Raw genomic sequence first — 288358 nt, 5'->3', positions numbered from 1 at the left:
ACTCCCAGGTCTCAGACGCGACATGGACCCTGTGACTTCCAGTCCAGCTCTCTCCAGACCTCCTCCCAGAACCTCCTCCAGGCTCTGGACCCACAGATCCATCCACAGTCATTCAGTGGCTGTCTCTCTGTGGCTCCCCTGGACGTCCACCAGTGCCGCCATCCCAGCGTCCCCTTAATGACTTGAGGAGCTCAGGCTGCCCCACTGCGACACTCCCCTCCATTCCCATCTGCCAGGTTGCTGAGTCCTGTTCATCTCCACACATGTCACGCTTGGGTCTGTCCTTCTCTCCACCTGCCCCAGTTCAGGCCTTCCCATTTTGCTCCTGCCCTCAACTCAGCCTGGACACTGCCTGCAGAATAACCTCGAATGAGTGGAACCACACTGAGAGCCCCATTATCTATGCATAAGACCACGGCTCCTGAGGGGCCTCTCAGCCCACTGCAGCCTGGCCCCGGCCTCTGTCCCCGTCACTCCTCCCCTCCTCATTTCAGTGCTGAACTCCTGCTTCTCAGTGCCACCACTCTGCATAAGCCGTTCCCTCTGCCTCGCCTGCCCAGAAAGCTCCTCTTCACTCCTCAAATCCCCTCCTCCAGGGAGCCCGCTCTGGGCTGCCCAGAGGGTCACCACGTCCTTTGTGCATTCCCCCTCCCATATCCCCTGGCTTTTTTCCCCCATGGCGTCCACGCCAGCACTAGGGTCTTCTGCACGTGGTCTGTCTCCCTCACCGCTCAGAGGGCTCCCAGATGTGGCAGGCTGTCTGGCCCAGCTCCGTGTCCCCAGCCCTGGGCATGGCTCAGCATACAGGGCCAAGCCATGACCGATGGCCCAGAGTCTCCGCTGCGGACAGAAACAGGGGTCCAGAGCGGGAACCGGGGGTCGGGCAGCAGGAAGACTCACATCCCTCACTATTAGGAGCCTGAGAACTTGGTCAAGCCTGCCCAGGGAGGCAGTTAGGGCTCCGACTAATTAGTGAACTCTGTACAGCACTTTGAACATGAAACGCACTATATAAACGCCAAGTATTATTATTAAAAAGCAAGAAGTTCTCTAATACGCCAGGCTGGAGGGCCCCCCGGCTAGTCTAAATAAACGAATGAATGCAGAAAATTAAGTAATAAAAAGGTGATATTTCAGGATTTGCAAAAAGCTGAAAGTACCAAATGGCGGTGTTCTGCGGGGTGCTTGTGGACACCCCCTTCCCGTCTCTGTTGGGCCTGCTTCCCACGGCTGGCAGGGGGACCTGAGGTGGCCTCGCGTCGTGCGTGTCAGCGAGGGGGTCTGGAAATGCTGGACGAAGGTTGAGAACGGGATTGGAAGGGGGCAGGGTCTGGGAAAAACTGCTGGGCTTGTGTGACAGGCTGGCTGGAGCCTTTGTGCCATCTGTGTGACCTTCAGCAAGTCAGTCGGCCCCTCGGAGCCTCAGTTTCCCCGCATGTGAAGTGGAAGGGCACATGCAGCTCCAGCACTGGAACCGCTCTCACCCCCACTTACTCGCCAGGGGGCTCTGAATGGAGCCAGAGAAAGGGGGTGTCAGACGGCACCAGGCTTCAATTCTGCCTCCATCCTTACTAGCCAGGTGACCCCAAGCAGGACACGTGCTGCTCCGAGCCTCAGTTTCCTTGTCTGCAAATGGGGATAGTAACATCCCCGCCGCCAGATTGTTGTGGTTAGGAAACAAAAGTCAGGCACAGAAACACATGGAGAACGGTCAGCTACAACGTGCCTACTAGGTGTGCTTGACATTTCGTCCTCCCAGCCAGAGGGGCTGAAGCCATCGTGGACTTCTCTCTCCCCTTTCCAGAGCTCTCTCCTTGACTTGAAGGGCCTGGGTTCAAATCCCAGACCTCGAGGGGCAGGCTGTGTGACTTCGGGCTCTTCCTGCCTTTGTAAAAAGGAGATAAAAATTCCCACCTCCAAGCCTTGCTGTCCCCGAAGGAGAAGCCCTCAGTCCAAAATCAGCCTCACGGTAAATACATTGCTCTCCTTCCCTCGAGGCTGGCAGGGCTGAACCGGGGCGCTCATGCAGTTGCTCCCAGCCGAGCTGGGGGTGGGAGAGAAGAGAAACCTCTCTCACAGCCCCTCGCCCAGAACCCCCTTCCAGGCAAGTCTCAAGGTAAACACCCAGGAGGATCCAGGCACGGGCCGGCCTAAGGAGACACAAAAGCCACTGGGCGTCAGGGCTCCTGGGCCTCGATGACAGCTGAGTAGGAACCGGTCCCTCATCGGGGAACTCGGATTTCATGCTTAGTGGGTTCGCCTGTTTGCTCATCTGTAAGACGAACACTTCAGTCTAGATGATGCTCAGGGTCACCTAGTGCTCTGACCTCACTTGTAGTTTACACGTCTCCAGCCCAGACAGATGGAGCTGGCCAGAGTCCTGGGTCAGCCTTGTTGGTTTTGGCCTCCGTTTCTGGCCACAGTGGGTTTCCTGAGGTGAGGCAGCCTCAGCCTCGCCCCCAGGTTCTCCATCTCTGCGGAAGAGGGAAGAAACCTGGTCTTGAGCAGCACCCACCCGGGGTCGGCCCCCGGCCTCTAACAGGGGGTGTTGTGTTCACCCAGGGCCGGTGTCAGCGAGGGGCACCAGGGGCCCGCTGCTCCCAGCCCAATTCCTGCATGCCTGCCACTCAGCCTTTGCCTCATGGCTATCTGGGGGTCCAGCTTCTGCTTGGCCCCCACCTGAGTCGTGACCTTTCTTCTCTTGCCTTCCCCCCTGGAGGCTCAGCACCAGACTGATGTGGGGCCAGGCCTGGGCATTGCTCCTGCAGAGAGTGGCTCAGACCCTCACATCAGCACCACCTGTGAGGCGGGCCAGCAGGGGTCCCCCATGGAACAGATGAGGAAACTGAGGCTCAGGGAGGGAGCAGACCCTCCCCAGTTAGCGCACCTGCCCCTTGTTGCCCCGCTGGGCCTGGCAGCTCCTCATCACCCACTCCTGCAGGATAGCTGTGGCTGGTAGGCCTCCTGGGACAGCAGAGGGGGCCACCTCTGAAGGGACTCCCAGGCTGGGACTTGGGGCATGACTGGGCGTCGTGGGACAATGGTCATACACTGGGCCACCAAGCCTCGCAGCTTAGTGCTCAGTCATTGAAAAGAGAGATCAGACCCTCCTGGGCCAGGACCAGGAGTCTGACTTGTAATGAAATCCCTGGAGGTGGACTGTTTGGGTCACTGGTTTCTAGGGACTCAATCTAGTCTGAGCCCTTTGTCATGCAGAGCAGCATCCCAAAGCCCAAGAGGGTGCACAGCCTACCAGGGGCACCCAGCTGGTGTCCAGCAAGGCTTCTGCCATCCCACACTGGCCCACTGTGACCCATCCCCCTGCACCCCCGTCCGCCTGCACCCCTCCTGCTGGCTGTCTTCAGACGGTAGGGAGGGAACCAGGAGGGGGCGGGACCGAAGCAGCCCTGTGTGTGGGAGATCCAGGCATCGCTGGGAGCTGGCCCTCGGCCCAGCACACTTCAATCCAACCAGCACTGCTGATGGCCTGCTGTGAGCAGGGCCTGTACCCTGGCCCAATGGGGCATGGGGAGCTTCTTTAAGAGGTAACCTCTGAAGGGTCCTGTTGGCCGGGCAGAAGTTTACAACCAGCCGGCAGCGGCAGACGTTCCAGGAAGGTGGGGCCAAACTGGTGAGAGAGAAAGATGCTTCTCGATGCTCTGTGTTCGCAGGAGGCTGGCACAGTTACAGCACAGGTGTGTGTGGGAGAGCAGGGTGCTGGGAGGGCTGGGTGCCCTGGAAGCTTCCTGAAGGCGAGGATTCCCGTCTTCACCATTGCTGTATCCCAGTACCTAGAAAGTGCCTGGCATATAGTGGGTCCTCATATTTGTTGCATCAGTGAAAGAACGAACAAAGCTGGAAGGTTGCGGGACACCAAGCTAAAGAGCTTGCCCTTCCTTCCTTGCAGACGATGGAGCGCTTTGAGTATGGGGTGAGCCAAACTCATCTGTGCTTTGGAAAGATCACTCTGGTGGCCGATGTGTGGCACTTTAACAAGTGTGTGCGGAACTGAATGAGTGACACAGACCCTTGACCCTGAGGGAAGCAGGTGGCTCCCAGGAGCCCGTGAACCAGCCACCAGGTTCCCACTTGCCGAGGCCGAGGGAGGTAATCATGGGCCTCAAAGCTGCTAATTACCAAGGCCAGCAAGCACTGGTCCCCAGCCTTGAGACCGACCTGGGAGAGAGCATCGTCCACCTTCTCCCCACCTGCCCTCAACCAAAGGCAGCTCGAGGGGCCATGTTCACAGTCAGCCTGACTGCAGCCCTCAGGGGCCCCACTGTCACTGAGCCCCAGAAAACCTGGGCCAGCACTTCTACTTAAACATCCGTAACGGGAGTGCCGTCAAATGAACACTCTCACACCAACCAGCGAGGGCGTAACTCGGGACACCCTCCAGGGAGGCATTAATGTTCTCACCTTTGACCCAGGAAGCCTGCTTTTAAGGAACTACCCTAAAGAAATAATTAGATGTAAGTAGAAGGATGTTCATCTAGGCATTGTTCATGACACGAGAAACAAGGAAACCATTCAAATGTTTACCAACAGGGCAATGGCTAAGTGATGCAATGGAATATTTTAAAAATGCTGCAAAAACTGGGTGTTAAGGAATATTTAGTGATGGGAAAAGATTTATGAGAATTTTAAGGAAAAGAACAGGATATAAAGCTATATGAATCGTTACATTTAAAATATATACATTGAATAAAGATTAAATGGGAATCAATAAAATAGGAAAAGGAGAAACAAAAGAGGAAATCAATGAAACTAACATTTGCCCAACAACGTCGACCACATTTAGGGAGACTGACCGAGCAAAAAAGAGAGAAGTCACCAATTACCAAAATCGGGAATGAAAGAGGGGACATCACTGCTAATCTATCAAAATTAAAGGATCATAAGGGAATACCACGAAAAATTTATGCCAACAAATAGATGACTAAGATGAAAAAGATAAATTTCTAGACACAAGTGACCAAAACTGATTCAGGAAGAAACAGATAATCTGAATATACTTGGAGCATGTAAAGAAACTGAACTAGTAATTTTAAAACTTCCCACAAAGAAAAGCCCAGGCCCAGCTGGCTTCACTGGTGAATTCCATCAAATATTTAAAGAAGAAATAACACCCATCCTTCACGATCTCTTCCAGAAAATAGAAGAAGGGGGAATATTTACCAACTCATTCTATGAGGTCGGAATTACCCTGATACCAAAACCAGATAAGGACATCTCAAGAAAATAAAACTACAGACCAATGCTTCTTGTAAGCATAGATACAAAAATTCTCAAAAGAAAAAAAATACTAGCAAGCCAAATCCAACAAAAAATTATACACCATGACTTAGTGGGATTGATCCCAAGAATGCAAGGAAATAAATTAATATGATACATCATATAAATGGAATAAAGATAAAAAACCACATGATCAAGAGATGCAGAAAAATGCATTTGACAAAATCTAACACTCATTCATGATAAACTCTCAACAAATTAGTAATAGAAGGAAACTTCCTCAACCTAATAAAATGCATTTAACAAAAATCTACAGCTAAAATCATAACACATGGTAAAAGACAATGATTTCTAAGACTGGTAACAAAGAAAGGATGCTCACTCTCCCACTCTCTTCAGTATCCTACTGGAGGTGCCGGCCAGTGCAATTGGGCAAGAAAAAGAAATAAAAGGCACCCAGATAGGAAAGAGAGAGGCAAAACTGTCTTTACTGGCAGACGGCATGATCCTGTAGACAGGACATCCTGAGGAACGAACACACACACACACACACACACACACACACACGTACACACACACACACACACACGTACACACACACACACACGCACACACACACACACTACTAGAAGTAATGAACAAGTTCAGTAAGGTCAAAGTTTAAAGATCAATGTAAAAAATAAGCTGACAATCCAACATTGAAATTAAGAGAGCAATTCCACTCACAATGGCACCAAAGAGAATAAAATACTTAGAAATAAATTCGACAAAACATGTACAGGTCTTGCACACCAAAAACTACGAAACATCCCTGACAGAAACTAAAGATTTAAATAAATGGGACAATGTTCCATGTTCATATTTTGGAAGACTCAGTACTGGTAAGAGGGTAATTCTCTTTAAAGTGAACTAGAGATTCAGTGCTATATTCAGAACTAGGGATTCGATCTATATGAAAACCTCAGCAGGCGTTTTTGCAGAAATTGAGAAGCTAATCCTCAAATTTAGATGGAAATACAAAGATCTGAGAATAGTCAAAACAATTTTGAATAAGAATAAGAGGATCCAGCCTGGTGGCCTAGTGGTTAAGTTCACACGCTCCGATTCAACAGCTCAGAGTGTGCAAGTTCAGATCTTGGTTACGGACCTACACCACCGCTCATCAAGGTGTGTGTGGCAGCGTCCCACATGCAAAAAATAGAGGAAGATTGGCACATATGTTAGCTCAGGGACAATCTTCCTCAAGCAAAAAGAAGAAGATTGGCAACAGATGTTAGCTCAGTGCCAATCTTCTTCACCAAAAGAAAAAAAAAAAGAGGAAGAACAAAGTTGGAGGACTCATGCTTCCTGATGTCAAAACTTGTAAAGCTACAATACAGTATAGTATTGGCATAAAGTTATTTATATCTATAGACAGATCAATGAAACAGAAGCGAAAGTCTAGAAATAAACCCTTACATTTATAGTCAACTGATTTTCAACAAAGGTGGCAAGGCAAATCAATGATGGGAAATAACGTTTTTTCAGCAAACGGTGCTGGAATAATTATATATCTACATGCAAAAAGATGAATTTAGACCCTTAACTCACACTTAAACAAAAGTTAACTCAAAACAGATCCTAGACATAAGCATAAGACTTAAGCTATAAGATTTTTAGGGAAACACATAGGGCAAAATCTTTGTGACCTTGGGCTAGGCAAAGAGTTCTCAGATACAACACCAAGAATACAAGTGATAAAGGAAAAAAATTGATAAAGTGGACTTCATCAAAATTAAGAGCTTTTGTGCTACAAAAGACACCACTAGGAAAATGAAAAGACAAGCCATCCACTGGTAGAAAATATTTGTTAATCATATATTCAATAAAGGACTTGGATCCAGAATATATAAAGAACTATTACAACCCAATAAAAAGACAAACAACCCAATTTTAAAAATAGGGAAAATATTGGAATAGACACGTCATCAAAAGTGATATACAAATGGCTATAAACATATAGTAGATGCTCAATTCATTAGTCATTAGGGAACTGCAAATTAAACTGCAAATTAAAACTACAGTCAGATACCACTTCCCACTGACTAGAATGGCTATAATTTTAAAAATTTGCAACACTAAGTGTCAACTTGGCTGATGGGAATGAAAAATGATAGAGCCGCCCCCAAAAAACAGTTTGTTAGTTCTTAAAAAGTTAACCCTAATTTTACCATACAACCCAGGAATTCCCCCATGGGAACCCACCCGAGAGAAAGGAAAAGAAATGGCCATACAAAAAGTTACACACAAATTTTCACAGCAGCGTTACTCCTAATAGCCCCAAAGGGAAAAAAATCCAAATGTTCATCAACTGATAAATGGATAAACAAAATGTGGTATAGCTGTCCCTTAGAATAATATTCAAGAATAAAAAGGAATAAATTACACATGCTGTAACATGGATGAACCTCAGAAGCATTATGGTAAGTGCAATAAGCCAGATACAGGCGACGTCATGTTGTGTGATTCCATTTATATGAAATGTCCAGAAGGACAAATTTATAGAGGCAGCAAGCAGATCAGTGGCTGCCTGGGGCTGGGCTGGGAGTGGGGACCGGCGGCAGATGGGTGTAAGGGGTCCTTTGAGAGAGATGGAAATATTCTAAAACTGGATTGTGGCGATGGCTGCACAGCTGTGCAAATTTACTAAAAGTCTTTGAGTCGTACTCTTAAAACAGGTGACTTTTATTGTATTTAAATTAGACCTCAATGAAGCAGTTAAAAAATGTATTCATGCAATACACGTTTAAAAAAAAGACTGGACGAAAACATGCCAAAAAGGTAACTTCTTTTGTCTTTGGGCAATAGGGTCATGGAGGATTTCTATGTTCTCCTTTATTGTTTTTTGTATTTTCTCAGCGTTCTACAATGGGCCCGCAGTTCTCAGATAATCAGAAAAACAGCAAGTGTGTGTGTTCTGGCCAGAGGCCCCCAGCCAGCCTCACAGTTAGGCACGCGGGAGAGTCACAGGTGTGCACTGTCTCAACAAAGGCCGCTCCTGGAGATAATCCTTGAAACACGGAGTTCAAGGGGCCCGGCAGGGGTGAGGGGTGGACAAATTCATAAACAGTGACAGAAGCCTCCTGGAAGGAAAGGCATAGAGACCCTGACCCCTTCCCTTTACATTTTCTAAAGAAAACCTTTGTTGACTATAGCCCACAGCAGGAAAGCACGCACGTTATTAGTGAACAACTTGGTGAAAGGTGAAACTAGCACCCAGAGCAAGAAACGGAATATTCCGGAAGCTACCTTGGGCCCCCTCCGGGTCACTAACTCCCCCGAGGGTAGCCTCTCGTCTGACTTCTTACACTGCCGAGCCCTGTTCACTGTTTCGAATTTCACAGACAGTATTTGAAGCATGCAGCCTGTTCTCTCTTGCGTCTGCTGCTTTGCTAAGCTTCCCGTGTGTCGCACACGCCATTACGAGAATCAGCAGTTTGTTCTCACTGCTGTGTCCAGTTCCCTCACGTGACTCTATCTTGATTTATTGATAGACATTTGGGTGACTGTCAGTTTTGACTCCCGTGAGTCACACGCCTCTGTGCACATGTGCGTACATTGTTGTCGGGCACGTCCTGGGCATGGAATTGCCGGGCTAGAGGTCAGCTTCTGTTTAGCCTCAGTAGATCCTTCTGAACAGCTTCCCAAAATGACCGTACCCACTTCACTCCCACTAGCAGGCTGACAGTCGCCCTGCACTCTCGCCAACACTAGATATTGTCTTTTCTGTTTTAGCCACTATGGCGGTGTGTCATAGAACCACATGCTGATTTTAACTTCCTGTCCCCGATGGTTGAGGAAGTCAAGCACATTTTCACTTGCAATGAGTAAATGGCCATTGGATTTATTCTTTTGGACAGGGCCGGCCTGTTCAAGTTTTTTTGCCTATTTTTCTATTGGGTTGTCTGACTATTCTTGATCTGTGGGAATTTTTAAGTATATATTCTGAAGACACATCCTGTGTTAGAAATATGTATCACAGAGAACGTTGACTCTGCGGTTGGCCTTTTCACCCTCTTAATGGTGCCATTTGATGAATGGTGATTCTTAATTTTTTTTTTAAAGATTTTATTTTTTTCCTTTTTATCCCCAAAGTCCCCCGGTACATAGTTGTATATTCTTTGTTGTGGGTCCTTCTAGTTGTGGCATGTGGGACGCCGCCCCAGCGTGGTTTGACGAGCAGTGCTGTGTCCGCTCCCAGCATTCGAACCAACGAAACACTGAGCCTCCTGCAGCAGAGCGCATGAACTTAACCACTGGGCCTCGGGGCCAGCCCCGATTCTTAATTTTATTAGGTCCAATTTATTAGTTTTTTCCCTTATGGTTAACACTTTTTGTGTTTTCTTTAAGAAATCTTCACTAATCCCAAGACCATGAGGATGTTCTCCTATTTTTCCTTCTGAAGACGTTGTTGTGTCACCTTTCACACAGAGATCTCCAGTCCATCTGGAACTGATTTCTGTACGTGTATGGAGTGAGGCAGGTGAAGTTCAACATCATCAGAACCTCCGAGGGTGGGAGAGACAAGGCGCCACATGAGCGAGGGGACTTGGCCTGGGGTGGCCAGGCAGGGAGAGCCTCCGACAGGAACACACTGCACACTGTTGACCCGGCAGCTGCCAAGTGGGATGGAGGCTGCGAAGGGCTGGGAAGGACTGGATCCCAAGGAGCCCACGTGAGCATTGGCACAGGCACCCTTGGTCTTGACACACTGCAGAGGGAGGGGCTCGTCCTCCTAGAACTGTGGTGCCTGTGTTGGTAGAGAGTTGAGGGGTGGTCACAGCTGGGTGGATGCAGGGAGAGACCCCTCCTCCTCTTTGGTACTCTGAGGAACCACCTCCAGGTCAAGCGGGGCATCCTCGCTACAGGAAAAGCATTGGGCTGCATGAAACCTGTGCTTGGCAATGACCCTTCAACGCTGTGAGGAAACCACTGTGGAGAAACCAGGTCAGCTTCTCACTTCTCCAGCTGGAGGCAGAGGGTCTGACCCTGATGCACTGGGTCCCTGAGGCTCTCAGGCAATTGGATATATGTATGCTCAGTTTTCCAATTTGAAGATTAAAAAGAGATGTGGCCGAGGAAGTGGATCATACCATAACGTATGTAAATAAGTGAATTAGTCCTCAGGCCATCAAAATAGTGCCTTTTCATGTGGCTCAGCTGGAACTGCCTGAGAAAGAGGCAATCCTCCCCACGTAGCCCACCAAGTAAACAGCTGCTTTGAAAAATATTATTCTGGGTGAGTTTTCACTACTGTGGCTGGTATAGGCCAGAGCAGGGGATTGGGGAGACCTCCCTCAAAGCGCTCCACGTCAGTGTTGAGTAAAAGGTTGCCTTCCAGAACTTTCCACATGGTCTTGGATGGTTAAGTCAGAATGCAGTCTACCAAAGGAGTCACAGATGCTCTCCACTGAACAAAAAGTCCTCTTCAGAGAGCTGTGCTGGGTTTTCTTCCCCCACCTCAACTCTTCCAATCTACTAAAAGGGGGAACCACACCTACGGCACAGTCACCCGGAGAGTAGGGCCCTCTCCTCTTCCATGTGACAGGCACCACCTCGGGTAGGCCTTCTCTTAGGTCACCGAGGCAGTCCTCAGACTCTCAGACTGCCTGGTAGAGAGGGTAGGCCTTTCCGTGGATTTGCCTGGGGTGAATCCTGCCTCTGTCATTCCCTACTAACTGTGAGACTCAGGCATGTTCTTAATCCTTCTTAACCTCAGTTCTCTCATCTGACAAATGGGGACAATGCCTATCTCATCAAGTTGTCATAAGGACTCATCTGTATAAAGAATCTCAAGGGTCCAAGTGTCCTTTTGGAATACAGAAGGCGCTCGGCACTATTAGTTATTATTATCACTCGTTTGGGTGTGGGTGTGGAGCCCACCCACTGGAACACTCCAGACACAGAGCGTGAGGCTTTGGCCCAGCCTTCTGTCGACATTTACATCACTTGTGAAGTTCCATTGTGAAATATTGAAACGTCGATGTGGAAGAAAGGAAGACAAAGCCCAGACTCTGAATCAACCGGTAGGTGCAGGCTCCACAGGAGGGTGGGCCCAGTGACTCAACACCGTGATCCTTTTACTTTTCCTAGTGACCAATATGATTTTCCCATTACACCGCAATGAGTCACAATTTGCTGTCACGTTTATGTAACTGGGGCTGTTTTGACCTATTGGGGTGTCTATCTCTGTGTTCCCGTGTCACCTGCTGGGGAAGCTTTGGGGAGTCGTCTTTTGCACACACCCTGGGACATGCTATAACGAACAATCGTGGAAATGCCATCCCTGAGACTGAAGTAACCTGCTGCCTGGTTCTCTCAGAAGTCAGCAGCTGGACGACGGATCGCACCCCAGACTAGGAATCAGGAGACCCCAGCCTAGGCTGGCCTTGCCACAGACTCTCCCTGTGTTCCTTACTTTCTCTGGCCTCAGTTTCTCCATCTTAAAATGAGATGTTGGACTGCATCAAACCTAAGCTTTGACATTCAAAGAATTTACATGATTGAACTTTCCTCCATGAGTCCTTTTGCTAGGTAAGAGTTCCCAGAGTGTTTGCTATCCAATCCTAAGTGCACGGCACTACAGGGTGGACGTGGCGACTAAGTTAAAGGGTGGGGTGGGCGAAACATTGGAGTTATGATAGATTTCTTAATAATAAATTAACCTTGCCTTGGAGGAAGGGGGTTTCCATCATTTCCTCCATCTCTCTTGTGCTATGAACAATAAACAGAAGGAGGATATGATGTCCTAGCACCTCGGCGGTCGTGCTGATCATGGCCCTCAGCAGACCTAGGCCAGGAAAGAAGGAGCGGGCTTCGCAGAGGCAGTTATCGCACTTGCTCTTGCTTTGCTCATCCCCTGACAGGAGCTCCATATCCCAGGATTGACCAAGTAATATCAGCCCCTTGGACACATTGTTGGGTTACCCCGCCAGTAAGAGACAGTGCTGTGACAGGCAAATGTCTTTTTCACTTTTTATTTTTCATCTCTGGTACTTCTTGGTCTTCTTAAATCTATGGATTGGCATTTTTCATCCATTCTGAAAATTTTTCAGATATTATCTCTTCAAAGAATAGCCTTGCCCCCTTCTCTCTTGTTTCTCCCTCTGGAACTCCAATTAAATGTATTTAGACCTTCTTACTCTATCCTTTCTGTCCGGAACCTCTTTTTCATTATTTTCATCTTTTTGTCTCTCTGGGCTGTCAGTTGGGAAATTTCTCTGGATCCATCTTCCACTTAACTGATTCTCTCTTTGTCTGTGTCTAATCTATTAAACCTATCTGTTGAATTTTAAATTTCAGTTATTGTATTTTTCATTTCTATAAAAAAAGATCTACTTGATTCTTTAAAAAAATCTTCAAGGTCAGGTTTTTATAGTCCTCTGTTTCCTACAGATATTTCTAAGCTTGTATTTTATTTAACATAATAAACAGTTTTATCATTTGCTTCCTATTGTTCTACTATATGAAGTATTTGTGGGTCAGCTTAAATCTCTGGGTTTTTTTTTTTTTTTTTTGCTTATTCTTGCTCTTGTTGCCTTATTTCCCTGCATGCTTCTTGATATTTTACTGATTGCTGCTTACTGTTCTTGAAAAATTACCTAGTGGGAATTTTTTGAGTCCTGGGATGAACGTGACTTCCAGAAAGGATTTGCACTTTCTCCTGCCACGCGTCTAGGAGCATCCCCACTCCAGGATCGCCTTAATCTAAACTTACTTCTTGAAGTTTTTTGGACCCTTTAGGTGATGTGAATTTGGGCTACCAGTCACAGAAGGGTTAGCATGGGGGTACAACTTCCCAGAGATGAGCTTTTCCCCTAATCGCCTCAGTGCCAAGAAACTGTTGCTTGTAGTCTCTAAAGTGGAGGAGGAAGGGAAGAGTTGCTTCTGGTCACACTAGTCCCGAGTGTGTGGCCCTTTAGAGTTCTGGTATAATGAGGTGAAGATCTTCTAGTAGATTCCCCACCTTGCATGGGTTCTGGGCTTTTGAATTTTGATAGGTTAATTTTCTTCTTCTAAGCATAGTGGTGAATCTACTGGTAGTGCACTAAATCTCAGAAAACTATGGAAGGAGAAAAGGCTCCTCGAAATGAAACATGTGACCTTCTTTCTGCCACATCACATATGATACTTGCTTAGATTAAACACCTGGAAACTATAAAAGCAACAAAACCAACTTTAGAGAATTTTAGGGGTTTCAAAGATGAATCAGTTAGGAATGCTTTCAACTACAAATGATAGAAACCTGACAAATAGGGGTTTATTTTTCTTATATAATAAAAAGTCTAGAGGTAGACAGTTGGTGGTATTGGGTCATCTGCTCAAGAATGCCTTAGGGGTGGGGAGATGGTCCAGGGTCTTTCTGTATTTCCCTTCTTGTGTGTTGGCTTTGTGCTGATCATCTCATCATTATAAAATGGCCACCATAACTCTAGACATCACATCTGTCTTTAAGGCAGGAAAAAAGGAAAGAGACACCACCAGTCACATGTCTATTTTACCAGGGAGCCAAAGCTTTCCCAACAGACTTCCAGCAGACTCCCACTGCTGTCTCATTGTCCAAGACGTGGTCACATGACTAGCCCTAGCTATGAGGAACCTTAAGAAACTAAGGATACAGCAAGTGGAATCAGAGTGTCGTGATTACTTAGACCAATCTTGGTTCTCCCCTTGGACTGAGCACATTCCTTCTCTGAATACAACCAGGATTGTGTTGGAGAGGAAGAAGAGGTGACTGGCAGGGGAAGGCAATCCAGTGCTTGTCACACTGGCAGCCCATTATGCCCACCTTCCAGGAAAGCAGCACAAAGTCAACCCGCTGAGCTGAGAGACCGCCTTGTTGGGGAGAAGTTGGTTTTCAAGCTGGAGGACTGTTTTCCTAACAATAGTTAAAAAATAAATCCACAAAATGCCTGGGAGAGATGACTGCCCTGGAAAAATTTCCGCTTGGATGGAGATGAATGCAGGCGAGTCTAGATGTTGTCAAGGTAGAGAAAGCATGCAGTTTCCAGACAAGGCCTCTCAGTGATGAAACCCATCAGGGTTTGCTCTTTTGGTGCCAGAAAGAGATGTAGATAGTGATACTGGAACCAGATGAGCTTCCTCCCTGTTCATGCTCCCTTTGGCAAGTCACACCCAAGTATTTTCTTAACATAAGCATCAGATAGGGCAAGGGTCCAAGAGGGCACACCTGCCTCAATGGGACGGGGAAGTCTGAGAGCCATGGGAGGCTGTCTTCCCCTTCAGGGTAGATGGGGCACTTGGCCTGTCTTTTATAGGATTTATAGCTGGGCTCATCCTTGGAGACCTAAATCTGGGAGCCCAATGGCAAATGCATGACAATTCACCCCCCCACACACCCCCCCCTCCCCGTTTCCATATTCCCAACACGGGCAAGACATCTTTGGTTTTCAGTCCTATAGGGCTGGTGAGTGACAGGGCTTCCCTGAGTGGGTGAGTTGGGGGTGGGGGTGAGGAAGAGCAGAAATCCGTACCCGCAGGAATATTCTCGGGGGGAGGAGGCAGCCTTTTTCTGTGCTAGCCCTAATGGTTTTCTTTTCATGTCTCTCATGTGCCATGCACTTCCCAGACCTGGGCCTGTGCATACGCTCCTCTGCCTAAAATGTTACCTCCCAGCCACAACCTGGTTTAGATGCTGCCACAAAGTCTTCAGATCTCAGTTTCCACACCAGTTCCTTGCAGAATCTGCTGACCAGGTGGGTGCTCCTATTGTTTGCACCCAGAGTGTAGCCCGCACTTCTCCTCCGAATGACTGTTGACCACCCAGCTTTCCCATTGGGTGGGAACCTGTTCAAGGGCTGGAACGACATCCGTTTCATTTTCTGCTGCTCTCTCAGTGCCTGGCATGCCATACATTTGTTGAAGGAAGGAATGAAAAATCAAAATCCACCAATGAAAGAATAGTTAATGACAAGTGAGAATCTTAAGCTAACAAACAAACAAACAAACAAATGAATGAAGGGCCGTGAAGTTACATATACAACAATACAGTTTTAGGAGAAATGCCCACAGGAAAATACTGGAAGAAAAATGGGGAGAAATACAACAGAACATTAACCACGATTAATTCTAAAATCTATAAGTGATTTTAATATTTTTGTATCTTATAATTTCCAAAGTCTGTCAGGTATTTTTTTCACCTTCAAAACAAAAAAGAGGTTGTAGGCCTTCAGTAGACAGAAGTGGGGTAGGATACAAGGAGACGTGTTAAACTTGGAGAGCATCTGCTCACGGTCGAAGCTGCTCTGGGCAGGGGGAGCAACTGGTCAGTGAGGATATGGAAGCAGAGCTGGGAGCCCGTGTGACAGCTGCCGTGAAGGGCACAGAGCCTTGAAAGGTCACTGGCTATGGTTACCTCTGTCATCCCCAGGGCACGGAGATTCTTCTCCACAGCAGAGCCCTGGGCATCCATAGTGGATGGACGCATGGACAAAGGCATTCTCCACGTAGGGTCACCCGTTAGCGGGAGAATTCACCGTGGGTGTGAGCTTGGTATTTCACTCGTATATTAGCTTGTCCGGCTGTTACAACAAAACACCACAGATGGATGGCGTAAGCAGCAGACATTTATCTCCCACAGTTCTGGAGGCTGGAGGTCAGAGATCAAGGCGCCAGCAGATTCAGTTTCTGGTAGGGCCCACTGCCTGGCTTGCAGATGGCCGCCTCTTCCTGTCCTCACACGGTGGAGAGAGAACTATGGTCTTTCTGCCTCTTCTTATAAGGACACTAATCCCATCATGAGGGGCCCACCCTCATGACCTCAGTTAAGCCTAATTACTCCCAAAGTCTCCTAATACCATCACATTAGGGGTTAGAGCTTCAATGTATGAATTTGGGGGGACACAACCTTCCATCCATAACAACCCACATTTGCACCTTCCCTCTGGGAGAAATCACATGGTTGCCCCCCTTCCCCCCCGCCACGGGAAGGCCTCTGAGTGCACTGATGTCTTCCTCCCGCTGTCTCAGGGCACTTTATTTGGATTCAGCCATCCACTTGCCTCATTCACTGACTCACTCATTTGTTCATTGAATAAACGCAGACAATATAACCAGGAACCGCGTGGTCCCGCACTGTGGGCCCCCAGGGCAGGGCCACGTCTTGGTCATCATTTTATCCCCACCACCTCCCTCAGGGCCTTGGTGACAGTGTAAGAATTCCACAGTGGACAGGGGAGCGGGCAGGGAACTCGTGGCGACAGCGGTGGGGAGGGAGGAGCGAAGGCCAGGACGCAGGACCGGAGCCAGCCAATGAGGAGCGCTGAGAACCCAGCCGTGGGCGGACCTGGAGAGCAGTGGACCATTCATCTGAGAGGGGAAGTTACACAGTCCGAATGACTTTGGAAGAACCCCTCTGGGAGCCCAGGGGAGGAAGGGCTGAAGGTGGCGGAGACTGGAGGCAAGGAGACTCATTTGCTGTCCCAGAATTTTCAGGGTTATCCCAGCCTTTTTATTTGTTATGGGATGCCTGTCTCCTCATGAGCTCTCAAACCCAGCACCACAAAACGCCTGGCCGGGAATGGGTGCTCAGTGGGGCCGAGGAGAGCAAGGCCCATCCAGGCCCCTTCCGGGTAGAGCCACGAATCCTGCTGCAGGAGGCTCCCCAGACTCTGCTTCTTGTTAAAAGAGCACACGCTGGCAGCACCTGGAAGGGAGAGAGTAGGTCTGGCCCTGACGGAGGGGCACTCCTGGTCCAAGTCTTAGAAGCTGTGCAGGTGTCGGCCAAGGAAGGAGAAGAGGGAAGGACACATTGCCAAGCGACTGCTCCAACAAAGGCACAGTGCAAGAACAGTGTGCTGGAGTGGGCGGCCAGGAGCACTGCTCTTGTTGGAGGGAGGCCAGCGGGGGCCAGAGGTGAGGCTGAGGGAGTGGAGAGGGCCCCATTAGGCAGCTGCGCACACCCCACAGAGAAGCAGGGGCTTCATCTCAGTGGCACTGGGGCACTGGGCTGAAGGAAGCATCCCAGCAGGGTCCCCAGTGATGGATTTGTGACGTGGATAGGCCAGCTGGGCAGTGGTGGCAGAAGGGAAGAAGGAAGCCAGAGTGAACACTGTTGTGACTACCTAGGTAAGAGGAGCCCAGGACGAGAAGGAAGAAGGAAAAGATCCCTCCAAAACTGAGGAGGCACAAGAGGGAGAAGCAGGTGATGGCCTGGGTGTTGCACGTGAGAGAGACAGGGCAGGGAGACCCCCGGTCCCCGGCTCAGCAGGAGGAAAGGTCAGGAGCTCAGTCCCGGACGTGGTAAGTTTGAGGTGCATGGGATGTCCATAGGGAGGCACCTGCTGCCAGGTGGACAGACATCACCATGGGGTTTTGATGATGCTGGAGTGGGGCCCCTGCAAACCGCCTTGCCCACGCTCCCTGTGGCTGGTCCTGCCGATGGGGGGTGGGAAGATGGCAGGAGGGGAGAAGGGACCTCCTGCTTGTTTTCCACTCGGGTCAGTGTCACTCCAGCAACAGCCAGTCAGCAGCCGGAGACCCTCACAGCCAGCCCCTGAGATCCCGGATTCTGCACCTCTTCCCTTTGGTTCCCCCACCCCTTGGGGTGGCGGCTGCTTCTGTGGGTCATTCATCTCCCACGTTCAATATTGTCTGCAATTCCCGGGGAGTTCTGTTTCCTCCTGGCCCTGACCAGTGTTAGGAGGGGTCTTTGCAGCACTCGTTCTGGGGGCGGGGAGGTGGGGAAGGTGGGAAGTGAGAACTGTGAATGCAGCTGGGTCTTTTGAGAGGTTTGGAAAAGAAAGGAAAGCACGAGATTGGATGGGAGCAGGTGGAGTAGGATCAAGGCGGATGTTTTTGGTCTTTTAGTCTTACATTTGTTTTGAGGCAGGAAAGCAAGAGCAAGTTGACTGGGGCGGGGGGTGGGGGAGGGAGGCATGGTGGGGGGGACTCACTTGTGCAGATCTGGCCTCACTGGTCCCCTTCTGTCCTCCACACGTGTGCATACCCCCCAATACACACGTGAAAGCATGCATGCACACACGCACACACACGCGCACACAGGGTCAGTGCTCGGGCCTTTGCTCTGCGGTCCCTCTGCCAGGGGCAACCCCCCAGATGCCCCCTTGGCTCACTCCCCCACCTCACACCTGTGCTCAGCCCGGACCCCTATTTATTAATGCTGCTCCCTGCCCCCGCCCCTCCCTGCGGTCCCCAGCACCCGCACCCTGCTCCGCCCCTTCCCTCTTCCAGTACTTACCACCTAGTGCTTTTGTGTGGGTCTGCGCCCACTGGAATGGAGCTCACCCAGCCGGGGAACTTCTCTGTTTTGTTCATGCTGTATCCCCAGCACCAAGACGCTGCCCGGCACCTGTGGGTGCCTGATTGATGTTTGTTGAATGAAGACCCAGTGAACAAATGAATGACGAGTGAGCGAGCAGGGCCTCTACCCCACGGAGCAGTCGGAGTCAGTGCTCTGGAGGTGCTGACGACGGTGGAGGAGGAATGAGGCATCGGGGGTGTGGGGGGGCAGCCTTCATCGGAATGGAGAGGGCTTCCAGCCACTGAGGCCGGCAGGTGGAGAGCAGAGGGGAGGGAGAGTTTCCGGGAGGAGAGGTGGGGATCCTGGATGACGGCTCTCCACAGAGCGTCTGACCTGGCCTCGGGGCTGGCGGGACAGGCTTCGAGGAGGCGCAGAGGGAGGGAGGCCCCGCAACGCAACGCTGAGTCCTGGGAGGAGAAGCTGAGGCCGGCAAGGCACCAAGCTGGAAGCACCGCGAGGGGTCTGGTCCTACCCCCCAGACTGGCTCTGTGGTCCTAGGTGAGGCAACGTCACCTCCGGATTAATTTGCTTGTTGCTGCTATAAGAAATACCACAAACTTAGGGGCTCTTCACAACCAAATTTATTCTCTTATGGTTCTGGAGGCCAGAGATCCACCATGAGTCTCCTGGGGCTAAAATCAAAGTGTCAGCAGGGCTGGTTCCTTCCAGAGGCTCCAGGGGAGAAGCCCTTCCTTGTCGATTCCATCTCTAGAAGCAGCCGGCGCCGGCTGAGGGCGTGTCTCTCCATTCCCGCTTCCTCCATCACCTCCCGTCTCTTCTGCGGTCAAGTCTCCCTCAGCCTCCCTCCACAAGGACACTGTGATCACATTCAGGACCCAGCGCGTAATCCAGGATAACCTCATCTCCAGATGCTTAACGTCATCACATCCGCAAAGTCCTTTTTGCCATGTAAGGAAACACTCACATTCTGGAAAACCTCATGTCTGGAAATGGGGGAAGTAAATCTCTGGGGTCGTTGTGAGGTTCCAGCGAATCACAAATGAGACATTTAGAGGGAGCGGCACAGCCCGCCGTCCATGTGAGGAAAGACGGCCAGCCCTGGAGTGGACTCAGCGACCCCAGGAGGGACCCAGCGACCACATTTCTGCTCTCACGCTGCCCCCGGCTTCCTGACCCTGGGCCTTCATCAGGAACCCCGCCCGGATGAAGGCCTCTCGCGGCCCCAAGTCTGCGGCTTATCACTGCTCTCTGGGATTCAGAGAAAGGCCAGTCGACTGGGTCAGCCTGAGGGTCTCACTAGGTGGGTGTGGGGACCACAGGGAGCCGGGGGAGCCGGGTGCTGGGTGCTTCTCCCCAGAAAGCTGCCCCCGGCTGGGCTTGTCAGAGAGCCTGAGGCGGCCTTAGCTGTGTCCCAGCCCGGGGCAGGGGGCGCCCTGTGGGCCGTGCAGGGGATCTGTGTTGGGCAGATGGGCAACCAGGCCGGAGGCAAAGTCCATCCTCACAGGGCCTTAAATGCCAAACTGGGGAGTTGAAACTGAGGGGCTTTAGAACCATGGAGGGTTTTAAAAAAAATTAATAGATTTCATTATTTTTTTGGAGCCCTCTTAGGTAGATAGAAAAAATAGTGCAAAAAGCACAGAGGGTTCCCGTATACACGGCACCTCCGTCCGATTTCTCCTAATATCAGTATGGTGCGTTAGGGTGGTACATTTGTCATGATGGATGAGCCACTGTTGATCCCTGTTAACTAAAGCCTGCAGCGCACATGAGGGCTCACTCTTGGTGGCGTGCGTTCTGTGGGTCTGGACACACGTGTTACGTCCTGTATCTACCATGACAGCATCCTACAGAGTATTTCACTGCCCTGAAGGTCCTCGGCGCTCCAACTGCTCATACCTCGCTGCCACCCCTGGAGCCTTTTCCTGCCTCCATGGCTTTGCCTTTTCCAGAACATCATATAGTTGGAATCATACAGCGTACCACTGAGGTTTTCACCATGAAGAGACATTAGGAGGGCAGTGTCGGCAGTGGGCCATAGAGGGGACGAGGAGGGAGAGGCTGGAGGCAGGGACACTGAGAGGAGGCTGCTGGGTGATGCAGGCGAGAGGAGCAGTGATGGCGGGGAGCTGGACAGAAAGGGTGGCTGCGGCAGCCGGGTGGGAAGACACAGCAACACGAGGGGGAGGGCGGCAAGGGGATGAGTTGTGGGGCTCCAGCCCTCGCCCTGATGCCTGGACCACACATCTATTAGATGGTGGGGCCAGACTGGGTGGTCACCAAGCTCCTGCGAAGCTCCAGACTTGTTGCTTCTGCCCCATTTCCTGAAAACCTACTGCCTGCCAGGCCCTGCGGCCCCACAACCCCATTTGAGAGATGGGGAGACAGAGGCCCAGAGAGGGCCGGTGAGTTGCTCCAGCTAGGGAGTGAGTGGAGCCAGGATTCAGTGTGTCTGAGCCCAGGGCCCACCCTCCATGCACTACATCACAGTCTGCTTGTGGTCGGGTCTCAGAATGCGGGAGAGCCGGTCACAGAGAGAGACACCCCCGGGAAGGGGTGGGGGCCAAAAGGGGAGTGGAGAGTGAGTTCAAGCTTCCCGGTCCCATGGCCACTCTGTGCCTTGGCCACATGGAAGGAGCCCTTCCTAGAAGTTTGCCTGGCCCTCCTGCCAGGGCCACCCTCTCTCCGTCTCTCTGAAAACCCCATGGGTCAAGGCCAGCTCTGTCTTGCTCCAGAAGGTGAAGCCACACTGCCCCTCGGATGCTAGTGGGGATGAGCAACAGGAATGCAACAGGTGGGCCGAGGGACCCAGTGGAGAATCCCTAGGCGGGGTGCCAGGTGAGCTCCACAAAAGCCTTGGATGGCCTTGTCCCCCATGCGGGACAGCTTTTATTCTTCCCTCACGAGCAGTCACCACGGCTGCCAAAATGTTGCACAAGAAGGCTGCCAGCCACTCTCTGGTTTCTCTGAATCTTGCATGTTACCCACTGCTAATAACAATAGGTCTGCTGTGTTGAGGCCAACCTGTGCCAGCCTGCAGCTCACACAATTATTATCTACATTTATACAAATGAAACCCAGGCTCAGGGAAGCTGAGTGCCTTGCCCAGGGTCCCATGGAGAGTAAGTGGAGACGCGAGGATTGGAACCCAGGGCATTCCAAGGAAAGCGCCTGCCCCTGGGCCCCACAGGAGCCCCCGGGCCCCCAAGAGCCCGGGAACCGAGGGCCATGCTCCCGCTCTCGATAGCCTGACATGCGCTGGCAGAACGGACTGGAGTTTGAGTCTCCTTGGGCCCAGAAACCCAGCCTGTCCTAAGCTTCCCACTTAGAGAGAGAGACCGATGTCCTGGGAGGCCCCACAGAGGTTCACCTTCATAGAGACTCTTCCATTTACGTGCTCTCCACCTTTGATCTCATTCGAGCCTCACGACAACCGTCATCCCTCTGAAGATGGGGAAACGGAGGCAATCCAAAGGCCAAGCACCATGCCCATGACAGAGGACGGTGAGGACTACGGCCCCGGTCTTCTGATTTCTCGTCCTGGCCTCCCTCCATCACACCCCATGGTCCCTGGGTGGGTCCCCTGAGGGGCTGTTTCCCAGTGAACTGAGCCACCAGAACCAGCTGGAACCTGGCCTTGGCCATGGCCACACTGCCATCCAACAAGCCCAGGGGCTGTCCCAACAAGACCCGGATCGACGAGGAGACAGCTGTGCAGAGGGACTGGCTGTCCAGACAGGCCTGCTAGCACGTCCAGGGCACGGAGGGGCAGCTGGGCCCGGCTTTCTTCCTTCGGTGGCGGCACCTCAGGCACCTGAGTTCCTAATCCGGCCGTTAGAGCCGGATTTCAGCTCCCAGTAAAAGTTCGTCTGAGTTATAGACCTTTGAAGATACGGTTCTTAATGAAAACGCCGAGAGAAGCCAATTAGAGTGGCATGAACGGTAATGACTGTAATAAGGTTAATTGAGTTGGATGTATTACAGCTGACGACGGGCTTTTTTTTTTTTCCTTAAGCAGAAAAAGAAAATAATTTACTGATATTAAAACTGATTTACTGATATAAAAAGTCTTCCTTCAGACCCTTGGGAAACAGCTCGGTTTCTGGAACTTCCTCTCAAATGTGAGGCTGGCAGGAAACAAGAAGATGAAGCCACCTCCAGCGAGCTAGAGCTCTTCCTGCCAGACGCAAAATCAAAATCAAAGGAGCAAGAAGAGTCTGGGAGGCAGCGAGGGAGAGCGGAAAGGACGGGACCTGGGAGGCAGATGCTGTCATTTCCTAACTGTGTGACTTAGACAAGTTCCTCAGCCTCTCTGAGCCTTAGTTTCTTCATCTGTAGAACAGAGGTAATAGTACTAACCCTGCAGGGCTGTTGGGGAAATTAAATTAAGCTAAATTAATTAAATGTTACCAACCTTCCCTCTGCAGTGACCTCTCTATGGAGAGAACGCAGGGCTCTAAAACTCCTGCCATGGCTTTTTTTTATATATATACAAGATAAAAATTAATTTCTCTCATGTAAAATTCCACAGCGAAGCAGTCCCAAGCTGGCACGGTGATTTCAGTCTTCAGGGACCCTGGCCCCTTCTCTTGCTGTTCTGCCACCCTCAGTAGGAAGCTTTCACCTCATGGCCCAATATAGCCGCCAAGCTCCAGCCACCATGTCCTATTTCCAACTAGCAGTGGGGTTACTGACTCTCTTTAAAGGACACTTTCTGGATGTCACACACAACACTTTGGCTTACAGACCTTTGGATAGAGTTTGTCACATGGGCCCCCAAGGAATTCTAAGGAATGTAGACTTTATTCCAGTAGCCATGTGTCCAGATAAAATTGGGGTCCTTGTGGCCGGCCTGGTGGTGCAGCAGTTAAGTTCGAACACTCCCCTTCGGTGGCCCCGGGTTTCACCAGTTCAGATCCCAGGTGTGGACCTATGCACCGCTTGTCAAGCCATGCTGTGGCAGGCGTCCCACATATAAAGTAGAGGAAGATGGGCACGGATGTTAGCTCAGGGACAGTCTTCCTCAGCAAAGAAGAGGAAGATTGGCAGCAGATGTTAGCTCAGGGCTAATCTTCCTCAAAAAAAAAAAAAAAAAAGATTGGGGTCCTTGTGCTAATGAAGAAGGGGGAGGAACACTGAGGGAAAATGGGCCATCCCTGCCCCATTCCCCCATTTGACAGGTTGCCGTGTGGGTTGTGGGATAACGCACATAAAACTTCTCGCAGGATCTGATCCACGAAAGGGCAGAGCCAGGCTCCCTGCCTCCAATGGAAAACAGGCCTGTCTCCTGGAGGGCGCGTCCCCATCGCACATGGACACCCCCAAATCCCTTGGGTCTAACCTGCTTGGCCCACTCAGACCCTGAGACCAGCTCAGTGGCAGAAGTTGTGCTGCCCAGGGAGAAAGCGGCATTTTGATCCAGCTGTGTGTTTGGCGGTGGGGATGGACCATGGGCCAGGTACCACGGGTGTCTTCACCTCTCTCAAAACTTAGGCTTAAAAAAAGTGAAAGAATAATTTTGCTTTTAGATAATGTTGATCGATGTGGGAAAATTCACAGCATATTACATTCAGCTAAACAACAACCCAGCCTAGGGAACAGCGGGCAGTGATCCTATTACGACTATTTTCAAAGTTACAGACACACTGAGCAAAGCCTAGAAGAGAATGGGCCACAAAACATCCCCGATGATTGCTCAGCTGTGTGATCTGAGTGATTGCTGTCTTCACCCACAGATTGCTGGCATTCAAAGCACCTTGGGTCATAAACCCACATTCGCGTTCAGGGAGGCTGTGCAGGTGACGCTGGGCGGGCACGTGAGGCAGGGGGAGGAGGGGAGCCCCGCACTTCTTCACCCCGGGCTGACTTTCAGTTTTGGGACAAACCCCGGGGGACGTGACTCCCCCTCGTGCCAGCTGGAAAGTGAGCGGAGGGCGGTGGGTCAAAGGAGGCCACGAGCAGGGAGGGTGTCCCAGGGAGCCTCTGCGCCCCGCTGAAATCTCTAAGAACGAAGCTGACGCCTTGGGATGGCTCCATGTTTCCAGACCACTCTGGCTGGAGCACTGCCTTCCCAGGGCTTTGTTCCGCCCTCCTCATGGGCGGGGCTTCTCATTGAGTCCTTCACCTCGGGGTCTGGGGGCAGAGCTGCAGGGAAGTACACAGGTGGCTGTGCCAGGCAGCCTGGGCCCCCGGTGGGAGGGGTGGGTGGACGGTGCCCGGAGAGGCCAGGGAGGCTGAACTGGTCCAGCTGCGGGCCTCAGTCTTCCCACCTGCTCTGCTCTGCTTCCCGGGTCTTGCTGCTGGGACAGCGAGGACTCAGGCTGGCCTGTCACTAGACTCAGAGACATCCACTGGCTGGGTTTGCCCCTTTCCCGTCTGCTCCAGCATTTCCCCGAAAGCCCGTGACCTTTCTCCAGCTGCTAAGAGCATGCTGCCTTCCCCATGGCGAATTCTCTGGGCCTTTCGGAGTCTCCTCACACTCTCTCCCAGCGTGCGAGTGGGTCTGGCTCTCCCTTGGGGCCCCCTGGGAATCAGAGAAGCTGGGCGCCTGGTGGCTCAGGTGGTCTGGTTGGAGTAGAGTGGGGGTGGGAGGAGAGATCCCAGAGGACCTCAGTGGGGGCTGGGGCAGGGCCACGGAGTTTGTGCCAAACGGGAAAAGCACCTCCTGGGCGGCGAACGCCCTCTGACCTGCTTAGTGAGTGAGGACACCTTTGCATCCAGCTTCTCTGGCAGGGACACAACTAGGGGGCACTCGCAGCCCCCCTCAGGTGAGCAGCGAGCCCCAGGCCCCCAGGAACCGCTCGTCGGCTCTGGGACTCTAAGCTGTGATGCAGGCTTTGGAAAGGGGTGACGTGGGCCTGGTGTGGGGTCAGGAGGAGACAGGCCGCGTGATTGCTGTCCGTTCCTGAGTAAGTTCGTGCGGCTCTTGGAGCTTCGGCGCAATGGAGAGAGAATGCCAGGCCCTTACAGGTCTGCATGTTGCGGATAATGCCCGTGAGGGCCTGGTTAGGGCCTGGTCCGGCCCAGGGCTTCTCCACAAACTGCAGCCTGCTGTGTGCTCTCTCTCCCTGTCTGTCTGTCTCTCCTTCCCTGCTCCCATCTCTCTCCAACCTCACTCCTCTCTCTCTCCTCCTTCACTCTCTCCTCTCCCTCTTTCTCTGCCTCTCCTCTCTCTCTCAGCCCCTCCCTCCACCATCTCTCTAATGGCAGATCCTCTCCTCCTGTGGATTCCCTGACCCCCTATGTCCCTGAGGGTCGAATTCCCTTCTCTCCTTCCAGCCCAGAGCTGTGGGCCCCACCAGGCTCTGCCCTCCTCCGTAGAGAATACCTGCATTATGTGGCCTCTTCCTGAGTTCCTCTTTTCAGCATGCCCTGTGCAGCCAGGAACCGTGCCTCCTGACTCCCTGCCTCACCGTGTCTCTCTCCCTTTAATTTACTCACCGTGTTCCTGCCAGAATCATTTTCTCTGTAATCACCCCGGCTGGCTGGCTCCCTCAGACCCGGGGGGCCCCCAGATCCGGCCCTTTCTGGCACTCTCCTTTGTCAGTTCCTCGAGGGGGCTCAGCACCTCCTGGCGGTGCTACCTAATGTCCTCTGCCCCTTCTGCACGCTCTCCGGCCCCCTATCTAGGTCCCTTGTGGGGCTGCCCCAGTCGCCAGCCCTCGGGCCTCACTGGCCTCCGGTGGCCCAGAGCCTGCTAGCTGGACCTGACTTTCCCCCAAGCACCTCCTTCTAGCTGCGTTTCCCCTGGGGCTTTCCCAACTTTCGAGAACAGCCCTGACCCCATCATATTCCAGGAAGCCAATGAAGCCAGCAATTTTGTACTCTAATTGTGTGTTATTTTTCTTAAATAGGACTCCCCAAATTGAGTAAGCTTCAGGCCTCACAAAACCCAGACCCGCCCCGTCTCCCGTGTGTGCAGCGTTCCGGAAGCTTTGCCTGGAGAGGGTTCCACTGAGAGGGATCTCAACTGGATTTGCCTGCCCCCTGCTACAGCTCAGCCACCAAGGCGCAGAACCAGGCCAGCTCTGACACCTCTGTTTTTTCCTCTCTCTCTCTCTCCTCTCCCTACAAACAGAGGGCTTGGGTGAAAAGGAGGGAGCCAAGGCACAACCAGCCCACAGATGTTGTCCCCATGGCCCATCACCTTTACCTCCCCCATGACCCCACGGAAGTCCCTGCTCTCTGGCATCATCTTCCCCTAGGAAGCTTTTTGTCTGCATATTTATTTATTTGTTTATTTTCTTAAGGTATGCTTTTTGGTGAGGAAGGTTGGCCTTGGGCTAACATCTGTTGCCAATCTTCCTCCTTTTTTTTTCCCACTCCAAAGCCCCAGTACACAGCTATATATCCTAGCTGTAAGTCATTCTAGTTCTATGTGGAATGCCACCTCAGCATGGCCTGATGAGCGGTGCCATGTCTGCGCCCAGGATCTGAACCGGCGAAACCCTGGGCTACCAAAGCAGAGCATGCGAATTTAACCACTTGGCCCCGGGCTGGCCCCTGCATGTTTATTTATTTGTCTTTTTCTGACACAAAAGGGGTGCTTGTATCATGGGGCCCTTCCTTACAGTTTAAACAGAAAGGTATTTGTTACCGGGGACTGGCCAGCCACCCCTGCTTCTGGATGGCCCCAAACCCGGCTCCGATGGGTCTAGCCTCACTGTTGGCGAGGGCCGGGGTGCGGCTCAGCCTCCCCTTGATGGGACTTCCTTGCCCCAGTGCCTTCGAGGCTGTGCCCACGCGGGCGGCAGCGCTCCAGGACCCCGCTCCGGCAGGTGCCAGCATCAGCCGGTCATGCAGAGCCACCCTTAACCCAGGCTCAGACGGCTCCTTCTTCTCAGACGTCAACACCAGCCCACTGGTGATGTGGGGTGAACTCCCCCAAAATGGTATTTTGAAGTCCTAACCCCCAGTACATCAGAATGTGACCTCGTTCAGAAATAAGGTCATTACTGATGTCGTTAGTTGAGATGAGGTTATACTGGAGCAGGGTGGCCCTACTCCAATCTGACTGGTGTCCTTAGAAGAAGAGGAGAGAGACGCAGACACACAAGGGGCGAACATCATGCGACAACAGAGGCAGAGAGTGGAGCGAAGCATCTACAAGCCGAGGATTGCCGAGGACTGCCAACCAGCCAGACGCTGGCGGAGGCAAGGAAGACTCTCCCCCGGTCTCGGAGGGAGCGTGGCTCTGCTGACACATGGATTTAAGACTTCTGGCCTCCAGAGCTGCGAGACAATACATTTCTGCTGTTTGGAGTCACCCAATTTGTGGTGCTTTGTTACAGCTGCCCTAGGAAACTAACACAACCGGCCACAGGGATTCCCCGGTAGGACATGGGGCCGGCCTGGGGAGAGGCGGTGATGCGGCCGGAGCTGGGGCGGTGGGAGGATGAGCCACCTGCTCAGTCAGGCTACCTGTGCCTTCAGGACCTTCTCAAGCCCAGTCGCGTACACGCCACCTCCCTGATGATTAACTGCTGCTGGGCACACCCAGCCTATGGCTGGACGGCTCAGGCCACACTCAGCTCGAGATGCCGAGCTCAGGTTCACAGTTACTTGGTGTCTCCTGTGGCTAGCATTCAGCCTGGGAGCTGTTTCTCAAATGGAGCACAGTTACTTGCTGATGAGAGCGTTGCTTTGCTCTGCATACTGGGCATCTGTGCTGTGTTTCCTTCCTTGGGGCTGGCCTGGGGCCCTCTGTCACCTCTGGGCTGGCATAGACACCTGGAGCACCCCTGGCTCTGCTGGGCCGTCAGGGCCCGTCGGCAGAGCTCCCTGCACTGAGGCCTGAATCAGCCTTTTGCTCTGTCCACAAAACCGAGGGCCTCTGGGTGTGGCGATTCAGTAATGGGACAGAGCAGCCCACCGAAATGTCATGTCTGGTTGCCACCAAAATCCACAGGGACTCGCCATGCTTGGTGCCTCTTTCTCAGTGTGGGGGTGCAAAGTTCCTTTTGGAGGGGATACGCCAACCAGTCCCAGGAGCTTCACTCAGGCAGGAGGGGTCTACCGTAACGTCAGGCACGCATTTTGGACTCACCAGAGAAGGTAGGATTCTTTGGAAAAGACAACAATACTGGGAAAAGTAGAAGGCGGCAGGAGAAGAGGAAGACCAAATGCGAGATGGCATGACTCCATAAAGGAGGGCGTGGGCCTGAGTCTACGGGAGCTGAGTGGGGCTGCCAAGGACAGGACACGGTGGACGTCACTGACTTGCAAGGTTGCCAGGAGTCAGAGCTGAGTTGACAGCACATAACAACAACTGGTACACACGTGTCTTCCTAAACCATCTAGATGATTCCTGACACTGCCTGCTCTCCAGGTCCCATCAGTGTGGTGTCATCAATGTCACGGTCTAGCCTCTGATCTTCTGGAACAATGAGACCTTCAAGTGCCTGTGGACTAAATTATGACAAGGAGCCAGAGAGCAGCCCTGACAGGTAACAGACCACCTCTGGTGCTCTCTGCACGTTAGGATGGAGAAGGGCCTTCCCAGATCCATCACTGCCCACAGGCGCTGCAGCTGGAGACGTTCGCTGCAGAAAAGACCACAGTGAGAAGAGCTCGCTGATGCTGTTAACATGTCTTGAGCCTGTCATGTCCTTTCCTCAAACTCTCTGCCTAATTAGGGGCAGCCGGCCCCCATGGCTCACACCCTTCAAAATGGTTTGCCCCAGCGGCCCCTTGGCGGCCAGCCCTGGGCTCGCGGGCCCTCGCCTCAGGTGAGCACAGGCTGTCACCTGAGGGGTTGCTTCTCCTCCGTGGGCCTCCGTCTCCTAGTGCCAGGCGGCCCGTGCTGCCTGTGACCCGAACAGTGAGGACACCCAGTCCCAGATCCCTCCCTTCCTGAGGCTCTATCGCCTGCAGCTATTTCTGCTGCAGAAAGTACTGTCTTGGTGACTGCAGACAGGCCGAGCCCCTGTAGCGAGCGTGCGAGGTTTCCAGTTTCTCAGAGAGCAGAGCCGGGCTCGATGCCCCCAACCGGGAGTAGTGCAATGGGGAGACACTCGGGGGTGCAGAGGAAACCCTCCACGGCCCTGCTAGTCACCCCCATTTGCAGTGTAGGCACGGGGTCTAGCACCAGCCTGCGGCTGTCCCATGTGACGAACCCCCGAGGCCCCAGACCCATGGCCCAGCCCGCGGCCGCCCCTTGTGTTCCTCCTTCTGCCTTTCCAGCCTCTGTCAGTGGGGAGCTGAGCTGCAGCTGAAGACGGAGCGACACAGAAGGCGCCCTGTGCCTCGAGGCAGGCGAGACGGCTGTGGAAGGTTCGAGGGCACCAGCCGTTCTAGTTGGGGATGATGGAGAAGGAGAATTTGAAGCGGACGTTGGGAGCTGATGTTAGACATGTGGTAGTGGAGGGAAGCAGAGGACTTCCAGACAGAGGGCGCAGCCCCACAAAGGCCTGGAAAGGACGTTGGGGGTGTGCACTGGTGAGGGCTGGGCGCTTGGGGTCTCTCCGTGGCAGGGAGCACCCAGGGACCCCAGCCTGCCCAGAGCCCGGGCCTCCTCACCCTTCTGTCTGCTGCAGTCCTCGTGCCCTTCTCCTGGGACTGGTCACGATCTCCTCCATCATGGGCCTTTCAACCATGCTGAGCGTGAGGACTCAAGAAATGTGTCACCAGCCTTGGAGCACATGGCACGTGTCAGAGAGTGTGAATTCCCTTCCAGGCCCGGGGCCCTCATCCCCTGCTGCTGCTTCTCCAGGCTCGCCATTCCTGGTCCCGCTCCCACGTGTTCCCTGTGCTCCTCTCACGGCACCAGGGGCCTCTACTCAGACAAGGAGCCACTTGCCTCCTCCTAGATGCCTGGGGCGCTCTATCCCCCCAATTTTCTCATTTAATCCTCAAAGTAGCTCTATGTCCATTGTACAGATGCAGAAACTGAGACTGGAGTATCTACTCCAGGGTGGAGGCTGGACTCGCATGCAGGCGGCATAGCCCCATGACCTCCATTCAAACTACTGCATCGGAACTTTTCTTTCCGCGTGCAGGTGAAACCTCCAATTACAGAAGCTCTTGCTTTCTGGTCCCTCCCGGCTTTACGCCACTGACAGCTGCGGACCTTCCTGGTTCCTGCCGTGCCCCACCCAGCCCGGGCCTCACTGCTGCGCGAGCCCTGGAAAGCGTGCTCCCCCCGCCCCCCGAGAAGCTCTGTGCGTGGGCGCAGAAACCCGGCAGGGCGGGTCGAGTGGCTTCGCGCCGTGTCTCCAAGATCAGTTAGATGCAAAGCCCTGATGTGCCACCTGGAGGGGGCCGGGCATTTCTTAGCTGCTGGCCTGAAGTCGGCTCAGCCTTTCGTTCATCTCATGTTCTCTCCAGTCCTAGGAGACGCAGAAGGCAGGGACGCTATCCCGACTTACACAGGGGAACCCCAGCCCAGAGAGCCCTGGGTCTTCACCAAATCACACAGCTGGTACGAGCCCAGGGCCCCGGGCTGCCGTCCCCAGTCAGCTGGCACCTGCGGCAGGTTTAGGTACCAGGGAGCCTGTCTCCCTGGACGTGGTTCTGGCCTGGGCCTTGCATTGGAATCCCTTGGGGAACAGATTCTCGACCCACTAAATCAGGATCTCCCGGGTGGGGCCCCTGCATTGTTGTTGCTCCTTCAAGCTCCCAGGTGATGCCAACGTGTGGCCACGGAGATGGGCAGGGCCATGCCCACGCAAGGAGAGAGGTTTTACCCCGAATCACCCACTCGTGATGATTTAAGAACAAGTCGTGTGTGCGGAGGACGTCTCGGAAAGGACCAGGGATGATCGGGGCCGGGACCACTTTGCAACCCTGAGTTCCCCTGGGGACACCCGGCTCCGTCTAACCAGCTCACAAGCAGCCAAGCAAGATGAGACTCATAAGTACTCCGGGCTTTGATGGAGACAAAAGAACCGGCCTATTTACACGAGAAACAACCAAGAAAGAAACAGGAGAAGAGAAGCGTCCGGACTGGGCCTGCTAAGTCTGCTTTTGCTCCCACGTCGGCCTGGGGAGACATCACTTCTGGAGCGCCTCTCCTTTCAGAGTTCTGTTGCTGCATTTCAGCAGGAATGTTCTGGATGTAGGTTTTCTGTCGTCCTTGCTCTGATCTGTGTGCTAAGACCTGCACCGGGGCCTCCTTCACACACAGTGGACCAATGGCAAGCCCTGAGATGGTCATTGGGTCCGTGCCATCTGCCCAGGCCTTCGCCGGGGTGGTTGGGTTCAAGCTCTTTGTCACCAATGGCCTCTCTTCCTGGGACCCACACAGTGAGAGCCCCCGAGGTGTGCCCTGCAGGCACCAGGCCGCTGCCATTTTTGTGAAGGAAACCCGTGGCCTAGTTGGTGTTTGCCCGTTATCCAGAGCCACCCCAAGCTGCCTCACTCTGCTGGGTCACTCCCTGAATCCTCGGCCACCCCCACCCTCCTCCCCCCTGGGAAGGAAAAGCCCCCTGCCCGGCGCAGCCGCCGGATTGGTGTTGAGGTCCTGGGCCTGGACCTCTTGAGTCCTCTCAAAGACAGCCCAGAACCCGCATCCCCTCTGCGGAGCCCCTGGGAGCACAGCCTGTGGGGACGTGGCCCCCAGGGGCAGCGAGGCTGGAGCAGCTCTGGCCTTGCATAGGCTTCCTCTGGCAGCCGGGGACACAGCTGCTGGGCCTCCTGACTCGGTCCCTGGGCCGCCTCCCTCTTGAACTTCTGTCCCTAAGGGCTCGGTTCACAGCTGTTCAGAGGGTGACCTTGAACATCCCTTGGCGATCTGGGCATCTCCACTTATTGCTCATAAACTCAGCTGACCTCCTTATGGCGGACTGCGGGAAGTCTCAGTTTCTGCTCTCGAGAAACGGAAACGACACCCCCTAGGTAACGGGGAACAATGAAATTGGGGGTGTGAAAGCATCTTCCAAAGGTTGGAATGGTGTTGGGGACCACGAGGAAGGCACCAGACTCTTTTCTACAAAAACCTTTCCCAGCGAGGCAAAGGCCAGAACTTGGGCCAACGCAGCATTTTGTGCGACATGAGCCGCCTGTATCACCTCTGACTCTGGATTTTGGCCCAAGACAGACCTGGGTTCAACTCCTGAATTCCAGTTCAGTCGTGTGACTTTAGAAAGTCACTCAGCCCCTCTGAGCCTTAATCTCCTTGTCAGTAGACTTGCAACAATAATCTCTTTGTTGAGAGTGTTGTTGTCAAGGGTAAATAAGACAGTGCGTATACAGCACACCCCAAAACTAAACTGGAGAACCCACACGCACATGGGCTCCAGCCCCGTAAGTGGCCTTGGGGGCCGCGTTGGGCCCAGGCCGCTACCTTTTCTGATTTGTGCTGGATCTGACCTTAGAGCCACCTGTAGCCATCAGTCAATTCTGTAGAATATCCGCAGGCCCAGCAATCTCTGCCCTTTATGGAAGGAGCTTTTAACGTTTGGAAATATCCAAACCAAGTCTGGTGAGGAGCGTGGGCGACCTTATGGGGAGTCTGTGCAGGGCCCGAGTCCGGGGGCCTGATGGTGTGAGGGCGATGCTCTCAAGGGGCTGTACCTGCCTCTGGAAAGGGAGCCCTGAAGAGGAGAACATTCCTAGCAACGCTTCCATTGTTGGCCTGCGTGTATGGGGTCATCATGTGTCCATGTAGGAGAGGGCTTCTCCAACACCACCCGGCGAGATCTTCCCCGGGACAGGTCCCGGCCCACGTCCCCTGGCACCCAGGCCAGCTCTCCAGGATGCTTGTCAAATGAGTGAGTGGGTGAATGACCCAGTGAGCTCCATGGAGACCCCATTTAGTGACTCCCTATATTTTTTTTAAAAAGAAACCTGTGCTCAGTTTTCATTGCACATAATGAAACTAACATTGATCTGCTTCCAGGAGGAGCTGGGCTGGAGCCTGGAAAAGCACAGGGAGCCACTCCCAGGTATGCACCCTGGAGAAATGAAAACACGTGTCTGCACAAAGACCTGTACTGAGCATTCATAGCAGCTTTATTTGTAATAACTAAAAAAGTGGAAACAACTCAAATGTCCACCAACTGATGAACGGATAAATAGATGTGATATATCCACACAATGGAATATTATTCAGCCATAAAAAGGAATGAAGTACAGATTCGTGCTACAACGTGAATGAAGCTGGAAAACATTATGCCAAGCGAAAGAAGCCCAACACAAAAGGCCCCAGATTGTATGACTCCGTTTGTATGAAGTGTCCAGAATAGGCGAATCTGTAGAGACAGAGAGTGGACCAGTGGTTGCCTAGGGCCGGGGGAGGGGGAGTGAGGAGTGACCACTAACGGATATGGGGTTTCTTTCTGGGTGTTGAGAACATTCTGGAATTGGATAATGGTGATGGTTGTACAACTTTGTGGATATACTAAAAAGCACTTTAAATGGGGGAATGGTATGGCGTGTGAATTCTGTCTTAACAAAGATGTTTTGAAAAAGCACAGGGTCCTGGGCCCCTTTTCTTCACACTAGAACCAGATCTGTGGCGTCACCATACAGAGTCTAGTAGGATAATTATTACATTTATCCACAGAAAATTACATTTTCTTATTGTTAATTTGTTTAGGTGTGTTGATGGTATCGTGGTGATATTTTAAAACAGAATCCTTGTCTCTTAGAGATACACACCCAAATGCCCACAAATGAACTAATATGATGACTCAGATTTGCTCTAAAATAATTCAGGGTGTGTGTGTCGGGGGGAGCAGGATGGGAAGGCCGGGCGTCCAGATGGAAGAAGACTGGCCATGAGTTGACAATTACTGAAACCAGGTTATGGGCACATTTCCCCACTTTTGCATATTCTTTGCATTTTCTAAAATAAGATGTGGGGCCGGCCCCGTGGCCGAGTGGTTAAGTTGCACGCTCCGCATCGGTGGCCCAGGGTTTCGCTGGTTTGGATGCTGGGCGCGGACACGGCACCGCTCGTCAGGTCATGCTGGGTCGGCGTCCCACATGCCACAACGAGAAGGACCCTGGGGGGACTTCGAGGAAAAGAAGGAAAAATTAAAAAAAAAAAAACTTTAAAAAATAAATTAAAAAAAAAAAAAGGATGTGTTGTAAAATTGCATCCCATGCGCTTTTCAAAGCCTCCTTCCTGCCTCGGGGCAGCTGCAGCCGTCTCCTCAGGGGCTCCTTCTCGCACATGGAAAGTGTGGGAGGGAGTCCCTGGGAGGGAGGAAAGGGCGAACCAGGACCTGGGACAGAGCCATGCGAACGCCCTGCCTGGGACTCCAGGAGGGGAGCCCAGCAGCACAGTCCCACTGGAGAGGTCATCGCCAGGCTCCTGAACTGGAAGAAGTCGGAGAGGCAGAGGAGAGGGGAGAGGCGGGACCAGGGGGTCAGGGACCTGGTCAGGCCCCTTGCCCTCTGGGCCCCAGGCTCCTCATCTATGCAGCGACGGGGCTGGACCACCTCTGGGGTCTTCAAACAGCCACAGAAACCTCTCCGCCAATGCAGTCATCCCCAGCAGCCTGCCAGTCAGCACTGGGCCTGCAAGGAAGGAAGCAGGAGTAGGGGCTGGAGCCCTCCTTCGTATTCCCGTCCCTACCTCTCAGCTGCTCCAGGTACCTCAGGGTTGCCGGGGGCTGGCTCTCCAGGGTCTCCGAGCCCTGGGCTCTGACCAGCCAGGAGGTCCTGAGAGCACAGGAGCCCCCAGGAGACAGATTGCATGCTCTGTGTAAAGCAGATGACAAGAAAAGCTGACCTGAGGGCTAAGAAGGAAAGCCAGGATGGGAGGTTTGGAAAAAAGCCTGGCCAGGAAGGCCAACGGCAACACATCCAGAGGCCAGGGGTCCAGGTCCTCTGCAGGCCCAGCCAAGCTTCATGACCATGGCTGCAAACAGGCGTCCCTCCTTCCAGGCCCACCTGAATATGTTCTGACAGCTACACGTGCTTCCCAACTGTCCTGCTGGTGCGTCTGGCCTCCTGGGCGTGTTGCAGGAGCTCTGAACAGACCCCAGGCCTACTTCCATTTGGGGCACTAGGCCGCCTTCCAGCAGGCCACTTCCACTTCTCTCCCAGGCCGCTGATGTGAGTTCAGGCCTGCTTTCACAAGGGGAAGGTCAGAAAAAACTTGCTCATGTCAAGGCTGGGGCAATGGGGGGTGGACCAGCAGTCCTCAGGAACAGAATGAGAGGTGTAGTTGACAATCGACTCCATGAACAGCCCAGCCTCCTCTCCTAGAGGCTGCAGAACAAGTCCGGGGGCCAACAGTGACTCTGGACCTCAACTAACGCAGCTGCCTGGGCTGAGGAGCAGGCTCAGAAGGCAGAGGCCCCAGCCCTCACCCAGAGATGCTGATCCAGAAGGTCTGGGAGAGCCCCAGAATCCTCATTTTCTGCCAGCTGTGCAGGGATTCAGAGGACAGTGGCTCCACTCTCTGACCACAGGCTGCAACACCGGCAAGGGAGTGAGCCAGACCAGGTCTGAGGCCCACACTGACCTGGCCAAATGAGCTGGACCACTGCCCTCTAAGCCGGACTCTGACAAGCCAGAGGGAATCCACGAAGGACTGACCAGGATGGAGCCAGCTTCACGGGCTGCAGTCTGTGCACCACAGGCCTCTGTGGCTCTAACGCTCTGCAGCTGCCGTTTTGATATTCCTAATAATTTCTGAACAAAGACCCGACATTTTTATTTTTCACTAGTGTGAGATAACAGAAAACATATCTATTGGTCTCTGCCCCCGGCTCCTGGCACAGAGCTCCTAAATCCCTTGTGATTTCCTAAGTGATAGGAGCACTAGGAGCATCTTTTGTTCGAATATTTGGTCTTTGACTCCAGGTCCTGACACAGAGCTCCTGACTCCCCTGGAATTTCCTGGGTGATAGGAGTGTACTTTCTTCTAAGGGGGTGACTCATGATGGGTTCCTGGATGGGGGCTGATCACCAGAAAGATCAAACCATGATGAGAAGCTTGGAATTTTCAGCCCCACCCTCCATTCTCCAGAGAGGGGAGAGGGGCGGAAATGGAGTTAACGGTGGATCTTGCCTCCATAAAAATCCCCAAATACGGGGTTTTGAGAGTTTCGTGGTTGGCGGACACGTGGAGGCGCTGGGGGAGTGGCGCCCTTGGAGAGGCCATGGAGGCTCTGCAGCACTTCCCCCAGCCCTGCCCTATGCGTCTCTTCCATCTGGATGTGCTTCTGTGTCATTATCATATCCCTTTATAATCAACCGGTTGACAGTAAGTAAACTGTTTTCCTGAGTGCTGTGAGCTGCTCTAGCAAACTGATCGAAGGAGCGGGTCATGAGAACCTCCAATTTATAGCGATCGGTCAGCAGCAAGGTGACAGCCTGCACTTGCGATTAGCATCTGAAGTGGGGGACGTCTGGTGGGACTGAGCCCTGAGCTGCGGGACCTGCTGCTACCTTCAGGTAGATGGTGTCAGAATTGAGTTGAATCGTAGGACCCCCAGCTGGTGTCGCAGAGTTGCCCAGTGTGGGGGAAAAAGCCCCTCTTGTCGGGTGTCAGAAGTGTTTTAAGTGTGAGAGCAGCGTGGAAGTAAAGAAGAAACACACAGGACGAAGACTGAGTTTTTCCTAAATTATTAACTTCTCCTGCAAATTACGCAGCTGGTTCTGACCAGCGTGGTGAGAGGTCTCGTCAAACTTGAGTCCTTCGGCAGGGCCCGAGGTGTTGACCTGAGAACAGGTGTTGAGCTGGGAGGCTCACGGAGAAGGAGGTGTGCTCAAATACCTGAAGGACCTGGCGGAGAGAAGGAGGAGCTGGCTTCTTTGGTGCAACCCCGGCGGTGTAACCGCGGCTGCGCTGGGAGCTGGAGGAAGAGTTGACTAAACTTCAGAGCAGCTCAAAGATGCAAGAAGCTTCGCTCTCCACCCCCGGGGGATGCCTACGGCTGGAGACACCGGGCAGACAGACACAGGGTCCTGGATTTGGTACCTGGTGCGTACTTCCTGCACCTGGAACCTCCGTTGAAGGATGCGAGCAGTCCAGTGAATGCACCTCGAGCCCACCGTCGGAGCGCCCAGGTCTCCTGAGCACACAGGGCCCCCTGCCCTTGCTGGGGCTCATAACCAGAAGCCTGAGCACCCCGACTTTCTGTCCTTACAGCTGTCGTCTTTCGCACACCTTCTTCCCCGTGTGGGAAACTGGCGTGCTCCCAGGGCAGGCAGCCGGGCCTCCAAGCGTGCCCTCCAGTCCTGTCACCAGTTGTGTGGGCTGGCATTTCTATGTGGCACTGCTGCACCCTGGGGTTTGGACGGTCTGACTACTCCCTGGCAGTTAAGGACGGAGCCGGCATCCCCCCGTGCCGCACACCCCCCCCCCCGCCCCCCGCCCAGGGCTCGTTAACAAATCAGTTTTCAGCTACTTTGCTTAGCTCTACTGTGACCAACCGTCCAGGAAGAAAAGGGCTTTCCTATCATGACCTTCGCAGATACGAAAACCATCGAGCCTGCTTGTTTGGCAATTCCTTGACCAGGAACCTTAGCTTCGATCTATGTCTGGAAACCTTTGTTTCTTGAAAGGGTGAAGGTTATTCTAACCGAGAGCCCATGCGGGGCAGCTGACGCTCAGGGGGAAGTGATGTTCAGACTGAGTGGCATCGCTTCTTCATCTCGGGATTGAGTTGGTGCTGATGGAGGCTGGCCCACCTGTCCTGGTCGGCCCAGGACTGTTTTGGCGCTGGAAGCCCCACGCTGAGAGCCCAGTCATGCCAGGCCGTCGGGGCCCTCAGAGGACAGGGCCCAGCCTTCCCTCCCAGCCCTCCTCTCCACCGGCAGCACTGCAAGGCCCTCCTGGGCAAAGCCAGCTCGGAGGCCAGCCCCACAGCCAACGAGAGTTAAGAATAACAGACTCTGTTGGTCTGTTAGTACAAAGTCATAGAAACAAGAACAGGATGCCACCTGTTCATGAATAGACGAGCAAACTAATGGAACCCAATAGATAGCTCATAAATGGTTCCACGTTTGATGGGGTACTTGCTAGTTGATAAAGATGGCTCCCACAAAAACCAGGGAGAAGAAGGGCTTGTTTAGTAAATGGGCTTGAGAAAAGGGGCTCATTATATGTACAAAATTAAGCTGGATTCCTCTACCTTATAGGACATCTTAAAGTAGACTCCAGATGAATTAATGACTTACAGGTGAAAGGTAAAATGACAAATCTAACAGAAGGAAAATGTAATAGAGAATCCATACGATGCTGGAAAACGCTTCTTAAACAAGACCCCCAAAGCACATACCGTAAGGGGAAAAAAAGAACAGATTCTGCTTTCCAAGCCCCTCCCCCTCTCCAGACCACACCCCCCCCAACCATCCACCCCACCACCACTCAGAAACCCTCCCCTTCCAGCGTCTCCACCTCCAGGCCTGGGCTCCACACGTTCCCACAGTGTCCTGGGCACCTGTGGCCTGTGTCCACCTCGGGGATGAACTTCCCCTTGTTATTCTTGGTGGGCCCCTCAGACCACACCTGATATTTATGCTAAGGAGGTGACTCATGGTGGGCCCCACAGCTTATGCTAACAGATGACTCAGGACGGGGGTGGTCACACCAGAAAGAACAACCGTGCAATTGGATCTCAGACCTGCACAACCTCAGACCCGACCAGGGGTGACCGAGATTCAGGTCAACCCCATTGCCAAAGATTCAAGCAGTTGTAACTACATAATGAAATCCCAATAAAAATGCTGGACAGCAAAGCTCGGGTGAGCATGCCTGGACGGCAGTACTCTTGGAGTATTGTCACATTTCATGCCGGAAGGACGCCATGACCCTGGGGGGGATGGAAGCTGTGCGCTGGGAACCCTCCTGACGTCACCCTGTGTGCCTCTTCCTTTGGCAGGTTCTGATTTGCATCTTCTGCTTTAAAGAAACTGCAACCATTGAGTATAGCACTCTCCTGAGTTCTGTGAGTCATTCCAGGGAATTATCGAACCTGAGGGAATCTATGGGGACCCCTAAATTTACAGCCAGCTGGTCTAAAGTGAAGGTGGCCATGAGGACCCCTTAGCTTGTGGCTGGCATCTACAGTGAGGTCAGACTTGTGGAGGATGAGAACTTTACCCCGAGTTTGGCTGAGCCAGGTAGCTCCCGTTCCTGAGGCCCACGCTCTTCACACCACCCCGCAGTTACAGAGCCCTCCAGCCGGCTCCCTGCCTCCCGTCTCTTCTCCCTGCATCATCCTCCAACCTGGTGCCAGAGAGATCTCCCTAAAACTCAGTAAAACTTCCTAAAATTTTACCCGACACTGCCCTTCTTCAGACCTGCGCTGGCCACATTAGCCTCCGGGTAGAGTCGAAACTCCTTGGCCCGGCACACAAAGACCTGTGACGTGGCCTCTTGCTCAGCTGTCTTCCACCCAACTCAGGAAATTTCCCCGTGGCTTCACCACACGCCTCGTAGTTTCCTGCATCTTGTTGTCACACATAGGTCATAACTCTCCTTTGACCTGCAAACAGCCCGAGCATCACCTTCTGCTGAAGTTTATCTTTGACTCTTTCTGTGACTCATGACTGATTTAGCCGCTCCCGGCACCTGCCGTCAACCCGTGATAGGTACAGCCAGGAGTGGAAGGCCGCTCTGCCCTTCCGGACGGCTGAACTGTGTGCTGCTCAAAGGCGAGGGCCGTACCATTCAAGCATCGCCCACGGCATCTGGAACCCCGTAAGCTCCCAATACATATTTGGAGGATGAATGGGTGAATGAGTCACTCAACCTCAAGAATCTTCACCAACTTGGTCATTCTAAGAAAGGCAGATTTGCAAATATTTATCATGCAAATTGACACTGGCCCCCACCTGGCCCGTGTGTCAGAAGGTTGCTCTTGCACGCAACAGACAGGGAGCTCTCGCCCACATTTGTCTCACATCGGGGAGGTTTACCATTGCACGACATCTGCAAATCACTGGGACCCAGAGGATTCATTAAGGACAGGTGGATTATATCATCTAATTTTAACTAAAGTAACTGTCTTCAAATGAAGAAGTGGCTTTGAAATAAGTCAGAAAAAAAAATCCTAAAACTGAAAATAATCCTAATGTAGAATGCCAAGTGAACAATAGATATAGTATTAAAAAGATAAAGATTTGGTATGGCACAAACCCTTGGAATCACCTGAGTGATAAGAGCGTCTTTTGTATGCTGTTGAGATGACTCATGATGGGGGGGTGGGAGTAGGGACCAGATAGTTTCAGGGTGGGGGTTGGTCACCAGAAAGATCCAGGCAAGATTAGGGGGTTGGAAACTTCAGCCCTACCCTCTGACGTCCAGGGAGGGGAGTGGCTGGACATTCAGTTCAGTCACCAATGGCCCATGATTTAATCAATCAAGCCTACGTAATGGAACCTCTATGAAAACCCCTAACCTACAGGGTTTGGTGAACTCATCTGTATGCGGGGAGGGTGGCACACCCGGATTCCGTGGGCACAAGGCCTCTGTGCTTCGGGCCCTGCCACACCTGGCCCCATGCTGCTCATTTGTACTCATTATAATATACCAACAGTAAGGTAGGCACTTTCCGGAGTTCTGAGTCAGTCTAGCGAATTATCAAACCGGGGGAGGGAGGAACTCCTGAATTTGTAGGCAGCGAGGCAGAAATGTGGGTCCCCTGGGGACCCCTCTTGCGGCTAGCGTCTGAAGTGGGGGCAGTCGTATAGGACTGAGCCTGTAACTTGTGGGCTCTGACGCTAACTCCAGGTAGAGCGCCAGGACTGAATTGAGTTGTTGGTCCCCCAGCTGGTGTCAGAGAACTGGAGGATTGGTTATTGGTGTGGAAAAGTGACATGCATTTGGTGTCAGAAGTGACGTTGGAAAACACCACACAATAGGGTTCAGAGCTGACCAACATCCAGTAAAAACAACGTGAGCTAATGGGATATGGCAAGAAGTCAGCCATTTTTCCAAACCATCAAGACCATGGGAAATGTGGATTTATAGTCATTGCTGTCACCAAGCAGGAGCCTCCCCACGTGTGTGTTAGGTATTGGATGGTGTGGCGTCTCTACAATCAGCGACACATTTAAAAACGAAGCAGCCAGAACCCAAGACAGACCCCAACGCTCTGCATGACGCTTATAGTGCTACTCAATCCAGTTCTTTACGAACTCTTGCAAATTTAATGAAAAGTGTCTAGAAGCTTTTTTTAAGTTTTATTTTTTAATAGAAAAAGTTCAAGAAGCATTACGATTGGGCAAATGCTTAAACAGATTAAATAATGGAATACAGGATGGTAACAAACCAAAATACATTCCTTTGTCAACGATGCTGTTGGGAATGCCTAGAAAACACTAGTGAAAATATGAACAATCATTAGAACAAATTATTCAGTGGGAAGTTTGCTATACAACTGGAAAACTACACATATCGTTCGGCTGTCTAGCGGTTAGGTTTCAGTGCTCTCGCCGCCACGGCCTGGGTTTGTTTCCCGGTGAGGGAACCACACCGTCCCCCTGTCGGTGTCATACTGTGGTCGCTGCGTGTTGCTGAAAGTTCTGCCACCAGTATTTCAAATACCAGGAGAGTCCCCTTTGCAAAACAGGTTTCAGCGGAGCTTCCAGACTAAGACAGACTAGGGAGAAGGACCCGGCCACCCACTTCAGGAAAAACTGGCCATGCAAACCCTTCGAGGAGCGGGAGCACAGTCTGATACAGCACCGGAAGGTGGGAGGGCGGCGCGGAAAGACCGAGCTGGAATTGACTGGACGGCACTAACAGCAACAGATATTGTTACTGAATCTGGAAAAGATTATGTTTCCATAATGAAGCGCACAAAGGAGGACTTTTTTTTTTATGAGCCCCTAAAGGAAGGATTGCTAGAGGAGGTGTTTTCTCGACTGCAAATGACCTCTTTAAAACAATGTGTTATTGAAAAACCCTCTAAGCTCCTGGAGCCGCATTTTACTTTGAATTTTTTAAAAAAGAAAGAATTCAGGATCAGGTTACAAAGATAGCAGAGCAGGGAATTCATTCCCTTCATCCGTGAGGAAAGGAAGGAGGACGGGCCAGAGTGCAAGGAGACCAGAAGTGGTTAATTTTATAAAAATAAGACCTTTACACACAGTAGGATCTTTTCAATACTTTGCAATGAGATAAGAATGAAGAAAATCTTTCGTTGCACACAGATCCAAAGGTGATCTTGTGACAGAACACTTAAAAGACCCATTGAGCCTGAAAACAAAAATCGAGTGTTCCAAATTCAGTGACCTTCTCTGATGCCTGTGTCGCCTAGGAGATACTTAAACCAGGAACGTGCGCAGGTGCACACACACACACACACAATCTGTGTCTTCAGAAAAAAAGTGACATTCTGAGAATTCTAGGAAAGTAATTGCTTTAGCTTGTGCAATCAAGCATTTTGAAAAATATGTTTAAAAATGTTACCATTGTTGTGTGATTTCTGGCAGGGGGCGGGGGGGGGGCGCATAACTGATAATCAATGTGTCAACTGAAATCTGTCACATCTGCACACCTCAACAATCCGGGACTAACAACAACCAACCCTGGGGACACAATGCTCTCACTTGGTTAAAAATCATCCCAGTGAAGAGTCTGGAACACATTTATTAAAAATATAAAAACTTTTTGTTTAGTTTGTAAAAACAACCAATGGACAACAGAGAAGATGGAAAGTTATTAACTAGAGTTTAAAAACAACAAACTCTTTGCATAATTGGTGGATTTAAGAAGCATGATTTAGTCAGAGTAGACAATGAGGCCCTTATTTATTAATTTGTTTGTCCTTTATTAATTTTTTTTTGGGGGGGGAGATTAGCCCTGAGCTAACATCTGCTGCCAATCCCCCTCTTTTTGCTGAGGAAGCCTCGCCCTGAGCTAACATTCATGCCCATCTTCCTCTACTTTATATGTGGGATGCCTACCACAGCATGGCATGCCAAGAGGTGCCATGTCCGCACCCGGGATCCGAACTGGTGAACCCCAGGCGGCCGAAGCTGAATGTGTGCACTTAACTGCTGCGCCACCAGGCTGGCTCCAATCCTTTATTATTATTTATTTCACTTAGCACAATGTCTTCAAGGTTCGTCTATGTTGTAGCAGGTGTCAGAATTTTACCTTCCAGACTCATCTCCCTCTGGGCCCTACCACCACCTTTGCTGTTCCAGCCAGGCTGATCTGTTGTCTCCCAAATATGCCTTACACATGCCTGCCTCTGACCCTTGGCTCATTCCATTTTTCCCTTCTGGAATGTTCTTCCTTTGTTCTTACTTGCTCAAGCCCTGCTCCTGCCTTAGAGCTCGGCTCAAACCTGACGCCTTGGGGAAGCATTCCTGAATGACACCTTTATCCCTGGAGGCGGCTTTCTCTCCCCTGGGTCCCACAGCACTTACAATCTGCACCCAGCACTCAGGGCCAATACCCTCTGCGAGCACCCAGCTTCCCAGCCACCCGCGGGCTCTTGCAGGAAGACCTGGTGTTGCTTCCGTGGGACACCTACTGAAATCCCCACCAGGCCACGTGTGCTGCCGGTGCCTGAGAAGAAGATGGGAACGGCATGGATCACAGCATAATTTGTCCCAAGCTCCCCCGGCACGTTCAGGCCACTTCAGTCGGCACTTACTGTGCCCACCAGCCCAGTCAGCGCTGGGGACAGCTTCAGCCTGAAGAGGGCACAGCTCAGCTCTGAAGACCAAGAGGCACCAGTTCAGACTCGAGCTGGGCCACTCAGTGGCTGTGGGACCCTGGTCAGCCTCGATTTCTTCATCTGTGAAGTGGGCAGACACTGTGGCCTTCTGGGGCAGTGGGAGTAGCTGCTGGAGACCCCGCGTGAAGTGTCTGCCATGGTCCTGAACTCTGAAAGGTCGCAGTACGCTGCGGGTAAGGTGCCCGGCTACCATCCCACGACCCTCCCCTGGCCCACTCCAGCCTGGGGTCTTTGCCCTGGAGCCAGCCCCAAAGCTCACGGCTGTTAGACTTTTCAAACTCCACACCCCACTGCTGCCACCGCGGGCTCTTTATGTCATAGGAAGCAAAGGGAACAAAGCTGAATGCGAGGCTGGGCTCCTGGTCCGGGGAGGACAAGGGAGGGCGCTGGGACCTGGGACTCGCCTTGTGCCCCGAGGACAAGGATGCTGGAGCGCATCCAGTCAGAACCCACGGCTGCCGGCTTCCATTCTGACATTTCCCCAAAGCCAAGTCCTTGGAGCGAGTGGAATTCCCACAGCTTTTCCCACCAGCGACCCCGTCTGGCTGACCCCACAGCTGGAAACAAGTCCTATTCTCTCTGGCTGCCTATAGGCGTTTCTGGGTTTTATCTTTAATTTTTAATGGTTTCTTCTTTAAGAATTCATTTAAAATGTTTCCTTCTAAACGACAGAAGTAGGCAAATCCACTTTGAAAAACTGAAGACAATCCAGCTGTGTACGAAGGAAAATATAAAAGCTCCTCTCTCCTCCACTCGCCCCCCGGCAGCCCCTGGAGAAGAAACCAGGCCAGGAAGAAATTGTCGGTCTTAGAAAAAGAACTTTTTTTCCACAGCTAGATTCCACCCAAAGGAAGTTGGTCTCGTGGCTCTTGACGCCCTGTCCTCTCTCATTTCTGTCACTGTACTTGTCCTCAGCAAGGATGGTTTCTGCCTGGTACGGTCCCCCAGCTCCAGTTACTCCCCCGTGCTTACGGCCTGGCCGTGTTCACAGCTCTGGTGGGATGGCTCCTGTCCACAGGACGCCCACGGTCCCCACACCGGAAGGCCTGCTCCACCCCCCAGGGGCTGCCCAGCGTCCACAGCTGACCTCAGCCCTTCCTTCCCGGAGGCCTTGCCTCTCCTGGACTCTGACCCACACGTGGCCTGGGTCAAAGCCTGCATTCAGCAGCCACTGGAACTTCCCACCTGGAAAGGCTGGATTGAAGAAGTGATGTAATCCGGACTTGTCATTGACATAAATTGGGTCAAAAGTGAGCTTGGCATGCCTCAAAAAGAGCCTGTCTGGAACCTAAAAGGGTAGTTTTTAGAGTGAAAAAAGGGAAGTATAATTAGACACAGCAGGAAGTCACTGTAAAGATTCTGTTCCTCCCCGGGTAGCAGGATTTCAAAAGGTTGAATCAAAGTGAATGAAAACACACACTATGTGCCAGATGCTGAAACAAACACAAAGAAACGCAAACCACGGTCTCTCTCCCTTCAACGGAATTGGAAGTCATGGATATTGTGGTCGTTTGGATAGATATTATTCACTAGATTCGGCCTCGTGAGGCAGAAAGATACAAAGGTGTGCCCTCTCGTGTTCCAGAAGTTCAGACCGTAGCTTCCTCAGCACTGGTACAAGAACTCCGCAAAATCACCAGGACTGGGGCTCCTCTCAGCTTTCAGAGCCTCATCCCTGGGTTGCATCCCTTGGCCTCATGGCCCAATATGGCTGCTGGACCTTGGCCATTGTGCTGAAATTCCAGCCACTGGGGAGAAGGCAGGAGATTAGAAGGGATGCTCCCTCCTTAAGGAACATTGACTCCCAGAAGTGGCACTTTCACTTCTGTCATAGCCCCTTGTCCAGAACTTGGTGACATGGTCACACCTAGCTGCAGGGAGGCTGGGAAGTATAGTCTTTACACCAGGGGGCATGTGCCAACACTTGGGATTTCTAGTGGAAGAAGGGGAGAAGAGGTATCGGGACATGATACGCATTTTGAAGCAGAGCATTCGACCACACAGTAAGTTGACAGGAAACATTGGTGTTTCAGAGGACAGCAGCATCAGGAGGAAGCGGGGCTGCAACAGGCCCCTCGACCTCACGCCTGGTGTGGACACTGGGCCTGTGTGCTCCAGGGAGTCACAGAGAGTCCTAGGCTCCCAGGTGGAAAGGCCCTCGAGGACCACTTGTCCCGGCCCCAACAGCGCCGGCGGAGCGCTCCCACCTTGTGCCTGCCCCTCTTCTGTGCCCAAGGGCAGTCCGTAACCTCCCGGGGCCGTTTTCATTTCTTCGACTTAGACGGTCCTTCTTTAGCTTGAAGTTAAACCTGCTTGCAATTTCTACTCTGTAATAATTAAACGCAGCAACTCCAACTCAGGCGAGGGGGCGGGGGACGCAGGGACCACTGAGGCGGATTCTCTGATGTGTGCAGAGTTGGCTGGAGCACGAGGGCACGGAGCGAGACCACGGGTCAGCAGGGCAGGAGACAGTCTAAGGGACTGGGGCTTTATCCCCAGGGCCACTGGTTTCCAAACACCTTTAGCAATAAAGTCCTGTCCCCAGCCTGGAGTAAACCCGAGAGAGCCCAGCATGGCGGCTCTACTGGGAAGAGAGGTGGACGGGCAGGCGGGGTGCCCCCGCTTGGCTTCCCAGGTCGGGACATTGCTGTAGGCAGTGGGGACCCTCCAACCCCTCCTGAAATGACACTGCCCTGTCCTGCCAGGCTCAATAGCTCTCGGTGATAAAAAGACCCAGGGAGTGCGACAACTCCAGTATTGTTGCTGAGAGCAGGGTCCCCTGGCATCCCAGAGTGGAGGCTGCGGCTGGGCCAGGGGCAGGGCAGGCCATATTCCCCAAGGCCTGGCCACCCCTCCCAGGGTCAGGCGGCCGGCCTGCAGTGGCCAGCTTTTTCCATACTTACCCCTGAGAGTTCCTTCAAACAATTGAGAGGAAATACTCTCAACCCCAGCTGTCCAGGATACACGTGTCTGAAGGCTTTTTCCAGGGAGGGAGCCGCTGCCCTGGGGTGCTGCTCACAGGAAGGAAGCCCAACCTACACGATCAGGAAGCAATAATGCGGCATCACTGATTTCATGACCGCTTCGTTCTCCAGGCTGTGAAAGGCGCTGCATGCGTCCTTCCTCAAACCGTGGGCTTGCAGCAGGTCCCCAGGGCTGCCACCCGCTCCACCAGCCAACAAGATCAGAAAGGGCTCTGTGCGCTGGGCCGCGGTGCTGGCTTTCCCTGGAACGCACACACAGCCTTGCCCGCGCCCCAGCTTTGGGGGTTCAGGCTCCCACTCGCCCAGGGATCCTCTCTTCTGACCTGATTTGTAAGGCAAGCCTCAACCAGCCACGTGTGATCTTTCCTCCCACTACCCCTGAGGGCCCCGGGAAAGATCACAAACCACCACGGGGTCTGCAGTGCATCACTGTCGAGGCCCCTGGGCCCAGGATGGGAGAGCGAGATGAGCAATTACCTCCCTTGGGGCCCCCAGGCCCCACTTTTCCAAACCGAGAGGCTCTGCTTAGGGTTCCCAGCTGTGTTGGCAGACACACAGACGACAGAGCACCACAACCTGAGTGGCTTCAACAACAATTTATCATCTCACGGTTCTGGAGGCCAGAAGTCCAAGGTCAAGTCCAAGGTCAGCAGGGTTGGTTCCTCTGAGGCTGAGAGGGAGAATCTGTGCCAGGCCTCTCTCCTGGCTTCTGGTAGTGTGCTGGCTATGTTTGGTGGTCCTTAGCTTGCAGACGCATGGCCAGGATCTCTCCCTTATCTTCACATGATGTTCTCCTTGTGTACATCTGTGTCTGAATTTCCCCTCTTTATAAAGGACACAGTCATATTAGATTAGGGCCACCCTAATGACCTCATTTTAACTTGCTCATCTGAATGACCCTATTTCCAAATAAGGTCACTCTCGTAGGTACTGGGGGTTAGGACTTCAACACGCGGATTTGGGGGGACACAATTCAACCCATAACAGCAGATTAACTACAGAACCCCCAGTCACATGTGAATTTCAGTGTGTTCCCTGCAGGAGCTGGGACATACTTACACTAAAAAATTGTTATCTGAAAGTCAGATTTAACTAGGCATCTTGTCCTTTTTCTTTTACTGGCAACTCTGCTTTAAGCAAATCCTACCTATGAAAACTCAGCTCTCAACAGAAAAGCGGGATGACTCTTTGCTTTATGAAAAGGTCAATCATAGGATGCCTTTAAATAGCAAATTCCTCTGGCGGCATGAAGGCAGTCAGAGTAAGGACTGACATCCGCACAGACGAAGGCGGAAAACCTGTGTCTGTTCTACATCTAGCACTGGGAGGGGGCCAGTCAGTTTGGGAAGAGCAGATGCTGGAGCCCTTCTGGATTTGCACTCCTGGATGTGAGTGCGTCAGGGATGAGCCAGGTGGGTGAGCGGGAGACCTGCCTCCGAGCCCCGGCCCCAGGACCATCCCAGGCCATCATCTACCCTCTGAGCCTCAGTTTCATCATCTGCAGCTCAGGTCTCTTGCCTCCCCGTCCTCACGGCCCTGTGGCAGCTCCCTGCTCCCCGCACACAGTCCCCATGCATGGCACAGGGGCCACAGCTTCAGTCCTGAGCTGTAGACCCCGGGACGTCTGATGTTCTCCAGTTAGAGGAAGAACAAACCTGCCAAACTCTGTGGCAAGGTGAGGGAGAGACTGAAGGGACACAGAGAGGCAAGTAAGTGAGGGAGGGATGTTCAGGGCAGGGGGCAGGTGCTGAAAGAGTCCACAAGTCCAGCCGGGTCTGGGTCCCCTTGGGGCAGTGAACACCTCCTTCCCTAAGGTGGGAGGCAGAGACCCCAAGCCCATGGGATGTAGGGCCTGCGGGCCGGAGGCTCCCTTCCGCAGGAGGCCCTTGGGCTGCACTGCCAGGCCACCTGGAGCTCCCCACACCCAGCTGCTCACAGTGGCGAAGACACAGCCGGGCCGAGGCTGCTGGTGTTCTGAGCTTTCTCTCTAGAGAACCGGTCTGAGGGAAGGTGGAGCACAGCCCTAACGGACTTTATTCAGTATTCTTGAAACCCAGACCTTCCACCGTGGGGAACAACCCACCAGGGATAATGGCAGGAAGGTTATTCAAAGACATAGTATCAGGCGCGGTCAGAACTGCCCCAAAGTTCTTTATGCTGAACAGCTCAGCTCCACCACAGCTGAGGTGGTATCAAATCACGGCGTCGACCTAAGGGGCGTTATGCAGCGTGACTCACCAGCCACGAGACAAGGGGCACTTAGCAGAACCAAGCAGAAGCTCTGGGAGAACAGGGTCCTGGCACCGACGCCTAGTGGCTCAGGCCCGTTCAGCTAACACAGCAGGGCTGAGCAGAGGGACGGAGCTGGCATCGCTCCTGGCACCACAGAGGCCCCAGCGTAACCTGGAGCTGTGCGAAGCACCACATTCCAGTCCAGGAGCTGCGCCACCACGTTTGGCTTGCATCTTCCCTCTGATGTGCCGCTCACTACCCCCTGCTTCTCAGCTCCTGTGGAGTCTAAGGTGTTCAGTCCTGGGAAAGCTCAAATCCAAGCAGTGACAAGCAAGGCCTGAATCCTTGGAGCCTGACTGTGTGTGGCAAACACCCATTAGATGAGGAATTCGGATGTTTGCACAATTTGAGGAATCTGACGAATAAACTGGGTATGACTCAGATGGGTAAGTCTACCATCTCCTTCAAATGCACCACACCTTGTGTAATAATACTGGCGTGGGTTTTGTTCTCCTTTTTCATAACTATTATTTAATATCCACACTCATGGCTTCCCTGAATGATGAAACCATCCACAGAGATCCATCAAGCACTGCAGACAAAATTCCTGCCCCTAAAGGTGATGGGAACTGATGGGCACTGATGGGCACAAGGAGGCACAGGAGGTGCGGGAAGGGGCTCACCAGGCGGGCAGGAGGCAACTTGGGCGTGCAGGCTGGGCCCTGGGGGTGTTTACGAGTGGGGAGCCTGATGCACGAGTGTGATGGGCATAGCAGGGCAAAAACAGACCATCCTCAGGTCGGTGGGGCCGTGGCAGCCCTCTCAGCTCGCCCTGCAATCACTGAACAGACCGTGGACTTGGGGCTCACGTGCCTCAGTCGAGCCACGGAGAAAACACCGAGAAGCCCAGCTCCCAAATGGGGCACCAAGCAGTGGCGTGCCGCCGTAACAAACACCTAGAACCATGCAAGCATCTTTGGAAGTGGGTAGTGGGTAGAAGCTGCAAGAGTTTTGAGGTGCACGCTGGAAATAGGGAAGTTAGGGGTGATTCTGGTGAGGACCGAGGAAGAAAGGAGGAGAGCTGGAGAAGCGTCAATCTTCTTAGAGAAGGCCTACGCCATTGTAAACAAAATGTGAGTAGCAATATGGATGGTAAACGCCTTTCTGACGAGGTCTCAGGTGGAAATGAGGAACTTGTCAATGGAAATTGGAGAAAAGGAGATCTCTGTTATAAAGTGGCAAAGAATTTGGCTGAATTGTGTTCATGTTCTAGTGTTTTGTGGAAGATAGAACTTGTGAGTGAGGAAATCGGATTTTTTAGCTCACGAGATCTCTAAGCAAAGAGTTGAAGGAGTTGCCTGGTTCCTCCTGATTGCTTATAGTAGAATGCAGGAAGACAGAAATGATTTGAACATGGAATTGTTAAGCAAAAAGGAACCAGAACTTAAAGATTTGGAAAATTCTCAGCCTATTCATATTGTGAAAAAGGAAAAGGTGTGGTTGGAAGAGAACACGCAGGGTGTGAACAAGTGACCATTTGATAAGGAGTGGACTAAGAAATTAAGACAGACTAGGTCTTCTGGAATGTTCCCTTGGGAATGGAAAGAAGAGAGACTTCTTCAGAGTCTGGTTTTGGTTATGTTTTTGTTTTCAAGCTTTTTATGTGGTGCTACAAAGAAGGACTTGTGTTATTCAAACACATGAAGATCAACTTCAAGTAAGCATTACTGACCTGGGCCACAAGTAACCAGAACTTCCAAATGATAGGAATTTGGCTTCTGCACTCTGTTCTTAGGAGAAAATGGCCTAGGACAACTGGGAAAGCTCATGTTCAAAAGGGCAACCTCCTGTAGTCAAGGCAGCATCTTTGCAGCACACGGCCCAGCTGTCTAATTGCTCAGGGATCTCCTATGCTGCCCTCAAGTCAAGGAAGCGCCACCTGCTGCCAGGCCCTGGCCAGGGGCCGCCGGGGATGGACGACTGAATAAGACCAGGTCTGGGTCTTGAGGACTTAGTTTGCTCCCCTGTGGGGAGACAGAGGAGCACATAACCCCCAGCATGGTCCTCGGTGAACACGGGAGGGCAGCTCCAGGCACTGAGGCGGCCACTGTCCTCACCACCCCCCGGAAGTCCCGTCCAGTGACACCTGAGGTTCAGAACGAGAACCCAGGGACAAGTCACACCCAGTCCATTTCTATTCCAAGACAGGACTTGCCATGGCAAGCAAATGAACTCTCTACTTTTCAGAAGGCCTTGCTAGAAGGGGTAACTTTCCCTAGCTGGCTAGAGAACGGCTTTAAGTGCACGGCCTGAGATTCTGCTGCAGTAAGGATGCCTTGCCCCCAGCTCTTATAATAACACAGCTAGATGGAACAAGGAGCTCGCATGACATGGCACGGCAAGGTCCTTACTGGCAATGCTACAAGGATGCCAGCTTAGCGTTTACACTCACTAGTGAGGCCATGGGCAAAGCTGCAGGAGCAAGAAGACTGGAAATGACAGTGGCCTAAAGAAAGAGCCTTTCATTTCTCTCTCATGTGACTATCTATAAGGAAGGAGCCTGAGCTGGTGGAGTGGCCCAGCTGCAAGACGTCATTTAGGGGCCCAGATTCCTTCCATCCTGCGGCTCTGCCATCTCCTGTGTGCATGGTCAGAGTTGGGTCCCCACTACATGCGTGCTCCAGATCTCAGGACAGAAAGAAGATTTGCAGGGGAAGCAATTTCCCTTCAAGCCAGGTACATAGAAGAAGCATGCGTGACTTCTGCTCATGTCCGCTCTCGGGGGGCTCCAGGATGCGGCCTTGGGCTAGGTTGTGTGCCCAGCTAAAACCAGTGTCCTGTTACTAAAGGGGTAGGGGGACAGTTAGCAGTCACCACCACAGTGAGGGGTGGAGCGGAACCTGCTGCAGCCTGGGTCACCGCCCCAGCTCTGGCCCTAACTCTGACAACCCAGACAAGCAGCCTCTGAGCTTCCACTTCTGCGAGAGGGGGGTAATGCCGTCTGCCTCAGGGGAGTTCACATATGGAACTACACCGGCACAGTGTCTGGAATATTCTGGGTGCTCCACCAGTGATAGGCTTTGTCATCGAGCCTATTATTTATCCTCACAACCTCCCAAATGGTCTGGTCAGTTACACTGAACTAAGATTTATTAAGTGCACATGACTGCATGAAAACATGGGTGCTCAGAACCTGAGGGTCATTTGTAAGCCTGAAGCAGGGGTGGAAAGACAACCTCCCAGCAGCAACCAGGTGGCTCTGTGCTCAAGTGATTTACAAGTACATCATCATACGCATCAAGGTCATACACATCACCCTTCACTGTATGTTCGCCTCTTTTTGGAGGTGAGGAAACAGGCTCCCGAGGTTCTGTGACCTGCCCCAAGTCACAGAACTGACATCTGACTCCAAACCCGGGGCCCCTTCTCCACCGTGGCTGCCTTCCCCACCCAAACCCAGATCCAGCCAATGCTTCCCACCCGAGGGGACCCTCTCCACAATGGCAAGAATCACGGATGCCGTTGACTTAGTAGCTTCGGTCCTAAGGTATGAAAAGCTGCCGTAGCCTCAGCCGGTGCTCGTGGGCATGGGGTTGGGAGCAGCCGATCTGCCTGGAGCAAGCCAGAGGCCACCCTAGGAGAGGTGGGCTTCATACTTACTGGGGAGCCTCTCCTTGCAATCAAGTCTTCTGAAATAACTGGGGTAACGGGAAAAACCCTGTGCGCAGTTTCCTTGGCCGTGAAGGGTGTGCTGGCTTTTCTGGACGTGCAGTTACCTTCAGCAGCACTGGGGGCCGGTGCCCGTGCTGAGCGGGGTGCATTCCAGGTGAGGCCCTGCAGACTCGCCTGTGCTGCAGAGCCCTCCAGACACTGCTTTGTAGAGATGGGCTGTTGGAGGCCAGAGCTGTAAGAGATCCTGGATGGAGGTCTCCCCACCTTTTGTCTCTGATTTCCTCCCCCTCCAGTCCATTCCCAGTCTGGCCCGAGACACCTGGTTAACTCAGATGCCCTTTGCTGGAGCATGGAATGCCTAAGAACAGTCCTTCCTAGCCCACCCAGGTATGTGTGCACCTTGAATTTCTGCTACCAGGTGTGTGAGCAGACAGACACAAATCAAAGAGAATAAGGGGTTAATATCCAGAATATATAAAGAACTCCCACAACTCAACAACAACAAAACAAACAACCTAATTAAAAAATGGGCAAAGGATATTTCTTCAAAGATAAGCAACTGGTCAATAAGCACATGAAAAGATGCTCAAGAGCAAAGTTCACGGACATGCAAGTCAAAAGCACAATGCAACACCACTTCACAGCCACGGGGATGTCTAGGATAAAAAATAATAATAACAAATAAAACAGAAAATAACAAGTATTTGCAAGGCTATGGAGAAACTGGAACCTTTGTGCACTGCTGGTAAGAAGGTAAAATGGTGCAGCCACTGTGGAAAATAGTCTGGCAGTTCCTTAAAAAGTTAAACATAGAATTACCATATGACTCAGCAATTTCACTCCAAGGTATATACCCAAAGGAACTGAAAGCAGGGACTCTAACAAATACTCGTACACTGATGTTGACAGCAGCATGATTCACAATTGCCAACGGGTGAAAGCAACCCAAATGTCCATCCATGGATGAATGGATAAGCAAAATGTGGTATACACATACAATGGAGTATTACTCAGCTATAGAAAGGAATGAAACTTGGATACGTACTACCACCACATAGACAAAGCTTGAAAACGTTATGGTAAATGAAATAAGCCAGACACAAAAGGACAAATACTGCATGATTCCACTTCTATGAGGTATCCAGATTCATGAAATTCACAGACGGAAAGTAGAAGAGAGGTGACCAGGGCTGCGAGGAGGGAGGAGCCTGGAGTTAGCACTTCATGGGGACAGAGTTTCTGTTTGGGGAGATGAAAAACCTCTGGAGGCGGATGGAGGTGATGTCTGTACAACAATATGAATGTACTTAATGCCACTGACTGTGCACTTAAAAAGGGCTAAAAGAGCAGAGTAACTCTGTCCAGGAAAGGGACAGGCCATTTTTACTTGTATTAAGAATGGCGTTTTCAGGTCAGTGTGTGCCCCAGTTGGCAGAGTGAAGCTGGCTCAGCCTTGGGGCCAGAGCCTGGCCGGGGAAGGGCCGGTGCTACGACTGAGCACTAGGCTGGCCCAGGGCCCCACTGTGCCGCTCGCTCCTGCAGGCGCTGGCTCCAAGTGTGCAAGCCACGCAAGAGTGGAGGACAGGGAGGGAGGTTCGAGTTGAGTCATCGGCAGGATGCACAAATCCGGGCAGGACCTCCAAACACTTGGCAAATGCGGAGGAAATGATTTACATTTTTTTCAGACTCTCCTGTAACCTAGACACTCAGCTGGGACTCTGTTTCCTATTTCAAGGCTTTTCCAAACAGTTGTGTTAGCAGAGACCTTCATAAACACACGTCCAGGGGAAGGAACCAGAAGGAACAGCGCTTCTCCGGGCCTGCTAGTCAATTTCCTCGGCTCCCAATGATCCTCAAGTGTTTTAACAGGAAAACAGCAGCGGAGGACAACTGCCAGACAGGAAGCAGTGGGACCCTCTGAGCTGTTTTCCGAATGTGACCTCGGGCAATTAAAAAGTAGTAAAATGGACTGCAAATCACGAAGGCGTACTGAGCACCCTGGCCCGCACCAGGACTCGGCTTGCCCGAGTGAGACAGGTGGGCTCCCACTCGCACCCTCTTTGGCTTTAGGCCTCAATGCAGCTCTTCTGTTCAGACCTAGAAACAAACAGGTTGGTGCATTCACCCACCCATGTGTCCACTTGGCACCTACAGAGCCCTCCTGTGTGGCCGGCAGGAGGCCTGGAACCGGCCTCTGCCCTCCGAATCTCTGTTATTCGTCCCCTTTGTCTTGCAGCATCTCCAGGGCTAAAGATGCTGCGTACCTGACCAGAGCTCAGACAGCGCAGGATGAGGACGGTGTTCAGGTGGGGCCTCTGACGGCTGTCTCCTGAAATACCCGACTTGTTTCCTTCGCCCTTGTGTGGCTGGGAGGGCCAGCTGCCCGGGAGGCCACCCCAAAGGGTCCAGAGTAAGAGCCTGTGGTGCTTCCAGCCTGAGGAGCCGACAAGGACCTGCAGATGAAGCCTGGGGCTGCCTCCACCTTAACACACCACCCACCATCTCACCCTGTCTTGTGTTTTGCAGTGTTTTCATAGACTCAATTTCAAACAGTTTTAGATTTACAGAAAAATTGAGAGTTCCCATACACCCCACCCCCAGTTTCCATTATTATTAACATCTTAGATTAGTGTGGTAGATTTGTTACAATTAATGAGCCAATGTTGATACATTGTTAGTAAGTCCATAGTTTACTCAGATTTCCTCGAGTTTTACTTAATGTCCCCTTCCTGGTCCAGGATCCCATCTAGGATAGCCCATCACCTTCAGACATCACATTGCTTTAGGCTCCTGGCCATGACAGCTGCTTGTGGAATTCTGTCTCCCCTGTTAGACTGGGAGCTCCTTAAGGGCAAAAAGGCCAGCCCCCTTGCCCCCTCGTCGGACCTGGAACACTGCTTTGCCCTCAGAGCGCTCAATACACGATACAGGGATGGAGCTGAGGCATCAGCTAATACGCTCCTTTCTCCCAGCAAATGTCAAAACACCAATCAACTCTAAGAGCAAGCAATTAAACAGTCTCTGGAGAGATGACGGGGTTCTGGGGGAATTTCATTTTCTTTGTTATATTTCTGTAATGTTTAAGTCTTTTTATATAATCAATATGTATTTCTCTTCTAATTAGAAAAAATAAAATTATGCTGTGAGTTGGGGCCTGACAGTTGAAGAACACCGCCCTGCTGGATTCTCTCAGCACTGGAGGTAGACGTACCCCCTTGACACATGAAGAGCCTGGCGCCCAGAGCTATGGCCTGGCCCACGGAAGATGAGCAGCAGCCACCAGATGGCCCAGAGCACGGTTTAAGGGCTCCTTCCTCCTCACTCACCCAAGGTATCAGAAGGGACAATGGCTTCAAAGCCATTTGGTATAAATGTAATCCAACATATGTGCCAACCACCCCCACTTTCCTCCTAAGGTATTTTGGGCACCCAGGCCCTGCCTCTGAAAAGAACTGTTGTTGGAATTAGCAACTCTCCAGAGAAAGGCAAGACAATGTGGTGACAGGGGAAGGAGGAAGCTTAAGTTAGTCAGGTCACACACAAGAAGCTGCCTTTGCTCCAGGCTTCAGGCCCAGCCCCTCCCAGCACCCAGTGCTCCCAACAAGCCCTTTGCCACCTTCTGGCAGTCACTCATGCCCTGGGCTGGCTCCCGTGCCTGGAGTTTTAGGACCACCCCACCCAGGCTTTGCCAGGCCATGCTTTACGTGGCTGAACTGTGTCCCCATGGAGGGAGGGGCCTCGTCTTCTCTCTCATCCATCCCCGGGTCCGCCTCCACTGTCTAGGACAGTGCTGGGCATAGACTGGGGCTCAGAAAACATCCTGTTCATAGAATTTGAGGAGCAAACTGATTGGATAAGGGTTTTCAAGTATAACCGATGTAAACTCTGATGCCTCAAGTCCTGGTTAGCAGTCATGTCCTAAAAAAGGAAACTGGGAACACAGTTGGGTGAACGAAGTCGGGGTCTCCAGGCCCGACTGCCCCCAGCTTTGGGAGCGTCTCCCTCCAGCGCCACTCACTCCCCACCACCTGGCTGTCTCCCGCCTTTGGCTCTCACCCTGGGGACCGTCTCCCCAGCATCAGCACACCCCTCTCAGAGCCACATGACATGCTGCTCTTTCAGAAATACACACCAACAGACCAACTTGCAAAGGTTCTGGGGAGAAAGGGACACACGAGATTTTGGAACTGGACATTCTGCAGCCTAGAAATGTTGGAAATATTTTATAAAAACTACTGAGTTATAAATCAGATTCATGTATTGTGTGTTGTTATTTAAACTGCAGATCTGCTTTTAGGAAAAGTTAAATATTTAAAACTCAAGAGATTAGAATTCTGAAATCAAAGGGAGAAAGGGTAGGGGTGAATGGAGGCAGTGAAATGCTCAACATTCATTCAAAGCTGGGGTTTATTCTCATCCAGAAAGCTGTAGGGAAATGAATAGAAGGGGATTTTCCCACTAGGGGTCTTGGTAAAATCCCGAGCAAAGGGAAGGAAGGTCATGGCCGACCACCAGGCAGCGTGAGTGAGGACGGAGAGGCACATCCAGAAAGCGAGTCTCCTCTGTTCTTCATCCACAGAAGCTTCTGAGATGACTCTTCAAAGATGGAATGTACCTGGCAAGTTGTACCAGGAAGAGGGAGTGACAATCTATTGGAGATTTTGACTCCAAATGATGAAACAGTGGTGGTGCAGATCGGGTCAGGCCGCGGAGAGGGGGACCCCAGGGTTCCAAGAACTCTGTTTCCATGGTCACGGAGCCTGTGACCCAAGTGTGGAGCCCACTTCACTGACATAGGGCCTGGGACCTCATCTGGAGCAGAATTTCCACAGTGCTGCCACCTTGCCACAGTCAGATGCCTGTTCTGTGGGCAGACCCCACCAGAACGAGGCTCCCGCAGTGCCGCGCCTATGGCAGAGCCGTCCACGCTGGTGAGACCGGGTGGGGGGTGACGCCGGACATCCTCCAGGAACCCACCATCTTCTAGGTGCTGCTGGGTTCTTTACATACTTCATCTCATTAAACGCCCCCACAGCCTTGTGAGGTAGAAATAATTATGCTCCTTTTATAGACAAAGAAGTCCAGGAAGTTTTAGTAACGTTTCCAAGTTTTCAGATATGGTAAACGGCAAACCCAGCTGCTCCCCCTGAGCTGTGGGTACCTGGAGCGCCGCAGGTAGGAGGCCCCAAGTCGGGGTGGCTCCTGTCCACCAGAGTCCTATGGTTACCAGTAAGCTGGATGGAACTCTCAATCCACACAGTTGATAAAATTCATGTAGGTGCAGGCCAGACTGGTAGCCTTTTATTTTTCTTCACCGCCAAGTCTAATTTGGTGGCCTTTTTTTTTTAAGGACACTCTCAGCCCCACAAGACCCGTCCCTAGCCTTGCCCGATGTCACCTCTGTCACCAGAGGGTGTGGTCAGGAGCCAGAAGAGGGCAGAGGTGCAGAGTATTCTGGCTTACCTTCTTCACCCTGCATCTGTACTGAGTGAGACAGGACTTGCACTGGCCAACACAGCCGATCTCCTGGGACCTGCCAGGGCTGGAAGTAGTTAACCTGAGGGTTAAGGGTAAAGACGGTGGCCTGGTAAGCCAAATGGCTGAGATTTAGAAAGTAGTAATAAAAGGTGAAGAGGAGCAGACAGTGGAGGCGTGGATGGAACCCCTGGAAGGTGTGGCCCCTGAAGATTCCCCAAGGCTATAAAGGCGAGACGGTGTTTTAGTGCCCAAGTCTGAGTTTTTTCATGTAATTGCCTGTGGTGCCTGCCACTCCACCCTAAGAAAAAAGAACATGCTGGTTTTTCTTCACATGGTGCTCTACAAGAAAGGCAACGACCCTCCTCACTAGGCCAAACCCTGAGGGAAAATCATTATTTTCCAGCCGACATTTCTTAAATGACTCTTCAAAGATCCACCCCTTCTCCCCAGGAAGAATGCCTCCTACTGGGTGAAGAGAAGCCCACAGGTCTAGAACAATCTACGGTTAATGAGAGATGCCATGTTGGCCTGACCCTGCTACCAGGAGCCCTAACTGAGGAGACGGCTTCTACCTCTTGCCCGCCTCCACTTCACTCTCTCCTCCACTGGCCCCCGCCCCGCCCCCAACCTCATGTCTTCTTGCCTCCTGCTGCTGCCTCAGCTGCTGCTCGTCTGCAAGAAGCCTCTGCTGGGAAACCTCCTGGATGACCACAGGCCTCAGGCACTTCTCTCCCCTTTGTCTCTCCAGTTCAGCCCAGCCCATCCATCCCAGTCCTGAGGGCTTGATCCCAGTGCAGCCTTGGCAAGGGCTGGCCCCCTAGGCTCACTGCCTTGGAGCCCTGGCCCTGCCACTTCCCAGCCAGTTCTCTGTGCCACTGGAACCTATTCTCTTACCACAGGCGCTTTCACGTGCTGGTGTCAGGGCTCCACAAAGGCACGTCCCAGCACAGCCGCATTCACGCTTGGCACCCAGCCCACACAGGTCCCCAGCTGTCTTATCCCCTCCTGTCTTTCCTCCTTCTTCCCTCAGTGATCTCTACCATTCAAAGCCTGATTGTCCCGAAGCCATTCCTTTCTGCCAATTCACAGTGTGGCCCAAGAGCTCGCACTTTTCCAGTCAGTCTATTTGAAGTGTGGGTGTAAGGCCTTCGCCCTCTTTACGGATCCACAGTTCCAAGTTCTGCCCCGTGCAGAGCAGCCCGCTGGGGATTCTGGAGTCCCTCTTCCGGTGAGCATGGAGGAGGAGGCTGAGTGGCTGCGTACACTGAGCTCCGAGTCCCCGTGCCCCTGTCATTTATGGAGGGCGGCTGGAGGAGAGCGAACGTGGCTTGTGCCGGGCACTCTGGATGGAACAGTCCTCTGTCCCAGAGCATGGAGACTAGACTCCCAGGGAGGCCTTCAGGCCTTTGAGGGGCTTTGCTTTCCCACCTGAAGTTTATGGACACACAGCACCTTTCCCGTTCAAGGAGGGAAGAAGGCAGCCAGCACTGAATCCGAGTCTTAGAGCTGGAAGGCACCCTTGCACTCTGCTTACCTCCAACCCAAACCTCATCATTCTCCTCCTTGTTAATCAACGAAGAGGTGTGTTCTCTGCCGTCTCAGTCTTTTCAGCTTCATCCTCCAGTATGAAATGTTAGTATTTTATTAACCTCTGCTCCCAAGTCTCACAGCTGGCCCCTAACCTTTGCTGAGGCCCTGCAGTAACACCTAGTGCCTGTGGAGCATTGGGCTGCCCACTTGTTCACTGATCCACTGATTCATTCATCAAGGCTGGATCAGGAACTCACTGCGTGTGCTGAGTTCCAAGCCTGACGCATAGTGAGGACATGGCAAATGTCAGTGTGACGGTTAATTTAATGTGTCAACTTGACTGGGCCTCAGGCTGCCCAGACATTTGGTCAAACATTATCCTGGGTGTGTCGTTGAGGGTGTCTCTGGGTGAGATGAACATTTTAGTTGGTAGACTGAGTAAGGCAGATGGCCCTCCCCAACATGGGTGGGCCTCATCCAATCAGTTGAAGGCTTGAATAGAACAAAGCGGCAGAGCAAGGGGGAACTCCTACTGCATGATGCTCAGCTGGGACATGTGGTCTTTTCTGGTCCTCACATAGAGACTGAGAAATTGGCTCATGGTGAGTCTTGAGCCTGCTGGCTTTCTGACCAGAACACCACCATCACCTCTGCTGGTTCTCAGTCCTTGGACTTGGAGGAGCCACAGCACAGCCCTCCTGGGTCCTCAGCTTGCTGCCTGCAGATCTGGGCACTGGTCAGCCTCCAAAATCACGTGAGCCACTCCTTACAGTGAACCTCTTCATATATATCCTCTCCTCTCGGTTCTGGTCTCTGGAGAACCCTGACTAACACAATCAGCGTTATCAGGACTATGACCATCTCCATCCTACGCAGCCAACACCCACGTGGAGCTTAGAGTGTCAGGCACTGTGAGTTCATTAATTCAGTCACTCACTAAATGCCCACTACGTGCTCAAGAGAAACAATGCAGGCCCTGCCACAGAGGAGTACAAGACGCAGGAGTCCGCTGTGCCAGTGATGGCTGGCTGTCAACATGAGGCTATCAACAGACTATGCAGTTCTCCATTACAATAGAAATCAGCAAAATAAAACTCACTTATTATTCATTTATTATGTCCATGCCTTTTTTACATGTGTTTTTCAAACAAACCTGTCGCCATGGTAACCCTCTTAAAACAAGATCCGACCTGGTTTAAAGAACCTGAGAGCTAATTACAATAGTGCTTTATATTTAGTTATGCCTTTCTTCTGAGGAGTTTAATGGGCCTGGCTCATTAAGCTTCACAAACACCCTCTGAAGTCTTTAGGGGACAGATACTATTAAACCCATTTTACAGACATAGACACCAAGGCACTGATGGGTTAAGTGACGTGGCCGCTGACTGGCAGCTTAGCCACAAGCAAGTCTGGGCCAGACCCAGGTCTCCGCTTGTTTCCTTCTGTTGTCCCTACTCATCAGACTCCATCCTGGGTTTTGAAAGCCTGGCATCATTAAAGGTTCAGAGTTTCCCACAATGTGGTCTGGGGATCCCAGGTTCTGCTGCTGCCCATGTGCAGAAAGGGCTGCTGGGCCAGGAGGCTGCAGGGGCAAGGGTGGGAAGAGATGAGGTGGGTCCGAGGAGGTCCGGAGGATGGGAGAGCGTATTCTGCTGGCTTCTCTCGGCACAGACTCTCAGCCTGCAGAGCCAACATCGACGGGCCCTGGCAGTCCACACACTTGGCCTGACGTTCTCAGGGGCTGTGTAGCCAGATGGGCACACAGCTGACACCAAGTGGCTCCTGCTTCTATCATAAGAGAGTCTGATACACGCTGGCCACAGTAGCCAACAGGCTCTTCCTTGAACATCCAGGCAAAACCCTGCCCGAGGGCCTCCACTCTAGCTCAGTGGTTCCTAAAGCGGGTCCCAGATCAGCAGCAGCAGCTGTGATGTTAGACACACAAAGTTTCTGGTCCCACCTCAGACCCACTGAATCAGAAACTCTGTTTTACAAGTCTTCTGGGGGCTTCTCCACTGTCTCTGCCTAGGCTGTTCCCTCCCCTAGATATCTTGGCCAACTTCCTTTCCCTCCTTTGAGCCTTTTCTCAGACCTCACCTTCTCTACAAGGCCCATCCTGACACAGCCTGGTGAATTCAGTAACGGGGCCAATGGGCCCTCCCGGCCCTCCTGGCTCCCGCCTGCCCAGCCCTCACAGATTCATCGCCTTCCTGACGCTTGTTGGAGATTGTCTGCCTCCCCGCATGAAAACGTAAGCTCCAGGGAGCAGGCCCTTTGCTTAGTCACCTGCACAGAGTGAGCCATAAATACTGATATGGACCATGATGTCTGACTCCGGTTACTGGATGAACAACAGGGGGAAGGAACAAGCATTGGAGGGCGGGGGACAGGGTCGATGAGCTCTGTTTGAAGCATGGTGAACTGGAGGTGCCAGCGGGCCTCACAGATGCAAGGCGCAGAGGCTGTTTGGTGGGTGGCTCCGGAATACCAAGGGGAGGTGATCCTGTGCGAGGAGGAGGAAGGAAAGGTTTAAAGAAGGAATCCTGGAGCACGTCAATACCTGTGGGGGTGGGTGAGGATAAGGAGCCGGCAGTGAGACAAGGAGGCCAAGGGCTAGACAGTGTCAAACGTTACAAAGGTGGAGAGGAGCCTGGTCTTAGATCTGGCAAAACTGGGAGATGAGCTTCTCTCCTGAGTGCTACAGTATCGGAGTGGAGGGCGGGAAGGTGGGCTCCAGCAGGGAAGGAGGGACTGGGCGGTGTGGGGGAGAGATGGAGATAGGGCGCGGGGCCACAAGGAGGAGCCAATCAACTTGCTCTTGAGAAACCTGGGAGGCAGAACTAGCAGGGGTCGTGGGAGGAGAGGCGAGGGGGGAATGGAGGTTTCAACTCCCCAAATTTTAACTCACCATTGAGCATCTAAAACGGGAGAGAAGGCCTCCTACGAACTGGGAGTGTGAGCAGAAACTGGACTCTAAGTTCAAAGGGATATGACAGGGGATGTCCAATCAGCCAGGTGTTTGGGCCAGCTGGACTTGAGATCCCTTTAAGTCCCGAGAGCCGAGGACTCATGACTCTATCTTGAACCTGAAAGAAACCAAGGCTACTAGAAAAACACAGTTGGCCTCCCTCCCACCAACAGGAAAGCGTGTGGCCCTACATCTTTGAAGTTCCATCTGGGCTGACAAAACAGTCACAGAGTCTGGAACTCACCATCGTCAGAGAATAACAATTTCCTCCTCAATTAAACCTTGTGTATGGGACTCTCACTGAACAGGAAGACCCGGAAGCCAACGAGTGGTTCCCACCCGCTACAGTACTGCCGGGCAGTGGGACGCCACACAAACACCCGTGAGTGTGTCCCTCCCAAAACTGGGCCCTAGCCCGTCATAGCTTTAAGGGCAAGGATGGAACATTTTCTAACAAATTCCATTCACCCAGATGTGCTCATGATGAGGTTACATATTTTGAGTAGGGGCAGCACCCTAATTCCCAAAATAACTTGTTCAAATATAACTCAGACTGTTTTATTACACTAATTAATTTTGGAAAATTCACGTGTGGATAAAAAATGAATCTCAAGAATAAAAACTATTAGGACTGGAATTCTCCCTACATATTCAAAAAGATGTGTAGCATCCTAAATGAAGCTACTATATATGCCTAAACAGAAGGAAACCAAATATTAGGCAATTCCGTATTTTCCCAAGGAGGAGAAAAACAATTTATGCCAATTTGGATATATAAACTTTTTAGGGGTGTTGAAAGAATCAAGAATCCACTTATAGTACTTATTTTTATATATGCTTTAAAAATCTCTATTCTAATGCATTGCTGTTCACTTTCCAAGTTTTGAGTTACTCCACTCAGTTACTCCAGGATACAATGTACTCATTTAATTTGGACTTTTTTTGAACTAAAATACATTACTTTTAGTATTCTCAGATGCAAAAGAGAGATGAATCTTCTGCTGGATTTGAAACACGGAGACTGATTTTTTACAAAAAGTAAAATGAAGTTCTGTTAAGTGCCATCATCTATATTTGCTTAAAAATAACGACAGCAAAAACTCCAGGATTTTCTTTCAACTTCATGCTTACACAGGTAATGTGAGGTTTGAAAATCATTTCAAAATTAAAATCAATCAAATAAAATACCCAGATTTAATGCACTGAAAGTTTACCTAAGAACCATAAAATCTTTTAAATTTCCTTCTAAAACCACTACAACTGTTCTTCTACAAAATCTATTTTGCATTTAATTTACGCTCAAGATAGAGCTTTGGAAAAAAGAGCAAAATGGTCATCTTGTGTCTTCAATCAAAAATAAAATTCTCACGGAGGCTCCAGCAAAGCGTCTCTCTACACAATTCGTCACCACTACAAGGAAGAGCACCAATTACACATTTGGAGGACCAATTTCAGTGGGCTCTGCCAACATGCCCCCGGAGTGCAAGAGTACAATCCATCTGTTAGGGAAGGCAGTGATTTTCAGCTTGGAATGGATCCATCAAGAGGGAGTCGTGAAATCAATTTTATGGGTGTGAACCTATTTTGGGGGGAGGGGAGAGCAAAGAAAGAAACTGGAATATGATAGAACAGAAAAATACCAGTATGCTCTCCACGCTGCCAGGTATGGCTCGTAACACTTTTGAGACACATGTGTTCTGGGTCACAACATCCAATGGATTTCTTACTGTGGCACAAAGTAAAAAACATATGAAACATTGAGGTAGAATTGTGGAAGCTCGGAGAGGCAATAAAACCAGAGGAAAAGTCAAAGCAGAACCCAGGCTCCTCAACCTGACGTCCTGTGTTTCATCACTCTGCACAAGCAATTGGTGGTCTCCAAAGATGATGGAGGGTGGAGAGGTCTGAGGGAGAAAAGGAGCAGGATGGACGGTGACCGGAATTAGGGGATTCAAGCAGAACAAAGGCTCTGAATCAAGGGTGAGCTCAGTGTGTAAGTGTGGAAGTCCAAGACAAGGTTGGGGGGAGAAGCCCACCTTGTCTCTCACTTCAGTGAGAAAACAGAAGCAATTACAAGAGAATGTGCACCTGCTTTCCTCACTGCACCTACCTACTATCACCTACCTATCTGGACTTACCTACCTATCAGCCACCTATCTGAACCTGCCGTGTGCTCTGCCTTCCCTCAGACGTGTGTCTACATAAGGTCAGTGCCTCCATCTCCGCACTACATCCCATTCCCTCTGAGGCTAGCGTAGTGGTTCTAAAATATGCCTACCAATTCTTCCTAGGGTTGCCAAATCCAATAAATAAAAATGCAGGTCATCCAATAAACTTGAATTTCAGATAAACAACAAATTTCAGATAAACAACAAATAACTTTTTAATGTAAGTATGGAAAATCTAGGACATACCAACACTGATAAGTTACTTGTTTATCTAGAATTCAAATTTAACTTAGTGTCCTGCATTTTATCTGGTAATCCTACTGTATACTCCCTCCACTCAAAAGATGGTACCCAATTCTTCTCCCATTGAGTGTGGGCTGTACTTAGGGACTAGATTCTAACAAGCCAAAGAAAGGGTAAGTGATAATGTGCAACCTCTGGTACTAGGTGATAAAAAGCACTGTGGCTTCCATCTTGGTCTCTCTTGCTTGCCTGGATCCCTTGCTCTGGGGGAAGTCAGCTACCATGTCATGAGCACACTCAAGCAGTCCCATGGAGAGGTCTATGTGGCAAGGAACTAGGCCTCCTGCCCACAGCCAGGCATCTGAGCTTGGAAGGAGGGTCCTCCAGCCCCAGTCACGCCCATGGATGACTGCAGCCTTGGCTGACATCTTGACTGTACCCTCGTGAGAGACCCTGAATCAGAACCACCCAGCTAGGCTGCTCCTGAATTCCTGACCCATGAAACTGTTGGATAACTGTTTTTATCTTAAGCCATGAAGTTTTGGGGGAATTTGTTATACAGCAACTGGTAACTACCGCACCAGCTCGTGGGTATCACTCCAGTAACTGTCCTCTCTCTCTGACATCATCATTTTCTCCTTTTCCCAGATTATTCCCAGCGGCACACGGACATGCTAAAATTTCTCCTATTTTAAAGAAAACTCTCTTCTGATCTCACCTGTCCTATTTCCTCTGCCTCTGTATCCAAAAACTCCTACCAAGTATTGTCTATAATCACTATTTCTGATTCTTTTTTCCCCAATCTCTCCTGAACTACTCCGATTAGGTCTTTCAGCTCTGAAAAAGCTGGTCAAGTAGAGTCACCCTTCTGGTGTTCAACCCAAAGTTCAAACTTCAGTCCTCATCTAACTTGACTCAATTATTCTTTTAATAGATATTTGTTATGTAGCTACTGTGTGCCAGGCATTGTACTAGATGCTGGGTATACAACAGTGAACAAGATAGACCAAAAAAAATCCCCACCCTTGCCAAGTTTACACTCTGGTGTGGGCTGGGGGTGGGGGACAAATAAACAAAGAAGTAAAGCACTCTGAATATTTATAGATAAAATGATATGATGTCTGGATCAAAATATTTCAAAATAACAGGGCCAATGGCTAGGAGTAAAGATGAAACACGATGAGCCTGTGTTGTTAATTATTGAAGCTGTGTACATGGCAGCTCATTAAACTGTTCTCTACTTTGGTCTATGTTTGAAATTTTCCACAATAAAAAGTTTTTTCAAAGCACATTATGTCGGGTGTCAGGTGCAATAAAGGCATAGGAAGTGCAGGGCGCGGGGGTGGTCTTGGTCTGAAGGGGGAGAGAGAGAGACATGCCCACGGCCAAGGAAAGAGCATTCCAGGCAGAGGAAACGATATTTGCAAAGGCCCTGGCTTAAGAGAATGCCGGAGTGTTCTAGAAGCAGCAAAGTCAGCGTGGTGATGACGAGTAAGTAAAGGAAGAGTAGAAGGGGACAATCACACTGTGCCTTGGAGGCTGTGAGGACTTTGGCTGTTACTCTGAGAGTAAGCCACTGGAGGGTTTCGGGAGGAGAACGGATCTGATGTGAATAGTCACACAGAAGCCCTCACCTCCTCACCCTGAGGCCTGCTCTGCTGGGGTCTCCCCACATCAGCCAGTGACAACTCCATCCCTGCCTTTGCTAAGGCCAAACACACGGGGGCCATGGCTGACTCCTCTCTTCCCCTCATACTCCACAGCCAGGCCGGCAGCAAATCCTGCCAACCCACCTTCAGAATGAATCAGGTCCTAAATGGCTACTACCTGGGGCCAGGCTGCCGCGTCTTCTCCCCTGAGCCCCACAGTGCTCCTGCCCCGCCCCCACACAGCCCATTCTCCTCCGGCAGCTGGAGGATAAATGATGTGAGTCTTTCACGAGGGATGGAGACCCTGTACAACTGTCTTAGGAACTTGAATAATTTCAGCTGCAGGCATAATAAAAAACTTCATAAAAGGTACTTAGAAGAATGTCATTAAGATTAGTCCAATTATGTTACAAAATATTTGTTTCTGCTCTGATGATAAATAGTGGATTCTGGATAAAGCTAAAACTATACTTTAACTAGTAGAATTGAAATTCCCTCTCAAATCCCATAGACACAAAAAAGGAAGAAAGAAAAAACTGAAATCACATTTAGGTTGCTTTACTGCATACAGGTGTTTCATAAAGTTACGATGTTAACTTAAAAAATAATTTGGGGTATACTTATTATAGAAATGATTTTTAAAAGGTTCTTTCTTTAGATTTTTAGGCATAATCATTAATAGGGGAAGAGTTAAATTATGGATCAGCCATATAACAAAATAGAAAAGAATGAGGCAGATCTCTCTCTACACATACAGACTTGGAAAAACGTCTACCATAGAGTACTAGTCATAAAAATCAAGCTGAGGGGCTGGCCCCATGGCCTAGTGGTTACGTTCAGCAGGCTCTGCTTCGGCAGCCCAGGCTTGGTTCCCAGGTGTGGATCTACACCACTCATTGGTGGTCATGCTGTGGCAGCAACCCACATACAAAATAGAGGAAGACTGGCACAGATGTTAGCTCAGGGCGAATCTTCCTCAGCAAAAACAAGGGAATCAAGTTGAGGAACAGCACTTTATGGTATGAGGAAGATCACAAACAGCATGATGCCACTTGATTACCAGAACAAATGTGTATATAGTTGTTTATAGAATAGAACAATATTTGAAAAAGTATACCTTATACTGTTAGGAGTTATCTCAGGAGGATTAGATGGGAACAATTTGCTATAATGGGAACATGTGACTTTGATAAAACAATTCTTTTTCAATAAGATGCTTTAATTGAAGTATAACATGCATACACAAAGGTGTACAAGTTGTGAGAGCAGCTCACCACCTAGGTTAAGGAACAGAATGAATCAGATCCTAGATGTCCCTTCATGTCCCCCCCGTCCGTCATTTTCTCCTCTCTCCAAAACTAAGCACTGTCACAACCTAGCTGCCAAAAACAACTTTTTTAATAGAAAAAAATATTTGTGCATCAGGTCAGGGATATCAGAGAATGAGGGGGATCTGGAGCAGGATTAGGGGAGAAGTCGTAACTCAGTGATCCCCACGATGGTCCTGAGGTAAAAACCAAGCCCCATCTTCAGCCTGGCTCATGAACGCCCCGTGCACACCTTCCTGGTGGAGACCCAGGAGAGACAGCCTCGGCCTAGGGCCAGTAAGCAACCTACCACAAACAGAATAATTACGGGGTATGAAATTTGTCTAACATTTTTAAAACAGGAGACTTCAAAGAAATGTGAGGACTGTAGCAGGCACGTCAGGAATGTCAACCCTGAGGAGGCGGGACTGTTTTAAGGGATCAAGAGGGAAACTGAAGACCCAAAGGAAGCCTTCACACCACTATCTATGCAGCAAGTCTTTCCTGAATGTTCTTCACAGATTCAGTTCAGGCCCGACACCTGCCCTTTCAGGAATCCCCAGAACAAAAGCTGAAAGGCACTTCAGCTCTAGAGAAAGCTCAATATTAGAAACATGCTGGGTTCCCAGCGGTGTGTGTGCAGAGCTGAGGGAAAGGTGGCTGGTGAGGGAGAAGCTTTATCAAGGACTCAAGAGGCTCACGCTGTGCCAGATGCTCACCTCATGCAAGTACTTTATTCAGTTCTCACAAAAACAAAGTATCAGGGTCATTTTAAATGAGAAAATGAGACTCAAAGAGGTTAAGTAAATAGTCAAAGGACACAGAGCCGGCAGGCAACAGGGCTGGGATTGAGCCTGGGTCAGGCTGGCTCTGCCGCCAGCGTCCCCAGGTCCAGGACAGACCCTCCATCCTCCTCCACCTGGCGATGCTAGGACGCCCAGTCTCAGAGAGCCCATTTCCCAGAGCAAACGCATTCTCTCTGCTGCAACCTGGCAGCACTGCTTCTGGGATTTAACACATGGCACACTGGCTCCCACACCACAGGGGGGTGCCCTGAAAAAGGAAGGAACAGAGGCCAGACCCCAGCAAACAGGTCTGCAGCACAACCACTCAACCCCGGGGGAAAACTCCCGCCGGCACTGTCCTTCTCTAACTTCTTCTAAGGAAGCAATGTGGGAAATGGAGAAAAGAAAGCCACAGGAAAGCTGAAGCCCCTTCCTTTGGGAAGAGAAGGTCCACGAACAGGAGTTCAGGGGATAAGAAGCTGCAAAAGGAAAGCAGCTGGCACCAGGCACTGAAACAGGTGCAGGACCCTCTGGAGCCACAACACAAGGTGGGTTGGGTGCCTAGGTAACAAGAGTCCCTCTGGCGACTCTGTCTGTCCACACGCATGCAGACGCACACACAGACACGTTTATTCTGGAAAAGACTCCACCTCTCAGACCACAGGAGTGGACCCATGACCCACTGTTCTCCGCCTGGGGGAGTGAGCCAGTCCATGCAGAAGCAGCAGACATATGACGGGGCAAGGGAAAGACGCCAAGGAAAGCGAGAAGGGGAGACCGGAGAGAGAAGGAAGAGTGTTGAAATGGGAGGAAGAAAAGAAAGGAGAGAGAGAGACCTGAGTAAATCTGGGGCCTGGACCCAGGAGTCCTCGCGGCGCCTGTACTGGTGACTGGTCCTACAGCCTGGTCACGCTAATTAACTCACTCTGCCTTTCTGCCTACGGCATTTCACGTTAGGCTTGATCACTCACAGTCCAAAGAGATACTATTCCAGTTGTACATAAGGAAACGCACTTCCAAAATCACACTGATACCTGAAAAACTAAGGGAACCAGACTAACTTTCAAATAAGTCCAGGAATGCGTCTTTCTTGAAGAAGCTGTTCAAAGGAAAAGTAGTTATTTTTACAAATGTTTTCTTTAATTGCACTTAAGAAACAGAAAAAATCTGTATTTAATCTTGTGCCAAGTTAAAAGAATAACCAGTAGGTTCCATTTCTTGCTTTAGGTTGTTATTACTATTAAATTATATTTTCTTGGTATGAAAATATTTTTTAAAAAATCCCAAACTAACACATAAGCAAGCAACAAACCTACCAATATACAATCATAAACACAAACACGATCAATACCTGTCTGTTAGGTAAGGCAGGACTGATATTTCTGGGTGGTTTCATTGTGAGTGGCAGCAGGCATTGCAAAGAAAAAAGTTCCTAGAACATGATAATCTTGGTTTTTAACGCAGGATAACCTCCCATTTCATGGTACACATTTCACAATATTAAAAAGCAACAACCTGGTTTACTTGATATGGACCAGGGGAAAGAGGACAAGGTTTACAGGGAGCGACGACTTACAACAAGTGCCCTGGGGGCGACCGCACTGATCAGTGCGGGGAGCAGTTTCAAAGTCCGACCCAGAAGGTAGAGGTACGGGTGCAAGTTGTCAAATCTTTACCTCTGTAGACGATCAAGAGTTGACACGTAACTTTTAAAATGTGTGTTCCCCTGTCTGTGTATAATGTACTCATGATGGTCAATCCGGGGGAGATGTGCTCCTTCCCAATAACGCGTAGGATCATTTCCAGATTCAGTGAAACGGCCGTCCTCTCCCGTGTCTTGACTTCAGGTGACCAGCCGAACGACGGAGGGTTTTCCTCTCTTGTCGGTGCAGTTTCTCTGCCTCCTGTTGCTTCTTCTGCTGTTCAGACTAAAAGGGAAAATTAAATGAGGAGAGGGAAAGAGAAAGAAAACTCCAACACTCTTTTGTGTAACCATCAGAGTGCCAACAACATGACTGCCAATCCCATCCCCGCTGCAGGCAGCAACGCTGCCCACAGGTCCCAGGGCAGGCGGGCTGGTGGCTAGACTCCGCTCCCACCAACGCTGCCCCGGCAGGAACGGCAGGACCAGGGCCAACTTTTACCGTCACTGTAAACCCCAAAATTCTAAACCCCTGGGCCAGAGAAGTGCCCTGACAGACCAGTCTGAACCACAAAGCCTGAGACTGGCTTTTCAACCAACACACAAGACCACTGGGACGTTTTAAAAGAGAATGGTCCCCTACAAAAGAGCCACTGAAGACACTATCACTTACAAAACATCCACGATTTCTCTTGTAGAACTGTCTTTTGTTTATAAGCCAGAACCATTAATTTATTCACATTGTATTAAAAACAAAACAAAATACTATGTGTACTGAAAGGATATTATAACCCACTCAGGGTTAAGTATTCATTCAGCAGAACTGGTTCCACACAACTAGACGGACCCACAACTAAAATCTACAACTATGTACTCAGGAGATTTGGGGAGAAAAAGCAGGAAAAAAAAGAAAAGAAGTGGTTCCAAAGAATTTTTGGCTGTTTTCAAAAAAATCAAACTCCCCTGAAAAGCCGAGATTTACACAGATGACAGCTCGGCAGACAAGTCACAGGCTCACAGCTGAATGAGCACATAGACTCGCAGTTTAAATGTGTCCACACTCGGTCTCAATACTCACTTGGTGAGAGAGGGACCTCCTCCCTGCCCCAAACAGTGTCACTACTTCTGGCAGAAATCTTTTTTTTTTTTTAAGATTTCATTTTTCCTTTTTCTCCCCAAAGCCCCCTGATACAGAGGTGTATATTTTTGAGTTGTGGGTCCTTCTGGTTGTGGCATGTGGGACGCTGCTTCAGCATGGTTTGATGAGTGGTGCCATGTCTGTGCCCAGGATCTGAACTAGTGAAACCCTGGGCCGCCACAGCAGAGTACGTGAACTTAACCACTTGGCCATGGGGTCAGCCCCAGTCTAGCAGAAATCTTAAAAGAGAAGAGTATTAACACAGAGTCCATGGCGAAGGTAAGAACTGTGTAGTTTTAAAAACACATCTGATAGTTTTGATAATACAAACTCCTGAATGTAAAGCTCAAAAAAACATCCTTAGCTGGTTTTGGTACTGCCCAGAGGGAAACTTGAGAAGCCCCGTTAGGGGCCTGAGTTCTAACAGTTGAAAAACACTGCCTTACAGACACCTGTGAGGCCTGTTGACGACACCCTGTGTTCTTCTATGCACCTAAAAATATTCACTTGTATCTTATGCTTCAAGGAAAAGTCTCTCCATTCACCTCCAGCTGATATTATTCAATATTTTAAAATTAGAATTGGGAGGTGAGGGAATAGTGGGAAAGCAAAGCAATTTGTAAGACCAAAAACTGATGAATTTCCCCTATTCTAGGAAGCTCTTACACTGGGATTCTGAATAATTCTCTACATTCTTTTTTTTTAGCGAGGAAGATGGGCCCTGAGCTAACATCTGTTGTCAATCTTCCTCTTTTTGCCTGAGGTAGACTGTTGCTGAGGGAACATCTGTGCCAGTCCTCCTCTATTTTGCATGTGGGATGCTGCCACAGCATGGCTTGATGAACAGTGTAGGTCTGCGCCCAGGATCTGAACCCATGAACCCCAGGCCACTGAAGCGGAGCACGTGAACTTAATCACTACGCTGCTGGACCAGCCCCTCTTTTTTTGATTATTACCATTTCTTCAAGCGGCTTTTCCAAAATAGGCCCTGCCCTGTGTACCCCACCTGAGGACGTTCCACATCCCTCCCCCGGCTCTGTCACTGCCCCCACGCAGGCCCCGTTACAGCCTTCCCGATGCAGCCCACCGCGGGGGCTGATTTCCGAGGGCCCTCTGCACCTCCCCTCCAGTCCACTCCTCATGCAACAGCCACAATGAGTTTTAAAAATAAAATGGTATGTCAGTCTTCTGCTAACGAAAACAGTTTGACAACTTCATGGTCCTCAGGGTTAAGGTTGAACTTAACATGGCTTACCGACACGGCCCTATGAGACAGCTCCATGTGCCGTTCCTGTTAGACCCCATGCCTCCCTTCACCTTGACCCCTTGTTTTACACACACAGACTCCCATTTAGACCCCCGAGCACATCTGGCTCCCTCTCTCAAGCAAGAACTTAGCATGGCTGTGCCTTGTGCCTGGAACCCTGCCTGCCCTCCCCGGCTCTTACTGGTCTTTGAGACCCAACCTGTCTATCACTGATCCCTCCCTAACTCCTCTGTCCAGGTCAGCCCTCCATCCTCCCTTGGAGCACTCACCACGTTATAATGATCCAACTGTATATGTATCTCTCCCAATAGACTGAGAATTGTGGCAGCAAGGACTATGTCTGTCTTGTTCTGCGTGTCCCCAGCAAGTGACACAGAGCAGACACTCAATACATATTTATGCACTGAAAACCTGAGGGAAAACGCACACGTCCAGGCAGACCAAATAACAGTATCATAAGACCCTTGTGAAGGTAACAAACACTGGCTATTTAATATTTTGTTTCTTCATGTTAAAAAGTATCTCTAAAAAAGGTGTCTATTGTTCAAATAGTTTTGGAAAATGAGGTACTAAATAAGATAAACAGAGTGTGCTGGGGTCTCTAAGTGAGGTGCTTTCGCGCTCTTCAATATGGACATCAGTCGTTGGCATTTCCCTTACGCGTCTGATGGCAAAGCGATTTCCCGGGAGCACCTCTCCATCTCCTGGAGCACATTTTGGGGAGCCTGCCAGACTCTCCCCACAAAGGCAGGAGCCTACAGAGGAGCTTGTAGGCAGCAATGACGATGCTAGAGGCATACCTCCACCCAGAAAAAGACTCTCCTGGCTTCTGTCTCCAAGGTTGCGTCTGCAAGATGCTGCCAGCAGGTGACCAATTCGTTATGATTTACAGGCCAAGAGCCCCGTGCAAGTTCTCTCCTGCTCCCTCTTGCTCCTGCCCTGGCTGCTTCACCGCAGTCCCAGCAGTCCTCCAGAGCGGAGAGGAGGACAAACGCCAACCACACACCTGCGTCAGCAGCAGCCCCGCTGAAGACCTGCTGAGGCGCTGGAGCACGGGAGCGGGAAAGTGCATGTGCGGCCTGAGCCGAACGCTGCCACTACACGATTGTAAATAATGTTAAAGCACAGGTTTTCCTCTTAAATTTTATTCATATCTTAGGAAGTACGTATGAAAATACTGGGAAAACTCGAGATTTTACCTGAATATATTACACACTTAGTATAAAAAGAGATTTCTATAAAACAATACACAAATTCCTAAATATTCTTAAATAAAACAGATTTAATAATCAAAATTTTGTTAGGCAAATGATACAACAGGCATAAATCAAATATTAAATGATGTATCCCCCAAAACAGTTTCTAAGACTCTGCTTTTGAGGCCATTTTAAGTACTTCTTGGTGCTTCTTTAGTGTTCAGCAAAAAAAAAATTTCAGAGCCATCTTATTTTCACGTCACCACAAATTAAAAACTGATGTTCCACTTAGTACCTTCTACTTAAAAAAGACAAAGTGAGGAAAGACGAGTGCTTGGATCCCCCTGCAAAGTGGAAGCTCCCTCCCTCCAGCAGAGCGGAGGCAGCCCACGGCCACCCCTCCACCCGGCACTGCCCCGCCTCTCGCTGTGCATCTTGTACTTCAGGGCGAACAGGAAACGTCTGAAGGAACAATTTATAAGAAATCAGGAACGGGCACAAGAAGTTACTCTGGACACACATCGGTTTTGGCTTATTTAAATGAGAAGTGTAAGAGTGCAAATTTGCTCTAAATGGAGACAGATTTAACTGAAAAGCTCCTTACACTTAGAATAAAAAAGTTCTTATAATTCGGCACGCCTCCTGGATGCTGTCAGAGAGAACTGTCGAAGAATCAGAGGTGGATGGGCAGAGGATTTGAACAGATATTTCTCCAAAGAAAATATACAAATGGCCAATAAGCACATGCAAAGATGCTCTACCTCACCAGGGAAATGCAAATCAAACCACAGGATACCACTTGACACCCACCAGGATGGCTATGACAAAAAAGACGGCAGTAAGTGTTGGTGAGGATGTGGAGAAAGTGGAGCCCGCCTACACTGCTGCTGGGAACGTAAAATGGTGCAGTGGCTTTGGAAAACAGGCTGGCAGCTCCTCAAAAAGTTAAACAGTTATCACAGGACCCAGTAACTCCACTCCTCGGTATAAGCACAAGAGAAATGAAAACATACGTCCATGCAAAAGCACAAGCCTGAATTTTCCTATCAACATTACTCATAAAAGTCAAAAAGGGGAAACAACCCAAATGTCCATCAACAGATAGATGGATAAACAAAATGTACATTATCCACACAATGAAATGTTATTCAGGCCTAAACAGAAAGGAGGTTCTGAAAGCTACAACATGGATTAACCTGGAAAACATGCTAAGTGAAAGAAGCCAGTTGCAAAAAACCCCATATTCTACGATTTCATTTATATGAAATGTTCAGAACAGGCAAATCCATAGAGACATAAAGTAGATCAGTAGTTGCCTAGGGCTAGGGGGATGGGAGTACGGGTGACTGCTAAAGGTTATGGGGTTTCCTTTTGGGATGATAAGGATGTCCTGAAATTAGATAGTGGTGATCATTACACACCTTAGTGAATATACTAAAAACTCTGAAGTGTACAATTTAAAGATGCAAATTTTATGGCATGTGAATTTCATTCTAATTAAAAAAAAGAAAATCAGAGGCGGAGTCTTTGTCCCTCTTTCTCACTTGGTGAAATATATATTAAGGGAGATCGACTGAACGAGAAAAAATTTTTGAAAAATAAAACCACGTAGTTTCACTCATCAGTTAATGGCAAATATTTAAGCAGCTTATTCCTCCTATAATGTGGACCAGTATTACTAAGGCTGACTAAAGAAATGACTCTTACAAATCAGTTTATAACCTATTATATAGGCTATATATAAACCAGTGTGTACCCTAACTGATGGAGTAAGTCGCCTTCCGAAACTATAGTACCCTGGGTGAGCCGGACATTACTGCCACGAAGGTGCTAGAACTCACCGATTCTGGGTCTTGTTTAAAGTCCATGTGAGCTTTCAGCCTTCCTTTACAGCCTTAGCTGGTCAGGACTGCTGCTTTACAAGGCTGCACCTCGGGCCCCAGTGACTCAGAGACCACACTGCCGCTTCCTCACCAACAGTGCCAACTCCCAGGTCACTAAGGTCCCGCCTCCCTCAGGACACCAGAAACACACCTGCCTCTGCCTTAGTCAAGCCGTGTACCCTCCACCCAGGAGGGGCTCTGGCTGCAGGGAAAAACGCTACAACAGGAACACACCTTCCTCAATAGGGGAAAAACCTGGGGAGGCAGTTCTGAGGTTGGAAACACCCACAGCACTACTGGAAGTCTATTTTTCTTTTGTGAATTAAAAAACAACACTAAAAAACAACTTACCCTCTTTAAAGTGAATGTCAACTGTTTGCTGCCAACCGTGGTGTCTGATACACTCAACGTCCCATTTTTTGCTTCCAGTTTCAAACGATCTTCAAGGGTTTTACTGTAGGAAATTTAAGAGAATGACAATGAGAATTATGTTTTGATTTACCATTTGAAACAAGTTTTAATTACGACTGATCACATAAAGAAAAATCTTTTACATGTGTGGTAAAGATAAAAATGGCATTCAATTAACAGAACAAATGGAAAGAATTAGGGGCACTCAAACAGTCATTACTCGCACTCAATAGATGTACAATGAAAACAATGGCTGCCAAAAACACCCACTGATTTAATATTTTAAGTGGTGGTTCCAAATATTTCAATGGTTGCTACTTATCTTACTAAATCATATTTCTGAAGCCCAAATGCAAGGAGCAATACGTCTGAAGCCTGTAATTTACTGTAATGGTCAGTGGCACTTATGTTTCTAAAGCATTTTATATTTAAATCATGCACAACTTAAGCATGTGAGTATTTCAGCAACTCATTCACCTTCTACAAAGGAGTGAACATGAACTAAGTCTCAGGTCAAACCACAGAGGAGGCTGCAAGAATTCTGACTTCTTCCTCAGTGTTAGCTCACTGGCCTGCACTCATCACTCATGGTACGAACAACCTGAGACACGAATCCGTCTGATTACACACAGAGAAACCAAGAGCAACTGCACTGAGGGTGAACTCTGATTCAGCCCTAGTCACTGCCATTTCTCCAGGTGTCCTTCCTTTCAATTTCTTACTTGAATTACTTGGACACACTTTACCCCAAATTTAAAATTCATTTCATTTCCTGATCTTGTTTTCTAAATTTTTCTAGGGTCTGTTTATATAATCTGTGTCCCTTTATGGTATGCTGGGCCTTGCAATTCATTGTCATCTGCAATTAACACCATCCCACCTTTGCTTTATAATAAAGATGATAAATTTGAATTTTGTACCAGTTATACATATAACAGTTGATTGCATGTTGTTATAATAATGTTTTATCATAAAATCAGAACCTTTGGCCCTTTTTGTTAACTTGGTTGAAAGGGGAAGAAACTGAATTAAGCCTAAAGATATAGAGTTTGAACATTAGCTCCACCCCTTCTAGAAATGGCTAAAGCAACTCCTTTACATGCCCGTGATGAAACTGAGAGGGGAGGAGAGGGAAGAAGAGAAAGAATATGGTTCTCTCTTCCATTCTGTTCTCTCCTCAAAAAAAAAGTAAACACATTTGCCTTTCTGATACTCCTTCTACCAACTAAGATTGAATGTGCCCGTTTAAAAATTTATACTAAAAGACTTGATTGAATAAAAAAAGACTGAATTATGTGAAAGGGTCTTCTTTTTCCCAAAATACGACCTTTGTAACTAATTACTAAGGAGAACACAGCTCCTAAATGATCCATAAGACAAAGAGACGCTCCTTTGAAATTTTGAAGCTAATGTTTGATGTTCGCACCATGAGAGATTTCTCTCTTGTTTACGATTACTAAAAAAGTACTAACCATAGCCTCTCTACATAATTTGAGACATAAAGTGGTTGGAGCAAAAGTGGCACTCTTTTCCAAGCAATAATGTTATTAAGAAGCACTTTTAAAGTACTTTTCATCTTCAAAGTTCTTTACAGATTAACTAATTAATCCTTTCAACATCCCTGAGACAGAAGTATTTATCCTTTATAGATGGCAAAAAGGGAGGTAAGATGGTAAGGACTTGCCCCAGGCCACAGAAGGATTCAAGTCTAAAACCAGGATTCCAATTTAAGAATCTCTGGTTTCCAGGTGTGTGTCAGACGATACTTGATTTATAAAGTTTGTTCAGGAAACATGTCCGTTAAGTGTTCTGAATGACAAGCTCCCACCTGACAAGCTGAATGAAGTTAATACTTAGTTTAGCTTTTATTTTTTAACAAGGATTCAGCAGTGAGGTATAAACTGACTCTAGCACGCATGTGAATTATGTTAGCCTAAGCAAATTCCTCAGCCTGCTCATTTCACTGTTGTTCTTTCCGTTCATAGCTATAAACTCGGAGGCTGTAAAGTTAACAGGACTTCTGAATAACCGTGGAGCCACCGAGACAAGGTGGTACACAGAAGACACTCATTTGGGAAGAAAAAGACTTTTCAAGTAAATTGTGGGAAATTACTACTCTTAAGAATGACCTTATTTCCTCCATGATAGGGTATATAAATTCTGGTTTTCTCTCAATGCACTTTCGATGTGCACATGTAAAAACTTGTTCTGTCTAGGCTACTTGGAAAGACAAGCCGAGTTTTAGGACGAGCCATGGCAGAAGATCAGACACAGGGCCCGAGTGTGGAGAGTTCTACATTAAAGCAAGTCCTACTTCCCTCCCTTTGAAAGTCAGTTTACAGAATGTGGCTGCTAACCAGCAGTTCCAAAGCCTGCTCCTTGAGTGTGAATTCAGTCAGAGATGATTTCAGAAGGAGACAGACACCTGGAAACTCTACTGTAACAGAAGAGCAAAATGCAGAAACCCACAGTGCATGTCCTTCTCAGGGCTCCGTCCACACTGGCCGCCTGTGGCAGAGGAGCGCTGGCATTCCCTTCCTGCCCCCGGCCCTGCCCCACCCTGCTGCTTCCGTCTGGTCTTCAGGTCTGCTGGCTTTGGGGTATGTTGTTATTCAGAGTAAGGCTAAGAGTTTTAGGGGAAAAGACCTCACTGCCGCAAGAGGAACAACAACTCCCCCAGATTTGTGGGGACTGCTAAGGAAAAAGAGATGGGCTTCAGAAGGCTGAAAGTGAGAGGAACCACTCGGCACAAGATACAGAGGGCTCTATGGGGAAGAACTTGAACTATCAGTAGGCCTATCTTAAAATAAAAAGAAAAATGAGCATAAACTACAAGGGCAAAATCAAATTGGATATTTATTAGATGCCCCAAGAAAGCTGAAAGATTTACTTCTTTGAGGCTTTAAAAACACACACTACTACTTCTTTAATTAAAACTATTTAGTTAAAAATAATGCTCCTCAACTGAGAGGTTTTTAAATCACTTTGCATGGAAAGGGAGGTAGAGGAGTGGAAAATAATATCCATAAAGGCACATGCTTTAGTAAGTATAGCATTCAAAAGAGTTACGCTAACTTTAATTAAAATAAAGGAAGCACCCTTCACAGTCTACATCAAGGGGAATAAGAAGAAAATGGAGACATGGAATCTGCAGAGAAATGAATTTTAAGTATTTTAAAATTTTAAGCCCTTTGTTTTAACTTTGAAAACTATTTACATGTACTGTAACAATCACTGAAAACATGATTTCAACGCTTTCAGTTTGCATGTTGCTTCAAAGCCCCTATCTTAGGAGATGTAAATTCAAGCAACGATGGAGTCTGACACCTTCATCTATCAGCTTAGTTGAAACCTGAAAAGACTCCTAACATCCACTGTTGTTGCAAGTGTGGGCAAACAGGCCCTGAGTAAGACCGCAAAGTGCACAAAGCCTTTTTCCAGGGCGATGTGGGGCAATGTGGCCCGTCTACCACACACTCCTTTTGATCCAGCAAATTCCATTACTAGGTAATATAATCTAGAGAAATTCTTGCACACGTGCACACATTTATAACTGAAAAAAGATAAGAGAAAAACAAGAAACAACCTAAACACCCAAAATAAGGGGATGTTGTTATGGCCCTTATGAAATATTTATGTAGCTGCAAGGTAGACTGACGTGTACTCACAAAGAAAAATTTCCAAAACTTATTGTTAAATGAAAAGAGTAAGTTCTTCAGCAACATGCTCAGTATGATCCACTCCTGTAAAAGAAAGAAGAGCTAAAACTACACGTATGTGAGTGTGTACACACACGAGTTCATTCTGAAAGGGCGTGCACAGCAGCTACCTCAGGGAGGGAGCGTGGGGGTGTAAGAGACTGACCTTTCACTCCACATTCTTAAGTATTACAATGGAAATATGCAAACTATTACTTGACTACATACTACCTCAGTAATAAAAGAGTCTCCGTAAGTGTAAGTTTGGAGTTAAGTTGCTTTCAGAAGTAGATTTTTTAAATGCTTCTCTTAAAACAAGACTGCCTTCTTTCAGCTCTCATCCACTATCACTGAGGAAAATGAGCCGAAGAGTAACCATAGTTAGTTCACAAAGTCGATAAGCAGACGTGATAAGCAGCTCACCCAGAGCTCCTAAAACTGCCCGGAGAAGAGGAGTTCCCCAAAAGGCAGGAAACGTCCTAAACACCTTGAATTTCCAGGACCTACCACAGGGTAGGTGCTTCAAAGAACGCTTTCATGAACTGAACTTAAAGGGCCACTCAGCTGGTAGTATTCATTACCCAAGAAGAGGAGACATCCTCGGCTTCTGAAATTCAGAAAACTGTCACTGCAAGGACTTGCCTCCTCCAGGGCTCAACAACAGACAGCTCGGACGTTTACACGACCCCTTGCAGACCACGCTGCCCCACATAACTGAAGGGGCTCATGTGCCCAGGCTCCAGACGCAGGCCAGCAAGCAGGATCTTCCCAATCTCTTACCTAGAAATGTGATTCTTTCCATCCTTCTGACTTCTTTCCCTGTGTCTCTGAAGATGTACCCCTTGTCCTTTCTGAGGCTACAGCTCCTGGCCCCATTGCCTCCTGGCTGCTTACCAAATTCAGCTCTGTCCATTTAGTCCATTCTCTCATTTCTTTACAGTCCCCTTTCCTAGGTTAACTCCTCTCTGCCTATTAACATATCACATCTCTCAAGCCTAAAAAACCTTTCCTGTCAAGTTTTTGGCTTTGACTCCTTCCTTTCACTGCCAAACTTCTTGAAAGAATCATCTACACTAATTTTTCACAATAATTTTTACCTCCATTCATTGATCGATTGATCATTTGGTCTGAGTGCCTGAGAAACCAGTTCCAATAATGCAATCTTCCCAATGGCATTTTCCAACCTTTGTTCCGCAGACCTCCCCACTCCAGCTGCCGTTTGTACCCCATCCTTCTCTCTGACAGTCTCTCCATGCTTGGCTCTTCAGTTTCCTCTGCCTTTCGGAGAACTCCTCCGTAATTTTTACTGTCCATCTTCTCCTGTGCCTGTCATCTAAATCAGAATCCTTAGCCCTAGGCTGTATCAATGTATCTGTGACGTTTCTAAAATTTTATGTATTACTCTGCATGGATTTGTATTTTTCTAAAGAGAAGATTATGGTTTTTATCCCAGACTCAAGAAAAACATTTGCTGTTGCCAAGGTCTGCATTCTTAGCTCTCACCGCACTCCACACACTCATGGTCAGTCTTTCATGCTGCATTTCACACAACAGCTGCTATCCCTTCAGCCAACCTCTCCGGCCCCTCCGACGTTTCCATTTGTCTGCCGAACATGACCAAAAAAGACATCTGGCACTGCAGACTTAACGTGCTGAATATCCAGCTCAACGCTTTGAGCCTTCAATCTGTTTTTCCTTCTATATTCTTTATCTCAGTAGCAACAGTGCCAGACCCTTCAACATCATCCCTGGGTCTCCCTTTGATATTAAATTAGTAACCAAACAATGTTGTGGCATATCATTTTTCTCAAGATGGTCTTATGAATAATTTGGTTCTAAGTCTGTCTGCTCCTCTCTACCCCTGGTCAGGCTTTCAGCACTTCTGACTGGGACTACTGCATAGTCTGTTAGCTGATCTCAGGGGTCCAGTTTCTCCCCACCTTTTCTCTCTAAAACTGAGGTATTTCGTTAAGTGGTTTCTGGGAAATAGGGACGTTTAATGCCTGTATGTTTTTATCTTTATTTTCTACAGCAAACATGTACTGCTTTTATTTAAAAGTATAAACATTATGGGCACGAAGGGCTGGTATCGATTTGATCATGTCACTCAGCTTACCAACTTTCCTTGGCTCTCCAGTGGTCAGAACGGGGCCCAACACGTCCTTCGGGCCTCACCTACTGCTGCTCCCCGACATACTCTAGGCTCTTGCCACACAGAAACAGTCTTCCCCGCCGCGTTCACACAGCGTCCTTGGCTCACGCTGAGCCTCTGCTAGAACGCCATCTTCCCAACCCTGCTTTCAGTGCTCATCTTTTCATCTTTCAAAAGACCACTTTCAATATGACCTCTTATAAAGATTTCTTTAAGTCTCCAAAAATTGAACCCCTTTTTTTCTTATGTCTTTCACATGCCTCTTCGCAGGCCACAGAGTATCAGCGGGCATGTGAATGCTCCAGGCTGTGGGCCGCACCTGTCCGGTCCAGAACGGTGCTTTGCTCACACTAGGTACTCAGCAAGTGTTTGATGAATGAATGGATGGGTGGAGAGGCTGAGAGGTGGAGGAACACACTCACAAATAAAGTCTAGCTACTGTAAGGCATATAAATGCGTGTGGAAAGACATACGCATTTCTCTAAAGCCGTATTACTCTGCCAAGTAGAGAACAGAACTCACTCAAGTATTGAGTTACAATCCACTGTTCACTTTTCTCTTTACAGAATAGTTTTAAAGCTGGGCAAGTACCAGTGAACGTTTAAACGTAATACACTCAATTTTGATGTTGTGTTTTATCGATTGCCTTGTAGTAACTCGCAGAATAAACATAAGGAGTCACTTTAGTTCTCTGAAGGATAATGGTTCACTGCTTCATTAAATAATATTAAGATACTGCAAGTTCAGGATTTGCCAAAATAATCCAGTCAAGACTAGAATTCAATAAGCGGTTTACGCCAAAATGCCAGCAAACCGCAGGCTATTCATACCAAAGGGTTATTACTTTAAGCAACGGGATTTTTCTTTTAAGCCCATTTAAGTATTATCACTTAAACAGCTCCTCCGCTTAAAAAAAAGCTTTACCTTAGTGATGTTTAACTCAGTAAGAATGTTTAAATGCGGTGCATTAACTTAGCTATTACTTATTCATTAAGTAGGAAGTTTTTATCCCTTTTGTTTCTTACATTAAATTTGCTGCTACAACCCACAGGCAGAAGAATGTCTGTGAGATCAGTCATGCCTCCCACCCCCAAATCATGGCCTCCTGTTTCCATGGTTACACTAAAAACAACTGCTCCCAGATTTCCCTGGTCATGGGGTAGTGGAGGGAATAAGTTCTTTCTCAGCACATCCTGAAAGGGTAACTTTTCCAGTTGCCTGACACGCAACCAAGGTGCAGAAGATGCATGCTTTCAATAAGGATTGATCAAGTGCCTACTTCGGTCTAGGCACTGACTCAAGAGCGAGGGACAAAGTAAATAAAACAAGACAGAAACAGCAGATAACCTAACAAAGAAATTCACTCTACAGAATCAGAAGACTAGAAACATGCCATCTTCCCCCTGCTTCTGAGTAGGACTCCAAAGACCTAAGAATAACAGCTATCTAAAAAGAGAGGCTGCACACACTGCTGGCAGGAAATGTAAATGAAACAGCCTCTTTGGAAAACAGTTTGCCAGTTTCTCAAAAGTTTAAACATAACGTTACCATGTGACCAGCAGTTCCACTCCTGGGTATACAGCCGGGAGAAACGAAAACATGTCACTGCAAAAACTTGTACATGAATGTTCACAGCCACATCATTCATAATAGCCAAATAGTGAAAACAACCCGAATATCCACCAACTGATATATGGATAAATAAAAATGTGGTATATCCGTACACTGGAATGTCACTCGGCAATAAAGACAAATGAAGCACTAACACATGCCACAACATGGACGAACATTAAAAACATTGTGCCGAATAAAAGAAGCCACACATTGCATGATTCCCTTTATATGAAATGTCAGAACAGGCAAATCTATAGAGACAGAAAGTGGACTAGTCTTATCCGGGGACAGGGCAGGGTGGGGCAGACAGGAGTGAGTGCGAATGGGGTACAGAGCTTCGTGTTGGGGTACTGAAAATGTTCTAGAATTGACTGTGATGATGGTGGCACAACTCTGTGACTGTCCTGGAAACCAATGAATTACGCGCTTTAAGTAGCTGAATTTATGTTATGTGAATTATATCTCAAGAAAGTTGTTATAAAAGAAAAGTGAGGTTGGTAGCCAAAGAAAATATCTTTAAAAGACATCAGTCTATTAACTACATTCTTTTTTTACCCAAATATCTTTTGTTAGTTAGTCAGAATCAGAATTTCCACATGCTCCTGGATTCTAAATCAAAGGATTCACTCAACTTTTGGGGTCCCAGATATTTACTAGAAGCTGGTGAAATAAAGACGAACAGGCATATCTCCATTCCAGAAACAATTCAACCTGTCCATCGATGTCCTCCCGCCTTGTCCCCCTTCCTCCATCTGAAAAACCACATTTTCCTAGAGAGAAAGCTGGGAGCTGGAAAAGCACAACGTAGAGAACTTGTACTGCCCCAGCCCAGCATAACACCTCATCTCTTCTGCCCAGCTCTTCCTCCTCCGTCTCCCCCGCTTGGCTCCCCAGACCTTCAAGCTCTTCTCCTAATATTATCTACTATGACCATCCATCACATTCGAACCTTATACATCAATACTTAGCCTAGAAATTCTGAGAGACTTTAGTAGCTACCTTGTTCCTCACTTAGATTCTGACAACTGAAACTCTTCAAATAATACCATTTTTGAAGATTGATTTTCTTTTTTTTTTTTAAAGATTAGCACCTGAGCTAACAACTGTTGCCAATCTTTTTTTTTTCCCCTGCTCTTTTCTCCCCAAACCCCCCCAGTATATAGCTGTATATTTTAGTTGTGGGTCTTCTAGTTGTGGCATGTGGGACCCCACCTCAACGTGGCCTGATGAGCGGTGCCATGTCTGCACCCAGGATTCAAACCAGCGAAACCTGGGCCACTGAAGCAGAGTGCGCGAACTTAATCACTCAGCCACGGGGCCGGCCCCTGATTTTCTTTATTGTGGTAAAATATATATAACAAAACTTACCACTCTAACCATTTTTAAGTGGACAGTTCAATGGCATTAAGTGGTATCTCACCCATTTCCCTAACGGGTGGTATCTACCCATTTCCCCTCTCCCCATGCCTGGCAACCACCATTCTGCTTTTTGTCTCTATGTGTTTGACTATTCTGGAATACTACTCTTTCTAATCTCTCAATTTTCCTGCAAAATGCTTAACATTTCTGGCAAATTTTCCAAGTAACCTTTTCATTAATCACATAAACTGAGATGGGGGTAAACAACTGAAATTCTAATTTTTTTAAATAATTTTTTTGTTAAGAGCAAAGAATTTGTTACCTCTGTTAACTATCACTGTCCACAAGGCTTCAAGGCACTGATCCATATAGCACAGAATCAGATCAGTATCCCTACGTTAGAGAACCCGATGGGGAAAAACCAAGAACAACAAAAACAAGTCTGGCTGTTGCAGTGTAAACATGCTCTAATGTACATTTACCAATACACAGAGGGCTATACCCTGTGCTTTACTGTATGTAAACCATACCTCCAAAAGCTGTTAAAAATAATTATCATAAAGACCAGTGTATTTTAATAGTGACATTGCCCTCAGGCCTTGTGGTGCTGCCCTCACGTTAACTCCAAAGATCAAAATGTCACCCTTAGGGCAACTTGCCAGTGAGGAAAAGCAGGGCTCAACAACACGTCAGTCATCACTGAGAGTGTGTTACTCACTTCATCAGCTTCTGCTTTGTGGCAGAATCTTTGAAGCTTCTGAATTCTTCTCCTGCTTTGATCTCATAAAACTGGGGCTTGAGGACCGTCTGCTGGTCCTCCTTGAGTCGTTCCTGCCGCTTCACTTTTTCCTCCTGCTGGAGAAGTCTGCGTTGTTTCCTGACCTCTTCAACCCAGGCCTTTTCATCATCTGAACTCTCAGAACTTTCGGCATCACTTGGTTTTCCTTCCGGTTCTTCCTCCTCTTCCTGGAATAAAAATAGTAAGAAGCAGCTCCTTCCCCCCAACCAAACACTGACCCATTATTCTTCTAAATAGCATTAGCTCATCTGAGTAGAAGATGTTGTATGGACTGGACAAAAATGCCTTTAGTTAAATAAGATATAATCCTAAGGTGAAACTCAAACAAATTATATTTTGAGCGTACTCAAAGACTCTTTTAGCTTCAAAGAAACTTTATATAAACAAACAATGAGGGGCTGGCCCCGTGGCCGAGTGGTTAAGTTTGCACTCTGCTTCTGCAGCCCAGGTTTCGCTGGTTTGGATCCCGGGTGCGGACATGGCACCGCTCATCAGGCCATGCTGAGGCGGCGTCCCACATGCCACAGCTAGAAGGACCCACAACTAAAAATATACAGCTATGTACTGAGGGGCTTTGGGGAGAAAAAGGAAAAAGAAAATCTTTTAAAAAAAAAAGAAAAGAAACAATGACAAACTCTAAATGATTCAGAGTACATTACTTTTTCATGAAGTTCCTGTTGCTCTAAGAGTCTTAGTTTCTTCTTCCTTTTTTCACTAATTTTTGAAACAAGTGGATTCAAAAGCCTAAATTCTTCACTCTCTTCATCTACTTGGAAGTCAGGGTTCTCAAACATAACTTTAAATCGATCATCGGTGAGAATATTAGGGAGGCTCTATAAGAAAAAGAATGTAAAAATTTAAAGTTAATATCTGAATAAAATCTGACCAGAAATATGGCTTAAAAACATTTCACTCAATTATAAATTAATAAGCTGCACAAGACATAACTTATTAAATTATTATAAAATTTCTTTAGAACTAGTTTCCAGAATTTTCTAATTGCCCCGGGACTTATCTTCTACCCACAAAACAAATTCTACTAATCTTTTTCACAGACAATATGTATTGCTTGGACATTACACATAATGAGCTAAGAATGTGCCTTTTTGGCTAAGTCTATGCTTAATACATTAGAAAGAATTTTCTTCAATTAACATTTTAACGCAAAAAGACTTTTCAAAGAAACATATGTTTTTGAAACATGGCTTTTTAAGCATAGTTACTACTGAATTAAAATTAGCGAGTCTTTCAACTTCATATTCCAAAACTGAGAGACGAAGTATACATTGACAAGTCGAGAATTAACACGGTGGGACTTGTGGGTAAGCTTGCTGACTCAAGTGAGTTATTGGAAAGATAAGGGATGTTTCCATCCCTTATAGATAGTCTCATAAATTTTTTTCTCTAGGCCATTTAATTGTTCTCAAAGGATACACTGTTAAAACTTTGTCATTTTGACAAAATAAAACTTTGTTATTCAGACTCATTTGGACAGCTCAGGAGTGATACAAAATTCTTCTGTTTGTACCAGTTTTGAACAGAAAGTTTTCTAGAATGTACTGTAAACTGATGTGTTCACGTAAACAGATGACAATCTTACACACTCAGGGCTCTCCTATTGTTCCTTCCCTGCTATGGCCTTGGAAACCAGATAAATCAACCTAATTAAAATGGTTTGTAAAACAGAGTAAACAGCCCGAACACAGGCTGGAAAAGCTAACCTGTTTGTGTTGGACTCCAGCTGTACGGAACGGACTTTGTTTTACTGACTGTTTCTCCATTATTTAGAGTAAACAAGGTTGTAAGCAGCTGAGTTCTGAATACTGTACTCGTGTAACAGAGCTACATGAAAATGCGGTAAATCGTGAGACATTAAGGAACGTGGCCTGTTTATTACCTACTCTATGGACCTAAAATCTGATAAATCCTACTTAAAATTCTATGATATACTGAATATATACTTGAGATATATTGAACAAGTCTTCCCTGATTAAATATCATTTCTGAGACAGATTTAGGTTCAAAAAAGAAAAAAGACAGATAAGATCTAGTTCCTGATCTGAAGGTGCTCACTCACAGTCTAATAAGAAAGCAAAAACCAGCTGTACGCTACAGGCCTTATGAAGGACGCTAACCAGCTGAAAGAGGTCCAGGAGCAGAGAGCTGATACACAGTCCCAACAAGAGACATCTCAGAAGGGCTCATAGGGGATGTGCCATCTGGAGGAGGCTTGAAAGAAGAGTAGGTTTCAACAGATAGAAATCTAAAGAGCATTTCCAGCTCACTGAGGAGTGGTGAATAGTCTGATGATGCAAGAACAATGGCGAAATTTGAAAAAGCACTTTTTGATCAGGTCAGGTTCTAAAGGATTTGAAATACCATGACCTTTACTCAGCAGGTGAGGGGACTACTAGGGAAGAAGAGGATGAGGAGGAAACAGATGCCAGAAGTGTGCTTCAAGAATCTCCGATGGCAACGGTCCTCAGCAGCATGGTATATGATGGACTGCTTAGAGAGAAACCAGAGTCATGAGGAAGACTAAGAAACCACTTGAGAAAACTGGGAGAAGAGCCAGGGCCTGAATCAGGGCAATGGGAATCTAAAGGTGCGAATACGAGTTCTTCAGGAGAGGATTATCATGAGATGCACTTCTAAGTTAGAATTGGTAGACACAGCTATGGAGGAGATGGGGGAAGGTTAAGAGTGAAAAACAGGGTTGGAAATTTCTCTCAAGTGTCTAGCTTAAATGACTAGAAAGCTGGTGATAGCATGAGTCAGGATCCATCATTGGAGATCATCAGAAAAAGAGGCATAGGGTGGAGTAAAGGGCAAGAAATTATGTTCCAAGAAACCAAGATGTCCTTTAGTAGGTGAACGGATAATTAAACTGTGGTACATTCAGACAATGGAGTATTATTTGGCACTAAAAAGAAATGAGCTATGAAGCCATGAAAAGACACAGAGGAACTTAAATGCATATTACTACATGAAAGAAGCCAGTGTGAAAAGGATGCATATGTATGATCCCAACTATATGACCTTCTGGAAAAGGCAAAACAATGGCAACAGTACCAAGATCAGTGCTTGGCAGGGGTGAGGAGGGAGGGGTAAACCGGCACAGCACAGAGGATCTTTAGGGCAGGTAAACGGTCTGTGTGACACTCTAATGGTGACACACATCATTACACATGTGTCCAAACTCACAGAATGAACAACACCAAGAGTAAAGCCTAATGTAAACTACGGACTTTGGGTGATTATGATGTGTCAATGTGGGTTCATCAATTATAACAAGTGTACCTTCTGGGGGGAGATGTTGATGGTGGGGAGGCTGTGAGTGTACGGGGGCTGGGGGTACATGGAAAATCTGTGTACTTTCTGCTCAATTTTGCTGTGAACCTAAAAACTACTATAAAAAAATTAAGTCAAAAAAAATCCAGTGAATGAGAAAAATTAACAAAGAAAAAGAAATTATGTTCCACTTAAGACTGGTGAAGTCTATGGTACAAGAATGTTATCTGCATACCGACGGACACCTTTAGGTGTCCTGGAACAAGGCACTGGGCCTCAGGTGAGAGGAGAGGGCTAAATTGTAAATTTGGAGCTCTTTGTAAATATAGGAGAGGTGATAGTGCCAAAGATCCAAACATTTTCAAATGAATAGCTATTTACCTATTACACATTTCCAAGTAAAAATAAATAAAGAAAACCCAAGGGAAATTTTTTCCTTTTCATCTTACTGTATTTATTAAATAATCATATTTAATAAATAACAGAGGAAAATGTTAAAAAAGAGTATGTTGCTAGTACTCAAGTTTTTTTCTTAATTTAAAATAATAAATTGCATTGCCTAAAGACAAGTATGCTTTGGATGAACAATTTATAAAACAAAAACTCTTCTGATCCAGCTGTAAAAATATTTCCCCCAGAGATTTTTCCTAGTCTAATTGTTTGTTTCCACAGCTGTCTTAAAAAAAAAAAAAGAGGAGGATAAGATGTAGTTAGTGATGTTCTACAGTAGTTTACAAGTGTCTGGCTAGTGATCTACCCTATAAATACACGTGTACATATGCTAAACACTTGTCATTCAAATTTGGAAAACATCTTAAAGTACTGTTCATACCTAAGTTCTATCTCAAAGACATATTTGTAGATCTGAGTAGGATGCTTATTATTAATATTTTGTCCCGACACAGTAATATATATGAGGAATGCCTGGTATTTAAAACAAATTAATTCTTTCAATGCTGTAATATCTATGAAATTAAGTTGATGTAGACTTCTGAGTAAAGATGGTGGTTTGAACACAGGCCTCTCCTTTAATCTCTGCTAAAACCCCACTAAAACAATAGAAATGGGGATTTAAAAAGACACTCCTTAGGGATGAGAAGGATAGGAAAGGAAACAGGAGCAATGAGATTTTGGAAGCAAGAAGGAAGGCCTTGCACCTGCCCTCTCCATCTGGAGGCTTCTCTGGAGGGGCAGCTGTTGGGCCGGGGCAGCAGCACGTGAGGGCAAAGGAAGCACCTGGTACCAGGGGATGCAATGAAGGTTCGCATGTCGGGGCTGCAATGCCTCCTGGGCCCAGCGCCCCAAGTTCACTTGACTCTAGTTCTCAGACACAGGAACGCAGTGGGATCTGACCAGCCCAGAGAAAGACCGAGAAGATACTGATTCTTCTCCAAATACACAGTTTGGCCAGGTCAGCACAGTGACTGATGGGCCCTGTCTCCACCTCAGAGTTTCCATTCAGCCTTTTAAATCCTTCACTCTTAAATATGAATAGAAGACCAAGGATCACAGCAGGGAAAAACTATTTAAAAATTTTTTTTCTAGAAAATTTCCCAGCACTGAAGAACCTAAGTTTCTGGGTTGAAAGAGCCACGAAGTGGCCAGCAGTGTGGGCTGAATTTCTGGATGGAAGGTGGCCCCAATGAGGCAGAGCCATCTGTGGGAGACGTCTTTGAACTCACCCTCTTTCTTGACCTACTCTCTTATTTGGAAGAGCAAACCCTAAGGAATTTCTGGAAGAAAAAGAGCATGTAAGGGTCATTTCTTTCTTTTTTTCTTTTTGAGGAAGATTAGCTCTGAGCTAACATCTATGCCCACCTTCCTCTACTTTATATGTGGGACGCCTACCACAGCATGGCTTGCCAAGTGGTGCCATGTCTGCACCCAGGATCCAAACCAGCAAACCCTGGACTGCCAAAGCGGAACATGCAAATTTAACCCCTACGCCACTGGGCCGGCCCCACATAAGGGTCATTTGTTATTGTTGTTGAGAACTTGAATGTTTAAAAACCTCTTCAGGGGCCAGCTCTGTGGCCGAGTGGTTAAGTTCGCCTGCTCCACTTCGACGGCCTAGGGTTTCACTGGTTCGGATCCTGGGCATGGACCTAGCACCACTCATCAGGCCATGCTGAGGCATCCCACTTAGCAGAACCTGAAGGACCTACAACTAGAATATACAACTATGTACTAGGGGGCTTTGGGGAGAAGAAGAAAAAAAAAAGATTGGCAACAGATGTTAGGTCAGGTGCCAATCTTTAAAAAATAAATAAATAAATAAAAAATCTCTTCACTATACCCTTACTGTGATTGACTGCTTCTCTGGGTTGGAAATAATATTCCTTCAGAAAACTGAAGGTTCTTATAATTCTGTATCCAATATGGTGGTGAGGTAGAGTGAATCCCTAAGATGAATGCTGTGGACCAAGATGTGAAGGCGACCAGACCAGAATGAAGCAGGGCAGAAAGACGTAGAAGAGACTTCTTCCTCAGGAAAGTAAAACTAATGTAACAACTGATCTTCACATAAACATCTTGAGATGAGATTTAGACAAGCGGCAAAGAACTGAGAGTTAGTGATAACCATATAGAACGCGGACAAAAAAGTCAATCGTTAAGTCCAGGGAAGACGAAGATTATGCAGGAAATGTAACCAGAGACCATGATGTGACTCCGACTCCAACACAAAGAGCATTTGCACAGTCATTACAATGTAAGTGCTCAATAGTGACTTACCCCAAATTCCAATATGATTTTATTGGGAGGGAAGGTTATCAAAAGACAATGCCTAACCTTAAAAGTCAAGAAGTAGCCCTATGGGCAGAGTTTTGCACTAAAATAATCAGCTGAAAAGGCAAAAGTGTTTGTCTCAAGTGAAGCAAAAATAGGGGCAGGAGGAGAAAAGGGCAGGCGGCAAGAGGACAGAGGACAGCCAGTGTTCCTAACAGACCTCAGAGAAACACTGAATCTTTAAAACCACGTGTGTACAAACATAATAAAAACAAATTTTAACTGGTACTAAAAAAGTTGAAAAAAAGTAATATTTTGGATGTTAAAACTGATCTTACCCAATGCAGAGTGTCTATGCATGATTCTATCTTTTTGCTAGAGAGATGAATTATTATTTTAATATAAACTCTTAATGATATTGAATAATTCCTGACGCTGTTAAATCACCTCTTCCCTGGTCTCCAGGCCACAGAATACACTTAGCATAGAGATGTCATGCATGACAATATCTGACTGAGCTGAATCCAAGACAAGTACTTTCATACAAGACTTTAAGGCAATAGCAAAAATCGGCAGAAAAGGCTAACAGGCAGGAAATGACATTTGTAAGCAAAACGTCTCTAACCAAAACTCAAACCCTTACAAATCAAATAGGTCACTGGTGCCTGGCTCTCAAAGGTGCCTGTGAACACTTGGAGCTCAATACATATTTGTTTAAAGAATAAATGAATACCATCAAATTTCTAAATTTGGATAAAGTCCACATGATGCTTACTGACATTATGCGGTGGGTCATTTCCTATTGTAGGTTCAACTGAATGGCAAACATCTTATTAGACTTAATTATGTTATCAGTGGTCGCAGTATTTGGGAATATGCTTCACTGTCTGCCTCCATGAAATTTCAGTTGGAGTCAAAGCAGAACATAACCGCATGATATTGACTTTGTAATCAGGAGTTATCAGAGCTATTAAAAAGCTCTTCAGAGTTTAAAGAGCTGATTTCAAAGACAAGACTAATAAATTGCTGATGGATTTAATTCTTTCATGTATCCTTTATAATTATAATGAAGGATTCTTTCCTTAATTCATGAATTTTTTTAAGGTCTTCATTTTAATTAGATAAAACTGTTAAACAATAAATCATACAAGCTTTGTCTATAACAGCCTCAGTTTTATAAGACTATATTTTAGAATTTCTGGAAAGAAACTGAGCTCTGATAATATGATCTGATTTGGGTCAGCAAGCCACCAAAAGGCAAATTAGGGACATATTTTCCAAATACTATTTTCCAGCAGAATTTTATCAGGTGACATGGCCATAAAGTTGGCACTTTCGAGCTTTCAACAACTGGGGAGAAACTGCTGTTTGATGAAAGAAGAGAAGAATTTCCAAGGTTCTTCCTCTGCAGTCGCAGAGAAACAGTAATAGCCTGATGAATCTTTACAGGATGACCCTATTGCTTTGACAAAAAATTTTAAAGGCACAGAGCAATCGTGATTTTCCCCATTTACTATTAAGACCACTTCACAGGTTTTCAGCTCTCATGGTCATTTTCACCATCCTGCACCACTGTGCACAGTGAGGATTGCCTGTGTTATAAGTCTCTGGCTGCCCCAACCTCAACAAAAGCCTGTGAAACAAAGGGTGGCTGGTGAGGAAAGGAGACTTTTCCCAAATGTTTATAATCATCAGGGTTTTGTAAAAAGGCTCCTGAACTGTGTACACCATGCTGCACAAGGTATCAGAATTAAATATTAACTCGTGTCCTACCCACTATAACATTAAATGTAATGATAAGGACTCATAAGTATAAAACATAGATAGGAACACATATATCTGCAGCCTAAATTAGTTCCACTCTCTTCCTACTGAAGCTTTAGGGCACATAAATCCAAAGATCACGTCCTTTTAGCTTGTAAAATGACATTATGAAGTTGAAAAGTTACCTCCCTACTCATCCTCAGGCTGGGCTAACAAGAAGATCAATGTGAACATATTCTGAGGAGAAAGTCGACACTGCAGGAAGCACTTTTTAAACACTTTAAGATATACTTACACATTTAACACACTGATGTAAACTAGGAAGGTGCATAGCCATAGCACACAGATGTAAATTAATATAATAAGTTTAAGTAATTGTTTCATCATTGGTTTATTATTCATGTAATGAAAATGGAAACATAAAAGCCATCCATCTATTTACTAAGGAAGGCTTCCAAAAATTAAGATTTAAATAATATATTAAAAGAATGTAATAGACCAGGATGAGAGGCTGCAGAAAGGATCAGGAAGCAGAGGATAACAGAAGGCACAGTGAGTGCAAATCCAGTTAGAATTCACAGCACCAAGAACGCCCCTCTCTGGTCCTGTCCTTGCATGTTATAGAAGAAAAAACTATGGCCCAGTGAAGGTGAGGGTCACCACAAAGACAGGACTAGTGAGCAAGGGGCTCAGAAATAAGAACCTTTAGTTGCAGTCCCTTGGCACTGCTGGAGAGAGTGGAACAAAAAAAACACACGACGAGCTCCCTCACTAAAAAAAAAGTTCACTCACCTGGTTAAAAACCAGAGAGAGAAAAGAGAAACAATAAACAAGCAAACAAAACCCTCCTGAGAGCTCAACAGAGCTGGCCTAAAGTCACAAGGTTAGGCCATTTACTCAGAGTCAGGTCCGGCAGGCTCTCAGGAGAGATTACAATTTACAATTTACAACTCCCCTTGTGAATGACCAAGCTTGCTTATCTGCCTGCCTGATCTAAGCAGATCAGACAACAGCACTGGGCAGGAATGAGGAAGTCTTTACATGGCTGGGAAAATTAGGAAACTCTTCTCCTGTCTTGACAATATCAGCTAAATGAAGCCCTAACCCTTATTTATTTTATGAATCCTTTTTGTCGATCTTCACATTAGTAAAGGAAGGTGGGCAGCAGTTAGATGTGAGTGTGTACACTCCCCATACTGCCACATCTAAATAAAAATTGATTACTTCTGGAATTATAAACAAACCTAGTTAGTATAAAAAAAACCAATAAACAGTCATTTAACAATAAGAGGATTAAGTAAATTATAATAATCCATAAAATAGAAAACACAGCTCTCAAAAATATTTACAAAGAATTTTCAATAAAATGGGAAACTACTTACTTTATAGAACCAGGATATTTTATACATTATCTTGCTGTTATAGTTTATAATTTTAAGGGAAATAAGACAGGGAGGAAATTCACTAAAATATTAATGATGCCTTTCTCTGGGGAGAATTATATAGGTGACTTTCTTCTTTAAATTCCTTCCTATTTTACAAACTTCCCACACTGAGCATATACTATCTTATAAGCAGAATAAAAAAACAAAATTTGTTTTAAAGAAAAATAAAAACACAAATTATGATGACGAAAATGTAGAAACAATTTATCAGTATTTTCTCTGCCTTACAAAATCTTACCTTAACTTTCTTCTTCCATGTAGATTTTTGCTTCTCCTCCTCTTCCTCAATTAATTTAAGCGCCAGCTCTTTGTTAACTTTTGGCAATTTCTGGTACAGGAAAAAAAAGAAAAAGCTGTACTAAAATACCTACATTTTAGCTTTAAAGGTTGGTAGTTCTATAAGGAGTATAACTTCACAAACAGAAGATATCCAATTCTTATTTTTAAAATTTCATTATCCCCAGAGTAGGAAAGAATGTGGACACAGATGATGTTATCAGGTGGGCCACGGAGTACAAAAACAGCAACCTCATCTGACTCTTCCCAGTACACTGAGAAGCGAGCTGGGAGACGCGCTATTCGGCTGAGGTCAGCCTCAGAGAGTCTAGGCCCCTAAATAAGGGGAGGCCACCAGGCCCAGTATTGCAGCCTCTGGCTGGAGTTGCAGGAACTCCTACAATGCGACTAATAATGCTAACCGCACTATTTCCTGCTTCTGAAATGGTAAATTTCTACGGGGAATTCTAGATGTGAATCTGACAACTCTCAGGATAAAGCTATAGGCCACTTATTGTCCTTTTCCACTTAGTCCTTTATGTCTCACAGTAAGTAAAGTATAACTGACAAATAATGCAAAAATCTGGGATAAAAGGATGCCATATCCTAGTGTCCCTTGCCAATGCACAGGCACATTCATCACTCTTAAAAACTTAAGGAATAATCTGGAAAAAGGAAAAAACAGTCATTAGTCTTTTGTACTGAAAAAGTGTGTGTACATATGTGTGTACATGTGTATACACAGATATATTTATTTATTTAAATTTTTAAAACTAATGTTCGGTTAGAAATTATTGCATCGTTTTTGGTTAACTTTAATCAAGAGGGGTTGCTAGAGACTAAAAGGGGGCAGGGTGGGGGTGGGGGGACTTGCTCTTCCCTGTCTGTTTGCTGTTGGGTTGGCATCACACATCAGCAATTCTTTGCCCTGGCAACAACAGGTGGTTCCAGTTGAGTGGGGGGTTCCAGTTCGTGGTTTTCCAACACTCCTAGGGGGTCTGGACCCAGCTCCTCAGGGCCTGCCTCTTCCCTGTTGCCCAGCCCTGGAGTGGTAGCTGCTTCCTGCAGCCACTGCTTCTCTTATCAATACCTTACTGTTTGCCTTTTCAGTTCTCTAATACCCGGTTAACAATTCTTTATGTTAAATTCTCTCTATTAATATAACTAGTGTGGTCTGATTCCTGTCTGGACCCTGACATAGTCTAATGACCATTTCCTATGACCCAAGCAGCTATCCTAAGATCCTGCCAATGTCAGTAAGCATGGGGATTAGCAAAGCCCCAATACTGCAGACATGGCAAACCCATTTGAAAACGCCATCAGAGTTTCTTAGCCGGGCTGACGATACCAGTCCGCTTGGCATTACTTCCCACAATACCATTACCACAGAGTCCAAAATGATAACAGTGCAAAGAGTACTCACCCTCATGACAAACAAAATATACCAAAAATATTAGTAAAAGACGTATACATAACTAAGGACGGAAAAAAAACGAAATGGATAGCAGATTTCTTTGGAATAATACACAAAATGAAGATTAAGTACTTTTCTCTAGTAAACTTAATGGTAAGTATGTACAATATTTACCTTTAATTGGACTCTCTGTGCACGTGTTTCTTCTATCTTCTGTCGGATCTTATCTTTTCTATATTCTTCATAAGCAAATGGATTTACCATCAACTTCACCTTTTCAAAGTAGAAAAAAAGAATCATAGTTAACAGCATGTTTCATATAGACTATGACAAACTATGCCAAAGAATAGGCAGATCTCTTACAAACTATAACTACGTTTTATGAAAATCCAAGTAAGTAGAGAAGAAATGGCTCATTAATCACCTAAAATAAGTGTAGTTTTGTATTTACCTTGTGATAGAGTCTTATATCCATGAAAAATCCATGCATGTATGCCCGGAGAAAAGGTGATCCAATGAGATGTGTGAGCCCTGGGGAAAGTTAATCAGAAGAAGGCAGGTCCTTATGAAATCCTGATTAAAACTGAAGTTTTTCTCAGATTATTATTATTAATATTTTTTAAAGATTTTTATTTTTTTCCTTTTTCTCCCCAAAGCCCCCCGGTACATAGTTGTATATTCTTCGTTGTGGGTCCTTCTAGTTGTGGCATGTGGGACACTGCCTCAGCGTGGTTTGATGAGCAGTGTCATGTCCGTGCCCAGGATTCGAACCAACGAAACACTGGGCCACCTGCAGCGGAGCACAAGAACCTAACCACTCGGCCACGGGGCCAGCCCCTCTTAGATTATTATTTAATAAGATTTCACGTCTGAGTAAAATGTAAGGGTCAGAATTACTAATCTTCAATAACTATGAAAAAAACTTTAATCCACTTTAAGCAATATTATCCTTACTTATTTTAAACCTAATACTAAGTGTAAAAATGACGAAAAAGTCTTTATGAACTCAGACAGACTGCTACAGAAGGGTTCCTTATACTGGCAGTTTTCAGATTTTTGGACCATGAATGAGTTCAACTTAAAAAATAATATTGGGATCAAAAGTCAGTCGCCAACTTTGGTACTGCCAAGTAGAACAGTGGTGGTGACAGGTGAGGAACACTGTTCTATCTCATGATTTCCCAAAACAATGAACACTGTCACAACGTGAATGTAGAAAGGGTATGTTCTTTCCCAAGAAAGAAGAGCTGACAAATTTCTATTAACATATATAAACATACATCAGCACATTAACACATCCATGCTTCACCATGGATCAATGAAAAGTTCACTGACCATCAGTGTTTGAGAACCATTCCCTGAACAATATCTTTCATAGGCTTTCCTGGTTTTAGTAGATTATATTTAGAATTAGTGGTGCTGGTGGTCACATAAGGACACTCTGCCTATGTTATAGAAATTATTTATTAATTGCAAATATTTACACAGAGAAATGTTATGAGGATATTTATCTTCAAAATAAGACAACATGCGATATACCCACATGAAGAGCAGCTTTAGCTGATATAATACTAAATAATTGTGTTTCTAAGGAAAACTTTACCCTGATTTCCAAATTTTAGAAATAAACATCCATCCAGACCTGGAAATTAAGTATTACGCAAAATTGTGCAGGTGTACAAAATAGTATACGTTACAGAACATCAAAAGGCAAAATTAAATTCAGGATAATCTTGTAAAATAATTATACAACTTGGTCAGAAAAATACTTTTCTAGAATCTATTAGATTAATAAAACTACAGGGGCCGGCCTGGTGGCATAGCAGATAAGTTCCGTGCACTCTGCTTCGGTGGCCCAGAGTTCAAGGGTTCAGATCCTAGGCATGGACCCAGCATAGTTCATCAAGCCATGCTGTGGCAGCATCCCAGACAAAATAGAGGAAGATTGTCACAGATCTTAGCTCAGTGACAATCTTCCTCACTCAGCAACAATCTTCCTCAAGCAAAAAGAGGAAGACTGGCAATAGACGTCTGCACGGGGCCAACCTTCCTCACACAAAAAAAAATCTACAAAATATCAGTGACTTTTTTCTCCAATTGAAGAATGTAGCGAGTATGACACAAGCATATTGTAAAAATTATGTTGGAAATATTTAAGAAGGCATTTCAGTAGGACGATCCTATTTCACCCTACTTCATTCATAAGTCATTTTTTAAAAGGCTGAAGACAACTCTCTTCTTTTTTAAACGCATTAAAATTTAAAGAATTATTGTGGTGCTAACTTCAGACAATAAATGCTGTCTGAACTAACTGTGGTATGAAACATAGCTTAAAATACAGTTTAGGAACCTCTCAATCTATTTATTACATGATTCTATTTTCTGTTGTATATCTATTTGTTCCAAGGACAACTGAGTGGCCTAGACTTGTGGAGAATGAGTCCTCAAAGTTTTTTCTACTCTCAATAATTTGTTATATAGCCTTTTCCCAACAATAGAACAAGATTAGCAAACTCTACTCTCTCTATCCTACAACTAGTGCTAGGCACCTGAGATAAACAGGCTCTTCCGAGGGGTTAGCGCGGCTCTTAACCTCAGCCACAGATAGAACTCCAGCTTAAATCCCAACCCTCACACTTACTCCCACTGAAGCCTTTGGCAAGTGACTTTAATCCTTCTATGCCTCAGTTTCCTTATCTATAAATACATCATAACAGTATCCACTCCGTAGAGTTGTGAGGATTAAACGAGTTGTATGTAAAACACTCGGAACATTGCCTGGAACATGGTAAGCCCCATGCAGGTGTCAGCAATTATTAAGAGGCATTTCTAGGTTTGCGAACTTTAAGCGTAAAGTAACTATGAAGGTTCTACATATTTGAGGATTCAATCTATGGTTTCCACGTTTTGAATGGACTCTTTTATAAGCAAACCTAAAAGAGAGCCGGAAATCATTTACTTGCAGGCTCTGAGATATTTTCAAAATCTTGTTACACTAAAATAGTATTTGAAAAAAGATTTACTGGTTTCTTGACAGATATTTTTTCTATTCATAGCTAGTGTGCTAAGAAAAAATTATTCTGCATTTAAGACAGGAAAAAAAGCTTCAGTAGGTTGAATTTATCTGAACCTTTCTCTAAGCAGAGATTACAAACTTGACAATATATAGTACGTATAATATGTTTAGTATATGACTTGGCAGAAACAGAAGATTGGAAAATCAGATGAATACGACTCCATCACTTCTAATGTTTGAAACTCAAAAAAAAAAGTAGAAATAAAATAATTTTATAAACATTTTATCATAATTTTTTTACCTAAATTTTCAAGGTCTTTCTTGGTGACAAATTTGTAATCATCATAAACTGTGCTTTCTGGATTCTCTTCTAATTCTTCTGTCAAGTTGTCTAAGAAGGAACACCACCTGGGAGCAGGACCCAAAACCTGCCAGGTTGATGAAAAGGTTAGCAAACATGCATTCTCACCATGCCAACTAAGAGTTAGTCCACAATCTCATTTTCTTAAATACAATTTTTAAATCTTTGTTTCTATTAGAAGTCTTGAAAAACAACTGCAATATGCATAATCAACAAGTAGATAATGGAAGAGAATAAACAAAGTAGGAAGAACGTAGGCTCATGAGGGAAAAATCTCTTAGTCTGGGATACAAAGATATTCATGAATACTCTTAGATTAGAACTACCAAAACACAAATAAATAATTCAGGCACTTATAATATCCATCCATCCATTTATTTATCACCTCTTTCATTCAAAACAGTAGTAGAATCTACAAAAGCATACTTGGTATGAAAGATTTTTTAAGTTTGCCACTGATGACAAACAGATGTCTAAAATAAGAACTACCTTCTTTCAAGGGTTTTCAACTAATTATTTGATACTTATATTTGATCTTGTATGGTCCGCTTCATTTAATTCATTAACTCATTAAAATTTAAAATTCTGTAATAGAATTCTTCAGACTTAACCTAAAATGGGTCACTAGGACCCACAAGTTAGTCCCAATGAAAGGTTGAGGAACAAAAGACTGAAGAGAATTTATAACCAATTAATAAAATATCAATACTTCACTTTGTAATCCAACTACTTCCATAAAATACTGTGGCTGCTTTTTACTTCTTGTTGTTGATACAAATCTGTCCCAGCTCGATGCCTCACCCACTGAGGTCAAAGTTTATCCCAGAGGAAATAAGGCTCGCTCGAGGGGTGGGGGGGGGAAGCTACGCCATTGAAATCTTCTCTCAACGTGGCGGCTTTCCGAAGAGAGCCCTGGGCTCTGACAAAACGGAACTTCCAATGACTACGTGCCTGCGTACTCCGACAGCAATCAATTATAAATAGGAAAAAAACAAAAATCATAATGGAAATTAAATCTAGCTTAACTTTTTGGAGAAAGGAAGGTAGGAGGAAGAGAGCTGTAACAAAGAAAAATGACACCTAATATCCTATACAATCAAAAAAAAAAAAAAAAGAAGTAAATGTTAGAGACAACCATATCAATTTAGTTATATTACTTTGCCTGATTAGAAAGGGTGACTCTCCTCACCCACACAAAGGCTATGGGGCTCATGAACGTGAAAAACAACTCTTTTTTTTTTTATGGCAGTAACACTGGTTTATAACATTATATAAATTTCAGGTGTATATCATTATATTTCGATTCCTGTGCAGATTATATCATGTTCACCACCCAAAGACTAAAAAACAACTCTTAATGAGCATAAAAGGAGTCCTATCAAGAAGTTTCATGTTAGCATAATCTATACAACTTTTAAAAATAGATGTAAAGGTTTTGATACACTAAGTGGTTTGACTATAACCATTAAAGACAAATCCTTAAGAAATATAAGGTATTCTTAAAAAACTCAATGTAAAAAACTTTTTAAAGAAACTGCTATGATTTTAAGCAATTTTAGGACAGTAGCTTGAAGTCAACAAATATACTAAACATTATTCCATACAAAGCACTGTGTAAAACACAGTCATTGACTGTGATGTCCCTGATGCAATTTAAAATCCAGCTGGAACAGAAAGGCATGTGCACCCACACACACACTCACGTCATGTAAAGCAATGAACTGAGACTGCACTGAGTCCATGGGGAAGACTGATCAGGGCGGGAGAAAACAGGGCAGGTTGGGACATTGAAAAAGTCTATGTGAAAGGACTCCAGGTTGGAATGAACACACATGAGCAAGCTAGAGAAAATCACAGGGGACCTTCTGAGAGTGAGCATTTAGGCACTCGCAACTACAGGCGTATCTGCTTCCCATCAGTTATCAATCTACAAATGCAAAGCTCTACCATACACTGCTGTACAACCTAAGACAGCAATCTTCTCTCCTTGTAGACAGCAAGAAAGTACACTATTAGCACTTTTCTAAAATATAAGATCCAAGATACTGTCCTCTTGGGGGGGTAAGAACCTCCTCTGTTCTAAAGTTGAATTTCTGTTACCTAGAACATGGCCTGTCAAGTAGTATTTGTTCAATAAATATTTAGTAAATAAATCTATTCATATAGAACATATGAATGCATTCATAAATTTCATGTGCACAAGGTACTAAGACTTACAGGGTCCTGTTTGGCAAAAGTATTTCTAAAACTGTCTAATTTCCTTATTCAGATAAAAACACTCAAATACCTCACCATAAAACTACTGGATATAAGAACACGTTTTTGGTGAAAGTCAGGTCTGTTTTGCCTCCCATGCAAGGGGGGGCATTGGTTACCAAAGGACCTCAGAATAACGCAGTTTCACCTTTAAACCTTAAATCAGTTAGCAACATGGGCTTCAAAGACAATGAAAAGATTATATTGTGTTTACTGACTTTTTTTGGGGGGGGGGGTGGAGGGTAGGAATATAAAAATATCAGAACAGATCTGAATTTACTTTCACATCTTTTTTAATAATGTTCTACAACATTCTTTTTCATTAGTCATCTAGATTCTAATGGAACTGTTTTAAACTGCCTCTCAGGGGACACATCAGTTATGGTAAATAACCTCTACAATCAAATTCATGGCCGTTAAATTTTACAGGAGGAAATAGTTCCATCAAAAACAAAATTAAAATCTAGCAGGTTGATTTTATTAATCACGTTTCCCTAGTTCCTTTTCAGAGAAATAAAAAATCAGAACAACCATAACAAAGTTGAAATTACTGACCTAACTGGTGGCATTAAACTGAAGGTTTTATCTACATTATCGCTCTCCTCAAAGGTCTACCATTAAGTTGCAAAAACAGTAGTTGGCTTAACCAGTAAGGAGGGCTCAACTGCGTGCACAGCTCTCTGAAGTACCTATAATGACCACAGTATTAACTGTGTAAAAATTCCTTGCTGTTTTCATTTATAAAATGTTATATCTGCAACTAATCCTTAAAAATATATTAATTTACTTCCTAAATTTCAGGCTTTACAACTTAAAGAAAACATCCTTTTGAATCACCAGTGTACTGTTATTACCACATCCAAAGTTTCTAGGTTTCTACATTGTCATTATACTGCTATATTCTATATTTCAGTCAAAACTGAGTACTGTTTGTTTTTCTACATTTTTATACACCTTAAGAGTTTTGTATGTTTCAGAAAATTGGTGAAGACTGTTTTATTTCAAACTTCTATTATCTGTTAATGACCTTTCACTTTTCATTTAGAAGAATTTCCTGAAGTCACAGGTCAGTAAGAGTAGAGAAGTGGAAACTGGTTCATCAAACTGCTATAAAGGGCTACCACAGATCCCTCAGCAACTTCATTGACAATCCTATCCACCATCTAAACGGAAATACCTGGTCCTCCAAAACAGGAAAGAATCTTCATCAACATAAAGGGAAGGCCTCGACTCAAATGCAGCCAAGTATCTGCTCGCTCTAACCCATCTGGGCAGAAGAAGCAATTTTAGAGTACATGAAAATACATGCCACGTGCTCAAGATCATCTGCCTCTATCATTACAATCTGCCTTTAAGATGTTAATATATAATGACTAATTTTAAAACTCAAAATTCTCATATATTCTGGTAATAGACAAAAATGACTAAGTGGGGAGGAAAGAGGATGAATATTAAAATTCTTAGGGAGTTGACAGAGAAGGATGCTCCTTCCCCCACCTCACTTTTGAAAAACCACTGTGCAACACCCTAAAGCCGTGTTTAGGCAGAAATAAGGATTGAGGATTACTGAATGGATGGTTTTAACAGAGCAAGGGTGACTAAAATAACAACAATAAAGTATTATTAATATTATTAGAGACAAAGAACCAAACTGTACTAATTCAGATAAATGCCACCATTTTTTCCATTACTTATAATGTTACTCAGTATGACAAAATAATTTCATTATTTTCCTACTATTAATATGAAAGAAAATAATTGATAACATAGAACAGCAATTAAATTTGAAATTATCTTAAGTTTTTAACTGACAATTCAAAAAAACAATTTAAAAAACTTTAGCAAAACTAAGAAAATTCTTTTTTTTTTTTTTTTGAGGAAGATTAGCTCTGAGCTAACATCTGCTGCCAATCCTCCTCTTTTTGCTGAGGAAGACTGGCCCTGAGCTAACAGCCGTGCCCATCTTCCTTTTCTTTATATGCTGGACACCTACCACAGGATGGCTTGCCAAGCAGTGCCATGTTCGCACCTGGGATCCAAACCGGTGAACCCCAGGCTGCTGAAGGGGAAAGTGCACACTTAGCCGTTGCACGACCAGGCCAGCCCCAAGAAAATTCTTAATTACTCCATTTGCTAGAACTGTATCAACGGACAATAAATAACTTTGAACCAAAATGGGCTTATGTACAGGAAACTTTAACTGATATATAATTACATTAGAACACCCTAGAAGTATGTAATACAGTCATGAGCCACATAACGACATGTCAATCAACAACAGGCAGCATATATGATAGTGGTCCCATAAGACTAGTACTATAGCCTAGGTGTGTGGTACGCTTTACCATCTAGCTTTGTGTAAGGACTGAAGGAGAGGAAGAAATTTTCTTCTACCCCTCTAGGTTCCTCTGGCTAAGCTAAGAATTAAATTGACATGAGACAGATTAATAGCAGAAAAACAAAAAACAGTTTAATAACACGTATACATGGGAGAAACCCAGGAAAATGGAGTAACTCGCCAAAATGGAGAACGCTGTCACCTTAAACACCATCCTCAGCTAAACACAAAAGATGCTGGGAGTGGGAAGAGTCAGGGAGCTCAAAGGGAAGGAAGGCAATTCACAGGTAGGTAGGTAAAAACAAGCAAACATTTGGAAAACAAGTGTTTGGCCAGAGAAACAGAAGAACACAGAGGGAAGCCCAGCAAACAGGGTTTGTTTGTTGGGCTCCTCCCCGTCTATTGCCTAGTTCATGTTACGCTAAGGTGATGGCTCACTTCTTGAGACAGATTTTTTTTATCTGAATTCTTTCAGGCGTTAAGGCAGAGGTAACAGGAAAAACTTTCTGAGTCTTTTGTTTCTCAAAAATAATCAGCCTTGGGGCTAGCCCCATGGCCTGGTGCTTAAGTGTGGTGTGCTCCACTTCGGCGGCCTGGGTTCGGATCCCGGGCACAGACCTACACCACTCATTGGCAGCCATGCTGCGGCAGCAACCCACACACAAAATAGAGGAAGAGTGGCACAGATGTTAGCTGAGGGCTAATCTTCCTCAAGCAAGCAAACAAACAAACAAAAAATCAGCCTAAAATAATCCTCATGTTAAAGAGACACATTTTGGGGTGGCAAATTTTGTTCCCTTTCAATACCCTCTATGTTGTCTGTACAAGGACGAAATCGCCTCGCAAAGTATTCGTCAGAATGTATCCCTGTTGTTAAGGAACGCACGACTATATAACCAAGGACATGCAGTTGACTTTTTAAACTATTCTTTTACAAAATTTTCAAAATGCACTGCAGCATATAGTGTGAAGTAAGACATATTTTGAATGATAATTGGAAAGAGAATGATGACAATATGAGAGTATAACATCATACATGGAAAAAGAACTTAAGTATATTTTTTAAGTTCAGAGAATAAAACTAGACCCATTTAATGTAAGGAGGTAGATTTTAATTCAATTTTCATTCATCACATATTTATTGAAACCCAATGGGAAAAGAGTTCTTCTCACATACAGCAGTACCTGTGTGGAAGGACTAGAGGATTCTTACTTTCCTCAACTTCATTCATTCATTCAAAAGGTTAATGAGCATTTACCAAGAGCTAAGTGCTGTCAAATATAAGTAAAACAAAGTCTGGAAAACAATCAAGAACAACACAATGTGACTAATGCCACAGAAATTTTAAAATGATTCTGGAAAGCCCTTTATCTACTGAGGCAGGAGAACAAGATAGTTCTGAAGGAGACAATTGAACTAGGCCTTGAAAAACTCTAAAGAGGTCATGATTTTATATTCAGTAAAATTTAATTGTCATACGAAATAGAATTTAATACTACATGAAATTAATATATATTTTACTCATTATTAATTATAGAAAAGATGCTTGGTTAGAAGAATTTTCAGTTTTATCTTTTAGTGACCTGATACTACTGTAATCCTAGAAACCCAATTTAAACATTATTTATATTATAATGACACCACTGACCAGATAAAAACTACACTTACTGACAATCAACAATGGAGGGTTTGAATATAAAATAATTTTACCACCTAATAACCACGTAAATTATCTAATTATTTTGTTAGAGAACTGTTTTCAGGACATTCTAAAAGTAGATATAAATATCAGTTCTGGAACAAAAGCAATAATAAAAACAAGAAGAAGAATAGCAAAAGTAATAATAGCAACGGCAATCCACACTCCAAGAGGTAGGGGGTTTATCCCCTATATTAGTCCAACTAACCAGAAAGCTATTACTCTTACTATAAGGCCGTAACTCTTTATCAGAAACTACTGGGACTAAAAAGGGTTTGAAACTCAAAATTTTTGCATTTTAAAAAGATAATACTGTACGTATACTGTACTATCACATAAAATCTTCAGTGGGATTGGGTCAGTGGTCCATAATCAAACACATTAATATCTCTCCAGCAAAATACATATTCACACCAGTAATTTGGGATAAATAAAGACCAGAAAAGGCCTCATCATTACATGTCAGGTTTGAGTCCTAATGAAGCACGTCAGGTTTTGCCACCAAAGAGCTATAAAACAACTTCCAGGGCTTTCTGGATTTCAGAATTGCAGACCAGAGACGACAGAGGTATACTATACTGTAAATATAGTTGACCACTATTAACCTTAATGATAATTTTTCTAACTGCATAGTCTGCATCTCCGGGAGAAGAACAGGATTTTGCTACTCAAGAAGACCAACTCTGCAATACATAAACTCAAAGGAAATTTTCCTTTTCAAACTTTTCCTCCATTACTGGTTCAAAGACACCACTAGCACCAGCATGTACTTTCAAATTCTGACAGCTGGAGCTTAATAATAACTGATCACAAGCCTAAGACAAGAGGACAGCTGGGTGAGCTGAGGGAGTGGCCATGCATTTAAGCATGTAATTGCATTTGCAACATAATGAGCCGCCTAATTGCATACCCAAGTTTATATGCCTTTGCGTGAGAAATTATGAGTCATTTAAAGGTACTCTACTTGTAGTGCTTTGTTCTCTCATTCCTAAAAATCAGATTAGCAAAGAAGCAATTTAATTTCAACATTTAAAAAGATTTATTTTAAAAAGGAGAAAAATTACTATCTGCCATGATTTCAATTTTGATTTAGTTTTGAAAAGTAGTTTAGGTACTGAAATGAAATACGAAAATAAGGCCAAGTAAAAAATAATACTGATACTGCTTATGTAATTGTTTCACTATCAGTCAATCAACTCAATAGTTAATCTATGCGAGGTCGTGAGAGTATAAATAAGCATAAAATAGAGTTCCTCTACTCAACGCTTAGAGGCAGACAGAACACTCCAAGCCAACATTTAAATACAAAATCAACACTGATATTAAGAACCGTAGAGAGCTTTCAGTTAATAATGGCACATTAACTATATATTTTTATTTCCTCTCCCTCCCAAGCCTAGTTAAAATGACAGTAAATCAATATAAAAAGATATTAAGCTTCAAGGACAAAAAGAACAAAAGGAGAAAATACAGTAGTTAAGGGATTTAACGTGGTAAATGCTGGGTGCTACCGGAGGTAAATAACAGAGAGAATGGAGAGGAGATTCTTCTCTTACAGTCCTTGACACCCAGCGCTTCAAGGCTCCATGTATCTGGGAAGATGGGTCTGAATAGGGGAAACGATGAATACCTAAATTCCCACCCCTCCTTAGACGACCAGAGGATAATTCTCTGGATAAAGTGAAGAAAAGCTGCTCCACATAAGTGGATATATGGAACAGGTGACTTGAGCTGTGGGGCTGAAATTAGCACAATTAAATGGCCGTCTACACATCAAACTGTGCGACCCTCAGCTCCTTTTCAGCTTCCAGAAAGCCAAAAGCCAAGCAAATGTTGCTGTGCTTCCACTCCTGCCAGACTAAATCCCCAACATTCCCAGGAAGAAACTGGGGGATTCTTCTCTGTCGAAAATTGAAGATCCCTAAAGACAGACCTCCGGGTGTTGATATTTGGGAATCCTCCAACAGTCATTAGCTAAAGAGTCAACATAAAAACTACCAGTAGACAAGACCACCACATAGAAAGAGTTCCAATCGGCATTTTAGTGCCTCATTCTTAAATATGAATAGATTGCCAAAGATCGTCATTCATTTATTCAACAAATAGTTACTGTCAAGCATTTTTCTCTTCACTGTAATGAACAAAACAAAAAAGAATCTCTACCTTTAAAGAGCTAACATTTCAGAAAGGGGAACAATAAACAAACAAAGGAAAGGTAGGATACAGTATGACAGCTAGTGATAGGAGCTATGAGGAAAATACAGCAGTGAAGGTGATGGAGAATACAGAGGAAGGGGAGGAGGGGTGGACAGGGAAGCCCATGTTGAGGTGACAACTGAATACAGACCTGGAGGAGAGAAGGGAATGAACCACGAGAATATCTGGCAACTGCAAAGGCCTTGAGGTCAGAATTGCTTGATGTATTCGGGGATCAGGAAAAAGACCAACCCAGTATGGCTTGAACAAAGGAAACGAAGGAGAGAGTGGAGGCTAGATCATGTAGGGTCTTGTAGACCATTGCAAGACTTTACTTTTTCGTTCTCAACAGAGGAGTGACATGATCTGACTTGCATTTTCAAGAATCACTCTGCAAGGGTGAGAGACTTATTGGTTCCAGGCATTTAAGGAAACCTCTGTTCAATCATTAATTGATAATTAAGTGAACCAAGCAGAGACTTTGGTGGCCACACATAACAAACAAATCAAATTTTACAGATTTAGTTCAGGAGAGCACTAAACAAACAAAGAGGAATAATAAAAATGAACTCGGGGTGGGAAGAATCTAAGTTCTGTAACTGCCAAATTATTACCTAAAACATCTAGTTTTCAACCAAAAATACAAGACACACAAAGAAAAGCCTGGCCCACATTCGGGGGGAGGAGGGGGAAGCAGTCAACAGAACCTATCTTTTGAGGAATCTGAAACACTGGGCTTACCAGACAGACCTTAAACCAGCTTACATAGGTATGCACAAAGAACTAAAAAGCAGTCATGTCTAAAGAACTAAAGGAAAGTATGAGAGCAAATATCTCATGAAATAGAGAATATCAATAAAGAGAGAGAAATTATAAAAAAGAACTAAATACAAGTTTTGGAATTGAAAAACACAATAATTAAAATAAAAAATTCACTAGAGGGACTCAACCATAGATATAAATTGGCAGAAGGAAAAATTAGCAAACTTGAAGATGGGTCAATTGAGGTTATCCAGTCTGAGAAACAGAAAATAAAACTGAACAGAGTCTCAGAAACTTGTAGGATGTCATCAAATAAACACGCACATAATAGAAGTCCCAGAAGGAGAAGAGAAACAGGGATGGAAAGAATATCTGAAGATATAACGGCCAAAAATTTCTCAAATTTGGCAAAAAACATTAATCTCTACATCCAAGAAGCCCAATGCCAAGTAGGATAAATTCAGAGATCCATACCTAGACACATTACAGTCAAACTGTGAAAAGACAAACAGAGAATCTTGAAAGCATCAAGAGAAAAGCAACTCATCACATGGGATTCTCAAGTGGATTAGCAGGTGATTTCTCATCATGTAAAACACAATTCCATAATGCAATAATTATAAATCTAAGTTACACGCACACAATGTTTAAAGATATAATTTGAAGCAATAACAACATAAAAGAGGAGAAAAACGGGGCTATATAGGAGGAAAGTTTTCGTATACTATTGAAATTAAATTGGTATTACTCTGAACTAAAGTGCTATAAGTTAAAATGGTAATGGTAATCCTCAGGGAAACCACTAAGAATATAACTAAAAAATGTATAGTAAAACAAACAAAAAGGGAATTAAAATGGTATATTAGGAAATGTCTGTGTAACACAAAAACCAGTAACAGATGAATTGAAGAACAAAAATGTCATACGACATTTAGAAAACAAATAGCAAAAACAAGCAGACATAGGGGTTCTCATCAAGATGGCGCTATGAGCAAACGTTGAACTCGCCTCCTCCCACAAACACAACCAGGTTACAACAATTTTAGGAAGAATCACCCTGGATTGAAAACTGAAAACTGGATAAAAAGAACCCCCACAACAAGGGACAGTCCTGACAAAAGCAGAAGAGGCAGTAACTCCGGCCAGAGAGGAAAAAAGCCACCTTTGGGAGCAGCAGAGCTTCTCAGCTGGCCAGGCAGGAGCCAATCTAAGGTACGCAGCCCTCCCTGGAGGAGTGAGGTCCAGAGCAGGGGCAATACTGCTATAACCATCCTTCAGACTCAGCCCAACTGAGAGGAGGGTCTTACTGTCTGACTTTGCTGGCTATTAACTGCAGCAAGGACACCCCAGAAAAGCTATCAGCCGAAAGCCGAAAAGATCCACGTCTTAAAGGGCCCATGCACAAACTCATTCATTGCAGCAACCTAAAATCACCAGAAAGAAGGCTGACTGTCCTTTGGTGAAACGAGACTCACCTGGTGGGCTCTGGGAACATCTTGGTGAGAGGAGGATCCTCTCTGGAGAGTGAGACATTGATGAGGGCCGTTGGTCTGAGCTGGTCCAGGCGTGCTGATACGGACACAGGTGGGGGCCAGTGAGGTGCGTCCCTTGGGCTGTTAGCCCTGGGGTCTGCCACACCCACTAGAGCACAGATTTAATCCAGTTCAGCCAGGGCAGGCAACCCGCCCTAGTGACTGGCCCCACATTAACAGCAAGCCCTCAGGCTACTTTTCAGCCTGCATTGATTGAATGCCTTGATCCTCTACAGGCAGGCAAAGGTGTCTGCCTCTGTGGGGCAGGGCTTGTGTGAGGACCCGGTGAACTGTGGGGGGCACTGGGGCAGAGGTGGGGGCCTCTGCGGTGTGGCGGTGCGGTACGCTCCAGGGGGTTGAGAAGAGTGCACGGACTAGGACTGTGCTGACAGTGTATGTGGTCCAGAGGGGAGTGAGGCTTATCAGTGGCAGAAGACTTGTATTTCACAAATAGCCATAAAAAGGATCAGCCCCACCTTCCAAAGCCTGAAACAACTGAGTGCCTCCATGCCAAGGGCTAGCCCTACTCAGCTGCACTCCTAAGAGAACTGACATCAGCCTTGTTGGCCTCAGGCCTATCACAACTGTACGCCCCTGGCCCTAGCAACCAGCTACACTGGGTACCAACCCAATTAAGAGGACAATTGCAATAAGAGGGTGCTAATAGGCGGGACCAAGATGGTGGCGTGAGTGGTCTTCTTTGCCTCTCCCCCGTCGAATCTACAACTAATTGGACATTCACCGATTAACAAAGGATATCCAGATAGCATCTCAAAATGCCTAAGAGTTTTGTACTACTATACATTGGAAGGCGCACGGACTTCCCCCAGGGAGGAGGTGGAAATAGGTGAAAACTCTCTGACCCCCGACCCCTGACCCCTGGACAGCCTAGTTCCTGTAGGAGGCTCTCTTCCAGCGGACTCCTCCATAGCATTGCCACACACCGAGGGCGGGAGTGTGCACTCACCAGAGGAGCGACAGTGGAAACAGGTGACAACAGCCCTACTCAAGACCCCGCGATTACACCTAAGCCCAGGGGGAATCCCCAGGGTCCTGCACCCATCAGCAGGGAGGCCCCGCCCAGAATCCAGAACAAAGGGAAGCTCCCAGCAGGCGGATTCCCCAGCACGGCACCAGACCACAAGCTGCTGCTGGGCCCACAGTCTCCGGCACACGGGTCGGTGCAGAGGGCGCCCAGACTTCCCGTAGACATGCTTGGGGACACGGTTGGAGCTCCAGCAGCGGCTCTGCGGCCCGGGGTGAGGCTCTGGGGTCCCACACCTCTCCGGCAGGGAACGCCTCTGCTCGCCATTAGCAGGGAGGCCACGCCCAGAATTCAGGACAAAGGGAAGCTCCCGGCAGGCGGATTCCCCAGCACGGCACCAGACCGCAAGCTGCTGCTGGGCCCACAGTCTCTGGTGCACGGGTCAGTGCAGGGGGCGCCCAGACTTCCCGTGAATGTGCTTGGGGACTGGGTGGAGCTCCAACACCCGCTCTGTGGCCCGGGGGGACGCTCCAGGGTACCAAACCCCCCCAGCAGGGAGTGCCTCTGCTTGCCATTGGCAGGGAGGCCCCGCCCAGCATTTGGAACACCAGTAAGCTCCCTAGAGCAGAATTCCCCGAGAGGCAGCAGTTTACAAGCCACTGCCAGGCCCACGGACTCTGGCCGTGTCCCAGACGAGGCAAGGGACACAGAGATCCCTTGAGAGTGGCGTGGGGCAGAGTGGAGCTCCAGTGAAACAGCTACGTAGCCCAGGGGTGAACTCCAGGTTCCTACAGCAGCCTCAGCCAAAGCCTCTGCACAGCACTAGTGGAGAGGTCCCGACTGGCAATCGCAAGGCGGGAAGGCCCTGGGGCAAAAGCAGCACAGCTAGGTGAGCTAACGACAGACTGCAGAAGATACCCATAGCTCTGCCGGGACCTATAGTGGACAAGTGTGATCTTGTGGGCTCTGTTAGGGACAAAGCGGCAATTATAGGTGATCCTGCTCCTGGCTGCTGGGAAAGCCCACAACACTGCTGCAGACCACAAGGAGGGAGCGCATCTAAGTGGGCTGCAACAGTAGGCACTAGCAGCCTGAGGCCCCCTTGCGACTGCCCCCACAACTGACAAGGGACCCCACGGGAGCATTGTGACTACGAGGAGGGGTCCAGGTCCAGTCAGTAATAGCTGACAGGGTTCCTGGTTGGTGTAGTCTAAACCAGCTGCGACCCCCCCCAACACCAGTCGCAACAAGTGGAAGCAGTGACTAAACTCTATCCCTATGCGGAGGCACAAATCCACGCCATCAAGCAGTATGAAAAAATATATTAAATCTCCAGAACAGAAGGAAAATGATAAGCACCCAGAAAACAATCCCAAAGACAATGAAATCTATAATCTAAATGACGATGACTTCAAAACTGCCATTATTAAAAAACTCAACGAGTTAAAAGAGAATTCAGATAGACAACTCAATGAGTTCAGGAGCTATGTCACAAAAGAGCTTGACACTATAAAGAAGAACCAATTAGAAATACTAGAGATGAAGAACACAATGGAGGAGATTAAGAAAAATCTGGACTCTCTGAACAGTAGGGATGATAATACGGAGGAGAGAATTAGCAATTTGGAGGATAGGAATATAGAAATGCTGCAGACAGAGGAGGAGAGAGAACTAAGACTAAAAAGAAATGAAGAAACTCTCCGAGAATTATCCGACTCAATTAGGAGATGCAACATAAGGATTATAGGTATACCAGAGGGAGAAGAGAAGGAGAAGGGGGCAGAAGGCCTGTTCAAAGAAATAATGGCTGAGAACGTTCCAAACTTGGGGAGAGAGATGGAACTTCATGTGACAGAAGCCAATAGATCTCCAAACGTTATTAACGTAAGAAGACCAACCCCAAGGCATACAGTAGTGAAACTAGCAAAAGTCAACGACAAACAGAAAATACTAAGGGCAGCCAGGCAGAAGAAAATAACTTACAAAGGAAACCCCATAAGGCTATCAGCAGATTTCTCAGGAGGTACCTTACAGGCTAGAAGAGATTGGAATGAAATATTCAAAACTCTGAAGGACAAAAACCTGCAGCCAAGAATACTCTACCCAGTGAAAATATCCTTCAAATACAGTGGAGAAATAAAAACTTTGCCAGATAAACAAAAGTTAAGGGAGTTCATCGCCACAAAACCTCCTCTTCAAGAAATGCTCAGGAAGAACCTCATTCCTGAAATATCAAAGAAAGGAAAGGGGTTACAAAATCCAGAAAAAAGGAGAGAAGCAGAAGGACAATAACACAAAGTAACAGCTCTCCATCAGGACAAAATGCAAAAGAACCGGAAAACAAGTGATAAAATGGCAACAGTAGGCCCCCACGTTTCAATAATCACTCTAAATGTGAATGGATTGAACTCTCCAATCAAAAGGCACAGACTGGCAGGATGGATCAAAGAACAAGATCCAACAATTTGCTGCCTCCAGGAAACACACCTCAGCCCCAAAGAAACACAGACTCAAAGTGAAGGGATGGAAGACAACACTCCAAGCTAATAATGAACAAAAGAAAGCAGGTGTTGCCATACTTATATCAGACAAAGTAGACTTCAAAGCAAAACAGATAAAGAAAGACAAAGAGGGGCAGTATATAATGATAAAAGGGACGCTCCAGCAAGATGACATAACACTTATAAATATATACGCACCTAACACAGGAGCACCAAAATCCGTAAAGAAACTATTAACAAAACTAAAAGGAGACATCAACAGCAATACAATAATAGTAGGGGACCTCAACACCCCATTAACACCAAAGGACAGATCATCCAGACAGAAAAATCAACAAGGAAATTATAGAATTAAATGAAAAATTAGATCAGATGGACCTAATAGATATATATAGGACACTTCATCCAAAAACAGCAGGTTACACATTCTTCTCAAGCCCGCATGGAACATTCTCAAGGATAGACCATATCGTGGGAAAAAAGCAAACATCAATAAGTTCAAGAGGGTTGAAATAATATCAAGCATCTTTTCTGATCATAATGCTATGAAACTAGAAATCAACTACAAGAATAAAGCTGGGACAGGGCCAAAAATGTGGAGACTAAACAACATGCTACTGAACAAACAATGGATTATTGAAGAAATTAAAGAAGAAATCAAATATTATCTGGAGGCAAATGAAAATGAAAACACACCATACCAAATTATTTGGGACACAGCAAAGGCAGTGCTAAGAGGGAAATTCATTGCAATATAGGCTCACCTCAATAAGCAAGAAAAATCTTACATAGACAACCTCAAACGAATTAGAAAAAGAACAACAAACAAAGCCCACAGTCAGTAGAAGGAGGGAAATAATAAAAATTAGAGCAGAAATAAATGATATTGAAACAAAAAAGATAGTAGAAAGGATCAATGAAACAAAGAGTTGGTTCTTTGAAAAAATTAACAAAATCAACAAACCCTTAGCCAGACTCACTAAAAAAAAAGAGACAGAAGTCTCAAATAAATAAAATTAGAAACGAGAGAGGAGCAATCACAACAGATACCGAAGAAATACAAAGGATCATAAGAGAATACTATGAAAAACTATATGCCAACAAAGTGAACAACCTAGAAGAAATGGATAAATCCCTAGACTCATACAACCCACCCAAACTGAATCAGGAAGAAATAGAGAATCTGAATAGACCAATCACAAGTAAAGAAATAGAAACAGTAATCAAAAAGCTCCCCAAAAATTAGAGTCCAGGGCCAGACGACTTCTCTGGAGAATTCTACCAAACATTCAAAGAAGATTTAATACCTATCCTTCTCAAACTATTCCAGAAAATAGAGGAAGATGGAGCACTCCCTAATACATTCTATGAAGCCAACATCACCCTGATCCCCAAACCTGACAAGGACAACACAAAGAAGGAAAACTACAGGCCAATATCACTGATGAACACAGATGCAAAAATCCTCAACAAAATTTTGGCAAATCGAATACGGCAATACATCAAAAAGATTATACACCACCATCAAGTGGGATTTATACCAGGGACACAGGGATGGTTCAACATCTGCAAGTCAATCAACGTGATTCACTACATTAACAAAATGAGAAACAAAAACCACATGATCATCTCAATAGATGCTGAGAAAGCATTCGACAAGATCCAACATCTATTTACAATAAAAACCCTCAATAAAATAGGTATAGAAGGAAAGTACCTCAACATAATAAAGGCCCTATATGACAAACCCACAGCCAACATCCTACTCAACGGACAAAAACTGAAACCCATCCCTCTCAGAACAGGAACGAGACAAGGGTGCCCACTTTCACCACTCTTATTCAACATAGTACTGGAGGCTTTGGCCAGAGCAATTAGGCAGGAAAAAGAAAGAAAAGGAATCCAAATAGGCAACGAAGAAGTAAAACTCTTGCTGTTTGCAGACGACATGATCTTATATATAGAAAACCCCAAAGAATCCATAGAAAAACTATTAGAAACAATCAACAACTACAGCAAAGTTGCAGGGTATAACATCAACATACATAAATCAGTAGCATTTCTATATGCTAACAATGAACTAACAGAAAAAGATCTCAAGAACTCAATCCCATTCATGATCACAACAAAAAGAATAAAATACCTTGGGATAAATTTAACCAAGGAAGTGAAAGATCTATACAACGAAAACTACAAGACCTTCTTGAAAGAAATCGACGACAACATAAAGAGATGGAAAGACATTCCATGCACATGGATTGGAAGAATAAACATAGTTAAAATGTCCATAATACCTAAAGCAATCTACAGATTCAACGCTACCCCAATCAGAATTCCAATGTCATTCTTTACAGAAATTGAACAAAGAATCCTAAAATTCATATGGGGCAACAAAAGACCCCAAACTGCTAAAGCAATCCTGAGCAAGAAGAACAAAGGTGGAGGCATCACAATCCCTGACTTCAAAACATACTACAAAGCTACAGTAATCAAAACAGCATGGTACTGGTACAAAAACAGATGCACAGATCAATGCAACAGAATTGAAAGCCCAGAAATAAAACCACACATCTATGGACAGCTAATCTTTGACAAAGGAGCTGAGGGCCTACAATGGAGGAAAGAAAGTCTCTTCAACAAATGGTGCTGGGAAAACTGGACAGCCACATGTAAAAGAATGAAAATCAACCATTCTTTTTCACCATTCACTGAAATAAACTCAAAATGGATCAAAGACCTAAAGATTAGGCCTGAAACAATACGTCTTCTAGAAGAGAATATCGGCAGTACACTCTTTGACATCAGCTTCAAAAGAATCTTTTCGGACACCATAACCCCTCACATGAGGGAAACAATACAAAGAATAAACAAATGGGACTTCATCAGACTAAAGAGCTTCTTCGAGGCAAGGGAAAACAGGATTGAAACAAAAAGACAGCCCACTAACTGGGAACAAATATTCACAAGTTATTTATCTGACAAAAGGTTAATCTCCATAATATACAAAGAACTCACACAACTCAACAATAAAAACATCAAACAACCCAATTACAGGGGACATGAACAGACATTTCTCCAAAGAAGATATACGGATGGCCAATAGACACATGAAAAGATGCTCATCATCACTAATCATCAGGGAAATGCAAATCAAAACTACAATGAGATATCACCTTACACCTGTTAGAATGGCAAAAATATCCAAAACCAAGAGTGACAAGTGTTGGAGAGGCTGTGGAGAAAAGGGAACCCTCATACACTGTTGGGGGGAATGCAAACTGGTGCAGCCACTATGGAAAACAGTTTGGAGATTCCTCAAAAAGTTAAGAATAGAAATACCTTATGACCCAGCCATCCCACTGCTGGGTATCTATCCTAAGAACCTGAAATCAGCAATTCCAAAAGTCCCATGCACCCCTATGTTCATCGCAGCATTAGTCACAATAGCCAACTCATGGAACCAACCTAAGTGCCCAGCAACTGATGATTGGATAAAGAAGATGCGGTATATATACACAATGGAATACTACTCAGCCATAAAAAAGGACAAAGTCGTCCCATTCACAACAACATGGATAGACCTTGAGGGTATTTTGTTGAGTGAAATAAGCCAGACAGAGAAAGACGAACTCTGTATGACTCCACTCATAGGTGGTAGTTAACATATGGACAAAGAGAACTGATCGGTGGTTGCCAGGGGAAAGGGGGGTGGGGAGAGGGCACTAGGGGTGAAGTGGTGTACGTACAACATGACTAATAATGATGTACAACTGTAATTTCACAAGGATGTTAACTTTCATAACCTTGATTAAAAGAAAAAAAAAGGTAAGGGGAGAAAAATAGGCTTTTTGAAGATGATTGAATTCTGTATGAATCCAAAGCTCATTTCCTTTCTGGCTTTAGTGAATAAAAGGATATTTGCAAAATCTTGCACAAAAAAAAAAAAGCAGACATAAATCCTAACTTATCAGTAATGCCATAAATGTAAATGGATCAAACTCTCCTTTAAAAGGCAAAAATTGACAGAATGGATTTTAAAACCATGATCCAACTATATAATATTTACAAGAGACACATTTTAGATTTGAAGAGAAATAGGTTAAAAGTAAAATTATATAGTATGGTAAAACATATACCATGCAAACAGTAACCAAAAGAGAGGAACGTCTATACTAAGGTTAGACAAAACAGACTTCAGATAGAAATTGTCACTAGAGGAAAAAAAAGAGTTGAAAACAATAAAATGGTCAATCCATGAGGAAGATATACCAATTACAAACATATACGTACCTAAGAAAAGAGTCCCAAAATACACGAAACAACTGAATTGAAGTGCAAAACAGACCATTCAACAATATTTGGAGACTTCAATATCCCACTTTCATAATGGATGGAATAACTAGACACAGAAGACCTGAACAACACTATAACTAGATCTAACACACACCTAAAGAACCCTCCACTCAGTAGGAGCAGAATACACATTCTTCTCAAGTGCACAGAGAATATTCTCCAGGAGAGATCATATGTTAAGCTCAAGTATGTTAGAACAAAGTATGTTCTCTGACCACAATGAGATTCAATTAGAAACCAGTAACAGAAAGAAATTGGGGGATTCACAAACGTTCTTTATGTACATCATAGCAAAGCAAACCAAACCCAGTAGCATATAAAAAGGATTATACACCATTACCAAGTGGGATTTGTCCCAGGAATGAAAGGTTGGTTCAACATATGAAAATCAATCGATATAATACCCTATATTAATACCATAAAAGAGCAAAACTACATAATCTCAAGAGACACAGAAAACACATTTGACAAACTCCAACCCCAACTCATGATAAAAACACTCAACAAACTAGAAATAGCAAGGAATTTACCTCTAAAAAACACCTATGAAAAACCCACAGCTAACAGCACACTTACTAGTGAAAGACTGAATAGTTTTTGCCTAAGATTAGAAACAAGACAGCGATGTCTGCTCTCTCCGCTTCTATTCAACAATGTACTGGAAGATCTAGCCAGGGCAAATAGCCAAGAATACGAAATAAAAGGCATCTAGAGATGGAAAAAAAGAAGTAAATCTATCTCTATTTGCAGATGACATGATCATATATAGAAATCACTAAAGAATCCACGAAAAAATCATTAGAGCTAACAAATAAGTTCCGCAATGCTGCAGGATACAATCGATATATAAAACTCAGCTGTATTTCTATACACTAGCAATAAGCTAGGCAAAAATGAATTAAGAGAGCAATTCCATTTACAATAACATCAAAAAGAATAAAACACTTTGGAATAAATTCGATCTCAAAATGTAAGACTGAAACTAAACTGTACACTGAAAACTATGAGAGCCTGTTGGAAGAAATTAAAGACTCAAACAAATAAAAAGGTAGTCGATGCTCACGGACTGGAAAACTTAATTTTGTTAAGACCGCAGTACTCTCTAAATTAATCTATAGATTCAATGCAATCCCTACCAAAATTCCAAATGTCTTTTTGTCTAAATTGACAAGTTGGTTTTAAATTCAAATGGAAATGCAGGGGATCCAGAACAGCCAAAACGATCTTGAAAAAGAACAAAGGTGGAAGACTCACTTTCCGATTTCAAAACTTAGTACAAAGCTACAGTGATCAAGACAGTGTAATACTGGCATAAAGACAGAACTGGTAATGAATAGAAAAAACTGAGAGTCAGACGTAAGACCTTATATTTACTGTCAGCTGATTTTCAACAAGAGCAACCAAAAAATTCAATGGGGAAAGAACAGTCTATTCTACAAATGATGGTGGGACAATTACATATTCACATGTAAAAGAATGAAATTGTATTCCTACCTCACACCATATACAAAAATGCACTCAAAAGGGATCAACAACCTAAATGTAAGAGCAAAAACTATACAAGTCTTTGAAGAGAACAAAGGAATAAATGTCCTTGTATCTGGATTACAAAATTCCAATCTTCCTAAACCTAATGAAGGCAATGGTTTCTTACATATGACATCAAAAGCACAAATAACCAAAAAATAGGTAACTTGGACTTTATCAAACTTAAAAACATCCAAGGACACCATGAGGAAAGTGAAAAGACAACCTACAGAATGGGAGAAAATATTTGCAAATCATGTATCTGATAAAGGTCTAGTATCAACCAGAATATATAAAGGATTCTTATACCTCAATAATAAAGAGACAAGTAACAATTTAAAAACAGGCAAAGATTTGAATAGACATTTTTCCACAGAAGATATAAAAATGGCCAAGAAGCATATGAAAAGTTGCTCAACATCATTAGTCATTAGGGAAATGCAAATCTAAACCACAATGAGGTATCAGGCCACACCTACTAGGCTGTCTATAATCAAACAATGGAAAGCAACAAGCGGATGAGAAGGTGGAGAAACTGGCATCCTTGTACACTGCTGAGGGGAAAGTAAAATGGTGCAGCCACTGTGGAAAACAGTTTGGCAGTTCCTCCAAAAATTAAGCTCAGAGTTACCATATGGTCCAGCAATTCCACTCCTAAGTATACACGCAAGAGAAGTGAAAACACATATCCACACAAAAACTTGTATGAATGTTTACAGCAACATTATTTATAACAGCCAAAAGTAGAAACAAGTCAAATGTGTATCAACTGATGAATGGATTAGCAAGATGTGGTATATCCACACAATGGAATGTCATTCAGCAATAAAAGGAATGAAGAACTGATGCATGCTACAACATGGACAAACCTTGAAAACATCATGCTAAGTGAAAGAAGCCAAACACAAAAGGCTACACATTGTATGACTCCATTTATGTGAAATGTCTAGAATAGACAAATCATAGAAATAGTAAGTAAGTAGACTAGTAGTTGCGGAGGCAGGGAGTGACTGGTACAGGGCTTCCTTTTGGCGTGATCCAACAGTGAAATTCGATAGTGGTGATCATCACACAACTCTGAATATAGTAAAAACCACTGAATTATACACTTTGAAAGGGTTAACTTCATGGCATGTGAATTATATCTTATAAAGCTGTTATTTAAAAAAATCTAATTAAGGATCACTCATTGCATTAGGTTATTCTCTCTTTAATTTCCTTTAATCTGGAAGAGTCTCCCTCCATCTTTACTGCCTTTCAGGATGTTGACATTTGCTGAGTTCAGGCCAGCTGATGTGCAGAGATTCCCACAGTCTTCATCTGCTCACTGTTCCTCAGAATCATGAGATTCAGTTAAATATTTCTGGCAGGAATGCACAAGTGGTATGTGCCAAAAGAACACTAAAAACTGTTTCCACATGAAGCATTTGGCTTTGCATGATTAATGTTGTGAAGTCATGTGCTTCACGTATTTTATTTTCATGTATCTTTACACATCTGTGTTTTTTCATTGTGTTTTGAATTTTGGGTATAACATGATTTTTCAGGAAAGGGGGCCCAATATGGGTTTGTCTGGAGACAAGATCCCAGAAGCCAACGAGGCCATAAATTCCTGATGGAGCTAGCCAGGGCTATATAAACGAGAGGCCAGAAAGATGCAAGAAATACTTATCACCCCCCTGCGCCCCCTGACACAAATACATTGGAAAGATGGATAGGATTGGGGACAGGAGCACACCTCGGTTCTTTTCAAAAGGACCTAATACCATGAAATTACCTTTTAGCAAACTTACCTAAGAAGACCACACCTACAGATATGCTATCCTGTCTCGGATTTCACCAAATGAAAAGATATACAAAATCATACCACTCCTTTCCTTTTTTAAACTTTTAAATTTATTTGAGGTGCTGGAACGTCAAGAAAGCTTCTGGGAAACCAAAGTAAAAATTTACTGTAAACTAAACACATATATCCACTGGAGATTTACTGACTTTGAGCTTAGCAACATTCCGAACATGCAAGCTTAGAGAAAGCCAAATAGTCCTGCTAAATTTAGGAATAGGGGAAACAGAATTACTCTCAAAAGAACTTTTAAGAGAGCAAAATTTCATCCAAAACCATGAAATTCCTTCATAAAACAAATCTCTTAAAGTCCTCTTTTAAGTATTGAAAATTACATTATATATATCCAAGTAATTCTAATTTGAGGTAGAATAAAAAGCTTTAGATTTCGGTCTGCTTTTTCATGAAAATTACAAACAATGCATGAAAAAGCCCTCAGCTTCCATCTTCCTTCAATTCTCAAGAAACAGAAAAAATATCTTAAAATGGTCCCAATCTTCTTCAAAGTCCACTGTTAGTTAAATAATAAAAACCTTTCTTTCAAAGCCTCCCACACATTCTTTCCTGAAGAGCCTGGCCTTGAACCTTTGCTACAGACCATTACTTGATGTTTATCATCACATTACACTTAAAATCCCACGCAGCTTCCTAGAGTTCACCTCCAGAGTCTGCAGTCACAATGACTCCAAGCAATGTTAAAATCTTCTACTTCCAGCCTTTTCCTCTCCCAGTTTCCTAACTGCGCTAAAAATGCTCTTGACGGCTATGTCTGCACACATGGGTATGCATACATACCCCATGGGTGCTAAAGGCACCAGGCCAATTTTATCATATGAAAATGTCCTTTTCTTTTTGATTGCACACCTGGTAATGAGTGCACTCCGAGATCTTGTTTTGTCATTTCATTCCTGCCAAAGTTACACAGATGGTTTTAGTGTGTTATCCTGGTTACCACATCAGTAGTTTCCTGGTTCTACCCGACTTCCTTGCAGGCAAAGGGACTTATTAATAATCTTTCAGCATATTCTTATATTTTCCAATTCTTAATTCTCAAGTCTATGTAAAAACTAAGGGTATCCTGATATTTTAAAATATCTAGGGATGGAAACTTGGCAGAAAGAAAGGAAGAGTAAAATGTTTTAAAATTCTATGTACACTTTTTCTCAAGGTTACACAACTTAGTTCTATTCCAGGAGGGTCAAAAAGCATTTTGCTACCATTTAGCAGTCAATGTTTATCTAGAGGGTGCCACACATGGAACTAGGAAATCCTGAAGAATACATTTTAAGTTCAAGCAAAATAAGATTTTCCATACACAAATTCTCAAAGAAAGGCAAAGGAGAGCATTATTCTGGTAGAGGAGAAGAAGAAGGTAAAAGAACCCAATTTGGATTCATAATCGAGTAAAATGTGGCCAACTACAAAGTACTGAAGTAATTTTCTACAACTCTAGGTAGAATGTCTATTTCAGTGTTTAAACATGTATATTTCCCACTGAGATGATAAACAGGATTCCTACACACATGGCAATATTTAAGGCCCTGTTAAGATATATGATATGACTACATGAGGGGCTGTGGGAGGGAAGTAGTGTGTATACAGTATTAATCTTTTTTTGTTGAAGTCTTCGGATAGATTCCAAAAACTTCATGTAAAATATAATCAGTTTCAAAAGGGGGAGAGCTCTGTAAGAAAAACCATACACATAATGTAAATTCTAAACTCAGAATGAAAGGAAACCTACGTAGTTTGGTGGTGGGAGTGATGAGAGGTTAAACATCACCCACACCTCAGCTGAACCAAAAACTTAATTTTGGACTCTTTGGCAACCACGGCAAAAAGAGATGCACAGTAAGGCAGAAAGATCTCAGCTACTCGACAAGGGAGTATACTGCTATGTCTGGAAAGAGAAACTCTCTTGGAACTAAATTCAAGAAGCATATCACATATCTTACTGTAAGAGATTCTAACACTAAACAATATTTCTTTAATAAAGGTTTACAAAAGAAACTTTACATGACTGTTAAATATCAAAGAAACGCCATTAAACTGTAATTTATGAAGGCCAGAGTAATGTGGTCCAAGCAAGCAGCTTGATGACCTAAAGATTCTTTTTTTTTCTTTTGAGGAAGATCAGCCTTGAGCTAACTGCTGCCAATCCTCCTCTTTTTGCTGAGGAAGACTGGCCCTGAGCTATCATCCATGCCCATCTCCCTCTACTTTATGTGTGGGACTCCTACCACAGTATGGCGTGCCAAGTGGTGCCATGTTCGCACCTGGGATCCGAACTGGCGAAACCCGGGCCGCCGAAGTGGTGCGCACTTAACTGCTGTGCCACCGGGCCGGCCCCCTAACTCGATTCTTAAATATAGTTTACAGCTGTGCTGTCCAAGAGAGTAGCCACTAGTCACATGCACCTATTTAAATTTAAATTAACTAAAAAGGAATAAAATTTAAAATTCAGTTCTTTAGGCACCTTAAGCACATTTCAAGTGCTCTACAGCCACACATGGCTAGTGGCTGCCATACTGGGCAGAGCAGATCTAGAATGTTTCTGTCATCACAGAAAATTCTATTGAACAGTGCTGGTTTAGAGAATTGAAAGAAATGGTGGTAAATATGCATTAACAGGAAACTAGGTAAATAAGTTATGCCATATCTATATAACGAAATACTGTGCAACTATTAAAAAGAATGGGTTTGACTTATATACGCTGATCAGAATGATATATTGTTAAGTGACAAGAAAACCTTTCAGGGGCCAGCTCTATGGCCTAGTGGTTAAGTTTGGCGTGCTCTGCTTCAGTGGCCCAGGTTCAGTTCCTGGGCATGGACCTATACCACTTGTCAGTGGTCATGCTGTAGCAGAGACCCACATACAAAATAGAGGAAGACTGACATATATGTTAGCTCAGGGTGAATCTTCCTCAGCAAAAAAAAAAAAGAAGAAAAGAAAAGAAAAGAAAAGCCACACACACACACAAACCCAAAAAAGAAATCTTTCAAAATAATATGTTTAATGATTTTGCTAAAATATGCATGCTAGTGTGTGCATATGGTTTCAGGGAGAAGGAACGGGGGAGAACTGACGTGACTTACAAAGAATGTGCACTTATTAATAATGGTAGTGGGAGGGTTGGTCATGAAGCACTTTTTCTTTCTAGGTTATATATTTTTTCAGTGTGTGATTTGAAATAAAAAATTAGAGCATTTTTTCTAAAGCAAAACAAATAACATCCCCAAAAGGACAGAGGCACAGATACAGGTATATACCAAGGATTAACAAGCCTCCTACAACATCCAACTGAAACATCAACCGTTTCAGATAATCTTTATAAAAGAGCAGAGGCACAGCCTATAATTCAGGATTGAGGCCATTAGTGACCACCTGGATGGATGTTTGTGATAGTGACTGAGAAGAGACTTTCAAAAAAGATGATTTTTTTTTTTTTTACCTTCTTGAAAATTCAAGAACTAACTCACTCACAACCTTTGATCCTTTTCATAGAGATGAACCAAAAAAGCAAAAGATCAAAACTCCCTCCCAGGGTCTGGCCCCATGGCCAAGTGATTAAGTTCCTGCGCTCCGCTTCAGTGGCACAGGGTTTCACTGGTTCGGATCCCGGGCATGGACCTAGCACTGCTCATCAGGCCATGCTGAGGCAAGCGTCCCAGATAGCAGAACCAGAATGACCTACAACTAGAATACACAACTATGGGGGTCGGGGGAGGTCTTTGGGGAGAAGAAGAAGAAAAAAAAAGATTGGCAACACATGTTATCTGAGGGTCAATCTTAAAAAAACAAAAAAACAAAAAACTTCCTCCCAGGAAGCAGTTTAGCACAATATTATCTGAAGTTCCAGAGTTCTAACTCATACACATGGGAAAGAGAATTTCAAGACAACTCAACATTTCCAAAACTGAATTTAGCATCTACGCCACTTCTGTAGCTCTTATCTTTGTGAATGGTACCACTATTCTCAGTTCCCCTACCTCCCTCTTAGTCTCCACTCTTGATGATCACCAAGCTCTAAGGATGTACCTTCTCAATGTCTCTTATACGTCTCTGCCTTCAGCGCCCACTGCCACTGCCTTAGACAGAGGTCTCATGACTTTTCCTAGTCAATTACAATCTATCCTTGCCCCTGCTTCCAAAGCAACCCCCTCCTATAGGCAGAACCCTCTGACACACGTAACTGATCTCACTTCCCTGAATAAAACCCTTCAAAGGCAAGCCATTCTACTTAACCTCAAGGACTCAGATTTAGGCCCTGATATCTCTCCACTTTTATTTATCTCTTGCCCTTCCCTACCCCTGGAAAACTGGAGCTCCTCCCAAACAGACTGAACAGAACGAGGCTCTAGTGTCTTGTTTCAATTCCCTGTGTGTAAAATGATCTTCCTGGTTCCACCCCCCTTCTTTCTACCTCTTTATTGCTTAATTCCTATATGTCCTTCAAAATTCACTTCAGACATCAGTATTTCCTCTGACTCCCCCACCTATGGGAAGGTGACTTTTCTATGTGCTCCTTTAAGATCTTGTGTAAACAAGTCCCTTATCAACTGCATTGTCTACTTCTTTATAAAACTATAAGCTCCGAGGCAGCAAAGCTCACATCTTAAAAGGTCTTTGATACCCCAGGCCTTACTGCAGGCACATGAAAGGCACCTACTAAGTATTTGTTTAATGAACGAACCAGCCCCTCGAAATACTCAAACTAAATACTAGCCAACACAGACTATCTAGTCAAGCTACAAAGATAAAAAAGAGAGCGTGGTATTTTCTTCAGTGACCAATACAAAAAAATGAATGATATTTGAAAATTAAAACAATGAGATACCACTATACACCTATTAGAATGGCTAAAATCCAAAACACTGACAACCCCAAATGCTGGTGAGGATGTAGAGAAGCAGGAATTCTCACTCACTGCTGGTGGGAATGCAAAATGGCACAGCCGCTGTGAAATACAGTTTGGTGGTTTTTTTACAACTAAACGTACTATTACCAGAGCATGCAGCAATCACGCTTCTTGCTATTTACCCAAAGGAGCTGAAAACTTACATACACCATGCATATAAATGTTTAGAGCAGCTTTATTCATAACTGCCAAAACATGAAGCAACAAAAAGTCCTTCACTAAGTGAATGAATAAACTGTGATACATCCATACAATGGGAAAATATTCAGCACTAAGAAGAAATGAGCTAACAAGCCACAAAAAGACATGGAGAAGCCAATTTGAAAAGGCTACATACTATATGATTTTAATTTTATGACATTCTGGAAAAAACAAAACTATATAGACAGTAAAAAGATCAGTGGCTGCCATGGGATTGGGGATAGAAAAAGGGGAGGATAAAGAGGTGGAGCACAAGAGGATTTTCAGGGCAGTGAAACTACTCTATATGATACATAATGGTGGATACATGTCATGAAACATTTGTCCAAACCTACAGAATGCACAACACCAAGAGTGAACCCTGATACCTCCGAGCGATAACAATGTGTCAAAGTAAGTTCAACTATTCTAACAAATGTACCATTCTGGTGCAGGATGTTGGTGGAGGAGGGTGTGTATACCGTGTGTAAGTGTGTGTACAGGGTATGTGGGAACTCTGTACTTTCGACACAATTTTGCTATGAACCTAAAACTGCTCCAAAAAATAGTCAATTAAATGAACGAGTAAATGCATGAATGACAGAATCATCCACAGCTATGTAATAAACATAGATAGGCAGATCTAATCTTTCTTTCAATGTGTCTTACTATTATCATTTACGCACGATTTGTTTCCAACCAAGAATAATGCTCTGTTCTTCAAGAAGGTAAATATATAACCTAATTAAAGGTATGTGCCAATGTGGAGATATCTATTTCCATTCAATAAGTTTCAACAACTACTTTCTAGAGCAATTTAAAGTGCTAGTAATAGAAACCCATTCCACCTCCGCTCCCGCAAAAAAGCTGACAATACTGAAGCAAAGACATGGGGAGATGGGGATTCAGTATATTTCTATTTTTATGTGTATTTGAAATTCTTCCATAACAAAATTTAAAATGAGTGTCAATAATACGCATTCCTTCAAATGGGCATGTATTCAGTGGGAGCGTATGAAGGATCAGACACTGTTCTAGCACCAGGGACGGAGCAAAAAGGAAACCACACAGAAGCCCTGCCCTCAGGGCGCCCACATCAGAGTACATGGGCACCAGAAGACAAACTTTCTTGGGATTTGAGAACACTGAGTCAGTAAATCCTAGAACTTTATTATTATTTTCTGTATGACCTGGGCCTTTTAAAAGAAGGCAGCCCAAATTTTTGGCCTATTTGTATAATCTGCCTTTTATTTTTAAGGAAAAAACAAAACACAACAAAAAACCAGAGCAGGTAATGGGCATATTAATCAAAGAAACTGCCACAGGATTGAAGCAGTCAGGTACACTCAGAAACTAAAACCAGTCCCTGGTTGTGAATGCTATATTCTATCACCAACCACCTACGTGACCGCACCCACAGGACACTGGAATACTAGAGTTACTTTCAACTCTACCTCATTCAAAACAAGAATGGTAAAGAAATCAACTTAATAAGCACCAAGACGGAGGTAACAGCCAGAGCAGGGAGACGAGTCCTTGGGTTAATATTTGATTCAAACTGAGTAACTAGCATCTGAACAGGAAGTTGTCATTTGTTTTCAAGAAAATGCATATGCCAGATGTGCAACTGTTTAAACAAAAACAAGTATCATCTGATATGCTAACATAATAAAATGTATGTCATATGTACATCATATGGAAATTACATGCATTTTTACCTAGTCAGAACTAAAATTAACTTTTGAAAATGTGACAGGATGCTCAGAAAATTACTTCCTGAGTATCACACTTTAATGCTTTCTGTATGTCTGCTATTCTTGTGACCCAATAAATTGCCATGGGAAACGGAGAGGATTTCCTTTGTTGACAAAAAGGCCTCAGATACTATGTTACTGCCTGAAAGTGTTTAGATTAAAATAGGAAGCTCACATTTCCCCTTTGTAAAGATGCAAACAGCTTGTTTGTATTAGAACAGAATACTTTATTAGCCACCTGAGTTTTGTGCCTTACTTCCCATTTCACAGCTATAAATACACAACTGAAAAATTACAAAAAGAATACCACACCTTATAAAGCAATCTCACGCATAAGATAAAATTCAGTTACAACAGATTTACTGTGAGCTTGAGTTAGAAAGGAAATTCTCTAAAAAGAAATGCATCTGCTTTGCATCCCTCTCCCTTTCTGTTAATTAGGACGAGGTAATGAAAATACCCGGAGTTTGGAAGGCTAACTCTTCCACCAGCTGCTCAGTTCTGCCTCTAAGTGCCTCACATTTTCTTCTCTATAAATTAGGTCTTTTACCTTCCATAAGATGTCTTATCCTTCCAGATCTTTCTTATAAGGCTTTGCTTTACCTTTAAAATGCTTTTCTTGGAGAACAAAATTAAGCATAAGTCCCATTTGCATTATTATGAATCAAGGCAGCTAAAAAATATGCATCTTTGAACTCAAAGTTGAACTCAATTTAAAATGAATCGTGTTTTTCATTCAAATGTGTCTTTTTCTTCCTTTGAGAAGCTCTGAAAAGTTAGTCCTTCGCTCCCTCCTACATTCTAATAGCTCTTTCCACACTTTCAATTGCAAAAATTTTCTTCTTCAGTCCAATGCCCCAGCATTGTGTTCACCTCACATAAGGTGCCTTTCTTTCATGATCTTATTCTTTTTCCTACATCCTAAAAACACGCCTTCTCTAGATGGTGCCTGATAACACAATTTCTGAACTCTTTTTCTGAGCTTTCTCTGACCCTCAGCCTATAAAATATTTCTCAATGAACGTTGACATTAAGCTCCCCAAGACGCCCCTTCATGTACCACTATGTCCTTCCCCACTCCCATTCATATGCGGAATCACTGCCAACATTCTGCTTAACATTTACTCCTTTGACTTACAGCTGAATAAAACTTCCAGATCTTCTTTTACAGATCCTGCTGCTAAGCCCTACCTTGCCCATTCTGAACTTGCTAACTATATTTTAAAAATCTTGTCCTTTCTCCTACTCTATCCATTGCATCTAACATTTCTGAAGTTGGTTTCACCGGTTACCCTCCTGGACAGAGATGGGGTCCTAAAGTCAAGCAGGTGAGACTAATCGGAGTATAATCAAAATTAAACTTGAAAATCCCTTCGGGATGTCCTTTAATAAGTCTAAAAGAGCACAATTTTCTTAGGTGTTGGGAAAGGACCAGATACAGTGGCTGACTTCCTTCTAGTGGTCTTGTCTTACCAAAAAAACCTGTATCTTAAATTACCAGAGTCACACTCAGAGTGGCAAAGCTATGAGAGGTACTGAGGATAAACATCTTTTGATGAAAGCAACAGATTCAAGCAGGCTTTTTCTAATGGTGTTTCTCATCTCTACCACATAACAAAAAAAAAATTAAGTGACTGTTTTCTCAACTCTCCCAAGAATGATACATAACTAGCATCACCCTAAATGCATAGGAGAGAAGGTAACTAACCATGTAAAGGATTTCCAAAATCTAAGTTCTTTCCACTACGGAGTGTGGAATGAAGAAATGCCTTCTAGATCCAGCTCTGCTACCAACTTGTCATTTGACCTTGAACAAAAAACTTGATTCCTCAGTTATAAACTGAGGGATTGGACTAGAAGACCTCAAAGATCCCTTTCTGCTCTAATATTCTGTGCTTCAAAAGCCTCCCCTGTTCTTTATAGCATGTTCAAAAATCCTTTAGTGTGGAAACATTTTAGCTGCTACTTGTCCAGTTTATGTTCTGTCTTGTACATCGTTTGTATGCTGGCAAATTCCCCAGGGGATAGTTTTCTTTGCATCTGGCACTACCTCCCTAAACCAGGGGAGTATGTTGCTACTGGCACTATAAAATAAGCATTTCTAACAAAATTCTGTCACTATGTCTAACAGCTCTCTGCTTAAGTGAGCATTTTAAATGAAAATGTCGTCTATCACTTTTAGGATTTTATACGGACACTAATGTACTCAGGGACATTTCGACATACACTGGTGGGCCAGAGACCTCACATCTGGGGAATCTCCGAATATCAAATTAGTAAACATAAAGACCTTCAGTACTGGCTCTGAATCAAAATGGATCAACCAGACCAATCATTGACCAGATTCAAACCCAAGTCATAGGGAGCAACATGCACAGCACTTCCAGCAACTCCAGCTTAAAAGCTCAGGTATGCCCAGGAAGAAAAGAAAGGCATTGTTTCCAGTCTTTAAAACGTGTAAGCCCATCCCATCCTAGGTGCAAAGCCAACTTCTGGACAAATTTCAAAAAAGAGACAAAAAAACTAAATGCCCTTATTTTCATGTTCTCCTTTTGTATTTTTCTAGGAAAGAGGTTATCCTCTTAACAGAAGCACTATTAACCCTTTTGGACAAGGCATTACTTTTAGAAATCTTCAGCACTCCCAAACACAATGACCGCATCACACCAAGATTCTCTGATCTGGCTGATTAGAATGTACTGTCAGAGCAAAGACACAGCCTATCCTGCTGTACAAAAATTATAATCTGGCACTTATGAGTCATGTTCTCCACTTTTTTATTTCAATAGCAGTAGCAGAAAAAAGCAAATCCAAGATTCGAATGGTCTAAGAACAGCTAAAAAGCACTGCAAACCAGCCATTGTCAAAATAGACAGCTATTATTTAAAGTTCTCCAAATTACAGCGACCAGCTTACTCTCACATGCATTTGCTTTACTAATTTTTCAGCACATACTAATTGAATGCCTACAGTGTACTAGGCACTGCTTTAGGTGCTGGGGATCTAACAGCAAAATAGATAAAACAGTGCCTCTGTGTCCATGTTTTATACTATGATGGGGAAAGACATGCACAAATTAGTAAATAAATGAAAGTAGGGAAAATTTTGTGCTTCAATGGAAAACCATGCATAGAGATCTACAAACTTGTTCTTAAAGGGCCAGGGAAATTTTGTGTTTGGTCTTGGTTAGTTTGGTTTTATGCTCTGACCATCTGGTGATCTCTGTAAACAGATTAATGGTTTGTAGAGGTCTATTCTTTGATGGGTGAGAGAAAATGGAGACTCTGGTGATTTAGTCTATTTCTACTTGAAGGATGTTTTAAGTTATAATAGGAGTTGGGATGTCATCTAAGCAAAATGATAAACCTCTGGAAGACTTTTATTCTATTTTATCTTTTTGGTAAGGAAGGTTGTCCTTCAGCTAACATCCATGCCCATCTTCCTCTATTTTGTATGTGGAAAGCTGCCACAGTGTGGCTCGATGAGCAGTGTGCAGGTCCGCACCCAGGATCTGAACCTGTGAACCCTGGGCCGCCAAAGTGGAGTGCACGAACTTAACCATGCCACTGGGCCAGCCCCTGGAAGATTTTAAGCAGAAGGGTGATATAATCTGATTTATGTTTGTTTTGTTTTTATTTTTATATTTTAAAAATCTGGCTTTTGTATGGAAAACAGACTGCAAGAAAAACAAAAGTAAAAGAAGAAAGATCAATTAAAGAGGCTGTTACGGTGATCCAGATGAGTTGTAGGAGTGGAAATACTGAGAAGCGGTTGGATTTGAACCAATACTGGAAACAGAGTTGACGTGACTTACTGACAGACTAGATGAGGAGGGATGAAGTGCAAGGGGGAGACGAAACATGAGTGGCTCCTGTGCTCCGGGCCTAGATAACTGGGTGGACAATGGTGCCTCTGCTGAAATGGGAACACCTAGCAAGTGTGGGGTAGGGTAGGAAGCTGGGATGAAGAATTCTGCTGTGAACACATTCAATATTGTGTGCCTATTAGACATCCAGTGGAGAAGCCAAGTAGACTGATAGATATATAACTCTGTACTCAGAGGGGAGGAAAGACTGGAGACAGAAATGTAAAGGTCATCAGCACACAGGTGTCCTATAAAGCCTAGGGATGATGAGCTCCCTAGGGAGAGAATATAAACAAGAACTCAGCCCCAAGACTCACTAACATTTACAGGTCAAGGGGAGAGAGCTGAGGCCCAAGTCCTGGGACATACCAGCAGGGAACAGAGCAACCAAGGAAGACAGAGAAGGGCCATTGGAGGGACGATAGGAGGAAAACCAGGAGAATGTGGTGTTCAGAAGCCAAGCAGTGTTTCAAGGAGGCTGGTCACCTGCGTTGAATGCTACTTAGAGATAAAATTAAGTGATCTGTATATGAGATGTACATTAAAGGAGAAAGGGCACTTGACTGTTCACACAAGTGACTCTCCAGGAAAAGCAATACCTTCTCTGTTGGCCAAAATCCCCTCTGCTGTTCACTTTGTTTCCAGAGATTGCGGGACAAACTCGTCATTCACCATTTTGCCCCCAGATATGTGCTGTGATCTTAAGACTGAAAGAAGACTAAGTCTCTAACTCTAAACTTTAAAATTAAAATGGGGAAGATAATGTCTATACAAAAAGGAGACAGAACATATCGACATAAAAGGCTGACCATCGGCGCCCGACCCCTGACTACCCTAAGTACATTCCTCTGTCCCCACACCAACTCCTTTCCTTCACAGCGCTGACAGTCACATAGGAGTCTATCATCACCCCTCCCCCTTGACTGTAAACTCACAAAGGCAAGGTATTAAGGCTGTTTTATTCACCAACATATTCCAGGTTCCTAGCACAGTGCTCAATATATCCTTGCGAAATAAATAAAAACACTCGTCTCCTACATTTATTTTTATAATACAGAAAAAAAGAAAAAATATTAACAGGCAAAAGAGCAAAGAAGTCACCCACCTACATGTTTTAGACATTTTTAAGATACCTTCAAGTCTAATGTTAACTAAAATAACATACTTACAATTTGGATAGGTGATAAAAATGTTATCTTCTTATGAAGCAAAGGCAAAGAGTAATTGTTAGAAAGCGTTATATGGCTATCTTAAGCCTTCTAGAAAATTATGCCAAAATATACCAGAGCGGTATACTTGAAATACTGAACTTAAAAAAAGATGCTATCTCTAAGGGAGGCCACAAAAAGGATGATCAAAACGTACCCAAAAATACCTCCATAACAGACAACCTGACACAGTGGTTGAGTTTAGAACTAGACTAACAAATTCAATTCACCAGAGACAGAACAGTCAAAAACTGTTTATACCTAAATTTCTTTGTTTTGTCACAAAAGCTCATAGAGAAAAAATCTTGATGAAAAGACTGATATCCACTTTTAATTCTTTCTTGAGAAACAACAATAAAATCTGCCCAAATGTAAGTATCCATATATATCTACTATAAAATTTTTCATGCCACTTCTCTAAAACTGACTTCCAAATGCTGCAACTAAGTTATTTCAAAAACACCTCCTTGGTCAGCCCCAGAACTACGAAGCTCTGCCCGGCCTTTCGTGTCCATGTGTGCTGCAGCAGGTGTTCCATCTAAACCCCGGACTAGAGCAAACGAACCCAGCAGTGGGATCAGAAGACCTTGGCTCTGCCGCAGCCCTTTTTGGGTTTGTGAGTGATAACTCATGAAGTGAAGGGATTTAAAGATATTCATGATACTGAACCTTTTATTACAGTTCACAAAATCTGGCTACTAGGCCAGTCCTGGTGGCCTCGTGGTGAAGTTCAGCATGCTTCGCTTCGGTGTCCCGGGTTCAGACTTACACCACTCACCTGTCAGTGGCCGTGATGTGGTGGCGGCTCACATACAAAAAAGGGAAGATTGGCAACAGATGTTAGCTCAGGGTGAATCTTCCTTAGCAGAAAAAAATTTGGCTACCAAGAATTTTTTGCATTTCCTTCAGCTTTATATATATCTTTTTGAGGATATGTGTGTGTGTTTTATAATTAAGTGAAGCAAGTATTCTTGAGGTTTATGCTTCTTAACATCTAATTATCTCTATTTGCAAAGACAGTTTTGTGGGTTTTACGCATTATGCCAGATAAGTTCAAGCACTGTTTCCTAACAGAAGCACCAGTGCAGGTTAAATATAATCCTTTATGTTTTTAACTGTGCCCCATTTGCAAGTACTTTGGCTCCAAAGTACTTTCCAGATTTCAAATATAATTTTAAATTAAATATAAATGTTAAAATATTTAATTAATATGTTTTATTGATTTATTGTAAATAACAAAAACATTTCAATGAAAACAATATAGGTATTCTTTGTCCTAAGAAAATGTTTTAAAACCAAAATACCTAACTGGCAACATTGAAAGTAGAGTTCAGTAACATTGCATATAACTTGTTTAGTGACTTAAATTTACATGTTTAAAAAAAAATCAAAACAGTTCATCCTTAACTGATTTTTATTCTTCTAAATCGAATAGCTTCCCAAGCAAATAATAGTATGTTTTCCTCTTACATTTTTCCTTACGTTTACACACCCATACATATCATCAAGCATGCAACAGTCAACTGTCCAACAATGAGCGCTTTCAGGGGCTCACTGATGCACTGGGGCCGTGGAATGCAGGAACGTTTCCAAGAGAAACATTAACCGCACTGGCTGGGCTTCCGGTGGGCTGCCAGAGGGGACTTGGATTCCCTCTGGAGTCTACATAGTTGCCAAAGGGGTTAATTATAAAGAATTAACCTAAGATTAAATTACATTTCAGGGGAAAACCAAATTTGAAAAACTATTCCTGACATTAGTCTCAGGAACTACGGTTGAATTAGGTCCCAGAATTTAAAAAGCAAACAAACAAATAAAATAACAGATCCTGACCTCTGAGAGGGGAAAAAAGGAGAATCCTGAGAAAGTGGGGAAAGAGCTGGAGAAAATCCAATCAGCCACAAATGACGTGCTAGCTCTGGGCACAGCGAGCTAAGCAGCAGTGTGGAAGTCAGGAATTGAATTTACCCTATAAAGACTCAAGTATTCAAAAACGATGGTATCTGACAGAAAGGCAAAAATTAACACGCTAAAAGATCACTAAGCAGTCTTCATTTTTAGCATAGGCCCAAAGGGGAGAAAAAAGTTTCCATACCTGATTTATAAGATGTTAATACAAATCACAGTCCAAACCTCCTAAATTTGGCGTGAATCATATATTAAACACATCGTTCTCTGGTTCTGTGGGCCTCAAATAAAACTTTGTGCCAAATATCAGCTCGGTAAGTTTGATAAAATCTTACGAAAAATGGTAGGCTTTCAGACCCCTGGGCTCTCTTTTTGCTTTCAAGAAATATTACAAAAAGTAACTTCCACGTGAAGACAAACGGCACTATAATACAGCACTCAGTTCACGGCAGGAGGGCAGGAAGGAGGCCAGGAAGGAACACTTAAGTACCAGTTCCAGCACAATGCTTACGGAGCAAGAACAACTTATGCTCTCACTGTCCCCACACGCAGTCACCTGGGAGCAGTCTCCGGAGTTTTGCCACAGTTTTCTGTTAAATCTGAGTTACAAGGTTGAAACCAAAAAGGTCTTATAAGATAAGCTAACATTTCTCAAGACAGCAGTTTCTTAATCTAGCCGTCAGCCGGCCCCTCTCACTTGTGCTAATTCAAGTCCCCATTCCTGGGAACAAAACGGTCCGCCCTGAGAAACAGACTCAGCGAAGAAGAAGTGAGTAATGGGTCTCTTATAGTTCTAAGATTGTAAAAACGCCACAAGCCCGGCAATAAAATATAATGGAGATAACTAAAAATGTTTTAGGTAATTTGAATGCCTTAGAATTAATATTTCTAAAGTTAACCAAAGAACCAGGACACAAGTTTGCACATAAAACACAACTTCGCACACATAACATTATAACTGAAAGACAATACATTCAAATATTAATAGTGCTTATAATATTATCAAGGGGGGGACGGGTGGTTTTTATCTCCTTATAGTTTGTAAAACACTTGGAATAAATAGCAATATGCATACATTATTTGCATAATCAAAAAAGCTGTGTGTTTGTTCCTTTTAAAGACCATTTCATAAAATGCAGAATATGAGACCAAAGGGAAAATTATTTCTAAGACTTCCCTACCTCTTCCTGAACTCAGGGAATGACCTCCTTGTCCACACATTTACCCAAGCAGAAACCAGGCTGTCGTCTTTGGTTCTTTCCTTTTCCTTACCCCCCACATCTGACCCATTAGCAAGCCTATCTTCCACCACACCGACCCTTCCAATTCTGTCCCCAGTGCCACCTCCTCAGCACAAGCAGTAAGACGGCCTCGCTGCACAAGTACTCAGCCCTGCCCCTCCTCACCTCCGCACCAAGGGCTCCCCAGCCCACCTTTCCCTGTTTACAAGCCAACCTCCTGAGGCAGCCCTCCACGCTCGATCTTAGAGTGGGCTTTTCCACTTCGCACTAGTTGATTCTACACACGTTTTACATGGGGAAAGGCTCTATGATCCAAGACATCAACATCTTTAGGCAGCTGCTAAAGATCAAAACATAATAAGCACTCCCAAGTGGAAAATGAAAGATCTTTCCCAGGACGAGAAGTAAAGTTTAGACAGTAAGCTGATTTATTCTGCCTCTCTTGACAATGTTCCCAAAGAGGGTGAGACTGGAAGAAGACTGTGTCACGCTGGACAGAGGGAAGGCAATTCTTGTGATCTACACAAGTCTTCATCAATGAACACTTCTGAGGCATGCCATTTGGCAGTTCAAGGATAACAAACCTCTGAAATTACTGCCTGCCAGATCAGACTTCTCTCAAATTATCTCAGAACCCAAAACACTCCAACCACTAAAAAGGGAGGCCTGGCACAGGCAGCACAGACACTATCATCTCTCCTGTAGATTGTTATAGCCTGTTCTTACTGCTTCTGGATTAGATCCTATCTAACCTATCTTCTTGTAGCAGCCAAAATAACCCTTCCAAAATGCAAATCTGATCACATCACTCCCCGACTTCAAACTTTTCCAAGACTTCCTGGCCTACATTCTCACTCCTGGTTTCCAAGACCTTTGCAATCTGGCTCCTGAGCCTCAGATCAGCCTCAGATCTTACCCTCATCCCTCTCGCTCTAAGGCTCAGACACGTGTGTTACTCTCTCCCTGATTTCTGCACACAGTTCCCTCTACTTCCAAGATCCTTCTCCCATTTTGCACCTCACTCCACCCCACCCTCTTCATCCAGTATATATAAGCACCCTTCAGTCTCCCTTAGAAGTCAATTCCTCACGAAGGTTTCCCTGCACATCGTCCACACTTCCCACCAGTTCCCAGGCCCACACTGGGTTAAGCGTCTCCCCTGCTACGTGCTGTAAAGTACCCTTCCTTACTTCTGTTACCGCATTCATCACATGAACGGAGATGGCCTCCGTTCCTGTTTTATTTCTAACAATGAACTCCTTGAGGAAAGAGGCAGGACCCTACACACTGTTACTGCCTCTGGGATCACGCGCATTATGCTCACACACAGCTGATGCAATCAATTAACATATTTATTGAACAAATGAAGACACAGAAAGATGGATAAACTGATAGGAATAGAGAAGTAGTATGCGTGAGGATCCAGGGAAAAATGAGAACTTAGAAAAATGGAAAAGCTTGCCGTCTGAATGGCCTTCATTTCACTATCAACCAAAAGAAACATCTCAAAGTGCTTTCAACAACATACCAGTTTCCTGAAACCACAAAAAGTCAACATCAACCAGAATACTTTTTTTTGGAAATACACACATTGTTGAGCTATTTCAAAAGAACCATCATAAATAAGAATAATTTTCATACTGGAGGCTGACAGTGGTTACGGAGCGTCCGCCCTCCCTAGAGTTCTGACCTTCAACACTCCCCGCTCCCTACCCCCAAATCTCAGGAAAGGGAGACGTTTGCTGACTATAAAGTAATCTAATGCCAACTTTGTACTATGGGGTTTTTCTGTTTAGGAGATTGTATTTCCCTCTGTTTCTTTCCCACTATAAACTAAAAGGCAAAGGTGAGGAAGCATCTGGCATCTGTAAGAGAAGAACTCTTATAGAAGGAAAAAAAAGGATAAGAGTATAAACTGCATGTCATCACTGATCATGTCAATCGAAGATAGGTTCTTTTATGTGTAACTTATTTTTAAGAGAAACAAACTACAATGAGATGACTAGAAGAGTTCTAGACTGATTTTAGAATGAGACCTCGATCACTAACAGCTGAAAGTTTAAGATTCTGAAATACTTGGGGGAAAAAAACAAACGTAAACCTGAAGAATAAAGACTAATTTCTAATGTCTATTTTAATGTGACATTAGCTCCCCATAAAAGAATGGGTAAGCATTATTTTACTGGCTCCAGGAAGCAAACAAACCTACAAGTGGACCCACTGTGTTTAATTTACAAAGCCACATGCAGAACCAAAGTCCCTCAATACATCAGCTTAAAAATAAAGTATCTTCGCTTGTCCCGTTTTTATCATAACTCCTATTTGTATTACTTACCGGAATGTAATAGATGCCCATCTTGGGGGTTTCATTGGCAGTGAGCAGCATTCCTGAAAATAAACACAATGAAAAAGGTTAACACACGGGGAAAAAGAAAAGTAGCCTTTTCTATCTGTTTTACATTTTGAAATGCTTGAGGTGCTCAGAACACGGTGTATGGCAGAAGAGCCAGGCCTGGAGGCCAGGCACCCTAGGAGTCAGGTCATGGGCTTCAGTTCCTGAGCCTCCTAGATGGAGTACCTCAAGTATCAGAAAGACCAAGTGCCCACCTGCAAAACACTCAGGCGGCACTAGCTAAGTAAACGAGTGGCCCCACCATAAAGTGCTCAGGTCTACATGAAGTTTGTCATCATTTTTAAGCGGGAAAGTTTTAAGCTTCAGACACATAGATAAAGTGTTGTTTTGGTGCTCTATTTATTATAATAATAATGAGGAAGTTAAGAAGTAAGGCTTCCTTCTGCTAATCAGGAATCAAAGAACCAAGGTAAAGTATTTCCCCACAAAATGTCATGGCAAAGCAGTTGCTAATTTTTGCCTTAAACTTCACACCTGAATTGAAAAGCACAATGACTTAAGGACAATGCTACATGCGGCTACACCAGAAAGGACCTACAGAGACCCTAACAGCCCTTACTACACCAAAAGGATGCACTCACCATGGAATTTTAATAGACTCAACCAACAGAGTGCTTAAAAATTTAGTCTTCTCAGGATCAGCATTTTAAGAAAGCAAAACCGAAGTAAGGAACAACTTGCCAGCCTTCAATAAAGGTTTCCCTACAACCCCAGTAGCAACGGCGACCTAGGAATCCATTGTTCTTTGGTACAGTACCAAAGTATCTAGATGTCTCTGTTCCCTGCCACATCTGCAACCTACACCTCCCCCAAAGTCTCTCAAAGCAGCTCTAGTCCTCAGAGCCCCTGCTCCAGAATGATGTGCTTTCAATAAAACTGAGACCACTGGGGGCCCCTTATAATTTACTAAGCACTTTCACATATATTATCTCAGTGAACATGCAACAACTCTCTAAAATAAGAAATATCATGATCCTTATTTTACAGATCAGAAGAACAAAGCTCAAACAGATGGAGTGTCCTGTTGGGAGCTAGAGAGTTTTAGAGCTAAAATTCAAACTCAAGAGCTCTTGTTTTTAAATACTTTTACAGATCAACCAAATAATATTCATTTTTAAAACCCATTTGTAAAATACAAAAGAGGAATCCACGGAGGGAAGACGCCTGGATTATCAGACCAAATAATCATAATTAAATACACCAAATGTTAAGGACAATGATTTGATTCTATGTTTTAAAAAGTATTTTTTCCTTTTTTTTGTTAATACAAAAGCTTGTAAAAGTTAGTGCCTGTGCTTCCCAGGCGTCACTAACAGCACACGAAAATTGCTCCTAGACCCTTTAGACCCAATTACAGATGAAGTTCTGGGGACTGAAGAGACACTTTACAACCCAAAAGAAGGTTCTTGCTGAAGACATACCCTAAGCCTGGCTTCACTGGCTCAACCCTGAACATTGAACATTCAAACAATGAACATTCCACAAGGAAACAAAACCCCACCTACCAAACAAACCACAGAAAAGGCTCTGCTCCAAACACACAAGAGAATTCCGACTGGATGCCGCAGACTGCCATGTACAATGGAGCGGGATTTCGCTTGGCCATATATGGACAGTGATACAAGCTGACCCACTACCAAACTAAAGCGGGAAGGGTCAGGACTGAAACCAACTACGGATGAGAAAAACCAACAGCCTAACAAAGCCCCAGGAGCATTAGAAGTTTCTAACAAGCAAGAAGCAGAAAAACCAAAGCAGTGAAAGAGAGTGTGAGTGCAGCAGAAATGAAGCCGATCGCAGGCAAGAGGGGAGAGCGGGAAGCACCGTGCCAGGCACTCCACACCCACAGATGAGAACGCCGCTCAGAAATGAGAGAAGTGGCTCAAGGTCACCACACAGCCAGTAAGGAGAGCAGCTGGTGTGCTACTACTCCAAAGCCCACGCAACCGGGACTCTACAACTCCAATACCAACTAAAATCAAACGAAAAGACTTCTTGCACAATCAAAAAATAAACCATTAAAAAGTGCCAATCTAAACACTGTTTAGCAACATGAAAAATGTCTTTAATATAATGTCAACTTGAAAAGCAAAAGAATTATACATATTGTGAGAGGACAACAATTTAAAACACATGAACACATGATTAATATAAGAATTTCTCTCATGAGAAGAGTAATGGTGCCTGTGAAGAGAAGGTAGAATTATGGATGATTTTTCCTCTCAATTTCCTTTCCTGATGTTTATTACGGCTTCAACAAAAAAATATGCATTTCAAAAAAGAAGGGAAAGAGTATCAGCACCTAGAAGGGAAAGAACACACGTCGGTATGGAACAGCAGAGTACAGCACACAATATACAGCGTGGTTTACGAGTGCAGGGAAAGAGAACCGGACGGAACAGGGCCCTCCCCAGAGACAGGCACCTATCAGTACTTGTCTGCAGGGGCTTCAGGGGCTTCAGGACTCACTGCAGCTCATGGCTGGAAATCAGAAACAGTGCTCAGTACTAGCACTACTCAAAGTGTGCTCCCACGGCCAGTCTGCCAGCTGGTACCCAGCTGAGATAAGTGTAGAAACTGAAAGGAAGGATTTAGAAACCTGTATAGCAATTGGACGTTGCAGTGAGATCCAAATGTGTGATCCTTTTCCTAGTAATTCCTTTTTTTTTCTTTTGAGGAAGATGAGCCCTGAGCTAATATCCACTGCTAATCCTCCTCTTTTTGCTGAAGAAGATTGTCCCTGAGCTAATATCCATGCCCATCTTCCTATATTTTATATGTGGGATGCCTGCCATGGCAAGACTTGACAAGCAATGCATAGGTCTGCACCTGGGATCCAAATTGGTGAACCCTGGGCCACCAAAGTGGAGTGTGTGAACTTAACTGCTGTGCCGCTGGGCCAGCCCTCGAGTAATTCATTTTTATTATATTTTACAAAAGTATCAATCTGCAATGGATTGGAAACTTAAAAACAAAGAAAAAACAAAACCCTGGTCCTTCACCAGATAGATCTGAGAAGCATAACTAAAACATACAGCATCGTCACTGCCTCGACCAGCTCGGAGCAGAAAAGCGGTAAGTGCTGAACTCTGCCAGAGGGGAGCAGCCGGGACATTTCCTTCCACATGTTCAACTTCCGATATAAGTTGGAGCACGTGATTTCACTTCACACGTTGCTTAATGATGGGCATACGTTCTGAGAAATGCGTCTTTAGGCGATTTCACCGTTGTGCACACGTCACACACTGCACTTACACAGACCTAGATGGTGTAGCCTACTCCACACCTAGGCTCCATGGTAGTAATCTTATGGGACTGCTGCCGTATATGCGGTCTGCTGCTGACTGAAACGTCAGTATGCAGCTCATGACTGCATACAGGGCACCAAGGGTATTTACAGATGACTCGAACAGCTTTTTCCTATGTGTCAAGAGGATACTGACAGAATAAGAGGCAACCTCACATTTAACGGTATAGACAGCCTCCAGCAGCCTGTAAGGCAGGTGAGAAAACCGAAGTTGGATGACCTGCATAACTATGAAGCCGGAATTAGGTCTTTTCTGAGTCAAAATGTTCTTTTCCCTCTACCAGTGGATCTGAAACCAGTGATCCTGAGTCCACAGGCCTGGGGCGGGGCTCGACACAGGGAAGCGCCACAAGCATCACGTGAAGCTGCTGCGCATCCACGCCACAGAGCCGCTGCCTCTCGTGCACCCTGACCTGCAGGGCAGCTGCCTGACGCAGAAGCGCCTGGATGAGCAACAAGATCAGGAGCCTAAAAGGAGCCAGGGAGGCGGAACCATTTCTCAACATTCTGAGCAGTCTGAGTATTAGAAAAACATTACAAAACAGTAATCATGATTCGGCTTTAATTACTCCAAAATGAGTAAGTGAGAAGATAAAGAAAGAAGAACGTTTTAGCTTTTCTAAAATATGATTAAGCTCGTAATGATTAAGCACAAACATAAAGAGCAGCGTTAAAGGAAAAGGTGTGGTAAAGCAAGGGAAAGACAGCACAGCACATGAATCAACCACGCTTAGATCCAAGCCCCGGAGCAGCGGCTGAGGCACTTGTCTTATTGTGCTTGCGATCTCAGGAAAGAAACGACTTAGTGTGTGTGTTTGGTCAACCGCTTCTAAGATGTTCAACAGTAAAGTCATTCCTCTGTCCAAAACATCACTCTTAAAATTTTGACGTTTCAGAAAGGCATACTTTGTAATGCAGAGATCTGGCGGCCCCCTTAAACAGAGGGGTCACTGTCATCCTCAGTGGCACTGGGATGGATGACTGATGGGACGAGGTCTGTCATGGAGAACCCCGCTGCCCAGCTCATTACTCTTGTCCAAAATATTTAACCTACAGCACATCAAGCTGTTAGATTTAACTTCTATCTCAGAAAAAATACAGGGGCTGGAGGAACAACGTAGACACCAGGAAAACAATCACATCAATTCAGGATGAGGGACAATCTATGAGACTATCAACCTGACCTTTGAAAAGTCAGTATCAGGGAGAAGGGAAAAAAAAGATGGGGGGACTATTCTGGATTGAAAGAAACTAAAGACACACAACAACTAAATGCATCACACAACCTTGATTATATCCTAGTTCAAAAAAATGGGCTAAAAAAGGCATTTTGGGGACAGTTAGGGAATGAGAAAATGGACTGGATATAAGATGATATTAGGGAATGACAGCTATTCTTCCTAGGCGGGATGACAGTATTTCTGACCACTAGAAATGTCCACTCAGAGGAGGCCAATGCTGCACTCGGCGCAGGTGAAGGGCTGCCACGCCACAGCTGACTTGTAGCGCCTGCCACCCTATCAGCGCCTCAACTGTTCAAAGATCTCCAATTCTAGACCAGCACTGCCCAACAGAAATATCACACAAGCCACATATGTGATCTAAAATTTTCTAGTAGACACATTAAAAAAATAAAAAGAAATAAGTAAAATTAATTTTAATATATTTTGTTAAGCCAGTAAGTCCAAAATATTTTCATTTCAACATACTATTGATATAAAAAATGAATGACATACTTTTCATAGAATGTCTTTGAAATCTGGTGTGTATTTCATACTTCGAGCACACCTCAATTGAGATTAGGCACAGATTAGTTCACCACACTCGGCTGGTACCTACCAAACTGGACAGCACAGGCCGAGAACGTCTTTCTCTCATCACCACCTGCTGCCCCTCAAACTCTCTCACCCCCTCAATCCAGCCAAACCTGCTCATCACCCTTGTTCCAACTTCAATTTCACCTGGTTTTACTCATCTCTGTACTTAGCCCAGACTCCATTCTAGATCATTCAGTACTCAGTAACTAGGACCCCAGCATCCTCATCTGCAATTAATTCCCGAACTCATCAGAATTTGACTCACCCCAAACATCATAATAAAATCCTCTCCACTATCACAGATGAAAAACTGAGCACAAAGATGCAGAGTTCTTCTTCTTTCTCGGAAGAGAAGCACGTCACTACATGGAACAAGGACTCCAGAATCAGGAAAGGTAGGCTCTAACAGAGGCTCTGCCACACGCCAGCTGGGCAACCAACCCTGGGCAAATTACCTAACTTTTCTCACCTCCTGCAATGTAAGAAAGACAGACAGAAAGAAAAGAAAAAAGAAGCGGGTGCTACTAACTACATGGGGTTACAAAAAGATTAAATGATAAATATTACAGCATCCATCATTTAGAGTGGTAACTTGGGAGCATTTGGTAACTCTTAGCTCCCTGCCTCAACTTCGGTGATACTTAACACGTGCTGAGCAATGCCCACCGACTAATTCCTGTCTTAGCTTGTACTCTACTTCAAAAACTGTTGGTTCTTTTACTGTTCTTCTGTCTGTTCCTGTTCCGTTCACCTCACCTCCCAGCTCCACCTACCAAACCTCACTCATCACTCCACACTCACTGCAAACAAGTCTCCCCACGACCTCCGCCAGCCTCCCTGGCTGAAACCTCCTCTCTAACGCACTGACAAAGTACTGTGTGTACACACGTAACACAACTTTTCCTGTTTTGCCTCATACCCCTCTATCGAAATTATCTGTGTATGTCTGCTCTCAGAGTACAACACTGTTTAAGAGTGGAAAGTGTTCTCATTTTCTCTCATACCCCCAAATTCTGCACAGATTTGCCTTGAAGGTATTGTTAAATCTTGAAATCTGCTGAACAGCATACAACACAGACTATACCAAAACCCATGGCTTCGTGAACCTTGCGGCTGATCAGGCAACTCCAGCCTTCTCCAAATCCCTAACTCCATTTCCACACACCATTACTAACCACATAAAACAGCTAAAGAGCACACCAAAATAGCATCTCACCCACCACCTACCTATACCCTGTTACCAGTTTCTACTAATAGCTAGGCTGGCTGAGGACTGAGTCACTGACAGTACCATTTTCTGAATCATCCACACCACTTCCTGCTCTGGATTCTTCAAGTAAATACAATATCCAAGAACTGTCCTGACCAAGCCAAACCCTGTCTTGAGAAATAAAATGAGTTTAAAACCCAGTAAAGCACAGCCCAGATTTGTCTCTCTGAATGACCCGTTGCTACACACTGCATACCTGAGTTGGGATAGAGGCAGACATCATTAATGTCATGTTCTGGCTCCAAGGAAGTAAATATTTTTCCCTAAAAGAATAAGCAAAACGGAATTATTAAAATAGTTATAGTAAGACAACTTTTGGCAATGTCACATAAAGAAAATAAACTGGAGACATAACTCAACCACATATTACCATGTAAAGAAATAAAATCACCTATGAAATCACAGAATCTAAGTTTTAAAAACCTTAGAGAATTCATTTTATCGTCTTACAAAATGCTCTCATTTTAGACATAAAGGAACTGAAGCCTGGGGGGCAGGGAAGCAACTTATCCAACAAAGTAAATACAAAGTTTTAAAGATAATGTCTCATGTTTAAAATAAAGCTGTAACATACTACAAAGCTATAGTAATCAAAATAGCAAGGTACTGGCAGAGAACAGACACACAGATCAATGGAACAGAATTGAGAGCCCAGAAACAAACCTACACACATATGGACAGCTAATTTTCAACAAGGGAACCAAGAACACACAATGTAGAAAGGAAAGTCTCTTCAAAAAATGGTGTTGGGAAAACTGGACAGCCACATGTAGAAGAATGAAAGTAAACTGCTATCTTTCACCATTATCTTTCACCAAAATAAACTCAAAATGGATTAAAGACTTGAATGTAAGATCTGAAACCATAACATTTCTAGAAGAAAACATAGGCAGTACGCTCTTTAACATCAGTCTTGGCGGCATATTTTCAAGTACCATGTCCGACTAGGCAAGGGAAACAATAGAAAAAAATAAACAAATGGGACTACATTAAACTAAAAAGTTTCTGCACAGCAAAGGAAACCATCAACAAAATGAAAAGACAATCTAACAAATGGGAGAAGCTATTCACAAACCACATATCTGATAAGGGATAATATCCAAAATATATAAAGAACTCATACATTTCAACAACAAAAAAACTAACAACCCAATTAAAAAATGGGCAAAAGATCTGAACAGACATTTTTCCAAAGAAGATATACAGATAGCCAACATGTATAAGATGCACATGAAAGGTGTTCAACACCACTAATTATTAGGGAAATGCAAATCAAAACTACAATGAGATATCACCTCATGCCCGTCAGAATGGCTATAATTAACAAGACAGAAATAACAAGTGTTAGAGAGGATGTGGAGAAAAGGGAACTCTCATACACTGCTGGTGGGAGTGCAAACTGGTGCAGCCACTATGGAAAACAGTATGGAGATTCCTCAAAAAATTAAGAATAGAAATACCATATGATCTAGCTATTCCACTGCTGGGTATTCACACAAAGAACATGAAAACATGAATGCATAAAGATACATGCACCCCTATGCTCACTGCAGCATTATTCACAATAGCCAAGACTTGGAAGCAACCTAGGTGCCCATGAAGGGACGAACGGATAAAGAACATGTGGTATATACACACAATGGAATACTACTCAGCCATAAAAATGGATGAAATCTTGCCATTTTGGCAACATGGATGGACCTTGAGGGTATTATGCTAAGTGAAATAAGTCAGAGGGAGAAAGTCAAATACCATATGATCTCACTCATAAATAGAAGATAAAAACAACAACAAACAAACACATAAAGACAGGGATTGGACTGGTGGTTACCAGAGGGGAAGCGGGAAGGGTGGAGGGCAAAAGGGGTGATTAGGCACATGTGTGTGGTGATGGGTGGTAATTCGTCTTTGGGTGCTGAATGTGATATACAGGAATAGAAATACAATGCTGTACACCTGAAATTTATATAATGTCATAAACCAATGTTACTGCAATAAAAAAATAATAATAAAGCTATAAATCAACTTAAAAAAATTTTCATAATCTAGAAAGCACACAGCAATTAAATGTGCACTCAAGGAAACCAAAGAACAAAAGACAGCAACATGGTAAATGAGGACGGTATCCGCCATCCCTGCATCGCAGGGTTTGAGGAGGAGCCAATAAGATAACGGACACAAAATAACCTACAAAATGAACCTACAAATACATAAAGTGTCAACTGTTATATACTTAAGGCTAAAACATTTTTACTTTAAATGTGGGAGGAAATGTTCCGTATTTTAAAAAATTAAGAGAAGGAAATTAAAAGAAAAAAAAAGACAGAAGATAAGGAAATGGGAGTGGGAAAAGGTGATGAGAAAGACAACAAGGAAAGCAAGTCAAGCAAAACCAAGTCACCAGGTGTTGGTGACGAGAGTGCGCTTGGTTTTGACAACAAGCTCCCAACAGAACTTGTCGTAGCAACTACAGCACGATGATTTCAAGATCTGACGTTGAAAATGTCTGGCAGCTCTTGAATTTATTAACTAATTATCAGAGGCTGCCGTGGCAAAGGCGGGGTACAGTCAAAGCCCGGGGAAGATGGTTATTTCATGCTCAGTGAAAAACAGCAGTCAAGTTCTAATTTAAGACAAACAGTGAAATCCACACAGCTACCTCCCTTTCCTCTCAAGCTCCCACTGCAACAGGAAGGAGAGGGGGAAAAAAAAGTAGGGGAAAAAGAAACTATAATAGCATGGAACAAAAAGAAAAGGTGCCACACTGCACAGAAATCCACACTATGGAAAACCAGGCGGCAGCCAAAGGGTCTGGGAGGATACACCCAGAGTGGTACCAGTCATTACCTTCAGGGAGGGCGGAAGGCAGGCCAACAACTTCTACTTTACCAGTACTTTACAAATTTTTAAAAACAAAAATGTCTGCATTTGGAGTATAAAAATACTGTTTTAAAGTAAACTAAAAGCTTTGGATTAACAGAAAAAGAACAGAAAAAATTCTGGCCTAAGACACCATGAATCGCCCTAAGCAAGTCCTCAAAACCCTCCAGCTCAAAGCCAACACACAAATGCAAGCAGCAGAGTCGATTCCTGGACACTCATCGGGTAATTCTTTCAAGAGTTGAGAAAAGCTGGGAGCCTTCCTCTTCTCTCTAACAAACAGAGTCACAGGACCCAGGAAGGTACTAGGCCTTGGGAGGCAGAACACACGGCGAGGATAACTCTGAATCTACAACACATTCAGAGGGAAAAAGAAACTAAGCTGAAAAAAGCTACTTACTTTCTGGAAAAGAAAGTAAGGTCAACACTTTGGGAACTAACAAAATGCAAATCAAAAACAAAGTAATGCTCCAAGCAGCCAGGGATTCTGACAAGCAGCTGAACTGTGATGGGGCTGCTCGTAGCATCTCTGCCCTGAGCACAGGCAGCCCCCAAGGGAAGACTGATGCTTGTCCTCTGGCAACTATGCTGAGGTCCTGGACCTTCCACCCCTTCATCTCAAAAACGAATTTTTCTGAAAAAAGAAGTGGAGCCAGCCCTGATGGCCTAGTGGTTAAAGTTTGGCACGCTCCACTTCAGCAGCCCAGGTTTGGCTCCCGGGCAAGGAACCACACCATTGCCTGTCAGTGGCCATGCAGTGCCAGTGGCTCACACAGAAGCACTAGAAGGACTTACAACTAGAATATACAACTCTGTCCTGGGGCTTTGGGGAGAGAAAAAAAGAGAGGAAGATTGGCAACAGATGTTAGCTCAGGGCGAATCTTTCCTAGCCAAAAAAAACAACAAACCCAAAACAAAGCTACATAAAAACCCTATCATTCACCCTTAAAAAAAAAAAGAAGTGACACTTTTTGACTTAAGATGCTAAGTTTGTAATTAGTTAAATGCAAAGAATCTTTCAAAGCAACTGCTATACTGAATGAATTCTATCCCATTTGGTTGATGCTCTAACTTCTACTCTTCTCTCAAAATATTAGGTTTTAAAATGAAAAATGAAAAGCAGAAGGCATATTAAAATCAGCAATATAGAACTTAGAGTTGAAGGGAGAGAACATCAAACATTCTTAAGAAAACATTGTTTTTAAGAAAAACACTATAAGAAATTAGCGTAAAGGTGTCATTTCTAAAATCCAATTGTTTGAGATGGGGAAAAGGTATAAAATTGAGATGTATAATAACATTGATATAGAAAGATAATTAGCAGCTTATACAAACTTTCCCAAGGGTGTGAGAGAGCCTCAAGATTGAGGGGGTTTCTCATGGATCAATGTTTTTAAACAAGATTTATTCTCTACCTATCTGTGCAGGTAAAAATCCATGCCAGTTACAACAAATCAGGAAAACTTCTTAATAGAAAGAAAGCAATCCCGACTACTTTATCCAAATATGACTATCATCTATCCTGAAGTAACTGACTTCCAACTAAACTCCCAGATGGATACCTGGTATCTCTTCCTCAAGAACCCATGAAAGAAAAGGAATATCAGGAAAATAGGCAAATAAATAATTTCAACAAAAAAATACATACTGAGTTCTTATTCCACATTTTGACAATTCGAGAGTCTGCTGACAAAATCAAATCTAATGAATCCTGGAAATGAACAGACTTAATGGGCAGCCCATATTGGTGATCCTTAACTAGCAATGGCTTATCAGATCGAAGATCATATAATAAAACCTAAAAGAAAAAAAGTTATTTGTTTAAACAAACCAAATATTTTATTTCAAAAAGCAAGATTTTAAAACTTAGAGTAATGGCTGTCATTTGTTTCACTACCTTTTTATGAACATAATGAATACCCTTACTCAGGGTACAAAGATTCTAAAGTCGGCTGGCAAAAATATTCTAGAAAACTCTCTTAAATTACCCTTATAGTACATGGTTTTATAAATTCAACCCTGAGAGTAATTTTTAGGCTCATTAGGATTGAGAGCTACTGAGCTTTACTAAGACAGGAACAAACAGAAAAGTCTATAAGAATTTGTGTCATTTGTGAATTCAACAAATACATACACCAAAGGCCTACTATGTACCAGGCACTGCCACGGTGACTGACAGAAACAAGAAGAAGAGGCATAATGAACCCAGTCCTGTTAGATTGAAGGCAGCTGGCAGTGGCAAGGCTATGACTGTTTGGGCAGGGGCAGGCGTCTCTCCTGAGCCCTGTCATTAGAGGCAGGGACCTGGGGAAGCTAGATCCTAGTCCCAGTGTCAGTCTCTCTAGACCATGATGACAGAGGCAGGAACTCTACTGGAAGCAGCATCTCAGACCTGTTCTGAGGGGAGAGCAAATACACAAGTGTGTGGGCCCTGCCTTGAAAGAAAGAAAGAAAAGATAAATTAAACCTCTGCAGCCATTTCATTTGGACTCCTCAGACAGCATGTGCTGAGGTATGTCCTACTGAGCACCCAGTGCATGGGATGTGGTTAATGGTGCTAGGTGAAAAAAAGCTTCCTTGAACAAATAAATTTTGGAAATACTTCTTAAGCACACTTCTTGTCTACTGGAATTCTCAGAGCCTTCAATACACATTTAAATGTACAATGAGTCTCCAAGAGTAGGAATCTAATAGAATTCCAAACTTTGGAAAATGCTGTTCTAAACCCCAGTCAAGAGAACACCTGAGCGGCCAGCCCCGTGGCCAAGTGGTTAAGTCTGTGCGCTCCACTTTGGCAGCCCAGGGCTCGCTGCTTCGGATCCTGGGCACAGCCCTAAGCACCGCTCATCAGGCCATGCTGTGGTGGCGTCACACACAGAAGACACCAGAACGACCTACAACTAGGATATACAACTGTGTACTGGGGCTTTGAGGAGAAAAAAAACCAGGAAGATCGGCAACAGAGGTTAGCTCAGGGCCAATCCTTCTCACCAAAAAGCGTATCTTAGAAAAGAAAAAAAAGAGAGAACACTTGAGGCACATTCCACTGTGGCTGCAGCTCAAGAGCTTCTCAGACCAACCAGAAAGGCCAGAATCAGAATTTCTCAAGGTCCTAAAATAATAGAGCATTCTGGAGTACACTCGCCCCTCTGGCCAAAACAATAATGCCTCATTTTCTGTGCGCACAGTGAAAGATCTGTTGATGTTTCCTACAACACAAACACACCTCTGAAATAAGAACTTGAGTGAAGTTTCCAACTTAAACATACTTACCTGCCCCGTGGACGTTCCAACCGCCATGGTCAAGGCACCATTAAATTTCAAAGCAGAGATTGTTGGTAAACTGTTTATCCTGAAAGGCAAAATATTCATGTTCCACGTGTATGTGGTCGAGCTTCCTTCCAAGCAACAAATTCATTTATCAATCTTCACTTGAATTCTAATGGGGAAAATTCTATTTCTAGCCTTCTGTTTAGGAGTTAATTGTATCCAAACTTTCTTAATCAAAATAAAAAATGAGCTTTACATGTAAATGTAGCCTTCCTTTAAAAATCTGTACATTACCTTCTTCAAAAACTGTAAGAATATTCTCAAAATAGCTACAAACAAAAAAAATTCCTCAAAATACAAAACCAATAGAAAAGGATCAGTATGAAAATATCTTTCTTTTATTTTAATTAAGTGAGGATAAGATTATTTACAGAAACATCCTCTTTTTTGCTTAAGAAGAAATTATTTTGTATTCAGGCATGGGTACACCCGTTTCCATTTTTAAAGTTAGCTATGTCAAGATAAAACAAAAGACTAATCCCCAAGTGGGGACTAAAAGTAAAAAGAGAGAATGATGAATGGCTATGGCCATGAATCTGGAACATGCTTCTCACTCAGCAACCAAGAGCATCGGCACTGAAAGCAATGGCCTCTGGTAGAAGGGAGCCAGACGACAAGTCAGAAGAGGACAACAGTCCTGATTTCACTACTTATTGTCTATGTGTCCTGGACCAGGACCTACAGTCCCGGTCATCGACTATTAGCATCCTCAAGTCTCTTATGCCACCTAAAGCCTCAGCCCGTAACTGCACTGAGCATCAGTTTGGAACCTTGAGGCCTCGCATCCATGTCACTTTTAATCATTTACTCTTCAAAATGAACTCTAGAATTATTTTTCAGTGCAGTGACATGTTATTTTTCTTCACTTACTCAAATGTTTTTTCTTTCTTAATAAAATTTTGTCATGTTTTTCAGATAGGTACTTATTAAGTTTATCCCTCAGCATTTTACAATTTTTCTGTTATAAATGAAAACTGCTTTCTATTGTATCTTTCTAACGGGATATTGCTGATGAATATCAAAGCCACTGATGCTGTACATTTGTTTTATAACCAATTTACTTAACTCGCATATTAGTTCTTATAGTTTTCCAGTTGATTCTAGTGGGTTTCTTAGGCAGACAATGATATCATCTGCAAATAGTGATAGCCTGTTCTCCTCTATCCAATATTTACACATATTTCTTTCTCTCATTATACTGGCTCCACCTTCCAGAACTCCATGTCTGTCAAACAACAGACGTGAGAGCTTATAACGTTTGTGTAGGAAAAAATAAAGCAAAGTATAAAAAAATTACCAAATAAAATCACCTGACACCGAATCAGCAATCAAAACTAATTTTAACATTTTGGTACACGTCTAAAATTTTTCCCTGTGATTTACATCCATGTTGTTTTTCTTATGAAATATGATAAAACTCACAATTCCCTATAGGAAATTTTTTTCTTGACTATTAGTGAGTTTTACTAAAGTAATACTAAAGAACAACTTTGTTAATCATGGTATGGAGTACAGTATATCAAACAATTATAAAGTGGGAAATTCACTCATTCTAGATTTGTTTTTAGGATTAGACATTTTTATTGTGAATTATAATACACATACAGAAAATCTCATACAACATTAATGTACAGATTACTGAATTATTCTGAACCATTCTACATTTTTTAAAAGAATAAACTAGTGGAAAATGCTTCTCAATTCCATCATCTTGGTATGACTGCTTTTCCACTTAGCAGCATACTTGGAACATCTTTCCCTAGAAGTAAGTATGCTTCTGCAAAAGAATTCTTACAGGCTTACGCATTGGTCAATATTTCCTCACCTGTAAAATGAACGCAACGTCAGTACCTACATCAAAGGTGGTTGTTGTATTAGGTAGGTTAACGTAAAGTACTTAGAACGCTACCTAGAAAACAGCAAATACTATCTGTCAGCTATTATTTGTACCATGCTGAATTTAATCGATATCCCCAGGCTCTTTCTGACATTTTAGTATTATTAAAATGCGATGTATGCCTTGGGCAAGAGGGTGGGAGAATGGGCATTCTGAGTAGACCTGTTTTTACCTTTTACCTTTTCATCAGGCAATTTAGCAATGTGTACCCAAATCCTTAAACACATGTATGCTGTTTAACCCAGAAATCCAGGCTCTCGATATTTTTCCTCAGGAAATAATCACAGAACGTAAACAGACGTCTAAGAGTAAAAAACTATCAACATCCTTCATGCACCAAGAGCGGCCTGGTTACTTAAATTAAACCTGCCTGTGTGTACGCAGAGGTCACGTTACTTTCTTTTGTCTGTTTTTGAAACTGTTTAATATCTTTTTACACTAAGTATAAATCATTTTTACAAAACAATCAAATTATTTTTTTTAAATAAACAAAATAACCTCCATCATGACGGCTGAAAAATGCCTCACCCCCAAGGACAAACAAGCCCACTGAAAAATATTTGTGAATCAATATCTATTTTAAAAAAGCAAAATAAATACCCCCATCTTCCTCAAGACCACACTTCAGAATATTTTCTCACAGCCCTTCTTTAAATTTTCTATAGTGTTACTTCTATTGTAGTCATTACATTTAAAGTAAAAATAGCCTTAAGAAACATTGCAAATAAATCCTGCTGGCCTGTTTTCTTAAACGACTTTTTCAAGATGAAACAATCAATGACAGAGCTTGCAGTAGAACCCAAGTCTCTTCACTCTACTTCAAAGACAAGCTAATGTCTGAGTAAGAGGAAACTAACCTCTCTACTTCCTATGGAGTATGTGAATACCGTTCACCTATAACTATCTCCTGCTTTCCAAAAAGATGCAGATTTCTGATTCCTTTTCTTTCATACCAAAATGAAATTGAGAAGCATTTTCCACTAGTTTATTCTTTTAACAAATGGAAAGGTTCATAATAATTCAGTAGTCTGTATATTAATGTTTTATGAGATTTTCTGCATGTGTATTATATTTCATAATAAAAATGTCTAATTCTAAAAACAAATCTAGAATGAATTTCCCACTTTAAAACTGTTTAATATACTATACGCCATACCATGATTAACAAAGTTGTTCATTAGTATCACTTTAGTAAAACTCACTAACAGTCAAGAAAAAAATTTCTTATACTCCTTTTAAATGTCATAATCAAAACACGAAAAAAATCAACTTCTTTAGTTATCACATAGGGAAAGGTGTATGCATTAGAAAGAGATGTCTTTCCAATTCAGTGATTCTTAACTTTTTTCTAGGTCAAGGATGCTTTATACAAGCTGATTTTTTTTTTCCAAAAGAAAGAGCTATATAGAATTCTTCTCTCTCCCAGAAAAATGCAAATCATACAAAATTCTGCAATAATTTAGAGGGGTCACACTCTCTCTGTAGCCCACCCATCAAACACTCCACCTCCCATATGTACAACTATAGATAAATATTTGAGCAACTGAAATGAGGAAATGCTAGTAAAGTCACATTACTACGAACATCAAGAGCCCCGAGAAAGGGGGCTCCTGAACTGAATACAGCAAACAACCCCACGCCAAGGATCTGACCAAGAGTGGTTATGTCCGCATTATGTGTTAATATGAACAGAGAAAAACGCCTGAAAACATATGGACCAAACAGTCCAACAGTGCCCACTCCCGTGAGTGGAGAAAAGGGCAGGGGCCTCCAGTTCTTACATGCCCCAAGTATGTGCTACCTTTCTAATTGTTTTAAAGGTAGGAAGTGGCAAACAGGAATAAGAAAATACCAAAACACTTGCTTCTCTTGACCCTGGACTTCAAAGCACATCTTTTTGCTTGTGGACTCCTCCTTCTATCACTAGAGCCTACAGAATTGGAAATATAAATGCCTACAGTGTATTTGTTTTAATACAATTCCATGGCAACTGATCAAATATGCATTCTATGCAGGACTTCAGAGAATACAGAGAGAGAATTCTGGTTGACCCTCTTAGTGAGCTTTCACAGGGGAGGATTTTTATATAAAACAATCACAAAAACTACAACCACAGATTAAGTCTGAAGAATTTCACCCTCTGGCAATTGATTTAATTCAGTATTGACACATTTGTTTAAATCAGAAGCTGATGAATATTTAAAGCGCAAATGAATTTCTACTTACTCTGAATCTGCTGTGACACTACTTAATGCACAGTCTAACAGGCCAACTCTGCTTCGAGTTCTTGGGTCCCAGCATTCCACTCGACCCTAAACAAACAAAAAATAGTAATTTTAAATAATAACTCCTACTAGAAAATTTTTAGACAAATACCAAAAAAGTCTTATTAACATAGGGAATAAAAATTTTTTACCTTATACCCTTTTTAGTACTGTTAAATGTTTTACCACGAGCTGAATTTCTCTTTACTTAAAAGAAAGAAAAAAGGTCCAAAGTGCAGTGCATGATCCTTGACTGGACCCTGGTTTTGGGTGGTAGGGTGGACGGGGCAGGAGCTATGAAAGACATTTTGGTATAACTGGGAAAGTTTAAATATTTAAATATTATTGTGTCAATGTTAAATAATTAATTATGTAGTATTATTGTATCAGCGTTAAATTTCTTAGCTATGATAACAGTGTTATGATTTTATAGGAGAAAGTCTCTGTTTTTAAGAAAAACATTTTAAAAGCAGTCAGGACTAAAATGTCATAAGGTCTCCAACTTATTTTCAAACAGTTCAGAAAACTTTTATATATATATATACACACACACACACATTTTTATTAAAAAAAGAAGAAAGCAAATGTGAAAAATGTATATAAATAAGTGATCAGTGAACTACGTTTTTAACTTTTCAGAAGGTGTACATTTTTTTTTAAATAAAAAGCTGAGGGAAAATAAAGCAAAAAAATGAAAAAAAGAACTTCAAACACCAGAGCAAGGAAGCAAGTGGCATAACCCACTGAACAGCAGTTACAGAGAATGATGCAGACATACACGTACTAGAAACATGTCCACAGTCAGCTACGTGAAAAAGCAGTTTATGTAAAAACAGTATGAGACCACTGTCTTTTTAAAAACGTTTGTGCAAACATAGGGAAACCTCTGAGAGGAGAGAACAAATGTGAACAGTGTTTACCTAAGGACACAGGCATGGACCAGGGCGGAGGGAACTACATTTCTCACTTTTTACTCTTCTGTATTATTTGATTTTACAATGATAAAAAACTATAAACATACACAGATATTAAAAAAATTATTTACTACCTTAACCACCTTGAAAAGCAAGACCTTGAATAGACTCAGAAGGCTTGATCTCATTAATCATTTAATATTATTACCAATGTGTCTGTCACAAAGCTAAAGGAGGAGAAATCTTATCACATGCAGCACTAACTCCAAATGGTCTAGTCTTCTCAAAGTGAGTTAACAGACTTTACAGACAGAGAAAAGAAAAGCCATATTTCAAAAACAAAAAATGAGTATGTAGATAAATTCCAGAGGAAAGACAAAATGCTTTTTTTAACCATACTGATTTTCGGTGACCTAAATTTCAATACTCCTCTTGCTAAAGCCTGTACTCTTACATACTTTGAAAAGCACAAAATGCAATCGTTTACTGTCTGATTTTGACAATAAATATTATAATAATTCACACAAGAAATCAAAATTACTTGATATACAGTATCAAAATTAATGTAAAAATGAATTTTTAAAGTCTGGCTTGGGGCCGGCCCCGTGGCACAGTGGTTAAGTTTATATGCTCCACTTTAGTGGCCCAGGGTTTTGCCAGTTCAGATCCTGGGCAGACCTAGCACTACTCAAGCCATGATAAGGTGGCGTCCCACATAGCAGAACCAGAAGGACCTACAACTAGAATATACAGCTATGTACTGGGGGGCTTTGGGGAGAAGAAGAAGAAAAAAAAGATTGGCAACAAATGTTAGCTCAGGGCCAATCTTTAAAAAAAAATAAAAAATAAAGTCTGGTCTGACTGTGCATATCAAATTTCAAGTCCCCAGTAATCAAGAAGTTTCAGGAACCCCAACCTTTGGGCTGGAGGGGTCTACTCACCGCTCAACACATCTCAGGGCTGGTCTTAAAACAGCTCGGGAAAGAGTAGCCCACTTATTAAGCAGAACTTCTCTTACAGAGCATGTTTCCTGATATCTAGTGGAGACTGCTCTGCAAGGACTCTTTAAAAACTATTTTTTCGAGGAGACTACTTTAAAACATTCCCTTGGTAATCTCAAGAAAAGTAATTACCAAAAGAATGCTTCATTGGCGTGATAGTATTATAACACATTCAACATAGTTTTACATATTTCTATTAAATCAACCTCACGGGTCCCCTTGCAAATCCTAATCTCTTAACATAAAAATAATAAGTATCAAGAGACCTAAATTTCATCCAGATGGGATTGGTTTAATATAGTACATTAAAATAATAGAATCCTATCCATTGGTTTTAGAAAATTAGTTTAGCATTTTAAGTAATTTTAAGTACCAATGTATAAAGATACACATTATATACCACTGCTAAAAAAAAAAAGCAAATGGAAAACCATGGTATAATTTCATTTTTGCAAAAAACTTTGAAAAATATATTACTAACACACATGCATATCTGTATATACAAAAAAAAACCGAAACAAACCCTGAAAGGATAACACTGCAAACCATTCATTAAAGAGTTACCTCTAGGGCACAGGATTTGGTGACGGGAAGGCACAAGAAGACGCTTTTTAAATAAGGTTTCTGACATAACTGCTTTTTCTTTTTTTACTATGAATAATTTATCATTATTGTAACTAAAAATGTAAACTGAGAAAAATCCTTAACAAGTATGAAGGACACTGATTCAAAAGTATTATGATTTAAAAAGATAGTATTGTGTCTTTATTGAATGCTACTATCCAGGATGTACGAATCATGACCCTCCGTGCCTTTACAGTTTATAATGTTTTCATACGGGTTGTTTCATGGGATTCTCACCAGCACCTCTATCAAGCCAGCAAGGTAAGTATTACTATCTGCATTTCACCAATGAGGAACCTAAGCCCCAGGGAAAGCAATGTAGTCATGAAACGAGTAGGCAGCAGAGAGCTGGGACTCCAGGACAGACTGCCTCCTGTGAAGGGCAAGACTGGCTGTCGCACTGCTCCCCCGGAGCTGGCAGCCCAGTAGTCACTTCGCACCTAGCTCGAGATGACCCACGTCAATATAGCCAAATCAGATGAGTAACGAGGCACAGTCCGCACCAAGAGCACGGCTGTGTCCCTGTGTGGAAGTTACCAATGCTCCATACAAAAAGCAAACCAGTGGCTTGTCACTTCATTAGCACCCTGCTCTGAGCAACCTAACAACTCTATCTTTAAACAAAACCCCATTCATTATCAAATGTGAAACAAATATTTAAAAAGATAAAGTCCACGGATGCTTACCTCTACTGTTCCTGTGGCAAATAAGCCATGCACCAAATTTATGTCACAAACATTATTCTCCCTAAAACAGTAAAGCAATAAGGGAGAAAGTATTAGCATCTACTTTAGTGGGGAGGGATACTGAACAAACTTTCTAAGTAAACAGCCAATCTGATTCCACGGAGAAAGAAGACACGCAGATTCGCCCTCAGCCTCTGCACGTGAAAACACTGAGGCACGAAGGGTTAGGGCGTGGCACCCGGCCACCGGAGTCTCTGATGCCCAGGGTGACACTCTGTCTGCCAGGGGATGAGACAAGAAAGGACCTCCTTCTGAAATACTATTCTGCTGCCAGGAGAATAAAGGTTCTTTCCACTTCCTCAATGCATTTTCTCCCACAGCAGGAAGAACACGAGCTCTGACTCTGCTGATCCTGAGACCTGAGCAGGGCACACTATCTAAGCCTAGTTTTCTTTTCCTGTAAAATGAGCATTTCACCTACCTCAGTTGGCTGTTGTGAGGATTAAACTAAAAAACTACAGAATGTTCAGCACAATGTCCAGAGTTTACAAGATACTCAATAAACAGCAGCTGTTATTATAAACAGGAAATTACGCAGCTAAGTAGCAGGTAACTTTTTATTATTCAACAAGGCATCATGAAGTCACTATAAATTTTTTTAAAGAAAATAAGAGCATTTCAAGCCAAAGTGAAAAGAAAATACCAAGAGTTTACTTGCTTTTTATCACTATGAGTTCTTCTAACCTTTAAAAACCCTTTGAAAGCAATAAGGAAAATCCAACAAGTTCCTTATATACACAGAGAAGAAGAATCCTAGCTGTGTGACCTTGGACAAGCTAGCTACTCTCTCTGAGCCTCTCTGCCCTATCTGTAAAATGGAGATAACAATAGTACCTACCATAAAAATGTGTCACAAGTCTAAAGTGAGTTATTATATATACATTAAATACTAAATAGTGCCTAGCACGTAGTAAGCACTTTCACTATTATTTTTGTTATTGCTCAGTATTAATATTATTATGACAGATTCATTCCCAAAGGATTTCTTTAAATAAAACAAAAATGTAGACTATAATATTGGACAAAAGGAAAACTTGAAAAAAGCCTTAAATGTCTGCTAGAAAAAACACAAAAAATAAAATTTTCAAAATGGTACTCCAAGTTAATTCAAAACTTCTCCACAAGAGAAAATATCACAAAACAAAATCATGAATGAAAAATTTTAAAAACCACAAAAAACAATAAAAAAATTTTTTTAATTTTAAAGAAGACACCAGGTCTTTCGGTGAATTTTTTGTTTAAGAAGAAAACTTAACAGTACTCGTGCTGACTAAGTTGCCCAGAGCTCTGCTTAAATGCAACACAGGACATGTGGTGACTTCAGTATCTGGCTCCATCTCCTGGCCAAAATAAACATGGCAGTATTCTGACAAAATACTCACGCAGCATCAGTTTGTAGAGGATTCAGGTACCGTCCTTGTTCTAAGTTTAGCCTATAAACTTCAGAGCTGCAAAGTAACGAATAAAGTTAAAAATCTGGTAAACTAAAATGAACTTTTCTTCAAGTAAATGTAATTTTTAGAAATATATTTTATTGCTAAGGCATTCCCTTTGTAAAAACTGATAGAAAAATGTATTCTAAACCTAAAAATAACCACCTTATTTGTGAGTTTGTTTATACAGAAAAGTGATTCTAAACCACACATGTGCCATGAAAATATTATGAAGCCATTAAGTAGAATATTGCAATCATGTGCCATACAATGACATTTCCATCAAGAAAGAACTGCACACATGAGTGCAGACCCACAGATTAAGGCGGTTCCATAGGATCTGTGCCACACAGCCCAGGTGGGCAGGAGGCTGACCATCTAGGTTTGTGCAAGCACACTCAACAATGTTCGCACCACAACAGAATCACCTAACGACGCATTTCTCAGAACGTATCCCCGCTGTGAAGAAACACGACTGTATTTACAAATAACAGGAGGAACACAAGATCCAAAACGTATACACATGTGTATATAAGAAAAGACTAGAAGGAAACACAATAAAACACTAATAAGGGTTTCCTCTGGGTTGCATAATTATGGGTGATTTTTTTCTTTGTTATATATTTTTATATTTTCCCAATTTTCTAAAATGGATATTATATGTATAATCATAAAAGAAGGTAGCATTTAAGAATTCAGAGTCTTAAAATGCCGTGCAACGGGCCTAAGAAACTGCTTTCAGCACCAATTAGGTTACCCTCGTTTCTCTCTAGATTGAGAGCACCATGTTAATAAAAGTCAACGACGTCACTCGTAAGGGAGCCAGTCACTTTGGAACTACACCCTCTGAGCAACTGAAAGTCAGGGGTCACGCATTATTCTTCTTTTAACCCCGCTCCTCAGTTTTAAGAACAGAAGTTGTCTGAGAAGTCGGAAAGGAGAAAACAAAGAGTGATTAGACCCAATACCTTGCGCCAACAAAGTACAAGTCACAGGATGGATAATGGTAAGAGAAGTCTCTCCCGAACTTTGGTATTCTGGTTTTATAGTAAAAACCTGATTGTGAATGAAATTCAATGTATCTATCATTATGTAAGAAGACAATCTGAAAATGAAACAAAAAAATTAGTTTGCCTAGGTTTCTAGGTAAAGGGTTTATTTTATCATCATTATCAAAACTGGCAAAGCAAGGACAGCCCTGACCTCTCTCACCCTCCTCTCTCTGTAAACACTTGTGTACACACACAACTCTCCATCATGATGAAAGACTGTGATTAAGAACCAAACCTCTCCATTGGCTTCTCGATGCCTTCCTGCACCCTAAATAGTTTTTCTGCAAACCTCACATTCGAACTGAACAACTTAAGACAAATGTCCTTCACTTATCTGGTACCTGCACCTTCTAATAGAGAGCACCGCTCAGTAAGCTCAATGAATGGTTTCTTACTTTACTTAAGAACACATTTTAATAATCTCACAATCATCACACACGATTTGATAACACCTTGTATAAATTTAACTCTAATGTATTATGAAGATATCTTAAAAATCTGCAGAGTATTTAAAAGCAAATTTATCAATATCTAGAGAAAATACATTACAAAATTATATGTCCCAAATCACATGTTAAATGGCTGCCATAGGCAAAAGGATAAAACCATAGTCCACAGTTCCCAGAACTGAAGACAATGTATAAAGCCGTATCAGCTCAGAAAACTCAGTTTTCCTTCAAGATGACATCTGACATCACTAAAAATGTTTCACTTTAAATTGAATAAGGCACTTTACTGACAATCTTCTGTTGAAAATGACAAGAACTGAAAGACGGACTAATGGCACCAAAAAAAGAAAGAAAATATATACACACTTAGTTGTGTTTTGTATTTCAGAATATGCCACAACCATTTATTTGCAGGGTTAAGAAAATCAATGTACACTACTCTTTCACCTTTCACATGTGAACAAGAAAATGAAAGCAATCCAGCAAATAACACTAATTTAAATGCAAGGATGAAAATCACACATTTAGAATATAAAGTGGTCCAAAAATGATGACTGCTACCAATCCTTACAAACATAAATAAAGTTTCATCTGTGATACGCAAAGCTTATTTTGGTCTTAGACTTGCCAAAGGTATCTCTATCACTGTTGTTTTAAAAGATACTATGGATCATACATGTGACAAACCATAAAAATGTATTAACCAAAAATGATAGGTTTTATTTTAACAATGGGAACATCGTAAAAATACTTATCATAAAAACAAATTCCACTCATTCATTTCTCAAGTATAGTCAATACAAACCAACGCTCTCAAGCATACCTTTGAATAGTCATCAGACAAAGTTTCAAAGGTGACAACTGGAAAACAAGAAATAGTAAGAAAAAATAAAATTATCATCTGCTTTTTAATAAAAATCCAAAGATGCAAAGATTCTAATTCAACACAAAAATTATATACAAATGCTGGCTTTTGTTTTCCTTGTTTGCCCCTACATAAATCAAGAACAAAGTTGCCATTTTAAATTGCCCCAAAAACACCAAACGGAAAATCAAAAGCCTTATAATTTCTCAATACAGATCAACTAGATTTTCTGCTGAACTGGATCAAATTAAAAATAGGTAAATTAGGGGCCGGCCCCATGGCCGAGCAGTTAAGTTTGCGAGCTCCACTTTGGAGGCCCAGGGTTTCACCAGTTCTGATCCTGGGTGCAGACATGGCACCGCTCATCAGACCACGCTGAGGCGGAATCCCAAATGCCACAACTAGAAGGACCCACAACTAAAAATACACAACTATGTATTGGGGGGCTTTGAGAGAAAAAGGAAAAATAAAATCTTTAATAAAAAAAAATAAGTAAATTCATCAAACATAATGACTTCTAAATTTTGCCACGGTTTTTCTGAGATGTTCAAAATAAAATAATAGACACTGAAAAACACTAAAAAATTGTTGCTTTAAAAAAAGATAACATGGGGCTGGCCCTATGGTGTAGTGGTTGAGTTCTGTGTGCTGTGCTTCAGCAGCCCGGGGTCTGTAGGTTCAGATCCCAGGTGCAGACCTACACCACTCATCAGCCATGCTGTGGCAGTGACCCACACACAAAATAGAGGAAGGCTGGCAGGGATGTTAGCTCTGTGCGAATCTTCCTCAACAAAAAAAAGAAAAAAAAAGATAACAGTAACTTTTTACTCACTCGTAGTATACCTGCTAAACAAAAGTAAAGAGTGAAAACAGTTTTCATTAGCAGCACATGGAATTTGCATTGTTTTTAAAAACAAAAGTGTGAAACAGGTTAAAACTTCTTTTCCCTCAATCTCAAACACGAGTCCACCAGATAAAAATACCTGAACTCTCCTGTTTCAACCTGCCCTCTGTGCTAGGCAGAATTCTAAGGACACCACCGACCTGCCCCCTTGTATAGGTCCCTCTTCTGGAGAATGTGGGTGGAATCTGTGGATGTGATGACATCACTCCCATGATTACGTCACATTATATGGCAAAGGGGAGATTTATAATCACGTGAGCCCTTCAAAGGCAGAGTTTTCTCCAGCTGGTGGCAGAAGGGGAAGTCAGAGAGATTCGAAGCACAAGAAGGATTCAGTAGGCTGTTGCTGGTTTGAAGGTAGAGGGGACAAGGTGATGACAAGGAACGCAAGAAGCCTCCAGAAGCTAAGAGTAGCCCCAGGCTGACAGTCAGCAGGAAACAGGAACTGCAGGACTACAACCACAACAAACCATTCTGCCAAACACCTGAAAGTTTAAAAACGAAGCTTGCCCAGAGCCTCTGAATAAGAGTCCCACGTGGCTGAGGCCTTGAGTCCAGCCCTGAGCACAGCCCACAGCAGGGCCTGGATGGACTTCTACAGAGCTGTGAGCCAACAAATGGATGGGTTAAGTGGCCACGTTTATGATAATTTGTTACCCAGCAAAGAAAACTAATACACAACCCGTTCCCATTTTAATGAGCAGAAAAGCAGCCAAACATAAGCATACCTCGTTTTATTGCACTCTGTTTTATTGCGCTTCGCAGATACTATTTTTACAAATTGAAGGTTTGTGGCAACTTTGGGTCAAACAAGTCTATTGGTGCCATTTTTCCAACAGCATTTGCTCACTTCATATCTGTGTCACGTTTTGGTAATTCTTGCAATATTTCACACCTCCTCATTATTATTACATACGTTATGGCGATCTGTGATCAGTTATCTTTGACGTTGCTATTGTAATTGTTTTGGGGTGCCACAAACCACCTACATAAGATGGTGAACTCAACCAATAAATGTTGTGTGTTCTGACTGCTCCCACTGGCCACTCCCCTGTCTCTCTCCCTCTCCTCAGGCCTCCCTAGTCCCTGAAACACAATATTGAACGTAGGCCATTAGTAACCTTACAAGGGCTTCTAACCGTTCAAGTGAAAGGAAGAGTCGCACATCTCTCACTTTAAAGCAAGGAAGCCATGTCGAAAGCTAAGACAGGCTGAGGTCTTCCTGTGCCAAACAGCTAACCAAGTTGTAAATACAAAGGAAAAGTTCTTGAAGGAAATTAAAAGTGCTACTCCAGTGAGCACGTGAATGACAAGAAAGCAAAACAGCCTTATTGCTGATATGGAGAAAGTTCTAGTGGTCTGGATAGAAGAGCAAACCAGCCACAACGTTCCCTCAAGCCAAAGCCTGACCCACAGCCAGGCCCTAACTGTCTTAAATTCTGTGAACGCTGAGAGGGGAGGAAGCCACATAAGAAAAGTTTGAAGCTAGCCGTGGTTGGTTCAGGAGGTTTAGAGAAAGAAGCCATCTCCATGACATAAAAGCGCAAGGGGAAGCGGCTAGTGCTGATGCAGAAGCCACAGCAAGTCATCCCGAAGATCCAGCACAGATCATTAATCATGGCGGCTACACTCAACAAGAGACTGTCAATGGAGATCAAACAGCCTTCTGGTGGAGAAGTTGCCGTCTAGGACTTTCATAGCTAGAGAGGAGAAGTCAGTGCCTGGCTTCAAAGTTTCAAAGGACAGGCTGACTCTCTTGTTAGGGGCTCACGGAGCTGGTGACTTTCAGTTGAAGCCAATGCTCATTTACCACTCTGAAAATCCCAGAGTCCTTAAGAATTATGCTAAATCTACTCTGCCTGTGCTCTATGAATGGAACAACAAAGCCCAGATGACAGCACATCTGTTTACAATAAGGTTTATTGAATATTTTATGTTAAGACCTATTGCTCAGAAAAAAAAGATTCCTTTCAAAATATTACTTCTCACTGACAATACACCTGGGTCACCCAAGAGCTCCGATGGAGATATACGGTGAAATTAATGTTGTTTTCATGCCTGCTGACACAACAGCCACTGTGCAACCCAAGGTGCAAGGAGTAATTTCAATTTTCAAGTCTTATTATTTAAGAAAATACATTTGGTAAGGCCATAGCTGCCACAGATAGAGATTCCTCTGGATGTCTCTGAGCAAAGTAAACTGAAAACCTTCTGGAAAGAATTCACCATTCTAGATGCCATTAAGAACATTCAGGATTATGGGAAGAGATCAAAATATCAACGTTAACAGGAGTTTGGAAGAAGTTGTTCCAGCCTCATGGATGACGCTGAGGGGTTCAAGACTTCAGTGGAGGAAGGAACTGCAAATGCGAGAGCAAGAGAACTGGAACTAGAAGTGAAACCTAAAGAAGTGACTGAATTGCTCCAATCTCGTGATAAAACTTTAACGGGTGAGGAGTTGCTTCTTACGGATGAGCAAAGAAAGCGGTGTCTTAAGATGGAATCTAATCCTGGTGAAGATGCTGTGCAGACTATTGAAATGACAAGAAAGGATTTACATAAACAGTGGATAAAGCAGCGGCAAGGTTTGGGAGGACTGACTCCAACTTTGAGAGAAGTTCTACTGTGTGTAAAATGCTATCAAACAGCATCACGTACTACAGAGAAACCATGAAAGGAAGAGTCAATCGAAGCAGCAAACTTCATTGTTGTCCTGTTTTAAGAAACTGCCACAGCCACCCAAGCCCTCAGCGAGCACCATCCTGGTCAGTCAGCAGCCATCAACACCGAGGCAAGACTCTCCACCAACAAAAAGATTTGGACTTGCTGAAGGCTCAGATAATGGTTATAATTTTTTAGCAATAAAGGTTTTTTTAATTAAGGTATGTACATTGTCTTTTTAGACATAATGCTATTGCACAATTAACAGAGTACAGTATAGTGTAAACATAACTCTTACATGCACTGGGAAACCAAAAAATTTATGTGACTTTCTTTATTGTGATATTCAGTTTATTGTGGTGGTTGGGAACTGAACCCACAATATCTCCAAGGCATGTTGTATAAAAAGTTATTTTCATGAATTCAAATTTAACCTCTTACCTTCTGAATCTAAACATCTTTCAAACTTCAGGGACAATTGGTAGGTGTCATAACATCGAACCCGAGGTTTATACGTTCCTGTAAAAAAAATTAAGATGATGTAAAACCTAAGGACATACTTTTCATTATCAGTATCTCATTGATATGTTGAGTACACTTTCTGTTCAGAGGTAAGCCGGATTCATGATAACCATATCAAAGGAAAAGAACTTAAAAGCAGCCCTCCCAACATCACAAGGGGAAAGGCACAAAGGATATAAACAAAGAAGTCATAGAAAATGAAATACAAATCACTAATAAACTTCACAAATTATCTAACAAAGAAGATTAAAACAATGAAATAGTTTTTGTCCATCAGAATGGCAAAGATGAAAAGATGGTTAATATCTGTGTTAGTGACGATGTTAAAAAAAAGTACACTCATACTTTGGGGATTAGCACAAATTGTCACAACTTCTACAATCTGGCAATACCTGTAAAATACATGTTTTGTTTATACACCTTGAACCTGTATTTCAACTTATACAAATTTATTCTACAGAAACACACCCACAAGTGTACCAAAGACATGAGAGATGTTCGTTGCAGCACTGTTTACAAATGGTCAAAAACTGAAAGCAAATACAATGTCCACTGGTAGGGAAATGGTTAAATAAATGACAGTAAATCATTACATAGCTCATAAAGAGGATGACGCAGGCCTGTAATTACTGACATGGAAAGCTGCCAAACCACAGTGCAAAGTGAGAGAGTGAGTACGAAGAGCCGGGGGAGCACCACAGTACGACCCCACCTTTGTAAAACTCAACAGGGATAATGTAGTAATTTGTACAGAAAAAAGGTGGAGGAATAGCAGAGTGATTGCCTCTCTCTGCAAAGTGCAATTTTAGGGCCTTTTACATTTTATCTTATGTATTTCTATAATATTTCCATTTTTTATAAGTTTATCATGTTTGCAATCAGGAAAAGAAAAAGGTTGATTTTTAAAACTAATAAAGATATTTTTAAAAGAAAGGAATGAGGGAGTCCTGTGTTTACCAGCATGGATCAAAGCCCAAGATCTCATTTAAAAATAGTATATAGTATAGTGTATATATACACACACACACTATATATAATATACAGTATATATTACATAATAGGTAATTGTTTACATGTGTGAAACTATACACATACATATTCTGAACATAAAACTGGAGGCTTGAAATGTGGACAGTGTTAGTCAACTGAGACAACCATCAACACAGAACAAAAGACACTGGCATGCAGATGTATAAACGTTCTGTCAAATAAGAAAATGGTTGCAAGAGGGATATAGATGGGTAATGTTAAAGCAGATAAAAAAACGTTATGTGGACAATACACAGGATATATGTACCAAAATCACAACTAAAACAGGTTGGGTAATGCTGTTCTAAACGATAACACATTACAAGTTCCCTATATTTCATGGCTTTTTGATACTGATGAATACCTTAGTGACATAAAAAATATTAGTACGTGATACAGAAAATCATTATGTTAAAAGTGATCTTGGGCTGGCCCGGTGGTGCAGCAGTTAAGTTCGCACGTTCCACTTGGCGGCCCGGGGTTCACCAGTTTGGATCCCGGGTGCAGACATGGCACTGCTTGGCAAGCCATGCTGTGGTAGGTGTCCCACATATAAAGCAGAGGAAGATGAGCATGGATGTTAGCTCAGGGCCAGTCTTCCTCAGCAAAAAGAGAAGGATTGGCGGCAGATGTTAGCTCAGGGCTAATCTTCCTCAAAAAAAAAAAAGAAAAAAGTGATCTTTCCTGGAACTCTCATTCATTGTTTGTGGGAGTGTAAAACGATCTGATCACTTTGGAAAAAACCCTGGCAGTTTTTTATCAAACTAAGCATACACCTACCCTACAGCCCAGCAATGTCCTCATAACAGACTTGTATAAGACTGTTCATAGTGCTTTATAAACAATGGCCAAAAAATGAAAATAGCCCAGGTGTCCATCAAATGGAAAATGCATAAATAAACTGTGATATATTCCGATAAGAAAATACTATCTGGTAATAAAAAACAAAGAACAAACTACTGACACATATAAAAAACAGGCATGAATCTCAAATATAAAGTCCTACGTGAAATAAATCTTAGACAAAAAGAATACATAAAGCATATGACTGCATTTATATAGAGTTCTAAGACAGGGTTTGGTGAAAAAATCAGTCACGGCAGTGGATGCCTATGCATGGGTGGGAGCAGGGACTGACCATGAGGGGAACGAAGGAAATTTCTGGACGAAAGGAAATTTCTATATCTTGATAGGGGTCTGGGCTACACAAGTGTATGCATTCGTCAACTTATCAAACGGTATACTTAAGATTTGTGCATTTCACTCTACGTAAATTTACCTTAAAAAAAACCTATAAGCAAATAGTGAACTCTAGTTAATGATATATATGCTGAGGTATTTAGGGGTGAAGTATACTGATATCTGCAACTTGCTTGGAAATGCATCAAAAACGAGGATGGACTGATGGTTGGACAGAAAGATGGGTAGGATAAATATGTAAAAAAGCAAATAGAGCAAACTAATGCAGCATCTAGGTGGTGGGTAAATGGATGTTCATTGTAAATTTTTTTTAATAACTTTGTATGTTCGAAATTTTTCATAATAAAATGTTACGGTAATAAAAAAAAAGTGACTTTTCTCACCATGGCATTTCCTGCTATGAAATGTATGTAAATCATAACCAAAAAGATGCTTACCCGTTGCTAAAATATACTGTCCATCTTTTGACACCTTAATAGTGGTACAAACAGTAGGCATTTCAAAATCTTGAATAAGTTCAATTCTTCTACGGACATCTACAAAGAGAGAAAATAAATTAACTGGTTTAACTACCATGTGTTTACTCTCTATCACAGGAAGAAAAAGCATTCAGAGCAGTCACTGCAAACAGGTCCATCAGGCCCAGTGCACCCCAGCCTTGGGAGCACACCAGGACGGCCTCACCCACTACACAGCAAGAGTTCTTCTTAGGTCATACACTATGTTTCTAAGCTAAGTTTTTTATTTTCTATTTTGACTTTTTAAACAGGAAAGAGTATCATCATTAATTGAAAAAGGAAACGTCCATAATAGTGCATCACACTTCCAGTCTTAAGATGCGAATAAATGGGGAACAGAATAAACATTAAGCCACTATTGTTACTCAATCATGGCTATGACAAAAATCTTATCATTTTTCCCTCCTAAATAATAACAAGTTTAAACTATTAAAATGTTAAGTTTATATAACAAACTGCTACCAAGCTGACTTTTGCCTCTGTGGGCACCACTGACGTGCAGCCGAGAGGATCCCGGCTACAGGGAGACTCAGAGAAGTCCCTCTGGATCAAAACGCTAACAGGGACTCTCCCGAAAACTGCTTCCCTCCTGCAAGAAAGTGTGGGTCCTTGCTGGCCGCTATCATAACCATGTGCCCACTGCAAGGACAGTTTACGACTCTATGCATATTACTGCCTTCTTTACTAAACTCAAATACCAGCTTCAAACCAACTGAGTAGGAGTGGCCTACTCAATCTGGAAGACACATGATAGTTTTGAGATGGGTTGGCAGAAAGAGTCAATGAACAATTTTTTCCTTAACCTGAATCCGTTTTCTTACACACTAGAACATTGCAGTGGAATGAGTCAAAAGAAATCAGAATCAGCAGCAATTTTCATTTTCCTTTGGTTTAAGGTTTTAATTTTCTAACTTTAGTACCAAATAAAGCCTACTTTTCCAAAATGCTTCCTTAGGGTACTTATCTCACATCCAGAAACCCTTCAATATCTTGGGTCTTTGAGTTTTAGATAATTTAAAATATATGGGAAGATAAATCACTTTTCATATATGACAAGTTGTAATGGAGAAAATTTAATGAAAATTTGTCCAAAATGATTTCAGTTAAAAACTAATCTTACATGTCTATCTTCTCTGCTGCCATAATCTAAAGAATCAAAATCTTCTGCAATGATCTTTTATTATCGAGTTCTTATGTCCTGTATATAAAATTACTTTGTTCAGAAAGAAAACGTTCATTGTCTCTATATCTCAAAAACTGACAAATGGAAAAAGATTCTGATACACTGGAAAACAAAGCAATTATGGAACCATTAGGAAAGACAGTCCTTCTTGGGCCTCTTACATTCCTGCACATCTTGCTGGGTATGGCAAGACTGCAAGGCCCTGGCCACTCCTTAATCTGAGCCATTTCTCAGGGTTATTTACGCAGCTGGGAACCTTGACAGGTGAGGTAACATGTCTCCTCCACACAAAGACAGGCTTGCTTACTGATTGCTATAAAAGCAGTGTACTTCCCAAGTTCAGTGTTCCTCAGCTGCAACACAAACCCACTGCATGCAGAGCATCCCTCTGGGCCGTGCTGAGTGCCCCGTGGGACTTAAGGGCAAGGGGAGCTGACAGACACATGCTGATGCTCATGCCATCTGCTGTGCTGCATGAGGTTCTCTGACCCAGGAGCCTACGTCTTCTGCTATTATCCAAGAAACAGTAATAGGCCAACTTATTAGCACGTAGCTAAAATTGAACCCCACACCCACCAGGAATGTATCAACCACAAGAAAAGGTTTCTTAAGAAGGAAAAGGGCAAAAAGTTTATTTGCCACTGCAATTTTGTAAACCTACACTTAAATATGGTAATAAATGAGTGAAAGCATTAGAAAACGGATCATGAATGTAGCTAAAGTGGGAAAAAATAAAACTCACCAACATTCTTCTTCTGTAGTGCTCTCTTCTTCCTGTCAGAAAGCCACTTAAACAAAAGGAAGAGACTTGACTTTAAAATGTATTTACTTGAATTGTTTTTCTGCTTACAAAAATAATACATGCTCATATTAAAAAACTGAAACCTCAAAGGAAAATATAACAGTGAAAATATTGTGTAATTCTAATCCTACTGTTAACATATCCTCTGGATTTTTTTCTTGTATATATTTACATAAAATACAACAAATTTTTAGAACTACTACTCTTATTTTACACAAAAGAAAACTAATTCATCTAATTAATCTAAGGGAAAGCAGTAAGCCTCAAATATTATGGGTTATAACTAATATATGGGACAACTTAAGTGAAATTTTAAAAAGCAAAACATTAAAAAGAAAGTTTCTTAAAGAAACATATTTTTACAAAGATAAAACTAGATAAATAACTGAGCAAACAGCTGACACTTGGTAATATAGAAATGATACTTTTTAAAAATCACATTCACTGATACCAGATTTTGTTTTGTAATTAACGTACCTCAATTTTGCAAAGAGTATAATTTCACTACATGAATAGGTGCCAACAACGAAGCACTAACCAATTATGATTGCCCTAAAGCAGTGGTTCTCAACCGGGGCAGACTGGCCCGGCCACTCTCCCCTCTCCGCGCTCCCCCACACCTCACCAAAGGGCTTTTGGCAATTCCTAAAGACATATTTGGTTGTCATAACTGAGGGGTGTGCTCCTGGCATCTAGGGGGCAGAGGTCAGGGATGCTAACAAACATCCTACAATGCGCCGGACAGCCCATACAACAAAGAATTGTCCAGCCCAAAATGTCAATAATGATGAGGTTAAGAAACCCTACCTTCAAGAAACGAAAGAAAAGCAAGAGAAAAATTAACAGACGTCATCTCCAAAAGCACGAACCCAATGTACAGCCTGCGTTAGACACACATTAGATTCTTTAGGATTCTCTGGTCACGCAGCCCATCACTCGAGACTCTAAGTATGATGCCTGAGGCAGTGTCTACATTTGAAGAGGTGTCATTCTTTGAAGGGCTCGAGTCTGAGCAAGAGCTTTCCTCCTGCGTTTGAGTTCAGTGCGTTGATTTATTGGTTTACGCTAGTCTTTGTGATTAAATTGCTCTGATTTTATTTTAGGTGCTAATGTTTCAATCAAAGGTGATGTTAAAATACACTTCTGGGCACTCAAGATATTCTTTTACATCTACCTATCACAAGCAGAATCAGGACACATTACCAGGGCTTCTCCTTTAAGAGGGGATCCAATTTTCTCTTCTCAGAAAGTTACGCTCAAGAAAGGGGCACTTCATTCAATAACTAGTCTCACACATCATGAGCAAAAGAGCTTGGGGCCAAGGGAAGGGGACCGAGATTTCCTTCTAAATGGGAGCCTGGGACCATAAAGGGCCAGAAATTCTGTAACACAGTGATGATGGGAAGGATGGAAAGTTCATTCAGGACTTCCTGTACAAACTGACAGCTCCACAGGAGAGCACACAAGACAGAGAGTCAGCATGGGGCCGGAACAAATGCATCTAGGGCCAAAAAAAGTTCACCAAAGAACTGAAAGTTGTTATTAATTTGTCATCTTCTCTGTATTCTATAAATTCTGTATAGCTAATAAAGAATGACACTTTACCAGTGCCAAATAATTTAATCAGAAACTTAGAAAAAGAGTTCTGGACATGGCAATGACCTAATTCTCTCACTGGACAGGTGCCTCACTGTTGTTGAAAAGAAAGAGACCCTACTTGATCTTACTAGAAGCAGGTAAAGCAAATTAGGCAACTGTTGATAAGTTAGAATTACTTTAAAAGAAGATTCAGAGAGATGACTATACTACTACACACACAACTGCCTGCTCAACATTTCCACTTGATGTTTATTAGAACTCCAAACCTTAAGCACCAAAAATAAAACCTTTGATCCTTTTAGCTCACTACCCTCTTCCTCTCCACCCACAATGTGCTCAATTCTTCTCCATTTCAGTTATCAGCAACAACATGTACCTGGCTGTTCAGATCCAAAACCTAAGAGTTCTCTCTTGATTCCTTCCTTTCCTTCACCTCAACTTCTCCCCAGCCCTATCTGATCCATTTGCAAATCCCATTAGCCTTCCTCCAAAATACCTCCCGAATCCCACTGTGTCCTAGCATTTCCTTTGCTACCATCCTAGCCCAAGCCACCAAAGTCTCTCAGTTGGACTACCTAACTCATCTCCACTGATTCTCTCCCCAGCTATAGTCATTTGCCACTCAGCAGCCTAGTTTAAAACCCATCAATGGCTTCCAACAGCACTAAGAATAAAACCCCAACTTCCTACCTTAGCCTGCAAGGCCCACCTCTCCAGCCACATCTTCCCCCACTCTCTCCCATCACTCAGCATACCAAAGCCACAGCTGTGCCACTTCTCCATCACGCCAAGTGCATTCCCATTGTGGAACCTTCACACTTGCTGTTCTCTCAGCACTGAAAACTCTTCCTTCCCCCAGATCTTCACATGACTGGCCCCTTTTCATCATCCAAGTTTCTCCACAAATGTCACCTCTTGTAGAGAGGGCTTCCCTGAAAGATTTAGTCAAAACATTTTTTCTGAACACTTCATCTACAACAGCTCTCTTCTAGTCACTCATCACTCTAAGCACTTACCAGTATCTGAAGTTGTCTTCTTTACTTAATTATTATCCTTTTCCCTAACAGGGAACCTTATCTGACACGTTCACCACATATCCCAACACTCAGAACAGGGCTGCCTGCACGTAGTCACTTCTCAACTGGAGCTGAGGAGTTATTTAACCTGAATTCTGAGAAGAATGGAAGAATCTAATCACTCGCTCCAAATCTTTCAGGAGTGAACACATGGAAGAGCTATATTTATTCTGATTTCCAAGGGCAGGACTCAGACCAACAGCAGCATGCTATAAAGTGGCATGTTTTAAAACCCCTAGCTAACAAGTAGTCTCAATATGGAAATAAACGTCTGCAAAAAGTTTCCTCTGGCTGGAAGTGTTGGGACAGAGGCTTGACCATCACTTATAAGAAATAAAATCCAAGCTCCAGAGCCTAGGAGTGTGACCCTGAATAAGTCACCCTTCCCCTCGCTGGATCTGTTGCATATTTTAAACATGAGAAGACTGGAAGAGAATCACTGATTTTCCAAGCCCCTTACAACTTTGATGTCCTAAGACTCAACGAAATCAAGTTAAGTCCAACAGGGTTCAATAACACTGCCCTCTACACAATAAATTCTGCAGACGCAAAGTCTGCATTTCTCTTGCTCACTGTTGTATTTCTAAAACTTGGTATACACAGGAACTCAACAAACAGCTAATCAACACGTATTAAAATGGGGGAGAAATGTCTGTCAACTAATCTGTCCCCGTTTTCCTCCTCGATGTGGCAGCGGCTGTGAACATCCACAGAAGCCCAAAGGGACGCGGCCTCTGTTCTAGGGAACTTTACAAAAGTTCAAGCAAAGCTCATGAACCCTGATCACCCTCGGCCCCGCTCTGGCGCGGTGACAGCAGTGTCCTCGTCTCCCGGTGCCGACCAGCTCCCCCGCGCCGTCACTCGCCTCTGGGCCTCCCGGAGTCGGCGTCCGGCCAGGGCCCTCCCTGCTAAAACAGCGGCCAGGGCCGGGGAGAGGGGGCAGGTGCCCCGCGCTGAGGAGGCCCCCGAAGTGACTCACCTCGGGAAGGGACTTGCCGCAGCTGAGACTGTAAATCTTCACTTCGTTGAGGCTGGAGACCTGCATGGCTGCGCCGAGAAGCGGCTGCCCCTGCTCCTGGCTGGACCCCTCTCCGGGGAGTGCACGCGAGCATCCAAACCCGAGGACCTCCGCGCCGCGCCTCTGCGGCGTGCTGCGCTGCGCCGGCTGATGACGCACTTCCGGGCGCCGGAAACGCGCCAGTTCCCGGAAGAGGAAGAGTTGCGGCGTTAGGGAAGGGAAGGGAAGCGGCCGGGAGGGGAAGGGTTGAGTCTGTAGCGAGGTGGCGGGGGCACGCGGCGACCCGGATACGGAGATGGCCGGGGACCGCTGTCCGTCTTGTGAACTTGTCGAGTGGCAGGAAGCCCTTCGGGTCGCTGCCTAGGCCGCAGGGTCGCTGTCCCGGGTGAGGCGGGCGGTGCTGGCTGGGCTGGCTGGACGGAGCCTTGAGGGCTGGGCCGAGGGAACCCAGCGAGAGAAGGCGGCCAGTGAGAGAATTCAGAGTGGAAGTCTATTCTTTTCTCCCCTCTGGTGTTTCTGCAACATTACAGAAATAAATGCTCTTTTAAATTGGTGTATTAAAATGTTACCTTTGTCTGAATTTGTTTGACATTCACCCACTAAGGAGGGAAATAAAAAGGATACTGAGACAGGAAACAGTAAAAGAAGGAGTGGCGGTCGGGAAAGAAGTGGATTTGAACCTGATGTCTTTCGAGACGGTTGTGTGACAGTAACGACAGACACAACCCTTCGTGTACACGGCGTTTTCAGAAAGTTCACAAAGTTTCTCTTGATCGTCCAATTACATAGAGAACCGCCTTCACTGTTGCCTGGATCTGAGGACTTGAGAATTCTTGGTTTAGATGAAAACTTAAGGGGAAGGTGTAGATTAACTGCAATCAGACGGGTCCTTTTGACATTGGATCATAGTATTAACTTGCCTTTCATGTAACTGAGGTGGTCCTTTTGAGCAACAGGCTTGTGGTGGGGGTAGAGACTTCTGGGCTTAGCAATTTTATTTCTATAATAATGGTCCTTAAAGTCCCAGTCCAGATTCTACTTTCTGCCTGAGACTTTCTTTGAGGAAATATCCAGGACTGCCATCCTCCTTGGGGAGGTAGTGTGCCATGGTAGAAAGATCATGGGCTTCATAGTGGTTAAAAACAAGCCTTTTAAGCAAGTCGTAAAAATAGAAAATGCTTATTTTCCAAAATATGCAGGATGATTTTCAAGAAATCTTAAATAATTTTACAGACCCCCAAAATATTACTTTTATTATTTTCAAGAATGTGCTGTAAAAGCCATTGACTGCAAAACACTGGCACCTGTGACTTCTTAAATGCTATGTAAGTGTTAGAGATAAGATATATACATATATCCTACACCTAAGTGATATTAAGGGCCCTAGACCATTTCACTTTATTCAATCCTATTTCTCACTGCCTCCTAAATTTGCCTTCTGTTTCATTAGCATCGGTTTCACTATTCCAGTGTTGAATCTTTGCCTATGGTAATCCAGCCTCTGGGATGCCCTCCCCTTCTTATGTCCAGATCCCAGCAGCATCTCAAAACGCAACTTTTGAATATTTTGCTCCTTCTCCTGTGCTTTCACAATGCTGTGTAAATAGCTTTACGGCAGTTATATATTTTTTGGTAGATTTTTATTATCAAAATACACAGTAATTTAACACATCCTACAAGCACAATAATAATAAACTTGGATACAATGCTACACTAGATGCCTATGCTTGGAACTTTCCTTTCAGGCCCTTTGGTTTCCTTAGGTAACCACAGCCTCTCAAGTCTAATTAAAATGTCGTTTTTAAAGAGCCCATAAAGTTCTTCGTTATTAAACTTGGAATGGGCTCCTTTTGGACATGTTCACTCTGTTTTCTTTCTTCCTCATTTTTATTGCTATGGGATTTTTTTTTTTTTTTGCAGGGAAAGATTTGCCATAGGCTAACATCTGTTGCCAATCTTCCTCCTTTTTTTTTTTCCTCCCCAAAGCCCCAGTACACGGTTCTGTATCCTAGTTGTAAGTCATTCTAGTTCTTCTATGTGGGCTGCCACCCCAACAGGGCAACTGACAGATGGGTGGTGTGGTTCCACACCCAGGAAGCAAACCCGAGCCACCGAAGTGGAGTGCGCCAGACTTTAGCCACTAGGCCATCAGGGCTGGCTCAGGAAACTTTAACATATTTAAAGTATAATAGTGTATTGAACTCGTGTATGCATCACCTGGCTTCACCAGTTCACACAAAACCCGTCACATTTCAGCTATACCCTCACCACCCCCTCATCCCTGGATTATTTTGAATGATTTTGAAGTAAATGTATGGCAGTTATCTTTGTGCGTGTGATATTCTTGTCTGACCACCCCCTCCTTCTGGACTTGATGACAGGACTGAGTTTCCCTGGGCCTGACCCAGTGCCTGGTATATAGCACACTCTCCATAAATATTTCTTGATAAAAATGAATCAGTTAATTGATCACTCCTCATCCTGACCCAAAGTCCTAATTCTTTGTTCTGCACATTTTGACCTTTGGTAATATTGAAAACAGCACAGCTCTGTGCCAGATGATTAATGTTTCAAATATATCCATTTATATGCCTTGTCTCTCCAACAAGAAACGTCATAGCTTAGAGTCAGGAACCACACACGAGGGAACACAGTGTTTTCTGTGAGAGAAAACTAGGTGTTCTTGGTCCTCAGTGCCGGGACAGCTCCCTCCCCACAGTTGCCGGCCTGAGAGTTTGACGTACTGTACCCTAGGGTTGCTTCCTACTGAGGACAGAACTGCAAAGCAGGGTGCAGTTTCTCCAGGGTTTCTAGTATCATCTCTAGTAACATCTCTAGTGCTTTCTTAGATGCCTATGCTTGGAGCTAAGAGTGCAGCCTCTAGAACCAGACTGCCTGGGGCCAGATCCTGCCTCTACCACTGGCTACCTGGGTAGAGCCTGGATCAAGCAAGTTAATCCAATCTCTCTCTGCCTCTGTTTCCTTATTTGTAAAATGAGGATAAAACAGTCCCTACCTCAGAGGGCTGTTGTAAAGATAAATGAGTATATGCCATAAACCGTTGATTCCAGGACATCCATTTTTAACATCCCTGAAATCAGGATGTGTCTTTCGTGTCGTGTATATTTAATTGACAGTATTTTTTCCTCTAATGCTACGTGAGTAATGGTGCATCTTATAGTGAATGGGCTTTTAGATTCAACAAAATGAAGTACTTAGAACAGTGACTGACATAGTAAGTACTACGTATTAGTTATTATTATTTACTCCTGGGAACCAAAACATTAAAAATTGTTCAAGAAAAAAATAGTTAAGTTGTGGACTCCAAATAACCTTAAATGTTCTGTTATTAGTTGCCATTCCAGACACCCTCAAGTAAGTTCAAGATTCCCCTCCCAATCCTTCACCTCCACGGCCAGTCCATCTCCAAATCCTTTTGATTCTACCTTTAGGATGTCAGATCCACTCTCTCTGTTCCCATTGCCGTAGGAGTTCAGACCCTCATCATCTCCCGTCATTGAAACCCTTTTGTTCTGGTCTTCCTGCCTCAAATCTGTCTCCCAGAGGAGTCAGTCATCTCTCTAATAGGCAATCTGGTCATGTCATACTCCAACTCAATGGAGTATTTAGTTCTCCCAAAGCCTAAAAGAACACATCTGAACACATTTCCTGGCCCCTTCTGACCTTTCCCAGGCGTGGTACCTGATGCTGCCCCCTCCCCTCACTCACTAGACTCTCCAGGTGGAGTTACTTACAGCTTGAAAAATACAGATCCTCAAGCCTTTGCACGTGCTCTTCTTGCTAGTTTCAACTCCCTCCCTCGGTGTATTTCAGTGACTCTCATTCATCCTTCTTCATCCCCAGGAGGCCTTAAATATCTAAGTTCTCATCCTACATTGTATATCATCTCACTGCAGTGTTCCTTAAACCGGGGTTTACAGTTGTATTCTCAAAATAACCTTTAGGGTTTTTTTATTTCAATGATAATTTTTTCAGCAATTGATGGAAGCATCTCTGACTGTTTGGTTGGCCATCTTCCGTAAAGTTCTAGGCTCGGTGTCAGCGCCAAGCCTGCTTAGGTGTACACTTCACTGGTGCCAGGTGCCACTACTTTTGTGGTCTCAGCTCAGTGATTAGAAGGAGGGGGATTGTACGAAGTAACATGACAGAGACAAATTGGAGCCAAGTGAATGATGTCACGGCCTGCTGTGTGAAAGAAGGTTTTGCAATTGATCAGATAGACGACAGTGACAGGAAGAATCAAATCAATGTGATCAGGTGGGGTAGAGAGTGCAAAAGAGCTCATGCCACGGCACTGCTACACCTTCATTCAGCAAGTGGCAACTGGTGTTCATCAAAACACTATCAACCATAATATCAAATTAATTTGAAGTATATTGAAGTCTTAAAGTTTTGCTTGAAAATAATGTATAACTTTGTTTTGGTCTATCGGAATACAAGAGCTAAAAGCATAATAAACTTATAGCTAGCTTTATATTTGTCCATCTTCAAGTAAAATATTAAAAATAACTAAGTCCTAAATGCAACATGTTGTCCTGGATTGGATCCTGGAACAGAAAGAGGACATTAGTGGAAAAATTGGTAAAATCTGAATGAAATCTGTAGTTTAGTTAACAGTATTGGCCCATTGTTAGTTTCTTAGTTTTGATAAATATGTCATGGTTATGTAAGATGGTAAGAATAGGCGGAACTGCGTGAAGCGCATATGGGGACTCTGTAGTATATTAACAACTTTTCTGTACATCTAAAATTAAAAGTTTTTTTAATAAAATAAAAAGTTTTTTTTTACAGAGCTAAGCCAACATTGGGAGTCTGAGATTTCTTTTTCACTTACATGTTTGAAAATTTTTCGAAGTTGAAGAGAGCTGTCTTATATTGTAATTTTTAATTTATTTATCCATATCGCCATAGATTCCCAAACTGCAAGATACATCATCCGATCTCTGATGCCGCAAAAGTCTCACCCCATGTAGATGCTCCCTAAGTGTATATTAAGAGAATTAATAAAATCACCGTAGTTCATTGAATGCACAGTAGGCATTCTAACTTAAATGTTTTACACAAGTCACCTCTTTTAATCTTCACCAAAACCTTAGGCGGAAGGTAGTTTTAATTTTCCAATATTACAAATGAGAAAAATGAGGCTTAGGTTCACAAACAAGAAACTTGCCCTAAGACGTTAACGATTGTTCAATCTATGTAAGGAGTATATGAGTTGTGGAAAATACTGTTTTCTCAACTTTTTTGTAGATTTGAAAGTTTAAAAAGAAAACAATCAAATTTGCCCCGGGTTACACGAGAGAGGCAGCATGCAAACCCCACCCGTGTGACTGCAGATCACTTCCTACCTCCTCCCCTCTCCGTCCCCTCCTCCTCTCCTCCTACCCTCCTCCTTTTCTCCTCCCCTCTTCCCTCTGCCTCGCCTCCTCCCTTCCCCTTCCCTCTCCTTTCTCCCCTTCCTCCTCCCCCTCCTCTCCCTCCTCCTCCTCTTTACCCTTTTCCCTAATCTACGCTTCCATCTTGTGTCTTTCAGCGTTCTTCATTGCAAACAACACTCACAGACTCCGGCCAATTTAAAAGGAAAACGAATTTATAGAAAGGCTGTTGAGAGGGTCGCACAATCCTTGTGAAAGCAAGGAAGCCAGCTGAGAAACCAAGCAGGAATAACGGAGGCTGAACCTTGCCTAAATCTACCCCGTGAGGACCTTGCTGCCATTGCCACTGAACGGAGACTCCACAGTTTGCCACCCCTGAAAACTGGACATTCCTGCTGCCACTGCAGCCACCACCTCCAGGAGGGATGCTCCCCTTCCTTCTTCCCCATGTAACTTACTCCCATTTCAGACCCCATCCTACATCTGACTGGCCAGCCTGGGTCAGTGGCCCATGTCCACTTTCCAGGGGTGGCTGAGAGGAGATACCCAGTGTTCTCAGCTTCTGCACCCAGACGTTCTACAAACCTTGGAGGTGAGTTCAAATGCTGGGCAGTCAAAGATGACAAATGTCCACCACACAGGCATTTCAGGCCTTCGGTCAATGTGAATTCTCCTGAGGCCTTTCTCCTCGATGATTTTGCTGTAGACCCTCCTAGTTTGGCATACTGACCTGGGGTTCATAGGCTAGGACTTCTTGAGTGTGCCCCCAAAATTATGCAAAATATCTGTATGTGTGTATTTTCCTACAGAACAAACACAAAGTTCCCGTCAGCTTCCTAAAAGGATTGGGACCGGAACAACGTTAGGAACAGCTGCCTGGTTTGGGCCTTGGGAAGAGGCCCTGTTCAACTTTGCCAGAGCTACACACCCAACCAGGCAGCATTACTCATGCTGAAGCCAGCTGGGTTTCCAGTGTCCCTACTGCCAAGCTCATGGAGCTGCTCTGTTCCCTCCAAAACCTGCTTCCTCATTTTCTCTCCATGAAGCATACAAGAGGTTTGTGGATAGGTTTCCCAACTTCACCTAGAAAACCAGCACCCATGCTTCCCCTCATCCCAGGGCTACTCCATCTCGATAGCTAGGATCATCGTCCACCAGGTTGCTCACCCTCCAAATCAAGTCCACTGGAAAGTCTTATCTGCTCAATCACAAGGAACTTTCTAGATTTCTACACTGCCACTGCCACCCTCTAGTCTGAGCCACCGCCACCTACTGCCCGGCTCCCTCCAGAGCCTGCCACTTGATCTCGCAGCTTTTGCTCCTCTCTGCTGCAGTCAGTTCTCCCCTCAGTCCTCAGAGCAATCTTTTAAAAACAGTGCATCAGATGGTATCGATGCACCTGCTCAGAACCCAGTGCGCTCACATTTAAATCTAAACTCCTTCCTGATGCCTACCAGATCTTATCCAACTGTCCTCCGCCGAGCTCTCTGACCTTATCGCAGAGCTCTCTCTTCAGTGACTCTAGCCACACTGCTTTCTTGCTTTTTCAGCCTCAGGGGCTTTGCACATGCTGTTCTCTCTGCCTGTAATGCTCTGACCTCAGTTTTTCGATAGCTGGCTACTTTGCACCATCTAGATCTCAGCTGAAATGTCACCTTCTCAGAGATGCCTTCTCTGACCCACAGCAGCCCCTCCTCCATCCCAGCAGCCTCTATCACATCCGTGGGCTTTATTGTCTTCATTGTATTTATCATCTGAAATAACTTTGCTTTTCGGCACTTCAACATTTGGATACTCTGGTTCCTCCATACTCACTAGAACGTAAGACCCTGAGAACAGGGACCTTCGCCATCTGACTGCTATATATGTAATTGTATGCAACACTGGGAAGAGAACAAATATAAATATTCGCTGAATGAATTAAGGAGGAAGGCGCTACTCTAAGTGATCACCAAAGATTATGTTTCTGTCCTTCAGGCGCTTGCTGATCTCGTGGTCTTCTCGCCCGTCAGACCTCATTTTAGAGTACTAAAATGCCTGATGGTTAGCCAAGCCCTTCTCGATGCAGGATACCAAACCCACCCATCTCCTTCTTTCTCTGAATCATCACTTAGGCTTGCCTGTAACATGTGGAGGGATTTTCCATACCATAAAAATACCATTAACAACTGGATTAGTTTTCGATTTCTGCATAACACATTACCGCAAACTTAGTGGCTTCAAACAACATAAATATTCGTTCACCATTCTGTGGGTCACGATTCCGGCACAGCATGGCTGCGTTCTCTGTCTCAGGGTACCAGGAGACGGAAATAAAGGTGTCACCAGGCTGAGTTGTGGTCTGGAGGCTCTGGGGAAAAATCAGATTCCAGGCTCACAGGTGTTGGCAGAATTCAGTCTTCCGTAGTGGTGGAACTAAGATCTCTCATTTTCCTTGCTGGCTGTCAGCTGGGGACCACTCTCAACTCCCAGAGACCGTTCTCATGTCCTTCCTCCATGATGCCCATAGGCAGCTCACAATATGGATGCCAGAGTGGGTCTCTCTGACTTCTGCAACCAGCAGAGAAAACTCTTCTTCTAAGGGGCTCACGTGAGTAGGTTAGGCCCTATCTCAGGATCAACTGATTCGTAACCTTAGCTACATCTGCAAAATCTCTTTTACCATGTAACATGACATCATATCCTCTCATATTCACAACGGAGGGAATTATGCAAAGTTGAGGGCCATTGGATCATAGAAGTCTGCCTGCCACACAACTTGTATAGTTGTCATCATTGTCATCATCATCATCCAGCACAAACTTATCTTTCCCACTGAGGGAAAAAGAGAATCACTCCTCCCTCCGTGCAACAGACTCCTGCCATATAGCAGGGGTTTGAGAAATTGAATTCAGTGAAGCACACATTTATTCAGCTGCTACTATATGTAAATACCGTGTTTGAATGGAATTGAAATGCCTCCAGGACTTACTGTAAAAGTTTCATAGTTTTGTATTATTTTAATACTTCTTTACTCTTGATCACATGTGCTGTAACCATATTCATACATACCTCCATTCAACAAATATTTATTGTTACTAATAAGTGTCAGGCACAGTTCAGACATTTGTCAGTATGTCTGATTTAGCTTGTAAGCTTCTAGAAGGCAGGTTTCAAGTAAAATGAAACATTTGAAAACACTATGTAAATGACATTGTCACATAAAAGTAAGACATGACTATGCAAGTCTTTCTGTGTGGGCTGAATCAGCATATTAATTTCAGAGTGTTCGTTAGATAATGTCAACATTTTCAGGGGTGTGTATGCAGTTTGCACACTAGTTTTGCTCTTTATTTTTGCACGACCTTATGTTATGCCTTTTATCCATTTTATGTGGCCTGGGCAGGAAAGGGAAAGGAATATACAGTTAATACTTTTACTGTTAAAAAGATTTATATTCTTATTGTGTTTAAAGCCACAAATGGCCAATGGTAAAATAAACTATAGAGTGTTTGATTATGCAAATGTGTTCCCTAACGAGGACACATAATAGGCAATCAACGTCTGTTGAATAAATAAATGAATGAATAAATTTTAAAAATGCTTAAAGCTGTATGCGTGTTATTAAGAAAATAATGTTTCATAAATGCTGTTGATATAAACGTATTTTTGTTTTCATTAGCATTATTAATATGGGCATTTAACTGTCTTAAATGAACTGGAATTATTATCTACATTATGGACAAAGTTAAGCTGGACATTAAGTAAGATTGTTTCTTGCTTGCTTGTCTGCTGTAGCTGGTGGTGGAGAGGGAAATGTTAATTATCTGATTTCCATAAGATAATAGAATACAACCGTGAAATTTCCCTTCTGTTTCCTTCCCTTCTCCTTCTTTCTTTTTTTCCTCCTTTCTCTTCCATTCATCAGCCAAACATTTATCGGTCCTATTGCCAGTCCTCGTGCATATTAGGAATAAAAGCCTGCCTAGGACATAGTCCACACTGCCAAGGAGTTCTGGAGGGGGAGAAATCGAGCCAGGGCAGCTGGGCAGTAAGACAGACCAGAAGACTTCTTACACTTGACCATGAAGACCCTCACTAGGACCTGGGCCCCAAATCACACCACAGTAAACCCCCGACACCCAGCCCAGCCAGCGAGACGCTGCTTCACCGTACGTTTCCTCCTTCAATCACACACTTACACTTTGTATGAATAATACCAAATACAAATATGCCTGCATTTCCAGTCTGTTTGGAAGGAGACATTTTTGAGAGTTCAATGGATAGAATTCTTTGAATAAGAACAGATGTTGACTGAGAATAAGGACAGGCTGCTTATATTATGCAGAACACAACCTGGCTGCAAGGAGACTTCTGTGCTTGAGAACTGATCACAACCTCTACCTTTGTGATGGAGTTGCTGGCTGACATCGCAACCACAAGCGCATTCATTCCATCAGAGCTTGCAATGCCCCGAGCACAGTAGGTCTTACTTGTAGTCATTTGTTGACTCAGTCATTTCAGAACTGAGTGACTGGACTGAGATACTGCAGAATGTTCTGCCTTCTAAGAGCATTGAAAATGATCAGGTTGCAGCAGAAAACAAAAGCCGTTGACTTTGGAAGAAAGCAACTCACTTTGTGGGTGACTTGCCTGGGCTTTCCAGAGCTCTAGGGCTGCCTGCTCCAGAGAAACAGAGACAATGACAAGTGTGGGAGGTTCAAAGGACCCGTGCAGTCACACCAGGCCCCGTACCCAGAAGGGCCTCATACTTGGTTTAACGCTCTGCTGTCACCATCTTGGCGTTCTTAAAAAATTTTGAACAAGTGTCCCTGCATTATGTACCCAAGCCTGTGAACAGGGCACACTGGGCACACCAAGGAGGGGGCCCCCAACACACCTGGGGGATGTGGAGGCAATCAGAAAGAGGAAGGCACAAGGAATATCAGGAAATGCAGCTGGAAAGGCAGGAAAGGGCCAGATCATGAACAGGGTACGCTTCAAGTTAAGGCAATCAGGACTTCATCCTGGAGCTAATGGGCCTCAAGCTGGGGTGGCAGGGTCAGTTTGCAAAAGCAGTCTCTCTGAGGCTTTTGCGGGAGCTAGATTTGCAGAGTCCGGTTAGGTAAGCAGCGATTGCAGTTCTCGCGTGAGCGACGAGGAAGTTATAAAGAACAGATAGTACCGTGAGAGTGGATGAAATCTCTCTAGGAAAGTGTATAGGTGAGGCTTCTTAATCTGGAGTTCAAGACAGTAGGGGGACTCACAAACCCCTTGATAACATTATATGAAAAAATCATACATATGTATAATGCACTTGCTTTTTCTGGGAAGAGGTAGCTGCAGAGAACCAAAGGGCCCTGTGACCCCCAAAAAAGTCATGAGCCTGGTGTAGAGCAAGAGAACAGTGGGCAAAGAATGGCATCTTGGGGACCAAAAATAAAGGGAGGTCAGAGAAAGGATACTCAGGAAGGAGCCAGGGAGGAAGGAGTCCAGGGGAGTATGAAGTCATGGAAGTCCAGGAAGGGGTGGTTCCAGAAGAGAAGTTTAAATGAGATGCCATGGGTTGGGCCAGCCCCAGTGGTCTAGTGGTTAGGTTCAGCACGCTTCATTTCAGGGTTCCATTCCCAGGCATGGACCCCCACCACTCATCAGTGGTCATGCTGTGACAGTGACCCACATACAAAATAGAGGAAGGTTGGCACAGGTGTTAGCTCAGGGTGAATCTTCCTTGGAAAAAAAAATAATAATAAAGAGATGACATGGAGTAGGGAACACTAATAAATATAACTGCACCTGTTCACTGTGCTTTAAAATGAGAGGATTGTTTGCAAGGAAGTGGTGAATGCAGAGTCAGAGTGCAGCGGAGAGAGGTGAGAATGGCCCCATATTCCCTAAGGGAGCCAAGCAGCTTCCCAGGCATTGCACTTCCTGTCCCCACGTGCCCGCCCCTCTGCCCTCCACTCCTCACGTGTCCCAGTCATTCTAAACTCTCAGGCCCTGTCATTTCTGCAGGGAGAACCCCATGTGAAGTGGATTTTACCAGTTGCTGTCAGTCTCATTACCCGTTTTTACCTTCTTCATAGAACTTAAAAAAGTAAGTGAGTTTCTCATTTTAATTTACCTGTTAATTTGCATATGACCTGTCTTCCACACTTCTGGTGTAAGCTTCCTGAGGTCTGGGGCCTGCCTGGCATGTCCCCCATTGCTACCCCAGCAAAAGAGCTTAGACACAGGCACACGGTATGTCCGCCACTGTCAGGTGAGTATATGTGTGCAGCACAGTAAGGATGGGAAGATGGTGTGGGAAGGGTTCCCTTTTGGGAAGTTTAGAAGGGGGCGAGGGCGAGACATTGGGCAGTGGCTAGAGAGGGGTTCAGGGACCAAGGAGGATGGTTTTAGGAGAGAAGGTGATTGAGATTGTTTGCAAGCTGAGGGGAAGGATTCGTAGAATGACAGTGTGAAGATAAGGAAAGTGAGGAGGTGACTGGTGGGGGAGCTGGGGGGGTGGGGTTCAGTGGTGAGTGCAGGCGGGGGCCCTGGCCCCCAAAGAGGAGGAACCTGTCACATCCTCTGAGGCAAGAAGAAAAATGCGGCAGTAGGGGCAAGGAGCATGTGGGGTGACACATTCACAGACCGGTGGAATTAGAAGGGACGTGAGGGATCACTTTTCTTCAAGCAGGAGGCAAGGTCATCTACAGAATGAAGACTGCAAAGCCGGAGGAACGAACTCCAGCAGAGACCAGCTAAAGCACCTGGATGATTATTTGTTTACTGTTACCCCACTAGCAGGTGAGGTCCCTGAGAGCAGAGACCTGGCCTGTCTTGTTGACCACTTGGTCCCCAGGCCTTGAGCCATCCCAGCATGTGGGAGGTGCTCAACGCATATTTGTCAAATGTATGAACAAGCGAGTGACGCCAGGAAAGGGACCCCTGGGGAAAGGAGGCCATGCGCCAAGAGTGGCGCTGGTCAGCACTGTGGGTGCCGGTCAGCACTTGTGGGCCCTCCCGGGCACGGCTCAGCTGCCAGGATGCGAGTGGAGAAGACTCATGAAGGTGATCCAGGTTAGGGTTTTGTAGAAACAGGGGGAACCGATTCGTGCAAGAGAAGGGTGTGAAAGACTCAAAGGTGCTGGTCAGACAGTCGGGCCTGGCAGGAGAAGAAGTGAGATCAGAAGGAGGTGACAGAGTGGGAGAAAGTAGAGGAGTGTGGGTGTGTGTGTGCGCATGCATGTGTGCGCATGTGTGTGTGTGTGTGTGTGTGTGTGAGCTGAGGGGAAGTGCGGTGGGAATTAGGCAGGAGAGTGGGAAGGATGGCAGGCTGTGGTAAAAGAGTGGGAGATCGGTATTCAAGCTTTCAGAGGTGGGGCAGTTTCAGGTGATGACAAGGTGCAGGGTGTGGCCACAGGAGTGGGCAGCTGAAAGGACAAAAAAGGGAAGGTCCTTGGAGTGGGTGAGATGTAGGAGCTTAGAGGCAGGGAGTGGACGTTGTCCATGAGGACGCTCAAGCCACCCGGTCCTGGGCTGGAGAGAAATACTGCACCCATGTCAGACGCCCAAGTCTCCACTGAGGGAGGGGGAGTGACCAATGATGACATTTCATTCATTCATTGTTCATTCATTCAGGAAACACATATTGGTGATTTGCTTCGTCCCTTGGTGAACCAGCAGACACAGGTCTTTCCCTGATGGCTCTTACTGTCTCAGAGGACCTGTTATCACGGACACACAGCTCTGCTCTCTCTTGTCCCTTCCTAGGAGGGGCAGAGGATAGCCTGTCAGCTGGATGGCAGGAGCCGCAGGGGGCAGGGGCTTCTCCACGGACATGGCGACCTCTGGTCTGGTGGCAGCAGTGTCCCCACGAGTGTCCTTTGGGGAGGTCCTGGCAGCAAGCGGACAAAGGCTGACACGCAGGCAGTCTGCTTGCCCTGGAAGATGGCTCCAGGGAGCCTTGCGGCTTTGGGATGGGGGAGGACGCAGATCACTCTGGAAGGAACAGGAGTGAGGAGGGCAGGGATGATGGGGAAGTGCACAGGGTGGGCTGGTGGGAGCACTGTAGGTCCCCAGAGTCCTCTCCACACTCAAGGACATGTGGCTCAGGGTCATACCCAGCTTGACCCACAGTCACTCTCCCAAGAGACTTCACCCCTGAATTTTACCAATGCTTCGAAAGCCCCACTTTGTATGTTGGTGTATATGACCTGCTTCACTCAGCCGACAGGTTCAGCGGCCTTCCATAAAGCGGAGACTTGTGGAAAATTTGTGCCACTCTTCCGCGGCTTTTATGTGTGTTGAGCACAATTGTTCCTTTATAATATTCTTATTCAAAATTCCCCGTGAGCGTAGAGTTTGTTTTCCACATGCACACACCTTGAAAACATTGTGTGCTAAAAACAAATGCCGTGTTAGTTCACTCCATTTTATTTCGTCTATCGGTGTGTCACTCCCGCCAAATACATCTGCGGGGAGAGAAGGAGGTCATACGTATCAATGTGGATGTTCACAGGAGCCTCCAGCAGTTATAAAGGGAACTTTAACGCCTCTTGAAGACAGTGCTGGGCAGGAATGTCATTTGCACCCTAGGGACCCACCTATACTGTCCTCCCAAGGTGCTGGGGGAAGGGTCATGGATCTCCCCTCAGCTCTTAGAAGGCTTCAGTGGAATAAAGGGACACCAATGACAGGACCAGCCACTCCCTCCACCGTAGTCCCCTGTGCTCTTTTGCCTCTGCCTGCAAACTTCTTCCTGCTGGCGTGTTGGCTAAGCGCAGTTCCCCTCCATCGTGCCAGGTGGAATAACTGGTACGCGAGCCTTTCCTGAGGCCTCACTCCGTGTAGGACGCTGTGCCCACACCAGGAGCACAGGGATGATTCAGAAACAGGATCAGGATGACCTGGATCATCCGCACAGCTGGCTGCAGGCTGAGGGCCAGGGAAGGGATGGGCAGCTGGGCTGGGGGGTTCAAGGGCATGGCCCAGCCACTCCAGCTACCTACACAGTGGCTGCCTCCCCACAAATGTTGGCTGTGCAGCGTTGAGATCAAAATAGAGGTCAAGCGTTCAGAGAGTCTGCCATTCTTGACCTCTGAAGTTATTATGTGCAGCCTGGTTCTCAGAATCTAGGTTTCAGCAATGTTCCTCAGCTGTTTCCCAACCAAGAATATATTATTTATGGCAATGAGTAATATATATTTATCAAAGAATTAAATATCCTGTTGATATACTTAGCAAATATCACAATATTTATGGAGACAGTTATAAGGATTCACTTACTAAACAAACATTTACTGGTAGCCTACGAATGTCGGGCACTGTGCAGGGCATTGGCGATACGGAGAAGAGGGAAATGTCATTCACAGCCTCTGTGAGCTCACAGTCCAGTCGTGGAGACAGACAGGCAATGCTGGACTACAGCCTCGTGCCCTGAAAGCCGGGAGAGAGGATGGGAGATGCCAGTGCTGTGGGAATCCAGACAAGGATTTGGAAAGTTTTCCTGGGCAGCTCACACTTGGGCAGACTTGTTTGTGTTTAAGGGATCTTTTCCAGCAGAGGGTACTTGTGGTGGCTTTCTTTTTTTAAACAGCTTTGTTGAGATATGTCACGTACCACGCAATTCACCAATTAAAACGTACAATTCACTGGGGTTTTCTTAGTAGTCATAGAATTGTGCAATCATCACCACGACCAATTTTACGTTTTCATCCCCCCACAAAAAAACTCCATGTCCATTAGTGGTCATTTTCCATTTTCCTCCAACTCTTCCCACCCTGTTTCCTTCTTACTCCCTAACTCTAGGCAACTACTAATCTGCTGGCTGCCTCAATGGGTTGGCCCATTCTGGATATTCCGTATAAAGGGAATCACACAATACAGGGTCTTTTGTGACTGGCTTCCTTCACTTAGCATGATACTTTCAAAGTTCATGCCTGTTGAAGCATGGATCAGTACTCCATTCCTTTCTGTTGCCGAATAATATTCCGTTGTATGGATATGCCACATTTTACTTATCTGTTCATCAGCTGATGGACACTTGGGGCTCCTAGGAATAATGCTGTTATTAACATTTGTGTCCAAGTTTTTCTGGGGACTTATGTTCCCCTTTCTCTGGTATACACCTAGGAGTGGAATTCCTGGGTCAGCTGGTAACTGTTTAAGACTTAAGAAAGGGCCAAATTGTTTTCCAAAGTGGCTGCACCATTTTTATTCCCACCAGCAATGTAGAAGGGTTCCAATTTGTCTACATCCTCATCAACACTTGTTGTTTTCCTTTTTTTTTTTTTAATTATGGCCATGATAGTGGCTGTGAAGTGGTATTTCATTGTGGTTTTTACTTGTATTTCTCTAATGACTAATGATATTGAGCACTTTTTCATACGCTTATTGGCCATCTATATATCTTCTTTGGAAAATGTCTATTCAGATCCTTTGCCCATTTTAAAAATGGGTTATCTTTTTATTATTGAGTTGCAAGAGTTCTTTATAAATTCTGGATACCATTTGGATTTGATTTGCAGATATTTTCTTCCATTCCACAGGTTGTCTTTCCACTTTCTTGATGATGTTTTTTGAGGCCAAAAAGTTTTCTATTTTCATGCAGTTCAATTTATTTTTCTGTCTTAATTTGTGATTTTGGTATCATATCTAAGAAACTTATTCCTATCTCAAGATCACAATAGGTTTACTCCTATTTTTTTTTCCTCAGAATTTTATAGTTTCATGTCTTGCATTTAGACCTATGAGCCATTTCAAGTTAACTTTTGTAGATGACGATGGGGCCTCCTGGAGCTTCTCTTTGGATTGTTTCCGTTTTTCTCAGAGAATTAGCAAAGTCCTCTGCTGAGAGCAGAGGTGGGAGAAGACGAACTGGACACACCAGGAGAGAAGAGAGTTTGAAATAGTTGTCTGGGTGTGTGGGAGAGAAAATGGAGCAGAAAAATATAGTCAACTGCTGGACTGTGTCAAGGGCTCAACTTGGTCATAAATTCTAGGTGGGACTGAAGGGGAGGCAAAGTTCTCCTCTGCCCTATTTTGCTGTCTGGCTGAGCCTCAGAATTAAACTGACAAAAGACAGATTAACAGGAGAAAAGTATGCAAATTTTATTAAATTTTTACATGTACATGGGAACCTTCACGAGAGAATGAAGACCTAAAGAAATGACCAGAGTAGGGAGCTTTAATACTGTTTAGACAAATAAAGAATGAATTTGTGAAGAATTGACAAGACAAAGAGGTTTGTCCTAGGGGCAGTAAACAGTGAGGAAGTAACTAGGAAGATGAATGTGAGTTTAACAAGGTTTGTATAGATTTCTTGGGGCCCAGTTCCCCACCTCTGGTGATCAGAATTCCTTCCTCCCTCCTGGTACAGGGAGAACACTTTCACAGGGTAGTTGTATCTCCTGCTTTCGGGAAGAAAAAGGAGGGTCAGAGTGTCGTTCTTGCACGTGCTGTTTCTTAAGTGCCTTTGATTCAAGATAATCAATATGCCAGAGTGGCATATTTTGAGGTGACATATTCTGGCTTCCTTCAAGACCAACTGGTATAGTCTTATGTTTTCCTCCAGCGGCATAAGGTTGCCTGGAGGCAGGCAAGGTGCAAGTGGGGAGTCAGATTGTACTAGGGTTGGATTCTTTGCCCATTAAATAAAACAAAGCAGGGAAGGAACAAGAGAGCTGAGAGGGTGGGCAAGGGAGTAGACACAGTGATGGGCCATGGAGCTTAAGGAGGGAAGTGAGGGCATGACGGGGAGATAGACAGACAGTAGCAGGATCAGTGGATTTTGGTCCCAGTGGGGTGGAAAGGTAGGACACTGGGAGAATAAGGGGGAAAAATGGGAGTGGTGGTGTTGAGAAAAAAATAATTCAGCTGGTAGTTGGGGTAGCCACCTGTGTTTGTTAACTGCCTTTATCTGAAGGAAAGAAAAACAAAACTTCTCATGTTTCTATGACAAGCAGTAACAGGAAAGTATCTCCCTTGATGTTTACATTTCAAGGAGGTGGCTCCTAGGCCCTTAAGAAAAACATCTCTGGGTTGTAATGTTGGCCAGACGCTTATGTAGCTTTTAAAATTATTTACACACATATCAATGGTGCAGAGGTAGGGTTTGCAAATATACTTTCTCTAGTAAACGGTGTAATAAAAGGCAAGAGAGAGAGAGGAAGATCTCTTTCTCTTTGGGTGACAGGGAAAGTTCAATCTTTATATTATTTACCTTTACAGGGGTCAGAGAGTGGGATGCAGGCATGGAGACCAGCAAGAGGTCATGGTCAATAGGAAGGGTAAAGTCTTAGCTAAGACCGTGGGCGTATAGGGCAGATGGACACCATCACTGAAAGAGAAGGTCCAGGCATCGCGACATGAGTAGTAATGGAGGGAGGGACAGAGAGAGAGGAACTGAAATCTTTGAGGAATGAGAGGCTGTGGCCTGGGAGTCTCTAGATGACTTTTCCCAAGCAGAGTGTTGAGTGGTATGTCTCAGCTGTGCTGTCCAATATGGTAGCCACTCGCTACATGTGGCTATTTAAATTTAAATTAATAAAAAATAAATAAAATGTAAAACTCTATTCCTTAGTGTCAGTAGCCACATTTCAAGTACTCAGTAGACTCATGTGGCTACCGTATTGGGCAGCACAGTTAGAAAATGTTTCTATCATTGCAGGAAGTTCCACTGGACGGCATTGGTTTACACTCAGAAATTCAAAGCTGAAGGGGAGGGGTTAGAACAGATAAAGGAGGAGGAACCTGGAAGTGGCAAGAAGGAGCTGTCAAAATTGACTATAGTGGAGCCATTTTTAAAATGGAGTCGGAGCTGCCTTTCCAGAGAAACTGCTTTGCTGTCTTGAACCTTGGACTGGGCCAAATCTTTGGACAGGGCCAAAAGGATAATTGATTTACAAGTAATTGTTTCAGAAGTCAGCAGGGGAACGGACATCCTGATCCCAAAGGATTGTGAACTTTCTGAAGATAAAGTCAACAGTCAATCAATGTTTAGCCAAGACTAGCTTCTAACTTCTCTGCCTCTAACTTCAATTAAAATTCTTTGTAATACAACCTCCCTTCTCTGCCTTTAAAAGCCCCTGACTTTTGCTCCCTAGCGGGGTGCTCTTTGGGTTTCTGCCTGCATCTGTGCTCCCCGAATTACAATTCGGAGACCCCAAAAACATATTTTGCTTCTCTTGCAGTTTACGCCTTTTATTTGTTCACAGAGCAAGGAGGATACTTCCCACTGGAGACCCAGGGCTCGGAGGTGTGGGCGCAAGAAGCAGCCCCCACCTGAGAGGGCTCTGAGGAAAGCAGGGGCCGCACAAAAGGAGCCAGGTTGAAGTCAGCGCAAGACGGCGAGGGAAACCGAAAGAAGGAAAGGTACCAAGGATCTTGCCAATGGGAGACATGAGCTCCAGAGGGCGCAGGTATAGGACTGAGGGGTTGAGGGGGGACAGGAAGATGGACAGAAGAAGGGATGGGGAGGGGACGGCAACCTGGGGGTCTGGCTTTCTGTGGTGACTGAATGAACAGGGAGAAAGGCACAGTGGCCTCAAGACTAAGAGTGGGGCCGGGCTGTGAGCTGTGGGTGAGGGAGTGGGAACAGGACCGCCCTCTCCACTGCCACTGACTGCGAGCCTCAAAGCGGGGTTTTCCTTTTGTTGGGAACTTTTTATTTTAATGTAATTTCAAAACTAGAGAAAAGTTACAAGAGCAACACAAGGAACTTCTATAGGTATAGATATATAGATAGAGATAGATACAGATGTGGACATATGATGAGACTATATGTTTAAAGAGATACATATGTCTGTATATATAATACCTATGTTATTATTATTTTGAACAGTTTGAGAGTAAATCGAAGACTTTTTGTCCCTTTACCTCCCCTTATTCCAGCTGTGGAATCACCCATTTCTCCAAGGAGCCCTGGTTCCTTTTAGTGGAAATAGTATTTAGAAACTAAGATCTGGACTATTGGTGTGTTTGGTACTACTGATAAATCATTGCTTCTAGGCTCTCTCAGTGAGCAGAGCTAGGAAATTAATCTGTCAGTCTGTCCATCTGTCCATCCATCTGTCTGTCTACCCATCCATCCATTCATTCTTCCATCCAACCATCTATCCATCTTAAAATCTAGGAGTTCATACTGATCCCTCCAGTTCCAATCCAGAACACAGGGTCATTCTAGCTTTCTCCTTTTCTGTGTTTGTGACTTCTTTTCCCATGTAAGAAATTTGGCTTCCGGTATTCATTTGCTCAAACTAGGATATACCAAAAGATAGTTTCGGGATTGTTAACTCCTACTACTGTGAAACGCGAACTAACCAGTGTTCAATATTTGCTTGTAGGTTATTTTTAAGGTAAAGTTTACATACAGTGAAATATATAAACCTTGAGGGTACAATTTGATGTGTTTTGATAAGGGCATACAATCAGGTAACCCACATCCCTATCACGGTGTAGAACCTTCAAATCATCCCCAAAAAGTTCCTTGGTGCCCCTTCCCAATCAATCCAGAAGGGGGGTCTTGCTCTAGCATGTAGGGCTCCCTTTAACCCCTGTTGATGGAGGCTTTTAAATATTTTATGGGAAATACATTGGCATAAGAATTCTTAGAGCTGTGATGAAAAGACGGCAGGAGAAGGAAAGCCAGACTGAAGATGTGTAGACAGGGTTGCAAGGAGCATCACCATTTTCATCTGTTAGACTCATCACTGGACAACAGTGTAGGCCCTGCCCCTGCCTGGATGAAGTCGGGACCCAATCATAGCCATCTGTAGGCCACTCTACAGGCTCTAGAGTTATACTAGGAGCAATGGGAAATGATTGGAGGATTTTAAGCAGGAGTGATGCGCTTGATCGGATACGTGCTATAAACTGCAGCTCTGGGTCATAGCGAGATGTATTAGTTTTGTAGGGCTGCCTCAGCAAAGTACCACACACTGGGGGGCTTAAACAACAGAGATCTGTTCTCTCACAGCTCTGGAGGCTGGAAGCCTGAAACCAAGGTGCCAGCAGGGCCGTGCGCCCCTGAAGGCTCTAGGGAGGAACCCTTCCTGGCCTCTTCCTAGCTTCTGGTGGCTCCCAGCAACCCTTGACGTTCTTCATGGGGTTGTCTTCTCTGGGTGTCTCTGTGTCCTCTCCTCTTCTTATAAGGACACTGGTCATTGAATTTAGGGTGCATCCTAAATCCAGTATGATGTCACCTCGATATCCTTAAGTATAACATCTGCAAAGACCCTTTTTCCAAATAATATCCATTCTGAGGTTCTGGGTGGACATGAATTGGAGAGAGGAGCACGGTTCCACCCACCGCAGGAGATGAGAGTAAAGATGATGATGGGTTAGGAGAGGGAAATGAAAGGAGGAAAGGTGGCAAATTCAAGACAACTGCAGAGGCAGCACTATCGAGCGTGCCGTGGCTTGGCTACGAGGAAGCTACTTAAAGGTGGGGCTGAAGGATGGTATGGACACATGGAAACGTTCTACTTCATGTTTTTAAAAGATTGTAATAAAGCTAAGAGAGCCTTCTTTGGTTGTAACAAATATTAGCTTGACTTGATGACCTCTGAATGTTGGCTATATGCCAGGCCTGTTCTAGGTCCCTCGAAGGGGTGGAAGACAAAAAAATAAATCCAGGCAGGAAAAGGTAATTCGGGCACTTAAAATTTAGCTGTAAAAAGAAAATAAATAATCATAACACAAGGTTGAATAATCAGAAACAAGACTATCTTGCTGATCAAAAGTTCTCCAACATTGCCTTAAATACTTGGCCTCCCAGAATAAAGGATTGATTATGCTCTGCATTTCTGAGAACAGAGGATGGATGGCAATATCCAGGTGCACAAGTGAATATTAGGATAAGGGAAAAGAGACAGGAAAAAAAAGAAGTCTCTCTCTCTGACTCTTTGAGCTTCAGAAGTGGGTAGGGTAGAAGCAGTGACCAAATGGGAGATTTCAGAGCTGGGACCAGGAGGTAGAAAATGTGGAGACATTATTGCTCTGTAGTAATTGGCGTCTGGTTCTCTGGATGGCTGTCATTTTAACACCAGTCAATATTTTTCTTGAGTTTAAAAGTGACTTTCTTGTTATAAAAAAGTTGAAAATATAAAGGTCAAAGAAAAAGAGATCGCCTGTAATCCCACTCACCAGCAATAACCTCTTTCAACATCTTGATTCATTTCCTTTTAAGACAGAGATATATGTGTGTATTACATTTATTATACTTATATATGATTTCTTGCAAAACCGGAATCTTAATTTTGGATTTTCCACTTAAAATTTTATGATCATTTCCTATGTCATTTAACATTCCTCTGAAACATTTTATAACGAAAGCATGATTATACCATTATGAATTTGCCCAGTTCCCTTTTGTTGGGCATGTATGTTGTCTCCAATTTGCAGTCTTATAAACATAGCTGGGTGACTATGGAAGTCATTATACATACTCAACACTGATCGACACAATGTTCTGTCTTCATGACCTTTTCAAACCACTTAAAACTTCTAAAACAGAACAGATCGAAGAAAAGCAAGAACATTCTCCAGGCAGCTCCAGCGTTTAGGCTCTTTGCTTTAGGTGATGCAAAAAATATCCACTGAGCATCCACTCAGCACCAAGGACTCGAAGTGATGGAGCAGATGCGCGCCCTGCCTTCCTGAAGCCCGTAATCTAGATGACAAAGAAGAGCACAGCGGGACCAGGCACTTCAGACACTTTGCTTACGTTGTCTCATTCCACTGTCATTGTAATGTTCCACGTAGACCTTGAAGTCCCATTTTATGGATGAGGAAATTGTGGTACAGAGAGATTGGGTACTTGGAAAGGGCACAGCTAACAAGCCACAGAACTGGACTTGGGGTCAGAGCCCCCCACCTCCAGAGCCAGAGCTCGAAACGCCCAAGGGGGCTCTTTGCCATAGACTCTTCCCAAAGACTCTTCCCAAAGCGCTTGCTGCACTCCACTCCTACCAGGCTAACTATGACAAAGATGTGTTGAAAGGCACCGAATGCACGAGTGACAAATGGGCCACACGTTTACAACAGCGTAGCATCGGTATCTTCCAAAAGAGCCCTGCGAAGGGAGAAAGGAGCCTGGAAATGAGAAACAAGAGGAGGAAAGGAAGCAGAGAAGAGGGGAGCTTTCAAGGCAGCTGACACCCGTTGCACACCTTGACTGACTACCCGCTATGGCCCGTTTGCTGGGCCGTATGAGTTAATCCCCGGAAAAGCTGTATAAGACAGCTACTCTTATTATCTCCATTTTACAGCCCAGTGAAGTCAAGCAACTTCTGCAAGTTCACTCAGCTAACGAGCGGGAAAACCAGGAATGTAACTTCAGACAGAGTGCTCGTAGCGAGCCCTTTGGGCAGGGTAGCAGAGGGTAGATTAGATCTGGTGCAGCATACGCTCGGAGGTAGAAGAATGAAGTTGAAGTCCTGGGTCTACCATTAACTGTGCTCTTGATCGGATCACTGCATCTCCTTGGGCCTGTTCCCTCATCTGTGAAATGAGGATCATGGTATTTCTTGAATGCTTATAATGCATTTTCATGCATGTATCACATCCTGCTGGGTGTTTTCTATTCACAGGTTGGGACTGCTCAAAATTCTGTTCGCCATTCTTGCTTTGCTCTACAACTTGTCTGAAAACTCTAATTTGTTTTTGCATACCCCACAGTGGATTGCAGATTCTGAAAAAAAACCCCGGTGTTAAATGAGGAAATGAACAGAGGAGTGTTCTCCTTAACTATGTACCCTTGGGCAAATAAATCCTGAGACTTCCCTGACCTTATTTTCCCCGGCAAAAAAGTGAAAATCCTGACGCCTGTCATGAAATCACATGGATATTGGCTGAATGAGAAAGCACAGATCAAAGTATTTGGGGCCCTTGAAGAAAGATGCCGTGCAACTTCCAGGCATCATTACAATGTGCCACACTTAAGATGTGGAACCCTAAAGACCATCTGAGAAGGGAGAGGGAATGAGGAGTGCAGGGAACATTTACGGAGCACAACGGGTTCCAGGCACTGTCTTTGGTACCTCACAGGCTATTCTCTGTCATCCCCAGAACGAGCCCGAAGGGTGGGCGTAATTGCCCTCCTTTTTTCAGGTGGGAGCCCTGCAGCTCAGCGAGGTTAAGCAGTTTATCCGATTGTCTGATGCCAAAGCCTAATCTGTTTCTGCAACACTGTACTGACGCTCAAGGGACAATCCCGCTTACAATTTTCTCCACCAGAGAGCTGCCCCTCTAGAAACACTTCCCTGGGTTCTTCTCAGCCAAGCCTAGAAAAATCCACCTGAGCCGATTGTAGGTGGAATTATGTGTCCCTGCTAATTTGGAAAGAGCATCTATGAGGGCTGTCTCCAAGGAGTAATAAAGAGATCCAAAAGGACGCCACCTGGGAGAGGCCGGAGAACAACAGACTGACTAGACTAGCCTCGTCCTTCTGGTTCCCAAACCTGAAGGGACTGTTCGATCTCACACAGACTTCGGCTTAACACACAGCCAGTGCCAAGTGCAGAAACACTTCTGGAATATCTAGCCAAGGCCAAATGCATAATAAGCCAGAGATGATTCAAGGCTGATGGCATTTCCTCACCAGCCTTTGTTCCCAGGAAGAGTATTCTTTATGACCTGGGTTCTTTTGGGACCGTGGATATGAAGCACTTTTCATAACCTGGGGGTATTTTAAAAGCAGTGATCAAGGCATATAAGCTTAAAGTCATTTACCGCTGATTTCAGAGACTTCGGTGGGGGGGGGGCGTGTGGTTGGGGGTGTTTTTCAAATGCTGCTTCTGGCTGATATATGGAAGCGAAGTGCTTTCCTTATAGTGTGGAAATACCATTTTCGATTCCAGGGGATGTGGTTCTACAGCTTTTGGTTGATTTCTCCCTATTTCTCTGTGTTAAAAGACTGGTCTTACTTGATAGGGAAACTTGAGAAGATAACACAAGTCACTTCAAAACGGGCAAGTACTTATGTGGTCGCCTTTGAATATTGCAAATCAAAAAACCCTTGGACAAGATAGTGTTGTTTTCATTTCTCCCTCTCTCTCTCTCTTTTTTTTCCTCAAGAAGTCATCCGACAAGATCTGATTATGTATATGACTCAAGTTCAGTACGGTGGCAAACTGCTGATGACATTGGATTACCCTTCATTGATAAGGCAGATTTGATAATGTTTTTGATCTTTAAAGAGCAATCAAAAGAGGATGTCAAACTTCATGTATGATATGTAATCTCAATCTTGCCCAAAATCCATATCTGTGTATATGAATATGTATTACAAAGTAACAAAGAGAACTTGAATGTTAACAGTGGTTATTTTCAGATCACAGAAATACAGGTTGATGCGGGTTCAGTGAGCCGAGGAGTCGAAAGAAAGATTTCTTGGATTCTCAAGATCTGGCAGTAGTGCTCTTTTATTTAGGGAATAGTGTGTAATAGCATGGGGACAGGACCCATGGGCAGTCAGAGCTGCTGCTGCCGGCATGGGGACAGGACCCATGGGCAGGCAGAGCTGCTGCTGCCCCCTCTACTGCTGCAAACATGGGTGGTGACAAATAAAAATGGCAAGTAATAGGATATATTGGAATATATGAGGAAGCCATTTTGTGTAAACCTAATTCGGCCTGACCTTGTCTTTCCAAAAGGGCCTGACCCAGGCCGTTGAGCATGCATTGTATATCTGCTTTAGATGATTCCCTATGGCAAGAAGAAAGGCCCTTGAGATAAAGGTGCAACTTCCCTCCCCCTCCCAACGTTGGCATTTCTTTAAGGATTAAGCATCTTTCCTTAGGCTAGAAACTGATTGCTGCGCTCACCTGTGACCACCCAGCTCAAGACAATAGACTTGCCTCCTGCTACGCCCACCAAGATAGCAGACCCACTACCTGCTGTGTCCATCAAGTGCTGTGCTGACAGGGCAATGTTGTGACTATTGTGGGAGGGACATTTCAATCATATGTGAAATGTCCTGCTTGGGGGTATATAACCACTCTGTACACCTCACTTCTTTGGTGCCCTTTCTTCCTTTGGGAAGAAAGGCCCCAGGCCATGGTCCTCAGATTTCAGCTCAGAATAAACTCACCTAAATTTTCATTTATAGATTGGTTATGGATTATTTTCATGGACAGTTCTTGGCATAGTCGTGGCAGGATTTCAGAGAAACCGACTGGAGGCCACCTGGAATCTACACTGAACCGGCATTCGGTACCAATAAGGGCCCATTGAGCCCCCTGGATCACTGCATTCTTCAGGTGACCCTGGTGAGTTCTCCTGAAAGCTGGACCTCCTTATTTTAAGTTGACGGTCCAAGAGTTTATATGAGCTGGGTAAGGTCTTAAGACTAGACGTTTGAGGGGTACTGGTACAGTTCCTAGGCCAGAGGAGCCTAGAGGGAAGTTCCTAGGCCAGAGGAGCCCAGAGGAACTTGGGAGTGAATGGGGAAGGCTGACGTTTTTAAATTGGAAAGAATTGTGTTTATAAGGTCTGAACAAACTGCTTGATAGAGAAATGAGAGACTGAACGTGTTCAGCTCCAAAGAAAAGGGACACTTGCTCCTCCCAGCCTTTACCAAAAGGTGCCCTTAGGTGACTAAGGACCTCAGCCGGAGTGTCAGAGGATCAATCCTCGCGCTGTGCAGTGGTCTCATAGGGAACTCCACTCTCATTCACGGTAATTAATTACAGGCTCGTCTGGGGACGCACACATAAGGGCTGGTCACCCCCGCGCTCTGAGCTCCCACGGCCGTATTAGGCGGCCGAAGGGAAAAACCGAGGCACTTAAGAGAGTGTTTACGACCTTTCTATAGGGAGTAACACTCACAAGCAGCACACTTTCTGACCCACGACACTGTCCTTAGAAGTTGTTCAGACTTTATAACAAAACAATATTAAAAGAGAAGCAGGAAATCGAGCTTCTAAAACAACTCGATCAGTTCCCAAATGGGCAGCCTTTCCTCCAGACTCCAGTTGGCTTCATGCTGTGATTGCAATTGCTTAACAAAGGGGGATCCCAAGCCAGATTGCTAAGGCCAAAAGAAAGAATAAGAAAGAGAAAAAAAAACTGGGAAAACAAGTTTTTCACCGCGGTCTGCTATGAGAACACCAAAGGCAAATCTAAGGAAAATCTTTGTTCTATATGTCTGTCTGTCTGTCTGTCTGTGTCTATATATGTTACAAAAGTTTTTATATTTTACCTCCGAATGGTACAATTTCTAAAGAGCTCCATTCCATTCACTTAAATAAGCGCTTACAAAAAGTTTTTCTAAAAGTTCTAACCCAAATGTCTTTCAAGTTAACATGATATAGGTTAATATTTGGTTAATGAAAGTTTAAGTTTTTGGTTTGATTGGAAAGGCATGTCCTCAAAAGTTGTTGGTATTTGAATATGATGCAGATATGCAGCCTGGGTTTACTAGTCAAATAAGCTCATGTTTGTTAGAAATTCGTCAGCAAAATAATAGCTTTAAATGATAGCTGTTTGTCTAATGTCTTGTGAAGTTTTCGTAGGTAATCTGAACATAACTGTTGGAAACAAATGATTTAAATAGACAAAAGTGGGTAAAATAACTGTTTTATGGTCTGTATACTTGGGAAAAAACAGCTTCCAAATTCTTTTTGGTAACTTAAAACTTTAGAGTTTTGCTAAGTTAAGTTAAATGATAAAAATCCAAGTATCTGGGTCATTTTTGGATTGGATAGAACACAAACATTGCTAAACATATCTAAGTTATCTACTTTTGGCTTCTTATTGCAGAGAGGCTAAAAGTCTTTGGGTCTTTTACTGTAAAGTGTGGCATGTTTCTAGAAATTATGAAGTGTTTAGAATGTTGGGATAAAAGACAATTTGTAATTGCTTCCCTTTTTAGTGTTTACTACGGTTTGTTAAAGGTTAAAGAGTTCTAATATATGTGATTAAAGCTGCTAGAAATTAATAAGAAAAACAGCTCTGTATTCAAGGAAAGTAAGGTGTAAGTTTTCAGTAAAGAGGGTATAAAAGGAATGGAAAATTTTGTTTGGTTGGTTAAGAAAGATAAATTTGTCCTTTTTCTAGGAGAAAAAAAAAGGACATAAGGCAAATTCTGCAGGCAAAAAGAAAGTTGTAGAAGGTTTGTGAAGGAGAAATTCTGAAAGGAGTTTTATGCCTGGTTAAGTTGGCTAAGATTAAAGTAAATCCAACTAAGTGAATGAGTTTTAGTGTTAAAAATAAGCTGGTGCAGAAATTAAAATTTGACTTTCTCTTTTAAAAGGATAATTTTCTTAAACTCCTAGTCTGCTCTTGATAAAGAAGTTATAAAAGGTTTTTCCTTCTGAGTACGTTTACAGAAGATCTATGCTTTGTTAAGGTAATTTCCTAGGTGCAAAAAGACAGAGGTCTCTCTATTAAGGTTTTTTTGCTGTTGTCACTTTGATTAAATATTATGAGTTTTGTTTCATTGACCCTTGTTTTACAATGACAAGATCAGCAACCTCTTGATCTTGTTTAAGTGTTTAAAAATCTTTTGATATTTTTGACAAGCTTCTCCCTCAAACAAATAGTCAAGTCCTGAATAAAGGCTTTCCTTTGACCTGGATGAAGGAAGAGAATTTCTCTGAGGATTTTCAGAGGGCCCCTGAAACTTCTCAAAGAAGTTTGTTGTCTCTTCCTCTGAAGGAGGGACACTAGTTAGGCTTGTTTGGTGCTAAATTGCATGAGAAGCATTGTCAAGTAAATGATGATAAACCTCAGGTTATATTGTGTAGGTAAATGTTATTCACTATTTTAACCTTGCTACTGATGAGGATTATTTTAGGCTGGTTACTGTTGAAAATTGCAGATGAGGAGACTCTGAGAAGTGGAGATTGCTTGCCCTTTGATAAGAGACATTTGCACTTGTGAAGGAAGTCTCCATTGTGGGCGTTTCCCTCTCTGCACCAGGAGGAATGGGGGAAGACCTTATCTCTAGAAACTCTTAATGGGGGTGGCAAGGACTTAAGTCTTGTTTATTGTGCTTGTCTGGTGACCTCATGTAGCTGAGCCCCCACCACCAACGTCCTCCTTTATCTTTAGCTAAAGATAGTATTTAGGGTGGTGGCTTCCGGTATTTACTTAATCCGACTTGATTCTTATCTGAAAGTTATAGGACCACCCAATAGCCAGACCCCACTGCACTGATACCATTTTAACTTTTTTACACATTCTTTCCTTTGTTTTCTAAAGAGATGACTCACATGCCTCTGCCTTAGATTTAGCTCTACTGTCAACCCATGTTTGCAGCAGCAACTCCTCCTGCCCATGGGTCCTGTCCCCGTGCTGTTCTCTAGATGGGAGAGCACTACTGCCAGACCTTGAGAGAGTCCAAAAAAAATCTTTCTTTTGACTCCTCAGCTCACTGACCTCGCATCAGCTACGTTGCTTCCAACATCACAAGGGAGAAGACCAGGACAGCATTCTATTGTTTAATTTGGTTTACAAATGGGTCTTACTTAAATGATAAACAAGGATGGTTATCAAGCTGGATATGCTGTCCAGCCTCAAGAATGCCTGCTACTTTCTGTTAACTCTGCTAATCCAGTAAAAAGATTTCCTTCTACAGGCTTAAGAAATCACCACGGAAGAAGAAAAATAATATATGTAGGTTGCAAGAAAAGGGGAAAATAATACTTTTGGCAACTTTCTCCTAGTGGCTCATATAGCCTCCACTACTTGTGCTATATGCCCAAAGTATAATCCAGAGAAGCCACATCATGAGTCACAAAGCCACTTTCCCTTCCTAAGGGACCCTTTGAGGTATGACAATTGGACTTTGTCCAAATGCCACCATCTCAAGGATAAATATGTCTTGTAATGATCTGTATGTTCTCACATTGTTTTGAGGCCTTTCCTTGCAGAAGAGCAACAGCTTTAACAGTCGGTAAATTACTATTAGAGAGAATAATTCCTGTTTGAGGAATTCCTCCCGAGTTACACAGAGACTGGGGAACTCAAATCTGTTTGTAATGTTTGGCCAATATTGCAGCATTTCCACTGCGCTTATCATCCTCGATCCTCAGGATTGGTAAAACTAATGGCACAACTAGAACTTAATTGGCAACTTTCAGAAGCGTTTACTCTCTCACAGTCAAAAGCTCTTGTGCTGGTGCTCCTTAATCTTAGATCTATACTTTTTGTAAACATCGGCTGTCTCACTTTGAAATAATAATAAAACAGCCTATGCAATTAGATGAAAAAATATATGAACCAGCTTTTCTTAAGGGATATATTACATTGCTGTCACGGTCTTATTGAGGTACTTAAAGTAAAATGAAAGATTGGTAGCTGATCCTTTCACAGAGCTCCCAGATCTTAAGGATCATGGACTATAACCTGAAGAATTTATTTATTGAAAGAGACATCAAATAAGACTGTTTGCAGCCCTGTTGGAAAGGACCAAACCAGGAGGAGAAGAAGATGACATCTGTTGTAGACAGCTGTCCCAAGACTCCGGACCAGGCCTATATTCCCAACCTTGTATCTCCTCATTTAAACATTTGTTATGCTTAAACTGTAAACCTTTGTTATAATTTGTTTGGAATACTATCATACTTAAAGAAAGGGATTAATTTGGAACAGACTGATCTTGAAGGCCAGGAATTTATCGAGTGACTCCTAATGGAACTCAATGGTTATGTGGAACAAATCTTTGGCCTTGGCTACTGCCTGGATGGCTAAAACACTGCACCCTGAGTTTCCTTTAAAAGCAGGGAAGGAGTCAGGCTGAGTTAAAACCTCTTGCCAATCTCCCTCTCTTTAAGGCCAGATGGGCTTTTTCAGTGCTCCACTGGTATGGCTATATTTGCAGCTATATTTGCTCCTTCTTTGGAGCTAAAAGATGTCGTTATTACATATGGAAGCTCTGACTAAATTTACTCAAGAAGCCCTTAATGATAGTCAAGCAGGAATAGCCTTATTAAATACTGAAATGTCTTTAATGCGAAGGGCTGTCCTTCAAAATAGAATGGCTTTAGATATTACTGCATCCCAAGGTGGCACGTGTGCAATCATTCAGACTGAATGCTGTGTTTTTATACGTGATGAATCTTCCAATGTGTCATCTCTACTAAAGCACATGAAGAAGCGAGTGGAGGCCTTAAGTGATTCTACACCCAGTTTGATTTTCTTGATTGGTTCCCTTTCAGTACCTGTTCCCTTTTTCGATTGGGATCGCAATTCCTATTTCTATTACTTATTGGAATCCTTGTACTGGTCATAATATTCAAACTAATTGTTGTTTTCTTTACTCAGTATTGTAAGAGTAGCATACAAACTAAAGTAATGATTGCTCGATGGCTTAAAATGGTCGATCTATCTTATAATCCTGGACAAATTTCCTTTTCTGATAAAAACTATGCCTAAGAACTCATTTTAAACTAACGTTTTCAAAGAAGTTGAATTATTATGGTTACCGTACTTGTTCTATGATCATATACAATGTAACTGCAAAGTGTCATGGAAAAGCATATATACAATGTTTGTGCAACAATCTAAAATTAAGTGAAAATTACATAACCTATGAAATGCTTCCTCTGTTAATAAATATACTTCCCTGCTTGTCCACTATTTTCCCCCAATGTAGACGACTAGGCAAATAAATGAGATAAAAGCCTAGCACCGAGGGACATGATGGACCCAGGGCAGGCAGCAACCACCCTGGTGCCAGGAAATTTTTTTTTTTTTTTTTTTTTTTAAAGATTTTATTTTTTCCTTTTTCTCCCCAAAGCCCCCCGGTACATAGTTGTATATTCTTCGATGTGGGTCCTTCTAGTTGTGGCATGTGGGACGCTGCCTCAGCGTGGTTTGATGAGCAGTGTCATGTCCGCGCCCAGGATTCGAACCAACGAAACACTGGGCCGCCTGCAGCGGAGCGCGCGAACTTAACCACTCGGCCACGGGGCCAGCCCCGCCAAGGGACAATATTTTGATCATCAATGCTTTCTATCAAAAGATTATAGATCAAAAGGGGAAAATGACAAATAAAAATGGCAAGTAATAGGATATATTGGAGTATATGAGGAAGCCATTTTGTGTAAACCTAATTCGGCCTGACCTTGTCTTTCCAAAAGGGCCTGACCCAGGCCGTTGAGCATGCATTATATATCTGCTTTAGAGATTCTCTATGGCAAGAAGAAAGGCCCTGGAGATAAAGGTGCAACTTCCCTCCCCCTCCCAACGTTGGCATTTCTTTAAGGATTAAACATCTTTCCTTAGGCTGGGAACTGATTGCTGCTCACCTGTGGCCACCCAGCTCAAGACAATAGACTTGCCTCCTGCTACGCCCACCAAGATAGCAGACCCACTACCTGCTGTGTCCATCAAGCGCTGTGCTGACAGGGCAATGTTGTGACTATTGTGGGAGGGACATTTCAATCATATGTGAAATGTCCTGCTTGGGGGTATATAACCACTCTGTACACCTCACTTCTTTGGTGCCCTTTCTTCCTTTGGGAAGAAAGGCCCCGGGCCGTGGTCCTCAGATTTCAGCTCAGAATAAACTCACCCAAATTTTCATTTATAGATTGGTTATGGATTATTTTCATTGACAGTGGAGAGTAAGGCTAAATTTAAGGCATAGGTATGTGAGCCATCTCTTTACAAGACAAAGGAAAGAACATGTAAAAAAGTTAAAATGGTATCATTGCAGGTGGAGTCTGGCCATTGGGTGGTCCCACAACTTTTAGATAAGAATCCAATCGGATTAAGTAAAGGCCAGAAGCCACCACCCTAAATCAGTTACATGAGGTTGCCAGACAATAATCAACTTAAGTTCTTGCCTTCCCCATTAAGAGTTTCTACAGATAAGGCCGTCCCCCTTCTTCCTGGCACAGAGAGGGAGGCATCTTTACAGATGGAGGTTTCCCTTACAAATGTAAATATTTCCCAACAAAGGGCAATCAAACTCCAGTCCTCGGAGCCTGCTTCTCATCTGCAGTTTTAAAATTAACCAGCCTAAAATCTTCATCACACGTGATTTTTTTACTTCCTTCTTTATACTTTTCTGTGCTTTACACATTCTCTATAAGAAGCAAAGAATTACGTTTATAAACAGAAAAGAAGTTACTTGAAAAAAGTCAAGCTACCCCTACGGCAGTCGTTATAAACTATTACAAATTCCAATATTTAACAAGAAGCTTCAGATGTGAAAGACTGGAAAGATTTTAGATTTGGGGCAGGAAAAATTTAAGTAAGACAAGAACCATTGTAGGTCCTTATTATTTTCTTAATCAGATGTCCAGGAGTTATTTTGTGTCTGACTCTTCTTTTATTTCTTAAAATAAGCTAGGTAGAGGAAACCATATTTATAGAAAGAATGGTGCCATAAGTGAAGTAGGGGACATTTCTAAACATGTTGCCCAATCTTGAGAAGCCAGGTCAATGGTTGTGAATGTTGAAGGCTAGAAAAATGTGGACCGAAATGGAAAGCATGGGTCGTCCCAGAGTTATGACCCAGTCCTGTAGGCTTGCTGGGATCAGTGATAAGGACACAAGACTTGTATCACAGGCCTGAGTTCCAGCTCTGCCATTAGCCAGTTGTGTGACCCCTGGCAATTCATGAATCTTCTGTGAGGATCCCTACACTTGAGGTCTGCTCCCAGCTCCAGGATTCTGTTTTCCCAGGCTGGAAAGAATGGCATTACCAGATGAAGTCCAAGATTGGAGACTCCGCATTATATCCAAGCAGGCCATTCCTTCCTTGGAATTGCCACTTAAGCTCCCCATACACACCAGGTTTCCTCATCCCTGGGTTTCAGGTGTCCTCCCTCTGGAAGATGTTGCAAGGACTGACTAATGCACTTGAGTGTCCCAATAACGATGATGCAGAGCACAGGTGCTAGGAGGCCCAAACTGCCAATTATAAATCCACAGCGGGATGCCTGGATGAGCACGTTGTGACCTTTAAAGCCACATTTCTGTCCCGCATCTGGGGCCTCTCATCCCAGCATATGGGCTTACACCTCCTGTCTCATTCCAAATAGCCGAAAGCATTCACGGTTGACAGTCTGACGGGTTTTATGCAGTCAGGGGAGCCCAGTCTCACGGAAGCCACCACACCTTCTTCAACCCCCCCAAAGAATAATTCTGAGATTTTGATCTTTCCCAGAAACCACTGAAAACATCGTCCACAGAGACGGATGAACTGAAGTTTCCTCCTTTACTCCAGAGAAAATGAATTCTCAGAGTTTTTTGTTTTGTTTTTTAACATCCACACGTTAATTTCTGGGGTTTCCCTTTCTCCGTTTCAAACAGCACAGATGGTGACCTCACGTGGTGGGACTCGACGCTAAGTTTCCGATCCCTCCTGTCCACAGGGCAGTTTGGAAGGGGGTAAGGTGAGGTGGGCGCGCCAGGCATGGAGAGTTTCCTTGGCGACCAAGGGCAAGCTCACGCCCACGGGCAGGAAGATTTGTGCCTCTGCCTAGGTGTGTGTTCCAGAACATATGGGAACCTGTTGCGTCGCTTCCCCAGGGCCGTCCTGTCTCTCGGTGATTCTCCTGAGACCCTGTCCCCTGTCACTGTGGGGGTGGGGGTGGGGAGACGCGAGGCATCGGACGGAGAGCAGGTGCCCCGTCCCCAGTGCTTCGCCTGTCCCTGCGTGTCTCGGTCGTTTTCACGTCCGGTCCGCTCTGCTAGGTTGTGGGGCTGGGGTCCCCGTCGGATGCTCCCCAGAATCCCGCCAGGACCCAGCCCCTGCGGGCAGGGGTTCGGGGATCTTTGCCAAGACCCGAAGGCAGCGTCCCATTTCCGCTGCCCTCCCGCAGCGGGCGCGGGGCCTCCAGCCCGGCCACGCGGGAGGCGGGCGGCCCGGTATGCAAATACCCGGCGGGCGGGGACCGTCTCCCCGCCGGGATTAAAGCGCGGGGCGGGGCGGGGCGCCGCGCAGCAGCCGCGGTCTCCGGGAGCTGGCCGTGCGCGCCCGCCTGCCCGCCCGCAGCCCCGACCGCGCGGCCCGGCTCCGGGTAAGGACGCGCGGCGCCTCGGGACTCGAGGCGGCGGGGGGAGAGGCGCGCACCCCGCTACCAGAGCGCAGCGCGAGCTCCCCGGGTCCCCTTGGTCCCGGCGTCGCCTCGGCCCACGGACGCCGTCTGGGTCCGCGCTTTCTCCGTGGGAACCAGGGAACCGGCGCCTCCGCTGCGTCCTCCCCCGGGCCGGGCAGGGGGCATCTCCCCAGGTTCTGCGTGGGGCCAGTTTGTGCTCATCGTAGTCAAGACCGAAAGGAACAGCGTTCGATGCGCGCGGGGTTAGGAGGGTCTAAGATTATCTAGGAGTGGAGTGAGACTGGGGGTGAAAAAGAGACGCTTCCATGATGGGGCTCTGGCTGTTACCCCGTTTTTTCCCTAGGCATCCGGGGGCGCTTTGGGAGGCAGTGGGAAGGGAGACAGGCCGAGGGGATAAAGGTGTGGGTGTGTACACGATTGAATGAGCAGAGCTAATCGACTTGAGCACACACTGGACAGAAACCACCTGCCAGGCTAGCAAGTTACCCACCTCTGCAGAGTGGACCCTTAGTCTTGTGAAAAAAATCACTTTAGTAATCCCCTCACCTTTTCTTTCCCCTTATTTTATAAAAAGAAGAATCCTTCTGAAGTCTATTTTTAAAACTAGCAGCAATCTCAAGGTTGGTCAGTTAAGATGTGGGATTTGCCTCCTTGTCTCATTCCTGCCTCCACCCCATCCTGCATTCCAGAAGATGCAAGGTGGAAGGGAGAAACATACCATTCCAGAAGGCGCCCAAATCCAGCTTGCTGTCCCCTGTTTTATGATGTCAGGTGGGGTGTTCGCGGGACTGGAGAGTGAAAGGAACAGGATCCCGCTCTTCTCTCCTCCCCCCTCCTTCTTAAAACCGGTCAGAACCTCCCTAGGAAAGGAGGACCTTCAGGAGACTTTGTGAAGACCTGAGGGCTTTCCAAGAGGAGATAAGAGCACTGCAGATCAGCCCACGGCTTGGTGCAGATGCGTGTCCTTGGAAATATAGACTCTGAACTGGACGCTCAAAGGGCAGAGAATGGGAATGGGGAAAACGACTGATCCTTGAGAGGATTAATTCTGAGGGAAGGGAGTGGTGAAGAAATAGAGATATTTGATACTTCTCTCTTCTGTTTCTGTTTGTGTATCTGGTTAGTAACTGGAGAAAAGAAGCCTGGAAGCATGTCGGAGTTTTGGTTAATTTCTGCCCCTGGCGATAAGGAAAATTTACAGGCTCTGGAGAGGATGAATACAGTAACCTCCAAGTCCAACTTGTCTTATAACACCAAATTCATGATTCCTGACTTCAAGGTAAGATTCCTGGGGAGGAGGAAGGGTGATGGATTGGGGTCAGGGGATGTCATCTGGGAAGCCAAGAAGAATGTAATAGGGCAAAGCAGAGGACCAGCCAGGAGCTGAGGATGCACAGGGGGCATCGATGGTTTGGATGAGACCTCATGCCGTGGCCCCAAATTAATTGGGGTACCTATGGACATAGAGCTACAGGACAGAATGAATAGGGAGACTATGGTGTGGGTAGCTGTATCTAATACTTCAAAAAGTCGGAAGAGTGTTTTACTCACTTGGGTCCTTGTGAGTTCTCAGCTTCTTCCTGTTTTCCTGTTTTGTCTTCAACAAGTATATAGTTTAAACACGCAGGCTTGGGGAGCTTCAGCCTTGATTGTGCTTTTGACCTGGGGGCAGGAGAGCCAGGATCCTTCTGGTTCTGATGGAGAAGGAGGAAGGGGGTTTAGTGATAACTAGGCAGATGGCAGAAAGAGATTTGACAGTGTGTAAGCGTCCAAGGGCTCTTGCAGTGGAGAACAAAGTTAAAATGAAACAAACGTGAAAGCGGAGCAAGATATGTACAATCTTTTTACTTAAAATAAGAGTGGACTTTTTGCAGTGCTATGTAAGATTGTAGGTTTCCAAAGGAAGAAGCTTAAGTCATTCTTCCTGATGACTCCAGTGTAAACGCGTTGTGGGTACTGGAGGAATGGCGTTAACTGCTCCGAGGCCACTCTTTAGCACACTGCCTGTAATTCTCTTCCAAACCTCAATTTGCCCCTCCGCCAAAAGAGCTGCCCCGTCAGCTACCGTGAGTTGTTCGTGATGTTGCCACAGTTGCTCGTATGCTGGGGGCCAGGCACTTTAAATGCTGGGGGCCAGGCACTTTAAATGCATCGTCTTGAGTCTGCACAACTCCCACGTTAGGGGTCCCGTCCCGCTGAGGCCAGCAATGAGTTCTGAACCCATATCTCGCTGACTTTTCAAACCTGTCACTGTTGTCCAGTGACAGACGCTGCGAAGGTTCGTAAATTCAGCATCCTCTCATCGCTTACTACGTGTGAGGCTCTGTGCTAGACTGGAAGGAACAAAGATAAAAAAGACACGTCCCCTGCCAAATGTTGCTTAAAATCAAGTTGCTTGAAAAGAAGCAACTTCACTTACTAGAAATATCCAGGCTTCGTAATTTCCTAATTACTTTTTAATGTCTGATTGGTTGATAATATGATAAAGTTTTTCCTTCTGATTCTGTGAATAGGTCTTTAAGTACAGTTTAGGGCTCTGTAATAATTTCCATACTAAGAAATACATGGTTATAAGTCATCTGAAAAGAAAAGGACTTCCCCAAATGATGAAGTGGGAGGAAAAGCTGGACCCCTGCCCCAGCAAGATCACACTGATAACAGCAGAGAACAACGGAGAAAGGGATCGGTTGGACTGTCTCGGAGAAGAAAGGCTTTTAGAAATGACAATGTATTTAACTTGCTCTCTGGTGTATCTCTTCCTTGGCTGTGAGGATTACTCACATGACTAGCAGACCGCCATTGTAAGAGGAAAATGAGCTGAGGGCAGACCACAATATAGTAGTCACTGCTTCCTATGGCAGAAATATGACAATTTATTCTGTTGGCAAAAACAAAAACAAAACCAAAAAACCCCTGCAAAATCCATTGATTTTCCTTTAGCGCGCTTCCCACTTGTTTGGCCATTGACCAAGGACAGCTAACTCAGGATGGAAGTTGCAGAATTCCCTGCCCTGTTGTTGAAAAGGCACCCATGCTCCTCTGCCGGCAAGTGTGAACCTCTCACTTCTTTGCAATCTTTCTAGGTGGGGACCTTGGACTCCCTTGTTGGCCTCTCTGATGAGTTGGGGAAACTTGATGCCTTTGCTGAAAGGTAAACTATTTCTTATTTACTACATACAAGTGAGAATTTGACATTGTTGTCAAAGGACACGGTGCTCTTGCTTCGGCTGAGCCCATACTCGTCTGAACCTGGTCCTGGAGGTCGCAGAGAGCGCCCGGGTAGGTGGGGTGAGGGACGCAGCTGCCTCTCGTAGTTTTGTTTGCTGGAGGCAGCATTTTTTGGGGGGGGGGGGCTGCCTTCAAAATGAAGAAGACCGTGACAGGTGCTGAAAAATAATTGATGTAGTTTTCCCCCAAGGCTTTTAAGTGTTTTGTTCGGTTTTGTTTTTGTAGTAACATATGCACATAGTAAAAAATTCAGAGCGCAAAAGGAAGGCCGTCCAACGAAAATTAAGCTTTCCTCTTGCTTGTTTTTCTTTTTCTTGTCCCTCATTTCCTCTCTTTTGAGGCAATGTTATTATAATTTCCTAGGAGAGCCTTCCAGAGACAGCCTGTACAAGTAACTATGAATATATTCTTAAAAATAATTTTAGACAAATGATAGCATATATCCTGCACCTTGTTTTTTTCACTTAATCACATATCTTAGAGAGAGTTTCGTCAGTCCATAGCTGCGCGTTGTTTTTCCTGGCTGCGTTACCTTGAATAGGGCTGCCCTAATTTATTTGAATTTCCCTATTGATGGACATTTAAGTTTTTCAGTCTTTTGCTATTACAAACAATGCTGTAAGGACAACCCTTTTACATACTTCTTTGTGCACGTGTAGGAGTGGGATAATTAAAACTCAACATGCAGGGTCAAAGAGCGTTTGCATGTAAGATTTTACCGCTGTGTCCACGGCACCCCTCCAAGCACTTGTTCCTATTCACTGTCCCACCAAAGGTGTAGGAGGATATTTTAGAGTCTTAAAATCATTTATTCTTTAAAATTGTTATGACTCCGATAGATAATCATCGGAAAATATATACAAGGTATAGAAAAGCATGAAAAAGAGGGACTGGCCCGGTGGCGCAGCAGTTAAGTTCGCACCTTCGCCTTCCCTGGCCCAGGGTTCACCGGTTCGGATCCCGGGTGCGGACATGGCACCGCTTGGCAAGCCATGCTGTGGTAGGCGTCCCGCACATAAAGTAGAGGAAGATGGGCATGGATGTTAGCTCAGGGCCAGTCTTCCTCAGCAAAAAGAGGAGGATTGGCAGCAGTTAGTTCAGGGCTAATCTTCCTCCAAAAAAAAGTATGAAAAAGAAAATATCAATCACTCATAATTCTGCCGTCCAGAGATAACTAGTGCTATTTTGCAGGATGTACATCCAATTTTTCCTACATATAAATATTATTTATGCCTACATATATCAATAAAGGTGACATCATATTCTCTATATTTTGTAACTTACTTTTCCCTTCATATCTTCATCTTTTGATCTCACCATTAACTATTCCGTGGTGATATTATGCCATATGGATTTACTATAATTTATCTATTAGGTAGTTTTTAAATAATAATAATCCCTTGTTTTGGTGAAGATGAAAACTCTGTTGTTTATCAAGTGTTTTCACTTGGTTTAAAAAAAATACAGATGGGATAGATGAGGAAACAGTCTTCACGGCCAGCTCTTATCCATCCTGAACTGCACAGACAGGACGGGGACCTGGGGTTTCACTGCTGATCTTGCTGCCTCCGTAGAGCATTTCCGATTTTCAGAGCCTGTGGCTGTGCGCTTTTTTTCCCTTCTCAGTGGAGTGGTGATATGGCTCCTACTGCCTTTTCTAACTTTTATGGTTTTGGTGAGGAAGATTGTCCCTGAGCTAATAACCGTTACCAGTCTTCCCCCTTTTTATTTTTTGCTTGAGGAAGGTTGTCTCTGAGCTAACATCTGGGCCAATCTTTTTCTGTTTTGTATGTGGGATGCTGCCACAGCATAGCTAGGTGAGCGGTGTGTGTGTCCGTGCCTGGGATCTGAACCTGCGAACCCTGGGCTGCTGAGGCGGAGGGCGCGAACTTAACCACTATGCCACTGGGCCAGCCCCCTAATGCATTTTTAATGGGAAATTTATAGTTAGGAGTTCTAGAGGTCATACTTTGAGGATTTCTAATCCACACGTTGGTGCCGTGGGTTAGAAGGTAGGTTTTCTATGTTCCAGGTGCTGTTCACCTACCCATCGCCTAAGAATAGAAAGAATCCTTTGTTGGTAACATCTTGCTGTATGTGGGATGTTGGAGTAACCACATAAAAGCAGTGCTAGCCACCAAGTAGTTTGTGGCTCATGGCCTTTGAGAAAGAAAGCTAACATTTGGCCTTCTCGTCTGAAAATGGGATAATAGTGATCACCTCTGTGCTGTCAGGGAAGAACGAAGGGCAGTCAAATCATGTTACATCAAGTATTATCAAACCCCGGGACATGTGCTGTGAAAAATTAACATCCAAGAAGACTGGCTTCATCCCTAAATATCAGCTCCTTTCTTAGGCTGCTCTGCACCCTGGGGAGGAGGGTCTGACAGATCATGGAGGCCAGCCCCCTGCCCTCAGCTGGCAACCGCCTTTGGTGCAGCAATGTGGGCGTAAGAAGTGTGACTTGCTCGCAGGTCTGCGGCAGAAATGACGGCCGGTCAGCATTTAATCTTTCCAGACCTTTCTGGACCTTTTTTTGCTACCGATTTTCTTCCCTAGTGCGAGTCCTCAAACCTCTTCCCCAAAGCCCCCTCTGGCTCCACAGCTCTGTGATGCTGGATTATTACTTCCACTTTTGTTTCTTCTGTTTGTTTTTCTGGGTAAGCACTCGTGTTTTGTTCTGTCCCTGATTGTTGCACAAGTTGCTTGCGATGGCAGTAAAGCATTTGTTTAAGAAATTGTATGAGTATGTGTGAGCAAGCATAGTTAAGGCTGTAATTGTGAAACAGACGGGACCAAGAGGAATTAAAGTGTTTTTAAGAAACAGGCCTAGGTGTGGTAAGAATGAAAATCACTATGCATTGTTTTATTTTTCCTTGTGAGTATAAATTCTCAAGAGCCTTCCCATCAGAGGAAAGAGAAAAATGGTGTGGTTTGAGCACCCGCCGTTCTTATTTCTAGCATTTGTCTAGTCCGGGGTCAGGGTACCTTGTCTTTGGGGTAATAATGGGATCCTGATAAAATACGAGAGCGGCTTCAGCTCTTTGAAATGCCCTACCTGGTTCTTTGAAAAGTACTCAAGTGTTATTAGATAAATAAATGCCGGCTGGGTGTATAACACAGGCAGCATAAACCTGTCAGCACTGCTTCTGGCCAGGAGAACAGAGAAGGGACGAGAGTTTTCAGGGTGTATTGTTTCCATATCCTTTTATTATTTATTTACTTGGGGCACTAGAGTGTTTTTCCATGTAGGTAGAAGGCAGGTTTTGCTTACTAGAGTCTTCCCTTTATTTTTGATTTATTCCCTCGTGCTGCCTTTGTGAATTTGCCCTGTATTAACACCGTAATTCATGAATGTTTGAGAAAACAAACGATTTTATCTTTAAAAAAGCCCCCCCCACCCCCACCGCCTTTTCAACGTTTGTACCTCTCATGGTATCTTAGCCCGTTTTGCGGTGCTGGTTGAAATAGTACATTTCACAGGCGCTTGGGCATTCAGATAGACCTCAGGGGTTTCTATGGTACTTCGGTGACTGTCGCCTGCCCCTGAGTGCATTACCTGGCCTGGGGAAGAGCTGGTGGCTTTCTTTACCCACGTGGTTCCCTGAAGTCGACTGAGGGTTGGCTGATCAAAGATTACATATCTGAGTGTGGATGTCAGCTTAGTGACGCGGATCTTAAGGAGCTGGTTCTTCTAAGGACATTCTAGAGAGAAGCAAAGTATAATTTAGAAAGAATTACCCGAGCTGCTTCTCTCTGTTCCTGCAAGAATATCAGATTGAGATGATCCGCATAAGATAGCTTGGGTTCGTTAGACAAATATCAGTTGGATGCCTCTTAATGCTGTGTGCTTTCTAGACTCTTCAGAGTAGCTTGGCAGTCCTACTGTGTGCGTTCGCTGTTCTCTCGCTCTCTGTAATGACAATTTCAAACCTTCCCCACGCCCCACTCACCCCCAGTTATCACCTGCTGGTCCTCCTCAGCTCCCCCAGACTCTCCTCCCGCCCCTGCCTTCAGATCTGCTGATTTACCCTCTCCTGTTATGACCGAGTGCACCCCTCCTTCATAGCGCTTTCCACGGTGAACTTGCGCAAGGTCTTGTGGGGGCATTTCAGACAAGATTACTCTCTGTCTTCCCAGCTAGGCTGTAAGCTTCACAAGGCCAGTCGTTTGCACAGTTAGACCCCCAGCACCTATACCATTGTTGGCCTTCAATGACCAGCTGAGTGAATGAATGGAAGAAAGAATCCTGGAATATCAGGGCTGGACAGGCCCTTAGAGATCTAATCCAACCACTTCGTGTTCCAGACGAGGAAACATGCCCATAGAGAAGCTCCTAGAAAGAGCTAGATAGGCTCAGGGTGGCAGAGCAGAGAGCATAGACCCTTGATCCAGGTTCACCAACTTGCCCGTTAATGGTCTGTCTGTCTGTCTGTACCTACCCTGCCTCTGACGGGTTCCCCCAGCCCCAGCAGGACCAGGTGTCCTGGGCTTCATAGGAACCAACCAGAAAAGAGCTTCTTCCTCCCCGTTCCACCCTCCCAGTCTCCACCGTCAATCATTCTTATTATTTATGACAACATTTACTAGTATTTCTTAATACAGACCTTTAAAAATGTCTTACTCATGTCATATTCATTACTCAGATAATTATCACTGACCTTTTAAAAAAGTAATATATTTGCACGTTAAAAAATCAAATGGTATAAAGGTGTGAAAGGGAAACAGAAAGTTCCGCTTTAATCCCAGTGCCTCCCCGTAGGTAACCATTATTAGGGTTTCGTGTGGTTCCTTTCCTGGTGAAACAAAAGAAAACAAAACATACACATACACTTACATACGTTCATGATCCAGCCCAAATATTTACAAATCTTGAAGACCTCATTTTAAGATATCTACTAAGCACAAACAGATTTTTTTTTTTTTTTTTTTGTAGATATAGCTCAAGCATTTGGGGCAGAATCTGGCACATGGTTGGTGCAAAGATCCTGTTGATGATTCATTTGGGATTACACTGAAATTAGGGGGGATTAACATTCTTATCATTTTGAGTGTTTCCATGAGCACAGTTCATCTTTCAATTGACTTGATTCTTTTTGTTTGTTCCTGTGGTAAAGGTTTCATGTTTTGTTAAACACCTTTCACAATATCTTACTGATTTTTTCCAAAGTATTACATTTTCTATTTTGTTGCTGTTGTAAATGAGATCTTTTCTCTAAATGCTTATTGTTTGTAAATAGGGGTTTTCATGTATTAACTTCATGACCTGCCAACTTATTAAATTTCCTTATTGCTTCTAATAGTTTTTCAGCTTATTTTTTAAGGTTTTCTAGGCGTGTGATCATATTGTCTGCAAATAGTAATTTCTCCCCTTTTCTCTCGTTTCTTTCTCTTGTTTAATTGTATTGGCTAGTGTTCCAGAAAAATATTTAATTTATCAGTGATGGTGGTGGATGTCTTAGTCTTGTGGCTACCCTTAATTTGAATAATTCTAGTGTCTCACCATTAAATGTCATTTTGGCTCATTTTGAAATATATTATCATACTAAGGAAGAATCTGTTTCTGTTTTGCTAAGAGTTTATCTGGAATGAGTATTGCATTTTTTTCAAATTTCTTTCGTGGCATGTAGTGAATTGGTCTTATATCTTTTTTTTTGACTTTAATATGGCATGTTTATTAATAAATATTGTAGTTATTGGATCATACTTACATTCCAAGAAGAAACTCTACTTGGAATGTTAAACTCTGTTAACATTATAAGATTTTGCATCAGTATGCACGAACAACAATAATGCTAGTATTGTAATATTACCACCATAACAAATTTTTTATGTTGGTTACCTGTTGAAATGATAATTTGCATATTGGGTTACATAAAATATATTATTAAAACTAATTTTGCTGTTTTTACCTTTTTAAATGTGACGACTAGAGATTTTTAAAGTGCACATGTGGCTCCATTATATTTCTACTAGACGCTGCTGGACCAGATCTCTAGACAGGGCTCCTCAAACACACGCAAGAATCCCCTGGAGATCTTGATAGAACGCAGATCCTGATCCACTGGGGCTGGGCTCAGCCTGCGGTTCTGCATTTCTTACAAGCTCCCCAGTGCTACTGGTGCTGCTGGTCTGCAGACCACACTTGGCATCGCACAGCCGAACAGTGGCTGTCAAACTGTAATGTGCATCAGAATCATCTGGAAGCTTTGTTAAGATGTACATGACTGGGCTCCACCTCCAGAATTTCTGATTCAGCAGATCTGAGGTGGGGCCTGAGAACCTGCATTTCTCCAAGTTCCCAGGTGATGCTGCTGCTGCTCCTGGCACCGAATTGAGAACAGCTGCTTTAGATGGTAATGCGATGTCTGTTTCTGGATGGTTTAAAATACGTCATTGTGACATATTCGGGCTTGTTGCATTTTTAGGAGGAGTTCTAGTCACAGAATTTTCCAGTATTATTGGTCTCTTAGTTTTTTCTTTGGATGAAGAGGTGTATTGATTTTGGTAAGTTTCATTTTTCTAGAAAATAATCCGTTTCATTAGCTTTCCCAAGTTATTTGCATAGAGTCTACCAACCTACATTTTTTTGGGTTTTATAATTGTCTCTGCTAATTTCTCATTTTTTGGTTAGGCTACCCAGTAGCTTATCTATTTCACTCTTTAAGAGAAGCAGCTTTTATCTCAAACTTTTAAAATCAATTTTGTCACTTTTCTGATTTCTTTCTTTCTTTTTTTTTAACAATGGTTTTGTTTATTTATTTATTTATTTATTTATTTATTTTTCTGCTTTATCTCCCCAAATCCCCCCAGTACATAGTTGTATATCTTAGTTGCAGATCCTTCTCGTTGTATTTTTCTGATTTCTAATTTTTAAATTTCTGCATTTATCCTGATTTCCTCTCTCTTGCTTTATTTGGGTTTATTTTCTTGGTCTTTTCAGTAAAACATACTGAGTTATATGCTAATTCACTCATTTTCTTTTTTGTTTCATTCTATAATGCTTAAGGCAATGCAATTTTCTCTATTATGTAACTTTTGACATGTGGAATTTTCTTTTTTTCTCTTTCTTTCTTTTCTTCTTCTTCTTTTTTTTTGCTGAGGAAGATTCACCCTGAGCTAACATCTGTGCCATCTTCCTCTATTTTGTATGTGGGTCACCGCCATAGCATGGCCAGCAGTGAGTGGTGTAGGTCCACACTCGGGAACTGAACCCAGTGCCAAGGTGGAGCGTGCTGAACTTAACCATCAGGCCATGGGGCTGGCCCTACATATGGAATTTTCATTATCATTTTTTCTAGATCTTCTGCAAGGTTTTTAGGCCTTTTTAATTTCTGGGAGGTTAAGTTTTGTTGTTGTTTCTGTTTTTGTTTTTCATTACTAATTCCATTGCTTTGTTGTTAAAGAATGATGAAAGAGCTATTTCTACCTTTGGGAGTTTGAAGTTTTCTTTGTGAACTAATGTATTGCTGCTTTTTCTAAGTGTCCCATGGGTACCTAAGACAGGTACCGTTGTATTGTGTAGAGTTGATGTGTGTCTCTTGGAGCGACATTATCCGTGATTTTCCTATCTGCCACATCCATGTTTTTATACCCCGTGCACTTTGCTGCTCTTACTGGAGGCAGAGAGGCCTGTGAAGTTATCACTCCACAGAGCACTGCCACTTGATGCCCTCTGTGCCTCTGTTTATATTCTTTTCTTTCTTGAATTCTACACCCCCGATGGTTGTCACTTACCTGTTTGGGTAACTGCCACTTATTGGCCACCCATTGTGTGCCAGGCACCATATTAGGCGCTCTCCATTTCCTCATGAAATCTTTACCACAGCCCCGTGCACAGGGTGAATACCCGCATGTTGTTGGCGAGCATATTGACCTTCAGAGAGTGAATTCGCGTGTGTGGGGTACGTAGCTGATGAGCGTCAGGCCTTAACCTGGTCAACCTGCTTCTCTCTCTTCCTCAGTCAGAGGTCCTTGGCAGATGGCAGTTGGCTTCTCCCCTGCTGCCCTGGCTTCATCACTTCCTTGAGACCCTGCTGGGACAGTCTCTCCTTTTCCTTAGGTGACTCAGTAGCTGACGGGCACAGCCCCGGTCTCTCTCCACCCACCCCCCACCAGCTCCCAGCAACTCTCACCAAACCAGAAGTCCAGCCAGCAGGGAAGGAAGGAATGTCGGCTGGCTGCTTCTGTGCACACGCATGGCCATAAGGGCCGGCCCGAGGCAGCATTGTGAAATTTACAGAATAAGCCCTTCGAGGCTAAATTTAGCATGAGCACGTACATCTTAGACCTTGGCCAACCCCTAGCACCCACAGCTCCACTGTTCTCCAGAGCTCAGCCCAGTCCTGTTCGCTCAGCACTCTGTGTTGGCGCTCTTCACATCTTAAGTAGATGGCAGCCACTTAGACTTTCCTTATTTTCAGGAGCTTAAGGGGCAACTTTAATTGGTCCTTTCCGGCATTGGCTTCATGTCCTAAGTTAATATCGTTCTCAACAGACAGCTTGCGTATTTACATTCTCCTCTTATGTGGTCTTTCCCATCTCAGCCAAAGGCTCCCTGGGCCCCTGCCCCTGGCGCTCAAGCCGCCAGTCTGGGTGTCTCCTTCCTGACCATCCACTGAGACTCCAGCAAGGACAGAGCCCTGTAGGCTCCACCTCCAAAACCTGTCCCCGTCTGTCCACTTCAGCATGTCCAGTGCTCCGCCTTCATCCAAGCCACCTTCATCTTATGTCTGTATTTTTGCAACAAACTCCTAACCCACCTCCCTGCTCCGCTTTCATCTACTTTCCACACTGCAGCCGGAGTTCTCGCTCTCTGAGGAGACTCCACATTCCAGCCCTGACGGCCTAGTGGTTACAGTTCCGCACTCTCACTGCTCCGGCAGCCCAGGTTCGGTTCCCGGGGTGGTGGAACCACACCACCCATCTGTCGGTTGCCAGGCTGTGGTGGTGGCTCACACAGAACAACTAGAATGACTTACAACTGGGATATACAACCACACACTGGGGCTTTGGGGAGGATTGAAAAAAAAAGAAAATGAAGATTGGCAACTGATGTTAGCTCAGGGCGAATCTTTCCCTGAAAAAAAACCCCAAAAAACAAAAAAACCCCAAAACTATTACTTTCTTAAAAAAAAACAAAAAACAAAACTTGATATCACCTGACTTTCTTGCTTGAAACTCTCTCGTAGCTTTCCAAGGCCCTCTGTAAAATCCATGCTCTTCACCCTGGTTTCCAGATCCCTAACTGATCAGGCCCCGGGTGTCCCCCTTCTTGGCTCACTGGACCACTCCCCTCCCACCACCCTGGCTGCATCCTGTCCTGAGTGGTGCCCAACCTGTTCTCCTAGCTTGAAGGCCCCCCAGCCTTACCCACCACCCCACTCTTGTGGGGGGCTTCTTCTTGTCATCCTGATCTTAGTTTAAATGTCACCTCCTCTAGAGGCCTTCTCCAGACGGGCCAGCCTAGTCCCTCGAGGGCACCCCATGTTAATTCTCTGCCTTCCACATGCCACTCTTTAATACTCTCTTTGTCTTTGTCCATCTCTTGTAGAGTAGAAGCCCCAAGAAAGCAGGGACTGTATTTCTTTTTTTTTCTTGACCTCAGTATTAGCAATATTTTTTGGGGCTAGCCTCAGGAAAGGGCAACAAAAGCAAAAATAAACAAACAGGGCTGCATCAAACCAAAAAACTTCTGCACAGCAAAGGACACCATCAACAAAAGGAAAAGGCAACCTACTGAATGGGAGAAGATATTTGCAAATGATACATATGACAAGGGGCCGATATCCAAAGTATATAAAGAACATCTACAACTCAATATCAAAAAAACCAAATAACCCAACTGAAAAATGGGCAGAGAACTTCATAAGACATTTTTCCCAAAGATGACACAAAGATGACCAACAGGCACGTGAAAAGATGCTCAACATCACTAGTCATCAGAACATGCAAATCAAAACCACAATGAGATGCCACCTTGCACCTGTCAGAATGGCTGTTATCAAAAAGACAAAATATAACAAGTGTTGGCAAGGACGTGGAGAAAAGGGAACCCTTATGCACTGCTGGTGGGAATGTAAATTGGTGCAGCCGCTATGAAAAACAATTTAGGGTTCCCCCCAAAATTAAAAATAGAACTACCATACAATTCAGCAATTCCACTTCTGTGTATTTTTTTTGAAAGGACTGTTTCTTTTTTTTATTATTGTGGTCACATTGGTTTATAACATTATATAAATTTCAGGTGTACATCATTATATTTCGATTTCTGTCTAGACTACATCATGTTCGGCACCCAAAGACTAATTACAATCCGACCCCACACACGCGTGCCTAGTCACCCCTTTCACCCTCCTCCCTCCCCGCTTCCCTCTGGTAACCACCAGGGACCGTATTTCTATGGCCAGCTCCTAGAAGAGTGCCGGGCTCTTGGTGGGTGCTGAGCACACGTCCGTTTCTCACAGTAGTGGGCCTCTTCTTTCAGCACCCATAGGTTCTCCTGGGGAACTTTAAAAAAGGCACAGGTCGTTGGGTGCCACCTCCAGGGGTTCTGATGGGGTCCGTCTCGGTTCGGGTCTACGAATATGTATTTTAGGTGGGGCTCAGGGTGATTCTGAGGCAGGTGGCCTTGAGACTTTGAGGAGCGCGGCCCCGTTCCGTAAATCCTCACACAGTCATCATCCCATTTAATCCTGACGTACCTCTGGGACGTCCATCTCAAGGCCGGGGATTCTACAGGATATGGAAAAGCTTGTAATATAGTTTTTTTTTTTTTCCCGACAGGTGATACATTCACATGCATCAAAGATCAAAAAAAATGAAAGGCTATACAATGAGAAGCCTGCCTTACACTATCTCCCCATCTGACCCCCTTCGTGGCCCCCACTTAGGAAGCCACTTTTATGAGTTGCTTGGATAAACTTCTGGTGCTTCTTTAGGCAAATGCAGGAAAATTCCAGTGTATATATTTATTTCTTCCCTTTTTAAAAACAAAGTAGTCATCCTTTGTGCTGTTTTGCATCTTGCTTCTTTTACGCTTAACAATATATTCTGGGAGATTTCTTCCATCAGTATATAGAGAGCCTTCTTGCTTTTTAAGCTGCTAGCGTTCTACTTGGGGGAGGTACCATAGTTTATTAACCAGCCCCAGAGATGGAAACTTGGCTTATTTACTTTTATGGGGTAGGAGGCTGTTACCAACAGTGCCCCAGTATGAAATCTTACTACATTGTTACTTTGGGCGTTAAGTGTGCAGGCGTATCTGCAGGATGAATTCTCAGAAGCAAATTGTTGGGTCCAAGGGTCATATGCCTTTGTAATTTTAATGGATCTTGCCAGATCTCTCTGGGCTGATCATTTTGCATCTCCACTAGTAATAAAGGAAAGTCCCAGGGCTGGCCTAGTGGCTTAGTAGTTAAGTTCACAAGCTCCGCTTTGGCAGCCCGGGGTTTGTGGGTTCGGATCCTGGGCCTGTACATACACACTGCTCATCAAACCATGCTTTGGCAGCATCCCACATACAAAATAGAGGAAGATGGGTGCTGGTATTAACTCAGGGACAATCTTCCTCAAGCAAAAAGAGGAAGACTGGCAACAAATGTTAGCTCAGGGCCAATCTTTCTCACCAAAAAAATAAATAAAAATAAAGGAGAGCCCCCATTTCCCTATAACCTTTCTAATAAACTGTTGTCAAATTTTGGGGTTTTTACAAATCTGATAGGTAAGAAGTGCTGCCTCCCTGTAGTATAGCATTTTTAAAATAACTTTAATCTGGACATAAATGACGTGCAATAAATGGCAAATTGTTTTTAACTTTTTTTTTTTCAAGATTGGTGCCTGAGCTAACAACTGTTGCCAATCTTTTTTTTTTTATGCTTTTTCTCCCCAAATCTACCCAGTATGTAGTTGTATATTTAGTTTTGGGTCCTTCTAGTTGTGGCATGTGGAATACTGTCTCAACATGGCCTGATGAGTGGTGCCATGTCCATGCCCAGGATCCGGACCAGCAAAACCCTGGGCACCAAAGTGGAGCGCACGAACTTAACCACTCAGCCACGGGGCCAGCCCTAATGGCAAATTTTTAAAGCATACAATTTGACTGAGTTTTGACATATATACATCTGTAAAACCATCACCACAGTCAAGATAGTGAACGTATCCATTACCCCCACAAGCTTCCTCGTGCCCCTTTGTAATCAATTTCTTCCTGCACCTCCTTCAACACTAATCTTATTTCTGTCACTGTGAGATTGTTTGCATATTTCAGAACCTCTGTATAAATGCAATGATATAGTACATACTCTTTTTTCGGTCTGTTTTTCCTATTCTGCATCATTATTTGAAATTTATCCACGTTGTTGTGGGTATATTAATAGATATTTTTTACTGCTGAGTAGTATTCCATTTTACAGGTAAGCCACAATTTGTTTATTCATTCACCTGTTGGGGGCCAGTTAGTTGGTTTCTAGTTTTGGACTATTAAAAATAAGCTGTTATGAAGATTCATGCACGGTCTTTGTGTTGACATATGTGTTCATTTCTCTTGGGTAAATGCCTACCTATTTACCTAGGCAGTAGGGTCTTGGGTACCCAAAGTGTGCATGCACACATCCCCTTTGACTCTCAAACCTTTGGATTGCTTCCTGATCCTATGGGATGGATGTGGCTTAGAGGAAGGCCAGATTAGGACCCTCTACAGCATGAGGTCCCAGGGCATGACCCCCTCACGATGGGCTAAGCTTGAGACTGCAGCTGTGTTGAGTACTTACTATTTTGTAGACATAGGGAATACTGAGATTTTCTTTTAAATGCCCATTCTTTGAAAAGTTCATGTTCTGGGAGATGAGGAAGATGAGTAGACATCATCTTGATCCTGGGTGACGCATGAGTGAATCAGGAATGACTTGGGTGACTGGGGCCACCATGGTTGGCTCTGAGGAGCATTGGACCCACGTCCAGCTTCACGTCTTAGGATATTTGTCCAGCCAGCCAGCATCGCTATTTTCTAAGAGCTACTGTGTTTTTTCAGGAGCTGCCGATAGTACAATTACTAAAGTTTCAGAGATCTGTTTGTTTAGTGGCGAACCTAGATGAGGAAACGGACGCTTGGGACAGGGTGATGGCTGATGTGGTAGAGGGAGGTTTCTAAAGGAAGCCCCATGAGGACAGCAGCTGTGGTCTGTCTGTCACTACTGTCTCCCCATAACATTGCCTGGTACATAATGGACATGCAGGGTGTTTCATGTTGAGTGCAAGAAGCAGCAGGTACTGGGTAGAGTGTGATCTGACGCTGTATGCATTTGCTAGGGGTGACTTGCCTTGAGGAGGGGGCACTTGGGCTGTTGTAAAGGGTGAGTCCCATCCAGGTGGCTCAGGATATTCCAAGTGGCTCCAGGAGGGCAGGAAGGGTTGAGGGGGAAGTGGAGAAAGGGGAGGCCCGACAGGCAGGAGTGTTCCTTGTAATGTCTGCGAAGGAGTTTGAATGTCAATATTTGATCTTCTTGGGAAAACACCGACATAGTGTAGACAGTACAGTGGCATGCTAAGATGTTAATTTTTAGAAATCCCTCTAGCTGCTGTGGGAGGGATGGACAGGAGAGCCTGGATTGGGAGAGGCAGGGAAAGCAGAGAGGAGGCCATTGACGGACACCTGGAGAAAGATGGCGTAGCCTGCCTGGGACAGATCTGTCGTAACTATAAAATATGGTGCTGATGGAAAAGAAGGGAGCAGAGCCAAGGAACTTTGGAGAAGGTGAGGAACTCCAGCCTAAAGGGCCAAACCAGCCCTTGAAATTCTCCAGGCTGGGTCTCCACCATCGAAGCCAAGAGAAAGGCCGGCATATATGTTTTTTAATTGAGATATGATCCCCACATTGTAATAATCACCCCTTTGACGTGTGCAATTCATTGAGCTCCAGTATATTTAGAAAAGAATGCAACCGTCACCACCATTAATTCCAGAACATTGTCATCATCTCCAAAAGAAACCCCATAGCCATTACCAGTCCCCTCCTACCCGCTTCTCCCCACTTTTGTCCCCCACCTCAACCCCTAGTCATTGGCTGCTCACTCTATGCATTTGCCTATTCTGGACATTTCATGCAAATGGAAGGTCAGGACATGTTAAGATAAACCAAGGAAAGAGACGCATTCTGTGCAGATGCGCCATGAAATGGGTGTGATGGGCACTAGAAGGTGGTGAACTGTGAAGTGCTGCGGGTGGCTGAGGCCCCAGGGAACCCTGGCCGCCTCCGCAGCATTGAGAAAACGTTTGCCTGAGCGGTCTGTCACTTTCTTCTTATTTAAAAAAACCTCTCTTAGTGCAACAGACAAACAATTTAAATGAGGAGAGATTTTACGAAAAAATACTATGTTATTACATCCAATCTATTACCCCAAAATTGAGGCAGGGAGTCTTGAGGCCTCGTTTTCACCCTGGTCAGCAGCCAAGGAGCCGTGTGACTTCGGGCAGACCCCCACCTCTCCCTGGTCTCCAAAGGCCCTGGCACCTGTGACCCCGCCTGATGCTTCTGGGTGGGCAGATGATGTCCTGGTCCCACTTTCTAGGCATGACTCTGAACTAAGGTTAAGGATTTCTTAATGGGGAGGGGGGGACTTCTTTCATTTTATTTTTTATGATAATAAAACACATACTTCATTCATTATTTAACACACTGATTACTATCTTTGCATAAATCTTTGTGTAGTTGTTCGAAGGTGGAATTACTAGTTCAAAGGATGTAGACGTATTTAAAGCTGTTGGTATATATTACTGAATTATTTTCCAGTGAGGTGGCAAGAAAGTGCCCTTTCACCACACCCTTGTCAGTGTAGCGCCTTTCAAAACCGTTGTCCGTTTACCTGGCGAAACGAAAACGTGTGATGGTTTCCATGCCTTTTTCTTGGATTGCCGGCAGAAGTAAGTATATTTTCAGGGGCTTATCAGTCGTTTGCAGTTCCATTTTTGTGATTTGCCGGTTCCGGCCTTTGCCCATTCGTCCCCTGGGGCAGGCTGCAGGCTGCACAACTCGGGGGGCGCTCTTCACACTGTGTGCATGGGGCCTGGCTTGCCAGTGGGGCTCCTGCCGTCAGGCGCGGTCACCGGGCTGCTTGGTGGATTAACTTTTTGGCAAACTCTCTAGGGCCTAAACAAATGTGTGCCGCTTCTTTCCAATCAGGATGCTTAGGGGACTGCCCAGTTATCCCTAAAAGGCTGCGGGACCCCGGAGCATTCCAGCAAGTCTTAAGGAAGAGGAGCCTTTCTTGTCCCTGCCTCCCCAGGAGGCACGTTTTCTCTGAGGGTAGATTGGCTTTGCCATGGGGCTGTGCCACCACGCGGTGAGTCAAGGGTATAATGCCACCTTAGCCAAAGAGAATCTGTTTTGCATGCCAGGTGGTTTTGCTGAGCAGCTCTACAGACAGTGTGCAGAGGGGAGTTCCTTTAAAGGTCAAAATATCAGTCCATTATTGCAGCTTCCAGTTTCTGAGAAGCAAGGCTGGAATTCAAAGTGTGGCGTGTCTGTGGCCAGAGCCCCCAGAGCAGCCCGGAGCCGGGACCTCCCTAAGGCCTCTTTGGATCTTTGTTTTTCTAAAACGAAAGTCCCTGAGTGGCTCTCCAGTGCCATTTTCCTGATGACTTTGCTGCAGGGCACCGTGATTCCATTGTCCCTTGGCCGAGGAGGAAGCAGAGAGACAGATGAGTGGGTGAGGTGCCCAGGGGCTCCGTGAGTCACCAGCCGCAGGGAAGCTGCGCCTTCCTTCTCAGGGCTCCTGGGTGGCTGCAGAGGGAGGTCGGACCTGTTGTGGCCCCTCCATCTAGACAGTGAGCACAGTGAGTGCTGTGGGGTCTTGGTTGTCCAGCCCCTGGTGTGCTGGGAGCAGCTGGTGTGGTGGACGGAGGCCGGCTTTAGAGGCAGGGTACGGGGTCAGTCACCAGAGAAGGGACGTTGGGCAGGTTTCTTGGCCTCCTTGAGCCTCATTTTCCTCAGCTCTTGGGGGCCTCACCTGTTTGGCCTGAGGACTCACATGCAAAGAGCCTTTCTGAGGACTGAGGAGGGCTCGCCAGATAAAAGCTATTGTTACTCTTGCTTCAAATCCCCGTGGAAACCACCCCTTGCCCCTTCTTGTCCCCCGCTGGCCCTCTCCGCCCAGGCATGGGGTAACTTCTGAAAACCAGACCGACCTCAGCCTGCTTTGCCTGAAGGATTCAGAAAATCCAGGGAAGCTCTCTCCTTCGCGTCACCTAGACTCGGAACCAAGACCTCCACCTCTCTTCACAAGAGGACTGGTTGTAGGGGACGTCCTCCCACAGAGCTGCAGGTGGGCGGTGAGCAGAGCGAGGCCTGCGGAGGTGCCCTGTGGCAGGAGGGGGCACAGGAAGCTCAGTCTGCAGTGGAGACGCCTTCCGAAAGAAGCTCCTGTGTGCTCGGGCCCTGGGAGGGGCATGCAGGTCAGCCCGCCTGTCCGTGTCTGTCCATCGGGTGCGGGTCCTCCACGTCTGTCCAGGGCGCTGCAGCCTTCCTGCTGGGGCCAGGAGGCTTCCAGGGCCCTGCCCCGGCTGCCCCTCCCGCCCACACACCCAGACCTGGAACGCAGGTGGTCAGAGGATGCTGAAAGTGCATGGGGAGAGGAGGTAGACAGACTCAGGAGGACCTGTCCGGCTGTGCTCTCGGCTCTCAGCCATCCTTAACCTTAGGCAGGGCGAGGTCGGAGTCTGTGCAGCCCGGGTCCAGAAATCAGCAGTGCCGAGAGATGTCCCATGGTGCTTGCAGAAAGGAAGAACAGCTTTTTCATCACACCCTTGTCTCTGGCCCCTTTCCCCCTGACCCCTGTCCCCCCAGGTCACAGCTGTCTGATTCTCCCTGCCCAGAAGGCTCCCCCCCTTCTCAGTTCCTTCCTTGCCACACCTCCTCACATCCGGGTAATGCCCTCGCTCTTCCAGCCTGCTCTTACCCAACCACTCCCCTTGGGGGATCCCCAGGGGACTGTACAGGTAACGGAGGGGGGGGGGTAACTTGAAGGACATTCCTTTAATGGGCTGAGTCCAGATAGCATGCTCTTGACTTTTTCCTTTATCTACTTATGGCTTTGTTTATTTGCAGCACCGTTATTGCTTTTTTATTATTAATACCTGCTGATTATTTTAAGATGCAAATCCCACCTCTGCAGTCCACTCCCCACAGGACACCACTTTGTCAGTACAGTGCCAAGCCGTAGACACTTTTCTATGCGTAGTACAAGTGCGTGTTTTTTGCTTTTGTTTTTTACAAAACTGTGATCCTAAGTACAGACGCTTCAGTCATCCCTTGATATCCACGGGGGATTGCTTCCAGGGACCCCCGTGGATGCCAAAACTCATGGGTGCTCAAGTGGCTTATATGAAATGATGTAGTCCAATGAACACAGTGAGCCCTCCACATCCCCGGGGGTATGTTTCTTATTTGCTTTTTTCCCTTTCCTCCATGATGCACAACACTTCATGGCAATCTGTAAGTGCCTTCCTCATTCTTTTCTAGAGACTTCTTTTCTAGAGACTTCTTGGTGGTCCGTTCTATCAGCTGGGTCCATGTTGATAACGCTGAGATGGCTTCCTGTCTTCTGCATTCACAAACCACGCTGCAGGCGCCTATCCTCGTGTGTGTGGTTTTGAGCACAGGAGCCCGTGTACCAGAAAGACCAACTCCTAGAGGTGGAATTGCTGGGCTAAAACCTCTCTGTGTTAGAAACGTTTGAAAGATAGTCTGAAACTACTCTCTAGTAGGGCTGTATCAACTGACACCTCAGATCAACAGGGCATTGGTGTTCCTGTTTCCCAGAGTACTTGCGGGGGCTGAAATTACAAATCTTTTTACTGTTCACATCTGATAAGTGGAAAATGATATTTCACAGCAAGTGAGGTTGAGTTTTCATCCTAATGTATATGGGCCATTTGTTGTCGCTCTTCCAGGCACTTTACAAGGCCTCCTCACCGTTAATGCTGATGAGTGATGTTGAGCATCTTTTCATGTGCTTATTGGCCATATGTTTATCTTCTTTGATAAGAAGATATGTGTGTGTGTGTATATATGTATGTAAGAAGGGGAAATGTCTATTCAATACCTAAGCCCATTTTTGAACCGAGTTGTTTGTTTTTATGTTGTTGAGTTTTAGGAGTTCTCTATATATTCTGGGTATTAATCCCTTATCAGAGATACTATTTGCAAATATTTTCTCCCGTTCTATGAGGTGCTTTTTTTGTTTTTTGGGTTTTTTTTGGTGAGGAAAATTGACCCTGAGCTAACCTCTATTGCCAATCTTTCCTCTTTTTGCTTGAGGAAAATTGTGTCAGTCTTCCTCTATTTTGTACGTGGGATGCCGCCACAGCATGGCTTGACAAGTGGTGTGTGGGTCCACGCCTGGGATCCAAAACTACAAACACTGGGCTGCCGAAACAGAGCACGCAAACTCAACTATGCCACCAGGCCGGCCCCTGATGAGGGGCATTTTTGTTCTGTTGCCATTGTTTTTGATGTGCAAAATTTTAAAATTTTTATCAAGTCCAATTTGTCCATTTTTTCTTTTGTTGCCTGGGCTTTTGGTGTCATATTGAAGAAATCATTGCCTAATCTAATATATGAAGCTTTTGCCCTATGTTTTATTCTGAGTTTTATAGTTTTAGGTCTTACATTTGGGTCTTTGGTCCGTTTTGGGGTAATTTTTATATATGGTGTGAAGTAAGGGTCCAACTGCATTCTTTTCCATGTGGATATACAGTTTGAAATGACAGTCCTCCCCCTGTTGAATGATGTAGGCCCCTTTGACAAAAATCATTTGATCATATATGTGAGGGCTTATTTCTGGGGTCTCTATTCTATTTCATTGGTCTCTATGTCTGTCTTTATGCTACTGCCACACGGTTTCCATTACTGTAGGTTTGTAGTAAGTTTTAAAATCAGGAGGTGTGAGTCCTTCTGCTTTGTTCATAGGCCTTCAGATATTCTCTCTGCCCCTTCCTCTCTCTCTCTCTGTCTCCTTCTTCTGGGACTGCCACAATGCATGTGTTGGTCCACTTGGTGATGTCCCATAGGTCCCTTAGACTCTGTTCAGTTTCCTTCAACCTTTTTTCTTTCTGTTCCTCAGACTCACTAATTTCCATTGTTCTATCTTCAGGTTCACTGAGTCTTTCTTCTGCCTGCTCAAATCTGTCTTTGAACCCTTCTAGTGAATTTTTCATTTCAGTTATTGTACAGTCATGGGTCACTTAGTGACGCAGATACGTTTCTGAGAAATGTGTAGTAAGGTGATTTCATTGTTGTGTGAACATCATAGAGTATACTGAAGGGGAATAAAATTTGCCATTCCAAAATGAATTTCTTTAACATAAAGATTATTTTGGGATAATTAGTTTCTCCCTCTCTCTCTTTTTTTTTTTTTGAGGAAGATTAGCCCTGAGCTGACATCTGCAGCTAGTCCTCCCCTTTTTGCTGAGGAAGCCTGGCCCTGAGCTAACATCCATGCCCATCTTCCTCTGTTTTATATGTGGGACGCCTACCACAGCATGGCTTGACGAGCAGTGTGTATGTACACACCCGGGATCTGAACCAGTGAACCCTGGGCTGCCAAAGCAGAGCGTGTGAACTTAACTGCTCTGCCATGGCCGCTTGGGTTAATTATTTTTAAGAAACAAAAGATCCAGAAAATTCTTTTTGTTACCTCCCCCTTAACTGCCTAAAAGAATTCAGTTAGAAAAAGCTTTCTCAGAAAGCAAGCTGTCACCTTTGTGTAACATGGTCTAGGTGGTAGACAGGGAGGAAGCTAGAAAAGCCTGTTTGTTGGGCTCCCTCTGTGTTCTTCTGTTTCTCTGGCCAAACACTTGTTTTCCAAACATTTGCTCCTTCTCACCTACCTGTGAATTGCCTTCCTTCCCTTTGAGGTCCCTGGCTCTCCCCAACCCCAACATCTTCTCTTATCTTTAGCTGAGGATGGTGTTTAGGATGACAGCGTTCTCCATTTGGGTGAGTTACGCCATTTTCCTGGATTTGTCCCACGTATACATGTGGTTAAACTTTTGTTTGTTTTTCTGCTATTAATGTGTCTCATGTCAACTTAATTCTTAGCTCCACCAGAAGAACCTAGAAGGGTGGAGGAAAATTTCTTCCTCCGCTTCAGTCCTTACACAAACCTGGATGGTATAGCGTACTACCCAGCTAGGCACTAATCTTAGGGGACCGCCGTCGTGGATGTGGTGCATTGTTACTGAAATGTTATGTGATGCGTGACTGTACTTTTTAGCTCCAGAATTTCTTTTTGGTTTCTTTTTCTCTCTTTATCGCTGTTTACATTTTTTTCATCCCTCATTTTCTTACCTTTCTCCACATCTTCTTTCAGTTCTTTGAGCATCTTTGAGACAGCTGTTTTAAAGTCTTTGTCTAGTGGACCTGCCATCAGAGCTTTTTCAGGGAGCATTTGTATTGATTGTTTTTTTTTTCTTTGAATGGGCCCTACTTCCCTGTTTCTTTGTATGCCTTGTGATTTTTTTTGTTGAAAACTGGGCATTCGAATCTAATAATGTAGTAACTCTGGAAATCATACCCTCCTCTTTTCCCAGGGTTTGCTGGGTTTTGTTATTGTTTTTGCTTTTTTTTTTTTTTTAACTGTTGTAGGCTGTCTCTGTGCCAAGGATCAGCGGAAGGTGTGAACTTAAGGGCTCCTCAGGTCTTCTCTGAGCCTTTCCCTGGGCATACTCTCTCACTCTCTAACTTTCCCCATATGCACAGTTGTTTTTGAATATCCTGGTCTTAACATCTGGCTCCCAAAATGGAAAAAAGAGAAAAACGAAGAGAGAAAAAAGGGCACTGGCCCTGTAAATCCCTTGAAAGTCACTTCGGCTCGAGGGAGAGGGGCTTCCAGCAGTGGGGGGACGTGTGACAGCAGTGGCCGCCCACCTCTTTCTCTGCACCTCTGTGGTCAGAGGCAGCAATCAGAGCACAGGTCCCCAGTATTTGGAGGACAGGGTCCTTTTTGCCCACTCTGGCTCCCACAAATTGTGTGCAAGCTGCTCCAGGAGCACGCAGCCGCCTGCCATGTGGCTAAGGGGTGGGTTGGGGGTTGTTGCTACTGTGCTAAGAGCGGAAATTGACCCAAATTAACTGCAATTTATACTTCTTGCCTTTCCCTGGAAGTTGCAAGCCTTCCATAGACTTAGAGTTCCAGAAGAGTTATACAGACAGATTCCACCAGTGCAATTATTGTCCAGGGGGGAGACAGATTCCCGGTGTTTCTGACTTCACCATCTTCCCAGAATTCTCTCCCATTTATTACCATTTTAACCATATTTAAGTACACTCCCCTGGCACTAAGTACATTCACCTTGTTGTGCAACCATCACCACCATCCATCTCCAGAACTCTCTCATCTTGCGAAACTGAAACGCTACTAACCCATTTTACACTAAGGTCCTATTCCCTCCTGCCTCAAGTTCCTAGAAACCACCTTTGTCCTTTCTGTGTTTGCGAATTTGACTCTAGGTACCTCCTATAAATGGAATCAGACAGTATTTGTCTTTTTGTGACTAGTTTATTTTACTTAGAATAATGACTCCAAGGTTCATCCATGTTGTAGCATGTGTCAGAATTCCCTTCCTTTTTGAAGCTGCATAATATTCCCGTGTATGGATATGCCATGTTTTGTTTATCTGTTGATCCATCAATGGACACTTGGATTGCTTCCACTTTTTGGCTATTGTGAATAATGCTGCTGTGTTTATTTATTTTTATTCATTATTATTTGTTCATTTTATTATTATTTATTATTCTTATTGTTTATTTTGTTCCTTTTATTTTCTGTCTTAATTGATTCAAACATGACGTTCTAGAAATATGTAGAAAGGGAAAGTCCCTATTCTTGTGCACGTGATGGTAACCAGTGTTAGGAGTTTGGTATCTTTTCTCTCAGGATTCTTGTTTAGGTATATACTGATGTATAATTTTTTTTTTTTTAAGATTTTTTATTCTTCCTTTTTCTCCCCAAAGTCCCCTGGTACATAGTTGCATATTTTTTTAGTTGCAGGTCCTCTAGTTGTGGCATGTGGGATGCCGCCTCAGCATGGCTTGACGAGCGGTGCCATGTCCGTGCCTAGGATCTGAACTGGCGAAACCCTGGGCTGCCGAAGTGGAACGCACAGACTTAACCACTCGGCCATGGGGCCGGCCCCTGACATATAATTTTTTAAAGTGGGGTTAAATACACTACATGCTTAAATATTTTTTAACGCTTTATTTTATTTATTTTTTAGGAAGATTAGCCCTGAGCTAACATCTGCCACCAGTCTCCTCTTTTTTGCTGAGGAAGACTGGCCCTGAGCTAACATCCATGCCCATCTTCCTCTATCTTTTATATGTGGGACGCCTGCCACAGCATGGCCTCACACGCGGTGCGTAGGCCCGTACCTGGAATCCGAACTGGTGAACTCTGGGCCGCTGAAGTGGAACATGTGAACTTAACCACTGCGCCACTGGGCCGGCCCCTAACATTTTATTTTGAGCTAATTTCAAAGTTCCAGAAAAGTTGTAAGACCATTAAAAGAATTTCCACGTTTCCTTTTTACCACATCTACTTTATCTTCTCTTTCTCGCTTTTTCTTGAGTTTCCTGACAGTGGATCTCAGATGTGATGTCCCTTCACTTCTAAATACTTCAATGTGTATTTCCTAAAATCAAGGACATTCTCTTATATAACCCTAGTACGATGATCAAAATCAGGAGTATAGTGTTGTTATTTAATGTACTGATTTTACTTGGATATCACCAGTTATCTCAATAGTGTCTTTGATAACAAAAGAAAAACTCATATTTTCTCCAGTAACGATAAACATTGAGATGGCTTCCTGCTGTTTACGACTGACTGTCACGTCTCCTTAGACTCATCTAAACAGGAGCAGATATTCAGACTTTCACTTTTATGACATTGAGTGTTTTGAAGAGTGCAGGTCAGTCCTTTTGTAAAATGCTCCTTTGTGTGAGTTCATCTGATGTCTCCTTATGATCAGCTTCAGATTGTGCACTTTTGGCACAAATACCACAGAAATGAGGTGATGTTCTTCTCAATGTGTCGCATCAGAAGACACGTACGTGTTCATCTTTCCCATTGTGAGTGATGTTAACTTTGGCTGCTTCATTGAGATAGGATCTCCTGTAAGTTTTTTTTAATGAGGTAAAATTTACGTTCACAGTGAGATGGACGCATCTTAGGTAAAGAGGTTGGTGAATTTTCTTGGGCACGTCAGTGTAACCAACACCTCAATCAAGATTACATACTATTTGCAATTTGCTTTTTTAATTAAAAAATATGATTTGCACATCTCCCCTTATGGGTTAGTGTCAGTGTTTGTCAAGTGTTCTAGAGAAGGTGCCAGCGTTTGGTTTGGGCTAGCGTTAAGCAGCGTGGTCTTTGGAGTCTTGTAGATGTGAGGTCAGCTTCTGCTCTGACGCTTGTCCTGTGTAGGGTGACTTTTAGCTAAGTCTGAATTTATTCTTCTTTAAAACGAGGATGTCACCTCGCTCAAAACATTGTTTCAAGAATTGAGTCCTTGAAACACCTAAAAGCTCTTACAAGTCAATTTTTTTAAAAAGGGATAAGCCAGTGGAAAACCCAGCAAAGGATGTGAGCACACACTTCACAGAAGTAAACAGCCGTTTATAGAGTCAGTAAACCTACGACAAGATGTGCAGCCTCACTGATGATCAAAGAGATGCAAAGCAGAGCAACAATGAGAGATCACTTATCAGCTATCAGATTGGGAGAGATTAAAAAGCTTCACGACACCCAGTGCTGGCGAGGGTCTCGGGGGTAGACACCGCAGCCCTTGTTGGGGCCACTGTACATTGGCTCTGAGTGTTTGACGAGTGGGTTGGCCTTATTTGTTAAAATTGTAAATGTCTACACCCTTTATTCCAGCAGTTAATCTTAGCAACTTATTCTGCATATGTGCCTGCACAAGTGGGCAAAATATGTATCATTGCGAAACCCGTCAAAGTGGAAACAGCCCAAAGGTTTAATCCTAGGGAAACAGCCATGCAACGAAATTCTATGCAGTGAATGGAAGGAATGAGGAAGTTCTATGCTGACATGAAAAGGTGTTTACAGTGAATTGTAAAGTGAAAAAGAAGTAAATTTAAAACAGCATACAGACTCTTAGGTTCCTTCCAGCGAGAAAAATGTTAGGATTCAGTAATACCACGGTCTGCTGATGACTGTAGTAAATGATCACAACCCAGTCAGGGCTGTTTTTGTTTTGTGCAATAAGTATTTTTTCCAGCAGTTAAGCTTCGTCAGACCGTGTTGTTCTGAGATATTCTGTGGTAGTGCACACGCCTAGGGGCCGGGGTGTGGCCATACTTGTTATAGTTAAAAACTTTGTAGAGAGGCTAGAATTGGGAGCAGCAAACAGTCATTTACAAAATGATGAGTGAGTTCTGTATTTAGGTAGATTAGGAAGGAAATGTGTGTGCCATTTTAGGTGCTATGGAGTGCCAGAGTTCATTTATTCGTTCAACAAACAATTCCTGAGCAGTGGCTGTGCATCAGGCATTGTGGTAGGGGCCGGAGTTACTACCACCTTCACTAAACAAATAATTACTTAAAGTATTACAGAGGACATTGTGAGAGAAGACAGCAACTTATGTGTGTCGTTATAATAATGGGAACGAGGAACCGCTGACAGCAGGAGGGTCGAAGCTCCTGGAGAGCAGGGGCTGTTTTGTTCACAGCGTCTGGGTTCATTGTACTGTGAACAGTGCTTGGCACAGTTGCTTAATGTATGGGATTTGCTAAATGAATGAGTAAGTGAACCGGTGAAGTTATCAAGTCAGGGTTCTATCAGATAATAGCAGACACACTCAACTGAGGATAATTTCAGGAGGGTCTACTTATTAAGGGACATGTAGTTGTGTGTGGGCTGTAGGAGAGCCATGGGGGATGGTGCAGGAGCCCAGGGAGAGGGAGAGGCGTTGTTACTCCCCTGGGTTGGAGGCGATCAGAGGGGAGAGGTTCCTGGAACGGGGAGGGAACCAGATTCACCCTCTCCCTCCCCGTTTCCTGCCACGTCCGCCTGGGAGCCAGACAGCAGAGAGCCGATGCCGTCACCAGGCTGCCGAGAGCTGCTCCAGAGATCTGGCCGATCCCCAGGGACCTGTTGCTTTCCATGCAGGGCACCCAACTCCACAAGTAGCCCTGGGAGACGAGGGGCACCATCCCCATTTTGCTGAGGGAACAGAGAGAGATTTGTTGGGTCACTTGCCCTAGTTATAACTGGGGAGATGTGAGCTACTATTCAAAGAAATGCCAGCACGTTTGCGGGCGTGGAAGCCCAGCACGGCCACAGGGTCTGTAAGGACAGCTTGTGGCCTGGTGGCCGAGACCCTCGGTGTCCGCAGGCAGACTGGACGGCTGGGAGGCTGCTTACTTCCTGGGCCAGTCTCCTCATCTGTGAAGACAGAATAACACCCATCTTCGAAAGTTTTCCTGAGGATCAAATGACACAATGATTATAGAAGGCTTGGCCCTCCCTAGACCTCACTGAATGGTAGGTGTCATCAAAGGAAAACCTCAACTCACATCGACCGTGGAACTGTGAAGTTTTGGGAAATATGCTAAAATGCAAAGTGTGTGTTTCCTCTTGGGTGGGAAGGTGTGATTGGTCATTTTTTTGTTAATTGCTTTATACTGGTATTTTTCAGTTTTTGACCGGGAACACACATTGCTCTGATAGGAAAACAGGCAGCTCCCTCCCCCACCTCCTTCCTTTGATCTGAGCCCTTCAGTGCCCTCCCCCTCAGTTCTCTGTGTCAGCCCCAGGCCCCTGGCCGCCGTGCTCTGAGAGGCCAGCATGGCCGGCGGCTGCAGCAGTGGTAGAAGACCATGTTCTCCATTTGGAATTGAGTGACTGATCCTCCGCAGACGCTGCCTCCCTCCTGGGAGCCAGGAGGATGTGAAGTGAGGGCCTGGGGCAAGGATTTGGACCATCAGAGCTTTTAGACTTTGATCTATAGGGGAGGAAGACACTTCCTCTACCCTCTCTGGGTTCATCTGGCTGGAGAACGAATTAAATTCACATGAGACAGAATAATGAGAGAAAATTAAACAAAGCTTTATAACATGCATACATGGGAGAGGCTCAGGCAAGCTGAGCAACTTGCCAAAATGGCTGAAGCCCCCACCTTAAATATCGTATCCAGCTAAAGACAAAGGAGAATGTTGGGGGTGGGGGGAGTCAGTTACAGGAGGTTACCAGAAACAGGAATAAGATTATTATGCAGATTTAAGTCCTTGCCTTTGGTATTGATTAAGAGTTTCTAGAGATAAGGTCATCCCCTTTCTTCTTCCTGGTGCAGAGAGGGAGACACGTTTACTGATGGAGATTTCCCTTACAAATGTAAATGTTTCCCAACAAAGGGCAAGCAAACTCTGCTCCTCAGAGTCACTTTTATTAATAGTAACCAGCCCCCCCAAAATTCTCATGCCAAAGAGACATATCTTGGGGTGGCCAATTCTAGGCCCCCACAGATCCTAATTTGGCATGTTTTCCAATTGGACTTCTAACTGTTCAGCCTTGGGGAGCAGACACTCTTTGCTGCTAGATGCTCGGTGCCTGATTAGTTATATTAATACTCATAATAATCCTGCAAAATGGTGTAATCCACATTTTACAGATTAGAGAACTGAGGCTCAAAGAGATTAAATAAATTTGGCCAAATCATACATTGGGTGATTGGCAGAGCCACGCCCGTGAGAGTCCCTCGCCTCCAAATCCTGCATTTTCCTTTCTTTTCTCATACTTTCGGCAGCAATCAGAATGTTTTCTGGAGTCTTAAAAAGTTTTAATTTTCTAATTATAAAAACAATGCTGGATTACAATAGAAAATATGTAAAGTGGGAAGAACATTGTCTGTGTAAGTTGGTGTCTTGTTTTTTTCCACGTAACATTACAATATACGCCCTGTTCCACGGTATTAGAAATTCTCTGTAAACCTCATTTTCAATGACTGCCTAATAATCCCTCAGCTGGATATGCCATCATTTTCTTCAACAATCCCCTATTGTCATTCTCCAATTTTTCGCTGTTGGCAACCATGCTGTGAAGATCTTTTTATTCAGAAAACCTTTCCTGTTTGTTCTGTTTCCGTAAGATAGTTTCCCAGAAGTGGAATTACTGGTTCAAATCCTATTAGCATTTTAAGTCTCTCCACACGTCTTGTCAAACGATTCCTCCAAAGGGTGGCGCCCGCTCCTCTTCCCACCCGCGGGGTGCGGCAGCTCTCTGAGGGCAGCCTCCCGGCTCACCCGCCTCTTGTTCTGCTCCCACAGCCTCATAAGAAGAATGGCCCAGAGCGTGGTGGAAGTCATGGAAGACGCCAAGGGGATGGCTCAGGAGAACCTCCTGGCCAACGGAGGTAGGTCACTCCAGAGTTCTTCTTCCAGTCCTTTCTCAGATCATTCTAGCCCATCGGGAGCCCTCGCTGTGGCCCCAGGAGGGTCCGAATTGACAGCTGAACAGAGGCTGTACAGCTCGTTTTTAGCTCGTGGTACTGCTGTTTGAGGACGTACCCCTCGGCAAGTTCATAGTCCTGCTGTCACGTTTGTAAAGCGCCTGGCATTTCTTACCCTGTAGCTGAACTCCTCAATGAAATCTGAAGGAAAATAGGTTCAGTGGGGTCTAATGGTTGTTTGGCCCGCTCACCTTTTCAATCAACCTCCCCTTTATCCGAATGGAAAATTCCATCCCCCCCAACCCCTAGCAGATTTATTCCTTTCCCCAAAGGAGGCTGAACGCTGTCTTCCTGTGCTGAGGAATGCCTCACACTGAGGTCTTAAGTTGTGCCCAGTAAACAGAGAGTTAGACCAAAATGGCTCTGTGTAGCGTATTCGCATTGGAATCTCCCTTCTCCGTGCCGAGAGGATAAATCTTTAGATTCCAACGACACTTTGGTCCATTAATTGTGTATGTACAATTTAATTGCACTTAAAATGTGCGAGACAACTTTGAGACTTTGGAAACCTTAGAATTAGGTGTTTAAATATCTGTATAAATAATTAGACCTGTAAATCTATGCATGTGTATATACTGAAAATGAGCATATATATTCTATATTTATTTATATCATTTGTTACATATAAAGTCATGTTTTTGCCCTCCTGGAAACCATAAAAGGCTTTTTATTTGCTTGTTTAAACTGACAAATGGAAATGTTCATACTCCCAAACCTGAACTTGGCCTTGCATGTTAATGCAGTTTAATAACGCCACCTTATTGCATTGCAGGTTTGAAGGAGAAAATGAAATGTCTAAAGAGTAGGTTGTGCGTTGTTTGCTGTGTGTGTGCTGTGTGGTGTCCGCATGTCCCTGGGAAGGCAGAATCTCGGTCTGGTTGTAGGGGTACAGTGATCAGGTTATGATGGATTTCTCAAATAACAACCTCGTAGCTTGGTCACGATATCCATATGACACAGATGGCAACTGTTTTACTCCTGTCCCCTCTTTTTCGTCTCCCCCGCCTCCCCCAGCAGCATTGCATGCTCCTGGAAATGGGAATGCTTTAGCTCCGGAGTTCAAGATGGACTTCTGCATCTTGTAGCTTGCCGTCTGCTCCTTGCCTTGGTGGCTGTCCCCAGCCTCCTCTTGCCTGCCCTTGGGGGTTGCTGTTTGATGGACCCTGGAAGTCTCCGTGCTAGGCTTGGCTTTGTGTGGTCTTGATGGGGTTCACTCATACAGGGAGCTCCTTCCCTGGAGCCCTTGGGGGCGTCCCTGTGCTCCAACGGGCCATTCCTGGTTTCAGGGTTAGAAGGAGCCAATTGCTTTTGGGTTTTCTCCAACCTCCTCAAACTGGTGCAATTAAAGCCAGCAAGTCCTTTGAGGACGAATACAAATCTTTACAGATTGGAAGTTACCAAAATGCCTTCCCAAATGCAATCTCTTTGTGACACTGAGATTTCTTGCTGATACTCATACAAAAAATTATTTTGTTAAATGGATCAACTGATCTTATTTCCCAGCAGGTAACTCCTAGGGCCCTAGACTGAGAGCTGACTAAGGTAGAGAGCTGCTTTTCTACATAAAAACCTGGTTTTTAGGACACTAGGATTTGAGCTCACGTTAAAATAGTGATCAAAATGCTTACATTGTACTCAAAATTCACATTACTTAAAGTTAGATGTCATTATTCCATCATATCTATCCCCAGTCCAAATGGCACCAACTCTCAGATGGCTGGCTGTCCTCTCAGGAGGAGAAATTCAGCTTTATTCGTTTGTCTAATGGGTTTCGTTATCTCTAGACCTCCTGCGAGTTGAGTCGCCATGACTTCCAAGACTGGAGCACCAGCCCTGTGCAAACAAAGGTCAGGCCGCCAGGGCAGTGCTCACGGCCGACTCGTGAACATTCCCAATGCATGTTAGCGTAGAAAAGGCTCTGAAAAGTCCCGCAGTCAAGAGACCTTTTCAAACCGAGTTTGGCTCAGGCTTTCCCAATGTTCCTTGGGTGGAGAAATCTTTTTCTTCTGCGGAGCACCCACGGGACTAGTGATGGGCAGAGTTAACTGGAGGAACTCAGGCTGGCCCCCAGGAGGTGGGCTTTCAATCTGATCTTCTCCAGGGCACTCGAACAGCTGGGAATTCAGGGCAATGTTGCTTGGAGGGCCAGCAGCACTGGACTTGGAGTGGTCACGCCCGGTCCTGTGGTGTAATGCCCTTTGTGACCTTGGCCGGTCATCTCTCTGAGTCTTGGTTTTCTCACCTGTCAGTGGACTTAATCCCCTCCTCGGCTCTGAGCTTTGCCTGAGCACCTTTTGTTTTGCCTACTGTCTGCCCCTAGCTGAGCTGTGAGCGTGGAAGGACGTAGATGGGTTGAATTGCAGCAGAAGTAGAACCAGTACACCGATGTCTGGCCCGGGCTCTAGAATGTGCACAGGAGTCGTCAGTGCCTGAAGGCCCATCTGGCTGCAGCCCGTCGCTCACAGGCCCCCCGTTCTGCTGCCTACCTGGAAGGCCTTGTTTTGTTTCACAGCTGAGATCATTGTTGCTCAAGAGCCACTGCCTGTGCACACCGTGTTTTGCTCAGGAATGAGCTGGCCTGGGTCACGGTCTGACCTCATAGGCCATCAGTCCGAGCCCAGGCCTCGCTGACTTCAACCAGGGAAGGGAGGCCTGGTCCCTTTGGGGCAGAGGGAAGCTGCTGTGCTGGAAATGCAGGGAGGCCCGAGGGGGCCGCTTTCCAAGGCAAAGGACCATCCTCAGACCGTGTTGTCACCACAGGCAATGTGTGTGGACAGGACAAGGCTGCCCTCGGATTCGTGGCCCGAGGCAAGGGTCAGTGTCTGGAGCTGGAGCTGGTGCTCCAGACACGGGAGAGGAGGTGCTGGAGGAGGAGGAAGTCACTGTCACAAACCGGGGTTTTCTCGAGGCTTCCGCAGGGAGGTCTGCGCGGTCTCCTTATCTAACATCCTCTCGCTCCTTCGTTTGTTGGACACTCCTGCAGGCTATTGAGCTCCAAGCACTGTGCTGGGTGCTGGGTGCTCAGAGATGAAGTCCCTCCATGAGCTCACGGCCCTAGGCCGGACAGACCACAGCACCATCCATGCTGCGATGGAAATGGAGGCTGGGCGCTTGAGAGCCAGTCCAAGGGGGACGGGCTGAGTCTCAAGCGAATTATAGGAGTTCTTCTGGTGGGAAGGGGGAACACATTCTCTTTGACCTGAATGCCACAAAGGCCTCGAAATTTGTGAAAATGCCTGGAGACAAGAGCTTGATCTGAAATCAAGACAGTGCGAGTCAGTCCAATAACCAGGGTGATTAGGAAGGTTCGTGTGTGTGTGGGCATCTGCTCTGCGCTGGGCACTGTGACAGGCCCTGGGGACACAGAGACAGTTGTCTGCCCTCAAGGAGCCTGAAAGAGCCAGAGAATCAGGGGTGATCGTGCAGCGTCAGTGTGATGAGCAGGCGAGCGTCTGTCCGCGGGCTCCGGCCAGCAGCGGGAGGCACCGATGGGCAGGTTTTCAAAAGGAGCTGGTCTCCGTCCTGATGTTGAAGGACCAAACAGCAGTGGGAGAGAGAGGGAGGGGCTGAGGGTAGCTCTATTGGATGGGGGTGTGCCCACGTGGTGCTGGAGGAGGCAGGCGGGGAGGAGAAGGGGCGAGATCCCAAAGCACACGTCTGTTTGCGTCTCCGGCCCGGGGCTGGCCGTTCCCTGGTCTGGGGGGTGGGTGATGGCTCCTCCCTGTCAGCGCATGACCAGCAGCGGAGGACTTGCTTGCCCGCTGCCCGGCGCACGTGGGGTCTCAGTAAGTGGGATCCCGGCCCTTCCCTACCTTCGTGTTCCGCCTCTGACCACAGCCCCTGCTGCCATCCGACATGAATTCCGTTCCTCCCGGGCCTGGGTCCCTCCTGCGCACTCATCTCTCTGCCGTGGGGGGGCAACACCGAAATCCATGTTAATACCAGATGAACACAAAATCTGTGTCAGTCAGCTCGGGCCACCATGACAACATACAGCAGACTGGGGGCTTTAACTAGAGACATTTACCTCTCACAGTTCTGGAGGCTGGGAGTCCAAGATCAAGGTGCCAGCAGGTTTGCTTCCTGTGAGAACCCACTTCCTTTGCTGTATCCTCACATGGGGAAAGAGAGAGAGGGTACCCTGGTGTCTCTTCTCGTAAGGACACTAGTCCTCCTGGATCAGAACCCCCCCTTGGGGCCTCAGAGACACTCTGGTCAATTCCATCACTGTTGGGACCCAAGGAACCTCTTCCAAGTCTGGTTCTTGTGAAGGCGGCGACTGTGCGTGAGCTTCCCGCTCCACCGCGGCGAGGCTGGGCCCCTGTGGATGGGCGTGGCGGGGGGAAGCTGGTGCTCCATGTGCTTCCTGTTTATCGTCTCATTTTAGGTGCCAGTTTCCTCGTCTCTAAAATGCAGATAGTGATAGTACTGAATAGGGTTAAGAGTAAATTAAATGAGACAGTTCACGTGTCTTGGCCAAGGTAAACCATTGGTAATTGTCAGCTCCTCGAATGGTTGTCATCATCAGCAGCAGCAGCAGCAGCGTCTCCTTATTTTATGGCACTTGTGGCCGCCTACATCTGGCAACTCTGCCCGCAGGCCAGTGCCCTCCTCTGAGCCCCATTTCGTTTCCACCTGCTTCTTGGGGACTTGTCTACCCACATAGTAAACTCAAAGTTGTCCCAGTGGTGACCTCTTTCAGCACTGCTGTCGGGTTGGAGTGCCTGTCCAGTTCCTGACACATATAGGGGCTCAGGGAGTGGGCCGCGTGTCTTTATCCCCTGGGCGTAAGTACAGACACAGCTGTTCATGACACTCTTCCATCTCCATCCATGCTCCCTGTTACTTCAGCTTGACCCAGAGTCCTTGTGCCCCAACACGTGGTGTCCACCAGTCCTCCTCCCTCACTCCCAGCGCCCTCCTTCACCGGCCAGATGGCACACTCCTGTCGCCTTCAGCCCCTGCGTGAATACTGAGTCCCAGCACAGCCCTCCGTGCCCTCCCTGGGAGTCGGGGGCCAGCCCTTCCCCCCTTCCCTAGTGCCCGGAAGTGTTGAGTGAGCAATGACCAGTCCCTGTGCAGGTGCATGAGGAGGTACTGGGAAGGGCCGGCATCCACAGAGCCTGGGGTGAGAATCTGACACAGCGGGGCGGTCTTGCTGGGATTCCAGGATTCCGGGGGCCACTGGAACCTACGCTGACCCGACCTGTTAGAGGAGGTCAGGCCCTGGGGTGTTGCCAGCAGCTGGCCCCCAGGTAGCACTCTTTAGATGTGCATAGAGCTAGTCTGAAGACAGCAGGCACTCAAGGGGTGTGCAGACCCCCTCCCTGCTCCCATTTCTCAGATAAGGAGACTGAGGTGCAAAGGGGTTTAGTTACTGATGTGCACAAGGCCCAGGGGCTTGGGATCAGCCCAAGTTCACTCAGGGTTGCTGGTCTGACCTCAACCCCAGAGCTTCATCCTGCACCTGTAGCTGGTTGGAGGGGACCACAGACACCCCAAGGACTGCAGGTTAGGTTTGTTTTTGGAGAAAGTAAGGGAAGAAAGGAAATTTGTTGAGAAAACACTGATTTGTTCTACTCACTACGGACTTTTGTATAGAGGATGTACACTGAGAAATAGACAGCCGTACCAGATAGTAAAAACCACATTCACAAACGCTGGTATTTTGCTAATGTTTAAAATGCCTTCTTTTTAAAAAAAAAATTTTTTTTTAAAGATTGGCACCTCAGCTAACATCTATTGCCAATTCTTCTTTTTTTTTTCTCCCCAAAGCCCCACAGGACATAGTTGTATATTCTAGTTGTAAGTCCTTCTGGCTCTGCTATGTGGGACGCTGCCTCAGCATGGTCTGATGAGCAGTGCCATGTCTGTGCCCAGGATCTGAACTGGCAAAACCCTGGCCTGCCGGAGCTGTGAACTGCCGGAATGTGTGAACTTAACCGCTTGGCAACGGGGCTGGCCCCGAAAATGCCTTCTTTAAAACAGAGCCTGGGCTGGCCGGTGGCGCAGCAGTTAAGTGCGCACGTTCCGCTTCTCTGTGGCCCGAGATTTGCCGGTTCAGATCTCTGGGTGTGGACATGGCACCACTTAGCAAGCCATGCTGTGGTAGGCATCCCACATATAAAGTAGAGGAAGATGGGCATGGATGTTAGCTCAGGGCCAGTCTTCCTCAGCAAAAAGGGGAGGATTGGCAGTAGTTAGCTCAGGGCTAATCTTCCTCAAACAAACAAACAAAAAAAACAGAGCCTGTGTGTTGAAATCGCCTTTGTCTAGGGCTCGGGTGCAAGGGCAGGAAGGTGGCTGGTCTGGTGAGCAGGTGGCACCCATGATCTCTGTGTAGTCTTGGGAGTCAGCTTGAGGCTCTTCTCTGGCGTGCCTTGGGGTACCTCAAGACAGAATGATCACCCAGCAGGGGTTGTGGCCAAAGCAACTGGAAAAGGTGGAGGATTAGCCTGGTGCCCTCAGAATACCTCCCGACTTTGCCTCCACCTCCTGTGAAAGTGGAATCTCCCAGTGCAGACCTGAGTAAGAGTTTGGGGCGCAGGAGTGCACCTGTCACGGTGGCCTTGTGGCTGGTGGTGTGTGTTTTCGGAAGGGTTCAGGGTGCTGCCAATGGTTCTGGCTGAGAGCCGCCCGTTGGCTCAGCGCTCTGCTCCCAAGGTGGATGTTTGCTCTCCTGGAGCCTCTGTCCTCTGGTGTCTCTAATTGCTTCGCTGGTTTAAGTGGGGGCACCTGGCTCGGGGTTTGGCAGCCTCAGTCTCACGAGACCTGGAGAGTCACCCTTGTTTGTTGAAATGTGTTTGTGTTCTTCCAGTTGACTTAACATCCTTTGTGACCCACTTTGAATGGGACATGGCCAAATATCCTGCCAAGCAGCCGCTGGTGAGCGTGGTGGACACTGTAGCCAAGGTAAGGAAAGGGCCTTCTCTCGGGGGACACTTAACTGCTGTGACCAGGACAGCTGACCATCTGGGGCGGAGCTACATGGCATTTGGACCCTGGCAAAGTGGAGAGGGACATTCCTGCCGAGTGACCCTGGCTGGGGTCCCCTCCCCGTCTGTCTGTCTCCTGTCAGCCCTCACGGCCCTGGTGAGTTTCCGAGGTGTGGCCTTCTGCACCCTGGCCAAGGTCACAGACCTTTGGGTTTCAGGACAGCCCTGGAAATGGGAAAGGCGGCCCCCTGCTTCCGTGCCTCTTCTAGCCCTGCCACCTGGCGGGGGGCTGTGGCTCACAGGACACTCCTCTCTGAGCCACCGCGGTTCTGACCCCAGACCCAGTGGCCATTCTCAGCACTCCCCCCACCTCTTTTCTTTTCAAAGGTACTGATGGAGAAGGCAGCCCCACCCTGACCTCTTCTTAAGCCCCACCTGACACCCCCGCCCCCAGGGGGATTATTTACTTGATGAAAACCATCTGCTTCAGTGGAGAATTTGGCTTAGGAGCCCTAAGTCCTGGAGGTGTTTCTGGGAGGTGTTCCCAGGGGTGCCCCCCTCTGCTCTGAGGCGCCTGTGACAATGGTGAGGCCAGTAAGAGCTGCCCCCTGTGAGTCCGCCATCTTGGTAAGCACTGGCCTCTGGCTCTGACTTCATGAACAAAAGCATTGCGCCACAGGTTTCTGGGGACACTGTGGGTGTCTCGCAGCCATGCTGGCTCCTGTTTGTCTCACGGAGGGTGGACACTGACCAAGATTCTGAGATTGGGGCTGACGGCTTATGACTGTCCCCCTTTGCTCCACGACACGCCGAGCCCCTTGTGTATCATGCCTCCTGCTGGCCTGGGTGGCTGGGAGAGAGTCCGCGCCAGGCGGGAACAAAGCCTCCTGTTGTCCACACAGAGCAGCAGAGCCCCCAGGCGTGGCTGGGCAGGTCAGGTGAAGGAGGCAGGCCCCTGGGACCTGTCCCCGTGCCCTGATGGCAGGCTGGTGCCCGGCCTGAGCCTCTGGGAATGCAGTGGGGCCAGAAGGCTTGGAATCTGGGTGCGGCTCCTCGGGCACCGCCTGCATCACAGAGGTCCCGGCCCCTCCGGGACAATTGGGCGGTGATTCTGGAAGGCCCTGTGAGGAGGGGCTGCCCAGGGCCCCTGTGCCAGGTGCGGCCTCCAGCAGGGCGTTGTGCACCTTCACCACCAACCTGGAAGCACATGGTGGTTTGTGGGCTTGGCTGAGCCCTGCGCTGTGCTGGGGAGGCCAGGCCGAGTGTCAGGGCCACCCTCTGAGGCCACCTGGGACAGTAGTCACTGACACGGGCATGCCCCGCAGTGACGAGGGCTCTGGAGCAGACCAGGGCATCGGCTGAAGGGGAGCAGAGCAGTTGTAGAGGATAAAACCTGGCTTCTCGCTAGTCTAGGGGACCCAAAGAGGGACTTTGGCGGGAAAGCAGGGAGAGGAGGGGCCACCGTTTTTGATGGTGCTCCCTGTGTGCCTGGAACCACCTGGGCTCTCTTATTGCTTTGACTTCTCAGTCACCCTGGAGGTAGGTGTCACCTTCCTCGGGTCTCAGATGGGGATGCTGGCTGAGAGGCTTGGTGGCACGCTCCAGGGCCTGCAGGTGGCGAGCCGTTCCCCTGGGAGGGGAGTGTAGAGCTCATGTGCTTTGCGCGGGCCCCACTTCCCAGGGAAGCCCCGGGCTCCCTCCGCTGCTGAGAGGCAGCCGGCTGGGCTTTGGCACGTGTGTGATGCTCTCAGCCCTGGCTCAGGCCTGGCCCCGCAACAGGAGGTCTGATTCTGTTAACTAGAGATGTCATAGTCAGAGGAGCTCCCCTGGGGGCACCCCGGGAGGCGAAGTTGCCGTGCTGCCAGGCGTTCTCTGAGCAGGTGTCCCCACCTGCGAGGGACTGGCAATGACATAGTCAAGGCCAGGCCCCAGGACCTCCCAACGCTGGGAACTGAGCCCACCTGCCTCCTTTAATGAAGGGGCACAAGGATGGGGTGGGCTTGGGCGACCCCCGGGCCGTGCACACAGCATGGCAGCATGTCACCTGGTCAGGGACCCGGCGCCCATGGCTATGTCAGTCTCCCCAGGCTGGGTCATGTTGTAGTTTCCAAAAAGCCCCCAAATCTCACCCGTGTGACAGAGCAAAAGGTTTATTTCTCCCCCTCGTGGATGTCCACTAGCAGTTGGTGGGGCCTACTTCATGCCGACCCGCTTGGGGTGCTGGCTGCTGGGGGTTACACGAACCCTCCAGGCTTCTGCCTGGTATGCCTGCCTTCAGTGGCGGAAAGTGCAGCGGCCGTGTGCCTGGCAGGAGCAGGACTGGGTGTGCAGGTTCTGTGGAAGTGCTGCCCGGTGCTGGCCACGTGCCCGGAACTGCAGAGACGACCAAGACCCTGCCTGCTCACGAGGAGCCCAGTCGGTGGAGGAGAGGACTTGCCTCTCTGAATGACCTGCTTCGTGGGTTGTATTAGCTCACAGTAAGCTCAGAGAGGTTCAGGAGCTGACACCAGGTCACACAGCCTTTTGGGCCAGACTTGTGCCGAAGCCTGAGTTCCTCTCTGAGAACCAGTTTTACTGGTTTCCAAGCCCTCTTCTGTGGTTTTTCATTGGCTTACGGTGAAATTAGAAAAATAAGGATGACACAGGATTTTTTTAAAAAATATAAGCCTTATTTTAAAAATCAAGATTTGTGGATTGTACCTACTTCAGTTTCCTCATTATGATACTGTACCGTTGTTATGTAAGATGTTACCCGTGGGGAAACTGGTACATGGCATCTCTGTGTACTATTTTTGCAATTTCCCATGAATCTATAATCATTTCAAAGTCAAAAGTTTTTAAAAATTGTAAAAAAAGTATAAATCTTATAAAGAAATCACACATATCAAAATGTAAAGATAAAAACGTTGAACACCTCCCGTGACTACCGCCCCCCATTCCCACTCCCTTTAATCTCCTCCTTGAGGTAACCAATGTTTAAAGTTTACAGTGGATCCTTCCATCTATATAAAAAATATATATGTTTCAGCTCAAAATTGTTCCTATCCTACAGTTTGCCCCCTTTTATTCAGATGATGGTCTCGCGATAGTCCCGCGTCAGCAGCAATGTGCAGATCTGTTGTGTCTGTTGACATGGTGTGAATATTCAGTTGCCACCATGAGGTGTCACTGAACGTGGGATTGAGAAGAGAGAACGGGGGTCGGGGGAGGAGATGCGCACAGTCTCTCCCAGGGGCCTCGGGAGTCGGCCCGAGCCCACCGCGTGTCAGCGTGGGTGGCTCTCCCCTGTTCGTTGGATGGCTGGCTGCTCAGTGTTCGCAATGTGGGGCCCGCTTTGTGGAGCCAGTTGTGTGTTAATGGGCTCTGCTGTGAGTGTGAGCTCTGCAGAGCGGGGGCTGGTGGGTTTTATTTAACTTCCCGACAGCTCCCAGCATTTGAGAGGGGCTCCCGGTGTCCCTGGACTTGGAACACTCATTTACAGCAGTCGCCTTAGCAGCTACAGTGTTTTGAGGGCTCCCCGTGAATGGGGCCCTTGTGGGCAGTTTTCTTTCGTGGCTCTGAGCCCTTGGGGAGGACGTCATCACCCCGGCTGGACGGGTGGGGCCCCTGAGGCAGGAGAGCTCAGCTTGTCTCATGCCCCCCGACCCTCTGTCCGCCGCAGGAGGTGGGCTGGGACGTGCTCCTGAAACTTCTAGAACAAGGGGCTCTCCTTAATGTCAAATCGGTGACCTGCCTCCACACGGAAAGGAACCTTCGACCTTTGCAGAGCGGGAAGAGGCTGCCGCAGGGCACAGCTGAGCCTGGAGACCTGGGCGCTGGTCGGGGCTGAGGCGTAGCGGGTCCTCATAGAAGCCAGGGTAGGGGTCCGCCTGAGCTGACCCCTAGCAGAGCCTGAGAGCGCATGGTGTGGAGGCCCGTGGGGGCCCTGACAGTACGAGACAGACTCGAAATCAGGAGAAGATTCAGTTTGTTGAGTGATTCCAGAAAAGCCGCTCATGTCTTGAGCCTCCGGGTCTGCCAAGTAGAGATGTGAGTCCTGCGGGGCCGAGCGCTGGGCTGTCTGGCACAGCAGAGCCGGCCTTGGCAAACGAGCCAGTGCCTTGTTTTTTCTTAAGTTCATCAGGAGCAATTTGTGGCAGTTTTGAAAAGTTCAACCAACTCTTTACACTCTTCTGGTTTTCCAAACAGCAATTGGCCCAGATTGAGACTGACCTGAAATCCCGGATGGCCTCGTACAACACTCTGAAGACGAACCTGGAGAACCTGGAGCGGAAGTCCATGTGAGTACCCGTGCTCCCAGGCTGCCGCGGCCTCAAGGCCGCCTGGGCGGGGGCCTGGCTGTGCTTACGTGTGTGCCTTTCAGATCCCTGGCTGAGCCGGGGTCTGTGTCAGTGTCTGAAAGAGACAGAGGAAGGCAGACAGACAGACAGACACAGAGGCACTCCTGCTTCTCCAGGAGCTGTGCTGGGCGAGGAGGACCCAGAGCAGATGCGTGGGAGGAAAGGCCTAAGTGAGGGCAGATGGCACCTCCCTGCCTGTGCCCAGAGAGGAGTAGGAGCTGGAAGGTGCTCCTGACCTCTCCCGGCCTCTCCCGGCCTCTCCTGGCCTCTCCCAGGTTGTTGAGAACACCTGGGGGGCCCCCCAAGCTCCTGCCCCTGTGGAAACTTTACAGAGGCCCCTCCCACTCAGTGCAGCAGGAGGCTGGTCCTTCATGAGAGCCAGCAGAGGGCAGTGGGCTCTGTGGCCAGAGCAGAGCAGCCTCAGGGACTCAGGTGCTTTCTCCACCCACCCGAAGGACCACGCTGTGGAAGAGGGAGCCGACTGCCTGGCCCAGCAGATACAACTAGTCACTGAGTCTCCCAAGATGGTGAGAGGTATCTGGAGAAAAACATAAGCCCAGTGTCGTGATGGCAGTGACTGTCTTGTGAGGTAGTGAGTGCCCTGTTGGTGGAGGTATGTAAGAAGAAGCCAGATGAGCTCCTGCCAAGGAGGCTGAAAGGCGCTTCTGAACAGGGCTGACTTGGTGTGGGAGATCCTCACAGTCTCCCCAGATTCCGGATCTGATTCTGTTGGCAGTTCTCTGAGACACTCCAGAGAAAGGAAGTACCCAGGGAAGCTTAGCTGTCCCCTTGTGTGGCCATCCCTCTGACTGGCTCACCCCTGTGAGCCACCCTCCCACGTCCACTTCTCTCTTCTGAGGGTCACTGGGCCAGCTGTCTTCTTGTGAAAAAAGAGAATAATACGTTAGTGGAAAATTTAAATCCAAAGAGGGAAAGACGTTCTTCAACTGGAAATCATCATTGTCGGATGCATGACTGCATCAGAGCTAAATGGGCATCAACTGAGTTGCCTCCTCCTTGGCCCCCCCAGGGAGGAGTGAGGAGGGGACAAGGGCAGGCGCCAATGGCAGAGAGCCCTAAATGACGACCTTGGCATAGGTCCATCATGGCCTTGACCAGTGAGCCGTGGGGCCATTTGCCTGCTGGGCCATCCATTCATTGTACCCCCAACTGTGGCCTTCTTAAGAATTGTTTGGGACGTGAGCAAACATCTGGTCTAACCTCCTCAGTCAACTGGTGCAGAAGTCGATCGCTGATCCATGGTAACGTTGACTGATCTGTTGATCGTAAGCACTGAGGGAAGCACAAGAGAGCGGAGAGGGTAGAAGGGTTTCCACCTCCCTCTTCCGTTGGTCTCTTCTTCTTTTGATAAGCGTTTATTAAGCATCTACTATGCTCTCAGGCCTTATGGGCCCTGAAGACACAAAGCAAAATAAAATAATCATTTCTGCACTTGGAGAGCTCACAATTATTCATTCAGCAAATATTTTTGGAAAGTCTACTTTGTGCAGGGGGTGCAGGCGTAAGCCAGACAGATGAGGTCTGAGTGTGCGGGTAAAGTGGGAGCACCGTGGCAGGAAGGCTTGTGGGTGGAGCCTCTGGAGAGGAATCTAAGGGCCTCGTCAGGGATGGCGTGGTGGGGAGGAGAGAGGGGCCGGCTCCCCGGGCAGGCCGGGCGCCTCTGCAGCATGGTGTTTTCCCTGAAGCCTTGGCCTTGGCCCTGCGCTGGGAAGCGTTTACTCGGGAAGCACCATGGGCTGACATCTCGGCTGATATCGTGGCCCGGGTGCCAAGGCGCAGACCGTCCAGGGAGCCGACTGGCCCGGGTGCTGATCCAACAGCCTTCATCCGTGTGCTAAAAATACCGTGACCTCGATGCAGACCGGCCTCCACTGGCCTGCAGAGAGCTGTTTCAGGTGCATGTGCCCTGGCTGCTGGACCTGTGAGGTGTGTAAAGTGAAACGCAGCTCCCTCCAGGCCTGTGTCTGCCCAGGATGGCCCTGGTGGCCTCGTGAGCCGGCCACTGTTTGACACTTGAGTAACTTAAGCTGCCTGCTGCCCGTGGTCCCCTCCCAACAGCCCGTGGCTTGCACCGGGGCAGCGCAGGTGACCGAGGTGTTGGATTCAGCAGCCCCTCAGGTGACAGGTGATAGCACCTGAGGCCCTGCCAGCCACAGCAGTTCTAGCCTCCAGGACACAGAGCCCGGGGCCCCCATCTCACCCCAGGGGACATCCTGAGTCTTGCCCGTTTCCTGCCTGGCCCTCCTTTCCTAGCACCGATGTGTTGTGGGTTTGCCAGGGGTCCGTGCGGCCCACAAGCCCAGGCCCACGTGGCCTCCATCTGCCTTTCTGCTGATCCCACCTTCTTCGTCCCCATGGGTTCAGGGGAAACCTCTTCACCCGGACGCTGAGCGATATTGTGAGCAAGGAAGACTTCGTGCTGGATTCCGAGTATCTGATCACGCTGCTGGTCATCGTCCCCAAGTGAGTGGGCCAGGGAGGCGGCGGTTTGGGGTCTCGCTGTGTTGGTGATCTGGCCCTGCCCAATGGGGAGGAAGGAGGAGCCCCCCCTCGGCCCGGATCCTGGGGGCCCTAAATGGGGCTGTGTGGGCGTAACGGGGGCAGGGGGACGGTGCCTGTGGGGTGAGAGCAGTGATGAAGCAGCCATTCTGTGAACCATGTGCCAGAAGCTGCAGACAGGAGCTCAGGTCACTCACAACAAGCCTGTGGGGCGGTGTTATTATTCCCTCATCCTGAGGCCAGAGAGGTCAGCTGGCTTGCCAAAGGCCGCACAGGGCCAGGATTAGACAGTACCCCACGAGTATCTCTGGCTGAACCCAGGGCCTCATGGGGAGGCTGGGCTCACGATGGTGCTGGGCTGGGGGTTCCCACTGCCCGTGGCAGAATCTCAGGGGATGTTGGGGCTCTCTTAGTCCCCTGGGAAAAGGTATTGCAGCTTCCTAAACACTCAGGACGCCCCACAGTCTTTTCTGCAAAAATCACTCAACCGTTCTGTATTCTCACAGACAAAGCTACACACAATGGCAAAAAACCTACGAGTCCCTCTCGGACATGGTGGTCCCACGGTCGACCAAGTAAGTGAGACCCTAGCTTGGCCCCAGGCCCCAGGGGAGGTGTGTGTGGGCATTTTGGGGCACCCAACCACCAAATCTGCCCCAAGGGTGCAAGGACCCTCAGCCCTCCGTGCTTGTGCCTGCAAGAGTTCGTCTGCCTGGGTTCCCTCACAGCCACACACCCAGCCACATGCTCAACTCCCTCCATCTCTCAGAACTCCACTCCCCTGCCCCCTCCTCTGGGAACCCCTCCCTGACTACCTCCGGGCAGGGTGCGCAGGGCTTTTGCTGCACTCTCCTCTGCATTCTCAGCTCAGTGTCCACTCTTCCCCACCTGAGGGTCAAGCTAGGGCCTGCTTGTGGTGACCCCAGAGCGTGAGCTGGGGAGAAAAACAGTGTCAGAGTGTGGCCTGCTGGGGTCAGAGCAGGAGTGGCCGGTGAGGGCTGGGAAAGCGACAGGAGAAGGGAGACAGGAATATAGTCAAACCGTGGATACCACCCAGCGGGGACAACCAAGGCGTTAGAGTTTCGTAAGTGAGGATAAATCTCAGCCTGTGATGTTATATATAAATGTCACTCTATGCAGAAAAAGCAAGTGCAGGAGGGTACGCACAGCGGGAAGCCAGTTATTTAAGGTCTAAAAATGGATGAAGCTAAGCCGTATGTGACTTGGGCATACACAGGTGTACAGGAGAATTATGGGGGCCTTCGGGGATGAGAAACGCCAGGCTCAGCACAGGGGTGACCTCGGGCAGAGAGTGGCATGCAGTTGGGGAGGGGCACATGGGGCTTCTGCTGTCTGAAAATTGTTTCTGTCTTGAGCTGGGCAGCAGATCCGTAGGTATTTGTTCTTTTCTGTGCCTTTTCAGACGTCTGGTAGAGTTTGTGAGTGTAGAAGATTTGACACTGAGTCTTGGGCGGCCGTGCCATTCGTCCGCCTCCCAGCACACGGAGCTTCTGCGCTGGGGGCCCTGCCTGCTCCCATCCCAGCCCGAGGCCTCTGGCCTGGGGCCCCGGCTGAAGGCTGCTCTCCCAGGATCACAAACTCAGAGCAGATAGAAATCAGGAGCTAAACTGAGGAGTCCAGGGAACAGGACAGTCGCAGCCTGAGGTCACAAGGGGAGGCCAGAGGAATGAGCCGGGGGCAGTCACGTGTGCAGCTGGTTGGGGAGAAGAACAGATGGACAGAGGAGCTGGCCTGGAAGCTGGCCTGCCCGGCAGAAGCATTCTCTACTCTCCTAGGCCGGCTCTCTGTGGCCGCGTGCCCAGGACCCCTGCCCGGAGAGGCTGCCTTGATGGCTGGCTTGGCTTCTCAGACCAGAACTGCCAGGCCCTTCACTGTCAGAGGGCACCAGAGGGTTGGCAGAGATGACTCTGGAACAGTCTCTGGAGCTGGGTCAGCCCCTCTGGGTGTGAGCTCTGAGGAACAGGAAGGGTGACCTGGCTAGCATGCACGAGGCCCTGCCTGGGCCCGAGGGCTCCTGTTATCTGGCCGGCAGGACTCAAAAACCCTTAGACCTCTGGCCCCAACACCCCCCATGTCCTTGGGGACAAGGGACCACAGTGGCCTCGTGTTGAGGCATGCTGGGAGGCTGTGTCTAATGAGGACATTGGGACGTTGGATGTGAAATGGACACTGTGGGATGGTTTGCACGAACCGGAACGCCGCTCCACTCTGCCAGAGCCACACTGCGTCAGAGCCAGGGGCTGCCCGGCCCTCGTGCGAGCCGAGACCCCAAGTAGCTCGGTCTCACAGGCGTTTCGTGAACAGAAGCCAGACCCCGGATGTCTGCACAGCCGGTCTCCAGCTTCCCCCAGGGCTGCGGCAGATCCCGGGCAGGCCTCGGGGCCTTGGCCTGGAGCGGGGGCAGCAGGGCAGGAGGCGGAAATGGCAGGCAGAGCCAGCAGGAAATGATAAGGGACACCTTGGTTCCCCCGCCCTCGGCTCTGCCAGGGCCCCTGTGCGTCGGCCACCAGGCTGATGGGGACAGGGACTCACCTCGGCGGTGACCCACCCGCCTAGGGAGCGGACAGGCCTCTTCCAGCCCGGCTCCCACGTGGGGCCTGCTGATGAGTCCAGTGAGCACGCTTCTCTCCACCAGGTTGATTGCTGAGGACAACGAGGGCGGCCTCTTCACGGTGACCCTGTTTCGAAAAGTGATTGATGATTTCAAAACCAAGGCCAAAGAAAACAAGTAAGGGCTGGGCTGGGCGGGCTTCTCCACTGGCGGGGTCTCTGCTCCGACCGGAAGCTTCTTAGTGAAATCCTCTCGTTGGCTTGTCCGAAGGTTCACTGTGCGTGAATATTACTATGATGAAAAGGAAATTAAGAGGGAGCGGGAAGAGATGAGCAGACTGCTGTCTGATAAGAAGCAACAGTATGTGAGTACTCGGGCCGGCCGCGGATTTGCACGCACGATGTGGGCGTCCTTCCCACCCCCCAGAGGCCCGGGCAGGTGCCCTGCCATGTCCCCGCTCCCCTGGGCACACACCACCCAGGAACGTGTTCTCCTGGGATGGCCAGGGCAGGGTCTGGGGGAAGGAGGCACACACAGGGGACCGTGGCGGTGGCCGTGAGCAGTGAGCCGTGCACTGGGCACCGTCCGTACGCGGTCTCCGCGAGTCCCAAGCACGGCCCTTCCAGGAAGTGACCCTCAGCTCCATTTTGCAGATAAGAAATTGAGGCTCTGAGAGATTCATGAGTGTTCCTCCCTGGGAAGTGGACGCTGCCTGCCCCCACAAAGGTCCAGCAAGGCAGGTGGGGTCCAGGCAGACGCACCGGGGCCGAGAGTGGGCAGTGCCCCCCTTGGACAGTGTGGCCAGCGGTCACCCCGCAGTCCTTGTCAGTGTGACTTCCAGGCGTGATGTGGGTTCCTCCGTCACCAGCACCTGTATTTACCCATCCGCTGCTTTTAGCCAAGAGTGGTACTTAGTCTTGAGACTTCCGACGACAGCCACTCAGAAGCTGTTCACGTGTGGGGCACTGGGCTCGGGAGGGGGAGACCGGACTCTCCTGAAATGTGGGCAGTGAGCCTCAGGAAGGCCACTCTGCCGCTCTGTAGAAGGGGCACCTTCCGGATGCGGCGTCCTCCAGCTGCAGAGTCGGCTGAGCGGGGTGGCCCCAGGTGGTCTGGTGGAATGTTTCCAGGTCCCCTTCCCGCATCCCGCCACCCTGGGGAGGTTCTCAGAGTACCCTCCAGTTCAGCCTCTAGTGTAGACGGGAAGAGAAGAATGGGTAGGATGTACTTCAGGCCTCTTGGGAAAGTTGGTGTGTAAACATGGAGTTGTAAGTATGTGCTTGGGTGAGAGCGAGGAGTGCCAGCCGTGTGGCCAAGTGTTGGCCCCGGGCCCTCTCCGACACGGGGCTGGGGGACTCCGCACGTCCGCCTGACCTCTCCGGGTCAGTGGCCTTTGCACAGGGACTCCAGACAAGTGGATCCCTCAGGAGCGAGCCCCAGCCGCAGGCCGCCGTGGGGTTCCTAGTGCCCCACCCGACTGGCCCATCCTCCTTTGAGGAAGAAGAGGAAGCTGCTCATAGAGAAGTGCCTGTGGGGGGTTTTAACTCTTCTCCCTGCAAATGTAAACACACGTGCACACACACCTGTGCATGTGGACATGAGTGTGCACACCAAGTGAGTGCACATGCTTCTCAGATCCAGAATCTGTCAGGCTTGGGCCCAGGCTTTGGGCGTGTCCCCCTTCCTGAGACAGAGGGCTGAGCTGGAGGCCGAGCCCCGAGGCAGGAAAGGTGCCCCCCAGGAAGCTGAGCTCCAGAGGGTTTCCTCCTTGACCTCAGCCCGCCCACCCCGAGCTCCGGCCTCCGAGCAGGGCTGCCCCTCCTTCAGTCCAGCCGGGCCCCCACCGTGTCTCTGCAGGCCAGCTCACAGGGGCGGCTTCCACAGCATCCAGGCGGGAGCCCTGCCCAGAGGCCAAGCGGTCGGCTAGGGCCTTGGACCCAGCTCCACGCTTGCACAGACCCCTGTGGGTGGAGGTGGCACACAGAACCTGACAGCTGCCGCCGGGTCTCAGGTTGCCAGCTGGCGCTTCTTACCTGGTGTAGGCTTCTGTGCCCCCGTGTGCCGTGGGAGCCCTACCAGGGTCTCTCTGGGGAGAGACAGAGCCCCGAAGACACACTAACTTGGAGACGCTCAGCTCCTTGCGAGGCTCTCGCTGTGTGCCAGTGAGCAGGGGTCGGCTGGGGTCACCCTACTGGTCTTCTTGAGAACCCCTTCCCCCCTTTAGCTTGTTTGAAGGGGGGTATGACCAGCCTCCTGCATCCTTTTTGTTACTCGTCAACCAGAGGGGACGGGCTAGGTCCCAGGTTTCAATTCCCTTGGAGAGCCCAGGATAGTATTTTCCTGTGCTTTCCACTATTTGTGGAGAAAGATGATAAAGGATGGAGTGTCCTACCAGCACGCTTGGCTAATTTCTGCGTGTCGCATGCTCAGGTGCACCCTCACTGCCAAGGAGGCTGCTGTAGGCTGCACTTGATGGGGACGCCTTGACGGAGCCTGGATAGGCAGCTCTGTGGGCAGCGTCGTCCCTGGAGCTCCTGTCCTTGTCTGCTCATGGGGGCGGTCCCCACCGACGCCAAGGCCGGGCGGGGTGGGCATGGGGGAGGTGGGAACTGACCCCTCCGCCAGCAGTCGGTTCAGTCCCTGGAGTAGGACTCGAAGACTTTAACCCCCCAGGGGCCCACAGGCACGCGTGCGTGCCATCTCTAGCCCACCCGGTCCCCAGAGTGGGCTGGCATTCAGGAGCTTGCCTTCACATGCTTTTCAGGCGATAGGAATTATTTCTGTGTGTTTGTGATGCGTGTTTGCTGAAAGATTAATAAATCATTTCTGTGCCTTTAGCAAACTTCCTGTGTTGCTCTTAAAAAGGGATCATCCACCTTCCGGGACCACAAGGTTAAGGTAACCCCGCTAGGGAGCCCTGATAGGCCTGCGGCGGGGCAGAGCGACAGAGAGAGAGAGAGTGAGGGCGAGGGCGAGGTAAGCAACCCAGGACCCTGGGCTCCCTGGCTCGCATGTCCTCGCCAGGGCAGGTGTCTTCTGAGCAAACCAATCTTTGCATTCTCTGTTATCTAACGTGGCTTTTGAGGTCTTAAATTCAAGGAGTACAGAATCATGCCTTCCTCCTAATCTGCAGGGCCTCTTGGGAGCTGCCCCTGCTGCCCCCCAGCAATGGACGGTGCTTGTTGGCCAGGGTGCCTCTGCCCTGGCTGGAGGTGGCTGGAGCTGGTGACGGGGCAGGCCCTGCTGGGGGTGGCGGTCTCCTCCCCTGGCTGCCCTGGCTGGACCCACCCATGACCTTTGTGAGCAGTTGGGGTATCAGGTGGGAGCTCAGAGCCATTGCTCCAAGACTGTGAGCTCCCCCAGAGGTCTGGCTGCACCGGCATTAGCGACAGCTGCCATGGCCTGGGAGGTGGTGGCCGTGTGAGGTGGGGCTGTGAGGAGCCCCCTCGAAGTGGCAGCTGGTGGATGATGCCAGGACCTGGGGCAGAGCCTTTGAGAAGGTGGCTCCTCGGCAGTGTAGTGTCAGAGGAGGCCTGTCAGCTGCCTGCTGGAAGCCCTGAGGTCAGGGGCTGCCCATCCCCTCCGGCCCCATCTGTGGTGGCCCCACGCATGTGCCAGGTGGCTGGTCCCTGAGCTTCACTGGCATCAGGCGCCCTGGACAACGTGGTCCTGGGCCTCGTCCAATGGACTCGCTGCTTCTGCTGGCTCCTGGGCATTTCTTCTCAGCTCAGGGCTTGCTCTGTCATAACCCGTGTCCCTTCTCAGCCTGGCGTTGGGCAGGGCCGACAGGAGGGGTCACGCACTCTCCCCTCCCTGCAGGGGCCCCTGCTGCGCTGGCTCAAGGTGAACTTCAGCGAGGCCTTTATTGCCTGGATCCACATCAAGGCGCTGAGGGTGTTTGTGGAGTCCGTGCTCAGGTGGGTGGAGATGCCGACCCGGCTATCATGCAGTGGGGACGCTGGGCGCAGCCAGCGCTGGGACTCCCTGAGCTCCTGCCTCCCCCTTCCCGCCCTGCCCCTCCAGCCTCCTCAGGACATGCCCCAGCCCTCTGCCCTCTCCCGCTGCTCCTTCTGGCTCTTGGCAACATGCTTAGGATTTCCTAAGTAAACCTCTCAGCCTGCAGCTCCCTGCCGTCCGGTGCGCTGTGTCCCTTTCCTGCCAGACTTGGGGCAGGTGTCGTCCTGCTCTCCCCAGCTGGCTCCATCCCACCCCTGCACAGCCCACCGGGGTCCAGTGACTCCTGGAAGAAATGCCAGCACCAACCATCTCAGTCCTTGACCTCTGAAGCTGAAGGCAGCACAAGAACTAAAACCCAAACCAAATCGAACCCACAACAACAAAACCCCTATTATTTTTAACAAAAGCAAAATAGGTTCACTGTGGAAAATTTGGAAACTATAGATAAGCACAAAGAATGAATAAAAATCACTTGTAATTTTAACACCATGAGAAAAAACACTGTTAATGTGCTGGTACATACTCCTTTAGGTTTTTTGTTTAGTTTACACATAGGTATAATTTTTACTAAATTTTTACAAAAGTAGAATCAAATAGGAAACATAGGTATATTTTTTAATTTTTTTTTGGCTGAAGAAGATTGGCCCTGAGCTAACATCTGTGCCAGTCTTCCTCTAATTTGTATGTGGGTTGCCACCACAGCATGGCCACCAACAAGTGGTTGTCTGCACCTAGGAACCAAACCCACACCGAACTTTACCACTAGGCCATGGGGCTAGCCCCAGGAAGTATTTTTTGAGGCCTGATTTTCCGCGTTGTTCTGAAGATGCCCTGTGTCCTGAACTGTCAGGGATCTCAGTGGCACCACACACGCTGGCTGCACCCTCTTCCAAACCTCTCTGCTCTTAGCCTGCTGACCTGCAGGCTCCCTACTCCTCGGCCCTCAGAGGCCGTCTCCCTCTGCAGGGTGGCCCCAGCCCCTTCCCCTGCCTGCACTGCGGGTGGCCCCAGGATCCCCTCCCAGCCGTCCACCTGGCCAACTCCTCCCCGCTTCCCCTTGCCTGCCAATGCTTCCTAAGGCTTCCTTGACATAGGCTTCTCGGAATCTGGCTCATCCTCCTTCCCAACGCCTTCCTCCAGCTTCTGCATCTGTCAGTGGCCCCGTCCTTCCTGTGACGAGTCCCCCAGCCTCAGGGCCAGCTGGGTGCCTCTGCTCTCCCACCCCATCCTCACAGCCTACCCCGAGCCCTCCAGCCCACCGGAGCCACCTTTGCTTTCTCCTGTCTCCGCCTCAGCTTGCTGGCTGCTGCCACAGGCTCTTGCTTGGTTCTTGGCCTCGTTCCTCCTCCACGTGGCTGCCACATGGTTTTGTCCAAACACAGGAAGTTTGGGAGCCAGGAGGTAATTCATGGACATTGATAGGGAAATAGAAACTAACAGTGATACTAACAGATCTCGGCACTGTAAGTCATTTACATGTCAGGTGAGTAAATGGGTATCTTAAGGACTTCCCCACACCTGGCTTGGGGACCATGAAGAAACACAGCTGACAAGTATTGAACACCTGAGCGTTTGCTCACTGATAGTGTATTTTTAAAAGTCTCTGGCAATCACGAAATGCATGTTTAACTATGGCACTCAGTATAAATATTTCCTTTTGGGATACCACCACAGGAACAGCTGCCAGCAAGTGGTTTCAGATGTACTCAGGCATACAAAATCTATTTAAAATCCTTTTTTTCCACCCAAAAACTCAGCAAAAGGAATTAACAATCTTGATAAACCAGATTTTTTTTTTTGCTGCTCTCTTTTAGCGGAGGAAGGTAAGTCAGCTAAGCTGCGTTTTGGACAAACACTGTGGAATCGGAACATTCAGTCCAATTGCCGCCATTCACCTTGAGCGCTCACCACAGGATGGCCACATGTGTCCGTGGGGTGACTTCTTGGCTCTATAGTCAAACACTATCATTATCAGAAGTGGGTTAGCGTCTTCTAGAGATTTTTCTATCCAGAAAAATCCAGTTATTAGTCTGACCTCTGACCCTAGGCATTTCACTCAAATGAATATGGTCTTAAGCTACATTAGCTGAAGCTTTTCATTCCTACTAGAACTTACTCCGCTGTCAGGTTCTTTTCGTCCCTCTTTGCACATGAGTAACTTACACATCCTGTCTGAGAAGGTACGGACTCCCGGTGAACTTCCAGGCGGTGCTCCTCCAGCCTAAGAAGTCGTCCACCAAACGTTTGCGAGAGGTCCTGAACTCCGTCTTCAGGCATCTGGATCAAGTCGCAGCCGCAAGCATCCTGGATGTAGGTACCCGCTCCAGAAATAGCCGCGTTTCTACAGTGAGGTCAGCCTCTCTGCCCAGGAGAGACTGTCCAGGAACAGTACTTGGCAGACTGCTATGAAAATCTGTGTTTCATAAGTGTGGAAATACCACAAGGAAGAGGTTGAGGGGCGGGGGGGGGGTGGCCAGAAAATACGGTCAGTGCCTAGAGAGCTTCCTCGAAAGTACAAGAATAAACCAGGAAACCATGTGCGCACGTGGAACACTGCTGTCTTCTTTCGCAGGCGTCCGTGGAGATCCCTGGGCTGCAGCTCAACAACCAGGACTACTTTCCTTATGTCTACTTCCACATCGACCTCAATCTCCTTGACTAGAAAGACGAGCTGGCGCCACTAAGCTGTCGCACCCATGCAGACCACACAGAGGCTTCTTTCCCTCAGCCCGAGCAGTTTAAATGTCCTACAGAATTTAAATTTTTAGAGAAATTGCTCACAAAAGTTAGTTACAATTGTATTTATTTTTTTTAAGTTACAATAAAGAAATGCTCTCAGTCCTTTCGTCTCATATTCCAACATAATTCAAAACTTCAATTTTGTGAATGTTTTACACAAAGGGGAACTGCCTATAAATTGTTAACCTGCTGCCGTATCTCAAATCTTAGTGGACATTTTGTGAGGGCTTAGTAGTAACATTAAAAACCATGAGCTACGGGCCGGCCTGGTGGCGCAGAGGTTGTTTGCACCTTCTGCTTCAGCGGCCTGGGGTTTGCTGGTTTGGATCCCGGGTACAGACATGGCACCGCTTGGCACACCATGTGTTGGTAGGCATCCCACATATAAAGTAAAGGAAGACGGGCACAGATGTTAGCTCAGGGTCAGTCTTCCTCAGCAAAAAGAGGAGGATTGGCGGCAGAGGTTAGCTCAGGGCTAATCTTCCTCAAAAAAAAAAAAAAAAAAAATTTTTAAACAGCAAAAGACCTTGAGCTAACTGTATAACCAGCTATATTCTCTTAGTCACTGATGATGGCCCAAAGACAAAATATTGGGCACAAAACGCAGTTCTCAACTGACAACCCATTGTTTTTCATCTTCTATATAAACTTGCTTTTCATTTCATATTTACAGATGGAACCTGACCTGGCGGGACCCCTGTAAATCAGTGTGATAGGCCTCCTGATGTTCTCATCTGAATCACAAGTCTGTAGAGAGGAGACATCAGGTCACCCCTTCAGAACATTGATTTACCGGCTAAACGTCAGACTCTGAGGTTATGATGTGGACACTAATTTCATACATTTATTGGCATTGTCCAAAATAGTATTTTATTCTTTAATGGAAAAAAGCCATTAATATTCAAATGAAAGAATCACATTAAAAAACTTACGTATGAGAAACAGCCCCCAAGGACACTCAAGCGGCAGAGGGAGGTGGAAGTGTTTTGAGAGCCCATCAGTTTTCTTCAAAGTATCACATAACAGAATACAACCGAATCCACTGGCTACAACAATTCATAGAATTTTTCATTGTTTTCTTGAGATGCACAAGTTCACTGTTGCAGTGTTTCAAATGACCAATCAAGTGCTACTTCTTGGTGGAAAAGGCCACTGGTAGATTCATCTGATTGTAAAGAATGTTCCTTCACTGCTGGAAAAATCTGCTCCCAAGAAAAGAAAACTGAAGTCTGTGCTGAGCCCTCACAACTCATCCTTCTCTAAGTCGTCGAGCTCCACGTCGCTGAGGTCAATGTCGTCTTCCACGGGAAGCTGCAACACAGAAAACCGCCGTGAGGCCAGGCAGGGTCCACTGCAGAACGAGAGGGCGCCCGCGAGCTCACCGTCTCACTCTGCAGGGACACGCTCATTCCCAGAGGAACTCGGATGACAAAGCCTGCTTCTCCCCAATAACCCAGCTCCTGCTTTTACCTTTGCCTACTATCAGACAGATGGAAAAGCTGAGAACTTACACGCGACACGATTTTAACCTACCACTCACCTCTGAAAACCGACAGCTATTTAACTGGTCCTTTTGAGGAGGATGGGGCAGAAGTGTACCGGAATAAACGCTAATTCCAAAACTGCAATTTTGCATTTCTCTGAGACAAAAGTAAATGAACTCCAGGTGAAGTTCACCGTAGGGGTAGTGATGAGGAGAGCAGCCTCACTACTGAAATGCATCGTGGCCGCCTCCGTCAGGAGTACCAGATGCCATGCAGCACTTTTAAATAGGGCGGACGGGGTGAAGGGTCTTGAAGACCCTCCCGAATGGCCCCTGAGATGAAGGTATCTCTGGCATCCGGCCAAGGCTCAGGTCTGAGGGCAACGACTCAATCTACAAGAAGCCAAGATGCAGGGGGATCTGGAAAGTCCAAGAGGATGGACGAGAGCCCCAACAAAGAGTCCTGCACACACAGCCTCGGGCCCTGGGGACTCACCTCGCCGTCTTTGCCGTCCCAAGGCTCTCTGGTGCTGATGGCAGGGAACGCCCCACCTCCCACAGGGGCTGTGGATCCGCGCCCGAAGGAGAGCTCCCTGAGGGAAACAACCAAAACACACAGGTTCACAACGGACTGCTGACGAAGAAACTACTTTTTAAAATAATTGCCTACTCTGTCTATGCAGAGGCATTTCTCACCTCTTGCTCCTGAAAAACACCTCATGAATAGAATGATCTTTCCAGTCAGCAACAATAATATAACCAGGCATGAAATTCCTGACTAAGGCCTTGGCAGCAGATAAGGCCAGGTACTACCAATAACTTAAAAAAATAGCAAATGTACTTTACCAAAATACAAATTAAGTATGTAAAAACTATCAAAGTTGATTTAGAACATGGGCAAAACCAAGAATGACACTGGATCAACAAAATTCTAGACTAACTTAAGACCCCAGAGAGGCTTTCTGAAAGATAGCGTCTTAAACTAAAATTCAGTTCCTTTCCTCGGATTTCTAGCAGCGGCACTCAGAGCAGCCCCAGACACTGGAGACCTCGCAAAGGAGCACAGACAACGGTGGCCATTCTCTCACACCTCAGGCTGGAGACAGAGAAGAGCTATGCTGTGGAACAGCATGTTAGCCTTGACTTTGGCAGGTCTTGACAGAAAACACGTCACTGGAAAGATGGAGAGGCAGTCACCACACGTGAGCAAGGAATCCTTGAAAGAAGCCTCAATATCCTCCAGTGCAGGGTGCTTGGGATATGGGCAAAAGAGAAAAAACGCCCAACAGGATACCAAGTTTCCTGTATGTGTCTGACAACGGCTACCTGCATGGTGGGAAAAACTGGGTAATTTTATCCATCACCTTTGGCTACTTTGCATTTTTCACAATGTATATCGGTGGTTCTTAAATGGGGGCAATTTTTGTCCCCAGAGGACATCTGGCAATGTCTGCAGACATTTTTTCTTTTGAGGAAGATTAGCCCTGAGCTAACATCCACTGCCAATCCTCCTCTTTTTGCTGAAGAAGACTGGCCCTGAGCTAACATCTGTGTCTATCTTCCTCTACTTTATATGTGGGATGCCTGCCACAGCATGGCCTGATAAGCAGTGCATAGATCCGCGCCCAGGATCTGAACTGGCGAACCTCAGGACGCTGAAGTGGAGTGGGCGAACTTAACCGCTATGCCACAGGGCTGGCTCATCTGCAGACATTTTTGATTGTCACACACTGTGTGTGTAGGGGATGCTGCTGGCATCTAAAAGGTAGAGGCCAGGGGGGCTACCAAACATCCTATAATACACAGGACAAACCAACTATCCAGCCCAAAATGTCAAGGTGCCAATGTTGAGAAACCTAGTAGATATATCAGTTACATTAGAAAAGAGGGTTCTCATATGCTCTACAACCCACTTTACCACCATTCACTGAACTGTACATGTAACACAGGACAGGATGCTGACTGCCATACCAATGTACGGGCAGAACAGAGGTATTCCACACAGGAAGTCAGACCTGTGTCTCTCAGTCTGTCTAAAATCTACGCTAGAATGGCTCAGTTTACCAGGAAGGGGCACAGGCCAATCCAAGCTCTGGCTCATGTGGGAAATACAAACGCATGTGAATAATAAAAAGCCAGCGGTTCTACCTCGTGTTAGTTTTGTGTCCTTAATCAGGTTATTCATCATCTCTAAACATGAGCCTTTTCAATAAAATGCCAACATATCTGCTACTGGACATTTGGTGGATAAGGTGGGTGCTTGGAAAACAAAAAGCTCGCTTCCTTAAAGTCAGCAGCAAGGGCAAACAAAGACTAATGGGCAGATGCCAAACCTCCTTTAAATAGTAACAAAATTCTGAGGGAACTGTGCCTTCAGAGCAGAGTTCAGTTGCTTAAAAAAAAAGGTTTTTTAATAGCCCAGTTAGGCTTCTCCCCCGCCACCATTTTCTCTGCAGGCTAAATGCTAACAGAGACCTCTTCTTACAGACAGATCCCGAGAACTCTGGCTGCTGCTTTCAAACAAACTGAAGAGCCACGAACTGACAGTAAACTCAAGTCCTTTCTGCCCTTCCGGGTGCATAATGCACAGTCATGTACTTCTATCTTCAGGCTGCTGCCCCAGGAGGAACACACACGACCATCTCAGGGAAAGACGCGGGAATCACTAACGTCATCATGGGTCGATCACAGCTTTCAATCGCTGCCACTACATTCATAAACTGTTAGCTTAGCTTCATCGTTACTACGTTAAACTTCTATGGGCTGTCTGAAAAACTGCACAGTGGCACCGATGGTATTTTTGTTTTTGATTTTCCAACAGCCAGACGGCGGCAGTTCTGTGGTTTTTCAAGGCTGCGTGTCAGTGCCTCTCGCCACTAGGCAGACGCAGACACCAGCTCTCGGCCAGGCCCAAGACTGACCGTTGGACGCAGGCTCCTCACCGGTGCTGTGCTCTCTGCACGTTCAGTTCTTAGAAAACCAGATTCCCCTGCAGCTAGAAACAATACACCGGCAGGTAGCTTGTTTCCTTCCTATTCATCCACACACACTTTTCTCCATTGGACCAAGCAGGTTCTGAGGTTTTCTGCCACCTCCAGGGCACAAAGTTTGAGACCCACTGGCCTGTATGATCTCAAGCACAAAAGTAACTGGCTCAGGTTTACAACATGCTATCGTCCCTGCACCTTTTCCATGAAGCGCATACCTCCTCTGTACTTAAAAAACTAGAAGAGGAAACCTGGTTGAAAGTAAACGTAAATAAAATTAAAGCTGGGGTTAGAACCTGTAATTTCCAATAAGTGAGTCCAGAGGCTCAATCTCACTATTGCTTACTATTCTCAGACGTTTCCTAAGTTTTCAACATTGGAATTAGCTGCTGAAAAAGGATAAGGACATCGTTCAGCAGTCCTCCTTCAATGCGCCGTCTGCTGATGAACAGGAAGCCCCTGGAGGGCAGTGCTACCTTTCCTAATGGAAACTGTTCCAGCGGCCAGGGTTCTTTCATTCATGAACTATTTACCAAGAGCTTGTCATCAGCCAGGCTCCTGAGCAGTGACCAGAGAGAAAATACTGTGCAAGAGATTCAGCTTCATGGAGCTCACAGTTATGGGGAAGAGGCCTTAATCAAATTACCACACATCTGAGAGAAAGCACAGGGTCAATGCCTTGCATTTGCCTAAAAGATGACCTCAGTCAGTTTTAGGATGCGTTGACTAGCAGCACACGGTAGTAAGCTCTATAAATTGGGTTTGACGTTGAGAAAGCATCCAGTCATTTGCACACTGTTGGAGTTACTTAAGTATGTATACCCATTTTCAATACCGACATTCTAAAGCCAACTGCCGGAAATGGAGACCACAGCACCTGAAGGCAGGGGACAAAGCACGCCATGGGGATGGAGACCACACCACCCAAAGACGGGACAAAGCACGCCGTGGGGATGGAGACCACAGCACCCCAGGACAGGGGACAAAGCACGCCGTGGGGATGGAGACCACAGCACCCGAAGACAGGGGACAAAGCATGCTGGGGGGATGGGCGACCCTTAGGAGACCCTTCGGAGAATCAGGAAGAGCCAGTGCCAACTGCCAGAAGAAGGAGTTGGCCTGAGAACAGGAAAGTATTAGCATCATTCACTACACAGAATGCTTCCATGGAAAAGAGAACAAAGCTCAGGAAGATGATTTAAAAGCTCTAATTTTTATAAACATCTAATTCTCTGGAATGTCAAATGCAAAATAATTCCATTATCGCCTGGTCTATGTAAACCTAGTTTTGAAAAAAAAAAAAACTGCAACAGTACCAAACAGACAAAATGAGAACAACTCAGGAAGGCAAGAAATTACCTGAGAAACTCGTTAATGCCTTGCTCACTGAAAGATCCTTTCAGAAGGGCAAATTTCATCTTGCGCGCATTAATGGCTGCCATGGCGGGGTATCCAAACCCGCCAATGCCCAGTGCAGTCTCGAGCTCAGACTGGGCTCCAGCTTCTGTCCACAGCCACCTAGAAAAGCAGACTGGTTTTCAGAGCAGAGATCCCTTTCAAAGTAATTAGAATCTAGCAGATTTTAATTAAAGAACAAAAGACTACACTTCAAATATGTGTATTTTTTAAAGTAAAAATATCTTTTTAATTAAGGTCATTAATAGCTAATGACATTGTGAAATTTCAGTTGTATATTATTATGTGTCAGTCACCATATAAACGTGCCCCTTCACCCGTTGTGCCCACTCCCCAACCGCCCCACCCTCTGGTACCACTAAACTGTTCTCTTTGTCCATTACACTTCAAATATTTTATGGAATGAAATGGGTGCAGAAATAAATGGAAAACAGAAGGTAAGTTTTTTGAATAATGTACTGTAGACGTGCTCTTAAGTAACCACAGCTCCTCTCTTACGTTCCCTAAACCCTAACTCCAGAATGGATTGGTCCATCTATAAGACAGTTCTCGCAGCTCCCAAAACATTACTCATTAAATTTGATGAATTTGCTGTCTTTATTACCTGAAACCCTACCAATATCATCTGGATTGTCTGTGTGCTCTTTAGAAGTGTAATAACTTCTTTTAAAAAGTTATGGATATGTCATTATTCAATACACATAGAAATGCTCAACCCAATTTCTTGATGCAACTTCTACAATGGTGCAGAATAAAGAACTTCAGAACGTGTCACACAATAAACACTCGCTGAACTAACGAAGGCACAAGGTCATTGTGAGAGTGACAGCAAGTGGCACGAGGTACCTGGGACAGCAACGCATACTGAGGATGAGAAGCAAAAAGATAAGCAGGAAGGAGACAGAGACATACTTCATTTAAAAAGTCTGCCCAGATCCAGCCCTCAGGCAGGAGAGGGTAAAGAAACACGCTTCTGTTTCCGCTTCCTTATCTAGACTTCAAGGTTGTACCAGAATTCATTTGTTACTAATTTAAGTTTTTGCTTGCTAGCCTGGGACCCCAATCACCATTTAAAACACAATTCCTATAAGAAAAAGTATGCTGTGGTACAAATAAGTGTCTAATAAATAAGAGACCTGCATTACTTCTTTTCCTCCTAGATGATGATTATTTTTGTATTTTAAAGAAAAAAACATGCCAAGGCACACAAAAGAAGACATCCTACAGAAACCCAGAGGGAACCAGATACTTTCAATAAGCACTACACTCTCCTGTCCAAACGACACTCAGATAATAAGTTCAATAACTTACCCCCACATTTTCTTTTTGTATTTGTCTGCCAACTTCAGAAGAACTTCCAAATAAGAATTTCTGCCTGCAGCTCCTGATTTAAACAGAGAAAAACTTTTAAAGGTAAAAATAAAGGCGTCTGTATCATTAATCCATTTAGAAAGTGTCCTCAGAGCAGGTAGCACAGAACAACTAAGGGCAAGCGAGTTCCAGTTCATCGTACCAGTATCAAGAATATGGGGCAGCACAGCCACGACACAGAGCTGATGCTCCTCACATGTCTTCTTGGCGATGTCCTCGTTGATGATCTGTGGGACCCAAAACACAAGGGATAGTTGGAAGGCCACATGATGCAAAACCCAAAGGTAAGCGTGAATACAAAGACTTAGCACCATCACTTTCATTAAAAAGCAAAGCAATTCAAGAGATAGGTAAGACTTCTATAATACCACCTTATATGCTTTACAGAAAGACCAACAATAATGTTCTGTAAAGGATTTCTGTCATTTCTTCCAAAGCCATCTATCTGTGCTGCTGGTGAGGCACTGGCAAATATACACGGTCTCTACAATCAGAACGCCTGGGCATAGCCTGGCTCTGACACTTAATCATTTAGACAGACAGACATATTTATACGTACTACATAGTTATGTGAATTTGAGGCTCTCTATGCCTCAGTTTCCTTATATGCAAAATGAAAATAAAAATAGTATCTACCTCTAAGTGCTCATGGGAGAACTAAAAGAGAAAAATCTACATAAAAGCAGAACAGTGTCTGCGACAGGGTTAGGTGCTCAATAAATCTTAGCTATTATTTCGAGAACAATAAATGGAAGTGGCTGGATCCAATCTATTTTTAAGAAGCTTAGGTACACTTTTGCTCGTAGTGCAATTATTTTAGTACTAAAAGGTATGAAAAGCAGCAATTTATCAGATAGGTTTTGCCCATTTGAAAGTACGTAAAACACTTAAAAGAAAGCATTTTTAAAAAGGGAAAGAGCTAATGTGAAGAGACAAAAAGAGGGTCACTGCTTTAACACCCCCATCAGACTGGAAGAGCTTTCCTTACTAGGAATGACTGAAGCCGTTACCTCAAGCAGCTCAGGAGGTGGGGCGTTATCAGAAAACAAATCGAGGGCCCGTGAAATGATGTCTGATCTTGTCCGCCCCCCATCATAATCCACAGGAGACTCGCCCTTCTGAAATATCTTGATTGTAGGAAATCCCCTAATCTATTTAAAAAAAAAGATCAGAGTACAAAATCAAATTAACATTTAGTAAAAAATACAATAATCTTTATGGTTTCTAAAACTACCTTATAGGTAATTTAATGTAACAAAAATACTCCCCAGCCTGCATCACTGTCTAAGGGATAACACACAGAGGTCTGTAATCAGGGGGTTTTAACAGCCTGACAGCCAGGCTTAGCCAAATCTTATCCAAACCCTGGATACGTACTTGATACAATATGTCTGCTCTAGAACAAACGGACCAACTTCAAATACCACATGAACAACCTGTAAAAGCTTGGGCAAGCTGAAAGTCACAGTGAGCACACAGTAGTGAGACGGGGGAAAAAGAAAAACAAAACAACCGTCCTGAGTTCCAGACTCACTAATTCATTATGACAATAAAGTGACTTAATTTCTTCATTACAAAATGGCTAACCATCTCCCCTCCTACCTCACAGGGGGGCCTGGAGTCCTGCACGAAGTCGCAGTTGAAAATACTGCGTATTTCACAGAGAAATGGGCCTGAGGGATACACTCACCCCGTAGCGGCTGGCCAGCACCTGGTTGACGGTAGCATCCACAGCTGCGAGTTTCACTTTCCCTTTCGTTTGCTCTTTGACCTCTGTAGCTGCAGCTGCCCATTCTGGCTCCAGGCTGTAGAAAAATATATTCACTTTAAAAGGGTATTTCACCTCTCAGCACAAGTACTCTGTGTGCATTTTCTGCCCAATCCAGTTAAATCACACTTGGAAAACATTTTATGTGTAGCTTTACGAAAGATACGATGCGACCCTTCACACATTTGCTTCCCAGGCCTTTGTCACTCCCCTCAAATCTGGATGCCAGCTCCCTGTTAACCCTTGACGATATGACAAAGGAAACCCTTGGCACTAATGCCAATGTTTAACATTCATTTAGAGTCAGAGCTTTTCTGGAGGAGAGCCTGGTGATCATCTCTGCTCCCGTTCAGCTCTTTCAAAGTGAGCTGGACAAACACACTAAAACCACCGCGACTTAAAAAGTACTCAGTAAAAAGCACTTACTTTTTACAGTGTCCACACCAAGGAGCATAAAACTCCACCATCCAAACATCTTCACTGTCAAGGACGTTCTTATCAAAGCTGTCATCCGTCAGCTCAATCACATCTTTCTTACTTGAGCTTTCGCTTCTACCCTGTCATTTGTGACATTAAACATTAAACTACCATTTGGCCAAAAAGCACACTATTCCTCTTCTAAGTGCACTAACTCCTTCTACATCTTACCAAAGTTTTGAGTTTTTCCTTCAAGTGAAAACTATCTTACTCAGGTTGGGGACATTCCTTACTGTTACTTTTACCTCTATCACCTACTATTTTTAAGAGAAACCTCAACATGGCTCAAAGAACCACCTTAATAACATTATTCTAACTCAGACTCAAACACAGCTGCCGCTGTGTCCCAGGATGCTAAACATAACTAGTTACTACCTTTTCATAGATCAAAAAAGCTGAAAATTGCAATTAATCCTTCTCTTTTTTCAGAGAAATTTCTTCAGTGCTAACCCTAAGCAGTAGTCAGTCTGGCTATCTTGCTGTGTGTGGCCTGGGCCAGCAGCCATGGAGGCAGGGAAGACAGCTGGGCTCATTAAACGCCTAAGTTTGAAATAAAACACGAGAGTATGAAATCTCTGTAAACTCGAAGTCTGTGTAGAGTTAGTTTTACCAGCCTCCTAGAAGAGTGAAGGGCCATTTTATACATATTTATCAGTAAGAAATTATTATTATTATTTTTAAGATTGGCACCTGAGCTAGCATCTGTAGCCAATCTTTCTTTTGTTTCCTTTTTCTCCCCAAATCTCCCCGGTACATAGTTGTATGTTCTAGTTGTGGGTCCTTCTAGGTGTGGCATGTAGGACGCCGCCTCAGCAGGGCCTGATGAGCAGTGCCATGTCCGCGTCAGGATCCCAACCAGCGAAACCCTGGACCGCTGAAGCGGAGCACGCGGACTTAACCACTTGGCCACGGGGCCGGCCCCCATCAGTAAGAATTTAATGTCATCTCACAAGAACATAAGTATATCGTGGTTAAACTTCACAACTTCATACAGGGGCATCTAAAATACCAATCCGTAGAACAGGAACTTCTTTCTCTTCTTCCTTATCCATTTATGCATAATTTTCCAGGGATTTTGGGCTGACTGCCACAGATACAGGCCAAGAGGTCATCCAAATTTCATCCTTGTCTGCCCAAAGTCAGTGGGGAGGAGAGCTGGTCTCTCCACTTTGGAGCTCTGAAGGCCAGGGATCCCAGGGCCCCAGCAACCTTGGCCTGGAGCTCTTTCTCCCTCTACAGTCCAAACTCTTCTGTCAGCCTGGGACAAGGATGCCTAGCTGGGGGCCTGGGTCTCGCCCTGCAGTTGTGGCAAGACGCCCTGGGGCTGACTGCCTATGGTGACAGTGATTCTGAGGTGGCCAAATGAGCAGGCTAGGTTGCTGATTCTGTCTGGGATCAGCTGACTCAACCTCCTGTTATTTTTTTAAATAAAAGATAACCAACTTAAAATATTAAAACAAAAAATTATCTTCTACAAGGAGTTTACACTCAGGCTTCACAATCACCACACACATTAAAAGTTGACACCATACAGCCTTACCTGTTTTCCAGAACTATATCCACCGTGGCTCCTTCCCCCAAGGCGATCCTTGACGAGCTGGCGCAGAGCACTGAGAGCAGCATCTACAATGGCCTCGCCACTTCTGCCACCTACAGGAAGACAAAGGATGATCAGAAGAACGGTGCTGGCGGGCTGTGCGCCTGTCTGATGCTACCTAAAGACTTGCACCTTTACAGATTTGTCAGTGTCATCTGATGTTCACACAGACCTAACACCATGTGTATTTAAGAGAGAGTCAATTTCTCCCCAGCATACCTTTCACGCTAGACTTTACACTTGGAAAACCAATTCCTCTTCTTCAGTTTTAGGTTATTAGCAGGAACAAGAATGTCCTGGTCACCTATAAATATCATCTCCTAATGGGAATAATTCACAAATGTTTACTGAATATATAAAATGTACACAGATGAATAACATGAATAACTATCTAGGTAAAAAAGGAGGAGAAGTACCGAATGAGGAAAATAAAAGAAACTTTTTCTATGAGATAATAACAGAAAAGACCATGGACAAAGCAGGCTATGAGGGGTCTGAAGCTAAGCAACTGGAAAGCAATCCCGGGCCTCTTTTTGCTACCTTGCTTAGAAAACACTGTGGTTTTAGGCTTTTAGATTCTGTAGCTGAACTTACTCCTAATACAAGAAGCAACAAACTGTACTAAAACTCAGTGATGACAACAGCTTTTGGAAGTTTACCAAAAACTATATGCTCAAGAAAAAGGGGCCATTAACTGAGTCACAAGTATATGGATAATATATGCCATGAGGGTATCTTCAGAGTTCAAGGGTAAAACTCTAATAAAATCTCTTCAGAAAGTTTCATCTTTCTTTTTTTAAAAACAGTTTTCTAATCAAACTGCCCAGGGAGAGAGGAAAACTTCTGAGAATACTTCAGACCTGACATTGAAAGAAATACAGCACAGCAATGCTCTGAATACGTTCAGAGCATCTTGTAACACATCCCTAGTTGGCAGGACCACACATCACTTCCTCACACAGAAGGCAAGACCTCAACATAAAAACAGCCTCTGCTCCATCTTCTGAGCCAGTGCCCCTTCCACCAAGCTTTACCTGGAACTACACCAAGAAATAAACCAGGAAAGACGACAGAGGGTTTTCTCACTCTAGACCAAAGGTCAGCAAACTCTTCCAGAAAAGGGCCAGACAGTAATTATTTTCCATTTGGCAGGCCACACTGTCTGTTGCTGCTACTCAATTCTCCTGCTTTAGTGTGAAAGTAGCCATAAGCAATACGCGAATGACTGTTTTCTAAAACCTTTATTTACAAAAATATGCAGCAGGCCAAATGCCAACCCCCATTCTAAACATTCTATTTTTATAAGTTAGCAAAGCAAACAAACAATTATTCCAAAGCAGATGTTTACTCAGAAAAATGAAACTGATCATTTTATGGGACTTCAGAGCTGGTGAGTCTAGAAGAAATGTCATGTCTAAGGCCCTATCTCCAAGTATTTGACCCCCAGCTGGGAGATGTACCAACTACATCGATATTTACCAAGTTACATGCTTTACATGTACTCTGTCAATGCAACTTCTAGCAGCCTAAAATAGGTCTTCACACCCCATTTTACAGGTAAGAAGCAAGTCCAGAGATTAGGTGCTGTGTCTAGCCCGCAGTTACACCCAGGCCAGGCTGTCTTCAGAGTTCCCTCTCTAGGTTCTGCACGCACTCCCTTCGCTTCCCTTTTCTGGGGATGTCTTCTCTCTCAGCTGATGCAAAGCAAGACCCTAAGTTCAGACAACACAATAGCATTCTGCTTTCCTGTGATGCTGATTCTCCCCCCGCCCAACCCCACAAACTTGTTCTTCTCACAAAGAGCAAAACCTAAGACGTCAGACTCTAAGCTCAGTCACTGATATGCCCCAGGTGATGAAATCTTAAAAAAATGATCAAATGAGCATAATTTAAACACACTATGCCCAATACTTTTTTTAGGACCCTGGATATAGCTCAACCTAGCAATTCTGATTATCCTAATATAATGATCTGTTTGTGAGATCTTAAATAAAACACCAGGACTATTCTATGAAAGAACAGAGTGACTAAAATAACATTTACCCTTGAGTCTAGAGCCAGAATCCTCTCTTTAGTTGCCTCAGTGAGTCACAGCAAATACAATTTACTTATCTACACAAGAGGGAGAATTTGTGGTACTTATTTCCTATCAATAGGAGACTACATAACAGCTTTAATACTCAAATACTGTATGTGTTTACAAGGCATAAAGATCCTCAGGCAAAATATTCCACAGTAACATCAATAGTTTAAATTCACTATCGAGTTAGGCCCTCCTGTTTTTCACCTACCTGCTCAAATTAAGATTCCGACCAGGGGAACGGAGAAGTTAGGAAAAGTCCTTACCCTGATAATCTTCTGGTCTGTTTTTGTTGGCTCCAAAAATCTTAATGGTAGGAAATCCCTGAACACCGTATTGACCTCCTAGGGACTGATGTTTATCTGCATCAACTGCACCAACTTTTACAACATCCTGCGGAAATACAAAAGAAATACCTATTTTTCCTTCAACTGAAGCAGATTCCACAAGAACCCATCATCTGATTCGCGTAGACTGACAAACAAAATGAAGGGCAGGGCATGGTTTACAGTCGGAATTAACGAGGGCCTTGGCCTGGGAAATCATGCCTGAACCGAATGAAGGGTGAAACGCAAGTCAGCCCACGGAGACCACTCTGCAGCTCCCAGAATGAGCACGACTAAGAGTAGTTAGGTCATTTATCCGGGAAACAGAATTGATAAAAACAGACAACACAAAAATTTATACATATCCCTTTGCTCCTTACATGATTTTGGCACCAGAAAAAGGGTTTTGAGCTTCAATATGCAAATTAGGGGCCATCTTGGTGGAGCAGCAGTTAAGCTCCACATGCTCCACTCTGTGCTCAGGTTCACGGGTTCAGATCCCAGGCGTGGACCTACACTACTCATCAAGCCATACGGTGGCAGCATCCCACATAGAAAATAGAGGAAGACTGGCAACAGGTGTGAGCTCAGAGCCAATCTTCCTCACCAAAATAAATAAATAAATACATAAATAAGATGCAAAGTAACTTCCTATTGTACATCAAACCTGCTTGTATACTTATTTAAACATATACAGGTGAATGTGGACATCTTACAAACTTACTTTTAACGCAGTGGCTACTTTTTTCCATTCTGGGGTTAATCTTTGGCAGTGGCCACACCTTTTAGGAGATGAAAACACAAATAAGACAACAATTAGTCTTTGATCGTCAATTCAAAAAACATCCACCAACGGTCTACTGAGTGACAAGCACTGGAGGTGAGGGCCTGCAGGGGGAACGAGCGCCAACCAACACTATCAGTGACTGGGGGCTCAGCACTGTGTGACTGCACCACAACCCTATCAGTGACTGGGGGCTCAGCACTGTGTGACTGCACCACAACCCTATCAGTGACTGGGGGCTCAGCACTGTGTGACTGCACCACAACACTATCAGTGACTGGGGGCTCAGCACTGTGTGACTGCACCACAACACTATCAGTGACTGGGGGCTCAGCACTGTGTGACTGCACCACAACACTATCAGTGACTGGGGGCTCAGCACTGTGTGACTGCACCACAACACTATCAGTGACTGGGGGCTCAGCACTGTGTGACTGCACCACAACACTATCAGTGACTGGGGGCTCAGCACTGTGTGACTGCACCACAACCCTTTTTCATATTGTAACAAAGAAGCTTCTAAACTACTGCTCAGTTCAATCATATTGAAAGAGTTTAAACAAACTCTTATCGTTAGTAACTCTATCCCTGAGCAGGAACTTCAGTGTTTATCTGGTCAAGTGTGCACCTCTATGTGTGGTCCCAACTGTCAGGCTACACAACTGCAGATTCTTGGGCCCCACGAAATCAGAGTTCCCGGAGAAAGGGTTCGGGGTCCTACTAGTGATTCTTACATCTATTAAGGTGAGACATACCCTGATCTGCTCCAAACTTTTCATTGTAGCGATGACGCATCTGCATTAGAGCCTAAACCTCAATGCTCTCTGGCTCCCACAAGCAGCTTGTGGAGTTAAAAATGCACAGAGAATCCCAAATCAGTAAGCCTAACAAGCTGAAAAGCACTTGACACCACAAGGTGGTGACAAAAGAGCAAGAGAGACAAGAACACAAGGAAAAACAACCATAATCTTTTAGGTACTAGTATTTGAAAAAAATTGTGCAACATAACACACAGAAAAGTGCCTTTAAAAAATTCTATACACACAAATCTGTTTGATTTATACCATTCACTGAGGTTGTAGGTAGCTATACCGTGCACATTCAGTGTTGTATAACATCTATTTTATGAAGATAACCACAACCAGTTTATCCACAGATGATTTGCTGTTTTTAAACAAAGTGAATTCTAATTTGGTCTCTAAGGACCTAATGAGCAAATGCCACGTGCCAGTGTCGTGACGAGCACTCCTCACAGACGATTTCATTTCATCAGCACCAGGACCCTGAAGGCAGGCCTAGCTCTTATTATTTTACAGACGATGACACAGCACGTGGGACGGTAAAGACCACCCAATATCACAGAGTCATCCAGCGACAGCTGCCTGACAGGCCTTTCTGACTCCAGATCCCACATTCTTCATCAGTGCGTAGTACTGCCTTTCACAGGGGCCTAAGCTTAACCCACTATTTTAGAAGTCAGGATCTTTCAGGGAAATGTCCTGAAATGCTGATTCTACATACTTACACATAGTTAAGTTTTGCTATTTAGGTGAGATACTTAGAAGGCCAGGAGGCCAAAATTTCACAGGAGTTTATGCCCTTTTAGTTTCAGTTTATTCTATGAAAGGACTCAAATCAGAGACTGTCAGAGTCTATACCCCCTCCTATTTCAATGTTAAGTGATGTAAAGATAGATCGAAATGCCAAATAAATATAAACACAGCAGCACACCCTCTAACCCACGGGCTCTTCACCTGGGTCCACAGACCCCCAAAGGATCAGTGGACAAAATTCAGGGGCTCTGTGAACTCTGATGTGGGGAAAACACCCCTCTATTTTCACTAACCTGTAATTGAAATTTAGGGTTTCCTTCAATTACGAACATTAACAACATACCACAGTTGGTCAGTACTTGTGACTTTGACACGAATAAAAATCATGGCTATTTTCATATCACCACTATCGCTGTTGCAGATGTCTTTAAACATCACGTACACTCATCACTATCTCAGAATTGTGGTCGCTAGCTGTTAGACCTGCGGCTGGATCTCCAGTAAAAGAGTACTACCTAACCACATCAAGATTTATCTTACTATTTCATAACATTATTTCAATATCTTAGGTTTCCTTGGTGATCCTATATGCTTTATTTTATACATGTAGAAAATAGGAACCTTCACCAAGCTGCCGAAGTCCAAGCACAAAAAGAAGTTAAAAGCACCTCCCCTAATTAGACAGTCTCTGACCCACAACACTAGGAAGCAAAATTCTGCCCGTGTAACAATAACTAACTCCCGCATCCAGATCCTGTCTTCTCAGCTATGCGGTCTGGTTTAGGTTGGGAAGGAAGTATATTCTCTTACATCGTAGCTCCCCAAAACAAGATCAAAACTAGTAAAAACCGCATACAAAGGCATTAAAAAATGTTTGCACAATTACTATTTGTATAGAATTCTCATTTGAATTTAAGAAGCAAAAGACAAATAGCTTTTTTTAAAAAAATAATAAAGGCATTAAGAGAAACAGGATTCAATGTGGCAACATAAACTTTTAAAATAGAAGGTTTTTTTGCTAAACTGAATGGTTTCATGGTCTTCCAAAGAAAAAATTAAAGCAATAAAGGGAAACCTTTCATCAGGCATACCTTAAATGCGCCACCTCAGGTAAGAAGAATTTGTAAGCATTTCACTTACTACCCTACATGAGCTCACAAGGCATAGCTCACATCTAAAAGGACTAGTCTGGGTCGCAGATCACCACGCAATTAACCCGCACAGATACACACTTGCTGGTGCTCGGGTCTCCTCTCAAGGAACTTGCGGCCTGCGAGTTTAGAGCTGTGACAATCTCGTGCACATTTTGCACTGTTTCCATACTTCTATTTGTTGGTTTTTTGTTTTGTTTGCATTAAACGCAATAATACATAAACAATTAGTGCAATGCTGTATTTTGATGACATATAATTGTGCACCCTTAATTTCAATGATAATTATGTATCCACTCCACAAGGGATTTTTCCAGCAATGAAGGTAAAGTAAGAGAAGACTTTTAAAAGTAAACTAGATTTTCTAATTACATATTTCTGGAAGCAACGCTCTTCAAGAAACAGAATGGAGTCAACCACTGATTCTTCCCTTTCCTTCGCCCAATATGCTTTCTGCAGAAAACCAGTTTCCCTTCCACCTCCATCCCACTTACCTCATCATATAGATCTTCCTAAAATTACAAGGCTTTTATTTTTCTTTCTTGCAACAATTAGCTACTTCAACCATCTTTTTTTTTAATTGACTTAATCTCCAAGGCCTTTAACAGATCAGAACTTGTGGAGTATCCCATTTCCCTCTCCTCTACTTCTTTCAAACAAACAGTAGACTAGACGGCTGAATAAAATCACACTTTGATAAAATTAGAAGAAATACTAATACATAAGTATTAATACATAAGTACCATAAATAACCAACAACTATTTTATAATACTTACCATGGAGCATAGAATTCTACAAGCCACAAACTATCACTTTGAATAACTTCTCGGTTGAAATTTGATGGAGTTAATTCGATTACATCATCACTAGAGGAATAGAGACCATTCACTGCTAGAAACAAGGTGCAGCTCATCAGACCTGGAGAAACAACAAAAAGCACACCATTAATGGCAGGCTTCATGCTCCGACAGGAGACCTGGGCAAGCCAAGTCTTTCTCAGCTGAGCAGGGCCCTTCACGCAGGACGGCCCCGGCCAGGACCCTCCTAACCCCTCTGCCCTGCCCCCCGACTGCTGCTGGGGCCCCTGGAATTTTACTCCCACTGGTGCGGTGCCCAGCAGGAAGGGAACAGACAGTCCACACGCTCACCTCTTGGGCTGCACTAGAAAGTTTTAAATACTATTCTTAGTGCTTTTCAGGTATCAACACCCTCGTTCTTTACAACCACCCTATGAGGCAGGACTATCACTGCCACCCTATGAGGATGATCATATAATTTCTTTCTTTTAATCTGTTGATGCAACAAATTACAAGTGAGACTGACCCGTGTTCTAAGGTAGTGCATTATTACGCCATCTTAGTCACATTTTCATACGCTTATTTTGTAAATAGAATTTGGAAGATTTCAAATGAAACTTTTTGGAATAACTCAATGGTAAATTACTTCTGAAAGGAATGTACACCGATGTTAATTTTTATATTGCCAAATCCTCCACCTTACACTTAACAGCACTTTCAAATCCATTCGTCACTTGATTGTTCCCAGCATTACTAACTAGAGAGCGGGAATCATCCCTATTTTGTAAATAAGGAAACAAAGGCAGAAAAAGATCACGTGGCCCACGATGGTCATGCATCTAACAGGCAGGGCAGCTCTGTGACTTCTACTTCCGAGCTCTTCCCATTACACCATGCTGTCTTTTAGTGCTCAAGATCAAAAGGTTCAGTATGCCATGGGCGTGAATAACAATTACATTGTTGAAGAATATTACATTTGAATTATAGATATGGCTAGTATTGTAGGAACTTACGAAATGAAACTGTGGACTTACTAAGGGTGGTGTGAAGCCACTAAAGAAAGGGTTTTCATGCAGGGGGTATGATCAGATTTGCTTTCTAGAAAGAGCATGTATTCTGGCTCCAATGTGGACAGTGGATGGGGACTTATCAGGAGAGCAGCGTCACACAGACCAATGGAAAAACAGAATGAGTAACAGTAACAAATGCTGCTGGGAGGTCAAGTAGAAAAGACTGAAGACGTCCAGGGCACATAACGACAAAGAAGTCACGGGGCCCCTGGCAGTGGTGGTGGAGTAGTGAAAGTAAGCAGCAGCCAGTCTGCACAAGACTGGAGAGAGGAGGCGGGAACAAGCTGGTGACAACTAGAGCTCACTTTTTAAAGAAGTTTCATCATAAAGGGCAGGAGACAGCAAGCAAATGTGGGGCAGAAGGAAAGTTTCTTTAAAAGATGGGAGTGATCTGGGGCTGCTCCGTGGCTGAGTGGTTGAGTTCACACACTCTGCTTCGGCAGCTGGGGGTTCATGGGTTCACACCCTGGGCGCAGACCCAGCAGCACTCATCAAGCCATGCTGTGGCAGTGTCCCCCAAAGAAGCTCCAGAATGACATACATCTAAGATATACAACTATATACTGGGGCTTTGGGGAGGAAAACACAAGAAGACAGGAGTGATCTGAGCTGGAAGGGAAGACATACGTGAAAGAGGAGAGACTAAAGATAGAGTACAAGGTACAATGGAACAAAATGCCCAGAGTCAGGAGTAGGGGACGGGGTGGCCCGTGACAGGATGACCTCCTCTTCCATTTCAAGAGGTGGGAGAGGGTGAGTGTGGGTGGAGGTCAGGCCAGCCAAAGTGGGGCTCCCTTGATTATCTGTGCTATCCAATACGGTAGCCACCAGCTACACGTGGCTACCCCAAACTGAGATGTTCGGAAGGTGTAAAAAAACACACTGAGGGGCTGGCCTGGTGGCATAGTGGTTGGGCTCGCACTCTCTGCTTCAGCGGCCCAGGGTTCACAGCTTTGGATCCCAGGAATGGACCTGCACTGCTTGTCAAGCTGGGCTGTGGCAGCATCCCACATAAAGTAGAGGAGGGTCAGCATGGATGTTAGCTCAGGGCCAATCTTTCTCACACACACAAAAAAAGCAAACTGAATTTCAAACACTTGGTAGGAAAAAAAATGTAAACTACCTCATTAATATTTTTTATATTGATTAGCTCTTGAAATAGAATTTTAGATATATCAGGTAACAAATATATATTAAAACTAACTTCACCTGGTTCTTTTTGCCTTTTTAAACATTGCTACTAGAAAATCTTAAATTACATATAAAGTTTATTTTCTATTGGATGGTGCTGCTCGATAATCTTTTCATTGCTGCAGGAGAGATTAAGTAGAGTTTGACATATTTAACAAAGCAAGTAAATCAAGACCTAAGCAGAGACAGCCCTAATACTGAATAAGCTTGAAAGAAAAACTGGTCCTAGAAAATCCCCTAGGGAGGTCTACTACTTGTAAAGACATTTATCTTTTTTTCGTAAAATTGATATGAATTGATACTTGTTCAATACATTGGGCTCACTGTGAAATTTTCAAAAATGGAAAAGAAAGGAGAAAACCCACCAACAGTCCCATTAGAAGAAGCTATTGATATTTTGGTGAATATCCTTACTGACCTCTCTCTACACAATACAGTGGTCTCAAACATTATTCTATTTATATAAACGCAATCTTACTATTCAGTCCCTTCTGTAACCTTCTTTCACTCAAAATAAATTACAGACATTTTCTACGTAAGTAATTAATGATTACTCATTACCCCCATGTAAGCATTTTTAATGGCTCTATCATGGCGCCAATGCACTGCTGACAGAACTTGATTGTTCCCAATTTTTCATTATTAACAGGTCAATGCTGAAAATTCTTATACTTCCCCCCCCCAAATGAATATGATTATTTCCTTAAGAGAAAATCTTACAAGGGGGATTGAGTATCTAATATTTATATATATAAAATATATACATTTTATGAATAAATATATCTATCTGTCCAACTACCCTCCAGAAACCGACATCTTAACTAAGACTTATATGACACTATGTATCAGGCATGGTTCTAAACATCTAAGATCTATTAACTCATTTAAGAACTCTATGTGGTATGTATCATCATGCCCATTTTCAGTCCAGGAAATGGAGATACAGCAAAGGTAACTTGTCTAAGGCCACAGAATTAGAAAGAGCACATGGTTATGCAACCCGAATTTTTAACCAAAGGACTGGAGACTGCAGGAGCACAATGCCAAGGCGGGTCATCCTCCAGACCGTGGCAGGAGAATCAGGTTCCTTCCCTCCTCCTGCCAATCAGGGACAGCGCTGCAGAACGCACTCTCCTCCTCAGCTGTTCAAGCAGGCTGGAGTCACCAAGGGCTGGAGCAGGATTCTCACCTCAGGAAGGTGCTTCCTTTCCACTCAAGGATGGTCATGACTACCGACACTCAGTGTATCACGGACTCGGGCTATTTTTTTTTTTCTAGTAATGGTAGTAGACTTTAGTCAAGTACTTGTCTTTAAAACCTGCCTGGTTCTCACAAGAGCCTCCCCTCCTTATAAATGGCTATCCAGTGGAAATGTCTAGATGTAAAGGTTCGAAATCTAAATTCCTTATAAGGCAATTTGACCTGGTAGGGTTAGAAGCAAATTACACAATACTCAGAAAAACAGATGAAAAGATGTATAAATACCAACAGCATAAAAGTAGCCAGTAACTACCCCCTACAAAAACCCTCAAGAAAACAACAAAACCCTCGGCTCACTTAAGACGGTAAAGCAGGTCAAGGCTGACCAATAATCTGGTTCTGAAGCACCCGTCGCCCTTCCACTCACTGATAAGGAGCACCAATGAGAAACTGGAACATCCGAGTGTCTACAATCTATGTGAGCAGATGGTTTTGCCATCTGTGGCTTCCCATTATTCCTCCACGGTAGTTACGGCTGTTATAAATCCACATCAGCAACATCTCGGTCCCACACCTGCCAGCAAGAGTACGTGGTCCCAAAGCACTCATCTAGAAACCACCAGGGCTCCCAAGAAGGCTGACTACATTTATTAAAATAACGAGTTAATTGATAGAATCATACTCTTTTGAGAGCCTACTCTGAATGCACTCATGGGCAACTAAATAAAAACTAAATTCTTTTTCCCTCTACTCTCTCTACAGGAATACAGCAAATATTTATACACTGTTTACTCTCTTTAGACATACAGTAACTGATTCATCCCGAGAACAACGCTATGGGGTAGAGTAGCCCAGAGTGGTTAAGTAACTTACTCCCAGTCACACAGCTAGAAAATAAGGAAGAGGGCCGGCCAGGTCTCCAACCCCGTGGTCTGGATCCAGAGAGTTCTGGTAAGGACTGCTGGAGCGCCTTGGCTGGGACTAGGGGGAGCCCAGAGGACAGGATCCTCAAACTCACTCACTGTAGCGTCTACACCAGACATTTACGTAATTCATCAAAGTCTGAACTTTTTTTTTCTTTTTTCTGCTTTTTTTCTCCCCAAATCCCCACAGTACATAGTTGTCTATTTTACTTGTGGGTCCTTCTAGTTGTGGCAAAGTCTGAACTTGTAACAACGAAACCGAGCCTCATGACCTCTGAAGCGCTCCTGCACCCTGGGCCCAGCTTCGGGAGGAAGGCACTGCTCCCTTTCTAAGGCGACTCCCCCCAGGCCTCCTTCCAGGACTGGGTTTGGATGTCTCAGCCTTTCTTACAAGCGGGACTTCCATGCACAGGTGGGAAGGACCAGCCGCACGGGGAGGCGCCCGCGACGCTCCCGGACACTCTGGGGTCTGAGGACAGGCTCAGAACAGGGTCCTCCTTTTACGTCGCCCCCAATCCGCACCCTCCGCCAGGGACGAGCCAGGGCCGGTCGGGGCGGCTCAAACGCGGCCGGGCCGCCGCCCCTCCACCAGGAGCTCGGCACCCCGCGCTCGGACTGTCCCACGGTCCCCGGGTCCTGGGTCCGAGCGCAGCCCAGGCCCCCTCGTGCCCGCGCACGCGCTCCCTCCGGGTGGGCAGCGGAAGCCCCCTGAGGGCGCCCTCCCCTCCGCCCGAGGGCCGGCGCGGGGCCTCCGGCCAAGGGCAGCCTCGCCCCCTGGGCCCCGCCGCCCCCGGGGTCCCGTCCCGGGTCCCCCGCGTGGGCCGGGCCCACGCCCGCCCGCCCGGCGCCAGCCCGGCCAAGGCCAGGCGCCCGCCCGCTCCCCGGGCCGCGGCCCGCCGTGGGGACTCGGGACCCCCAGCCGGCCCCTGGAGGAGGGGGCCGCGCTCACCGAACACCACGCGAGCCATGCCGAACGCCGCGCCGCCGCGCACCCCGCCGCCGCCTCAGCTCTGCCGCGCCGCGCCCCCGCCACCCCGGTCCCGCCCTCGGCCCACCAGGCAAGCGCCAGGCGGCGCGGGGGTCGGGCCGGAAGGCGCTCGCCAAGCCGTGGCCGCGGCTTATTGGTCCCGGCAGGCTTCGCTCACCCGCGTAGCCAATGGGAGGCGGCCGGGTAGAGGTTCCCGGTTTGGTTTTTTTTTAACGGAGGCGGGGCGAGCGGCGGAAGGAGGGACTTGCTGGGGGCGGGGCGGTGCTGACCAACCTCTCCTTTTGCCCGGGCCCTCGAATCATCCCGCCCCTCCTGGGCTTTCGGTACTTTTCCCGCTGACAGTCCAGTACCTGGTTTTTCGTCTCTCTCGGGCCGCCCCAACCCCTGTCCCTGTCCCCGACGAGCCCCGTTCCACGTCTTGCTCATCCCTTGCCTCCCTCCACTCCCCACCCCTTAACCCTCTTTGTCCCCAGGGAGGATAACTTTCTTTGGGCCCTCAGAGCATCTAGGACCTTATTAGATGACATATTAATTTTTCTTGTGTCCGGACGAGTATGCAGTCAAAAAAGCATGTGCTAA

The 288358-nt window shown here is 45.4% G+C and overlaps 3 protein-coding genes and 1 long non-coding RNA gene across 23 annotated transcripts; 1 reads left to right on the top strand and 3 right to left on the bottom strand.

Annotated features, from left to right (window-relative positions):
* Positions 1-61100: 61100 nt before the first annotated feature.
* On the bottom strand, positions 61101-63091 carry LOC139075842 (uncharacterized). Its single transcript, XR_011526743.1, has 2 exons — positions 62914-63091; positions 61101-62508 (listed from the first exon to the last, which is right to left on the bottom strand). It is a non-coding gene; the product is annotated as an uncharacterized lncRNA (long non-coding RNA).
* Positions 63092-68234: 5143 nt separating this feature from the next.
* NOL10 (nucleolar protein 10) lies at positions 68235-176939 on the bottom strand. The gene is made up of 21 exons (XM_008517561.2): positions 176385-176939; positions 172671-172716; positions 170665-170763; positions 167918-167995; positions 163870-163907; positions 162514-162650; positions 161495-161560; positions 160053-160113; positions 156790-156875; positions 152610-152688; positions 150985-151134; positions 146653-146719; positions 139985-140037; positions 100519-100645; positions 97653-97732; positions 97376-97474; positions 95750-95839; positions 86944-87117; positions 86204-86451; positions 76603-76705; positions 68235-71053 (listed from the first exon to the last, which is right to left on the bottom strand). The coding sequence occupies exons 1-21, from the start codon at positions 176448-176450 to the stop codon at positions 70934-70936; spliced, it is 2067 nt and encodes a 688-aa protein (XP_008515783.1). The 5' UTR covers positions 176451-176939; the 3' UTR covers positions 68235-70933.
* Positions 176940-210639: 33700 nt separating this feature from the next.
* ATP6V1C2 (ATPase H+ transporting V1 subunit C2) lies at positions 210640-264718 on the top strand. Of its 20 annotated transcripts, none has more exons than XM_070574470.1 (15): positions 210640-210762; positions 211926-212080; positions 213885-213952; positions 241372-241457; positions 242326-242355; positions 248371-248465; positions 252677-252768; positions 255214-255312; positions 255855-255923; positions 258005-258097; positions 258191-258284; positions 260759-260896; positions 261740-261837; positions 264058-264191; positions 264450-264718. In XM_070574470.1, the coding sequence occupies exons 2-15, from the start codon at positions 211952-211954 to the stop codon at positions 264533-264535; spliced, it is 1311 nt and encodes a 436-aa protein (XP_070430571.1). In that variant the 5' UTR covers positions 210640-210762; positions 211926-211951; the 3' UTR covers positions 264536-264718. The 20 variants fall into 20 exon arrangements, with proteins under 20 accessions (XP_070430571.1, XP_070430574.1, XP_070430577.1 ...); XM_070574469.1 differs by having other exon boundaries at positions 210641-210762; positions 264058-264187; XM_070574481.1 differs by having other exon boundaries at positions 210685-210974; positions 264058-264187.
* PDIA6 (protein disulfide isomerase family A member 6) lies at positions 264664-287890 on the bottom strand. Its single transcript, XM_070574489.1, has 13 exons — positions 287741-287890; positions 282387-282528; positions 278846-278903; positions 278062-278188; positions 275659-275768; positions 274068-274198; positions 273564-273678; positions 272884-273024; positions 272016-272100; positions 271814-271886; positions 270446-270604; positions 266596-266692; positions 264664-265927 (listed from the first exon to the last, which is right to left on the bottom strand). Exons 1-13 carry the CDS (start codon positions 287757-287759, stop codon positions 265859-265861), a joined length of 1326 nt encoding a protein of 441 aa, XP_070430590.1. The 5' UTR covers positions 287760-287890; the 3' UTR covers positions 264664-265858.
* Positions 287891-288358: the final 468 nt, after the last annotated feature.

Source organism: Equus przewalskii, chromosome 14 (assembly GCF_037783145.1).
Source record: "Equus przewalskii isolate Varuska chromosome 14, EquPr2, whole genome shotgun sequence".
Taxonomy (NCBI): domain Eukaryota; kingdom Metazoa; phylum Chordata; class Mammalia; order Perissodactyla; family Equidae; genus Equus; species Equus przewalskii.
This window is presented reverse-complemented; position numbering and strand designations above follow the sequence as displayed.

Excerpts from the sequence above, each read along its gene's own strand:
- NOL10 (XM_008517561.2), bottom strand. The coding sequence starts at position 176,450 with ATGCAGGTCTCCAGCCTCAACGAAGTGAAGATTTACAGTCTCAGCTGC. Across the intron at positions 100,646-139,984 it reads TGGGCATCTATTACATTCCG|GTTTTGGGTCCTGCTCCCAG; the intron begins GTAAGTAATACA and ends TCAACCTGGCAG. Across the intron at positions 95,840-97,375 it reads CACAGAGAGTCCAATTAAAG|AAATTGCCAAAAGTTAACAA; the intron begins GTAAATATTGTA and ends TTCCTGTACCAG.
- ATP6V1C2 (XM_070574480.1), top strand. The coding sequence starts at position 211,952 with ATGTCGGAGTTTTGGTTAATTTCTGCCCCTGGCGATAAGGAAAATTTA. Across the intron at positions 213,953-241,371 it reads CTTGATGCCTTTGCTGAAAG|CCTCATAAGAAGAATGGCCC; the intron begins GTAAACTATTTC and ends CTGCTCCCACAG. Across the intron at positions 258,285-260,758 it reads CTGATAAGAAGCAACAGTAT|CAAACTTCCTGTGTTGCTCT; the intron begins GTGAGTACTCGG and ends CTGTGCCTTTAG.
- PDIA6 (XM_070574489.1), bottom strand. Across the intron at positions 278,189-278,845 it reads AAGTAGCCACTGCGTTAAAA|GATGTTGTAAAAGTTGGTGC; the intron begins GTAAGTTTGTAA and ends GTATTTCCGCAG. Across the intron at positions 272,101-272,883 it reads CACCTCCTGAGCTGCTTGAG|ATCATCAACGAGGACATCGC; the intron begins GTAACGGCTTCA and ends TGGGTCCCACAG.